Raw genomic sequence first — 244595 nt, 5'->3', positions numbered from 1 at the left:
GAGTGTAGCTCAGGGTTACCGCTTGTGGTGCTGAAACTTTACTCCGAACTACATTCGGGATACCGCCAGGCAGGTTAAGTAACACACGATTAGAGAGGATTATTTGGATACCACAAAAGTTTCGTATTATGGATGAGACTAGTACACTAACACAGGAGGTGTTAAGAGTATGGGATGGAATGTACAAACAACTGGACTGTTGATTACCCTAGTGGGTACTGAGTTTTTCCCACCGGGGGAAGGATAATATTTTGGGGAAATGGTTTAAAGATGTAGATGCACGGTTGGGGGATATAGTAGTTAAGGGGAAGTTGTGCACTTTTTAAGACTTAAAGAGCAAAAAAACATATTTGTGGCATTAGATGAATCGAGATATATCAATTAAGGCATTTTGTTTTGAAGTTGCCTCAACCCCTGAGGATGGTGGAGGACACGCTCCCATTCGAAAAGATGTTAGGTTCTAGTATGGCTCCAAAACATGTCACTTCTGGGATATATAAGATACTTACTGAATTGAAGGGGGTGGGTCCTCCGCTCTTAGAGAAATGGGAAAGGTAACTGGAAACAAAAATGAATGAATCACAGAAAAATAAAATGTTTAAATTAACACATGGGGTGATGAACATTAACACGGTTGAAATTACAAATGTTTAACGAGATGGTATTTAACACCGAGTGTTGCACATAGACAACGAATAGAAGTCTCACCGCTCTGATGCAGGTGATGTGGAGGGAACAATGGAACATACATGGTGGGAATGTCCAAAACACAGGGGTTTTGGCAAGATATAATCTAACTTATACAAGAGATACTAGGGACAACGATACAGAAGGATCCGTGGGTGTGTTCATTTTATAGGTCAGATGTACCGGTATAAAAATAGTGTATTACACCATCTAATCAGCACAGGTAAAGGATTTATTCCCAAATTCTGGCAGGTAGAGGAGCCTCCAACAATGAGGGACTGGTTAGATGGGGTTGAATATACAGTGGGGTAAAAAAGTATTTAGTCAGCCACCAATTGTGCAAGTTCTCCCACTTAAAAAGATGAGAGAGGCCTGTAATTGGCATCATAGGTAGACCTCAACTATGAGAGACAAAATGAGAAAAAAAAATCCAGACAATCACATTGGCTGATTTGGAAAGAATTTATTTGTAAATTATGGTGGAAAATAAGTATTTGGTCAATATCAAAAGTTCATCTCAATACTTTGTTCTATATCCTTTGTTGGCAATGACAGAGGTCAAACGTTTCCTGTAAGTCTTCACAAGGTTGGCACACACTGTTGGCCCATTCCTCCATGCAGATCTCCTCTAGAGCAGTGATGTTTTGGGGCTGTCGGTGGGCAACACGGACTTTCAACTCCCTCCAAAGGTTTTCTATGGGGTTGAGAGCTGGAGGCTGGCTAGCCCACTCCAGGACCTTGAAATGCTTCTTACAAAGCCACTCCTTCGTTGCCCAGGCTGTATGTTTGGGATCATTGTCATGTTGGAAGACCCAGCCATGTTTCATCTTCAATGCCCTTGCTGATGGAAGGAGGTTTGCACTCAAAATCTCACGATACATGGCCCCATTCATTCTGTCCTGTACATGGATCAGTCGTCCTGGTCCCTTTGCGGAGAAACAGCCCCAAAGCATGATGTTGCCACCTCCATGCTTCACAGTAGGTATGGTGTTCTTTGGATGCAACTCAGCATTCTCTCTCCTCCAAACATGACAAGTTGTGTTTCTACCAAACAGTTCTATTTTGGTTTCATCTGACCATATGACATGCTCCCAATCCTCTTCTGGATCATCCAAATGCTCTCTTGCAAACTTCAGACGGGCCCGGACATGTACTGGCTTAAGCAGGGGGACATGGCTGGCACTGCAGGATCTGAGTCCCTGGCAGCGTAGTGTGTTACTGATGGTAGCCTTTGTTATGTTGGTCCCAGCTCTCTGCAGGTCATTCACCAGGTCCCCCCGTGTGGTCCTGGGATTTTTGCTCACCGTTCTTGTGATCATTTTGACCCCACGGGGTGAGATCTTGCGTGGAGCCCCAGATCGAGGGAGATTATCAGTGGTCTTGTATGTCTTCCATTTTCTAATTATTTCTCCCACAGTTGATTTGTTCACACCAAGCTGCTTGCCTATTGCAGTGTCAGTCTTCCCAGCCTGGAGCAGGTCTACAATTTTGTTTCTGGTGTCCTTCGACAGCTCTTTGATCTTCACCATAGTGGAGTTTGGAGTGTGACTGTTTGTGGTTGTGGACAGGTGTCTTTTATACTGATAACAAGTTCAAACAGGTGCCATTGATACAGGTAATGAGTGCAGGACAGAGGGGCTTCTTAACCCCTTGACGCCGACGTAACACAAATATGCGGCCTCACGGACCTGGGCTTTTTTCCGTGGGGCCGCATATTTGCGTACCTGTCTTTGTGCTGGGAGCGCGCCGCTCTGCGCGCTCCCAGCACCAAGACCGCGGAGTCACTGAGAGCCCCGGGTCCCGTTCTAACGATCGGAACCCGGGACTCCCGATTCCGGGTCACGTGATCGCTGTGATAGCCTCTGATTGGCTATCACAGTGATCAATCACTGTGCAGCCCGGCCCCCTTGTTTTCTCTTTCTCTATGATTGGAGAAGAGAGATACATTGTATCTCTCGAACTCCTGACACAGAGAGAGAAAAAAAAGTTTGTAAAAATAAATAAATAATAAATAAATATTAAAAAATAAAAGAAAAAATAAAGAAAAATACCTAGATCAAGGTTTGATCTAGTTCAGTACCAGGGTTAGTGTTTGGGTCAAGGTCAGGGTCAAAGGTCAGGGTCAAAGGTCAGGATTAAAAAAAAAAATTGGTGTCAGTTAGTGTTATTGTCAATGTCAGTGACAGTGTGTTTTATATAAAAAAAAAGACAAAAACAAAATGCGCACTGTTGTTTCTGGACTGTACTACGGGTAGAAACAACAAATAACATACACATATATGGTATCGCTGCGATCGTCAAGAACTGGAGAATGTATTTTGAGTTGTTCTTTGGTGGTAGGTTATGGTCGTAACAAGAAACACACAGTTAAATTTAAAAAAATGATTTTTTTTACTGTTTTGGCCCAGTTTTCCTTTAATAATAAAAAAAAATTAGGAGCTATCCATGACCATTTACCACCAAATGAAAGCCCAATTTGTCCTGAAAAAAACAAGGTATAATCCACCTGGATGTACAAAGTAGTTGTGACGATATGTACGGTTTTACTAACACGTCAACGTTGCAGAATTGTGCTTAGGCATTTAGATTTGTTTTACCCTTAGGCGTGAAGGGGTTAAAGAAGAAGGTACAGGTTTGTGAGTGCCAGAAATCTTGCTTGTTTGTAGGTGACCAAATACTTATTTTCCACCATAATTTGCAAATAAATTCTTTCCAAATCAGCCAATGTGATTGTCTTCATTTTTTTTCTCATTTTGTCTCTCATAGTTGAGGTCTACCTATGATGCCAATTACAGGCCCCTCTCATCTTTTTAAGTGGGAGAACTTGCACAATTGATGGCTGACTAAATACTTTTTTGCCCCACTGTATAAACAAGATGGAGGAGTTATACCATATACAGGTGAAACTCGAAAAATTAGAATAATCGTACAATAGTTCATTTATTTCAGTAATGCAACTTAAAAAGGTGAAACTAATATATGAGACTCATTACATGCAAAGCAAGATAGTTCAAGTCGTGATTTGTCATAATTGTGATGATTATGGCTTACAGCTCATGAAAACCCCAAATTCACAATCTCAGAAAATTTGAATATTGTGAAAAGTTGCAATATTCTAGGCTCAAAGTGTCCCACTCTAATCAGCTAATTAACCCATAACACCTGCAAAGGGTTCCTGAGCCTATAAGTTGCATTACTGAAATAAATGAACTGTTGCACGATATTCTAATTTTTAGTAACTCCTTATATTAAAAATCTTATAATTTATTTTTTAATCATTTTTTACAAAATATGAATATGAGAAGAATACACATAACACGGAGTTTTATTTAAAATTCGATATGTGCACCAGAATTCGCCTGCAGCTTCTGAAGCCGCTCGGGAATCGCATCAACTGATCTTTGCAGGAACTCTTGTGGGATGGCAGAAATAACTTCTCGTAGTCACCCTTCAAGTTCTTCTAAAGTCTTTGGTTTCGTAGAGTAAACTTGTTCCTTCAACCAACCCCAAAGAAAAAAGTCGCAGGGTGTTAAATCAGGACTTCTGGCCGGCCACTCATGCAGACCACGTCGACCCAACCATCTCCCAGGAAAATGTTCGTTCAGCCATTCACGAACAATAATAGCAAAATGTGGAAGAGCACCATCTTGCATAAAAATCAAGTCTGCAGTATTCTCCCAGGTATTGACAACTGGCCAAATTTCATCTTGCAGCATAGTGAGATACCTTTCGGCATTCATGGTATCGCGAAAAATAAAAGGACGCACAATCCTATCTGAAGTCATTCCACACCATACTGTTATCTTAGGTCGATTCTGAAATTTTTCTGAGATAATACAAGGATCTTCTCCTGCCCAGTAATGACAGTTGTGACGGTTCACAAACCCACCGATGTGAAATACTGCTTCATCACTGCATAGGATATTTTTAAAAAGATCTGGCCAATCTTCATACCAAACCAACATCAACTCTGCAAACTCCATACGAATGTCACAGTCTTCGGCAGAGAGTGCTTGACAGTAATGTGGCTTCAAAGCATGCCATTTAAGGTGCTTCTTGAGCACAGTTCGTACACAGTGAAAAGAGAGGCCACTTTCCCTTGCTGCTTATCGAATGGACTTTTTTGGGCTCCGAGTGAACATTTCTTGAATTGTTTTCACTACCTCCGGGTCACTGGCATTGGAAGGGCGACCGCTTCTTTGAGCATCCATTACAGAACCTGTCGCCATGAGTTTTGCATGACAGTTCTTGATGGTTTTTGCATCGATCTGAGCATGTTTTCCTTTGATGGTCCTCCACCATCTTTGCACTTGAACAACTGATTTCCAAACTTCGTAGCGTGCCGCTAAATGGACACGCTCTTTTACAGTTAAACGTCTGGACATCTTTATGGGGCTTCGAATTTTAAAACAAAATCAATCTGAAAAGAAAAACAACAATACAGATTTAATTGTCATAGATTAAGGAACATACATTAAAGAATTGAGAAAAAAATAACTTCATATAAAAAAAAAAAAAAAAATGTATAAATAGATTAAAATAGGGAGTTACTTTTCAATCACCCTGTGTGTGTGAGTGTGTATATATCTCCTTACACAGAATTGTCAATACTCCCTAATAGTTCCAAAGCCCACTGACAACATGGCTTCTGTGAGCTCACTTTTTTAGTTTCATAATGGTTTTATCTAACATCGGAGGACTTCTCTTTGTCCTACAGTACATAATGTTGGTATATAACATCAAACATTGTTACAAAAAAAATTATTCTATAGGTCATTGCTAAAAAGGAGTTTCCAACATATGCATTCTCCCACACATCTGCAGAAAACTTTTCAAACATTCACTTCATCAATGAAAATGCATGCAAACATATATAATTCTTACCACGGGACACCCAAGGAGAGAGAAAGGAAAAAGGAGGGTATCGGTACAAGTGATCTACAAGTCAAGGCTATCAGAAAAGTTATAAATGAACAAACAGGGCATGGCTAAAATAAGAGTACCATTACCGATACCTGTAATGTCGAGAATGACCATTAAAAAATGTTCGTTTTAACAGTTGAGACATACAAGAGAGCAAGAAAGCAAATAGGAAGATCAGGGAGGTACGGGAGAGAAAAGTAAAGAAGAAAAGGTGTAAGAAAGAGAGGAAGAAGAGAGAGAACAAAAAAGAAAGGAAGAAGAAGAGGGGGAAAAGGTGCATAGGGGAAAAAAAAAAAAAAAAAAAGTGGGGTAGGATATGGCATGATGGGGGATGTGCTCGGGGACCTTAAGCAGTGCAGGATTAAACCTCCAGATTTTATGGGTATGGCTTTGTTCCATAAGTTCAAGGGTCATCATGATGGGGCTATAGAAGCCCTCTGCAGGTGTGATAAATCTGAGTAATAAAGAAATAATCCAGTCTTGAATTTTGGACTTTGAGAAGTAAAATCCTTATCTACTGGGTGTAGAAATAAAAATCTCTTTCAGCATCTTTATAATCTCAATGACCCCTAATGTGATAAAAGTTCTCTTCTTATTTAATAATCTTCCTCCATATGTGATCGATATTTCAAATATTAAGGATAATACACTATGTGCGGTTATTTTCTTCCTTTTTTTTTTTTTTGAGGATGAAATATTGATCACATATGGAGGAAGATTATTAAATAAGAAGAGAGAACTTATTAGGGGTCATTAGGGGGAGAAGGTTGTGTTCTAGCATCTAGCGGTATTATATATTCACGTGTTGTGCATAGGGGACACCGATTTTGTGTTTATTATTTGGGTGTAGAAATAGCCTAGTATCATGAAGAAGGAGAGAAGAAAGTTGTTGCTTTATAGCGCGGACAGCCCTGTAAGGGATGGATGTTGTGCCACTGGAAGAGTCCAATGACTGGTTTAGAGGAAGGTTCAAGTCTCCACCCAGGATCAACATTCCAGAGGTGAAGGATGCTAATTCATCACCCACAGTCTGGAAAAAATCCATACGTTTCTCGTTAGGGCTATAAACATTTGCCAATGTGACTGATATATTATAGAGCATACCTTTAATAAAAAAAGGTAGTGACCCCGAGGATCAGCCCTCTGGTCCTGAAGACAATTTTAACGACTTTGCAAAGAGAATAGCAACTCGCCTTGTCCTGGTTGAGGGATTAGAGGAATAGTAAGTCATGGGAAACCTACTGTTAGTGTCGGGGCGGCAGCCTGCTTAACGTGTCGCTTGTATGAGTACTATATGAACTCGATGCCTGTGGAGTTCTTGGAGGACCATGGACCTTTTTTCGGGGATATTGAGACCCCTAGCATTCAGCGAATAAAAACGTATGCCTGAAGGGGTTACTTTCCTCATGTCTGAAAACATGCACACACGGAGTGTGCGTCACTCTGTAGTCAGGAGGACATATGGGCAATGAGAGAACCCCAATTAAAGATGGCAACCTCCCCACCTCCTACAGAGGAAAGAGAAAAAGAAGGAAAGGAAGAGGGAAAAATAAATAAATAAAAAGGGGGGGGGGGTTAGGTCTGAAGATGGGAGAGGTGAGAAGAAATAGGAAGAAACAGAAAGAAGATGAAGAGAAAAGAAATGAGTAGATCGAAATCAAGGAGAAAGAGAAAGAAGAGAAGGTGAAAAGAATATATCGAGTGGGTTAGAGTGTCAGGCAACTCTTCTCACATTGCAAAGCCGAAATATGCATCAGCGTGGCCTCTAAGCCAAGCTGTCTAGGAAACGGGTAGGTGTGTGTGTCAGGAGACAGCTTCCATTGGCCATTGAGCGAAGTCTGCCTGTAAATAACCAAGATATACGAAAAATCTCTCGATTTCTATAAATAACCACATCATATAGTATAATATATCATAGCATGAAGCAAGTCTAATGCAGCCTGGCAGAAGGATCACATTACATTGCGTTATGGCTTAGCCACAGACTAGAGTGGTTAACAACACCATCGGTACCTGTCTATTAACTGTGAATCTTCTCTATATGTCCTCCTCCCAGGTGAGCGCCTGTCGGATCACCCAGTCTTGCGTATAGTGTTACAATAAAGCTCTCAGCCATGAGCTAGGACGACTCAAAAGGAGCACAAATTTCTCTAATGTCGTGAAGACAAAATGTTTAGGTGCACATCTGGGGTTGGGGACATGAATCCTCAACATCAAGACATTTAGACTGGTAGTATTTTATATGCATTTAAAACCACATGCAACCAAAGCCCAAATCGCAACATGCGCACATTTATCAGCATAGAAAGGAAATTTGTAAGCTAAACCATACAGTGATGGAACATCACAGCCTCAGGCAAGGTAAAAAAACTGCAAAAGTAGAAATGTAAGTAATCATGAAATCAACAATAGAAATACGGCCCTCTCAATCCCGAATTCAGGAGCCCCCTGTAGAGGATCCTCCCTTAAATCGGCCCTTGAAAGTCATAGTCCTCTCCGACTGCTGGGACTTCTGACCCTTCACAAATATTAGTTGTATCTCCATAGTCTCCAAAAGGCCTATGAGCAACGTCAGAGACCCTACATCCAGTAATACAGGGGTAAAAGAGCAGAATTCCACTACAGGCTGTACCCTACGTAATGAAAATACAGCAGGGCATCGCCCGCTTCTGGAATAGGGCTATAAACGACCATTGCCCAAGGTTAGTGCACATTCCCCAAAGGGCATAATAATGTCAATAATCCAAAGGGCAAACGGTAACAGTTGTTGCTACTCATAGCAAACCCGTATAAACAAACTGAAAACGTAGTTTGCTGTAAGGAGCAGGGCATAAACAGAATCAAAAGGCCGTCTAAAGAACCTAGTGGATTGGGAGAGGGGCCCCATTCTGATCTCTTAGGTGACCCAAGAAGGTTCAGCTGCCGTACGCTGTCTGTAATATGGTTGAGGTTATCGATCCCGATGAGTCTTCGCAGAGGTTGCTCAGGGTGAGGAATTCACTATACCACTCTGGGACTGGGATCGGAGGCATTTGAAGGATGTCAAAGAATTTGTGGAGGTCATTTGGCGTTTGCAGAACTGCCGTTTTGCCTTGACATGTTGCCTTGAGAGCGAAAGGAAACAGCCAGGTGTATGGGATGTTGCGTTCTGTGAGGGCCGAGTTGATCGGCCTGAATACTCAGCGGTTTTGTAGAATGAGTGGGGACAGGTCCTGAAACACCTTTATGTCCGCTCCATTGAAAGTAAATTCTTCTTGTTCCTGGGCGCGCTTACGGATGTCTTCCTTCAGTTTGAAACTTGTAAGACAGCATATAACATCCCGAGGTGGGTCTCTCTCTTGGCCACGTGGCTGGAGGGCCCGGCGTGCCGTCTCGAATTCCACCGGGGCGTCTCTCAGGCAGTCAAGCAGTTCGTTGAACAGCGATTGTAAGGCAGATGGTAATTGTTCACGATCCACTGATTCTGGGATCCCATGGATCTGTAGATTATTCCGGCGCCCTTGATTGTCCAAATTCTCTAATTTGCATTGCATTTCCAAAAAGGTGTCTAGAGTGTCTTAGTGAATTGTCTCCAATCTCCAGCATGTCTGCATCATGGTGGGTCACCACGTCTTCCACCACATCCAAGCGATCCAATACTTCCCGGCGCTCCTCTTTCAGGTCAGAGACAACGTCTGATAATGCGTTCTTGATGTCTGCCACTATGAATTGTAAATCTGTCATCTTAGGCATCTGTTGATGAGAGGCTAGGCCGCGAGTCCTCCGGCGTCTCAGGCGGCTGGGTCTGAAAGATTTTGTGTAGGTTTCGACCCAGCTGTGAGTGGGGATTCTTTGAGGAACAGACTTGCCGCCCAATCTTGCCCATGTTCGCGCAAGAAATGAAGGAAAGCCGGCAGTATTCCCTCTTAGCCACGGAGCTCTAGATTCAAGCGGCCATCTCCGTGCAGTGCCAAGCCATGCCCCCGAGCTCACTTTTTTACAGAAAGAAGATAGGCTGGGTTACCCATTCCCTCAATTTATTGACTGTTGTGACTAGAGAACATTCTAGGCACTGCTTTTATAATTAAAAAATGTTCCTTATTTCTGGCAGCTGACCTATGAACTTTTCAGCCAAAGTTTGAGATTTCTGCTGCATACCCATGGTAGCAGTGAACTCAAGCGTCACCCGTATGCATGTTAAACCTGTAATAACCGACCAAAACTCTTTTTATTATTATATTATTATTATACAGTATTTATAAAGCGCCAATAGTTCACTCAGCGCTGTACATTACAAAGGGGGACAGAACATGTGACAGAACAATACCAATACAATGCAAAACATGAGGGGATCGAGGGCCCTGCTCTTTCGAGCTTACAATCTATGCATAAATGTCTCATAGTATTGTCTGGTATTCTCATTTAAAAGAAACATAGATGGATTTCAAAGCCAATAAATGCCTTTTTGTTCCCCCTTTGGCCACTAGAGAGAGGTATGATACAAGAAACAAGGGCTACTCAGTCTCTTCCATAGGAACTAACTGGCCAGAAATTTATTTTCACATTAATAATTATAGTGACACAACAAACACTGCAATAGGCAGCTTTGTGATAGTAACCATGTCAGAAGCATGAACGACATACAGCCCACATTGTAATATTTACATATTTATTTTAGAATCAAAACTAGTTATCTATTTTTTGGTTTTTTTATTAGTCAGATTCAATACAATTCCGTAAAGAAGTATAGTTAAAGGATAAAGTTCACCTCTGAAATAAATAAAAATAATAAATGCACATATATGCGCCGGTAAAAAAAAAAAAAAAAAAGGAATTATATAAAAAAATTTTTTACTGGAGCATGGAGAGCATTACACCTGTGATCAGCAGATTGTGGGTGCAATGTCAGGCTCCTGCACAGTCTTACTCTAGCTTTATGCCTGTATCCCTGTAAGGCTTTCAGTTAAAATGTTACAGGAATAATGAATAAACAACGAGCATGCTGAGCAGTGTACACGCAGCCCATTCAAACTACACATCCGTCTGCTGCTAGGCATTGGAATCTTTCTGGTACCTGCCGGTAACCAAAATGTTTACATTTGGAGCATATATATGCAGCCTCTCAGAAGCCCACCCGCAGAGAGGCTGCATGTATGTGTACATTTGGCAGGAACAGGTTAAAGTATACGTACATACGGTAGGAACAGGTTAAAGTATATGTAAACCCAATCACGCTAGGTTCACGCCTGTGCGGGTGGTTGCCGCTGCAGGACCCGCACCTCTTGCTGCAGCTGCAAATCAACTACGCAGTTAAACACAAGAGCTGCTGTGGGTGGGTTCCATTAGCCAATTACCCTCCTGAGGATTTACTCCCCTTTTCTTACCAGGTCATTTTTTGTGATACAGCACTGAATTACTTTAACTGAAAATTGCGTGGTCATGCAACACTACACCCACATTAAATTTATGTCCTTTTTTCCTCCAAATAGAGCTTTCATTCAGTGGTATTTGACTGCCTCTGCGGTTTTATTTTTTGCGCTATAAATAAAGAGACAATTTTGAAAAAAAAAAAAACATTTCTGACTTTTTGCTATAAAACATCCCAAAAAAAAAAAATTGTAAAATTTTAGGCCAAAATGTATTCTGCTACATGTCTTTACTAAAAACCCCAAATACGTGTAAATTAATAAAACATTTTTTAATACTAGTAATGGCGGCGATCAGCAACTTATAGCGGGACTGCGGCGGGCATTCTAACACTGGGGGGACCTGACTAACTGCCACTGACATGACTTCCTATGGGATGCATTTTTTGGAAAGGGGCAGGGACTTACTTAAATGCAAAATGTTGTATTTTTGGTTTCATAGACTTCAATGGAGACACTGCAGAAAAGCATATAGTGTGTTTTTGCTGCATTTTTGACGCATTTTGCGTTTTAATCTGCCTAGCAACAAGGAAAATAAATACAATGCAAAACGCATCAAAAAGGCATGTGCAAAAACGCACTGCAGAAACGGATCAAAGGCAAACTGCATAGGTGTGAACCTAGCCGAATACAGTAATCAGTGCTAATAAAAAGCACTGACACTGAACTAATGACACTGGGGTTAACATCTGGGGCGATCAAAGGGTTAACAGTTTTACAATTTTATCTGTATGTGCTTTACTGTGTAAGCACGTGCAAAGCAGCGTGCTGACAGCGGAGAGATCTGTATTGTTTACATACAGACCTCTCCTCGGTCACTGTTCCTCGGAAAGTAAAAGCTACGTAAATTCCAATATACTGTGTATATACACAGTATATTGGAATCTACGCAACTTTTACTTTCTGACTGCCTATCAAATTTCTTGAGGTGCTAAAATGCCAGGGCAGTACAAAAAAAACCCCAAATAAGCTTTTTTGGAAAGTAGACACACAAAGGAATTTGCTGAGAGATATGTTAAGTCCATGGAATATTTTATTTTTTGCCTCAAGTTTTTGGAAAATGACAATTTTTTTTTTATTACACAAAGTTGTCACTTAAATGATATATTTCTCACACATGACATGGGTATACAGTCAGGTCCATAAATATTGGGACATCGACACAATTCTAACATTTTTGGCTCTATACACTACCACAATGGATCTGAAATGAAACAAACAGGATGTGCTTTAACTGCAGACTGTCAGCTTTAATTTGAGGGTATTTACATCCAAATCAGGTGAACGGTGTAGGAATTACAACAGTTTGCATATGTGCCTCCCACTTGTTAACGGACCAAAAGTAATGGGACAATTGGCTTCTCAGCTGTTCCATGGCCAGGTGTGTGTTATTCCCTCATTATCCCAATTACAATGAGCAGATAAAAGGTCCAGAGTTCATTTCAAGTGTGCTATTTCCATTTGGAATCTGTTGCTGTCAACTCTCAAGATGAGATCCAAAGAGCTGTCACTATCAGTGAAGCAAGCCATCATTAGGCTGAAAAACAAAACAAACCCATCAGAGAGCAAAAACATTAGGCGTGGCCAAAACGACCGTTTGGAACATTCTTAAAAAGAAGGAATGCACCGGTGAGCTCAGCAACACCAAAAGACCTGGAAGACCACGAAAAACAACTATGGTGGATGACCGAAGAATTCTTTCCCTGGTGAAGAAAACACCCTTCACAACAGTTGGCCAGATCAAGAACACTCTCCAGGAGGTAGGTGTATGTGTGTCAAAGTCAGCAATCAAGAGAAGACTTCACCAGAGTGAATACAGAGGGTTCACCACAAGATGTAAACCATTGGTGAGCCTCAAAAACAGGAAGGCCAGATTAGAGTTTGCCAAACGACATCTAAAAAAGCCTTCACAGTTCTGGAACAACATCCTATGGACAGATGAGACCAAGATCAACTTGTACCAGAGTGATGGGAAGAGAAGAGTATGGAGAAAGAAAGGAACTGCTCATGATCCTAAGCATACCACCTCATCAGTGAAGCATGGTGGTGGTAGTGTCATGGCGTGGGCATGTATGGCTGCCAATGGAACTGGTTCTCTTGTATTTATTGATGATGTGACTGCTGACAAAAGCAGCAGGAGGAATTCTGAAGTGTTTTGGGCAATATTATCTGCTCATATTCAAACAAATTTCTTACCCTATCCAAGTTAAAATTCCCCTTAATAAAACATCAAAACAATCTTGAGGACTGGTTACTGACTCCAGGACGCAAGTTGTGGAAATGCATGTTTAGGGCTATAGAGGGACCCAAAACATCGGCAACTCCTAAGGGGGTAGTGCTACACTTAAATAGCCTGTCTGGCACCAGAAACTGTGGGCACGCTCCCACATGCGTGCACAGGTGTGCGTTCATTCCTGTGCTCATGCGTGAGCCTTGCGTCTCACTGGAATTGCCTGACAAAATGCTACATCCATGAAAGAAAAAAAAAAAAACTAGAAAAGTGGCCCCTTGGGATTGTCACCCCTATCACTCATTTATTTAATGAATTCTATTCTTATTGGAAGGCTATGGTGATTGTAGTGCACAGGTCTCTATAGGTCAGCTTTGCATTTCAGGTTACAAGGTACCTGCTGACACTAAGAAGATTTACCTCAGCTGCTGGGCAGATCTTCAGTCAGCTGAGTGCCTGACTAGTGAAAAATCTTTTAGCGGGAAAACAAGCTGCCCAGGGAGCATAACCTTTTACTTGCATATCCTCTCCTCTCACTGGACAGGGTCACCAGTTACCTCAGGTCTATCATCTGGACTCAACCTGTGGATGATCTTCAGCCTTCCTTTTGGATCTTTTGACCGACACCCAGCCATACATGAATATTCTACTTCATGGACTATTTCAAAGCGCTAATTCCCCTGCAGGAAGGACTGGCTCAGACATGTTATTGTATTTTCCCCTTTAGTTTTCACTGGTGGCAGCTACACCATCCTTTCTATCTTTGAACCCTATGCCTGTATGTTGCCTCCTCACTCCTGAAGTGCTTGTGCTACATTGTATAGTGGGTAATAGCCTACCTGAGGTCAGCCAGAGAACTTTTCATCTACTTGTAGGTAGTCCAGAACCTGCAGCAGGACCTTCAGGACCACCATCTGCTTCCAGGGAGGATCGAGGCATTGGGGTACCGTGTGGTCAGGATATCTACCGCACATTGCTCTCCAAGGGACTGCCAAGTGGATGCAGAAGATCGTAAAGCTGGTTCTGTTTTGTATTTGAGGTTACAAGCTGAATGCTTTTGCTGGGAAGATTTACCTCAGCTGTGGGGTAGACCTTCAGTCAGCTGGGTGCTGGATTGGTGACACACCTTTTAGGGTAACCTTTCACCTGTATATCTTCTGTCACTGGACAGTGTCAGCAATTACCTCAGGTCTGTTATCTGGACTCACCTCTGGGTGACCTTCAGTCTTCATTTTGTATCCTTTGACCTGCTCCCCCACCCAACCTCCCTTCCTATTCATCATTTTTTCCCCCCATCCTGTTGACTCTTTATGGAGCAATGTCGTCCATTTTGTGGGTGGACAGTGGTTGGTACACTGTTATATGGTTGCTGTAAGATAGCCCATACATAGATCATTTTTCTTCACTTAACCAGCAGGTCGAACAAAAAAATTATCTGCTTGCCCCATCCACACAAAGTAGATAGGGGGAATCCTTCCTGCTGTTGGATTCTATTCTGACAGCAAGGATTCTTCCCTGCTGTCAGACTATAATGATCAGCTGGATATATCCACAGATGCTGATCGTTCGGGAGACACCCAACAGGCTGGTTGTACAAAAGTCAAAGTGGTAGATCATCCTGTGTACAATCTGCCTGGCCATACATGGATCGAAATTCAGCTGGTCCCTGCTGAGCTGCCTGAATTTTGATCTATGTATGGCCGGCTTAGGACAGGACTGCTTGAGTCTTGATGATTAAACATATTTAGTCCTCATGCACACTGGGCGTTTTTAAACCGCTGGTAGCATTAGCTGTATAAAGTCATGTTAAAAACGTTTTTTCCACTTTTTTTTAGTGTTTTTCCATTGACGTTTAGCCGTGTTTGCGGTTTTTCTTTTTTGCTGAAAAAACACAAACGCCTAAAACACTGGTTTGCCGTGTTTTTCTGCATTTACCAGAGTTAAAGCGTTTTTACAGCTATTAAAAAAAAAAAAACCCCTCTAGAAACACACTAGTTCTGGAATTTTTTTCCAGCCAAAAAAACAATGATTAAGGTCTAAGTATACATGGACACATAGGATAACATGCTGGGAAGCTTACTGGCTCTAGAAAATAAATAAATGCCCGAAGCCAAAAACAGCAGCTGTAAAAATGTCAAGTGTGCATGGGGACTAACGGGTAACAGTGGTTCTGTTCAGGGGAGTAAATAAGGGGGGAGTCAGGGGGTCTGAAACCCCCCCCTTCCCCAATGGAGAGTTGCCAACCATCCCTGCAGCCCACAAAATTTCCACTCGCATGGTTGGGGCAGCGACAAGCAATCTTCTGTATGGTTTTCAATGAAGCAGCTGGAAGCTGCAGGAGGGAGAGGAGAAACGGCTTCCAGCTGCTTCATTGAAAGCCATACAGGAGATCGCTGCTTGTCACTGCCACCACCGCTGCACAGGACATACATGATGGTTCAGTTTTCTCTTTCTTCCCTTCCCCCCACTGCTGCTGTGTTCATCTCACTGCCCAGCCTCTCCCTCCAACCTCCACACCAATAGGGGGAGAGAGGCTGGATCTGCTCTGCCTCCCCCTGTGCCCGCCCACAATCCAGTCCGTGCAGCTTCAGAGGTGTGGACGGGGACATTGAACACAGCAGCCGACAGCTCTGATGAACCTGAGCACACGAGTCCAATCTACCTTTCTTCCACCCATCCCTTTCTTCCTTCCACTCACCCCTTTTTTCAAGGGGGAGAAGTGTGTCGGGGGGGGGGGGGTGAGCGGGTTCTGATTCTGTTTGGTAATAAAGGTTCACATCTGTGTGTGGGCGTAGCGGCTCATTCACAGCAGTCCCTGACCCTTTTTACAAAATGCACCTGCATGGTGTCTGCACAGAACTGCACGGTGCTAAGGCGCCATTTGGTTTTGCACACCCAAAAAGGCGCTGTGTTTTCTGATCCATGGGGGATGCTATTAAGAATGGCACCTCCAGGCATCTGAGAGAGCAGTGACTGTGTTGTGGATGCCTGAACACATGCGATTCACATGCCTTCCCACAACTGCACGTGTGAACCAAGGCAAAAACCAAAATTTATATAGTACCAACAGTGTGTACGCTTTACAGAATTAAAACCAATTTAAACAATAAAGGGGCCGCAGACTAAACTTTGTTGTGCACTTACTTTAATATTTGGGTAAGTTATGGGGTAATGGGTGTTAAACGGGTGTACAGTCCCGCAGAGCCTGGGGTTACAGAGGCTTCTCATACTGTACACAGCCATAGCACATGAAATGTGACTTCACACCGGAGAAATGGCTGCACTGTACTCCCCGTGCATACAGGACTGTGCAGCCCACGGTGTGCTTGGTTTATAGAGGACTGAGCAGGCTGCTGTGTGCTCACAGGAGTGTGCGGTTTACGGTGTGCCTGATGTTTACAGGACTGTACTGCCTGCGGTGTGTTTGGTGTATAGACAAGTGTTTCTCAACCTTTTTTCAGCCGAGACACCCTTTCAAATTCTGCACTCTTGAAGCACACAGTACAAAATGTAAAAAAACTAAACAAAGTTTTACAGAACACAGCAACATCTGCATATGTGAGACACCCAACGTCAGATAATTTATTCTTCCAAAGCAAATACATCATTGCACACTGGTACTGACTAGTATTCCATTGTTTCTCCTTTCCCTCAGTTTCTCTCTCACATAGCTAAATGTGACCCCAGTGCTTACAGAGAGGGGCAGGGGAGGAGCAAAGAAGGATACTGTGCAGATGACCAATGTCCTCATTAACTGATGACATCATTGGGTTTTTTCTGGCGACAGCTAGAAAGTTGTAATGACTTACAATGAAAACCCATGGCTTTGTGTAAGGCAGGCTTAATCCACCTGCGGGCTTTTATACAATTTATTTATTTTTTTTGTCTATTGCCAAGACACCCCTACAGTAAAGACACCTGACGGCACCCTGGAGCCCACGGTGTGCTCGGCGTACAGGAGAGCCCGCAGCCCCCGGCATACAGAAGAGTGCAGCCCTCTGTGTATAGGAGGAGCCGGCGGTGTGCTCGGCGTATAGAGGCGGAGAGTGCAGCCCTCGGCGTATAGAGGCGGAGAGTGCAGCCCTCGGCGTACAGAGGAGCCGGCGGTGTGCTCGGCGTATAGAGGCGGAGAGTGCAGCCCTCGGCATGCAGAGGAGCCGGCGGTGTGCTCGGCGTATAGAGGCGAAGAGTGCAGCCCTCGGCGTACAGAGGAGCCGGCGGTGTGCTCGGCGTATAGAGGCGGAGAGTGCAGCCCTCGGCGTACAGAGGAGCCGGCGGTGTGCTCGGCGTATAGAGGAGAGTGCAGTCCTCGGCGTACAGAGGAGCCGGCGGTGTGCTCGGCGTATAGAGGAGGAGAGTGCAGCCCTCGGCATACAGAGGAGCCGGCTGTGTGCTCGGCGTATAGAGGAGGAGAGTGCAGCCCTCGGCGTACAGAGGAGCCGGCTGTGTGCTCGGCGTATACAGAGGAGAGTTCAGCCCTCGGCGTACAGAGGAGCGGGCGGTGTGCTCGGCGTATAGAGGAAGAGAGTGCAGCCCTCGGCGTACAGAGGAGCCGGCGGTGGGCTCGGCGTATACAGAGGAGAGTGCAGCCCTCGGCGTAGAGGAGCCAGCGATGTGCTCGGCGTATACAGAGAGTGCAGCCCTCGGCGTACAGAGGAGGAGAGTGCAGCCCTCGGCGTACAGAGGAGGAGAGTGCAGCCCTCGGCGTACAGAGGAGCCGGCGGTGTGCTCGGTGTACAGAGGAGGAGAGTGCAGCCCTCGGCGTACAGAGGAGCCGGCGGTGGGCTCGGCGTATACAGAGGAGAGTGCAGCCCTCGGCGTACAGAGGAGCCAGCGGTGGGCTCGGCGTATACAGAGGAGAGTGCAGCCCTCGGCGTACAGAGGAGCCGACGGTGCGCTCGGCGTATAGAGGAGAGTGCAGCCCTCATCATACAGAGGAGCCAGCGATGTGCTCGGCGTATACAGAGAGTGCAGCCTTCGGCGTATAGAGGAGCCGGCGGTGTGCTCGGCGTATCTCTGCAGTGAGCAGTGCGGGGCTGAGCTCAGCTTTCACTTCCGGGGGAGGACACTCTCTCTCTCACACTCTCTGTGTCTCTCACACACGGCATTAGTACAGTTGCGGTGATCGCATCGGACTCATCATACCGGATTACTGTAGCCGGCTCCCACCGTCCCCGTACAGGTACGTGTTCCCCATCCCCCGGTGCTGGAGCTGGGATGCTGTATTTGGGGCTCCGTTAGGCTGATTTGTGCTGCAGTCCAGTGCTCGGTACTCTCCCCCGGGTGCTGGATATGGGGGGGAGGGGGAGATCACCTTGTAGGCCCCCTCCCCCTCCTCCTATAATCTGATTAGTGTCGGTATGTCGGATCGCCCATTGTAATCCCCTCCTCCACGCAGGAAGGGTTCTCTCCTTCTTTCATTTCCTTAGTGTCCCTTTGTTCCCCTGCCTCCTCCTGACCTCTCTACAGTATGTGGCAGCGACATGCACATTCCAGCACAGGCTGCCCCCAGTATCTGCAAACTTCATCCATCTTCTGCTGGGTGGTGTGAATGTAGAGGTCCATCTATTCCCCCCCCCCCCTCTGTCTACTGTGCACATTGTCTGCGGAGACGGAACTTTTAGGGCCCATTCACACTAGGAGCTGCTTGTGAATGGCACTGTGCGATTCCTGTACGATTCACACTAGGAGCTGCTTGTGAATGGCACTGTGCGATTCCTGTACGATTCACACTAGGAGCTGCTTGTGAATGGCACTGTGCGATTCCTGTACGATTCACACTAGGAGCGGCTTGTGAATGGCACTGTGAGATTCCTGTACGATTCACACTAGGAGCGGCTTGTGAATGGCACTGTGCGATTCCTGTACGATTCACACTAGGAGCTGCTTGTGAATGGCACTGTGCGATTCCTCTACGATTCACACTAGGAGCGGCTTGTGAATGGCACTGTGCGATTCCTCTACGATTCACACTAGGAGCTGCTTGTGAATGGCACTGTGCGATACCTGTACGATTCACACTAGGAGCTGCCTGTGAATGGCACTGTGCGATTCCTCTACGATTCACACTAGGAGCTGCTTGTGAATGGCACTGTGCGATTCCTGTACGATTCACACTAGGAGCTGCCTGTGAATGGCACTGTGCGATTCCTGTACGATTCACACTAGGAGCTGCCTGTGAATGGCACTGTGGGACTCCTGTACGATTCACACTAGGAGCGGCTTGTGAATGGCACTGTGCGATTCCTGTACGATTCACACTAGGAGCTGCCTGTGAATGGCACTGTGCGATTCCTGTACGATTCACACTAGGAGCTGCCTGTGAATGGCACTGTGCGATTCCTGTACGATTCACATGCAGTTGTGTGCAGTGCGATTTCAGCCCATTCTGTTTGAATGGCCTGAAATGGCACCGCACCAAAAGTAGTGCATGCACTCTGTTTCTAAACGCACAGCAACCAGATCGCTTGGTACTTTTGTCCCATGTAATCCAGTGCAGTCCATTGTGGGCTAACGCAGTGCGTTTGCAACCTCATTAACTTTTAACTGACCCCGTAACAGATTGCAAAGGAATTGCGTTCAGAATGTGGTGCGGGCCCTGTTCACACAAAGGCAGTTTGTCATGTGATCTGACAGTTCAGAATTACATGACGAGTTTCACTCTATTTATGCCTATGGAACTGTACAAATCAGTGTGACTCTGACTTGAACCGATTTTGATGTCAGCAGTCCACACATGAAATCACACTGACCAACGGCTTTGTAATTGTGCTACTTCAGCTGAAGTGGTGTGATTTTAGAGCCGCATTCAGTGGTAACCAGGGCTTAGTCTTGGTTCATGCTGATATGTGAGATTTGCAGCAATTCCTGTGTATTTCCTGCACTGCATCACAATCACTGTGTTCATGTGATCTGATGCAGGTGTCAATGTTAAGTAAAGTGTTACTACATGCAGGACCCTGCGATCACTATATCTGGTCGCCCACAGTACACACAACATGGAAATGCAGATATTTTAGTAAATATGAACTGCTTTTCTCATCAGCAGTATATAGCAGTCTTGTGACTTCTATCAGTGTCCAGCAGCACACTGGTTATTTTTGTAGGAGGAGTTTTCATTCTCCTCTGACTCTCCTATGAGGCTGTATAACTCCTGACCCTCTGTCTGGATAGTTCTTATTAGCCCTGTGCTGATCACTTGCACACTCTCAAAGAAAAAAAATCTAGAAATACACACCAAACTGAGCATGTGCAGAGTGCCTCCTAGAGCGCTGTACTATCAGCAGATGGTTTGGGGACAGTAGAAGAAGGGGAGGATCAAACAGCCTTTTTACACAATGCAGAGGATTAACCCCTTAGGTTCCACAGTGAGTATAACAAGCATGATTTAATGCATATACAGACTGATTTTACTGTTGTGGGTTTAGTAACACTTTAACAGCACCCCAAAAACAGGTCGCAAAACACAGTTCATGAATCGGATCGCATGGCTGCAATCCAATTCCAGTGCGGAAAAAAAAATGCGCCTGCACCTTTTTTGGCGCAGTGTGATTTGAGCCATACAGAATGATACAAAATGCAGTGTGATTTGAGCCATACAAGTGGTAAAAATATATGGTTGAGTCACAGTTTTGACTCCCCCACCACCCACCTAAAGTCATCAGTACAAATATGATTTGTGCCTCTGCAAATTTAACGCAGCATGCTAGGCTAGGTTCACACTCATGCGGTGGGGTACATCACATGTAATTCGCACAAGAACCGCACTGCATTCCTGTGCAAATCACATGTGAATTGTGTGCGGTGTGATTGGAGCCATACTTTTGGTATGGCTCAAATCGCACTGCATCTGCACCAATAAGGTGCATGGCCCTTTTTTGATCCACACTAAAATCGGATTGCATGGATAGTCACACCTATGTGATTTGATTCTGCACATCGCACCGCGTTTTGCGGACTGATTTCGGGGTGTTGTTAACATACACACCTGCAGCAGTTCGCATGAACGGGGTGCGGTTTTGATGCGGTGTGGAATTCGTACAGAAAACGCTGAGAATTCTGCACCGCATCAGTGTGAACTCAGGCTCAAAGTGGAGTTCCAGCTGTTTTTGTGTTTATTAAAAGTCAGCAGCTACAGAAACTGTAGCTGCTGACATTTAATAAATTCACACCTGTCTCAGGATCCAGCCATGTGCTCACCTGCGCCGTCCCTTATCTACTTCTCTCCACGGCGCCGGCATCTCAACTGTGGGCACCAGGATGTGACAGCTTGCAGCTTCACAGCCAGGTGCCCACTGCGCATGTGCGAGTCGCACTACACATTATGATAGGTTCAGCATGCTTCTGGAGACTGCGGGAAGGAGGAGGGGGCCGAACTTTCGTCTCACTTCGCCATGGCAGCGGATAGCTGTCAAAACCAGGTACCCGCTCCCCCCCAAAAAGTGCCAAATATGGCAGTGGAAGGAGGAAGAGGCAAACAAGCAGAACTTCCACTTTCGGGTGGAACTCCGCTTTAAGTTGACAGGCTCCATTGCCTGTCAACCTCGGCCATTGACATCAGCGGGGCAGCACGGTAGCCACAAGTCAGACACTTGACCTGTGTTTGCAGTGCCTTAAGCAGGGTACACACTATAACGCTCCATGCACAATAACAGGTTTTTTTTTTAAGCTCAAAAAACACTGGAAAAAACGCTGGTAATAAAACCGTTGTCGGTTACATCATGGTATGCACTTTTATGGAAAATCGTTTGACCGATTTTCTCATATTGTGTAACCCACTTTAGTTCCATTGTAAATCGCCATTGAACAAAAAAAAAAAAAATGAGACAGCAGGAGCGCCTCTTGAACACCTGACAAGCAATCAACCACAAATCGCTTTTCAGAAAATAGGCTGGTGTGAACCTAGCCTTTTGGTGGCCATACACATAGCAATCTGATCTTTACAGAATCAGATAACGTAGTTGGACCGATGAGTTATTGAAAAGACACATACTATAGCATTGATTTCAAGTAGAGCCAATTAAAATTATTGTGATCGGTCTAAATAGGAAATGTGATTGATCAGATTTTTCGTTAAGAATGATTTTGATTTAATCAAGCAGTTTTGCTCAGAATTTATTGATTGACAGACTATGGGATTGATTTACTAAATTATTATTATTATTATTCTGTATCAGCCACCCCTATCTGCCAATCCCTCCACTGGCTTCCCGTTGCCCAATGGATAAAATTCAAAACATTAACAATAACACATAAAGTCATTTATAACTCTGCCCCAAATTACATCACCAATCTTGTCTCCAAATATCACCCAAACCGTCTTCTCTGCTCCTCCCAAGACCTCCTGCTCTCTAGCTCACTTGTCTCCTCCTCTCATGCTAGTCTCCAGGACTTCTCCAGAGCCTCCCCCATACTCTGGAACTCTCTACCCCAATTTTTCAGACTATCGCCTACTCTGCTCACTTTTAGGCGATCTCTGAAAACCTATCTCTTCAGGGAAGCCTATCCTGCCCTCAGCTAATACTGGAATCTTCTACTCTTCCAACCAGTCCATCCCCCACAATTACTACCTTTTGTACCACTAGCCCCTCCCTCCTAGATTGTAAGCTCCAAGGAGCAGGGCCCTCCTATCCCTCTTGTATTGAACTGTATTGTTGCTGTGTTGTCTCCCATTATATTGTAAAGTGTTGCGCAAACTGTTGGCGCTATATAAATCCTGTATATTAAAAATAATAATTTACTAAAACCGGAGAATGAAAAATCTGTTGCAGCTCTGCATAGAAATCAATCAGCTTCCAGTGTTTATTGTCAAAGCTTCACTGAACAAGCTAAAGCTAGAAGCTGATTGGCTACCATGCACAGCTGCACCAGATTTTGCACTCTCCAGTTTTAGTAAATGAGCCCCAATGTGTCTGTTCGACAACTCAAAAATCTGATTGTCTTTTCCAGTTCTCTGAAAATGCTTTCGATCACATCGTTATGTGTGTGGCCTTTTCTATAAGGCTCCATGCACACTGGACATTTTAATAACGGTAGCGTTAGCTGTGTAAAGTCGCATAAAAACGCACATTTTCCAGCATTTTTGTATTTAGCGTTTAGCCGCATTTTTTATTCGTTTGCGGTTTTTAGCATTTTTACACACAAGAAAACAAAAAATTTGCTCAAAAAAAGCCCAAAAACGCTGGTTGCCGCGTTTTACTGCGTTTTTCAGCATTAAGTGTTTTTACAGCTAAAAAGACTCCTCTAGAAATCCACTAGTCCTGGGTTTTTCTTTCAGCCAAAAATCGTCTCTGCCAAAAAACACTGATTAATGCCTATGTGTACATGGACACATAGGATAACATGCTGGGGAGTTTACTGGATGTAGAAAACACCTCCAAAAGCCAAAAACAGCAGCTGTAAAAACGTGCAGTGTGCATGAGGACTAAGGGATATTCTTTCCCGATTTGCCTTTTTTAAAATTCTTTTCTAGTAGTTAGTGGTATTTGTTCCTTTTGTCGTTATCCCTGTGATGGTTTTCTTTGTATGGTTGTCATTGTTCTTGGCTCCTTTGTTTTGCAGTTTATATATCTCCTGATATTGTATAAACTAGGCTTTATGGAAGGTTCTTCATGCATGACAGACTTGTGTCACATCCAGCAGGCATGCGGTGTTTACAGCCCAGGGAACTGCAGATGGATCTATAGGAATCCTGGGAAGAGGTTGATAGAATGAATCGCATTGGGGATTCTTTTCCCCTAGAACTGCAATGATGCACAAATCATTTTTAACCATTTGCATACCGGGCACTTTTAGCCCCTTCCTGCCCAAGCCAATTTTCAGCTTTCAATGCTGTCACACTTTGAATGACAATTGTGCAGTCATGCAGCACTGTACCTAAACAAAATTTGTATCATTTTTTTGAGACAGCAATAGTTTTCTTTTGGTGGTATTTAATCACCACTGTTTATTTTTTGCTAAACTAAAAAATACTGAACATTTTGGAAAAAAAAAAAGTTTTTTTCTTGGTTTCTATTATAAAATTTTGTAAATAAGTAATTTTTCTCCTTCCCTGATGTGTGCCAATTAGGCTTCAGTGATGTGCACTGATAGGCTGCACTGATGGACACTGATAGGCGGCACTGATGAGGAGGCACTGGTAGGAGGCACTGATGGGCATTGACAGGCATCAATTGTGGGTATTGACAGGCAGATTGGAACTGTTGGGCGGCACTGACGGGCACTGATAGGCGGCATTGGCTGGCACTGATAGGTGGCACTGATCTGTAGCATTGATGTGCACTGATGGGCACTGATAGGTGACATTGATGGGCACTGACAGGTGGCACTGATGGGGCTACACTGATCATCAGGGCACTGGTCATCAGGGCCCTGATGATCAGTATAGATGTCCCCTCTGAGGAATGCCGCTTACCGGCTCTCCTCTCCTCACACGCTGTGAGCGTGAGGAGAGGACTGCCGTTAACCGGCATTTCCTTGTTTACATGTGATCAGCTGTGATTGGACACAGCTGATCACATGACTGAACTAACTGATCGGTGATCCGCTGTGTCCCAGGGACACAGTGCACCACTGATCTCCATGCCCCGGGGATCTCTGAGCCCCATGGGCGCACGTGCGCAGTTAGTGTGGGAGGACGTGACATGACGTACTCCCAGAACAAGAGAACCGCTGTCTGTCATTTTATTGTATGGCGGGCGGGAGGTGGTTAATATTATTATTATACAGGATTTATATAGCATAAACACAGTGCTTTACAAATTTAAGGGAGACAATACAGGTACAATACAATTAAAGGCAAGATGGTTCGGAGGGCCCTGCTGACAAGAGCTTATCATAATTGTTTCCAAGTGTATACTGGTCGCTGTTAGGATGTTTATAATGCTTATATGACTTCTAGCCAGACTTTATTAAAGAGACCTATGCTAATACCTTTCTGAAAGTGCCAGATAGTTACATGGTTAGGCCTCATGCTCACTGACGTGTTTTTTTTTTTTTTTTTTTAATTTCCCTAGAAGCCTCCTCTTGGCCAAAAAAACGTGTGTACCGTGTTTACCCTTGTCAAGTATTTGGCTTTTAATTAATTTTATTGGCCAGAATAAATAATTTATCCTGGCCATTGAAATAAACGAACGCTCAAGCCCTAAACCTGTCTAGCTTTTAAGCTTGTTTAGGTGCATGTACACGCGATTAATAGCGTCACTACTGCTCCAGGACGCACAGGACTTCGGTTTTTCTTTACTTCCTCTAAACACCCCTGCCACTAAAAGCTTCTAAACACCATAGTGTGAATGGACTCATAGACTAACATGGAGGGGCGTTTGGAAGCAGGAAAAACACCGTGTGCATGAGGCCTTAAGCTTAGTACACACAATCAGAAAATTGGACAAAAAATAAAATTTTTCAAAGTGATCGTACGAAAATCTGATCGTTAATACACAGCTTTCCTTCGAAATTATTCGAAGGGAAAAACATGACATTTTTTTTGGACAATATCAGATCATACGATTTTCGTTTAACCTTTTTGCTGCCAGGTCTGTACATTGTACGGACCTGACAGCAGGGAGTCCTATGCACAACCCGGTGGCTGCAGCCACCAGGATTGTGTATAATACTGACAAGCAGACTCCTTCCTGTCAGATTGAAGTGGGTGGTTGGCTGCCCTGCCGCCTGATCACTTCCATAGCCCCCGGTACTGGAGCCCCCTCCCCTGAAATTGTGCGCTCCTGCCATGTAACCGGGCCCCGCTTGCCCATCTACGGGCCTGGTGAGCGCCATGGCAGGTGGGAGAAAGGAGAGTGGATGAACATCCGCTCTCCTCCTCTTCTTTCTGTGACTCGAAAGGCGACATGTATGGCATTACTTCCGCTTCACGGCTGTCACTTTCCCTGGCTAGAATAGTCGGGGATACATGTATTGCAATGCGATCTGCCTTGCAATACATCCAGTGGAGACCAGAGATATGCCGGTCTTTTAGACCTGGCAAGTCTCAAAGAGAATCTATCACCAAAAAATCATCACCTAGGGGACTTTGTGTCCCCTATGTGATGGAAAACAAAAATGATAATTTTTTTTTTATTGCAAAAAAACAAAACACCCCCCCCTCAAAAAAAATTTGAGGCCCCCCCCCACCTGCACATTTATGCACATACGAACGTAAACACACGCATGAACACGTCGATTGTGATACACATGTTACATATCGTCGCACACGCTGGAGTGAGAGCAATAATTCTAACACAAGACCTCCTCCACAACACTGATGACCTGTAGGGGCTTTTGAAGCATTGCCTATATATATATATATATATATATATATATATATATATATATATATATATATATTTATGGTACTGAAGTTTGTCGCCATTTCATAGGCGCACTCAAATTTAAGGTTTGGCAAGTTGGATATCTATTTAATCTGTTCAACCTCATCTTTTATATTTTACCAACAAATTGGGTAATTTATTGCGATTCTTTGCCCGAAAAGTCACTTTAGTGTCTATTTTACTTAAATTTTACATTTCCTAGACCTTTACGGTAATATTGTGTGACATAAAAAATTGGAAGTACCACTATTTTATTCTCTAGGGTGTCTTCTTTTAAAAAAAAATATAATGTTTGGGGGGTTTGTGTAATCTTCAGGCCTGAAATAATTTTTAAACATGTGCAAAAAAAAAATGCAAAAACGGATCTGGCAACAAAAAGGTTAATCAGTACAGTGTTTGTCCAAAAAAAAAAATCAAAAGCAAGACCATGCATTCTCAGAAACGAAAGAATACATTATAATACAAAACAGTACATTACATCACTTCTAAAGTTGTATTCTGTTGTATGAGAATATTTGTAACTTTAGTAACCTCTTCATTTTTGATATGGAGACTAGCATGCAAAATAAAAACAATGGCCGATTGTTCGCCCAATATCCTCATTGTGTGTACCAGTCTTTAGTCTAGTTCTAGCCACAGAGAAAAAAAAACACAACCAAAAAAAAAAAAATGACTGATCAGCTATGGTCTGCAGCACTGGTCAAACAGGGAAGATCTGACAGGACGGCTGTACAGAAATAGATTGGTAGAACGACAAACCACAGTTCCCATACATGGATCGAAATTTGGCCACTCCCTGCCAAATTTCAATCAGTGTGTGGCTGGCTAAAAGTTCTGATGTCACAAACGGCGAGCAGGTAGGCTCTCTTTTTCAGAAGAGATGTGCGATCTTCTGCTTGTTGTCATCTCTGGCATGTAAACTGAGCTGTACATGTGCAGCACTGCTTACATCGACAGCATGGTCCCTGTGTGCCAGGATGACTGACTCCTCTGCATGTGCAGGAGTGACACCACCCCATGCTGGCCAATGAAGACAGCCATAGACCAGCACACAGCAGAAGATGCCAGCACTAGCTAGGGCCAGGGACCATTTAAGCAGTTACAACAAGCAGTTTTTTCCTTTTGGGATATAGATTTTGCTTAAAGGATAAGTTCACCTTATTACCAAAAATAATACATTTTTTGCAGGTAAAAAAAAATGTGCATTTATTATTTTTGGTTGCAGGAGCCTGTGAAGCATTGCATCAGCGATCAGCAGATCGCTGGTGCCATGCAGGTCTCCTGTAGACCTGTCAGAATATCTGCTTGCCTGTATGAAATGTACGGGCAAGCAGATATACTGACAGGAAGATTCAATTAACTACCACAGCGCTGTGGTAGCTCATTGAGAACTACAAGCTGACAGCCACCAAGGCTGTCGGGACCTTTAGTTCATTAATTCACAGAACACTGTGAATGAATGTCATGACCCTGTTGACAGAGCCCCACACAGCCACGCTGTTTTTAAAAAGTGACAGCTAGTATGGGATCTTCTCCCTGTACTGCTGTCAGAGGGAGCGGGGGGGGGGGGGGGGGTCAGCGGCTGCAGCATGGGGAACATGTTACATGTTCCACCTTAAAAAGGGGTGGAACATTTAATATGTTTCCAGAGGTGAACTTATCCTTTAAATAAAAGCTGATCGTTGTAAGCACCTCTGTTGTGAGTGTTAAATGGTTTGTTTCAACCCTCTCACTGCTACTTTGTCGGGATAATTTGGTCTGTTATAGTAAATTAAAAAATTAACGGGCTTGCTGGCTGGATTATCAGGTGAAAATAAAGGGGAAAAAAGCCTAAAGAAGAAACAAATGCAGCCACCACATCTAAGAATTGGTGAGTGTAACTAAAGGCAAAACGTTTTTTTTTTTAGGGAAATTCACTCTCACTATTTGTCTCACATTTTGGGTTGACACAGGAATAGAGTGGAAATGGTCCAGTTGGGACCCTGCTTTTCGCTCTCTTTTTCCTTTTCCTTTTCGCTTCACGGGACTGATCATATCGATGCTCTTTGCCACCACTGGCCAATCAGAATCCCTCTGATACGTTCCGGAAGTGCTGTAGAAACAAAGAAGTGGGAAAAGAAAAAAAAAAGTAAAAGAGTGGGCATTTCAAACCCCTTGTCTGCTGCATTATCACCCACAGAGGTAAGTACAGCGGAAGGTACAGAGGGTGTAGGCTGTTAGTTCACCTTTTTATTTTTTTATCAAATTGTTAACTTACAATTTAAAAATAGTTTTAAAATATTTTCCCCAATCATAGATACTTTCCTTACAAGGACCATCACTGAAATATTCTTTTATAACATCTGCATGTATGTAAGCGTACGTTCTGTGTCAGTGATTACAGAGATATAAAGAGTGAAAGAACCCAGGTGTATGTATCCTTAGGGGCTGTATTGAGATTGTATAACTCTCTGACGTTTACCCCGTGCTGCTTCCCTAGGAGGAATTCTGCCTGTTAACATTCAGATTTGCTGACTTCCAATAGGAAATGACAGCAGACAACGTTTTTCAGCTACTATTATATAAGGGCTTCTTTTTCAAATAGGTTGCTGACAGTGATGTCAGTGTCATCATATCAAACACGATTTTCCAACTTGCTGGATTTGGGAAATAGTCTCTACAACTTTCAAGTGTGGCAATCTTTAGGGCTCATGGTGGTTTGAATTGTTTTCTTGCCCTTGTGAACATGTGTCATATGCAGGTCAGTAAAGTTCTATTATTGGAGAAGTACACATTGTAGTTCACAGACAGCATTTAACCTGCTTTGTGTTGCGCTGTATTTATTTGGACGCGGCATGTCCCAGGTGCGTTTAAGCTGCAGGTCCAGCACAGTCTTTTCTTGTCAAATGTTGGGTTTTTCTTTCAAACATGGCTGTATGTGTTTGTATGGAAAGTGCAGTGTTTGACTAGAACACCTGTCAACATGTTCCTTTAGTTACGCGTGTGTGTGTGTAGTCTGTTGTAAAAGTGCAGCAAATAAAGGTATTAGACTACTCTGCTCTTTTAAATGTGGCCCCTTTTATTCTGAAATTTTATTGTGTAAATTTGATGATTTTGGCAAAAAAAAAGTTGCTGGAGGATGTACAAAATTCTGTGCGTTGACACCACAGGGCCAAATGCTAAAACATATTAACGCAAAACTCCATTTAAAAATATAAATAAAAATAATAAAATTTAAAAACTTTACCCCAAAATTAAAAAAAAAAAAGATAACTCGCCCTCATCATGGTCCAACAAAGCATTCAGTGTCTAGTTGTTGGCTCTCCTCTGGGTTGAATGATGTCCAGCAACATCCAACCCACTCTCTTTGAGTCCAAGTTGTCAATGCCGTCCCCTGGGGGGGATGTTATCTCATAGTTCTCCTGGACTGAGTGGCCTTCACTCATCATTACACTGCTGCTTGCTTTGCAAGGAGATCAAGTTTTCACTGTTACTTGGGGCAATTTAGACACGAGCCAGCCAGCATGTCTTTAGCGGGTGGGGGGTTGGAAGCCAGAGGTAACCCACACAGGGAGAACATGCAATCTCCATGCAGAAAATGTCCTGGCTGAAATTCGATCCAATGACCCCAGTACTACAAGGCATAAGCACTAACCTTTAGGAAATTGTGAACTAACACTGGACACCCTCCTCAACCCCCGCTGTACTTACCTCTGGAGATGCTGAGTACCTCTGCAGAAACTCCAGCTACCTCTTCTCCATACGGCGCTTCTGGGATGGACCAGATCGATTCTGATTGCCCAGCACCGTCACAGTGTCCAAGAAATGCTACATTGCAAGTCCCCGGACTGCTGGAATGGCTGTGGGGGTGTTGACAGCAACCTTGAGGGTAGGTACAGTGGGGACTGTCAGAGGATGTCCAACTTTTACCTTTTTAATTTTGTTTCTGCAAATTTGAACTAACCATTTAATAATAGTACTTCAGTAATGTGTAACCAATAGAAGTGTCCACACAACCCATAAATTTCAGAAATCATTTTTCCAGTGGAGGTTTGATATAATCAGAGGGAGTGTATTATCTTTTAATGATAATTTGGATATGCATGTAATTAAGATCAGCTAGGCATTAATGGGGTTTTTTTTTTTTTGCTTTGTTTTGTTTTTATGACTATAGTCGGTAACTAAATATGTTTGCATAGGGCAGCAGCATTGTCTCAATCCATACACAGGCACTTCTGTTTTTGCTGTACTATTTTTTTCTTTCCACAATGCAAGTCTAGGAATTGACCGTCTCACAGAAAGCAATGCAGTCCCTGTGTGGCTGATATTTTAGCAGCTGCTAAATCCTAAATCTGGGATTTTTATTTGATTAAAATTGGCTCTACAGCAGGGTACAAAGTAAGAAAGCAACTCAAGCTGCAATACTCATGTGTAACATGGAGTTGTCCCACACAGTACTTCTACTCTGCCACAAGATGTCCTCAGTGTTCCTGATTGAATGACAGGTATGTTGACCCCATACTATATGAGTGTCTGTAATAATAATAATACTATGAATGAATAGGCATTATGACCCCATCCACCAAAGTGCAGTGTTGACCCCAGCACCCTTCTTTTTTTAATGTTTTGAAGCAGAGAACAGAGCTGCAGAGCTGATGTCATCATGAAGGTGTTCTCTGCATTAGCAGAGGGCTGGGGAAGATATCAAGATTAAAAATATGTAGCATGTCACATAAGCATCCTGAAGACATCTGGGAAAGGTAGTGTAAGTGACTAAAGCAAACATACACTGCGATGGCCTCTAGGGGACTCGGGGGACTAAGCTCAGAACTGGGCTTTATGCAAACAGATAAAAGTCAAATATAGGGCTCCCTCTAGTACTGCAGCAGTTCATCTTCAAATCTCTAATACAAAGGGGAAGAGTAGGCAATTAAAAATGTAAAAATCACAGTAAAGGTGGCATTCAGGTTTAAAACAAACACTGCATTAATGACTCATTATGCGTTCACTTGAAATACATTGTACTCAAGTGGCAGCTAACTTGCTAATCACTAACTGGGGATCGCTGATCTCGATTATGGCATACGTTTGTGTTTTGTATATTCCTGGTTTATGGTTTTACTTGAGAATATTAACTATTTTCTGCTGTGTCAAAGCAGTAGAGCTTGGATAAAAAGGAGGGTTTGTGAACTATATTCAGTACTGCTCCTCTGTCTCCCTCTGGGTTTGCTGTGCTGTGCATTATCTTGGTGGTTTATAAATAAATGATTCCAGTAAATCTATAGCACTGCTGAGGTGTCTGGTTTACCTGGCTCATGCTAAAATTGATATCTGCAATAAATGGAAGCTCACATATACTGTACTTATAAAATACAGTATGTGATCTCTGTAACTGTGTTTTATGCCTATAAAAGTCACTGATTTCACCGAATTTGTATGTTACTGTCATTCCCAGCACAAACCCACCATGCTCAGAGAGTCTTAGTATCTTACTTTTTTTCCTTTGGCTGCTCGTTCCAGCTGGGCAGCTCTTTCCTTGCACAGCACTCCCGCTGGGATACCTATGGTGGCTGCTAGATTTCAGTGAATTGAGCGTAGCAGGTCATTCCATTTGGTGGGAAGGTGGACAGCTATTTTTATAGGACATTTGGTGAACAACATTCTTAACTGCTCATGACCATTGGTGAGGGAAAATAACAATTGTTTTAACTAGCACTGCTGACCCCTTTACTCTCTGTTACACACTACTAGCCTCTGTGTTACTTCTGACCCATTCACTCTGCACTACTTACTCCTAACCCATCAACCATGCTTTACGCACCCTTGCACTCTGCATCACATACTACTGACCTCTGAACTCTCCATTACTTACTCCTGACTCCTTCTTTCTGTATTACACACTACTGAACTCTGCAATACACACTGCTAACCTCTGACCTCTGCATTACTCACTCCTGACCCCTGCACTCTACGTTACATACAACCGACCTCTAAACTCTGTGTTACTTACTCTAAACACCTGCACTGTCCTTATCAAAATGTGTACTTATCTGAAAGGCTAAACCCAGCCCAACCATCAGGGCCAGAACAAACACAGGGGCAGACCGCCAGATGATTGTCTGGATTCCTGCAGCATTCTTGGGGTGATGAATTGGTTCAGACATGACTGTAAATGTTAAGGTTCTCACTAAAGCTAAAAAGGCAGAATACATAAATACTTTTACAGCAACAATTGTATTATTAGATTTTTTTTAAACCTTTCCTCCTTGTTAATGGGTCCTTGCTAGGATCTTAAGCGCTTCACCCTGGTAATCTTTGATCTCTTCCATGTTTTTCATGTAGATACCCAGCTCTCCAAGGTTGCCTACCCCTGTCTTGTAAGACTGATTAAAAATCAATAACTGTATGATTTTTCATTTAGTCTTTACATGTAGGTATGTTCAGTGGCGTGGCATAATCCTATTTTTAATCATCCAAATTAGCCACACATTTCTTTTGTCATTGTCATAATATGTCACCGCGCCTGTGTGTCAGAAGTGGAAAGTACCTTTTTGCTTTCCACCCATTTTTATTGTGACTCATCTTCTAAGTGCATCATTAATGCCTTAATTGTGGGAATCACTTTGATTTCATAAAGTGGCAGCCTTTTATGCCATAGCTGGTAGGTTTATAGAGAGAGAGGGACAAGAGTTCCTGAGTTAAACAATCACAGCTAAAACACAACCTTGGCTTCCATCCTGACTGCTCTGCTGCCTTGTAAAAAGATAATAATAGTATTGTAATACTTTCTTGTTCTTTAGAAAATGCAGCTTCAGGCAGCATCTCTGAAGAGGAGGGTCAGAGTTCAGGCAGAGTCACTGATTGGCCAGCTCTGCTTGGATGTCGATTTCTAAGGCTGGCCATACACTATACAAGTTTCTTTCCAATTTCTGCCCAATTTCCTTTAGATTTACCTTCAACTATGTAGTGCAAGGGCCTGCCTAATTGGATACAGTTGAAAGTCGTGTTTAGGTTTGACCTCATATTATATTGTTTTTGGTAAATCTAAAGTAAAAATCTCATGAAAATTGTATAATGTATGGCCAGCCTATGCCTCTGCAACTAAGAGCATGGGACCAAATGTCTAAACAGGACACCATGTACAACCAGAGCAAAATTTTATTCAGGACTAAGAAGCAGTAAGAAGAAGAAGTACAATATTTTTAATCCTTTAAAAAAAATTGTGGCAAGGCAGTCAGGGTGATGGGGTGGGGATTATCTACTTTAGAAAGCCCATACTCTCTGTTCCTTTTGTATAGAGGGAACATGTGTTAAATCTTCCCTGCCAACATTTAGCACGTATGTGCTTCCTCAAGCTAAGATGTGATCACTCATCTGGTGTAATTACCTGTTTTAGATTTGCTGTTAGCCTCTTGTCATCCGGTGTACGGCAGCATTCAGACTGGAAAAGGGAGGGACGGTGTTAGGGGCCTACAAGGTAGCTGCATGCAAATCTGTTGACAAGGAACATGTTGATAAGAAGAGAGATGAAAGAGATGACCTCAGTAATCTGCTGCTGCTCTTTTACTGTCCAGTCAGCAGACTGGTGGTAGAGAGATCCTTACCTGTAATAAGAGAGAGTCAAGTCCTCCTCCTTACTTTGCTTTGTGAAGAGGCTATGTAAATCTCAGGACCAGATGAACAACCAATATGTATTTAGCTTTAAAGTAGAATTCTGGTGAAAACTGCTCCTAAAACAGTCCCCTCCCCCTTCCTAACACCTATTATAACTAACCTGTGTAGGAAAGATCTGTATACAGTGGATATAAAAAGTCTACACACCCCTGTTAAAATGTCAGGTTTCTGTGATGTAAAAAAATTAGACAAAGATAAATAATTTCAGAACGTTTTCCATCTTTAATGTAACCTATTAACTGTACTACTCAAATGAAAAACAAAATTAAATCTTTTGGGGGGGGGGAGTAAACATAAAAAACTAAAATAATGTGGTTGCATATTTGTGCACAGCCTCTTATAACTGGGGATGTAGCTGTGGTCAGAATTAAGCAATCACATTAAAAATTATGTTAAATAGGAGTCAGTACACACCTGTCATTTAAAGTGCCCCTGATTAACCCCAAATAAATTTCAGCTGTTCTAGTAGGTATTTTCTTAGTCGCATCCTACAGCAAAAGCCATGGTCCGCAGAGAGCTTCCGCAGAGAGCATCAGAGGGATCTCATTGTTAAAAGGTATCAGTCAGGAGAAGGGTACAAAAGAATTTCCAAGGCATTAGATATACCATGGAACAGTGAAGACAGTCATCAAGTGGAGAAAATATGGCGCAACAGTGACACTGGACATACCTCCAAAATTGCTGAAAAGTTAAGAAAACTGGTCTGGGAGGCTGCCAAGAGGCCTACAGCAACATTAAAGGAGCTGCAGGAATATCTGGCAAGTACTGGTTGTGTGGTATATGTGACAACAATCTCCCGTAGTCTTCATTTGTCTAGGCTATGGGGTAGAGTGGCAAGCCGGAAGCCTTTTCTTACAAAGAAAAACATCCAAGCCCGGCTAAATTTTGCAAAATATATCTGAAGTCACCCAAAAGTTTCCCATGTGGGAAAATGTGTTGTGGTCTGATGAAACCAAGGTTGAAATTTTTGGCCATAATTCCAAAAGATATGTTTGGTGCAGAAACAACACTGCATATCACCAAAAACACCATACCCACAGTGAAGCATGGTGGTGGCAGCATCATGCTTTGGGGCTCTTTTTCTTCAGTTAGAACTGGGGCCTTAGTCAAGGTAGAGGGAATTATGAACAGTTCTGTAGGGTGATCTGAAGAGGGCTGTGCACAAGAGATGCCCTTGCAATCTGACAGATTTCGATTGTTTTTGCAAGGAAGAGTGGGCAAATATTACCAAGACAAGATGTGCCATGCTGATGGACTCACACGCAAAAAGACTGAGCGCTGTAATAAAATCAAATGGTGCTTCAACAAAGTATTCGTTTACGGCTGTGCACACTTATGAAACCGTAGTCTTGTAGTTTTTTATTTTTACTCCCCTCCACCTAAAAGATTTCAGTTTGTTGTTCAACTGATTTGTACAGTTTATAGGTTACATTAAAGGTTGAAAAAGTTCTAAAATGATTTATCTTTGTCTCATTTTTTTACATCACAGAAACCTGACATTTTAACAGGGGTGTGTAGACTTTTTATATCCACTGTACTTACCTATTTTCAGGCCACTCCGGTCCGGTCATGTGATCTCCCTTGTGTCAGCCAGCGATGGCTGCAGGGGAGAGGAGAGAGTGTTCAACAACAGTTTGTAATGCCTGGGAGCCATGACATCCTGAGCAGTCTTACTATGGCCCACTCATTGCTGGCACTCCCTCCTCTCCCCTGCAGTCACTGCTAGCTGACACAGGGGAGCTAGATCACGTAACCGGACCAGAGCAGCCTAAAAATTGGTAAAGTCGTCCATAGACTGTTCGAATCTCTGCCTTGTGTAGGAAACAGCTGAGATTCAAAACATGTCAGGGGTGTGGGAATTGTTGAAAAAACTACTTATCCAAGGGACTAAATCGGTGTCCCAATCTACTTGTCCCTCATGACAATCTACTTGTCCAGATGAAAAAACATTTTTTTTTAAACTAAAACCATTATTTAAATCAGAGGTGATATTAGGAATGTTTTAAAAACAAAAGGGGCTTTATGGCGACTTAAACATTTAATATTTTTAACATTGCGCTGTTTATCTCCTCCTCCCCTCCCTGCCTGTCTCCAGCACCGCACTCGGGGACTAGCAGGGAGCAGAGAGACCTTGCAATGTAATGAGCACTGATTGGGTACTTGTCAGGAAAGGGGAGTATCCGGTTTATCCTTTATCCCTTTTACTGCCAGAGCCGTTTTTGTGTTTTTTGCACAAGATTAAAAAAAATCATTTTAGGCCTGAAAATTACACAAAACTCCCAAACATGATATATTTTCTGAAATCAGAGACCCTAAAGAATAAAAATAGTGGTAGTTCCAATTTTTTTTTTGCATGATATTACTCAAAATTTCAATAAAAAATACAAGTTGGTTAATTTTAGGGCACAAAAAAGCAATAAATTACCTTAATTTTTTGTAAAATATAAAAGATGAGGTTGCAGCAAGTAAATAGATATCCAACTTGTCAAACCTTAAGTTTCTGTGCGCTCGTGAAATGGCAACAAACTTCAGTACCCTATATTTTCTATAGATGACGCTTTTAAAGCCCCTTCTAGGTCATCATATAGTGTTATTGAGGATGTCTGGTGCTAGAATTATTGCTCTCATTCTGGCGTACGCGGCGATATGTAACATGTTTATCACAATCAACGTTTTCATGTGTAGGCACCCCAGCATGTCCTTTTACGTTTGTACGTGTGTATATGTGGGGGGCTCAATTTTTTTGGAGGGGGATGTTAGGTGCTTGAGTGTAACTTTCATTTTTTACAATTAAAAAAAAAAAAAGCTTTTTTTTCTTTTTACTTTTTTTTTTCACCACATGGGTACAATGTCCTCTATGTGATGATTTTTTGGTGACAGATTCTCTTTATTGAGACATCCAAGGTCTAAAATACCCTGGATGTCTCTGCTGTACTCCACTGGATGTAATGCAGTGCACATCGCACTACATTACATTCTTTCCCAGCCTCAATTGCCGGAAATCTCTCAACGGGAACCCAGAAGTGACATCATAACGTCACTTCCAGTTCAGGACAAGAAGGGGAGTGGATGTGTTTGCTCTCCTTCCTCCCCTCTAGCCACCGGCAGTGAGCCGGTCCCAGGCCCTCAGATGGGCAAGCGGAGCCGGGGAGACCGTGGGGAGAGGGAGCTTCACCCGGGGTGGGGGGTATTGGGGGATGGAGAGGCTGGCATTCGGGCGGCAGCTTCCACCTGACAGTCAAGCCCTGTTGCTTGACGGTAAAAAAAAAATTACCTGCCCGGCGCCCAGAACTACATGTCCCAGTCCTTGGGCGATAGGAATTCAACATCCCTGCATGTATAGGGAGGCTGAATGTACCCAAGTTGATCGATTGATTGGGTACAACCAGCCTGCCAGATCTTACATGCGGTTATTGCTAGCCGCTGTTATAGTTGCTAGCAATAATCGCTGTGTTCTCCCAGCAGTGACCGCGTCCCCCCCCCCAACAGGAGAACACGGTGGCTCTGCGGGAGAGATTCCCCTGTCAACACTGTCTGTGTTGATGGGGGAATCAACCTGAGATTGCAGGAAAGAAATTTTGTTCTGTCTATGGCCAGCTTTAGTATATAGATCTTTCTTACACAGGTTAGTCAGAATAGGTGTTAAGAGGGGGGAGGGGACAGTTTTAAGAATAGTTAGGTTTTGACGGAATTCTTTAAAGTTGAAATAAACTATCACACAAATCAAATGAGGAGTGTAAAGTTTTTAAGACTGATGAAAGTAACATACCCAAACACTCAGTAATGATTTCTGCACTTCTATTTATTTGGCAGGATTCTCAATTAGAGTCCGCAATTATCTTTGCTTTCGGAAAGCATTAGGTGGGAACATAGTGTCAAAGGCACTGCCAACAAGCAACTAATAACAAATGTGGCACAGTTTATGAATGTGCATGCCAGCTTTCATCTCATCATATTTGCATACTTATTAAGTGTATATCTCAACTGAGATATGAATGTGTCTGTCAATAGACCAGGAATTACGTGCACACTCTTCTTCTTTACACCTGTGCTGTCAATCACAGGATGTTGATGGCAAGAGCGGGACTGAGTGATACCATGAGTTGCATGGTGTCACTGATAGTAGCTGACAGTTTTACAGGCTGATTCCGTAAAAGGGGAGCACAGTCATAATCCACATTTGGCCCTATACATTTGTGAAGGTACAAGTGATATATGGATGTTATCTGTAGATTGGTTATTTCTTGGGTAAACTTGCATTTTAACCATCTCTGTTGGTTCCCTACTTGATTTGGGCTGTTGGGACCTACATGCACTACACATCTGCTTGATCTGGTCCTCACCATGGAAAGCCAAATAAGCTGCACTTCTCTAAAAAGAAATCTCAGGTGGCCTAAAACTATACTTGTATGGGCAGCTTTACAATGAAAGCATTGGCTTCATTTGATGCAGTTTACTCAAGTCTGCTAGTAATGTGGTTTTCATTGCTCTGCAAAGTAAAAGTCTATTAATTTTAATGGAAACAGTAGTTAGCAGCAGCAGCGTGAGTAAAATAACTATTTTATAGGCTCGGTAGTAAAAGCAATCTTTGAGTAAGTTTTTATGAAAATGGCAGTATAGATGTGTTATAGTTTTCTTTACTGCAGTTGGTCCTCCATTATTTCTATTTCATTTACTTTGCCTCTGATGTCCCCTTTTGCTTGTAAAAAAATATATAACATTTTTCCTCTGGGTATCATAATATTTTTAAGGAACAATGGGCACTTTTCTATTGACATTTTTGTTGCGTGTGGTCTGTATTTGTCTGCATGACCAACTTTTACCTCCCTCCTGGTTTTTTTTTTTTCTTAGAAATATTGCGTCTTTTGTTATTTTAAATGATAATTGAAAATTTCTGCAACAGTGCATTGCAGGAGTTAAAGAAGAATTATAGTCTGAACAGCTGTTTGTATGTAAAATTTAATTAAGACGCTTTTAAAAACTGTAAGTCTGCTTCTAGTGTTAGAAGATGTTCCACCACTTTTGCTGCCCCTTTCAATGTATCAAGGTTGCTGACAGCAGCCAAGTAAAGCATAGTATGGAACAGGGAAGTTTTTTTTATGAAAATTGCCATCACTAGCGTCCCTGTAGAATGAAACATGCCTAATGGTGTGTTTGATACGGCCGTATGAGAATACAACAACTGGTATGGTATGCAGGATCCTGCTGGCAGAAGTTGGCAACCATATCCTGTGTAAACACATGTAACATTTGAGCAACAGATTATGATTAAGCGCTGAGGGTAGCGCGATACGCATGAACCTTTTTTCCCCCCACTGGCATTACAGTTTGGTGTTTTTAAGATGTTTTTCTATACAATAAAGTGAATATGTGGCTTAATGCAGCCTCCTGGACTTTCCTTTGATATACAACAGGGGTCTCCAAACTTTCTAAACAAAGGGCCAGTTTACTGTTCTTCAGACTTTGGGTGGCCAGTCTATCAGTGTGTGAAAATGCCTGGGTGTCAAAGGGAGTAAACAATAACCCATCATTGGTATTGGCAGGAGGAATAGTGCTTTATCGTTGGTATTAGCGGAAGGAATAATGTACCGTCGTTGAAGTCAGTGGGAGGAATAGTGCCTCATTGGTGGCGTCAGTGGGAGCAACAGTGCCCCAAGGGTCAGATATAGGCAGGCAAAGGGCCGCATTCGGCCCCCGGGCCACACTGTGGCGACCACTGATCTACAACACAGATGTGCTAACTGTACAGCACACACGCAGAAGGATTGTGGCGTTTGAGAGTGGTCCTTCCATTGTTAGGATGCAGAAGGTTTCTCAAGGAAGTCATCTGCTGTTCTTCCATTGCTAGCAGGGTGGATACAAATCAAAGTTTGTTTTTTTTTCGGATTTTTTTAAATTGGATTTTTTTTATTCAAATCAGATTTTGTTTATTTTTATGAAATTTATTTTAATAAAATGCTTTTGGAGTGAAAATCTATCTAAAGATAGTTTTCTATTTAAGATTCATTAATAATTTAGTTTATTTAGCATGATATGGCTTAGTGGTTAGCACGTCTGCCTTGCAGTAAATGGGTCATGGGTTCGATTCCCGACCATGGCGCCTCCTGCATGGAGTTTGCATGTTCTCCCTGTGCTTGCATGGGTTTCCTCCGGGTGCTCTGGTTTCCTCTCACACTCCAAAGACATGCTGGTAGGTTAATTGGATCCTGTCTAAATTGGCCCTAGAATGTGTATGTATGAATGTTAGGGACCTTAGATTGTACACCCCGTGAGGGTTAGGGACTGATGTGAATGTTCAATATATATTTATGTGTAAAGCGCTGCGTAAATTGACAACACTATATAAGTACCTGAAATAAATAAATAAATATGGAGCTTAGTTATGTAGCAAGAGGCTGTATATTCGGCAATATTTATATTTTTGGTAAACTCATTCAATGAATCCAAGTTCTGCAAGCTGAGATAACATGCACTGCATTGAGGCATTTATACAATTTCACAGTAGCCATGAGAAAAAACAAAGTTCGGGAATATTCCTTTATCCCGTTATTTTGCAAATCTATGTACAGTTGCAAGAAAAAGTATGTGAACCCCTTGGGATTACTTGAAGTTTTGCATGAATTGGGCATAAAATGTGCTCTGAACGTCATCTAAGTCACAACAATAGAAGAACACAGTCTGCTGAACATAATACTACACAAACATTAGATGTTGCCATGGTTTAATTGCACATAACATGTAAACATTCACAGTGCAGGGAGGAAAAAGTATGTGAACCTTTGGACTTAATAACTGGTTGACCCTCCTTTGGCAGCAATAACCTCAACCAAACATTTCCTGTAGTTGCAGATCAGACCTGCACAACGATCTGGAGTAATTTTGGACCACTCCTCTTCACAAAACTGTTTCAGTGTAGCAATATTCTTGGGATGTCTGGTGTGAATCGCTCTCTTAAGGTCATGCCACAGCATTTCAATCGGGTTGAGGTCAGGACTCTGACTGGGCCACTCCAGAAGGCGTATTCTGTGCTGTCGCAGCCATTGTTTTGTTAAATTACTGGTACGCTTTGGGTCATTGTCCTGTTGCATCTCCCATCCTCTGCGGAGCTTCAGTTGGTGAACAGATGGTCGTACGTTTTCCTGCAAAATGTCTTGATAAACTCTGGAATTCATTTTCCCATCAATGACAACAATCCGTCCAGGCCCTGAGGCAGCAAAGCAGCCCCAAACCATGATGCTCCCTCTGCCATGTTTTACAGTGGGGATGAGGTTTTGATGTTGGTGTGCTGTGCCTTTTTTTCTCCACACATAGTGTTGTGTGTTCTTCCCAAACAACTCAATCTTGGTTTCATCTGTCCACAGTATATTTTGCCAGTAGTGCTGCGGAACATCCAGGTGCTCTTTTGCAAACTTCAAACTTTCTGCAATATTCTTTTTGGACAGCAATGGCTTCCTCCGTGGTGTCCTCCCATGTACTCCATTCTTGTTTAATGTTTTCCTTATTGTAGATGTGTCAACAAAAATGTTAGCATGTGCCAGAGATTTCTGTAGGTCTTTAGCTGACACTCTGGGATTCTTCTTTACCTCATGCAGCATTCTGCGCTGTGCTCTTGCAGTCATTTTTACAGGACGACCACGCCTAGGGAGAGTAGCAACAGTGCTAAACTTTCTCCATTTGTAGACAGTCTGTCTTACCATGGACACATGAACATCAAGGCTTTTGGAGATACTTTTGTAACCCTTTCCAGCTTCATGCAAGTCAACAATTCTTGATCGTATGTCTTCTGAGAGCTCTTTTCTGCGAGGCATGGTTCACATCAGACAGTGCTTCTTGAAACCAGTAAACCCAAAACAGGTGTGTGTTTTTTAAGGGCAGGACAGCTGTCAGCAACACATCCAATATCATCACACTGATTGGAGTCAAGGTTGGCTCACTCCTGGCTCCAATTAGCTCTGGGAGAAGTCATTAAGCTAGGGCCTCACATACTTTTTCCTCCCTGCACTGTGAATGTTTACATGTTATGTGCAATTAAACCATGGCAACATCTAATGTTTGTGTAGTATTATGTTCAGCAGACTGTGTTCTTCTATTGTTGTGACTTAGATGACGTTCAGAGCACATTTTATGCCCAATTCATGCAAAACTTCACGTAATCCCAAGGGGTTCACATACTTTTTCTTGCAACTGTACACTACAAATTGTACAATTGTTTGAAGAGAAATGCATCTGTACCAGGCTCTAAGTGTGGGGAGGAAGGGCAAGCAGTAAAAATGAAAGTGAAACCTTCCAAGCAGCTTATAAACCAGTGATGGCGAACCTTTTTGAGCCCGAGTGCCCAAACTGCAACCCAAAACCAACTTATTTCTTTCAAAGTGCCAACACTGCAATGAAACCTGAATATCGAGCTTTTGGTTTAGAAAAAACAACTCGTACAGTAGTGCAAACTAATTAACAGTACAGGGATAACCAGAGACTGCGGACAGTACAGGGATGACCAGAGACTGCGGACACAGTACAGGGATGACCAGAGACTGCAGACACAGTACAGGGATGACCAGAGACTGCAGACACAGTACAGGGATGACCAGAGACTGCAGACACAGTACAGGGATGACCAGAGACTGCGGACACAGTACAGGGATGACCAGAGACTGCGGACATAGTACAGGAGATGACCAGAGACTGCGGACACAGTACAGGAGATGACCAGAGACTGCGGACACGGTACAGGGATGACCAGAGACTGCAGACACAGTACAGGGATGACCAGAGACTGCAGACACAGTACAGGGGATGACCAGAGACTGCAGACACAGTACAGGGATGACCAGAGACTGCAGACACAGTACAGGGATGACCAGAGACTGCGGACACAGTACAGGGATGACCAGAGACTGCGGACACAGTACAGGGATGACCAGAGACTGCGGACACAGTACAGGGATGACCAGAGACTGCGGACACAGTACAGGAATGACCAGAGACTGCGGACACAGTACAGGGATGACCAGAGACTGCGGACACAGTACAGGAGATGACCAGAGACTGCGGACACAGTACAGGAGATGACCAGAGACTGCGGACACAGTACAGGAGATGACCAGAGACTGCGGACACAGTACAGGGGATGACCAGAGACTGTGGACACAGTACAGGGGATGACCAGAGACTGCGGACACAGTACAGGAGATGACCAGAGACTGCGGACACAGTACAGGAGATGACCAGAGACTGCGGACACAGTACAGGAGATGACCAGAGACTGCGGACAGTACAGGGGATGACCAGAGACTGCGGACAGTACAGGGGATGACCAGAGACTGCGGACAGTACAGGGGATGACCAGAGACTGCGGACACAGTACAGGGATGACCAGAGACTGCGGACAGTACAGAAGATGACCAGAGACTGCGGAAAGCACAGGGATGACCAGAGACTGCGGACAGTACAGATGACTGCTGACCTTTGGGGAGGGAGGGGGAGCGGGTACCTGAATTTGACAGGTACCCGCTCTTCCGCAGAGTTTTTTTTTTATCTTACCTGTTCCTTTATCCAGCCGCGCGCTGTCTTCCCGGCTTCTGTAGTGTGGGCGCTCGTCGGACAGCCGGATGCCCAGTGCGCATGCGCGAGAAGCGCTGCGCTTTGTGATTGGTCCGGCGGCTTCTGGGATCTGTCATGTGTCCCAGGTACCGCCTTACCATTCACAAAGAGCACTGCTTCTTGCGCATGCGCACTTGGGACCTGGCTGTCACGCACACTACAGAAGCCGGGAAGACAGCGCGCCGCTGGATAGAGGGACAGGTACGGTCCCACTGCAGAGCTGAGCGGCCGGCCCGGTATTCTGACACGGCGGCGGTGGAAATACCGGACCGGCCGCTCTATATTCGCTCCATAAGACGCACTGACATTTTCCCCCCTTTTTTGGGGGAAAAAAAGTGCGCCTTATGGAGCGAAAAATACGGTATTCTCCTGGCGTGCCCACAGATAAGGCTTGGCGTGCCGGCTGTGGCACGCGTGCCACGGGTTCGCCATCACTGTTATAAACCTTGTGATCTTTCTGCACATAGCTTGAAGTGCTTTATTCCTCCCTTGAGGAGCAAAATGGCAGCAGGAGCAGGCCGTAAAAGAAACCCAGTTTGGGAATATTTTAATGACGTTCCTTTACCTATGGGTAAAGTAGGTATGTATGCAAAATGCAAGTAATGCAAGAGATGCAAGGCCTGGTGGCCCAAATGAAACAACATCATGAGAAGTGCTGTGATGAAAGGACCATGTTTGGGAAGGCAGGACCTTCAGGTTGGTAAACTGTTTTTGTTTCACCATATCTTCAGACTGCCATGAGGTTATTGTTATGCTAAAGCAATAATATATATCTGCTATTGTTACTGCATGGCACTGCATTTTTATACAGTTGCCAAAAAAAGAAATAATGAGTTGAAATATGCAAATATTCCCTTTTAGGCTGTACTGCGTGTGAATACAATGAGAAATTCACAAAAAGCATACATGTTTACCACTTGTCCTCCTGAAGATTTACCCCCCTTCCTGACCAGGCCATTTTTTGCTGTTTGGCACTGCGCTATTTCAACTGGTAATTGCACGGTCGTGCAGTGCTGTACCCTAACTAAATTAATGTCAAATAGCGCTGTTTTTTGATGGTATTTGATAATCTCTGCGATTTTTTTACTTTCTGCGCTATAAAAAAAAAAGACCGAAAATGTAGAAACAAAAATGATATTTTTCACTTTTGGTTATACAAAATATCCAATAAACTCAAAGTTAGTAATGCATTTAGGCCAAAATGTATTCTGCTACATGTCTGGTAAAAAAAAACAATACATGTATATTAATTGGTTTGTGTGAAAGTTATAGTGTCTACAAACTGTGGTGTATATATATTGGAATTTCCATAGCTTTTACTTTCTGACTGCCTATCACATTTCTTGAGGTGCTAAAATACCATAGCAAATCAAACAGCCCCCCCAAGTGACCCCTTTTGGAAAGTAGATCATATTCTAGACCAGCCTTTCTCAACCAGGGTTCCTTGAGGTTTCTTCAGGGGTGCCTTGGCAAAATGTCTAAAAGTTGCACAAAACGTGTATACAAGCCAGCAGGTGGAACAAGCCGGCCTTTTAGTCACAGGTTTTCATTGTGCACCATTACAACCTTCTAGCCACCAGCATCCTGACAACCAATGACATCAGTTGATAAGGAGGATGTCAGTTGACTGCACAGCATCCTTGTTTGACCCTCCCCCGCCCCCCTCCATCAGTGCTGGGGTCATATTAGCTCAGTGATGGACTAAAACTGAAGGAGAAGAGATACACTGAAATACAAGTCATGACCAGTGTGAAAAAGTATATTTGATTTGGAAGAATAAATTAAAATAGTTTTTTATATTTTAGGATGGGGTTCCTCAGGACTGTCCATAATTTTAAAGGGTGACTCGGGACTGTCCATAATTTTAGAGGGTGCCTCGGGACTGTCCATAATTTTAGAGGGTGCCTCGGGACTGTCCATAATTTTAGAGGGTGCCTCGGGACTGTCCATAATTTTAGAGGGTGTCTCAGGACTGTCCATAATTTTAGAGGGTGCCTCGGGACTGTCCATAATTTTAGAGGGTGTCTCAGGACTGTCCATAATTTTACAGGGTGCCTCGAGACTGTCCATAATTTTAGAGGGTGCCTCAGGACTGATCATAATTCTAAAAGGTACCTCAGGACTGTCCATAATTTTAGAGGGTGCCTTGAAACTGTCCATAATTTTAAAGGGTGCCTTGACTAAAAGAAAAAGTGGAGAAACACTGTTCTAGACCTAGTACTGACAAATGGGGATTGACTGTCTAATGTAGAGGTGGGAGAAAATTTGGGTTCTAGTGATCACCCATGTCTTTGGAATGATATTAAAATATGAACTGAAAAATCATCTACAAAAACAAAAGTTTTAGATTTCAAAAAAACTAATTTTGCTGAAATGGATGAATTTCTAAAAAATGAGTTGAAATTTTGGAGTAAAACAACAGAAGTAAGTAATCGGTGGGCACTGTTAAGTCTACCATCCTGGAGGCAACTAGATTATATGTCAGGCAAGTTAGTAAGAATAAATGTGCTTGTATAACAACAGAAGAAGGGAATGCATTCCTTGCAGAAACAATTGATTCTTCAGGAAATGCACACACAGCAACATACTTAGAAGAAGTAGCAGCAAAAGTTATAACATGCGAAAAACAATTCAAATGTCATATACGCAGTTTGGTCACAGACAATGCTGCAAATGTGTCCAAAATGAGAAGAAATTTAGAACAACATGAAGAAAATAATAACATATGGTTGTAGTGCTCATTTGATGCACCTCCTAGCAAAAGATTTCTGTGTCCCAGAAATAGAGTAATGTTGTTGAAATTGCTAAATACTTCTGTAACAATCACTTTGCAGCGTCAGCTCTGAAAATAATGGGTGGAACCCAGCTAACCATCCCACAAGATGATAGATGGAACTCTGTAGTGGACTGTTTTGAACAATATATAAAAAAACCTGGCATATTCTGATGACCATTTGTGAGCAAAATCGAGAAAAAATAGAAGGCACTATCACAGCCAAATCCTCAACATTGGGCTTAAGAGAAATGTTGAACAAATGCTGAGCATCCTGAAACCCGTTTCTAAAGCTTTATCCACTTGCCCCCCCCAGAGGATTTACCCCCCTTCCTGACCAGGCCATTTTTTGCGTTACGGCGCTGTGTTACTTTAACAATTGCGCGGTCATGCAACGCTACACCCAAAGGAAATTTACATCCTTTTTTTCCCATGAATTGAGCTTTCTTTTGGTGGTATTTGATCGCCTTTGCGTTTTTATTTTTGTGCTGTGAAAAAACTTTATATTTCTGGCATTTTGCTATTAAACATGTCCAGTAAAAAAATCAAAAATCAAATTTTCATCACAAATTTAGGCCAAAATGTATTCTGCTAAAAAAAATCCCAATACGTGTAAATTAATTGGTTTATGTGAAAGTTATAGCGTTTATAAATGGCAGTATATACTGGGATTTTTTTTTTTTTACTAGTAATGGCGGTGATCAGCGACTTATAGTGGGACTGCGGCGGGCATTCTGACACTGGGGGAAACTGACATCCCCAGTGACACCAATACAGTGATCAGTGCTAATAAAAAGCACTGACACTGTACTAATGGCACTGGGCAGGAAGGGGTTAACATGTGGGGCGATCAAAGGGTTAACTGTGTGCTGTTTTACTAGGGGCTGTGTATTAGTGCTTCACTGTAAGATATTTTGACAGGAAGAATGAATGAACTACTGCAGCGCTTCACAGTGCCGTGGTAGTTCATTGAGCACTACAAGCTGACAGCTGCTAAGGATGTTGGTATTTGTAGTCTATCATTCACAGATGACTGTGAATGAGTGATGCAGTCCTGGGGGTGGAGATCCGCACGGCCGCGGTTTTTATTTTAGTTTGACAGCTATCAAGGGGGGAAAAGATCCCCCGCTAGCTGTCAAAGTGGGGATTGGGGGGGAGCAGGGGCCGCCCTGAATATGGTGATTATGAAAAGGTGAACTTATCCTTTAATTACAGGCCATGGGATGCAGATTTTTAAATTTTTTAAATATATTTATTTATTGAACAAATCTAAGCCTAAGTTTACTGATCTTTCCACAGCTGTGGGCACAGAAAACTATACATCTGTAACAAAAAAAATAATTAAAGTTTACTCATAAAAAGTTTGTGTTGCTTAGAACTGTATGATGTGTGACACTTAGGGGAGAGCTCTAGAAAATGTATCTGGAAAGGACAGCAATGGTAAGTGTAACTAACACAATATACTCCCAATGTTCTTTTCGCTATGTTTGCTGGAGCAAAGAATAATTGCAGGCATGGCTATATTATACACAGATAGTTGGTCCAGCCTGGACCAATGTAAATACAGTACCTGGCTGATGCCTCTAGAAACTGGAAATCACTTAAGTAGACTGCTACTTCAGTGATCTTCAGTTTTTTCTGGGTTCCACGCCAAGCGGCTGCACTCCTGCTTACAGAAGTCAGCTTAGCATGGATGCCATTGGAACGTAAATCATTCTCTGATTAGAAGAGGCGAAGTGCTGACATCACCCACTCCACCACATCAAATCAGAGAATGCTTTTTTGCATTCGTTCAAAGAATGCAAAGCATTCTCTGAATAGGGCCTGTACTGAACAGCCAACCTCTTGTGTTCAAAATGCATCAGGTAGGCTGCTCAGCACAGGACTTGGAAACCGTTATTCTTAAATCTGTAAACAAAAATTAGACTTTTTGTAACTAGTATCCTAAAAGTCAAGCGATTTAAAAGAAGTTGGAGAAGATAATATAAGATGGGGTAAAAGTAAGCTCCTACATTTCCCATTCAGAGCAAGGTAGTAGGTTTAGTAGACAGCCTGACACCTCTGTTTCTACTACTTTAATGATCCCATCCACTGCCCTACTCACTCATTAGGACCTCACAAACTTTAGGGAGATTGTGGGGAGCACTCGAGGACATGCAACTCTCTCCCCTTCTAATAATGCAGTGCTGGATTCCTGAATACCTCATTGTCAGGCCTGGATATTGGCATGTTAGGGTGGGCCCTTAACTCAGTGTAAGTTCTGATTCAAAGCCAAAGAGGAATTTGGGACAGGTGAACCAAGTGATGGAGGTAGGAAATGAAAGCCAAGTATCAGTAGCAGACACCCTAATTGGCAAAGTGCAGGTTCACTTTACTGTGCATTAGGGCCTATTCTTATTTATGCATGCTCTAACACATGTGATTTTGCTTGTTACCTCAGGTTGCATTAGGGAAGACTCATTTTGAATGGGCTGTCAGTACGCCTCAATACAAAAGGTAATGCCCCTGCACAGGATATACACTTCTGCGCATTTTGATGCGCTTTAGCACAGTTGCTATTTTCTACCATTCAAAAAGAATAGCAGCACATCTCCATGCACATATACCTGTTGCAATAATGCATAGTAAGATTTTAACTGTATGAATGCAGACTTAATTTTGCGATAAGCAGAAAATGAGTTTTACTGATTTCAGTACTATAGGTTTGACTCCGCAGGGAGCCTGTCCGACCACTTGAGAGAGATCGCTGCTCTAATACACAGCAGTCTTTTTTTACAGCTCACTGCCAAAGATAGGAGTTTTCGGCCGTGCCTGAGGGAGGATTACAAAAATAACATGAAGTAATATACAGTACTTATACTATTTTAAACTCTTTAATTTGGTTTATTTAATTTATACTTGAACTCAAGTGAAGACTAGTTATGTTGTAGGAAACCTTTATAAATGTTAGTGTGCCTAAGCATTACCCCTCAAAAAACTACCATTTTGTCTTGATTTTGTCCTAACAAAAAATAGCACTATATTTCCTGGTATGAGTGTGTGTGGCACTCCTGGGCCTACAACTGTATATCTACAGTGTGAAATCTAGGACACTGCTGCCTCACCTTATTTGGGGTGCGTTTTAGTGATTTCACTAGTGTGCTGCTCATTCTTCTCCTTGCTGGAGGCTCTGACATGAGGATGCAAAACCCACCTACACCAAGATGTGGCTGCTTCCATACAGAGATGCAGTACAGAACAAGGCATTGTGTCTCATATAAGCTGCAGACCACAGACAATGGTGGTGACTGGTCCTTTGCCCTCTGCTTGCTTTTTTTAGCCCAGCTTCCAGAGTTCAGTTCCTCTTTAAATCACCTTACCCCATAGTAAAGTTACTCAAAAGGAAATTACACATAGTCCCAGCAATGCCGTGATCAGAGGAAGCACAAGCACCACTCATTGTTCCAGGTGAGAAGTTTTACCTGTGTACTGCCAGCCTGAGTCACTTTTAAAATATTTGATGTGATATTCAGGCTGCATAACAGTTCTTTTATTAACCAATTTTTTTTTCTTGTTTGCATTGAGCTTATAAATGTGTTTAACCTCAGTTACATGGCAGAGGTTTGCAAATATCAAGAAACAGAAATAAATGTATCTTCATAAATATTTATGTAGTGTGAGCCATTCTTTCAATATTGTGAGCAGTGTATGTGTCACCTAGGTTTCTCAACTACACTTGGTGAGAGGCTGCAGGCTTTGTGTCTCATAAGGGAAAAGTTTTTCTTTTTCTCAGATCCTGCAAAAAAAATGTGCAGTTATTATTTTTTGTTAAAAGGTTAAGCCTTTTTTGCTATTTTAGCAGCTTAGCTCATTTCCTCCTTGTCCTTGTGTGGTCTATGATCTCCAGAGTGTTCCTGCCTGTGTTCCTGTGTACAGCTTGGTCTGGCTGACTTCTCTTCCGATTCCTGTGCCTGAATTTTGCTCCTGACTATGCTGACCTCTGGTTTCCTGACCCCAGCTCATCTGATTACCCGACACTGGCTTCTGTTTTTGACTATGTTCCTGAATTGTGCTATTTTTGCTATTTCATTAACGGTGTGATTTTAACTGCACTTTCAGTCTCCGCCTGGTTTATGGCTCCTGACATTATGCAAGGGCCCTGAATTCAGAAGATGCAGGCAGTTGATCTAGTCGTAATATTTTTTCCAGATTGGACGAGCAGGACCACCACTTGTATCAGTTTGCCATGGCAGTACAAACTCTACTGATCTGAACTGCTCACCTGGATCCTCCTACCCCAGCTGCTCCAGTACAACCAGTGTCTCAAGCCATCCCTGCTGCTGCTCCTATCTCGGTTCAGGCAGCCGCCTCCGATACTACCACTGTAAGAGGTATGACTGGTTCTGCTTCGCTTCCCCAGCTGTTTGGGGTCGATCCAGCTCACTGCAGAGGGTTTCTCAACCTGGTTGGAATTTATTTTGAGATGCTGCCCCAGGATTTCCATAAAGACAGAAGCAAAGTAAGGATTTCCTATTTCTTTGCTTTCCGACAAATCCTTGGCTTGGGCAAACCCTATATAGGAGACACAAAAAAAATTGTTGTCCAGAATTACCCTGAGTTTGTGGCCTCCTGTAAAAGGGTATTTGATATTCCTGTTCATTCCACCTCTTCTGCCAAGAGCTTCATGTCCATTAAACAGAATATGGGAACTATTGCCGACTATGCTATTGAATTCCGTACTCTGGCAGCAGAGGTTGGTTGGAACAATGAGGCTCTCATGGCTGCTTTTTCCCATGGCCTCTCTGATAACATTAAAGATGTGATTGCAGCTCAAGATATACCTGAGATTCTTAAGGAGTTGATCTTGCTTGCCATTCTTATTGATACCAGACTCTGAGAGACACTTTCCTTTAAAGGAGCGCTTGCGGAAACCTCCTGTATGTTTTGGCTCCGAACTTTGCATTTCCACCCACGGCTTTCTCACCTCTCATGCCTCCTGGGCCTAGTCCTCCAGTGAAGTAGAGCCCATGCAGCTGGGTTTCACTTGTCTCTCTGCCAAAGAGATGGCCTTTTGCAGAAGGTGCCTTTAGAAGATTGTTCCTTTACTGTGGCCAAGCAGGTCACTTATTGAAGTCTTGTCCAACCCACCCACACCTGAGGTCCTGTAGGGGACAGACGTTAGGTGGCGTCTTTGCATCCCCAGCTATCCTTAAAGATAAACCTCTAGTTCCGGTTTCTGGGGCTGCACTCTTGTTCATAGATAGTACAAAAAGACAGCATCTGAGGTCGATACAAATCAATGTCTATGAACCAATACGCCTCCGCTTATGTTAAGCGTTATCACCATAACCAAAAAATAATTGAACAAACACAAACCGCCCAAAAGATAGGCAAAGTGGTTACCATTGGTGATGAATAATTCTCTGGGCTGGGGTGCCACAAAAGTAGTACTAAATTCAAAATATCATAAAACGATGATTTTTATTGCTTCATTTTGGTTAAACAACCACCAACGTGGTTTCCGAACAACTGTCATTGTAAATGCAGCAATAGAAAAACATAAATGGACAAAAATACAAGACAAATTTAAAATAAATGAAACGTCTGGACGCATGTAGGGTCACACATGGGTTTCATACCGCAGCAAGCCGCTGCTTATTAGATTACTAATCACATTAAAAGGTATTCCTCGTGTGAATCTTGGAACCCTATGAACTTGATAATGCTAAAGAAACTCAAGTGCACTGAGATAAACCAAAGATGTTATGGCTTAAAAAGCATGCTCAATTTTGTAGCTGGGTCCTATGTGAGTCGGTATGGCAGTCCATATAGGGAAGTTCATCCAATAGATTGTTATATCTTGTGGAAATTAATGCTCCATTCACCACACAAGTAATCCTTATATGGAGTATTGCAAAAAGTGGAGGCTGTCGATGTCCTATATGCAATAATGGACATAAATATTGATGTAGAGTGCATCCAGAAAGTATTCAGAGCGCTTAACTTTTGCCACATTTTGTTATGTTACAGCCTTATTCCAAAATGGATTAAATTAATTTTTTTCCACAACATTCTACAAACAATACCCCATAATGACAACGTGAAAGAAGTTCGTTTTGAAATCTTTGCAATTTATTCAAAATAAAAAACGAAAAGAAAAAAACACATTTACATAAGTATTCACAGGCTTTGCAATGACACTCAAAATTGAGTTCTGGTGCATCCTGTTCCCACTGATCATCCTTGAGATGTTTTCACAATTTTATTGGAGTCCACCTGTGGAAAACTCAGTTGATTGGACATGATTAGGAAAGGCATAAACCTGTCTATATAAGGTCCCACAGTTAACAGTGCATGTCAGAGCACAAGCCATGAAGTCCAAGAAATTGTCCATAGACCACCAAGACAGGATTGTATCAAGGCACAGATCTGGGGAAGGGTACAGAAAAAATTCTGCATAATTGAAGGTCCCAATGAGCACAGTGGCCTCCATCATCCGTAAATGGAAGAGGTTTGGAACCACCAGGAATCTTCCTAGAGCAGGCCGCCCTGCCATAATGAGAGATAGAGGGAGAAGGGCCTTAGCCAGGGAGGTAACTAAGCACCCGATGGTCACTCTGAAAGAGCTCCAGCATTTCTCTGTGGAGAGAGGAGAACCTTCTAGAAGAACAACCATCTCTGCAGCACTACACCAATCAGGCCTGTATGGTAGAGTGGCCAGACGGAAGCCACTCATTAAAAGGCAAATGGCAGCCCGCCTGGAGTTTGCCAAAAGGCACTTGAGGGACTCTCAGACCATGAGAAACAAAACTCTGGTCTGATGAAACAAAGATTGAACTCTTTGGCCTGAATGCCAAGCTTTATGTCTGGAGGAAACTCGCCACCTGGCCAATACCATCCCTACAATCAAGCATGGTGGTGGCAGCATCATGCTGTGGGGATGTTTTTCAGTGGCAAGAACTGGGAGACTAGTCAGGATTGAAGGAAAGATGAATGCAGCAATGTACAGAGACATCCTTGATGAAAACCTTTTCCAGAGCGCATTGGACCTTAGACTGGGGTGATGGTTCATCTTTCAACAAGACAGCGACCCTAAGTACACAGCCCACATAACAAAGGAGTGGCTATGGGACAACTCTGTGAATGTCTTGGAGTGGCCCAGCCAGAGCCCAGACTTGAACCCAATTGAACATCTCTGGAGAGATCTGAAAATGGCTGTGCACGGACGCTCCCCATCAAACCTGTCACAGGTTTGAGGTGTATATGAACAGCATCAACTAGGTACATGTGACCAACAATGTATGATACTATGGGACCTTTTACTCCGTATTTCTTCCAGTCCACCTAGTGTACATGGAGTGTTACGTTTTTTTACTGGGTTTCACAAGTTTTAAAGTACAAAAATAAACATTCCCCATGCTCCCCCTTATTCCTTCTGGTCCAAGTAGGAGTAACATAGTCTAGTAAATCGGTAAAAGGTGCGACTTTTTCACGAGTGTACCAATCTGTTCACCTGTGTGAAGGACTGTCTTTAGTGCCCACGATGCACAGATTTTCTGTGCGGGTATGTGCAGGTGCCTGTTTAAATCAATGACAGGTGACCAGCTGCCTGAACCGCTATGTGCATCCTGGGGTGTAGTGCACATCTGTGCGGGTCTGATGCAGGAATCAGGCGCAGCTTGTCTTTGGGATGTGCATTGAGGTCTCTGTAGGTCCATGTAGCTGGCCGCCTGACATTGAATTCAATAAGCTGCCTTCATGGAATACCTGTGCATCCTATGTGGATGAAGGTGGCCCTTTGCACAGGTGGATCGGTATGCCTGTGTGAATGTGTTTTTAAGCTGGCCCTTTTACTTTTGGAATTTCAGCTGATTTCTTCTGAATTGGCTGAAAGTCCAGCTGTGGGTTGCCCTTTTGACTCCTTCCTCTTTTGACGAAAGTTGATTTTTTTTTCTTTAATCAACTTTTTGTCAAAGGATCCGGTCTGAAAATTCTTAGCTGACCAACGCTTGCATCCAGTCATATGCAATTGCAAGCACAGTACAGGTTTTCAGCAGCCGCTACAATAGCAAGTAGCTGACATTCTTCTATCCACTCTGATTATGGATTTCTCTCCCTCAGCCCATAGGACTAAATAAGAGAAATTTGAAGCATATATGCCATTTTAACACTTGAAAATCACAAAACCGAATAGAACTTCCATCGTCTCTGGTCATAAAGAATGTAGTAATCGCTGTGTCTCTGCAATTTGCCAAGGCAGCAATTTTTGTATCGCAAAAGCATTAGAAATGCAGTAATATATCTAGATAAATATAACACAATATAAAATAAAACAATCGTTATTTTCATATGGCAGTTGGATCACAGCACATAGATACACCTCCAGTGAATGAATGTGTTGTAACCACAGCGATACTGCCATTTGTACCATCATAAGGCCTCTTGCACACTGGGTGTTTGCTTGCATTTTGGGCATTCGTTCCTGGGTCCATACTGCCCTAAACATGCCTAATGCTTGGTGCCACGCCTGGCCCCATCCAACTACAGCAGCTGTCAGAATCTAATAGAGTTTAACAGGTTGCCAGTAACGAGGCTGGACGGTGTGCCTGTGCCCCTCAGCTGCAGCTAAACCCCAGAGCCTCATGCGCCTTGGCTAAATGCCCAGTGTGCACAAGACTTTAATGCAGTCTTATATGTACTCACTACTGCTTAGTGGTTTCCAAGCCTTCCACCCCACATAGGTGTACTATTGGTATGTAGGGCTTCCCTTTTGCGGGATGAGGAGGCATTGCTGTTCACATTTATCCTCACATCTAATAGTTACCTGTAGTTTAGGACAGATGTCTGAACCTGCAGGCATCTGTCTGCATCCAGGGTCACTCATTCCCTCCTCCAATAGTGTATAGATACATGTGAGCGGCAATGGCTCCCCTCAGCCATTCATTTCTTTGTATAGACTGAGCAGCTTACAAACCTTGCCTCTGGAATCTGCTGTATGCAGATAATTGCCCAGGTGAAGGAGGCTTAAAGCTGGCCATAGATGGATTGAATCGCGGATGAGATTTCATACATCTATGGGCAGGCTGATTGTACCAGAGTCGGTCCATCGATCGACTTGGGTACAAACAGCATAGTGGATTTTTAGCATTAAATTATTGCCAGCGGTTATAGATGCTAGCAATAATTGTGTTCTCCCTGCAAGGACAACTGCCCATGCCCCCTCACTGGGAGAACGCAATAGGAGGGATTCCCCCATCAACACTGATGGTGATGATGGGGGAATTGAGTAATTTTCTTTCCTGCAACCTGTTATTGCGGGAAAGAAATTAGCATAATATATGGCCTGCCCGGTTCCTGATCCGATTCCGAATCACGGGAAGCCTTCCCACCAGCAGAATGCAATGATCAATGTTACTGACTATAGCTGGGAGCACTAATCATTTGGGAAAAACTCGACAGGCTGTTTATACAAAAGTTGATTGATAGATCGACTTGTGTACAACCAGCTAGCCCGTGTATGGATAAAAATTCAACTGGTTCCTGCTGAACTGGCCACATTTCAATTTATGTATGGATGGCATTAGGAATATTCTGGCTTTTGGCATGAAATACTCCTAAAATTCGATTTTCGATATAAACTATAATAATATGTAAAGCCAGTAATATAAATACAATATTTAACAAAAGTTTTCTGATGTATAAAAATCCACGGTTCATATTACAGCAACAGAAGTGTAATAATTAGCAGACCTAATGGGCAAACAGTGAAATGTCCCACCTCTCAGACTGCTGACTGAAGTAGTATTCCCCCCACCTTCCAGGCTGCCAGAGAGCTTGACATTTTACTTGTCCTTTACAGCGACACAATGGGTTAGTGTTTACACAGCAGATCTGTCCTTTTTGTGGCTGATTATCATATTTCCGAATATAACTTGAGTGTCCTTCATGTGCCTGATATCAAGCCTGCACTGACTGCCTTGTGTTACTTTGCAGTCACATTACCATAAACCTTTTCTGTTTATTGAAATGATTCCATAAGCTTGTATTACGTATGTGTCATTTCCACTGCATTAAAGAGATTCTGTCATGAAGTGTGTGAAGGAAGCAGCTTTTCCTGGACTCACAAGCTTCTACTAGTTATGCAGCAGTGAAGTTGAATATATTCACCTACTCTGTGAATGAAGTCACTGCCCTGGATGACAGAGGCTTCTAGAAAAAAGGGTTTTTTTTCTTAATGACAGGTTTGCTTTATGCCTTCTAATGAGCTCTAGTCTGTAACTGTGGCTCTGAAGTGAGGCCTTGTTCAAGGTGAAAATGGTGTGGCTATCCTCAAAAGAAAATGGCAATAATCTGTAAAACAATGTACCTTAAAAACTACACTAACCTCTCATACACACATTCAGTATCCTTTTGTTCAACTTAGTGGGCTGAATGAAAAAAAACCAAGAGATCGCTGTACTAACACAGGCGATGTTAGTGCACCGATCTCTCCCGTTGTGTCTTTGTGTTCTGACAGGGGGACTCCTACCCCATCCCTAAACTGGCTTCTGTCAGAAGGACAGCTGTACACATGGTCTGAATGTCAGCCAGTTCAGCAGGAACCGCTTGTACCCAGCTTTACATATTTCCAGACTGCTTCACCTTCCTCTGTGCTGGCTGACGCCATTTTGAAAATACAAGTCATACGCTGCACATACAACATTGCATTCATCTGTTAAATAAAGCCTTCTCCCAAGATCTCTTACCAACAAATGAATGTAATGTTGTACGGCATGTGATGTCACTTGCTCCATCTTGTGCATGCGCAGGTCAACTATAATACAAGATTTTGCAGATTAGGTACAAGACCTCCCTGAAGTCACTGATGGCATTGTCTTCCCAGGGGGCATCTGTATGGCCGGCGCTATGTCATCAGTGCCTTCAGGGAAAGCAGGAAGTGGAAGCAAAAAGGTAAGTAAGTAAAAAAACAAAGAGAGTGTTCGATGGTTTCAATTTTAGTAAAAGGGGCAAAGCTGCTCTTTGTGTCCATGGACACATACAGCCTGGCTCAGTTGCACGGGTGCCTCCCTAGCACCCTTATTTTTTATTTCAATTTAAAAAAAAAAGTAATTATGTTGGAGTAGGAAGATCCAGGCTGGGTGACCTTAATCCGGTGACCTTCTAGATCAGCCATTCACAACATTTTTATTCAAGAGGATGCAGTAAAATAATTTTCAGTTCTTAAAGAACCCCAGCTGAAACCAGTTCCTGTGGGGGTCAGTGCAAAAAAATGCCCCTTACATTGATGGCTATCAGAAAGAATGCCTGCCCTACCACAGTGGTAATTAGAATGCCACCTTTAACAGCTAAAAAGATAATTGATGTATTACAGCTGGCTCTGCCAAATGGCATCGGCCCCAGAACTATGCAGGCGCCATCAAATAGGAGGTCAGTCAGACAAAGCTCAAAGAACCTTTTGTACCCCAGTTGTGAATGGTTGTTCTAGACTAATGAAGTTACTTATTACCAAGACAGTGGAATTTTGTGTATCTCCTTGAATGTATGAATTAAGCAGGGACACACTGGGCTTACCTGCACCTGTGCTGTTGGAGGTGGGTGCCAAGTGGGGCTTTCTTTGGTCTATGTGTTTGTTGCTTGCTCTTGTTAAACTTTCCATCAGTGCTCTGATCTGCAGCTTTACTCCTCGCCATATACAAATATAAATCTATGGAGGTGTCCCAGGATCTTCCACCACCATCGAACATACCCTGCTCTTCTTTGATATTCTATCCCTGTTCCATATTCCTCCTCTTTCTCCATGACTGTATCAGCCTGATCCTGTATGCCTCCGGCCCATCTAAATATTCATGTATTCTCCTCTACTGCTTTGCTTTCTGCCCCTGTCCTTCGCTATACACACACTGTTGTTGTACTCCTAAAGTGGTTGTAAAGGCTGAAGGTTTTTTTTCTGTGCATGAAGGCAAAAAAAACCTTTCGGTGTGCATCTCCCCTTTCAGCCCCCTAATACCTGAGCCTGATCTCGATCCAGCAATGTGCATGAGAGCCGCGGCTCTCTTGTTTCTCTCCTTCCTAATTAGCTGAGACACAGCAACTGGAGCCATTGATTCCCACTGCTGTCAATTACAGCCATTGAGGAGGAAGAGGGGGTGGGGAATGTTGAGCCATGCTCTGTGTGACTTATGGTCACATAGAGGTGACTCTGGAGCAACCATGCTTGTTCTGGGGGCCCTCAGCAGGGAGGGGGGGTAGAGCGCTGGTGGGGGACATGAGAAGAGGTGGAAAGCCATTTCCACAGAGCTGGTATGTATGACATTTAAAAAAAAAAGCTGAACCTTTAGTATCACTTTAATTGAATTTAGTGTGTATTTTAATACATTTTTTCTATATCCAACATTTTTTTAAATTTTGGATAGGCTGTGGAATGGCTAAAACCCTTCTTAGGTTTTCTTCTCCTCTCTTTGCCCCAATTGAGGGATTTTTCTTTGCTTCCTGTGTCCCAGAGAGACACAACTGGAACTGAGAGGAAATCTCTCTAATAGTAAGGGGTTGAAGGAAAGAAAATTTCTTGATTCCCCCAACAACACTGATTCCTTCCTGCTGCTCTATTGTATTTTGACAGTGGGAGGTTTCCCAGTCGTCAGAACACAATGATCACTGGTGGTGGCGGCTGTAGCCACCAACAGTGATTGAACAATAAAACCCAAAAGGTTGGTTTTACTGATGTCAATCGATAGATCAGCTTCAGTACAACCAGCTTGCCCATAGAGGGATCAGAATTTGGCTAGTTCCTGCTGATTTTCGTTCTAAGGACAGCCTAAATCTTTTAACTTATAGGGAAATTTGTATTTTTTTTCTGTTACTTAGTTGATGAAGTCAGTGATGGGGTGAGTAACCTTGTCTCTTGATGCACCACACTTCCACTGATTAATGTAAACTCTAAAATTGTGTCTGTAATGTGTATTTATTCACTTATGAAGGCCCCGCTCTTTTGGAGTCCCACTCCCATCCCCTGCAGCTGCTATGCTCTTCTCTTTCCACTAAGCACCAGGCCATTCCCACAATTTCAGCTCCATTAGTCACAATTTAAGACATGAGCAGCTGGTATTCAGATGCAGCCAATTTTCATATAGGACTGACATAATTTTCAGGAAGCTATGGGCTCGATAGATCTGCCCCATTATATCTTGTATCCAGCTGTGGCAATCCTATTTTTTAAAGCCACAAATCCCTCAAATACCAATAATTTTCTGTGTATTACCTTTTTGTTAAATGCCAGCAATGTAAAACTGGCCATACACAGCTCAGATTTCACCCAATGCCTACTGTATTGACCACAATTTGAGCTGTGTGTGACCCTATCTTCACCACCCAGCTTGCTAAAATTTTTTAGGCAAACAATGACTGCATCCAATCAGATGTAGTCACTGTTGAGGTATTCTGACAGTGCTAGTTGCTGTGGCTGTCTGAATACGACATCTGGCCAGGAAGATTCCCTTATCCTGCGGACTGAACAAGAAGAATCAAAGTGTGTATGGCTAGCCTATGTTTCTGAATTTGACCGCTATGCGTCCCCTACCACCCCTGTTCAGTGGGATGGAGTGTGAGAGGAAGAAACATCACAAGCCAATAAGTTCATATGCAGCCATGAAGGATGCTGATAGGAGGAAAAGGCCAAGTGACCGAAATATGAACTTATAACTGTGCTGCTTCATTTTTTTCTATCCAATCACAGTCAGAGGAGGGCTCAGAAGAAATGGATTAAATGATGCTGGCCAGCAGACTGAGAACATCTTGTGGCATTAAAAGAAGTATTGCAGGGAAGAGCGCCAGAAAATGAATATTGCAATTAAAGCTGTTTTTATCTTTTAATAGACTAATATTTTTTTTATTCTTATTTTTGGCTGGCAATTTGCTTTTCAAACATGAAATTATACCTAAGAAAATGTTTCATTCTTGGTTTCCTTCATTTCAACAGGAATATAAAATGAACAAGTATATGTAGCGTAATAGGTCTATTAATCATTGTCGCCAGGCAACATAATAAGAAATAAACTGCATCATATGTATGATTGAAAATTAATTCAGTTCTGAGATATATAAATATTTGGCAATGGATTGGTTCAGTGCCAATCTCACATCTTGGAGAAATGAAATAATTGTTTCTCCACCCTTAGCTTAGCCTGTCTGTGTTTTACATCCCCACTAATGTTAGCTGTAGGTTTACAGTACGTGTTATCTTTTTTTTTTAAATTTAACAATATAGGAGTGTTTTATTAAAGTCAATTGCAGCAACATAAAATATACAAAGTAACATGGTACAATGCTGTATAAATTCTGCGAACGATCATCAGGAAAAAGAAAATACATAGCAGTCCAATTAGTCAGTGTAAGGAGACAACAACTGTGGAAAAAAGGTCACAATTAGCATACAAAGGTTATAAACAGTGTGAAACCTAGTACACAGGGGCCGGGTGTCAGGCGGCATTGGCCGGTTAAATAAAAACCATCCGACATTTGGTCCGTGTGTATGGCGGCCGGTGCAACAGAAGCCGGCTGCATGACTGCCTTCTGTCGAAGGGGCATGACCAAAAAAGGTCTTCCAATCGGCATCAGATCAGCGCTCTCAGCCAATGTCAGACCACCATAGCTCAGCAGGGGAGAACGCTGTTCTAACATCGGTTTGTTAATACAGCGGCTCCTCCTGAGCGCTGCAAAAAAACTGCTGGTGTATACGAGGATTTATCAATATAGCTGCCACATTTTCCATACCCAGTGGAAAGAAGTAAACTGCAACAGAGAGGTAGAAAGGGGTAGACTGCACAGCTGAGGATATCAGGAAATGGAAAAGGATGGGAAATGGAAGAAGAGGAGGATTAAAGGGAATAGGGGCAGGAAAGTGCAAATCTATAGTCCTGTCCAGTGCACTCGATCACACCATCCAAATGGGCGTACTGATAAGTCACACTAGTTGGAAGTTTAAGGGGACCACACTTTAATCATATTTCCAAGGACAACCCCAGTTCATATAGGTAATCATATACATAGGTAGGGCCGCACACACCATAGCCCTCCAGGAAGACACCCCAGAGGGAGTCGGCAAGGTCCATTTTAACAAAATGTCCTTTTTTGCATAAAACAAAAGATAGGAGATCAGTAATTTATCATGGTGAGAATTCTGGTCATCCTCGTTATCCTCGTAAATACCTATTAGGGCTTACTCCTAGGGGGTAGGTAGAGACAACTGTAAGTACGTGTTCTCTTTAGTGATTTAATTTGATGCGACCAGATCTAACAAAATCATATTTACAGTATCTTATGTATGATCATGTCAAGAAGGAATTGTTAGAGGGGCAGTAGGCTCTGATTTTGCACTGGGACTATGCTGATATCTAGCCTAGAGCCCTCCACCTCCTGTGGGACAACTGTGATAGGCTAAACTTGTCTGCTAAGCTACTGTTGTCACGGACTTATGTGACGCCTCCATAGATACCTTTCAAGAATTCAGTAGAGGATGCAGAGCATAAACATACTCCATATATACCCTATAGTGAATTGGCCCTAGGAATATGGCACAGCACCAAAGAAATAATAAGGGATTGAATCATGGCTCCACTGGAATAAAAGTTTCCTTTTGAATTAATTGTTTAAATTAGGTGAAAGTATTTATAGTTGAGATGTGAAATTGTTGTAGGATTCCAAAATCAGTCAGTCCAGTCTTTAATGAAATAAATGTGTGTAAATAATGATATTGTATTGTGGGCATGGCACTAAAGATGTTTATGTATACTCAGTATTTTTAGATTGTTTATAGGGCTTATAAGGCTTGTCTGTGTTCCGACCTGAAAGGTAAGGATGGATTAAGTTTGTTTATAGGCATCTCAAACAGGAGTGCACGCTGGAGGGCTAAAATTGAACCCAAATGATGCTCAACTAGACTTACAAGTAATTTTAAAGGTTAACTTGAGTAAAATATACTATATTTGCTACAGGGTGCAAGAAAAAGGATGTCAGCCTTGTTTCATTAACCGCAATGTACTGCAGCAGGGCGGCAGCTACAGGCAAAGCGTTGTACCTGTACGTCGCTCTGGCTGTACTAACACGGGGGTGGGGGCATCGCTCTCCACTTGCGACTGCTGTCAAAAACTTAACTAATTTGTGACAGTTCATAAATGAGTTAGTTTCATGACAGCAAGCTTTGCATTGCAGGAAAAATGTTCTTTATTTCTCCTCCAAAGCAAAGTGTAAAAAAGAAAAAAAAAATTACCTGATCATCCCCCCACACACACACACACTAGTACAATGTTGCTATTCTGATAAAAGTATTTAAAAAAATATAGTAGTGCCTCCTTTGTATAGTGTCCCCAAAAATGCAGAGTTAACAGGATTGGCCCTGTCCGCTGCCAGCACTAGCGTTTAGCCCCTCATGGAAGATTTGTGTCAGGGCTCCTAGGTGTGACCAGAGGTGTGTGGCTGACGCAGGGAAACGCAGACCTGAGATATGTTATAAACAATATAAATTATTAACACTAACAATACAAACATAAACGCAGTGCAATACTAAACATAATACAGTGCAACCAAACCAAACCAACCACCCACAGATAACAGTACATACAAGCAAGCGTCGTCAGGCAGGCCGGGTCAATATCAATAGAGCAGGTAGGTACAGGGGGAGCAAGCGGAGATTGGTCGGGGTCACAGGCCAGGTTCAGCAGGTAGCAAGCAGCCTAGTACAAAGGGTAAGGCAGAGGGATGGTCAGGGTCACAAGCCAGGGATCAGAACAGGTAGCAAGCAGCGTATTACAGAGGGTCAGGCAGAGGGATGGTCAGGGTCACAAGCCAGGGATCAGAACAGGTAGCAAGCAGCGTAGTACAGAGGGTCAGGCAGAGGGATGGTCAGACAAGCCAGGGATCAGAGCAGGGTCAGCAGAGAATCAGACAGGAACAGGATACAGGGCCCAAGAGAACACAACACCAAGGCCGAGTCTGCAAGTCTGGCCATCCCTTAAATACCCCAGCATAATCAGTTCCAGGTGTTAGCTGGCTGCAAAGTTGAGTCTCTGATTGCTGGGAGCACCCGCTGGCCAGCCCTGGTACTGCAGATCAAAAGGCAGGTGATTCCCACCATTGCTGGCTAGTCCATTCCTGACAGTACCCCCCCCTCAAGGAGCGGCCTCAGGACGCTCCAAACAGTCCTAGCTGGGCAAAATGTTCCACCGCCCGGGTCTGGTAACTGGCGGGATATCAAAGACTGGCACACCGGGCAGGACTCCGGGCAGCGGCACACCGGGCAGAGGCACATTGGGCAAAGGCACACGGGGCAGAGGCACATCGGGCAGGACTCCGGGCAGAGGCACATCGGGCTGGACTCCGGGCAGAGGCACATCGGGCTGGACTCCGGGCAGAGGCACATCGGGCTGGACCCCGGGCAGAGGCACATCGGATTACCAGGCGAAGCAGCAGGCAGCGGGCCACCAGGCGGAGCGGCAGGCACCGGGCCCCCGGGCGGGGCGGCAGGCCCCGGGCCCCCGGGCGGGGCGGCGGGCACCGGGCCCCCGGGCGGGGCGACGGGCACCGGGCCCCCGGGCGGGGCGGCGGGCACCGGGCCCCCGGGCGGGGCGACGGGCACCGGGCCCCCGGGCGGGGCGACGGACACCGGGCCCCCGGGCGGGGCGACGGGCATCGGGCCCCCAGGCGGGGCGACGGGCACCGGGCCCCCGGGAGGGGCGGCGGGCGCCGGGCCCCCAGGTGGAGCGACAGGTCTCGGGCCCTCAGGCGGAGCGGCGGGCGCCGGACCCCCAGGTGGAGCGACGGGTCTCGGGCCCTCAGGCGGAGCGGCGGGTGCCGGACCCCCAGGTGGAGCGACAGGTCTCGGGCCCTCAGGCGGAGAGGCGGGCGCCGGACCCCCAGGTGGAGCGACAGGTCTCGGGCCCTCAGGCGGAGCGGCGGGTGCCGGACCCCCAGGTGGAGCGACAGGTCTCGGGCCCCCAGGCGGAGCGACAGGTCTCGGGCCCTCAGGCGGAGCGGCGGGCGCCGGACCCCCAGGTGGAGCGACAGGTCTCGGGCCCCCAGGCGGAGCGACAGGTCTCGGGCCCTCAGGCGGAGCGGCGGGCGCCGGACCCCCAGATGGAGCGACCGGTCTCGGGCCCTCAGGCGGAGCAACAGGTCTCGGGCCCCCAGGCGAAGCGGCGGGCACCGAGTCACCAGGCACGACAGTGGGCACCGAGTCGTCTGGCAAGACTGCGGGCACAGAGTCAACTGGCGGAACAGCGGGCACCGAGTCGTCTGGCAAGACTGCGGGCACCGAGTCGTCTGGCAAGACTGCGGGCACCGAGTCGTCTGGCAAGACTGCGGGCACCGAGTCGTCTGGCAAGACTGCGGGCACCGAGTCAACTGGCGGAACAGCGGGCACCGAGTCGTCTGGCAAGACTGCGGGCACCGAGTCGTCTGGCAAGACTGCGGGCATCGAGTCAACTGGCGGAACAGCGGGCACCGAGTCGTCTGGCAAGACTGCGGGCACCGAGTCGTCTGGCAAGACTGCGGGCACCGAGTCGTCTGGCAAGACTGCGGGCACCGAGTCGTCTGGCAAGACTGCGGGCATCGAGTCAACTGGCGGAACAGCGGGCACCGAGTCGTCTGGCAAGACTGCGGGCACCGAGTCGTCTGGCAAGACTGCGGGCACCGAGTCGTCTGGCAAGACTGCAAGCACCGAGTCGTCTGGCGGAACAGCGGGCATAGAGTCAACTGGCAAGACTGCGGGCACCGAGTCGTCTGGCAAGACTGCGGGCACCGAGTCGTCTGGCAAGACTGCGGGCACCGAGTCGTCTGGCAAGACTGCGGGCATCGAGTCGTCTGGCAAGACTGCGGGCATCGAGTCGTCTGGCAAGACTGCGGGCATCGAGTCAACTGGCGGAACAGCGGGCACCGAGTCGTCTGGCAAGACTGCGGGCACCGAGTCGTCTGGCAAGACTGCGGGCACCGAGTCGTCTGGCAAGACTGCGGGCACCGAGTCGTCTGGCAAGACTGCGGGCACCGAGTCGTCTGGCAAGACTGCGGGCACCGAGTCGTCTGGCAAGACTGCGGGCACCGAGTCATCTGGCAAGACTGCGGGCACCGAGTTGTCTGGCAAGACTGCAAGCACCGAGTCGTCTGGCGGAACAGCGGGCATAGAGTCAACTGGCAAGACTGCGGGCACCGAGTCGCCTGGCAAGACTGCGGGCACCGAGTCGCCTGGCAAGACTGCGGGCACCGAGTCGTCTGGCAAGACTGCGGGCACCGAGTCGTCTGGCAAGACTGCGGGCACCGAGTCGTCTGGCAAGACTGCGGGCACCGAGTCGTCTGGCAAGACTGCGGGCACCGAGTCGACTGGCGGAACAGCGGGCACCGAGTCGACTGGCGGAACAGCGGGCACCGAGTCAACTGGCGGAACAGCGGGCACCGAGTCGTCTGGCAAGACAGTGGGCTCCGAGTCAACAGGCACGACAGTGGGCACCGGGTCATCAGGTATCGGATTGTCTGGCTCGACAGCGGGCATCGGGTCACCAGGTATGACAGCGGGCACTGGGTCACCAGGCATCATGTCATTTGGCTTGCCAGCGGGCACCGCGTCATCTGGCAAGGCAGTGGGCACCGGGTCACCAGGTATGACAGCGGGCTCTGAGTCAATTGGCACGACAGCGGGCACTGGATCAGGTACCGGATCATCTGGATCAACAGCGGGCATCGAGTCAACTGGCCTAATAGGATCGTCGGGCTGGATCAGTTCATCATGCTGAGTAGCGGCATCAGGCTGAATGCAGGCATCAGGCTGAGGAGAGGCTTCAGGCTGAGGAGAGGCTTCAGGCTGAGGAGAGGCTTCAGGCTGAGGAGAGGCATCAGGCTGAAGAGAGGCATCAGGCTGAAGAGAGGCTTCAGGCTGAAGAGAGGCTTCAGGCTGAAGAGAGGCATCAGGCTGAGTAGAGGCATCAGGCTGAGTAGAGGCATCAGGCTGAGTAGAGGCTTCAGGCTGAGTAGAGGCTTCAGGCTGAGTAGAGGCTTCAGGCTGAGTAGAGGCTTCAGGCTGAGTAGAGGCTTCAGGCTGAGTCACGGAAGGCAGGTTCACCGGTTTGGATACTGGCAGGATGGTATTGGTTGGAAAGAATTTTCGCTTTTTTCTGGTTTTAACTACTGGAGCACTGCAAGTAAACGCAGGTCTGCAAACGAATGGAGCAGCTGGAGACAGAGAAAAACTGGAGGATGGAACAGGAGAGGGAGCAGTTGCTACAGAGGGCTTTTTTACAGGGTTAAAGGCAGGATAGGTGCAGCGAGTGGGAACAGGGTACTGACATGCGGTAGATAGCCAAGTATACTGGGCTGTAACTGGAGGAGCTGGTGGGAATACAGGAGTAGAGTTAGAAGCAGGACTGGGTTTTTGTAAGCTGACTGAGGCTGGGTGCAACAAGTCTGTCCATGTCTGCAGTATGGGTTGAACAAAGCTCAGCTTACACAAAGCCTGTCTGACCAAAGACTGCACTGCGTTTATACAATCTCTTAGTGTCTGTGGTGAACATGTGGAATAACGCTCCAGAAAGTAACCCACATCATCCTCTATTAACCACACCAGGGACTCTACCTGGTCTGCACTAAATGGTGGCAAAAATTCATCCCTGCATTGGGGGAACCAGATGAAACCAACTCAGCACAAACCTCAATCAAAGGCTGCACCTCAGAGAACTCTGTGCCCTGATCTACTAGAACATGAGCGAGCCGTATACATTCTAGTAGTTGATCCCTGGGATACTCCTTCAGAGTTTGATAAGCATACTCCCTGTCATCAAACACCAGCAGATATAAATACACAACCTCATCCAGATCCATCCTTCCCAGCAACAAGCCAAGATGGCTTCCCTGTGCAGCCACTTCTGGTCAGGATTGGCCTTGGTGTAATGTCAGGGCTCCCAGGTGTGACCAGAGGTGTGTGGCTGACGCAGGGAAACGCAGACCTCAGATATGTTATAAACAATATAATTTATTAACACTAACAATACAAACATAAACGCAGTGCAATACTAAACATAATACAGTGCAACCAAACCAAACCAACCACCCACAGATAACAGTACATACAAGCAAGCGTCGTCAGGCAGGCCGGGTCAATATCAATAGGGCAGGTAGGTACAGGGGGAGCAAGCGGAGATTGGTCGGGGTCACAGGCCAGGTTCAGCAGGTAGCAAGCAGCGTAGTACAGAGGGTAAGGCAGAGGGATGGTCAGGGTCACAAGCCAGGGATCAGAACAGGTAGCAAGCAGCGTAGTACAGAGGGTCAGGCAGAGGGATGGTCAGGGTCACAAGCCAGGGATCAGAACAGGTAGCAAGCAGCGTAGTACAGAGGGTCAGGCAGAGGGATGGTCAGACAAGCCAGGGATCAGAGCAGGGTCAGCAGAGAATCAGACAGGAACAGGATACAGGGCCCAAGAGAACACAACACCAAGGCCGAGTCTGCAAGTCTGGCCATCCCTTAAATACCCCAGCATAATCAGTTCCAGGTGTTAGCTGGCTGCAAAGTTGAGTCTCTGATTGCTGGGAGCACCCGCTGGCCAGCCCTGGTACTGCAGATCAAAAGGCAGGTGAGTCCCACCATTGCTGGCTAGTCCATTCCTGACAATTTGTATCAATTGACTGTGGGGCAAAGCAATTAATACGCACAACAATACATCGCCGCCCACCCAAATTCAGCTCTTGCCAGACAATTCGCAAAGCTATCACGGTTTTTTAATTTAAAACTCTTGAGCCTAACGCTCAACATGGACATTACAAAAAATAATGAATTGCGGTCATGTTGATTCACAGACCCGTGTTGCCTGTGTTCTCTGCTGTTACTTATACAGTATCTCACAGAAGTGAGTACACCCCTCACATTTTTAAAATATTTTATTATATATTTTCATGTGACAACACTGAAATTACACTTTGCTACAATGTAAAGTAGTGAGTATACAGCTTGTATAACAGTGTAAATTTGCTGTACCCTCAAAAAAACTCAACACAGCCATTAATGTATAAACCTCTGGCAACAAAAGTGAGCACACCGCTAAGTGAAAATGTCCAAATTGGGCCCAATTAGCCATTTTTCCTCCCCGGTGTCATGTGACTCGTTAGTGTTACAAGGTCTGAGGTGTGAATATGGAGCAGGTGTGTTAAATTTGGTGTTGTCGTTCTCTCTCATACTGGTCACTGAAAGTTCAACATGGCACCTCATGGCAAAGAACTCTCTGAGGATCAGAAAAAAAGAATTGTTGCTCTACATAAAGATGGCCTAGGCTATAAGAAGATTGGCAAGACCCTGAAACTAAGCTGCAGCACAGTGGCCAAGACCATACAGTGGTTTAACTGGACAGGTTCCACTCAGAACAGGCCTCTTCATGGTCAACCAAAGAAGTTGAGTGCACGTGTTCAGCGCCATATCCAGAGGTTGTCTGTGGGAAATAGACGTATGAGTGCTGCCAGCATTGCTGCAGAGGTTGAAGGGGTGTGGGGTCAGCCTGTCAGTGCTCAGACCATAAGCCGCACACTGCATCAAATTGGTCTGCATGGCTGTCATCCCAGAAGGAAGCCTCTAAAGATGATGCACAAGAAAGCCCGCAAACAGTTTGCTGAAGACAAGCAGACTAAGGACATGGATTACTGGAACCATGCCCTGTAGTCTGATGAGACCAAGATAAACGTATTTGGTTCAGATGGTGTCAAGCGTGTGTGGTGGCAACCAGGTGAGGGGTACAAAGACAAGTGTGTCTTGCCTACAGTCAAGCATGGTGGGAGGGTCATGGTCTGGGACTGCATGAGTGCTGCCGGCACTGTGGAGCTTCAGTTCATTGAGGGAACCATGAATGCCAACATGTACTGTGACATACTGAAGCAGAGCTTGATCCCCTCCCTTTGGAGACTGGGCCACAGGGCAGTATTCCAACATAACCCCAAACACACCTCCAAGACGACCACTGCCTTGCTAAAGGGTAGAAGGGTAAAGGTGATGGACTGGCCAAGCATGCCTCCAGACATATACCCTATTGAGCATCTGTGGGGCATCCTCAAATGGAAGGTGGAGGAGCGCAAGGTCTCTAACATCCACCAGCTCCATGATGTCGTCATGGAGGAGTGGAAGAGGACTCCAGTGGCAACCTGTGAAGCTCTGGTGAACTCCATGCCCAAGAGGGTTAAGGCAGTCCTGGAAAATAATGGTGGCCACACAAATTGACTCTTTGGGCCCAATTTGGACATTTACACTTAGGGGTGTACTCACGTTTGTTGGCAGTGGTTTAGAAATTAATGGCTGTGTGTTGAGTTATTTTGAGGGGACAGCAAATTTATACTGTTATACAAGCTGTACACTCACTACTTTACATTTTAGCAAAGTGTCATTTCTTCAGTGTTGTCACATGAAAAGTTATAATAAAATATTTACAAAAATGTGAAGTGTGTACTCACTTCTGTGAGATACTGTATGCCCAAAATGGACCAGCAATCTACTGGTACGTCGCTGGACTTTGAGTGGTTATACCGGGATAATGCCTGCAGCTACAGGCATCATCCTGGTATCGTTTTTTCAGCTAGCGGTCAGCTTTCATGTAAAGGCAATCCTAGTGGCCAATCAGATGCTGAATTGTTTTTACGAGCAGCGGAAAGGGACATTCCCCCCCTGCTGCCTTCCACAGTTTCTTGGGCTCTCCTGTCCCACAGGGGAATCCGAGAATTCAGCTGGAAGTTCCGCTGGCTGACCACAGAGTTGGTCAGAGACCAGAATGGCTCCAATCATCGCTATAGTCTAAGAAATCGGAAACTAGCAGCATTTCATCACTTCAGTTTCGCAGGATATAAACAGCGCCATTTGTAAATTGGGAAAGCATCTGACTACACCGATCTTGGTGAGATTATATAATGTAAGGGCAGAGGAGATATGTAGAGTCTGATAGATCCCAGATTTCTCAAAAAAGAATCTATGACAATGCCCATTGAAGTTATGGGGGATATTTGCATTCCCTGTGATAGCATTAAAAGTGATACAAAAAGAAAAAAGAAAGGGACAGTGTAAATGAATTTAAAAAAATCAAATTAACTACAAAAAACAAGCAATTTTAAAGCATGTCATGTTTGGTATCTATTTACTCAGTGTAACATCATCTTTTATATTTTATCATACATTTGGGCAATATATTGTGTTTTTGTGCTTTAAGATTCTAACAAGTGTATTTTTCCCAAAAAATGTGGTTGATTAATCACTGCGCAAATACTGTATGATGTACAAAATTTCATCACCCACTGTTTTATTCTCTAGGGCCTCTGCTTTAAGAAAATATGTAATGTTTGGGGGTTTAACGTAATTTTCTAGCAAAAGAACAGTTTTTTCATGTGAACAAAAAGTGTCAGAAAAGGCTTGGTCTTCAAGAGTGGGTGATGTGTGGCATAAGCTTCTAATGTTGACCCTGAAATGCCAGGAGAGTAGAGGCAACCCCTTCCAATGACCCCTTTTTGGAAAGTAGACACTCCAAGGTATTTGCGAACAGGCATGGTGAGTATTTTGCAGATCTCATTTATTTCCACATGTTTTTGGAAAACGAAGAAAGAAAACAAAAAAATGCAGTTTTTTCTTTTCTTTTTTTATTTTTCAAAACCCTGTGACAAAAATGATATCTGTAAAATACTCACCATGCCTCTTATCAAATTCCTTGGGGTGTCTACTTTCCAAAAAGGGGTCATTTGGGGGGGGGGGGGATGTTTGTGCTATCCTGGCATTTTAGAGCCTCCGAAACTGTGATAGGTAGCGGGAAAGTGATATGAGGAAATATGCCCTTTCAAAGCCTGGAGGGTGATCATTGGATTTTGGGGGCTTGTATGTAGCTGGGCTGCCTAAAAGTCTCTCATATGTGGTATCCCCATACTCGGGAGAAGTAGAAAAATGTGTTTTGGGGTGTTATTCCACATATACCCATGCCATTCATGAACAATATATCATTAAAGTGCCAACTTTGTGTAAAAAATAAAAATAAACAATTGCAATTGTCATATTCAAAAAATGTTTGGCAAAAAATAAAATGTTCCCCCAGCCAACGTAATGAGGCTAATTCACACTGTGTCTCTACCATATGGGCCATTGCCCTTCATTGAAAGTCACCAGTGGTACCTTTGGCCTCTGTTTTGCAGAGAGTTGATATGGTTATGCTCATGGAACATATTCAGTATACATTGTTGGATAGGATGCACTTATTCAACAGAAAATGGGATGGTTGGAAAACACTTTGGCATTTATTGTTTGATTAATGGACTATCATAGATTGATTGGTATTGTATCTTTGTTGGTTGTGTGGTTGTTCTGCATGCCTACCTCATTCATGTACTTGAATTTTCCATTTCTATGATTCTGTTTTATAATACCTTTTTTTACTTATGTGCCTTTTTCTTGATGCATACTATACCTTATTAAGTGGTGCTGTTTTTGTAGTCTATCTCTCAATAAAAACGTTTGTAAACAAAAAACTAAAATGTTCCATGGACTCAACATGCCTCTCTGAAAAATTCTTGGGGTATCTACTTTCCAAAAAGGGGTCATTTGGGGGAGGGTTTGTGCTGCCCTGGCATTTTAGCACCTCAAGCAATGTGATAGGCAATCAGAAAGTAAAAGCTACGTAAATTCCAATATATATACCATAATTTGTAGACGCTATACCGTTCACGCAAACCAATTAATATACATGTATTGAGATTTTCTTTTACCATAGACATGTAGCAGAATACATTTTAACCTACATTTATGGCTAACTTTGAGGTTATTGGATATTTTTTATAACCAAAAGTGAAAAATAGTTTTTTGTTTTTTTTTTTAATTTTCGGTCTTTTTTTGTTTATAGCACAAAAAATAAAAACCGCAGAGGTTATCAAATACTACCAAAAGAAAGCTCTATTTGTGTGAAAAAAAGGACATACATTTCTTTTGGGTACAGCATTGCACGACTGCACAATTACCAGTTGAAATAGCGCAGTGCCGAACAGTAAAAAATGGCCTGGCCAGGAAGGGGGGTAAATCCTCTAGAGGGCAAGTGGTTAAAATACAGTCCATGAAATGATTCATCAGCCTTTGCAAGAATAAATATTTTTTTTCCCTTCTTTTCAAGTTGATCACTTCCAAGGCAAAGATCACACATGCAGGAAAGGGGAAGTGAAAACAGGTGCCTGATCTATGTTTATTACCACCCACTGATTTAACATGACGTCACATTTGTCAGGTGGCGGCACAGCCATTGATGTAAATGGAATACACCACAACCATGTGCTAAACTCTTGGCACAAGGTTGCAACATGGTATTTCAATGTAAAATCATCTTTGGGGTGAAAAAAGCAGGCTTTTAGGAGGCGACTGTATTGCCTCCTGAACAGCTGCAAACCAGCACTCAACTGCCTCTGAAAAGAGATCCACTGCGCTAAAGTATATCACCCATGAAAGAGGGGCATTAGTGTCGCATTGTAACTTTGTATCAAGAGGCAGCAGTAGGGGTCTGTTTGCACTGGCAAATACATTTACATGATTGTGTCATTTAGGAGAAGCATTTTAGTCCAGGAAATAGATCCTAACCCTAGATGATGCCTGGACAAGTATGGTGCCAGCGTTTTGGGCAAGTAAAGAATAATACTATACAACCAATTTGGCTGTAGAACAGTACAAAAGGAGTTGTGTTTTTTCAACCAAAGAAATTATTAATTAATTAATATTTTAATATTTTTGCACCTTTTAATATTACATTGGTGGCATTGAGTTATTCTTTAACCAAACAAGACAAATAAACTTTAGTTGTTTTTTTATTACTATTTTACATTTGTTATTCACATCACAAGTTGGTTACACACAAAGTAAATTTCTTGTGCTCACAGCACTCAAAAGATCAACATTCCCCCTGAATGGGTAAGGCTCAGTTCATACTGCTGCAATGCACTTTTGATGTGATTTTCAGTGCAATTATGTAGTACGACTTTGAATGTGGTTAGCATATTCTGTGGATCCAAATCGCACTAAAGTAGGAACCTTTTCAGCCTCGGCTCTCCAGGGACTCTCCCTCCTCCTTGGCTGAGACAGCAGTGGGAGCCATTGGCTCCTGCTGCTGTCAATCACAGCCAGTGAACCAATGAGGAGAGAGGTGTACCGAGTCACGGCTGCCCCCATAGCAAACTGCTTGCTCTGGGGGCAGTCGTCAGGAGAGAGAGCCCAGGAGGGGGACCCGAGAAGAGGAGGATTGGGGCTGCTCTGTGCAAAACCACTGCACAGAGCAGATAAGTATGACATGTTTGGTATTATAAAACAAAAACATAATTTCCTTTAATATCACTTTAAAATATAATATGGCTTGTGTAGCAATTCCTTATGCTGTACGGTATTTTTTTTTTTTAACACAAAAGTGCAGTTAGATGTTCTTTGAGCTAATCAGTACACATACTCTGTGAATGGTTCTAAGAGCTTGTTCTTGTCACTGTATTTGTACCTTGTGCTTGTGAAACTCAATAAATAACATCTTGAAAAAAATGCATGTTAACCCAAAATCTATTTTTCAGTATCTGTAGTAAAGGTTTTTTTACCTGAAGATCCTGTCAATAACAGTGCTTCCTGTTGCAGGCTGCCATTGCAAAGCTGCTGTCTTAATAAGCAGCAGCATTGTCGCACTGCCATGTTTGCTTTTTTCAGCTGGCCCTCTGAGATAAACAGCCCATTGGCCAATTGAAAGAGCACTCACATCAAGCTGACACCTCTGCTGCTAAAGGCAAGGCACTGACTTATCGTTGTCAGTCTGCAACTGAAAGTGTGATTGCTGTTAGGATCTACAGAAATAAGACTTTAGAACAGATTCACGAGAACCAATGGGAGCAATTCAGTAGGACGTTTGTGACACATTCCTGGTGGTGTGTATGTAGACAGAAGTTGTGCGACATCCAAATTGTTAGTACCAACATGTATCAAGCAGTTCAGATATGGGACACGTTTACTGTATAGCACTAATGTCTTGATAAATTAATAAAGAAATAGTACTGTATCGGTCATAAAGAAATTTAAGGTAAAAAACACCTTGTTGGAGTAAATTGTGTCTTATCTTTAAGACAATTCTGTGACAAATTTTGTCTTTAACTTAACCCCCCCCCCTCCTGTGTGTGTGTCCATAGACATAATTTGTGAGACCTCAGCCCTGTAGCTGCACCCTGAGAAGGAAAGAATGAATAAGAACTTCTTTAAAGACAATTGGTTTCATTGCTGTTACCTTGTTTTTTACAAAAATGACCTCTCAGTGAAGTAAATAGAAAACTCTTTTTCATCAAAAGTTGAACTGGAAGTGCATTTAGGTGCATTAGTTGTTTATTGGCAGAGATATTATAGTTGTATGATTTATTTATTTATTTTTCTAGACTTTTTTTTTTAATTTTTGTTTGGATGTATGGTTAAATATATTTCTGTCCCTGCTCCTTGCATCAATTAAAATATTCCAGTGGCTCCTGCATACAATATATGCATTTATTTACTTGTTTTTTGGAGGATTTCAACATTTATAAATGGACTCTTTAAAATGTATCAATAGCAAAATAACTTGAGTGCCAAACAAATTGCCAGATTGCAGAGTATGGAAAATGCATTTAAAGTGGTTGTAAAGGCTGAAGGGTTTTCATCTTCATGCATTCTATGCGTGAAGGTAAATAACCTTCTGTGTGCAGTATCCCTCCCAGCCCCCATAATACTCACCTAAGCCCCCTCTTGATCCAGCGATGTGCACTGGAGTCTCAGCTATCCTGGGACTCCCTCTTCTCATTGGCTGAAACAGCAGTGGGAGCCATCGGGGCTGAACCTGCTTGCTGTGAGGGCACCCGACAGGAGGGAGGAGACAGGAAAGCCTGTGGGAGACCCAAGAAGAGGAGGATCCGGGCTGCTCTGTGCAAAACCACTGCACACAGCAGGCAAGTATAGGCAATTATGCCTTTAGAATCACTTGTACGTTTATTAATCCTTAAAGCCTAACTCAGTGTTTTAGTGCAGGGCTCAACAAAATCCCAGGCGCCAGGTCGTCATTGGGGACTAGAAATTGCATCCTTGCATCTAGGTTCACACACGGCCTCCCAAAGACTTCAATGCAAAATCGGCTCCCATTGACTTCAGTGCAAAAATGCCTCCCATAGACTTCAAATGCAAAAATGCCTCCCATAGACTTCAAATGCAAAAATGCCTCCCATAGACTTCAGTGCAAAAAACCTTCCATAGACTTCAATGCAAAAACACTTCCCATAGACTTCAATGCAAAAATGCCTCCCATTGACTGCCATGTAAAAACACCTCCCATTTACTGCAATGCAAAAACTCCCATCAATAGCAATCCTATGTGAACACTTATTTCCGCATGCCACTCTTCTACTCATGCTACACAATGCACATGTCTCGCATCTTTGTGAACCACCTCAATAGGAACACATAATTCTAGCCTGTCAAGCGAATTTGTGAGTTTGACAACATATCCAGAGTCACACATGTGTGAACCAGGGCGGTGCCATTCACACCTGGGCGTTTTGGGATTGCAGTAGAATCGCTGTGATCACAAAACACTGGTTCAGGTGTCATTACGTGTGATTTTGTTGTGATTGTCGCACAACAAATTGCATAACATAAAGCTAGTTGGCCAAAAGCTGCCTTGCCCCGTCAGCTGACAACCCACGCTATGCTAAAAAAAAAAAAAAAAAAGGCTCCTAACTTTTTTAGCTGACTCCTAGATTCAAAGCAAATTTGGCAAGCCCTGATTTAGTGAACAGCTGCATGTGAGCCGCTGGCTGAATGTGTTAGTGAAGGAAATAGTTTGAACTTGCTTGGTCCAAACAAACTGTTTAATGTTCATTAAAACCTGAAGGTAGGCTTTAATCAAGTTGACACAAGACGTTTATGGACAGCGTGTTTTGTGGGCTTTTATAGGTTGAGAAAAAAAAACAAGAGCACGATGAGAAATGCAACATACAGAAAATGAATAGAATCTTAAATAAAATGAATAACTGCTCTTAAATTTAATCAAATGGGAAATATTTTGTTCAATAAGAACATTAAAGCCTGAACGTATGTAAAGACATAGCTATATTCGCATGTCACCATCACACCATCATATCCCCATCATTTATCATGTGATTAAAATGACCTTGTGATATCACTTTCAACATCTTTTATTAAATATAGAGTTTTTGTTACATTTGCAAATACATGTGAAGCTGCAACTGAGACAGGGAGAATGTTTGGTGATAAGTGAACACCATTTATCAGCGCTGCAAGGCAGGAGTGCTAACCAGTTATCCTCTAGGCTGTCCCAGTTCTATACTAACTACTCTCCCAGTGCAAGGAAAGTGCTTACTGGCTCAGAATTTCAGCAGTTATTAATATTCCTTTGACTGTTCTTTTTTACTGGCACTCCTGACTGCAGTACATGGAGGTCATTTTAAGTATGTCATAAATTTTGTCCCATGAAGCTTTACTTATGGCCACAGTGACAAGCAGAAAATCTGTACTCCAACTGATCGTTCCAAGTCTGTGAATTGTGGCGTCTTGTTTTTCAAGTATGAGTTTCTGAGCAGCTGCTGTAGCTCATGTGTAGAAAATGTCTCGGAGATCTGTCACTCTGCAGAATCATTTGTAAATGACATAAGTGGGTGTGATCTCCTCGGGTCATTGAAGAATGTGGAACTGCTCCCATTTCAATCACTGCTTTCTTCTTTGTCTAAACACTTTAGGCCTCCCTCTGGAAAGGTTTATTTTTTTCTAGCTTCCCTGTGCTAGAACAATGAGGTTATTGTGGTGTCAAAGGCTTAATTGGTTATTTTGGTTTTTCAAATTTGCATTCCAGCCTCTGTGTTTTCCTCTCCTCTTATGGCTGATTTACTAAAACTGAAGAGCACAAAATCTGGTGCTGCTGTGCTTTGTAGCCAATCAGCTTCTAACTTCACCTTGTCCGTTAAAAAACCTGCAAGCTGATTGATTTCTTTGCAGAGCTGCACCAGATTTTGCACTTTCCTGTTTTAGTAAATCAGCCTTATAGTGGGTATCTGGGAAAAAATAAATGGAAAGCTTAGTCAGTATACAGGGGTTAGACAAAAAAAATGGAAAAAAACGACATAACTTGCAGGTGTGAAAGTGATGACATGTTTTGTGTTGAAAGGAAGTAACATTCTTTTGCTTTCACAAATAAGGATATGATGCTCATGGCCTGCCACAAATAAACGATAAGCTGCTGCAAGCATCTAAATGTGTTCCCACATCAATAAAACTCCCCAATAATGGTGCTGCGCTGCCCCCTAGTGACCCAAAAAAATACACTAATAGTAAATAAACACCCTCCTGAGCATCAAACCCAATGTGTAATGGAATAAATCTGTGAAACAGTGAAACAAAGTCAGTAGTAAATTAAAAAAACACTAAATCCAAATAATAAGTGAAACATATATCAAAGATAAACCAGAATCATGTAGCAATAAGCACATGGCCAGCCTATAATAAACACCCAACTGACCTAAAGCATAAAGTGTGAAAATCAACAAAAACAGTATTAAATGATTGTAAAACAAATGCCCAGCTGAGCAGTCAGCCCCCCCCCCCCCAGTGGAATAAATATGTGATGAATCAAGTAAATGTTCAACTGGGCTAGATATTCACAAAAAGTGCGTAAAAAGATAGGCATCTCCACTGAATATACAAAAAACAGATAAAACAGTAAACTCCCCAGCATGTTATCCTATGTGTCCATGCACACATAGACTGTAATAAATGTTTTTTGGCTGGAAAAATGCGGTAAAATCCCATAAATCGGCATTTTTGGAAATTTTTTTGACCCCTCCAAATCTTTTATGGGCTAAAAAAAATGTTAAAAAACGCAAATGCGGGAAAACGACGCTAAACACTAATGAAAAACCGCTAAAAAAGCTGACACTGATAACGTTACCAGTGTTATCAAAACGTCAAGTGTGCATGAGGGCTTAATAAAGTGCAAAATGCAGTCCAAAAGTGATAGAACAGTCTCTTTCTTCCAACATTTAACCTTTTGCCGCCCGGCCAATGGCCATTTGGCGGCCGGCAAAATCCCTCAGCGTCTCGGGTGGATGCCATATGGCGTCCTCCCGAGCATGTGCAGTTTGCGTGCCTGCAGAGCCTCGCAGCAGCGCGATCTGTCACCGGCCGTGTACCTCGGACACGGCCGATGACAGATCTGAGTACCGACCCCGTTGCCGGTACCATGTGACCTGCTGTGACCAATCACAGCAGGTCACATGACACTTGTATACAATGGATGGCTTCATTCATGCCATCCATTGTATACTAGTGTGCCTAGCTGTGAATGGTCACAGCGATCACATGCAAAAGCTGCGCCAATCACAGCCCAGCTGTGTCATGTGATTAACCATGGCCAAATCACAGCTAAGCACAAAAAAAAAAAAAGCCCTGAATGAATTGATGTCATTCAGGTAAATGCTTGCTTATAGCAAAGTAATTCTTTGCTATAAGCAAATTGTGTAAAAAAAATACTGATCATTTCCGCAAAGTAGTACAATGTTACTATGGTAACATTGTACTACTTTGGTCAAAGTGAAATATGAAAATAAATCTTAAAAAAAAGAAAACAAATGTAATAAAAAATTAAAAAGAAAAAAAATAATTTATTTTTTCCATATTGTCACCAGTCAGTGTCCCTGATCACTGCCATGCCAGTTAAATGATGACGCTGTACTGCACTGGTGATGGTATGTAAAAAAAAAATTGTGAAAATAATTTTTTAATTTTTTAATTTTCCGAAAAATTATGACAAAAAAAATACAACTTCAAAAAACTCGCCATGCCTCTTATGAAGTTCGTCGGACTGTCTACTTTGCAAAAAGGGGTCATTTGGGGGATATCTGTACTGTTCTGACATTCTTGTACCTCAAGAAATTAGATTGGCTGTCAGTACTTCAGGATTGATCAATATTCAGATCTATACCATAGTTTGTGAACTCTATAACCTTCCTACAAACTAAATAATACATCCTAATTTGGGTTATTTTCACCAAAGACATGTAGCAGAATAAATTTTGGCCTAAGTTTATGAAGAACAATTATTTATTTGTAAACTTTTATAACAGAAACAAAGAAAACGTGGTTTTTTTTTCAAAATTTTTCTTTAAATGTTGGAAGAAAGAGACTGTTATATCACTTTTGGACTGCATTTTGTACTTTATTAAATGTTATCTACCATTCACCATTTATGGGGCAGCACAGTGGCTAAATGGTTAGCACTTCCGCCTGGCAGTACTAGTCGCTGGTTCAAATCCCAACCACCTGTCTGGAGTTTGCATGTTCTCCCTGTGATGGCGTGGGTTTCTTCCGGGTACTCCGGTTTCCTCCCACACTCCAAAGACATCCTGGTAGGTTAATTGGCTCCTGTCTAAATTGTCCCTAGTATGTATATGTATGAATGTGAGTTATGGACTTTAGATTGTATGCCCTTTGAGGGTTAGGGACTGATGTGAATGTACAATATATGTATGTAAAGCGCTGCGTAAATTGACGGCGCTATATAATTACCTGAAATAAATAAATCTGTTTTTGTACATTCGGCAGAGCAGCTTATCCTTTTTTTTTTTTTCCTTTTTCTTGGGTCACTAGGGGGCAGAGCAGCACTATTAGTAGGGATTCTTTTGCTTCCGCTGTGTGATGAGACTCCTAGCTAACAGGTGGGAAACCTCACTTCCTGCGCTGCTAGTAATACGGAGTCATGTCAGAGCTTACTGAGCTTCACAGAGGGTAAATAGCTGGTGCGTCTGTGACTGAAGTTGCCAATGTATTATTTGCCGTTGTGTGAGGTACAGTATCAAAGTTTATGACGGCACATACAGTTTCCGGGAAACCGCCGTCTGATAGTACAAGTGTGGTCGACATGGTCAACTGACCAAAAGAGACAAAAGGACAGGATTGTGCAGGATTGTGACCCAGAATAGGAAAACAACTGCTGTTAATGGGACTGCAGAGCTCAATCCCAGTCTGTTTATCAGACGTTTTCCTAGAAACTGTATATGCTGTCATAACCTTTGATACACAACCTCGCGACACGACAAATAAATTGGCAACTTCAGTCACAAAGTCACCAGCTAAGCAGGCACCAACAATTTGCTCTCTTTGAAGCTGAGTAAGCTCTGACATGACTCCATATTACTAGCAGTGAATGAGGAAAGTGAAGCTTTCCACCTGTTATCTAGGTGTCTTATCACACAGCAGAAGCAAAAGTTTGTTACATCAATTCTGCTTTCAACCTGAAACATGTGGCTACTTTAACACTTACAAATCATGTCGTGTTTCCATTTTTTTTGTCTAACATATGTATCTCTGGAGTGCATGCATATTTCCCCTTTTTTTCCATGCTAAACACTACAATACAGAAAAATACCTGTTAAACTGCCTTTTACCCAATGAGGGCCTTCCTTTCTGTGTGAGCTGACAGTGCTGCCTTTGGGCTTATACAAAATAGATATTTTCTTTTTTTTCATAAGGTCCCTAACTCACATTCATACATATATTAGGGCCAACTTAGACAGCAGCCAGTTAACATAGCAGCATGTCTTGTGGAGTGTGGGAGGAATTCCACGCAGGCACAAACCTGCAAACTCCAGGCATATAGGGTCATTGCTGGGATTCGAACCAACAACCCTAGTGCTGCTAGGCAAATTTGCTAACCGCTTAGCCACTGTGCTGCCCAGTGGATCGACAGATAATCCTGCATTTAGATGCGGCAGCCTGTAAAACTCTGAGATTCTGACAGCTCCTGCAGCTGGATGTAGCTGGACAATGCAATGAGTTCTACTTATATTTAGGACAGTATGCATCCAGGGACAAATGTCCGGTGCTCAAGCCATCTGTGTTGTGAGCATTTGTCCTGGGTGCATATTGCCCCAAACATTAGCACAGACCGGAGCACTATGCAGCAGCAGTAAACTCACTACCTGTGTGAAGGAGGCCTAATTGTGTAAGATCAGACAGACAAAGTTTTTCCCAGCCTAATCTTTGATTTTTCAGTATACAGCCCTGCAGGGCCATTTCTTGTCCGGAGCCAGGTACAATATTTGGGCTATAGACTGAAAATGGGTACCAAGACAGTAGGGCTCATTTATGCGAGCTTCACCTTCTAAATAGCAATTCACGGTGGAGAGCTTTTCAGAGGGTGTTTAACAGGCTGTAAGAAGGCGTATGTTGCACCGTGGCACACTTTCAGATCCATTCAGTTGAATAGATCATATTTGGTTGTGTTGTCTGCAGAGTGGGATGAGGGGATTTTTTTTTTCTGTGTTGTGATGCAAAGTATTTCAGTTGCAGCATGTGTACAACCTCATCTGCTGCCTTTACAGGGGGAGTGGTTGGGGGAGGTAAAAACAAGGCTAGGTTTTATCACCCACCAGCTGAAAGTGTAAACAAAGCCTAATCTGTCAGTCCTGTCTGAGCACAGGAAAGGGCCGTACAGATAAGACAAATCATTGTCTTCACCTCACTGGGTAGAGAGATGAAATCTGCTCCAGGGGAGTGTGGTGTGACAATGGCGTAGGCCAAGAACATGACTAGGTGTATTTATCCTATAACTTGATATCTTGTGTCACTACAAATGTCTTTCATGGCAAGAAAGGGCATGTTTTTCTAGCTGAGAACAAACGCAAGTCGCATGGTCAGCAGCCTTTCATGTATCAACAAACTGCACAGCTGAAAACCTCCTCGTATGTGTCAAGCATCTTTCCTGATGCCTGCTCTAGCCAGTGCAGATCATGGTTCTCGTCTCCAACAGTATAAACATTCATTGTTATGAAGAGAAATATTCCCTGTGTTAAATTACTCTCATTATTCTTTTATATAGGCTGAGAGGTAAGACAGCACAAGGCCTTTGTGGAGATCCTGTCCCTGGTATGCTGACTGTGAATAGCTGAAGACTAAGGCAGCACACAACGTCTCGATGAAGGACGTTCATTCTTTGCCAGACACCTTGACAGCTGTGACACTTGAACATAGCCTGTCAACAGAGGTAAGACATGCTGTGTGTAATGCACATTTCCATCATACAATTATTATAAATGTACAAACACTGGCCTTTCCTTTGGGGTAGAATGATTTGCAGTCATTTATTATCACACAGTTGTTTGTCACCTTTTTAAATCATAATGATATCAGAAATCACCAAATGGCCCTGATCAAAAGTTTACATGCCCTGGGATGTTTGGCCTTGGTACAGACACACAAGGTGACACACAGGATAAAATAACTAATAAATAAAAGTTAATTTCTCAAATCTGTGGCTTTTTAAATTGCAATTAGCGTATGTGTATTAATAGTCAATGAGTTAGCTTTCACATGGATGCACTGAGCAGGCTAGATACTGAGCCATGGGGAGCAGAAAAGAACTGTCAAAAGGCCTGCGTAACAAGTTAATGGAACTTTTTATAAAGATGGAAAAGGACATGCAAAGATATTCAAAGCCTTGAATATGCCAGTCAGTGCTGTTAAATCTTATTAAGAAGTGGAAAATTCAGGGATCTCTTGATACCAAGCCAGTGTTACCAAGCCAGCTTAGTTAAAGCCCCCCTCCTGGACGCCACATTTATGTGTTATGCTGTCGTAAAGAGGTTAAAGTATAAGGGATTAGAACCACTGTTAGGTTTTATTGCTGTTTGTATACCTGATAGTGAGATTCACCCTCTCTAGATCTTCTGATCACCAATGTAATGGGGAATAAAAATGAGAGTAAACCCAATTGGGATGCTTGTTCCCAAGACAGCTTGGAAAGGTAAGCTCTTACTTCCTCTTGAGTTCACAGGAAAGGAAGAAAGAGGAAATCTCCGTAATGAGACACAGATGGCAAAAAAAAAAAAACAGACAGTAGTTTTAACCATCTCCTACTGTATGCAAAATAGAAAAAAAAACGTATTTGTTTAGATATAGTTAAAGCCTAAATGTCCAGCCTAAATATATCCACTTCAGTGTGCATCAGTTAATGCGACTCTATAACCGACATGATGATTTTATTTACTGCACTTTTAATAAAAACTCTGCTCATGGTTTTTATTATAAGCTGAAAAAGGACAAATATGTAGAAGATGAAATTTAATTTTACAAAAAACAGGTTTAATGTATATAAATTGGTATGATATGAAATACTGTACTCTTTGCATGATCAGGAACCATGCTGATTTGTTGCTGATCATTGGTCTGACACTTGTAGCAGACAGTGTCATCGCACTCTTACAACCAGGAGCGTGCACACATGCAAGGCGGAATGCAGGTTAAAGTTCCCACAGTACAGAGAACTGTACCTCAGAGCGTTAATCTACAGATTATGAGTGACTGATAGTTAAACACAAAATGCAGCAACATGCCACCATTCACCACAGTGTAACTGATGTTTCTCAAATCCATGTGGACTAGCATAGGAAAATATATATATTGAAAAAAAAATTGATATTGTATTTTTTATACAAATTAAGTTGTTTGTTCCTTTTCTGTGCTGTCATATAAAATGGCCTAATTCTGTGCTTACTAACATTTTGCTGTTTATCCTGCCTACATAATTAGTGTACATGAATCATGCAAATACATGTTTATATGATTGTATGTTCTTTAAAGCTTTCTTGCAGAAATAATTTGTTAGTAATGTGAAAGACTTTTTTTTTCAGGTCAGAATTTAGAAGATGGAAAAATCGCGGTCAAGATCTCCTAGGTGGAAGGCCAGGTAAATAAGAACAGATGGTTTATATACTGTATGTGTACAATGCATAGTGACAGGGACTCCCCTGACATTCCATACATTATATATCCAGTGAACCATCTGCAGGTCAGGAAATATAGTTACATTTTGCAATATATTCTCTAGGGTCATCAGCTGTGTAAATTAACAATCCTAATACCGTGCCTGGTGCTAGCTGTCAGAAACTGTTGCCATCTAGGTGTACTATTAAAAATAACATTTTAATGGTCAGAAACAAGTGCACTCACAAGGAAAGATGTGACTGGGCATGTATAACTCTGTAAAAGGAGATGGAGGCTGTGGGCCCGCTGACAGGTTGTTCTGGAGGCTCCCAAGGCTTCCTGAGATGGCCTGAAGAAGGAGCACATGCTCCGCAATGCGTCGCCATTTTTGGTTGTCATTTCCGGTTGTGACGTCACTTCCGCCTGCCTTGCTGCATTCCATGCCGATCAGGAAGCCCTGGGAGCCTCCAGAACATCTTGTCAGTGGGCCCACAGCCTCCATCTCCTTACGGTTTGGGACTGGTATTGATGACAGCCTTTTACAGAGCTATACATGCCCAGTCACATCTTTCCTTGTGAGTGCTATTGTTTATGACAATTAAAATGTTGTTTTTAATACTACACCTGGACGGTGCTTGTTTTCCCTTTCTCTTGGTTTATTTACAGAGTCATCTCCTGCTCTAATTTACAAGCTGACTCCTAGTGGACATATCGACCTCATTAGGCCTTTTGGACTTCTTTATTTTGATCCATTTATTTGATCCATTTGATCATTTCTGCCTAGTAGCGCTCAATCTGTTTATCATCTGCCATAAACTATTACATATCAGATCACTTTTATTTCAATGCTCCTAATAGGAATTAAAAAAACTGCTTTGCACCCTTTGTAGCTATAAGAGCTTCAGCTCTTCTGGGAAGGCTGTACACAAGGTTTAGGTGTGTCTATGGGAATGTTTGACCATTCTTCCAGAAGCGCATTTGTGAGGACAGGCACTGATATTGGATGATCCCAAAGGTGTTCTTTAGGGTTGAGGTCAGGACTCTCTACAGGCCAGTCAAGTTCCTCCACCCCAAACTCGGTCATCCATGTCTTTATGGACCTTGCTTTGTGCACTGGTGTGCAGTCATGTTGGAACAGGAAGAGGCCATCCCCAAACTGTTCCCACAAAGTTGGAAGCATGAAATTGTCCAAACTGTCTTGGTATGCTGCTGCCTTAAGAATTCCGTTCACTGGAACTAAGGGGCCAAGCCCAACCCCTGAAAGACAACCCCACACCATAATCCCCCCTCCACCGAACTTTACACTTGGCACAATTCAGTCAGGCGAGTACCGTTCTGGCAACTGCCAGACACGTCCATCGGATTGCCAGACAGAGAAGTGTGATTCGTCACTCCAGAGAACACGTCTTGCTTTACAGCACTACATCCAATGCTTTGCATTGCACTTGGTGATGTAAGGCTTGGATGCAGCTGCCATGAAGCTCTCTACGCACTGTTGTGCTAATCTGAAGTCCACATGTAGTTTGGAGGTCTTTAACTATTGACTCTGCAGACAGTTGGCAACTTCTGCGCACTGTGCGTTTCAGCATGCGCTGACCCCTCTCATTTTACGTGGCCTACCACTTCGTGGCTGAGTTGCTGTTGTTCCCAGCTGCTTCCAATTTATTATAATACCACTAACAGTTGGCCATGGAATATTTAGTAGCAAGAAAATTTCATGATGGCCTTATTGCACAGGTGACAACCTATTACGTTACCATGCTTGAATTCACTGATCTCCTGAGAGCGACCCATTTTCTTTGTTGAAGCAGTCTGCATGCCTAGGTGCTCCATTTTTCTCTCAATATGTTTTTATTGGGTTTTATACAAAAACATACAAAGAATGTAAAGAACAGTATACATTCAACACATAAGAATATATTGTAACGTTGAGATTCAAGTTTCCAGATGTGAATCCTAATTATGGATTGGATATACAACAGCAACATATTAGTAAGAATGAACTATAGCTTAAACCTGGTACGGAATATGATGGGTAGTTTATCTATTCAGATATGGAGAGGGAATTATTGGAGAACCAGTCTGGCGCAAATGCTATGTCTGCCAAGGTTGCCATAATTTGAGAGCAGTGCTATACTTCCCCATGCTTGACGCAAAAAGTATTTTGTAAGTGCTGTGGGTATGGGTCGTTTGGATAACTTCTCCAAAGTCTGGAACCTTTGGGTCCTTCCAATGTCTAATGATAGTAAGGTGGGCTGCTATCAGTATATGTAATATTACAGTTCTAAACATAAGAGGGGTAGAGTCTATTCCTAATGATAATAGTGCCATACCTGGAGTGGATGGAATATTCACTCCCAAAAGTTAGGTGATAAGATGGAAAATCTTAGACCAGAATTTGGAGAGCCTTGGGCAAGACCATATAATGTGAATTAGGGTTCCTGTGCATCCACAGTTCCTCCAGAAAGTCGAAGATATTTCAGAAGAAAATTTAGATATCAGATGTGGAGTTGAGGACCATCGTAGCAAAGGTTTTTGTGTCATTTCCCATATATTCACACTTCTAGTAGCCTTATATGTGGAGCCCAATGCTCTCTTCCACTGCTCAATGGAATACTCCCTCCTTTTCCTTTTCCTTTTCCCTGGCCACTATTGGGGGGTATTTGACAAACTCATTTTTACCTTGGAGAAGAGAGTAAAGTAGGGAAATGCCCTTAGAATTTGTAGAGGTTGATTGGTAGTATTGGGCTACTTGCCGTGCAGTGAGATATTCAGGTTACGAGTGTTCTGTATAAGATGAGTAATTTGTACATATTTGTAGAATTCAGTGGCAGGAAGAGAGTACTCCAGGTGCAGTGTCCGAAAGGATTTAAGAGCAGGTCCAGCACATAAATCATCCAAGGTTAAAATACCTCTGGAATGCCAAATTGTACGATTTATTTCAGGTATAAGGAGCGCTAGGGCTACTATTGGAAATTTTACAGAAGTGAGGTTTTTTTTCATAAATGAGGCTTTGCACAAATTAATCCATGCTTCTACTGAAGTTTTTTATCTCTATGAGTAATATGGTATGTTGATATTAATTATACAGGTTCCCCCCTGGCACTTGAAGTTGTTCCATTTCTGTCCATAGAGTATCAGGAGAGGAAAAAACACTTTTTTAAGTTGGGCAAGAATGGAAGCCAAGTACAAGTCGCGCAGGTAGGTATGAACCATGCCTCCTGCTTGTTTAGATTTAATAAGCTTGCTGAAAGCACAGTATGCTTTCTTACCCTGCTAGAAGTATTTATTTAGTATAGACTGTAGGGTTGAGAAATAGGAATTATATACAGGGATAGGTAGAGTTCTGAATAGGTAAAGTAATTGTGGAAGTATCTGCATTTTGAAGGCTGCCAACCTTCCTGACCAAGACATTTCGCATAGGGCTATTTTATTTAATTTGTGGCGAAAGGAGTTTAGGAAGTGAGTATAGTTTTCCTCAACAAGGTCATTAGTTCTAGGAGTGAAGGTAATGCCTAAATAGGTAATCCCTCTATCTTTCCACACTTATGGGAAAGTAGTTTGGAGGATCTGTTTGGTTTTAGCAGGTACTTCCAAATCCAAAACATATGATTTTGTCTCATTCACCTTATAATAAAACACTTTATTAAAGAGTTTCAATGCTAGGTGTACCGAAGCCAGTGAATTTTCCACATCTGTGAGCATCATTATGATATCATCTGCGAAAGGACTAATAGTGTGCATCTTATCCCCTAGCAGGAAGCCCTTTATCTGCAGATGCGTGCGTATATATAGCCATGGGTTCCATCAATATGTTCAAAATAAACGGGGAAAGAAGGCATCCCTGCCGAGTTCCATTAGATATAGTAAATGGAATTGACAGCATGCCTGACACATAGACTTGGGCTGAGAGGTTAGCGTACACTGCCATTGAGGCTGAGTAAATTGGGCCTTGAAATCCGAAATTGGTAAGTATCTGTGCCAGATATTCCCAGTGTATTCTATCGAACACTTTTTCCGTGTCCAGAGCCAGGAGCAGAGAGGGCATTCTGTTCTTATTAGCTAGATGTATAATATTGATCAGGTGTTTGGTTACGTCTGTATTTTGGTGACCTTTTGTAAACCCAGATTGATCTAAATTGATAAAGGAGGGTAAACTATCGACTAGTCTATTGGCCACCAATTTTGCATAGACTTTTAGTTCGTTGTTTAGCAACGAAATGGGGTGGAAATTCTATGGTGGGATGTGGTAGATTCCTTCCCCGGCTTCAGTAGTTCAACTATTATTGCTTTGAGCATTTCGGAAGGGAAAGAGGCGGAGGCAGCGGCATGGCTATATACTATACCTTCTTCAGATGTGGGGTAAGAATGTGTTTAAAGGTTTTATAGTGTTCCCCAGTCAAACCATCCGGACCTGGTGATTTGTTGTTAGGCAGAGATTCAATAGTATGGATGATTTCATCATCCATAAAGGGGAGATTAAGGTTATTTAGTTGATCCTCTGATAACTTGGGAAGGTGAATTGTTTTTAAAAATTTGCTAATGTTTTCAACTGTAGGTTGGGAAATGTTAGGATCCTGGTTGAGATTGTAGAGGGAGGTGTAGTATTGACTAAAGGCGTTGGCTATAGCTTGGGGATTAAATAATTTGTCTTGTTTGATTGGGTGAAAAATAAAAGGTATTTTGGTTTTATATGTATGGCCCCTAAGACGATTAGCTAAGACTTTACCTACCTTGTTACTGCTTGCGTAACATGACATTTTTAACCTTCTAGAGGCTTTTTCAAAATGTCTAGTAAAACTAGTCTAAGATCATATTGTAGTTTTGTCAGTTGATCAGAGAATGATTTGGAAGGGGAGGTTTTGTTTTTTTTTGTTTCTAATGTATGGATTTTTGTAATGGTATCTTGTATAAGCCTCTATCTCTTAGCCCTTGCTCCTAATCTAATAAAGATATCTATTATAAAGGCCTCATGATCATTCCACACTACAAATGGGGCTTCCATAGATGGAACATTAAAAAAATGCATTCAAACTGCTTTCAAGCATAAGCTTGGAGGGAGCAACCTGGAATTGCTGCGGGTTGGATCTCCAAATGTAGGTAGGGTTGATAGACAATTTTTCTCCAACCGACAGCATCACCGAGGCATGGTCCAACCAAGTTATGGTGTTAATCTCAGAAGACTTGATTTTAAGTAAGAGCCATGTATCTACAACAAATAAATCTATTCTGGCTATTCTGGTATACGTGTTATGCCTTGTAGAGAAAAAGGAATAGTCTCTTTCATTGGCATCTAAGCATCTCCAAACATAAAGAGCTTGTGGTATGTAGTAATGGTTGTAGTGATGATTGGTAGATGTGGTCCATCTTTGGGTCTGGTGTGAGATTAAAGTCTCCACATAGTAGTAAGGAGCCTTGTTGGATTGTGCGAATCTTCTTTAAGACCTTATTCAAAAATTGGATCTACTGCCTGTTCGGGGCATAGATATTGGCCACAGTGTATGTGGTAGAGTGTGTGTCACATACCAGTATATGGAAACAGCCTTGTGGATCTGAGACCTATCTACAGTTGCAAGAAAAAGTATGTGAACCCCTTGGAATTATGTGGAGTTTTGCATGAATTGGGCATAAAATGTACTCTGAACGTCATCTAAGTCACAACAATAGAAGAACACAGTCTGCTGAACATAATACTACACAAACATTAGATGTTGCCATGGTTTAATTGCACATAACATGTAAACATTCACAGTGCAGGGAGGAAAAAGTATGTGAACCTTTGGACTTAATTACTGGTTGACCCTCCTTTGGCAGCAATAACCTCAACCAAACGTTTCCTGTAGTTGCAGATCAGACCTGCACAACGATCTGGAGTAATTTTGGACCACTCCTCTTCACAAAACTGTTTCAGTGTAGCAATATTCTTCGGATGTCTGGTGTGAATGGCTCTGTTAAGGTCATGCCACAGCATTTCAATCGGGTTGAGGTCAGGACTATGACTGGGCCACTTCAGAAGGCGTATTCTGTGCTGTTGCAGCCATTGTTTTGTTGAATTACTTGTATGCTTTGGGCCATTGTCCTGTTGCATCATCCATCCTCTGCGGAGCTTCAGTTGGCGGACAGATGGTCGTACGTTTTCCTGCAAAATGTCTTGATAAACTCTGGAATTCATTTTCCCATCAATGACAACAATCCGTCCAGGCCCTGAGGCAGCAAAGCAGCCCCAAACCATGATGCTCCCTCCGCCATGTTTTACAGTGGGGATGAGGTTTTGATGTTGGTGTGCTGTGCCTTTTTTTCTCCACACATAGTGTTGTGTGTTCTTCCCAAACAACTCAATCTTGGTTTCATCTGTCCACAGTATATTTTGCCAGTAGTGCTGTGGAACATCCAGGTGCTCTTTTGCAAACTTCAAACGTGCTGCAATATTCTTTTTGGACAGCAATGGCTTCCTCCGTGGTGTCCTCCCATGTACTCCATTTTTGTTTAATGTTTCCATATTGTAGATGTGTCAGTAAAAATGTTAGCATGTGCCAGAGATTTCTGTAGGTCTTTAGCTGACACTCTGGGATTCTTCTTTACCTCATGCAGCATTCTGCGCTGTGCTCTTGCAGTCATTTTTACAGGACAACCACGCCTAGGGAGAGTAGCAACAGTGCTAAACTTTCTCCATTTGTAGACAGTCTGTCTTACCGTGGACACATGAACAGCAAGGCTTTTGGAGATACTTTTGTAACCCTTTCCAGCTTCATGCAAGTCAACAATTCTTGATCATAGGTCTTCTGAGAGCTCTTTTCTGCGAGGCATGGTTCACATCAGACAGTGCTTCTTGAAACCAGTAAACCCAAAACAGGTGTGTGTTTTTTAAGGGCAGGACAGCTGTCAGCAACACATCCAATATCATCACACTGATTGGAGTCAAGGTTGGCTCACGCCTGGCTCCAATTAGCTCTGGGAGAAGTCATTAAGCTAGGGCCTCACATACTTTTTCCTCCCTGCACTGTGAATGTTTACATGTTATGTGCAAATAAACCATGGCAACATCTAATGTTTGTGTAGTATTATGTTCAGCAGACTGTGTTCTTCCATTGTTGTGACTTAGATGACATTCAGAGCACATTTTATGCCGAATTCATGCAAAACTCCACATAATCCCAAGGGGTTCACATACTTTTTCTTGCAACTGTATGTAACATAAAAGTGACCAAGTCTTTTATGGCTGTTAAAACGCCTCTTTTCTTCGTTTCTGCATTTGCTAAAAAGATGTGAGGATATTTCGCAACAGAGCACTTAGGGTGATTTTGGTATTGAAAATACATTTCTTGAATGCAGAGGACATTGCAGTTGAACCTTGCTGCTTCTTTGCACAAGGACCTGCGTTTTGCAGGATAATTCAGTCCTTTTGCATTAATAGTGAGGACGTTCACTGCCATTGTAAATGTTGGGTATACCTTGATAGGTGTGTAATGTGGAAGTGTCACTTACGGTACCCAAAGGGATCTTCCAGGGCGCGTTGGTCATATTTTGGTTACAGAGATATTGTTGTTGAGGAATACCATCCGTAGTTGAGTTGGTGCTGTAGTGAGGATATCAAAGGCTCTGACTGTAACAGATAAGTAGTAAACAAAAAAGTAGTAACATAGCATATATAAAAAATTGCCATAAAAAAAGAACATGAAGGCCTTTAAGACCTGGGTGTAGTATTTTTGCCATTCAAACATAAGAGGGTAAAAGTTCAGCTTGAGAGCTCCTTTAGTGCCAGGACTAATAAGTGAATGAAATCAAGTTACCCACTTTCTTGGTCAGTTGTGGGTGCGTGAGTTCTTGAATGTGACCATCCGTCAGTCATGATCACTATGAGTGGGACTATTCATGGATGGTGTTTGAGGATGGCCATCAGGTATTATGTTCCAAGATTTTAGGAGGGCTAGACCCTTCGTCAACCATATATTCAGTACCTTCTTTGGTGATGGCCATTTTTGTTGGAAATCCCCATTTGTAGTTGATCTTGTGATTCCTAAGTGCTTTTGTTATTGTGTTAAGGTTTTTCTGCTTTTTGGAACGTATATTGAGACAAGTCAGCTTACAATTGGAGATCTTTATACTGTGCTGGGATAAGATATCTGCTACGTGCTGCAAACATTAGACGCACTTTCACATGGTAAAAATGCAGTTACTATATGACATCTCTAGGTATGTGGTCAGGAAGATGTGCTGGTTTGGGCAGATGGTGGATCCTGTTCACAGTGAGATCTAAAGCTGATAGGTCTGGCAAGATGGACCTGAACATCTGGGCGACATATTTTTGTAGGTCAGATTGCTGGACTGCCTCTGGGATCCCCCTAATTTTCAAACTATTTTTCCTGGAGCTATCTTCAATATCTGCTATTTTAGCTTTGATTGTATCCATCTCTTCTGTCTTATGATCATGGGCATCTATCAGATAATTTATCGATGTGGCGAATTCACCCATCTTTGCTTGCAATTCTGTACCAAATTTGTGGACACATGTCAGCATGTAAAGAGCTTCTCAAAGTTACAAGCATATCCTTAAGGATTGTATCCAGTACAGGCTGATTGTTGGTAGGAAATAGATCAGAATGGAATTAGGGAGTGCCCTAGTGTCATCCCCTGAGTCCTGGATAGAGCTCACCTCGTGCAGAATGCAAGCCATCCCTCCTTACTTATGTTTCCTCTGGGCTCCCAGATGAGGGGGTAGATGTAGAGAATGTTGGCTCTTTGATGGGCTGCCTCTTTTATGAGGATTGCCAGCCTGAGTTTGTTGCTGAGATGTATAGGACGCCAGTGTGGAGGAAGAACCAGCGCCATCTTGCCTGTGCCCCTGTGAAAAGAAGGCTGTCAGTTCTTGTGGCCAGCGCTCTTCTCTCTTCCACCTGGTCATGATCCCAAGATAGCAAGGGATTAAAGTGCTGTGTTGGGGTGAAAAAAAGTGTATCTGTGGGTCTTCAGTGTGCTGCTGTGTTCCTGTGTGGACCGGAGCTCTGATTTCAGGCAGAAATCTTGGATTGCGGCAAACTCCGTCCCTAGGTGCTCGATTTTACACACCTGTGGCCATGGAGATGATTGGAACACCTAAATCCAATGAATTGCCGGGGTGTCCCAATACTTTTGGCAGTATAGTGTATGAGTTACCACAGGGGTTCACAAGATCAAGGATTATAAGAAAAAATGATCAATAACTTCTGTTTGTTTGTTCATCCTTAAGTTGGCCATACACTGTTAGACTTTTTTTTAATGGGCTGACATAATAATTTCTACCTTTTTTCTTCCTCAGAGTTCTCATTAAATATTTTCCCGGTCTATCTCCCCATCTATATCTTTCTCCCGTGATTTTATGAAAAATTCTCGTTTTTTCTTCCTCCAATACTTTCTCTAATTCTTCCCTCTTTTTTATCATTTTTTCTTCTATCTCTTTCATTATATTACTTTTATGTAGGAGTTCCAACTCAGCTATTTCCTTTAAAAGCTCGCTAATCCTTTCTCTCCTTTCCCTTTTCTTCTTTGCCCCAATCGCAATTAGGATTCCTCTGATGTATACTTTATGCGCCTCCCATACTGTAGCCCTTGATACGTCTCCCGTTTCATTTTCCTCAAAGAATCTCCCTATCTCCTCCCTAATTTTCCGTTCAGTATCTTGATCCATGAGAAGTGCCTCGTTCAGCCTCCATGACAGTCCTCCCGACAACCTCCCTCCCCATCTTAATTTTAATGCAACGGGGGCATGATCCGAAATGGTCATTACTTCTATCTTAACACTAGACAAATCTTCGATGAGACGATGGTCTATCAATACATAATCTAATCTGGAGTATGTTTTGTGAGTGTTAGAATAAAAAGGTATAGTCTCTGTTTCTGTTATTTGCTATTCTCCAGCTATCCACCAATTGGCTCTCTCTCATCACCTTCTTCAATATTCTCATCGACTTGTTTCCCTCTCTCGGCACTGTAGAAGTTGTGTCTATTTGTGGGTCCATACATAGGTTGAAGTCTCCTGCCACTATTAAATATCCCTTAGAGAAGTCCATCAATTTCTTCAGAACCCCTTTCAAAAACATCTCTGGTTTCCTATTAGGGCAGTATATACAGTTGCAAGAAAAAGTATGTGAACCCCTTGGGATTACGTGGAGTTTTGCATGAATTCGGCATAAAATGTGCTCTGAACGTCATCTAAGTCACAACAATAGAAGAACACAGTCTGCTGAACATAATACTACACAAACATTAGATGTTGCCATGGTTTAATTGCACATAACATGTAAACATTCACAGTGCAGGGAGGAAAAAGTATGTGAGGCCCTAGCTTAATGACTTCTCCCAGAGCTAATTGGAGCCAGGAGTGAGCCAACCTTGACTCCAATCAGTGTGATGATATTGGATGTGTTGCTGACAGCTGTCCTGCCCTTAAAAAACACACACTTGTTTTATGTTTACTGGTTTCAAGAAGCACTGTCTGATGTGAACCATGCCTCGCAGAAAAGAGCTCTCAGAAGACCTACGATCAAGAATTGTTGACTTGCATGAAGCTGGAAAGGGTTACAAAAGTATCTCCAAAAGCCTTGATGTTCATGTGTCCACAGTAAGACAGACTGTCTACAAATGGAGAAAGTTTAGCACTGTTGCTACTCTCCCTAGGCGCGGTCGTCCTGTAAAAATGACTGCAAGAGCACAGCGCAGAATGCTGCATGAGGTAAAGAAGAATCCCAGAGTGTCAGCTAAAGACCTACAGAAATCTCTGGCACATGCTAACATTTTTGTTGACACATCTACAATAAGGAAAACATGAAACAAGAATGGAGTACATGGGAGGACACCACGGAGGAAGCCATTGCTGTCCAAAAAGAATATTGCAGCACGTTTGAAGTTTGCAAAAGAGCACCTGGATGTTCCACAGCACTACTGGCAAAATATACTGTGGACAGATGAAACCAAGATTGAGTTGTTTGGGAAGAACACACAACACTATGTGTGGAGAAAAAAAGGCACAGCACACCAACATCAAAACCTCATCCCCACTGTAAAACATGGCGGAGGGAGCATCATGGTTTGGGGCTGCTTTGCTGCCTCAGGGCCTGGACGGATTGTTGTCATTGATGGGAAAATGAATTCCAGAGTTTATCAAGACATTTTGCAGGAAAACGTACGACCATCTGTCCGCCAACTGAAGCTCCGCAGAGGATGGGTGATGCAACAGGACAATGACCCAAAGCATACAAGTCATTCAACAAAACAATGGCTGCAACAGCACAGAATACGCCTTCTGGAGTGGCCCAGTCAGAGTCCTGACCTCAACCCGACTGAAATGCTGTGGCATGACTTTGAGAGCGATTCACACCAGACATCCCAAGAATATTGCTACACTGAAACAGTTTTGTGAAGAGGAGTGGTCCAAAATGACCCCAGATCGTTGTGCAGGTCTGATCTGCAACTACAGGAAACGTTTGGTTGAGGTTATTGCTGCCAAAGGAGGGTCAACAAGTTATTAAGTCCAAAGGTTCACATACTTTTTCCTCCCTGCACTGTGAATGTTTACATGTTATGTGCAATTAAACCATGGCAACATCTAATTTTGTGTAGTATTATGTTCAGCAGACTGTGTTCTTCTATTGTTGTGACTTAGATGATGTTCAGAGCACATTTTATGCCCAATTCATGCAAAACTCCACGTAATCCCAAGGGGTTCACATACTTTTTCTTGCAACTGTATTTGCCAGCGTACACTCGATATCCTGCAATTTGCCTTTCAAAAACAGAAACCTCCCATCCGGATCGGTATTCCTATCTTCTAGTTCAAACCTAACATTTTTTGCAAATCCTATAGCCACCCCCTTCGCTCTCTTAATTGGGGAATCCGCATAATACCAGATCGGATGGTATCTAGATTTCAGCTTAAGATTTTTTTTTAACTCGAGGTGCGTTTCTTGCAAGAATACCACTGAGGCCGCTCTATGCTGTAGTTCTCTAAATAACCTAAATCTTTTACTTGGACAGTTCAACCCATTTACATTATGAGTTATGAACTGTATTTCCTCCATATTTTGTCTATTTATCATCTTTCTATTTTACCATCTCCTTTCTTCTTCCATTTCCCTCTATCTCTTCTTTTATGCCAGATGTCAGTTTTAAAAAAACCCTCTCCCCCCTTCCCTTCCAATTCCCTCCCTCCCTTCCACTTTAGGCCTGTAACTTGCCTTCCCCCCTCCTCCTCCCTCCCTCCCACCCATTTTAGGCTTGTAGTTTGCCTATAAATCTGTTGAGGATCTAAACCCTTCATAGATTTTGGCTGACATAATAATAATAAAAAAAAACAGATTTCTCCATATACACAAATAAGGTGCATGGAGGAATTCCCCCCCCCCCCCCCCTTCACTGGGACATTGTATTCCAATAGCGGGACATGCCACTGTCAGAAAACATTTATCAGCAGCTACAGCCACTGCTCAGCAAGAGTTTCCCAGCATGTGCCTTCTAGAGACGTCAATCAAACGATTGACTTCTGGCAAGCAGGGGTGGCCACATACTGTCTGAAATTCATCTGGTCTCTACTAAATTTCCACATTTTGATCAGTGTATAGCCAGTTTCAAGGTTGAAGTCTAGGTATGATCTTTATTGCATAGTTACCTTGGTCCAGTTTGGACCAAGGTAAATATACATATCTCATATCTGGGAGACTGCTGTGGGAGCTGACAACCTTGTAGTAGTTGACACCACTACAGTGATTGCCACAATCGTCTGGGGAGCTGACAACCTTGTAGTAGTTGGCACCACTACAGTGATCGCCACAATCTTCTGGGTACTGTGCTAGGTGGCTTCTTTTCAACATAGTGACTACAGTGGTTGCTTGCTTGCCACTGCTGCCATTCACAGAAGGCTTTTATTTTTTCAATGAATATATGGTGTTCTCTGATTAGACGATATGTAGATCGTAATGTCACTGTCCCATTACTGTGCCTCATCCAATCAGAAAATGTATTTTATTCATTTAAAAAAAATACAAGACATTTTATGAATGTTGGCAGCGCGAAATCAATGGTCCCCTGTTGTCAGTGTGCAGAATGCAGGCTGCTCAGCACAAGACCTAAAAGAATGTGGCAATCACTGTAGGAATGTTGATTGTCATCTTGTTGGACCAATGTAAAGATGCAATAAAGATAATACCTGGAGTTCAGCTTTAACTGACCAAAGTAATCATACTGTCAGATCCTTTTGGGAAAAATAGAACAAGCATAATTCAGCATGTCCATTCCAGGCCCCCAAGTGGAATCTCTGTGAAAATACAGTGAGATTGTGTCTCTCAGATGGGTAGCAGCAATGTCAGCTGACAGCAGAGTGCCTTCTATTGTGGACAGACCTAAGGTAGAGCTCTCAATTCAAAGTTCCTAGATAGTTCTAGGTGGATCCCTCCTTTAGGTATCCATTGTGACCAGTAGCAAATGTTCAAATTTTGTGATGTGTGTAGTATTAATAATATGTAATACTTTTTCTACTACTTACACAAAGCCTTTAGGCTATCTGCAGTTATTATGGAACAATATATTACGCAGTAAATGTCAACACATTCAGGGGAACAAATGCCTAATTAATACTTTTTTTTTTTTTTTTTTTTTTGTAGACCTCCCCCACAAAGAAGCCCAGAGCGTAACAGACATAGACAAGATTATTATCACAATAACAATGACTTCCATAGAGACTCAAGAAGGTCAACACACTGGGAGAGTGATCAGCATAGGCAGAACAATTCTAGATTTGATTCCTACAGTCACTTTAGTGATAATTTGTTTGAACAAGGTACATTTGACACCAATCAAAGAAGATCCCCATTCGAGGCAAACAGTCGACTGAAGAGAGTGTACTCTCCGGAGCGAAGGGGAGAAAGCAATAGAAGATTCCCCACAAAACCTGAAGAAACAAATTGCAGAGAGAATACAAGAAACTTCCATAACCACAGAAATCATGAAAGAAATGGTGATAATCCCAATGTACATAACAATGGTTTTAAAACAGGAAGACGTGAGGACAACTTTCAGAGACCATACAACAGAGACCATAATAAGAACTGGCATGAAAGTGATGGCTATTGGAATCAGCATGATCCAACAAACCAGTATTTGTCTCCTCATAGAAGAAGACCCGAAGAACATGAACGAAAGTCATTTCAGAAGAGGTAACATATGCACATGATATTTCCTTCTAGCCATATTTACTCAAATATAGACACTGAATTATCTTTGTTAATTCTGCTCACAAATGTAATGATGGTTTGTGTAAATAGGTATCCTGAGGATGATTACAGAGAACATGAACCACTTCATAAGAGAGCCAGAGAAGCTGAGCGACATGACTTTCGACCACCTCAGAAAAGCTCCTACTGGAAAGATGACCATCCAGAAAAATCATATTATTCCAAAGAGTGGTCAAAGGACATGGATTACAGAGATCCTACTTCAATTGCTCAGGAGAAGCATTCAGGAGCCTTAACCAAAATCGAATATGACTATGGTCATAGATCACCATCATATGTATATACTGAGCAAACATCGGAAGATGGACATGTCGAAAGGCACAGCCATGTTGAGAGGCACAATCGGCATGAAGAGAGAAAAAATGAATCTACCAAGACTTCTCAATACTACAAGACATCAGATAGTAGTAGCAGGGAAAGGAGGAGGCATGATGATAGGTCTTTGGAGACGGTGTCTAAATACAGTTCAAAAAAACATGACAATAATACAGTTTCCAAAAATGATATTGACGTGAAGCACACAAGTCATAAGCACAAGGAAAAGATGAGAAAAGAAGGTGATTACCAGGGGAGAAAAGAATACCAGAAGGATCCAATTTCTCTACTCCATCTGAGAAGCCAAAGTCCCCAAACTCCAGACCCAAAAGGTGTATTGAAGATTACATCTGAAAAAGAATCTATCGTTGTTAATTTGGATTTGAAGAAATCATCGGATAAGTATAGGTATTTTCGCTTAATCCCATTCTTGATTTTTTTTCTTGGGTTTTATGTGAGGTTGAGGTAAAAGTTCATGCTTCTTTTTCCTGTGAAGACAGGAGAAATATCACAGGTTTTAAAACACCCTGGCACCATGTAAAAATGTTCACACATGGATCAGAATTAAGTGTGTGGTGGCACTGTAGCAGTGAAGCATAGCAATTCTGAGCGATCAACAGAAAGTGGGGTTCATTATATAATAACGAAGCATAATCTGTGTTGAAGAAAACAATCAAGATCAAAAAGTCTTTCAAGCAAGTTAAAATGGAAATCAAGAACTTCTAAATATTTGCTTAAAAGGTCATGCCCGCTTCATACATGACGTGACACACAGATCATATGAACACTCTTCATCCAAGCCTAATATTTTTCACTGAAAACATATTTGGGAATGGCTTACGCGCCCAATGACTTCACACTCCAATTAACCTTTGGAAAGCAGTTTTAGGATTTGATGATTGAATAAATGTTGTTTTTATTCCCCAAAGAAAGGAAGAAATTTTACAAAAGTTTCCATGAGGTGGACTACTGGAAAATAAATTGTAGACTGTGTCAGTCAAATTCTCTCTAATATGTGGAAACTTAGCAAAGTGCTAACATGGTCTTACTCTAAAAACAAGATTCTAACTCTCGCACAGTCATCAATGTTAATTACCTTGTTTATTTTTGGCCGCACCATCAAGTAAGATTTGGATGATGGGCCAAACCATGTCTGAGAAGAAGAAATTGCTGCTTGAAACTCTTTAAACTGACTGAAATCTGCTGATCTTGCCAGTTGTTCTCATATTTGTTGTAACCTTGAATATTTTGGATTACATCAAGTTCGTTATTTAGGCAGATTAGGTAACAAATTGCTGGCATCAAGTGTTGGTCCAATGAGAGCTGCCCATGTTGGAGAAGAGGAACTTGCTTCTTTACACCTTTTCAGGTGCTTGAACTTTGTACAACAAGCTCAAGACCTTATTTGTTCTAGATAAGAGTCTATTGGATTTCAGCAAAAGAGTTAAAGATTTTGTCACAAGTTAAGAAACAGTGAATACCATGATTAAGAGGAACATGTTTACTGAGCACAAGGGAAAGAAAGCCAGATTGAATGAAAATAATCTATCCTTTTGAGTTTTATATTGACTTTGAATCCAATAATAACGTGGAACAAGTTAGACGTCATTTGACTTCACCTCTTTCTATTAATACAAAGTCATAGTCTTTAGATAAGAGAAGATCCATAATGTCACATTTTGTTTGGATATTAAATAAAAATAAAACAATAAAAAATTGTAAGATTTTTAAACTGGAGATCACCATTGGAATACTATTTATATTAATAGTTATTGACCTTATCGCTAAAAAACAAGTCTGCATTGAAAGTCGCATGAAATTTTTCTCACCTCACAAATTTTTGGTAGAGCAGGAAATAATCTAATGTGCCGATCCCACCACCACTGAAACATGTAATCCAAGAAAAATCCTAATATAATGTTTCATAATTGGTTGGCTTCTGTGTTGCTGTGTAAATTTACATCAACAATTTGGATCCTCTTTGTGACCTGAAAGATCAAGAATTGGTGACCAGGTAAGTGGTTGTTTTTGCATTACCATCAAACACCTTACCTTTTTTTTATCATTGAACATAAGTCTGTGTAACTATTATTTAAAGGATTGGTGTCATAGTTTGTCTTATGGAACAAAGCTTTATGGTTTTTATGTTTATCAATGGATTGCAAATCGCTGTGCTGCCATTAAATGGTTTGAAACTGAAATCATGGAATCTTATGGTTATGGTGCTTACCTCCAGTTAGTATCGGATGCACATTTTGGTTGTCGTTATTGCAAAAAGATGACCTGTCTTGAAAATCATGCCTTGAAAATTTTCTGTTGTTTTCAGACCTCTTGCAATTTAAACTGTGAAATTAAGTAAACTAAAGTCCAGTTCTCGTTCCATAGGGGAATAGCTTGTGAGCCAACAACTGCAAAAAACAAAATAATTAGTCTGTTGATAAACACATAACATGGGTTCTTTTTACAATAGTTTTTTTGCTAACCTGAAGTTGTTACATTTCTTTGGCTCTTGACAATATTACAATACTGTAAGCTTTTTTCTATGTCTTCATAACCATATTCTGTATTAACCATCTTCAATTCATAAGCACCTTCTGCAGCACGTTTACCCCCGTGCTACAGTTTAGATCCATTATATATTATCCTGTAAACATACACTGTATAATAAAATATGTAGCAGAGTTTCAGATGTCATGGGCTGTGTCTCTTTTCTAGACAGTCTCATGAGCAAAGGAACAAACCCAAATACCTGCCACCACTATCTAACACCACCCAAGGACAGGGGATTTCAGAAGAGAAGCAGATTTTAGTTGGGGATATGCAGAAAAGGTATCACTTAATGTTCTTTTATTATTAGCAGTCAGATTTAGTTTGCTAATCTACATAAAGCAAAAGTGAGTTGAGTGACTCAACATAGATTATTTTAGTATAATCTGAAAGATGGGCTGTTTCAACCAGAGAATAATACATGAAGTATAACTGTGCCCAGGCTATAGATATTCAAGTATTTACATATTCTTAAAGCTTTTCTAAACCCAATAACAAAGAATTAGCATATTGCATCTTGTCAGTCTTTGAAGCAGTATTAAACCCAAAACCAATAATGTATTATATTGCAGCTTGCCAATCATTAGATGTGGTGGCTGCATCGGTTTTCTTTTCTTAGTTTTATTCTCTCTGTTTTCACTTGGTGATCTGCCCAGTAACACAGCTCCTTTAATATTTTATGAGCCAGGACACAGCAAACCGCAGCATTGTCAGTCAGAGTTGGGGGAATTGTTAAATGTGTTAGCAGATTTGAATACAATAACAAATTGAAGTCAAACTCCAGCTAAGACTTTACAATCAGTTACAGCAAACAGCAAAATTCCTTGTGGGATAAAGGTTTTACATAAATAAAGTTGATTATTTTAATCACCCCTGCTAGTGGTAAATGAAAGGTCTCGTCCATTTAAGCTGATACATTCTGCTGGAGTGCTTGAACTTCTGAAAAACAGCAGAGTTGCTGGCTGAATCACTAGATGAAAATAGAAGAAAGAAAGCAAAATAAAGGAAACTAGTACAGCCATCATATCTAAGAATTGGTAAGCTGCAATTTAATGTTTGCTTTTGGGTTTAATACTGTTTTAAATATGGTGGCTGCATTAGCTTCTCTTTTTAACTTTTTTCCCATTGTTTTCACCAGGTGATCAGCTCAGTAACACACTTTCTGCCTTAGGGCTAATTCACACCCGCCACTGCATTATGTTGCAGCAGCTGGTGTGTTGTTCAATCTGGCAGGATTGCTGCAGTGCCATCTCTCGGAATATGCTGTTTACTTTTTTTTTTATTATGATCATTGTTGAAATGTCAGAGAAATTTCATTAAGTTCAGTTGTCAGCCATGCAGTACAAGCCTGTGAATTGCCTTGCGCTACGTTGGGAAAAAGTACTGTATGCAATACTTTTTTTTCCAGCGAACACTGTTCCCACACCACAGGGCACACAAGAATCAAGCATTTTTGCTTTGTCAATTGGTGGTTCTGCGCTGTACTTATGAATGTGTAATACGAAGGCTGTCATTGCTAACAAAGTTGTCTGAAAAAGCTTGTTACCTGACTGTCATATTCAATATTTTCTTGGTCAGTGACCCAAAACAAGTACATAGAACAATTTTGTTTTAAATGGCTTCATACTTGTTTGGGTCAGTTACTCAAAAAGGTATTAAATCAAAGACTGCCAGTTACAGAAAGTTGTTAGCAATGGAAAAAAATGTTTCTCTTTTCCTTTAAAGTGTCAGTTAACCAAAATTGAAATGTTGATATTGGAAAGATGACTGCCGGCTGTATCTCCCCATGGTTTGGAATCTCAGGCTTTCTTCACCTCAGTTCTCAAGTGTGCCCACCTACTGCAGCCATTGAAAGGGTATATCAATACACCTACTGGATATGATTCCAAAGGTTTGCACTTAAAAAGAAAATAATAATAACAAACATGTCATACTTACAGTTGCAAGAAAAAGTATGTGAACCCCTTGGGATTACGTGGAGTTTTGCATGAATTGGGCATAAAATGTGCTCTGAACATCATCTAAGTCACAACAATAGAAGAACACAGTCTGCTGAACATAATACTACACAAACATTAGATGTTTCCATGGTTTAATTGCACATAACATGTAAACATTCACAGTGCAGGGAGGAAAAAGTATGTGAGGCCCTAGCTTAATGACTTCTCCCAGAGCTAATTGGAGCCAGGAGTGAGCCAACCTTGACTCCAATCAGTGTGATGATGTTGGATGTGTTGCTGACAGCTGTCCTGCCCTTAAAAAACACACACCTGTTTTGGGTTTACTGGTTTCAAGAAGCACTGTCTGATGTGAACCATGCCTCACAGAAAAGAGCTCTCAGAAGACCTACGATCAAGAATTGTTGACTTGCATGAAGCTGGAAAGGGTTACAAAAGTATCTCCAAAAGCCTTGATGTTCATGTGTCCACGGTAAGACAGACTGTCTACAAATGGAGAAAGTTTAGCACTGTTGCTACTCTCCCTAGGCGTGGTCGTCCTGTAAAAATGACTGCAAGAGCACAGCGCAGAATGCTGCATGAGGTAAAGAAGAATCCCAGAGTGTCAGCTAAAGACCTACAGAAATCTCTGGCAGATGCTAACATTTTTGTTGACACATCTACAATAAGGAAAACATTAAACAAGAATGGAGTACATGGGAGGACACCACGGAGGAAGCCATTGCTGTCCAAAAAGAAGATTGCAGCACGTTTGAAGTTTGCAAAAGAGCACCTGGATGTTCCACAGCACTACTGGCAAAATATACTGTGGACAGATGAAACCAAGATTGAGTTGTTTGGGAAGAACACACAACACTATGTGTGGAGAAAAAAAGGCACAGCACACCAACATCAAAACCTCATCCCCACTGTAAAACATGGCGGAGGGAGCATCATGGTTTGGGGCTGCTTTGCTGCCACAGGGCCTGGACGGATTGTTGTCATTGATGGGAAAATGAATTCCAGAGTTTATCAAGACATTATGCAGGAAAACGTACAACCATCTGTCCGCCAACTGAAGCTCCGCAGAGGATGGGTGATGCAACAGGACAATGACCCAAAGCATACAAGTAATTCAACAAAACAATGGCTGCAACAGCACAGAATACGCCTTCTGGAGTGGCCCAGTCAGAGTCTTGACCTCAACCCGATTGAAATGCTGTGGCATGACATTAAGAGAGCGATTCACACCAGACATCCCAAGAATATTGCTACAGTGAAACAGTTTTGTGAAGAGGAGTGGTCCAAAATGACTCCAGATCGTTGTGCAGCTCTGATCTGCAACTACAGGAAACGTTTGGTTGAGGTTATTGCTGCCAAAGGAGGGTCAAGCAGTTATTAAGTCCAAAGGTTCACATACTTTTTCCTCCCTGCACTGTGAATTTTTACATGTTATGTGCAATTAAACCATGGCAACATCTAATGTTTGTGTAGTATTATGTTCAGCAGACTGTGTTCTTCTATTGTTGTGACTTAGATGACGTTCAGAGCACATTTTATGCCCAATTCATGCAAAACTCCACGTAATCCAAAGGGGTTCACATACTTTTTCTTGCAACTGTACCTGCTGTGTGCAGTGGTTTTACACAGACCAGCTCAGATACTCCTCTTCTCGGGCCCCCTGTCGGCACTCCTGGCCCCTCCCTCCTGTTGGGTGCCCCCACATCAATCGGCTTGCTATGCAGGCACCTAAGCATGCGCACTCCCCAGCCACTGCTCTGTTTGTCCATGGCTAGGCCCTGCCCTCTCTCTCTTCTCATTGGCTCACTGGCTGTGATTGACAGCAGCTGGAGCCAATGGTTACTGTCTCAGCCAATGAGGAGAGGTAGTCCTGGTTTAGCTGAACTCCACTGCACATCGCTGGATCAAGAGGGGGCTTAGGTGAGTATTAGAGGGGGCTGGGGAGCTGCTGCGCACACAAGGTTTTTTTTAACCTTCATGCAACCACTTTAAGGGGAGCGCAACAGCAGAATTGTAGCTCCATAGGGAAGGGGCCTAGTCCCGAAAACTATAGACAGTATTGTTTGGCGCCCTGTACTGAATCCAAGGATGATGCTCTTTTCTAGCCACCATCTATAGGTAAGTGAGCCATTTTGGGTTAATTGGTCATAGCTACTGCTGGCAAATATGCATCTTTTCAGAGTTTTACGCTTACCTTAGTATGGAACGATTACCAAAACTAAGTTTGGAGTTTCTAATCTAATTTTCACCTTTTACAGGAGCAATTCTACAACCAAGGACAGACAGCTGTCTCATGATCTTGTAGCTGTTGCTGGAAAAGAGGCGTTCCATCCAGTGTTTGAACACCTAGAGTCTTCATTGCAGGGTGGCATTAATGCAACAAATTCTGAATTTACTCAGAAAATTATAACCATCATTCACGAAGTCAAAGGTAAGGGGGCATATCCTTAGAGTCAAATATTTTTTTTTCAACTACTTGAGTCCAGGGTGCTATTTTAAAATGGTCCTGGGACAGTGGTTGTTTGTCCCAACTGCAATTTTAAAACTAGCTAGCACTGGAAGCGCCATTTGCCAGTGACAACTGAGGTTTAGCATTAAGCCCAGGAGCTTTTAATGGGCTTTGTAAAAGCAACTGTGTTTACAATAGGAGTGTAGTGACATCACTGCATTTCCTCCCTACAAGAGTAGATCACTATTACAAGTGATTTGCTTCTGCACAATCCCTAGATCACAACAGTAATGTCAGATGATCTGGGTGACACGTGCACTTACTGAGAAAGCATTAAATGCTCACATAATTGAGCACAGTTTAGTTGATTTACTGAAAACAAACATACTGTTCACTTTGCAAGTGAATTTTTCCCTGAGTTTAGTGAATCAGGTAAAGCTCTGCTGACTTCCATCACCCAATCACCCTGTTTTGTTTTTGTTTTTTTTTATCTTTGATTTTACTGGCATGTGATTGGGTATTGGGCAAAGTGAAATTTCACCACATATACTAAGCTGTAAGGAAAATTCCCTTGCAAAGTGTAACTTCACTTACAAAGTTAACAGCCTGTTTGCCTTTAGAAAATCAAACTCAATGACTCTTCTAACAATGTAGCAAACTATTTTTTTCCTCTGTGTGCGTTGCCGCAGGGAATAAAGCTCTCCAAAAGTAAATTTCATACATTCACAGATGTTCACACATTGTTCAGTTTTGAATGTACTTCCTCTGCATAGTTCTTGAAATGAAAATGCATTAGTTTCTAATTTTCAGCTCTAAAAATATATGTATCCAAAATTGCTATAAAGTCAAGTTCATATGTCCCCGTGGCCATTGCCAAAAAAAAAAAAAAGAAACACTCTGGGACTCAAGGGATTTAGGGAGAAAATGACACAATGATTTAAGTGGTTAAATATGGCTTCAAAATTGTTAGTGTTAGTTCACCTTTACAGAAAAAATGTAAAGGTGAACCTCTGGGGATGCTGTGCTGTCAGTGCCCACACAGCCATTCCAACAAGCCATGGATTTTAAATCTCCACTGTTCTTCTTCTGCTCTGTGCAGTGCTTCCTGGGACAGACCAGAGCAAATCTGATGGTCAGTGCCATCACAGGTCATCGCTGTGATCTGTCTCAGAAGTGTTGCTCAGAGAGGAGTGAAAACTGCAGGGATTTCAAATCTCTGGACCGACTGCATGGTTTCTGACAGCTCAGCATTCCCTGAGATACGTGCACCAGAGACTGAGAGGGCGGGATGGGTGTCTGGTGCTTTAGTATATATATCTGTCCATGAAAGAGCAGATGGGGTTTTGAGGAATGATTTAAGGATGATCTGAGAGAGATATCACAGAGACCAAACATGTAAAACCATTTAATGCTTCCATCATGCGTGCATCTAAGAACAGGTTTGAGCCTTTAAAATAGCTTGTGATACAACTATAAAGATTTATAGAGCCTTTCAAATGCTGAATAGGCTATGTGTAGCTTGTGGAAATATTAAAGGTAACTTTGCTCATTTTCTTAAAAGAGAAGTATGGGAATATAAAAAAAAAATAAAAAATCATACTCATCGAGATGGCTGCAGCACCAATCTCAGCTGCAGCTGTCCCTTGCCTGCCCTATCCCAAGAACTGAGCAATCAAACACTGCTGATCTCTCATTTCTCCCACTCCTCTCTGAGCTGAGAGCCTTGACTGTCAATCTCTGGCTCTCTGCTCTGCGCCTCCATCACTCACTGGAGAGCTGGGCTGTGGAGGGGGTGGGAAGGGCTGGCTCAGGCTGTCAGCAGCAGCTGAGATTGGTGCTGCAGCCATCTTGATGAGTATGATTTTTTTTTTGAGCCAGCTGCCGGTCCAGGCATCTGGGTGGATTCTGACTGTAAAATCAAAATCTCCCGAGCCTGGATAGGCTAAGTGGCGTTAACCAACAGCGGACTTTGGAACAAAATGCACTCCTGTGATCCGTTGAAGTATAACCAAAATAGCTTCGGCTCTGCTTCTCCTTTATAGTGGTTGTTAACCCTTACATATACCCAATGAAGTGATTAGTCTCTGGCGATACACAGAGATGAAACAAATCCTCCTACTCATCCTCTTTGTACCTGTCTGGCTGCCATCTTCTCTTATCTACATGGTGCTGAATTTTAAAGCTTGTCTGAGAGTTCAGGAAAAGGGGGGCAGAGAGCTGAAATCCCACACTGCAGATCTCAGTGAGGAGAGCTCTGAAAGCTGATTGGAGGGAAGGCACACCCCCCCCCCCCCCCTTCACACAGACCACAGGAACAGAGCTGAGGCTGTCAATCTGCTGAGCGTCCCTCCCCTGTCACGGCTTTTTTTCATGGTGTCAAGAAGATGTGTCAGAAGCGATTAATGCTGATAGCAGAGGAATGAAGCAGCAGACAGAAATTGCACTTAGTGTGCTTAATTGAGACAAGTACACACTATAGAGGGATATGCTTTGTTCATATTTCATGTTTGAGGTTTACAACCACTGTAGCCTCCCTGGCGGTATTCCCGAGTGTAGCTTGGGGTAAAGTTTCAACTACACTCCGGTTTACCATGCAGCGCTGCTCCACGATCCCTCGGTCACTTACCTTGTCCTGCGCTCCCGCGATGTCCCTCCTGCAGTGTCCCCGGCAATGTAATCCGGCGGATGCCGGCATCTGTCATCTGGGTTCCATCCTCTGCGAGCGTCGGGATGTATGGCGGATGGAACAGCAGGAAATTTGAAAATGACAAAAAGTGACATTCACAAAAATCACATAGTAAAACATTACTGTACCAAACCATTTCACATACATTTTGTCCCTTGTGCTTTGTCCTGTGCCCTGTCTGCATTTTTACTGTTCTTTCTGCCTGGAAACTGAGAAATGTCCATGGCGTCCAAAAAGCGTCACTTTAGGTCAAAAGCGGTTTTAGACCAGCTAGAGAACAGCGATAGTAAATTAGAACTACTTGCAGAATTGAGTGATAATGATTCGTGGGGAAATTCGTCATCAGACACTGAAAACGATTTTGCGACTTTGCTCAGTGATGTGCAAACTTGGCACTATATTTCAAATTTCAGTGTTTTTGGTCTTATTATATTATTGAATTAAATTTATTATTATTATATTATTATTTTTTATGATTATTTATTAAATTATAATTTATGATTTCGTGTTTCACGTTTTAACATACCCGGGATGTTTACTAGACTCTTGTTCAGACAGATTTCAGTGAGTTATTCCTAAGAATTACAGGCCTACAATATAAAACGCCAAATTTTCATGCAAAGTAATGGTAGCGCTTTCAGCACCAAAAATCTGAAATAATCATACCACCAGGGAGGTTAAGGGTAATGTAGCAGTTTTGCCAAATATTTACCTAAATTTTGATTCCACTGTCTGCTGATTCATTCAAGCCTACAGGTTAGAGATTATGCCTACTCCAAAATTAGAAGATATGCAAACATTTTCATACATTGTCATTTTAGTTGAAATTTTATGGTGTGACACTCAACTTTATTATACAGTGTCACCTCTGATCGGAAGTCCAAATTCAAGGATTTTAGTGAGTATTGTGAAAAGAAAATCATATTTGAAATAGGATATACACCAGAGCCTTAAGAAGTAGTAAGAGGAGAAGTGATTGCAACTTTTTTGTGGTCGAGTAACAAGAGTCAGGAAGATTATTTTAGGTTAAAAGTGGAATATTTGGGTCAGTTGTAAGGCTTTATAGTATCAGTAAAAAAAAAATAACCCCCCCCCCCAAAAAAAAACTGGTAAGCATAAGCTGAAATAATAGAGTAACCAATGTAGTGTTTCCATTTTTATGGAATGAGTCTTAAATGGTAGTAAACCGCGGCTTAAAAAAAAAAAACCCGTGCAAGGTAATTGCATAATGTGCTAGTGTGCATTGCGTACATTATAAAATACTTACCTTAGAACAAAGCCCTCCAGCGCTGATGACAGGGCTTCCATTTTCACCCAATCTTCCTCCCAGGTTCGCGAGCTGCAGCAACTTAGATGGGCGCATGCTCGTGGGAGTCACGGGTCATGGCACATTGCTCTGAAGGAACGGCACAGCTATGAGCATGCGCCAACTTCCAAAATAGCGAATATCTCCTAAACAGTACATCTTTAGGAGATATTCATTTTACCTACAGGTAAGCTTTATTATAGGCTTACCTATAGGTTAACATCAAAAGGGGACTTTACTACTGCTTTAATAGAAAAAAGTACTATATGAACGTCCATCTTAGTCAAAGCTTTAAGCCACCTCAGCGAGTAGGACAAAGAGGAAGAAAGACCTGGATAATACCAATTAATAAAGTTAAGTGTCTTTTGGCAACAAAGGTTCAAGGTAGGTTTAAGGTTTTAGTGTTATAAAATATTATAATATATACTATCAATATCTGAATCAAGTAGAAAGATTCCAAAGGACAAATGCCATCATGATAATGTTTCCCATTAATAATTGCCTTGCAAGCCTAGACTGTGATTTTGTCGTAGCAGTGCTGCAGTTTGCTTGCCTTCTACTTTCAATGCTTTCTTACTAATGTCTTTATCCTTCATTGTTCCTCCAAGAAAACAAACATTATCATACAAGTTGAAGTCCCTTATGTAATGTAACCTGATTAGTATGAACTTTGTGTTTGATAGCACAATTAAAATATTCTTTCGGCTACATAGGACCTTGTTTTGAATTTTTTTTTTTTGTAATAAATATGGTGCATGAAGTAGAATGTATGAAAGTAATAGAACTGGAGTTCTTGTTTAATGTGTCTTTTGACACCCAAAATGAAAAGAGCAAAAATGTTACATATTGTAGTTTACCAGTCCTTCGATGGTGTGGTTGCATTCGGTATGTTTTAGGCTTTTCACCTGGTGATCATGCCAGTAACACATCTGCTGAGTGACAACCTACAGTATACTCGTACTGTACCTATGAAGGAGCAGCATTGTCACTCCAGGGCAGTACGTGTGCTAGTACTACAGACTCCTCCCCATCTCCTCATCTGCATAACATGGAAAGTTGGAGGAGGTTGTTCTGTGGTTAACAGAATTGGGAGTAATACTAATATCAGTTTATAAGATTTATGGCAACAGGTGTCTTTTGCACTTATCAAACAAATTTAACAAAACACTTTCACTTGTGTATTTACCAGAGCAGGGGAGTAAACATGAGCAGTTTAGTGTTAAATTTTACATGCACTTTAAGACTTTAAGTTTCAGGGTATGCAGAATAATATGTATGAAAAAATTAATTTGTATTTTATTTTTGCTGTTTGATTTGTAGCAAACCATTTCAGGTCAACTGACATGTCGCTGCATGAACGCTTCACCAAACTGCAAGCAGAGAGCAATAAACAGGAATTAAACCTTAATAACTCTACACCACAAATCTATCCGGAGATTCATAGGTAAGCTGGTCTAGTGAACACGCAGCACCATAGTGCCTTGAAACTGAGCTCTGTAATGTCAGCTCTTTATGCACTTAATCCGGCCATAGATGGTTTGAATATTGGCCGATTCAGCATGGACTGGCCGAGATTAGATCCATCTATAGGCAGGCTGATTATACCCAAATCGATCCATCGATCAACTTGGATACAACCAGCATGTTGGATATTCATCATGTGATTATTGCCATCTGCTATAGACGCTAGCAATAATCAATGGGGGGGGGTGAGATTTGCTAAAATGGGAGCATGCAAAATCTGGTTCGGCTCCGCATAGAAACCAATTGGCTTCCAGGCATTATTGTCAAAACTTAGTAGAACAAGCTGAAGTTAGAAGCTGATTGGCTACCATGCACAGCTGCACCAGATGCTGAGTGCTCCAGTTTTAGTAAATCCCCCCACAGTGTTCTCCTGGCACTATCCCCCTCACCCCCCCTCCCCTAGCTAGGGGCTCCACAGGGATTTCCCCCACTAACTGACTGCATTGATGGGAGAATCCAGTAATGCAACCCTAGGTTCCAGGAAAGAAAATTGCATCATATATGCTCTGCCTAAGTCTGTCTTTACTTGTTATTATAAAGTATATGAAATCGTGCTTTGAAAAGTCTTATTTTTGCTAGGGTGGCTGGGATTGTGGCGCAGTGTTCCCCTATTGATAATGCATGCGAAAAATAAATATTTAAAATTGGAATGGACAGTATGTAATCTGGCACAGTATTTCTCAAACAGCAGCAGTAGTGGCCTGCAAACAGATTGCTGCCAGTCCATAATAACATATCTTGGCAAAAGAAAATGATTTCTATATCTGAAATAAAAACGTTCTGTGAAGTTTTCTGTTTGCAGATGTATTTGCCACATGTGAGATAAATAAAATGTTACTATATTTTAACAGACATGTACAGCTTGAATTACAATAAAAAAAAAAATACTTATAGAGGGGTCATTGAAAATGATCAGTTGAGCCGTAATCTTTGATACACCTCTGTTGCATAAAGAGTTTGTTCATTTCCTACCCATTGTACCTACAGTGATTGTAAACTCTTACATATACCCAGTGAAGTGACTAGCCTCAAGTAATACAATGAGATTAAACAAATCCTCCTTCATAAGTTGTACCTGTCTGTGTGCAGTCTTCTCTTACCTGCAGCCATTCAAAGTGCTAAATTTTAAAGCTTGTCTGAACATTCAGAAAAAAGGAGGCGAGAGCTGAAGTTACAGAGCTGCGAAACTCAGTGAGGAGGACCCTCCACTGTCACCATTTTTCTCTTGGTGTCAAGAAAAGGAGTCAGAAGTGATTCATGCTGATAGTAGATTAACAAAGCAGCAGACAGAAATTACACTTAGTGCTCTTAATTGAGACAAGTACACACTATAGAGGGATATGCTTTGTTCATTTTTCATGTTTAAGGTTTACAACCACATTAACTTTCAGTTGAAAATTACCAATTGATGCCATTCCTGACTGATTTCAAAGAAACAAATTTTGTGAGGTTCAGGGTAGCTAGCTGACCTTTTCTCTCCCTTCAACAATGGTTCCCTAATGTTTTTTAGATGCAGGGTTTTTTTCAGCTCTGTTGGCTGTCCAGTTGTAGGAGAGACAAAATGAGACAAATACTTGTGTGCCTCCATCTATTCGTTTATTGTAATTATACTTCATTTGGTTGTCTGTATATGATGGATCTTCATAGTGGGGTGAAAAGACATGCACTCCGTGATAATGTAGAGCATATTCCCGGGACATAATGTTTGTGTTAATCCCCAAGTCAATAAAACACAGATTTTAGTTTGGAATGATTACTGGCTTACTCAATAGATAAAGTAAGATCTTAAATTTGATTCTGCAAGGTGACATGTTTGTCAACCCCTTTGGGTTTAATCAAGAAAAACCTGTAAATTGTATATGACATACTTATGCACCCCCGGTTCACATATATGCGGCCGTGCGGGCCGCGTTTTGCACGAGCACGAGAGCCCATTCATTTGAATGGACGCCCGTGATACGCAGGGAAGAAGTCCCTGCACTTGTTTGGAAAATGCAGCCCGCATGGGAACCTCGGTTCCCAGTACGGTTGCGTTTTCCAGTGCGGGCGGCGTGCCATTAGAATTAATGGCACCCGCCCACGGGTCCGCATTTCTCTGTGCGGGTGGTGCGGTTGCACGGATTTTCGTGCGGATCCGCAGTGGCACCACCCGCACAGATGTGAACCTAGGGTAAGTGCTGAGTCTGAGTTGAGTTGATGCCATAAACCAGCTGTTCTGTCTCAGACAGTGATGTGAAAGTATTCATAATCCTACTGTTAGATGTGTACCTTCTATTCTTCTCCTACCACTGTGGCTTTTCCCCCATTCTGTATATCCACGGAAAATGCATATATTCTTGTATTTAAATAAATGTGTTGTAAAACAGCTGGATTGTACTGTATCATCTTGAGCACAGAGATGCTTCAGGTCAGTGGAATATAAATAGTTTGTTAGGTAAAACAAATTATTTATTGATAATTTATATTTACCTCTATGTTTTGTTGATGGTCCTAACAATTTTTGGACACAAGTCATTAGTGCATAGAGAAATACCTAAATTGTATTTGTTTCATTTATTTGATTATATTGCTGCCAGTAGACCTTTGCTGTATTTTTTCCCCCTGTCCTTTAGGAGAATTGATATTTCTTTGGAAGAGCTTCAGAGCAAATCTCTTCGCAAAACAGAGGACATTGCCCCAGTAAGTATTCATGATATATTCAGCATCTATGTAAAGGAGCACACCACAAGTGATCTTTTACAGAGCCTTCAGTATCTCCTTTTCTCTTCTGGTTTCTCTCCAGTTATATTTATTAATTCCATTAAAGTGGTAACATTCCACACACAGTGATATTTACATATATTTATGTCCTTTATATATGAACACTTATGAAATGCAGGCAGTATATGCATTTGTTTTTTTCACTTTCTATCAGTCTTATGGAAATATTAGATTTTATAGGTCTTCACATGAGCAGTACAGTGCATCCAGAAAGTATTCACAGCACTTAACTTTTGCCACATTTTGTTATGTTACAGCCTTATTCCAAAATGGATTAAATTATTTTTTTTCCTTAACATTCCACAAACAATACCCCATAAGGACAACATGAAAGAAGTTAGTTTTGAAATCTTTGCAATTTATTAAAAATAGAAAACGAAAAAAAATACATGTACATAAGTATTTACAGCCTTTGCTCTATACTTTGTTGAAGCTCTTTTAGCACCAATTACAGCCTCAAGTCGTTTTGAGTATGATGCTACATGCTTGGCACATCTATTTTTGGGCAATTTCTCCCATTCTTCTTTGCAGTACCTCTCAAGCTCCATCAGGTTGGATGGGGAGTATCGGTGGACAGCCATTTTCAGATCCCCCCAGAGATGTTAAATCGGGTTCAAGTCTGGGCTCTGGCTAGGCCACTCCAGGACATTCACAGAGTTGCCCCATAGCCACTCCTTTGTTATGTGGGCTGTGTGCTTAGGGTCGCTGTCTTGTTGAAAGATGAACCGTCGCCCCAGTCTGAGGTCCAGAGTGCTCTGGAACAGGTTTTCATCAAGGATGTCTCTGTACTTTGCTGCATTCTTCTTTCCTTCGATCCTGACTAGTCTCCCAGTTCCTGCCACTGAAAAACATCCCCACAGCATGATGCTGCCACCACCATGCTTTACTGTAGGGATGGTATTGGCCAGGTGGTGAGCCGTGCCTGGTTTCCTCCAGACATGAAGTTTGGCATTCAGGCCAAAGAGTTCAATCTTTGTTTCATCAGACCAGAGAGTTTTGTTTCTCATGGTCTGAGAGTTCCTCGGGTGCCTTTTGGCAAACTCCAGGCGGGCTGCCATTTGCCTTTTACTGAGGAGTGGTTTCCGTCTGGTCACTCTACCATTACAGGCCTTATTGGTGTAGTGCTGCAGAAATGGTTGTTCTTCTGGAAGGTTCTCTCTCCACAGAGAAACGCTGGAGCTCTTTCAGAGTGACCATCGGGTGCTTGATTACCTCACTGGCTAAGGCCCTTCTCCCTCAATCGCTCATTTTGGCCGGGTGGCCCACTCTAGGAAGTTTCCTGGTGGTTCCAAACTTCTTCCATTTACAGATGATGGAGGCCACTCTGCTCATTGGAACCTTCAATGCTGCAGAACGTTTTCTGTACCCTTCCCCAGATCTGTGCCTTGATGCAATCCTGCCTCGGAGGTCTACGGACAATTCCTTGGACTTCATGGCTTGGTTTGTGCCCTGACATGCACTGTTAACTGTGGAACCTTATATAGACAGGTTTATGCCTTTTCATAATCATGTCCAATCAACTGAATTTCCCACAAGTGGACTCCAATCAAGTTGTGGAAATATCTCAAGGAGAATCAGTGGGAACAGGATGCACCAGAACTCAATTTTGAGTGTCATGGCAAAGGCTGTGAATTCTTATGTAGATGTGTTTTGGTTTTTTTTTCATTTTTTATTTTTAATAAATTGCAAAGATTTCAAAATGAACAAAATGAATGAAAATTCTTTCACATTGTCATTATACGGTATTGTTTGTAGAATGTTGGGGAAAAAATTAATTAAATCTATTTTGGAATAAGGCTGTAACACAACAAAATGTGGCAAAAGTTATCGCTGTGAATACTTTCTGGATGCACTGTATATCTGTATTGTTACTGCCTCAATCTTCCACCAAAAGCTACCATGGTAGCTGGAGGGGGTGGTACACATGGCACAGAAAATTTAACATGGCTTGTCCAATTTTACAGGTCTGCACTGCAGATGCTTGGTTTGTGCTTGTAGTGCAATATTTCAATCCAAAAACAACTTTGGTATTGAAACAAAGAACATGCATTCGGGAGGTGGCAGGATTGCCTAGAAGCTTAGAGGCCACTGTTTTATAATCACGATATTGACAATTCTATATAATAGCGGAGATTATCGGTTTATTAGCATTCAGCTCAGCAGTGATGGTAGAGAGTGCACAGTGCATGTGTAGGGATTTGAAAGAGAAATACACATTTGTGCTAGTGATGCTGGAGGCTAGCAACTTATGGCTGCAGCGTCCTAGTAATAGGACAGGATAGGGAACAGATACCTATAGGAGTTTTTTGGGCTAGCTTCTCTGGAAGTGGGTGAAAATAGTCTTTGGGTATTGTATTTACATTATTCAATATTTTTCAAAAGTGGCACAGTTTTTGATTACCACTAGAGATGAGCGAATCGAACCAGGCGAAGTGGAATTCGATTCGAATTTCAGGAAAAATTAGATTCGCGTCGAATCCGAATATTAGCCTACTTCGGGTGCGCGAATCGAATTTTTCCTGATCAGCCGGCAAAAGTGTCCCTGCAGAGAGCTCCGCTATTTCTGACAGTTCTCTGACAGTTCCTTCACATGTACAGCGGTTGAAACATTGTATCTATTTGTTTCCATTTAGGATACAGATGTTTTTATTCGGAAACAGATACAATGTTTCAACCGCTGTAAATGTGAAAGTCAGAGAACTGTCAGAAATAGAGGAGCTCTGCAGATACACTTTTTGCCGGTTTGGAATTATTCTTATTTTCATCCTACTTCTTCTTCTTCTTCTTCTTCATCCTCATCCTCAGAAGAAGAAGAAGAGGATGAGGATGAAGAAGAAGAAGAAGTAGGATGAAAATAAGAAGAATTCCAAGCCGGCAAAAAGTGTATCTGCAGAGCTCCTCTAAGTGTATCTGCAGAATAGAGGAGCTCTGCAGATACACTTTTTGCCAGCTTGGAATTCTTCTTATTTTCATCCTACTTCTTCTTCTTCTTCTTCTTCCTCTTCATCCTCATCCTCTTCTGAGGATGAAGAAGAAGAAGAAGTAGGATGAAAATAAGAAGAATTCCAAGCCGGCAAAAAGTGTATCTGCAGAGCTCCTCTATTCTGCAGATACACTTAGAGGAGCTCTGCAGATACACTTTTTGCCGGCTTGGAATTCTTCTTATTTTCATCCTACTTCTTCTTCTTCTTCTTCTTCCTCTTCATCCTCATCCTCTTCTTCTTCTTCTGAGGATGAGGATGAAGAAGAAGAAGAAGAAGAAGTAGGATGAAAATAAGAAGAATTCCAAGCCGGCAAAAAGTGTATCTGCAGAGCTCCTCTAAGTGTATCTGCAGAATAGAGGAGCTCTGCAGATACACTTTTTGCCAGCTTGGAATTCTTCTTATTTTCATCCTACTTCTTCTTCTTCTTCTTCTTCTTCCTCTTCATCCTCATCCTCTTCTTCTTCTTCTGAGGATGAGGATGAAGAAGAAGAAGAAGTAGGATGAAAATAAGAAGAATTCCAAGCCGGCAAAAAGTGTATCTGCAGAGCTCCTCTATTCTGCAGATACACTTAGAGGAGCTCTGCAGATACACTTTTTGCCGGCTTGGAATTCTTCTTATTTTCATCCTACTTCTTCTTCTTCTTCCTCTTCATCCTCATCCTCTTCTTCTTCTTCTGAGGATGAAGAAGAAGAAGTAGGATGAAAATAAGAAGAATTCCTAGCCGGCAAAAAGTGTATCTGCAGAGCTCCTCTAAGTGTATCTGCAGAATAGAGGAGCTCTGCAGATACACTTTTTGCCGGCTTGGAATTCTTCTTATTTTCATCCTACTTCTTCTTCTTCTTCCTCTTCATCCTCATCCTCTTCTTCTTCTTCTGAGGATGAGGATGAAGAAGAAGAAGAAGTAGGATGAAAATAAGAAGAATTCCAAGCCGGCAAAAAGTGTATCTGCAGAGCTCCTCTATTCTGCAGATACACTTAGAGGAGCTCTGCAGATACACTTTTTGCCGGCTTGGAATTCTTCTTATTTTCATCCTACTTCTTCTTCTTCTTCATCCTCATCCTCAGAAGAAGAAGAAGAGGATGAAGAAGAAGAAGAAGTAGGATGAAAATAAGAAGAATTCCAAGCCGGCAAAAAGTGTATCTGCAGAGCTCCGCTAAGTGTATCTGCAGAGCTCCGCTATTTCTGACAGTTCTGTGACATTCCCTCCATACAGCGGTTGAAACATTGTATCTATTTGTTTCCATAAATGGAACTGTCAGAATTAGGCTATTTCTGACAGTTCTGTGACATTCCCTCCATACAGCGGTTGAAACTCCTTCTTCTCATCCTTCTCCTTCTCCTTCTTCTCATCCTTCTCCTTCTTCTCATCCTTCTCCATCTTCTCAATCTTCTCCATCTTCTCATCCTTCTCCTCCTTCTCCTTCTTCTCATCCTTCTCCTTCTTCTCATCCTTCTTCTCATCCTTCTCCTTCTTCTCATCCTTCTTCTCATCCTTCTCCTTCTTCTCATCCTTCTCCTTCTTCTCATCCTTCTCCTTCTTCTCATCCTTCTCCTTCTTCTCATCCTTCTCCTTCTTCTCATCCTTCTCCTTCTTCTCATCCTTCTTCTCATCCTTCTCCTTCTTCTCATCCTTCTTCTTCTCATCCTTCTTCTTCTCATCCTTCTCCTTCTTCTCATCCTTCTCCTTCTCCTTCTTCTCATCCTTCTCCTTCTCCTTCTTCTCATCCTTCTCCTTCTTCTCATCCTTCTCCTTCTTCTCATCCTTCTCCTTCTCCTTCTTCTCATCCTTCTCCTTCTTCTCATCCTTCTCCTTCTCCTTCTTCTCATCCTTCTCCTTCTTCTCATCCTTCTCCTTCTTCTCCTTCTCCTTCTTCTCATCCTTCTCCTTCTCCATCTTCTCATCCTTCTCCTTCTTCTCATCCTTCTCCTTCTTCTCATCCTTCTCCTTCTTCTCATCCTTCTCCTTCTTCTCATCCTTCTCTTTCTTCTCATCCTTCTCCTTCTTCTCATCCTTCTCCTTCTCCTTGTCCTTCCTCATCTCCAAGGGCATTTAAATTAAAGGTACAGTGTTCTGCACTAATTTAAAGGCTTTAAACCCTTTTAATAAGTTAAATTCGTAGCGAATTAATTCGCATCTAATCAAATTTCTTCCTCAAATTCGGCGAATCAGCCGAATCGAATTTTTGAATAATTCGCTCATCTCTAATTACCACCTTGTGCCTCTTTGGCTGCATATGCTAATTTCTCTAAAAGGTGAACTTAACCTTTAAGCAACAATACATTGTCCTCATTTATCAAAGAGCAACAGAAACTCTCCAAATCACCCATCGCAGTCTGTGCGGTATGAAAGAAAAGCAGGAAAAAACATATAAGTAATGTTTGACAGTTATTGTTCCATATACTTTTCTTGCAGTCCAGAGCTGGTACAGCTTTATATGAATTTTACACCAAAAATAAATGTCAACACATGTAATGCTTTAGAATAGAAATGCAAAGAAGACAGTTTTGCTGCACATATTGAATAGTCCACGCTAGTTTACCTTTGTCATAAATAAGGATTGCTCTTTATTCTATCATTAGAGAGAAAATCTCACTAACCAATGTTTTGGGATTGCGCAGTCCTTCGCAAGCCTCTATCTCATCATTTTGCCTTGAGAAAGAGCCCTGTGAGGTCTTGACATGTTGGTTGGTGATATTTTAACTCTAATGATGTAATAAAGAGCAAACCTTGTTTATGAAGAATGTAAGTTAGTAAGGATTATTTTGTTGATTTTAGAGAGGGTCATTCCCACCACTCACTACAGCACCCTCAAATATTTTTTTTTTGTTTACAAGCGGTTTATTGAAAGGAATACAAAATACAGGCCAATATCCAATATAGAGATCTTACATTTTTTTATCCATATGACAAAGATCTATAGACATAAAAAGGAGTAAAAGGCCAAAAAGACAAACATAAAAATATAAGTAGAGAGAACAAGGAATTCAAAGTGAAAACAAGAACTCAAAGCCATATAATGGACAGACTGTATGACAAGAATATGTAGTAACAATTATAACGACATATCAACAAATCTTGGTAAATGTGCGCTGTATATTAACAAATATAAGAGATTGGGCTGATAACCATATGTTCAAGGTAGTTGGTCGTGCATAAGCTTCCATGGGTCCCATTTAATATCAAAAACTGGGATAGTGTCATTCAGAGTGTGGAGGACACGTTCCATTATCATGATGGAATCAATTCTAACCAGAATTTGAGAAAATAGAACCACCGGTGATCTGCAGTTAGCAGCTATCGCCCATACACAGACTACAGAAAGGGTATGAATCAACCTTTGTATAGTGGGAGGGATTCCCACAATAGGTGCAAATAGCAAACCATTAGAGAGATTCAAATGTATAGGGTGACCTGCGATTTAAGAGGATATATCCTGAATACGTTGCCAAAGTGGAGTGACTACAGTACAGTTCCAAAAGATATGAACGAATGAACCCACTGTGGAACAACCACGAAAACAAGTGTTATGTACTGCAGGAAACATAGAATGGAGGTGGAGCTGAATGTAATACCAACGAGTGATAAGTTTCAAGGCGGTTTCACTGATTGAGATAGATTTTGTACACTTGCAGAGATTTTGTTAACATAACATTCCAGTCTTGATCTGATAGTGGCAGTTGCACTCCTCTTCCCATTTAGTGAAATAGAGTGGATTTTTTAGAGGTACAGGAACCCAAAAGTTGTTTATACAGTAAAGTCAGCAGATAATACCCTTACCTTTGGGGGAGCTATTACATATATGTTCATATTCAGTAGGGATAAATACAGAGGAACGAGCCGTTGGGAATGTGGACGTAAAAAAAAATCTATGATCTGAAGGTATCTAAAACATTCTTGTCTCGGGGCTTGATATTGTTGTTACCATTGTGAAAAAGTGGTAAAGGTAGAGTGTGTGTGAAGGGACTTGAGGGTGATAAGGGAATTAGAGATGCATCACTGAAATTCAGCGGGGTTGGGGAATGCAGCGATAAAAGTGGGCTCACCTAAATAAGATGCAGTTGGTGGGGATTGTGAGATTAGGTTGTTATTTAATCTGTGTGACAATAGAGTTCAACTGTATGGGATCGATTCAGACCTCAATAAACCTGTGAGATGGTATGGCAGGATAGAGGCCGCTTCAGATTTAATCCAGGGCACTTTGGAATTTGGAATGTTCCATGGAGCCGTCTGGGCCAATCTGACAGATAAGTAGTATAACCAAAAATTAGGGAGGCCCAAGCCACCCGCTGCATGTGGGTGGTACAAGGTATTTGCTGAGTATTTAGCTCTTCTATTGGACCAGATAAATGTATTAATATCAGATTGTAGTGCATCCAAAAACATTTTACGAAGTGATTGGAAGCGCTCTGAAAAGATAAAGTATCTTTGGGAGAACATTCATTTTAATAGCTACTACTATGCCTAAAATGAAATGTTATAGGCGGACCAAATTTTCAACATAGCGCGGAATTTGGATACCAAATATAAATAGTTATATTGAAACGTTTTCGAAAAATCTGATGTGAGGGAAAAAATCCAAATACAAGATGGCTTCTAGGGACTATGTGAAATAAAAGGAGGCACAGAGAATGTCGCACATGTATTTATTTTAAGGTGATTGGCCAGTATGGTGTACGACTAACACATTTACTTCACTTTATTTACACATAACCACAAACTGTAGCTGCAGTCAGACATATCATGTCATGCATTCCTTAACAGACAATGGCAGCTTGCTGCCTATACACTTGATTAGACAGCGTATGACTTAAGCCAAAGTGACTTCTTTAGCTTTTTATGTCAACTTTACATGTCTAAACTTTGCCCTTTAGCCAAATGAAATAAAGTAAGCATGACATTAGGAATTGTTGTACTGGTTAACCCCCTAGGTTTGTTTAAATAGCATGACTGCTATTCTTTGCTTGTCACAATTGTCAGGTCAGAATGAGACACTGATATATTTTATGCAACATGTAGTAGTACTTGAATGCCAGAATATATGTAAATAATAAATGCTGATGTTGGTATGTGGCACAAATTAAATGCTGAAGCTTGCAGTTCCCATAAATATGTAGTTGAAAAATGTGCTTCTGCTTAGCTATGTAGGAAAACTGGGTAAAAGAAGTCTCAGATTCTGTATCAGTCTCTAATGTAAAGTTTGTGTCTAGGAATAATCCCCTTTTGGATATATCAGGTTTTATCTGATGCACCAGTTTGAGACTTCAGTGGCGAAATAAACTATCTTGCGATGACTGAAACAGAATGCCGTAAAAACTGGTAGGTTGGCTTCTGGGGTAGACTCAGGACATTCTATAGGATTTATAAATTCCTATGGGGACTGCAGTCTTCTTGGAATTTGCCATAGAGAATGAAGTATGGGTCAGGGAGAGTTAAGCATGGACTTGTCCTCTGTACTTGATTTGATTCCCATTTGGGCCAAGTGAGGTGGTTAAGATTTTTATTACTTAGATCATTCAACAAAATTCCCAGTACACCATATGTGAACATTTGTGCTATTCTTATCCCAGATATTGTCTGTCTATTTATTCACATCACCAACAAATCCCCTAAAATGATATTTGAAGGTGTATCAAATCTGCACATTAAAAATATTAAAGCACATGTGAACTCTTAGTTTTCGAAGGCAGAATGCATCATAAGAAAATATCATATGTGTTTCTTTTTCTTTCATAAAATACGGTTTTCACCTTTTTATTTTAACTGTTTAGTGCAGGACTTGTATTTATAGACCATTAGTAGCCTGCATATAACCCATTATCTAAGAATACAAGTTCTGTGTCATGTACTGTACTCCAAGATAGGGAATTTATAGGTTAGTTAAAATTCCCATCATCTTATTTGTACAGGACTTCAAAGACCATGGATAATATGCAGACTACCTATGGTCTAGGAATACAAGTGACATGTAATAATCCAGAATTTATAGGTAATTTTAACATTTGCGTTTTTTCTTGTTCAATTTTTAAATTAAAGGTTCAACACACATACATGGCTTGGTGGACTATGAGATTTGTGAGGGTAGCCCAATAAGTCAGTTAAGAAAAGGAAGAGAAAAGAATGGGGGAGAAAAAATGGAATGGGATGGGGCAGAAGAGAGAAAGCAGTTGGAGCTAGAGAGGTGTAGTACCCCTCCCCCACTGATGAGGTGATTGAGGTATCATGTTAAAAATATAATGCTCTCAGTTTAGGTGGGTGTGTGAGATCCAAGGGGACCAGACTTTCAGGAATTTTTCATATTTATCTGAAGAAATTGCTGACAGCTTCTCACTTATCATGGTGACATTTAGTAGGGAAAGCCGAGAATTTCTATGCAGGGGATTTCCATGATTGAGAAATCATTGTTTTCTCTTGGTGTCAGGAAAACTTGTCACAAGTGACTCATGCTGATATAGGGATCACTATGATCCTTACTGAGTCACATATATATAATGGTAAACTAAGGATTGCTGTATACTCCATTTTGTCTCATCAAAATGTTTTTTATAACATCATATATTTCAGGTTGTTCATTCCAAAGACATATCTTGATTGGAATTGTGCCATTAGGCATGTGTGATGGAGGGGTAGGATGGGTATAGTGTTTGCTTTCATCATATAAGCAGAGGATTCGATGAAAGACAGAATGCAAAAAGGGCAGACACTGTATTCCCCGTATATACATATATGCTCATTAAATATAATTTGGAGCCTTATCTTGTCTGAAAATAATTATTCAAGTCTCCTCCAAGTAAGAGGGACTTGGGCTGGAGGTGCAATCCTGCCTACACAGTACACAATATAGAGGTATATGCTTTGTTCATATTTCATGTTTGAGGTTTACAACCACTTTAAGGTATAGACTCTGATCCAGAGTCTCCAAACCTTTGGACATGTCCACCAAATGTGAAGCAATGTGTGTACCTTCGTGACCACATTTTCGCAAGTATAATGGAGAGTATTGAGGTACATTTTTAGCAATTCTAGAGGGTGTGAAGTAGCACCTTAAAAATATATAGAAATTTTCTATAGCTAAAATGTTAAAGGCGGTTTTTGTGGTAGCTGTCCATATTTAAAATTCAAATTTTTTCATCCTTTGTTATTTCTCAGTGATGCTGATTTTCTGCAGTCTGTTTACAGCCCCTTCCTATATACATGCATGTACTCGAGCAATTGCTACATGTCATTTATCGGGGCAGGATTCTTGATGGTGACAATAATGGGACATGCCTTCTGTGCTTTGTCACAGCCACTTGCTTAAATTGGGCAACAGAGAGACTTTATAGGAGAACAGTTGGGAGGAGGACAGAGACTTTTCACCCTGTAGCAGGATGTTCTGCACAAAAACCCTCATGGCAGGATCACCAAGTATTATTTATTGCACCCTTACTTAACATTTATAACTCAGGGGAACCCTTAAAATAATAAATGTATAGCTAAACTGGTTGTCAGTGGGAGAACAACTCTGTCATATTGGTGATCAGTGGGAAAAGGAGCCTCTTACAGTGGTGTTAACCACTTGCCCTTCCTGACCAGTCCATTTTTTGCATTACGGCGCTGCGGTACTTTAACTGACAATTGCGCAGTCATGCAACGCTGCAGCCAAGTGAAATTTACGGCCTTTTTTCCCCACAAATTGAGCTTTCTTTCTGTGGTATTTGATCGCCTGTGCATTTTTTATTTTTTGCGCTACAAAAAAAAAGACCGACAATTTTGAGAAAAAAATATATTTTTGACTTTTTGCTATTAAACATGTCCAGTAAAAAAAATTTAAAAAATCAAATTTCGTCATAAATTTACGCCAAAATGTATTTTGCTACTTTTTACTAGTAATGGCGGTGATCAGCGACTTATAGCGGGACTGCAGCGGACATTCTGACACTGGGGGGAACTGACCTGGTGTCACTGACATCCCCATTGACACCAATACAGTGATCGGAGCTAAAAAAAAAAAAGCACTGACAATGTACTAATGGCACTGGGCAGGAAGGGGTTAACATGAGGGGTGATCAAATGGTTAACTGTGTTAGGAGTATTTTACTAAGGGGCGGCGTCAGTGTGCTTCATGGCAGTGCGGGTAGGGCGCGTGCGTGGCTCACACGTGCCCCTTGCCAAGAAATGCAAAATCACGTATATATACACGTGATTTTGCACATCCGTGCCACCCTGTAGCAGTATTTCTACTATAGGGCGGTCAGGAAGCGGTTAAGTGAAAAACTTGCTCCTTTACATTTGTCGTCAGTGGGAGAAAGATCCCCTTACGTTGTTGGTCTGTGAGAAGTTTGCCTCCTATTCAAATCCTATTCAAAAAGTGTCAGTGGTCATTTATATAAGAGGTAGAAATTATTAATTGCTCATGGAACCCATACCAACCTCTGGATGAACCCTAGAATTCCACAGAATTTAGTGACTGAATTTACGTACACTTTAATTATCTTTTTCCTCTCTGCTTTTTTTTAGGGAAGCCATAGAGTAATTGAAGATCCAAATGACTTACGGCATGATATAGAGAGGAGGCGGAAACAGAGACTACACAGTGAACATAATGGTAGTGCGGATACTAGCTATGGTAACAGGTTAGTCTTATCTATGTACAAATAACTTAAAGGATAAGTTCATTTAAAAAAAAAATAATAATAAATGCCCATTTTTTTTGTTGCAGGTAAAAAAAATATGCATGTATTATGTTTTTTTTTTGAGCCTGAAAAGCATTGCACCAGCGATAAGCAGATCACTGGTGCCATGCAGGACACCTGCAGACCTGTCAGTGTATCTGTGTGCTCGTACCTTCTATGGGCAAGCAGATACACTGTGACAGGAAGAATCAGTGAACTACCACAGTGTTTAACAGCACCGTGGTAGTTCATTGAGAACTACAAGCTAACAGCCACAAAGGCTGACTGGACTTGTAGTTTATTCATTCACAGAACTCTGTGTATGAATGACGCAGCCATGTTGGCAGAGCCTCGCATAGCCATGCTGTTTTCAAAAAGTGACAGCTGTTACGGGGAGCTTCTCCACATACTGCTGTCACAGGGAGAGAGGACAGCGGGCGGCGGCTGCAGCAGTGGGAATGTGTTACCCTAAAAACGCTCCCAAAGGTGAACTTATTCTTTAATCTTGAGGATTGTTCACATTTGTTACATAACCCTCATCTAATTCACTTTTGTAACATTTACGTGTTATTTTGTATTGCTTCTTACATTTTATGGAGGCACTCTAAAATATATATATATATATAATTTTTTTTTTACTCCCAGTATTTCTATATGAGGCACAGCAGAGCCTTCCTAAAGGGTAAGTTCACCTTTTTGTTTCTAAACTCCAGCTCCCCTATGTACCAATATAGCATTAATGTACTTATTTTGCATTAATTGAAAAGCTTTCCATTTTTTTCTACCCACCTTTATGTCAGTGTCCAGATGGATGTACAAACAAGCTTTTCTATTACTTCTGCCTTATTTCCTGCAGAGACCTTAGGTCATAACACTGGAAGGAGTTGACCAGCTGACCTCATGAAAAGCAATCAATCAGTGATCACTGTTCTCACTAAATACACAGACATTGATTTTTACTTTACTACCTTAACTTTCATCTTGCATAGATCATTCATTTGGCATAGTGTGCTGAGTGAATAGATAACAGCCTATGTGGACAGAACTGTAGTATTGAGGAGAATTGTGTTCTGGGTTCTGTAAAGTTCACATACATTATACAATCTGATTGTACAATCTCCTTTAGATCTACCGTCAACTATAGTAAAAGGGCATAAGGCAGAAAAATAAAAATTGATGCCTGTGTATTTAATGGGAACAGTGATCACTGATTGATTGCTCTTCATTTAATATTCATGTACCTAGAATGGGTGGGAGGTAGGAGGGTAGATGATGCAGGGTGTGTGCTAATGATGTCAGCTGGTCAACTCCTTCCTGTGTCATGACCTTATGTCTCTGCAGGAAATAAGGCAGAAGTAATAGAAAAGCTTTTTTGCACATCTATCTGGACACTGACATAAAGGTGGGTAGAAAAAGTGAAAAGCTTTTGAACTTCTGCAAAAGAAGTACATTAATGCTAAATTGGTACATAGGGGAGCTGGAATTTAGAAGAAAAAAAAGGTGAACAAAGATGAACTTTTCCTTTAAAATGGAAGGTATCAGCATGTCCCACTTCCATCACGACTTCCAAAGGAAGGGTTTTGTAGGGGTTTTAGGATAGTAGGTAGAATTGTGCAAATTGTTCCATTATGCTGCTTGGCCAACAGTATAGACAGAACATTGGCTTTATAAATCAGATATAGACTAAAATTATAGAGCCATCTATTCCAAACTGCATGCAGCTATTTCAGGCTTGTTGAGTATCAACAGTGCAGTGCATGGAAACAATAACTAGGTAGTAAGGTTTGGGGAGCAAAGAGAACTTGTACAGGTTCTCTTCTTGCACATGGGGCACTTAGTCCCTGTGGGGGAGATTTACTCAAACTGGTGCACACAGAATATGGTGCAGCTGTGCATAGTAACCAATCGGCTTCCAGATTTTATTGTCAAAGCTTATTTGAACAAGCTTAAGTTAGAAACTGATTGATTACTATGCAAAGCTGCACGAGATTCTGTGTGCACCGGTTTTAGTAAATCTCCCCCTTTGGGTCTAATTGGCCACACTAAAACGCTGGGGAATTGCAGGTGCAGTGTCCAGCCCCACTGCCTACAACCTATCAGAGTCTACGGCAGGCTGAAATATGCTGCTGCTTGATGGGGCTGATCACTGTACTGAGTGGCACTAGTGTTTAGCGCTTCTCCCTGAAACACGGTATCCGGCATTCGGGGCATATGTCTCTGCTGGAAACCCATATGTCATTCAGTGGAAGTTTTTGGTCATTTGAGAAAAGGGGGGGGGGGTTCAAAAGAATATGTATTTCAATCTACCAAATCACAAGTATTGCATTTCTGAAACCTAGAGCTCTGCACATCATATTATGGCCTCCACATAAGTCTTTGATCACCAGCAATGCCGAAATGTGTCACATAATCTGTAGACACTAGGCTCACCCTATAATAGCTATATAATTATAAAGTTATTGTTTATCTGTCAGAGTGCTCTGGTGTTAATATCGGTTCCATTAGGTTTATCCACCTCAGATGCTTATCTTTGTGTTGGTGTAAAATATATCAGTTACACAGAGCTGACAGTGTTCCCTTTTGTCCTTTGAAGTGACACTTCAAGCAGCTGTTATACACTTCCATACCAGGAAACTGGAGAATTTCAGAGTTCATGCAGGGTGTGCAGGCCACCTTTCCGAAAGTCAGCAGGAAGGCCTCCAGTTAGGGTGAGTTAAAGTGTTTTTCTCAAGGTATAAATCATTACTTCTAAGTTTTCTTAAATCTTTACTCCTGTCAAAATTGAAAAATAAGCCTTGCAATGCATACAGATATCTGAGCCTGCCTGCCTACCTACATGCTCAGCGCTTCAGTTTTTCACCCATGTTTTTTAATAGTATACCCAAACTTATCTGCTATTTCCAAACTTTCTGCTGTGGGCTCTTTACAGTCTCTCACATGCAGAGGAAGTCACCCAGCACAGACCCTTATTTGATTTGTCAGATTAACAATATAAACAGATATCTGTGTTCTGTGGGGGTCGACATTAAGTGGGTTGCTTAGGTGCCTCACACCACAAAATCTTACTGTGTGAGGTTAGCATACATCCGTGTTTTATCCTAAGCACGTGTAATTTTATTTTGACTGACTCCCTACCTCTGCTAGAAGTTTGTTCCAAACATTAACTTTTTGGTAAAATAATACTTTCTAATGTTAGTTTTGAACTTTCCTCCTGCTAGTTTGACTAGGACCCTCCTGAAGCTTAGTCATAGCTTTGTTTTTAAAGCAACATTGCTTTTAACTTGGAGAAACCCTTGAAATAGCTTTCCATATTCAGGGAACCCAATTCACAGTACATAGTATGATGGTCACTGGAGAAAATGCTCTATACACTTGAAGTCATTGGGAAAAATTCCCCCCTTACAGATAGTAAAGAGATTGCTATCAGCGGCTACTTATCTGAGAGGCAGAAATTGCTTGATGCTCAAGAAACCCCTAGCAACCTTGGGAGGGAGTTCCAGAAGACCCTGATTGAAAGTAGCTTATTTAACCTCACGGTATGATTATGTCCATATTTCTGTGCTGAAAGCGGTGCATTTTTTTGCATGGAAATATGTATTTTTTTTATTGTAGGCCTGTCATTTTTAGGAATAACTCACTGAAAGCTGTCGGAACAAGAGTCTAGTAAACATTCTGGGTAGGATAAAACTTGAAACACGAAATCATAAATTATAATTTAATAAATAATCATAAAAAATAATAATATAATAATAATACATTTAATTTAATAATATAATAAAACCAAAAACACTGAAATTTGAAATATAGCGCCACGTTCGCACATTGCTGAGCAAAGTCGCAGAATCGTTTTCAGTGTCTGATGACGAATTTCCCCACGAATCATTATCACTCAATTCTGCAAATGGTCCTGATTTACTATCACTGTTCTATAGTTGGTCTAAAACCACTTTTGACATAAAGAGATGCTTTTTGGACATCACGGACTTTTCTAAGTTTCCAGGCAGAAAGAACGGTCAAAATGCAGACAGGGCACAGGACAAAGCAGTAGGGACAAAATGTATGTGAAATGGTTTGTACAGTAATATTTTACTATGTCATAATCGTTTATTATAAAATGACAGTTTCTAAAAAATTTTAATTTGCTGCCGGTTCCGGCCCCCGTACGTCCTGTACGTCCCGACGCTCGCATGGACTGGAACACAGAAGCCGGATGCCGGCATCGGCCAGAGGAGATGGCCAGGGACGTGGCAGGGGATGCATCGCAGGAGCGAAGGACAAGGTAAGCGCTGCAGGGAATCCCTGAGCAGCGCCACATGGTAAGCCCGAGTGTAGCTCAGGCATACCGCTTTTGGTACTGAAACTTTACCCCGAGCTACACTCGGGAATACCGCCAGGGAGGTTAAAGGTTTAAGAGCTAGTTTATGGGGAACATGGTGAAAGGATCATTCCATGTGCATTTCCTGCATTGCATTCAAAATGTGCCTGTGCAACCTGCTCCGGGAGTCATATTCCTAGTGACATCCCAAATGCAGATTGCAAACACATTGTATTTGCCTACACCAGATCACCTGATACCACAGTACCCTGTGATTTGAGCGGTTTGTTTTTGAAAAGTAGTGCATTCAACGCTTTTTGTGGTTGGTTCGCATTCCTGTGCGATTCAGTGCAGTGTAATTTTCAGCCCATATTTTCAAGTGGGCTTAAATCTCACTACTTTTCAAAAATGCAACGCACTAAATCTCTTGCTACTGTGGTACCACACAGTCTGGTGCAGGAGGTGTTGTTAAAAATACATTGATACCTGTAGCAGATTGCACAGACAGTGCCTTTCCCACTCCATATTTTGGTGTGAACCAGCCCTGAATGGGCTGAAAATGGTGACACACAGGAATGCAGTTCCTGTGTGGTTCAGCTGTGAACTGGCTCCTAATCATGTGCCCCTTTTCCTTTTTTCTTGAGTTTGTACATATTAGGTGTAGCTTTCAGGCCTTTCTGACATTTTTTAACACAAAATTGAATGTAGACATAATTATTTGTAGTTTACCAGCATCCAAAACAGGAAAAAAAAAAAAATCAAGAAAAAAAATTGGCACAAATCTGTTAAGCTGAACTCCAGGGCAAAAAAATGATGCTTGCAGTTGGGCTCCCCAGCACTGCAGAGGTTAAATGCTCTTTTCTCAAGGGAAACTATACTTACCTTGTTTCTCACTTCTCCAGCAAACAGCACTTTTCTTACCTCTCCCAGTCTCTAGATTGCGGGCGAGCCCTTGCTGTCATTACTTACAGTACCATGAAAGACTGCTGCTCCTGTATAGTAGATTTTTGGACAAGAATATTTGTATGAGCATTCGCATGAAAATCCATTGTACATTCTATGACCGAAGAGATGTTTGAACATTTTACTTGCATTTAACATTCAATTTTAGTATGAATGTAGTTCCTGAATGAAAACTGCTTACACTGTCTGAAAATACTTTCGTTTGATGAAAATTTTCCATCCTGCTCTGTTGAATTTTCAATTTGACCCCACTAACAATTAGAAAATCGAATAGACATTCTTAAAATGAAAATTTTTAAACGAAAATCTATGCATGTGTGGCCAGAATAAGTGGGAGCCTGTTTGAGCACAGAATAAGGTAAGTAAAGTTATTGTTTATGCTCCCCCTAAACAAAACAAACATTTAACGCTTGCCCCACTGCAAAGGTTCTGTTTTCCCCTGAGTTCAGCTTTAACGAATACTGGGTCAGACTTTATACCGTGTTCCAAATTATTATGCAAATTATATTTTTCTCATTTACCTAAATAATTGATGTAAATAACAGCATAATTCTCATGTTATCAACTATTAAGAGTACAATTCAAACTTTATTGAACAAACCTCCTAATGATAACAATATTTTTGTTAAACATAAAAAACTTCCAATGCACTGTTCCAAATTATTATGCACGGTAAGTTTCAAAACACTTTATAGGTTGTAAAGAATTGAAAATTGTCATTTGTTGTGTTTGCCGCATATTTACTGAAATCGAAAGCTATTTCAGTCAAACTTTTAACAACATTTTAACTTTTTAAACATTTTCACATGTCATGTTGCATTGTAACATAGGACCCCTTATTTGATAGCAGCTTCACAAGTCTTACATCCATTGAACTTGTGAGTTTTTGGACAGTTTCTGCTTGAATTTGTTTGAAAGATGTCAGAATAGCCTCCCAGAGCTGCTGTTAGGATGTAAACTGCCTCCCACCCTCATAGATCTTTTGCTTGAGGATGCTCCAAAGGTTCTCAATAGGATTGAGGTCAGGGAAGGATGGAGGCCACACCATGACTTTCTCTCCTTTTATCCCCATAACAGCCATTTATGCAGAGGTATTCTTTGCAGCATGAGATGGTGCATTGTCATGCATGAAGATGATTTTATTATGGAAAGCATAGTTCTTCCTTCTGTACCAGGGAAGAAAGTGGTCAGTCATAAACTCCACATACTTTGCAGAGGTCATCGTTACACCTTCAGGGACCATAAAGGGGCCAACCAGCTCTGTTCCCATGAGTCCAGCCTAAAACATGACTCCACCACTGCCTTGCTGACATCGCAGCCTTGTTGGAACTGGGTGGCCGTCCACCAACCATCCACTACTCTATCCATCTGGACCATCCAGGGTTGCACGGCACTCATCAGTGAACAGGACTGTTTGAAAATGAGTCTTCATGTATTTTTCTGCCCAATGCAGCTGTTTCTGCTTGTGAGCATTGGTTATTGGTGGCCGAATAGAAGGTTTATGCACAGTTGCAAGACTGTGGAGGACTCTACATCTTGATGTCCGTGGGACTCCAGAGGCACCAGCAGCATCAAATATCTGTTTGCTGCTTTGTAATGGTATTGTAGCAGCTGCTCTCTTGATCCGATGCATGGATCTGGCAGAAATCTTCCTCAATGTGCCTTTATCTGCACGAACCCATCTGTGCTCTGAATCAGCCACAAATCTCTTAATAGTGCGATAATCACGCTTAAGTTTTCGTGAAATATCTAATGTTTTCATACCTCGTCCAAGGCATTGAACTATTTCACTCTTTTCGGCAGCAGAGAGATCCTTTTTCTTCCCCGTATTGCTTGAAAATGGTGCTCTGCTTATTAATGTGGAACACCGTCCTTTAGTAGTTTTTCCTTAAATTGGGCTCAACGGCCAATCTAATTATCACAGGTGTCCCAGATTGTTTTCAGTGATCGAAAAAGCCCTGACACACAATGCCATCCGTGAGTTAAACTGAAAAACAAAATATTTAATCTTTGTGACACTTAAATAGAATTTGCATAATAATTTGGAACGCGGTGTAGTTGTCTTATTTGAGATGCAATGGGTTCATATTCAGAGGGCAGACATTTATACCTTGGCATAGCTTTTAATATTTTATGATGTTTGTTAACCAATAAACTATGTTTCTTCATGTGTTTTCATGGAAATGAGTTGGCTCTTTTTTTAAGTCTAAGCACGTTAACACAGTTAATTTCTAATTCTTTGAAAATTATCTGATTGTTCCATAATGACAGTCATATGATACACCCAGACATGCTGTACTTTATTCAGAGAAATGTATCCATATTCAGTATTTCCTATTCTGAGGCAACATTCATCATATTTTATGGTGGGGAACGTCATTTCAGGATTTAGTGGCAAGGCATAGTGAAATCATTTTGGATACCACCTATTAATGAGTCATAGCAGCCTTTGTAAAGTTGTAGCTTGTTTTTTTATTCCTTGTCCTGTTTCTTACATGGCTCCAAAGATGCAATGCTGTTAACATTATATAGTTTTCTGAACTTTGTCATAGGCTTGCAATGAACTTTGTCGAAAAAAAGCTGCATAATGTGACCATCTCATATGGCACTTATTGATACCACCAACCTACCTTTTTTCCCCTGGATTGTCTTGTAACTCTTATTCTTTAGACTTATTCCTCATAAATAGACTAAAATATAAATGATTGGGCAATTTGAGTGTTCATGAGTATACCTTAAAAGACCTCTTCTGATTGTTGGATCATGTCTGGGCCTGTAGTGGGATCAGTTGAGACCTAGGATATTCTATTGACCTACCTAAGGCACTTCTGATAATTTACTATAACAGGACATTGTGCTCAGGTCAGTCTAGCTACCCTAGATCTCCAAAATTAGCTTCTTTTCTTTGTTGGACCACGGGTCATGTTGTTTTTCTCTATCTCTTATCTATTGACTGCCTTTAGGCTATCCTGGATAGACTCATTTTGGATGGAACCCATAGACCAACATCCAAGGTCCTAGTAATGGGCCTCTTCTTTCCCTGTCATTACATACTTTATTAGTTATGTGAGTGTATCTTAATCTTCCAGCATGAGGCATTCGGTTTTCCTAAAGTGGTTCTAAAGGCATAAGGTTTTTTACCTTAAAAGAGAAGTATAAAATAAACATTTATACTCACCTAGGAAGATGCAGCATCAATCTGATGCTGCATCTGTCCTCCACTGGCTCTGCAGTGAGGACTGGGCAATCAAAACTTGCTGATCACTCAGTTCTCCCTCCCATTCTGAGCAGAGAGCTGTGACTGCCAGTCTTCAGCTCTCCGCTCTGGAGTGCTGGGCTGTGGAGGAGACAGAAGGGGCTGGCTCAGGCTGTTGGCGGATCGCTGAGAGGCTGAACCAGGTGCTAATCCAGGCTTCTGGGTGGATGCATATGGTCCATCCATATGGTCGGGATCGTTTCAAAGCCTGGACCGGCTCCTCTTTACTTACCTGACTCCTCTTTCATTCCAACGTTGTTCCTGTCTACATGAGTGCTGTTCTCTCCTTCTTCACACAGAACACAGAAGCAGCAGCAGAAACCATTGGATCCCACTGCTGTCAATCAAATCCTGTGAGGAGGGAGTGGGGGAAAGACCCAAGCTGCGATGTGTGTGTCTTTGGAAACACGCACCCCAGCTCGGGAGTACACCCGAATGAGTACCCCCTCAACCAGCTTTGGGTGTACGGTACTTCAGTCGGCTCTTGAATAGCAAGCAGTTCTGTTTTTTTTATTGATTGTTGGGCCTGTTAGTGTTTGTGTGCTGTGTTGCACACTCCTTATTTGAACTTTGACTCGAAAGTGAAAACATGCTGTATTCTGAGAAAGAAGATTTTTGTACTCACTGTGAAATCTTTGATTTGGGGAACACATTTTGATCGTTGTCAGAACTGCATGCTACAAAACTGAGGCATGCTGGTGGGGGGGGGGGGGGGGGGGGAGTTATTTGGGGCTGGTGTACAGTTTTTTGTTTGCCAGTGGCCAATCCTCCTAATAGTGTGTGATGAGACCCCTAGCTAACAGATGGGAAGCCTCACATTCGTCATTCATTGCGTGCACTGCCAGTAATACAGTCATGTAATAGAGTGATGTCAGAACTTACAGAATTTCAAAGAAGGCAAATTGTTGGTGCTTGCATAGCTGGTGCCTCTGTGACTGAAGTTGCCAATTTATTTGCGGTGTTGCGAGGTACAGTATCAAAGGTTATGATGGCATATATTTTCCGGGAAAACGTCATCTGATAAGCATAAGTGCGGTTGACATGGTCAACTGACCAAAAGAGACAAAAGGACATTGTGCAGGATTGTGACCCACAATAGGAAAGCAACTGGTGCAAAAGTGACTGCAGAGCTTCATCTCTGTCATCCAAAACCCGTGTCCTTACAAACTGTGCGGAGGAAATTCCATAAGCAAAACATTCATGTGCAAGCTGCAACTGCCAAGTCACTAGTGACCGATACTAATGCTCAGAAGAGGAGAGAGTGGTGCAACACTCATAAATCGTGGACTATTGCTCAGTGGAAGACTTTAATATGGTCCGATGAATTGAGCTTCACACTGTTCCCAACCACTGGACATGTTTATGTGTGGCAAACACCATCCTTTTTGCCTTTTACTGTGTTTCCCTATTTTGTATGTGTTTTCACTCTACAGGGATGGCAGGCTGTGGGTCTCTGAGTATACCCTAAACTCTAGGGGGAAGATGTGTAGCTATTAGGTTCCTTCCTCTGTTGATTTGGGGGAATATTCTCAGGAGCGCCCCTGACCTAGTACTTGGTGGTTGGCTTTTGCTGGTCATGAGGAAAGGGAATTGCCAGGCTCTTTGGCTAGGTAGATTAGTGCTCTTCCCCTGTCAGGAGCCTTCCACCCAAGGGGATCAGGAAATAGTCCGTCCTTTTCAGGTGGGGGGGCCAGTGACTCACTCTGTGCACCTATTTGTGTGCATTTCACATGCACTGTATTCGTTTGCTTGGTCTTTAGTTTATTTGCGCACCCATCATAGGCTGAAAAAAAAAAAGCAGTGCGTACGGTAGTGATTTCCAGATTCTTCAGGAATGGCACATGCATACTTGCATCAGTCCATGCTTGAGCCAGTGTAAATATGCAAACAAATAAAAAGCCATATCAAAACACCAGCTATAATTCCCAAACCCTTTAACGCCCTTAAGCCCTAACACTACTTCATTCCTATTCTGCATACTCTTCTTATCCTGCAGCAGGAACCTTTGCGCCAAGAACTTGCAATCCCATGCTGAAGCACTGAGATCCTGGCACCAAAGGAAACTGGATTGCAAGCTGGTGTAAGTCCTTTAGACTTCCTTAGTAGTATACAATAAATCCTTGGGACCTCAGCACAGTAAAACTGCTTTTAAACACCAATCTATACTGCTTAAAATATTTCTGTACCTTTGCTACTGCCCTTTATTCAATTCCCACCACCCCTCACCCTGCCAGCTTAAATACTTACCTCCGTTCTAAGAAAGTGGTAAGCGTTTTAGCTACTGTGCTGTACTCAGGGGCATGGGGAGTAAGTGAATAAAAGACAGTTGTGCCAACGGTATAGTTGTTCTTTCAAGTAAATCAAATACTCTGCTGTATATAATTTTATTACATGGTACTCTGTAATCTGTACAAACATACCACACTTTATATTTTGTATTTTATGCTATTCTCCTTTCTTTGTTTATTGCAGGGTGCATATTACAGAGGAAAATCCAGCCAGTACTACACTTCACTGAACGATTTTGAAGACAGTGATGAGATTAGAAAGCCTTACAAGGTAAAATCTTACAGCTGCATTTATGTTTTGTTTTGTGTTTTTACAATTAAAGTTACACAAGGTTAAATATGTGCTTGTACTTTATATAGGGTGGATATCTATACTTTAAAAATAATTGGTAGTGTTTGTCTCACGATAAAGATGAAGTTCTTTTTAAATCTCTTTTTAGTCTTGCAGAAATGGATAAAGACTGAAATAGTTACCTTTCCGGCCTTGAAAAGTTTTTCTGGGCTTCCTTCAGCTTTGGCATTTGAAAAAGTGATATCTATTGAAGAGGAAGATCAGAGTCTAGATCAGCAAATCCTCCTCTTAGCAGAGATCATATGACCAAATGCCTAGACTTTCAGTCACATGATCAGTACTGCAAGGGACTTGAAGCTAAATTCTTGCTAGGAAAGTGTTTTGGTCCTTCATTTACTCATTTATCCGCTCTGGAAGCCAATTATATTCACATTTGAATGAAAGACCTCTTTTATTGTGGTTGCCATGGTAAAATGCTAGATTAGAGCTGAATATCAGCCTGATGTACAAGCATCAGTCATGTATAGTAATAATAAAAAAAGTATTGTAATGTATTGACTAGGGCTGACTATTGTGTCTAGCAGGGATGAGTGAATTCAGAGAATAATCAGTCCTTTAGCATGTAAACAGTTTGTGTTTGTATGTACAATATGTGCATATACACTGATCACAATTGAGTAGGTCCCCCTTTTGCTGCCAAAACAACCCAAATACATTACAGCATGGACACCACTAAACCTCTGAAGGTATGCTCTGTGGTATCAGGCATCAATCCGTCAGTTGCAGATCCTTTAAGTCCTGTAAGTTGCGAGGTGGGGTCTCCATGGATCGGACTCATTTTTCCAACACATCCCACAGATGCTAGATTGAGATCTGGAGAATTTGGAGGCTGCGTCAATACCCCAAACTCATTGTTGTGTTCCTCAAGCCATTATTGAATCATTTTTGCAGTGTGGCATGGTGCAATACCCTGCTGAAGGAGGCCACTGCCATCAGAGAATACCGTTTCCATGAAGGAGTGTACTTGGTCAGCAACAGTGTTTAGGTAGGTGGTATGTGTCAAAGTAAAATCCACATGAGTAGCAGGACTAAGGTTTCCCAGCAGAAAATTGCTTAGAGCATCACACTGCCTCTGCTGACTTGCCTTCTTCCCATACTGCAGTCTATTGCCATCTTTTCCCCAGGTAAGTGATGCACATACACCTGACCATCCATATGATGTAAAAGAAAACCTGATTCATCAGACCAGGCCACCTTCCATTACTCCGTGGCTCAGTTCTGATACTCATGTGCCCATTGCAGGTTCTTTTGGCTGTGGACACAGGTCAGCATGGGCTCCCTGTGTAGTCTGCAGCTATGCAGCCCTATACACAACAAACTGTGATGCCCAATCAATTATATTCCCTTTACCTGTCACCTGTCAGTGATCTTAATGTTATGGCTGATTGGTGTATACATTAATGTATTTGTTTCTGTTTTTTCCTGGAGTTCATCTTTTATACTTACAATAATTGGCTTTCCAAAGTAAACCTCTGTCCTTTCCTAATAGTTTGTTTTTCACACTATCTATACTCTATCAAATGTATATAACACAGGCCTCTAAAACAGATTCACAGTTTTTCCTTGAAAGTAGGTGGATCTCAATGCCTGCAGTCCTTTCCTATGCTGTAGAACACAGATAGGCCATCTTGCAAAAATAACAGGGTATGACCCATTGGAGTGTTCTGCCTCTCCAAACTAAGCATTGCAAGTGTGATCTCTATAACTGATACAATTGAAATTAGCTGTACTTACAATCTCAGTAGAATTAACAGACAATGACTCAATCCAAATTACATCTTGCAGATTGTACAAAGCTTTCATCCAAAACTTGTGCAGATCATAACAGACGAACATAGGATATGATTTTTTGACCTAGTGTGTCTGGCTCCAGCCGAATACAGCACATGTAATAAATGGAAACTAGAGCATGAAGAAGAAGGGTGGGGCTAACTACATAGAGTATCCTCTAGCTATGGAGTGAGGTAGGGACAAAATGATTAAAGGCAAACAAACAACAATGCATGTGTAACATTATAGGGAGGTTGGAAACAGTTCTGTCTAGCTTACCCTTATAACCTAAGATCAGTTAAAAACAAATCAGCACGAGGAATATTGCTTACAGTAAATGTGATGTGTCTTTTCTGTTGCTGGCTCTTGCTTTAGTTTAAATCTCCAGTCAAATTTGGACTGTGTGTCATTCATGGAAGCCATAGTAGGGCTTCTGTGAATGGAGGAGGGGGAAGAAATGGTGGGCATAGTCGGCACTCTTGATATGTGCATATGAAAAGTCCCTTGGCTATATTAACCCCTGCCCTGCCACTGGGGGGTTGAAGATTTCAACTAAAGCAGGAGCCAGCAGCACAAGGGACATGTCAAATTGAATGTAAGTAACATCTCTGATTTTTTTTTTTCGACTGAACTTTGGCTTTAAATGCCTAAATATTGACAGTGGTTAACATGTTGGTGCTAGCAAGAAATTTTATAAACTTAAAAAAAAACTAATCTCCAAGCACCAAAAACTATTGATGATATAATAAGTCATTTGTTAGAAATGTAATTCATGTATTTAATGTCTATCATTTTGTGAACTTCCATCCTTACTAAGTCAATTTACTGCCTCATCCCCACCCAGTAGTCGCCACACAGACATTACGTTCACCTGCTTAGACATTTCTCAATGTTCTGCTCAATTTAATACAGAAATGTAATAGCCATTAACATTTTATTTTTTTTATTAGCTGTCATCTGTCCACAATAAATCTGGCATTGAATGGAGTGGGTGATTCATGAATCTTTTACTGGTATAGACCGTCACTACTGTCACATCTTTAGCCAGGAATGGAAAGAAAAGCCAATGTTGCCCCATAAAATGTTAAAAACACTCATCTTTAAAGTGCAATGTAGGTAAAAATAAACGTCAAGGGAGATGAGAGAACATCTGTCTGCCATTGGGTGGCACTGTTGTATTAGAGAAAATTGGTTATGCACTGTTGTGCCCTAACCAGCTATACTGTAACATATAATGTAGACATACAATAATAGCCGGTATTTTTTATTTGAATGTTTGTTGTCCGTAGCCTGAACAGTTGTTGAAAAAAAAAGTAATGTTTAAAATGCAATATATTTGTTCCAAAAAAAAAAAAAACAGAACAAGATCACATGTAGGCAGTGATGTGAAAATTACATTTGAGACACCACAGTGTCTCAACCTTAGGGAGAAATCGTAAGTTTATATAAGGCAGTGCATTAATGTGTAAGTTTGAAAAAATAGGCAAATTAACACCCTACACCCTTCCTACCCTACCCACGTTCCCACTGCACTTACCTCCATGGGTGATACAGTTTAACCGCCAACTCAGCATTCCTGTGGTTTTAAAACCATGCTGCTCCTCCTATTCTTTTCCTAGGAATGCCAGGACAGATTAGAGTGGTTCTGATTGGTCAACTCCAGCATATACCTGCACTGACCAATCAGAACCGCAATGATCTGTCCCAGGCTCCCTAGGGAAAGAAGAGGAAGAACAGCAGGAGCGCTACATCGGGCTACGGGAACTGTGAAACGGAATCACCCACATTTTGCATATGGGGTTATCTGCTCCATGTTACTATTCGCAAAGCTAATTCTTTTCTTACTTTGAGGTTTAAGGCCAACTTGCAATGCCTTTTTGTGTTTATGGAGATAAACTACTGCAGAAATTGGCAAAACTAGGCTGACAACTGAGAACGTTCAGTGCTGACATGACCGCATCAGACAGATACAGTGACAGCAAGTTTGTTTCAAAGACTTCAGTACTTTGCACAGCTAGATTTATAGCCAACAAGATACAAACATTTCACACATATCCTATTTCTTCCAAGACCCCTTTTGATAAGCTTGATCAACATGGAACCTGGTGTTCCCACTTGTTAATCTTAACATGGGTCCTTATAAACTAATACCCTTGGGACTTCCTACTGAAATTCTAGGCCTTGGCCTTAATAGATTTGATCTGTGCTGACCATGGATATATGTTACACTGATTTGGAAAATATATTCTGTGCTACACTTATGTTTTTTATTGCCAGCCCACTGTTTTGGTTTAGTTGCTACACAGTCCACTTTTGATATTCACAGTGAGACTTGGCCCATTTTGGTCTTAAAGAGGGATGACACCCTTTTTGACAGATTTTTGCTCACATCTACAACAGAATTTAAAGGATAAGTTCACCTTTGGAACATGTTACATGTTCCAACCGGTTTTAGGGTGGAACATATAACATGTTTCCATAGCCGCAGCAGTGTCTGTTGCTCCCCCTCCCTCTGATAGATAGTATGGGGAGAAGTTTCCCCGTACGAGCTGTTAGGTTTGAAAACAGCATGGCTGTGCGGGGCTCCACCCACACGGCCACATCACTCATTCCCAGAGTTCTGTGACTGAGTGCCTACGGGTCCCAGCAGCCTTAAAGGCTGTTGGCTTGTAGCTCTCACTGAACTAGCACAGCTTTGTGAAGCACCGTGGTAGTTCATTCCAGCTTCCTGTCAGAATATCTGCTTGACTGTACATCCTGTACAGCAATCATATATTCAGACAGGTCTGCAGGAGACCTGCATGGCATCAGCCATCTACTGATCGCTGGTTCAATGCTCTCCAGGATCCTGTGAACAAAAATATAAAGTGCTCATTTTTTTTTACTGGCAAAAAACATCTGCATTTATTATTTTTGTCCAAAAGGTGAACTTATCCATTAACTCATGTCTGTTAGAGTCTAGCACCACACTTAGTGTCGGGAAACTTCCTTCCAAAAAATCACTTTAAGTAGTTTGTATACTAGAATTTCTAGCCATTCAGAATATCTTATTGCTCAGGCAGTAGGAGACTTAAGCAAATCAGACTCACACTAGTCCTAGTATTATAGTGAGATTTCACTATCTCTTCTCTCCAATCAGGGACCTACATCATATTGCTTTTCAAGAACACTTTACTGTAGAGCCTTGTTCACATGGGCTTCAGCCTGCACGAGAGCGGTGTGAACACCAAGATTTGTGAAGCTGTCAGCAAGCTTCAAGCAACATTCTTTAAAGCACCCTTCAGCTCCAATTAGGAATGTTAATGACAGGTCTTAATGGGAGTGCTAACTGTCACTTTAAGCAAGCTGCAAGCAGGCTCTCCACAAGCTTCACGTTGTTCTGAAGCCTGCTGGCTGCTTGTTTAAAATGACAGTCAGTATTCCCATTACGATCTGGGATTAATATTCCTAATTGGTGCTGAATGTTACTTCAAGAAAGCTCTGCAAATGCTTGTAAAGCTTGCTGTTCACAGTGCTCTTAGGGCTTGTTTACACTTGTGATTGTTTGTGTGTGATTGGGGCATTAAAACCCTGCAGTTGAATTATGGTTTTACTGACCCTAGTGAGCCTTGTAGAGGCAGCAGTAGGGGGTGTACACATACTGTGACCATGATGCTTTGCAGCAGGACTTATACCCACCCCTCAACACAGAAAACACATGTAGTTGAGGCACTGTTGTCCGCTATTTAGGGGATTAACACAGGCGGTGAGGAGGACATACAAAGCTTCCTTGCTGCCTGGAAAATGCAAAGCAAGTGTGAATGTGCCTTTACACCAGCTGAAACCTGTGTGAACCAGGCCTAAAGATGACCATACAGTGTACAATCTCCTTTAGATCTACATTCCACTATGTAGTACAAGAGCCTGTCTGATTTGGATGTAAATTTAAAGTATTGTTTTGGCTTGGCCTCGTATTACATTGGTAAATCTAAAGGAGATTGGATAGAAATTGTATTTTCAGATTGTGTAGAGTATGGCCAATCTGTAGAGTTTTTTTAAGGCATGAATTTAAAGCTTTTAGCAAAAAATGTCAAGCAAAATCCAGTAGATTACAGCCATGGGTTATCAATGTATTTTACCTAATCATTACGGCTGTAAATATCAGAAATACGCATCATAATTATGGTATCAAAATATTTTATTGTAAAAGGGTAATACAAATTATGATCTATTTTAGGGCTTTGGCCACATGAAGTATTAGCCATTTTAGTTCCCTGCAGTGTTAGCGCATTGGGTGCTAGTATTGCCTGGTACTACAACACATAATTCTGAGTGGGCCCTGATGCATAGCTGAACAATACAAAGCAGCATGCTTACATAGTAAAGCACACACAGACAACATAGTAAAACAGCACAGTGCACACAGTTAACCCTTTGATTGCCCCATATATTAACCCCTTCCTGCCCAGTGTCATTAGTACAGTGTCAGTGCTTTTTATTAGCACTGATCACTGTATTGGTGTCACTGGGGATGTCAGTTTGTCAGTTCCCCCCAGTGTCAGAATGCCTGCCGCAGTCACGCTATAAGTCGCTGATCGCCGCCATTACTAATATAAATTTTAAAAAAAATTTCAGTATATATACCGCCATTTTTAGACACTATAACTTTCACGTAAACCAATTAATTTACACATATTGGGATTTTGTTTTAGCAAAGACATGTAGCAGAATACATTTTGGCCTAAATGTGTGCCAAAATTAAATTTTTTTATTTTTTTTACCGGATATATTTTATAGCAAAAAGTAAAAGACCGCAGAGGCAATTAAATCCCACCAAAAGAAAGCTCCATTTGTGGGAAAAAAGGACATAAATTTCATTTGGCATGACCATGCAATGGTCAGTTAAAGTAACACAGCGCTGTATCACAAAAAATGGCCTGGTCAGGAAGGGGGGTGAATCCTCTGAAGGGCAAGTGGTTAACTAGGTATTAGGACTAATTCACACTATAAGCAGTGACAGACATTTTACTGCATTGTAAAAAGTCTGTCCCCGTGAGGACACACAGGAGACAATTGTTTCCTATGTGTCCCATTCACACTGCAACATAGCATATGGCTGCAATAAATGCAGACATGCTTTATTTTATCGCAGCGCACTGTGCCGAATCATACAGAAATGTACAGCAAAGCAGCGCGATGTGCTGCAGTACATTGACATGAATGAAGTGCACGTTTTGTACGCTTCAAATAAAGTTTGTATATGCAGCTTGTAGTGTCATAGCTGATCGATTTTCCTGTGTCTATGTATTCAGTCACCATTCACTATGGGCACAGACAGCATCTTGTTTTGGATCACACAGGGAGATTTACTAAAGCTGGTTCACTCAGACTCTTGTGCACCTGTGCATGGTAGCCAGCCTTGTAACCTCAGCCTGTTTAATTAAACTTTAGCAATAAAACCTGTAAGCTGATTCTGAGTGAACCAGCTTTAGTAAATAAACCCCACAGTGTCATTCCTATGCTTCACCATTTCCTCTGTTTCATCACAATGTGTGAGTGCTGATGTGGTGAAAACACATTTATCCCAGCATAGTGAGTTCTCTGGTAATTGACCTGCCTATTTGTGGTTATGTCAGATTTAATTACTACTTAGCTCTCACCTGCACCAGTGCTAGATTGAGAGACCCAGAGATTGTGGGATATATAGGTTTTTTTGAAGGAAATGTTATTGTAGTCATGTATTATTTTACTAAAAATGTACTTGATGCTTGGATAGACTTCAAGCATAGGTGGTGAGTCAGTCAATAGTAAATGGATTCAAACATGCTCAGAACAAGCAGGTCTCATAGATACTCTGGCAAAAAAGTTGAAAAACAACCAAACAAATACACTCAGCGGGCACTCTTTTAGGTACACCTGTTCAACTGCTTGGTTACAATTATTTGATCCCCTGCAGTTATTATTATAATTATTTGATCCCCTGCAGATTTTGTAAGTTTGCTCACTTACAAATAAATGAAGGGTCTATCATTTTATCATAGGTGTATTTTATCATAGAGACAGAATACCAACCAAACATCCAGGAAAAAACATGATACAAATGTTATAAATTGAGTTGCAGCTTAGTGAGTAAAATAAGTATTTAATCCCCATGAAAAACATGACTTAGTTCTTGGTGAAGAAACCCTTGTTGACAAGTACACAGGTATGGTGTTTCTTGTAGTTGGTTACAGGTTTGTACACATCTCAGGAGGGATTTTGGTCCACTCTTCTTTACAAATCTTCTCTAAATGCTTAAGGTTCCTTGGCTGTCGCTTGGCAACTCAAAGTTTCAGCTCCTTACATAAATTTTCTATAGACTAGCTAGGCCATTCCATGACCTTAATGTGCTTCTTCTTGAGCCACTCCTTTGTTGCCTTGGTGTTATGTTTTGGGTCATTGTCATGCTGGAAGACCCATCCACAACCCATCTTCAGTGTTCTGGGGTCCCCCACTAGCACTTCTGGCTTCTGCCTTCAGATTGCCCCCATAGCTAGCCTCAAGTACACTATAGAGTGCCCCTATAGCAAAGTAAAAAAAAAAACACATTGCTCCCACACTTTCACATTCACAAGTTCTCAGGCACATATTGACATGTATGTACTGTGTACTGAGCTGTATGTGTGTTGTGCTGTATATAGACATGTATGAGCAGTGTACTGAGCTGCATGTGTGTTGCACTGTATTTTCTGATATGTAAACAAGTAATGCATTCTTCATGCAGGCAGACTAATCAGCTGACCAATGAATTGCTAATGAAAATAGTTGACAACTTTTGTACACTTTATCATAGTATTACTATCCAGGTTAGGACCAGTAAATTATGTGTGAAAGAGGTTATCTTAGGGAGGTTTATTGCTTTTAGCACGAGAGGTATCTACAGGTTACAGTGATGGAAATCTACCTCTGCCAGGATCACGAGACTAAAGATTAAAATCCCCTTTACCTGTAAAAAACATACTTTTCCACCTACCTGAAGTATCTCTCATTCCATATCTGACCTTGCTGCTAAATGTTGTGTACAAACACACATAGTTTATATGAGTGCTTCAGTTACCACCTGCAGAGCTGATCAGCATTTCACCATTTGGCTGCCAGCTGGGTTTGCTTATTTTGCCACTGTGCCCCCTTATTACATTAAAATAGACATGCAAGACTGTACTATGAATCAGTATCTCATACTAGCTGGATAATATTTCACTCATGCATTCTGTCATTTCTCTCCACAGGGATGGGGAAACCCAACTGCAAGAATATAATGTTCTTCCCAGGATTTCATAGAGAGTGTGCTGCAAAAAAGGACCTCTAGATTTAGATATGTGACATTCAAGAGCACTGGCATTGCAAGCTCAATAGTCTTGATAAAAGAAAATAACTATTTTTTGGTAGTGGAATGCTGCACAACTTTTTTACGGTTTTCACATTTTTGTAAAGACAGTGTTGGGATGGAAGATAATTAGTTTCCCTGTTACTTTTTTGCAGGAAAAAAAAAACATATGCAAAGCAGTAAAACGATGTTTTTCACGCAGAAATCACCCCTTTTTTGGGAGAGTCCTATTTATTGTGCATATTCCTCAATAAGAGCATGTTTTTTGTTTGATTTTCTCCATACAGTTTGTTTTTCTTTGTTTGTTAGTTGTAAAATTATGTTTCATGGTTTGTGTATTATTAATGTTAATAAAGTGCCTGAATTGTTTGATGCTGACTCGGTTCTGTGCTTTAATATTTAGATGGGCATAGGTGTATGTCTTTGTGTTGTCTAGAACAAACCGGTATTAATGCAAACAAGCAGGCTGCACACCTAGGATGCCATTTAGATCCTACTAGGTTTGTTTGACAGACACCTAGGGCCACCTTGCTAAAGTGTTTCACCCATCCATGGCTTAGTGGAAGATATCTACGACTAAGCCCTGGATGGGTGTAATACGGTAGAAAGGTAGCCCTAGGTGAAACGATGCAGCGTGTGCTGTCTGACAAACTAAGTCAGATCAAAATGACATTGTAGATGTGCATCCCATTTGTTTGCATGGAAGTGCCGTACAGAGTAGGAGCGGGCTCTTGGGCTTAGGCACCAGGGCAAAAGGCAGCAGTGAGGTGTGCAATGGTCGTCTAATAGTCCGGTGTTTAACTTTCATTTTTTTATCTTTATTAAACAATTGTCAGCTGGAATCATGTTCCTAGGGTCATATACACACTTCTAGCCGGTTGACACCATCATTTTGTGGTAAAGTGCAGTAAACTGTGCCTGTTACCATAATGCTATAAGCAGAGTATGCTCTTCCGATGTACATTATGATGTGCTTTGTGATGGACTACGATAAACAATTGCAGCAGTAATGCAGAGTGCCACAATACACAATAAACCACGTTGCGGCACATTTGCTAATCCAATGCACCTCAGTGGGAATGAACCCTTGAAGTAGATCTAAAAAATCACTAATATCTCATATAAATTTAACATGTTAATGTAAATTCGAAAGTGGTTTTTGCTACATTTAAATCTGAAGATTTAATTAAAATAATACTTGGTGTTCCTGCCATGAAGGTCCTTGTTCAGGCATTTACTGTTATTCGGTAACAAAAATTTCCTTTGTATTCTTGTTCCAGTGACCATTCGAAATTTTGAATTTTTCCTCAATTTTAGTCCTGTGACATCAGTCCTCAATGCTCTTATTTCTGAAAAAGAAGACCTAGAAGATCTTCCCAACAACTGCTTTTTTAGGCCACCATTTTTCTAAAACTCCTTAAATGAGGTTGGGTTGTTATTGTGGCAGACACACTGATTGTTTGCTCAGGCAGTGGCAGCCAATCCATGCCTCTGACTTTAATGGTGCCTGTCCCTGACTATAGCAAATAAACAGAAGCAGGTCATACTCAAAGAAAGCCCTCCTCAGCAAACATGTATTTCAGAGTTTCTACTTTTGTTTGTTGGATGAGAGCAGTGGACCTTATTCTGAACATCAGTCAAATATCAAAAATACAAATTAATGCTGCTCGGTATTTATATACATTTTTAATGCAAGCAGTAACTAGCACACCTTAATTGAGCACGGTACCAACCTCTTGCAATCCCTGTACAGCAGAGCTTAGACTAGGGGAGAGGGAAGCAGCACAAGTTGCTGGTTAGCTGTGCTGCATTGCTCATATTGTAATAATGGAAAAGTTGATTGTAAGAGACGGCAGAGTGACACAGAACAGTGGTGTACCCAACATATCACGCACCCAGGATGGATCTATTTTTTCCCATTCATTAGTATTATTTTCAGTAATAATCATGAACTTGAACATCATGCGTGCTGGGGGGAAGGGGGGGGGGGAGAGTGGATTTGCCATTGGAGGGTGGCTGTAAGGGATGCAGAGAGACTAACCTTAGCATATGAATACATCTACCATGCAGGAGCTCAGAGATTCTATCTCCTGCATAGTTTCCAACATTTAAAAATAATTAAGAGGATTGCCTTGAAGGGCTCATTCACAGGGGCATCTAAAAGGCTGCTTTTAGATGCATGCAGTGTAAGGTTTGCACAATTCTAAACACAGCAAAATAGGAATCAATTTGACCATGTACATGCCTGTGTCTGCAAACCTTAGGACTGGCTTTGTTTATCATACCATATCATTTTTTTTTGTCAACAAAGCAAAGTATTTTTTTAAAACTTTTAATATTTTTTTAAAACAAGCCTTAATTATTTTTTACATTTTTGGAAAGGGGGGGGGACTGAGATACATGTACAGGGAGCCTGAGCAGATTGTTCTTTCCTCATCAGGGAGGATTCATGTCTCCTAGGGTGGCTGTTGTCCCTAGAAGATAGCCAGAGACAAGAGATTGCTGCATGGGTTGGAGGCCTCAAAAATATTGCCAAAGAAGTACCCTTGCTGAAGGGCACTGTTTCATGAGTCCTGGACTGAAAAAGGGATCCTTATTTCTTTTATGGAGGATTTTCCTGAGGATGATGGGTGGCAGACAGTTCTTGGGACACTGTGAGAAGTCTTTACTGGGATTGATAGTTGGGAAAGTTCCAGAGGGGAACCAGTTGCCAGAGGTTGCTTCATAGATTGCTGTTGATTGCTGTTGCAGGGCAGTCAGTATACTAGCCATACCTTGCTACCCCCAGAAAAACTGTTCTTGGGAAAATTAGTGGTAAGTTTGTCCTTCTACTGTGATCACTGATTGTTTTGGAGTATCATGTACCGCTAAACCCCTCTCCTGTTTATGTTATTCAGCAATGAACCCTAAAAATACATCCTCTAGACTGAGTCTTAATTGTTGTTGTGCGTGGGACTGTGTTTGGGTGGCCGGCAGCCTCTATACTGTTCTGGAGAGCCTGTCTTCAGCAGCCCCTTTGGGGGTGAACGCTACATTCATGCTCCTCATAAACCGGTCAAAATTTTCTCAGTGGGTTGTCCTATCACTATCTTCCTGCCCGACATTCTTTGATTGAAAAACCAATGGTGCCAGACAGAAAAGTGTAAGACAAACAGTGGCTGTATCCAATCAGTTGCCGTCGTTATTTGGATATTCTGAAAGCTGCCTGTGTTGGCTGTCCAAATACATTAGCTGCAGTGGGAGATTAATCAATCTTGTTCCATTTTATCTACGTTAGTCTGAAGACTTAAGTCAGTTTAAGTAGATCAAAACACACTTATTTTTCCCTTAGTGATGTAAATCTTTTCCTCCTCTTCTTTCTTCTACCCTTGAACCTTTAACACTGGTATCCACTCAGCATAGGAATATATAAAATGCTCAAATCATAAAATCCTTTTTAAAACTGTTTCTTTAAATAAAATAAAGTCACATGTATCAGTGCTATAACAGCACCATATACACAACCTTGTTAATGGCAGCTGCCTCAAAGTATTGGGGCAGATTCGCAGATAGTTTTGGGTAGATGTGATGATGTCACAGACTCCTTCCACTGAACGCAATTTGCTAAAGATTGACTTCCTCAGAAGTGGCACCGTGTTAGGATCTGCCAGTCTACTGCTTGAGCTATTTGTAGAATTTGACCAAATAAGTAAGAATGGACTTTGTAACCTGCAAAAGTACGTCTATTTTCTCAAAAGTCATAAGGAAACATTTTTTCATGCAACTTCTGTTTTTTTCTATACTCTTTATCATATTAGCTCCCTAGCACAAATTTACAGGCTCTTCTATGTATAGCTATTATTTGTAAAAAGAAGAAGAGGCAGCTTCCCCTTCCATTACTAACAAGATTTTACAGAAAATGTATGAGCTGTCCAGAATGCTTTTGACGTGGGATAAGGGATTTAGCTAATGTGCCCACACTAAGGGTAATATTTAAAAAGTAGTGAAAATTAAGATTCAACTGCAGTAAATATATGGTGAATGTAAAGTCCGAATAGACACTTCACTCCTCATAATACTTGACCTTCATAAGACTGGTGGGTGCTCAACGTGATTGCTACAGATGCTGAAAAGCCAGAACCGGATAAGAAAGCACAGCATCATCAGCATTCAAAATGTGCTAAGTCATAAGAAACCAATGCTTCTGGGCCTTACAGGGTTCCTTCCTCAAGGTGGCAAAGTGACAAAAAGTGTTAAGGCAACACACCTTGGAAGGTGAGGCAAGCTAACTTGAGGCACAGAGTCTAAACACCAGCTATTCTTCACTGAAGTCCCCAATAGTGGAGATGGGCTGGGTGCCCTAGTGGCTCCCAGAGCGCTTTGCTTTGGGCTAGTACCAGGTTGAGGCCTTCAAGATCACCCTTCTGAGGGGTGAATGGGGACAGGGAGGCTATGGTGTGGGGACTGTATATAAAACGTTACACAAAGGAGTAGTCATATCCAAGCAGAAGCCATGGGCAGGTGGCAGGCAAAAGAGTGGTCAGAGGGGCATGGTCTGGACATGGCGCTATAAGCACGCTTCCGTTGGAGCTCTGCAGGGATCGGGGTGCCAGACAGCCAGTCTAGCCATTTTCATCAGTGGTTCTCTATGCCCAAGAGTGGAAACACTCAGCAACAGCTGGGGAATGCAAGGAACCCAGGATATCTTCCTATTTTTTGTGGCAAGCACTGGATTCTTGTCCCGGTGCCCAATCCAAGATGACGCCGATCCGGACCAGCACCTCGGGGCCCACGCCAGATAAGAAATCTAAGCCAGCAGCCTTACATCCCATGGAGGACCCTTTGCCCTATGAGTCTCCCTGTATGACGGTGGGTTGGGGGAGTTCTCTGGGAGCTGTGCCGGGCTGGGATCTGGCTTTGGCTCCTCACCTCCTACCTCTCCCAAGTCCCCTGTTCTTTGTTTGTGCAAGGGGCGTGGGAAGGGGGGTCCTCTATGACACGATGCTGGGGGGTGGGCTCCTGAGGTGGTATATTTGCTCCCCTTAGGAGTGAGGAAATTTGCTGATCCTATTATTTTAGATAAGTATTGGTTGGTATTGTTCTAAGCTAAGCACTATGAGTTACCTAGGTTTCTGAGCCCCTAGGGGGTCTGAGGGGAGAGCCAACAACTGAGGTGGGTCTGCAGACCTGGCCTCTCTTTAAAGGGAATCACTCTCCCTTAGACTTCCAAGATCAAGTTTTATTTGTGATAAATACATGCTGATGTTCGACAGTTTGCCTGTTCAAATCCCTGGTGCCCGTTCCTTGCATCTCCGCTGCTTCTTACAGAGAGTCCTTCCACAACCCCCACTAGGCCCATCCCTATCCGTACCATACTCAACACGAGATAAGGAATCCTGTACAGTTATGTAGCTTTACGCTTTTTGTGGCCAGTCAGTACTGGCCACTTTTTCATAGACCGATCACTCTTCCTCCCACCTCTATAACCTAGTACATGCTTCTCTTTTCTGCTTCTTTCTCTCCCTCTCCCCCCACCTATTCCCCCTCCCCCCCTTTTTTTATTTCTTTCTCTTTCCACACACTCCAGGATTGGTACTTCACCCCGGCGTCCCCTACACCCATTTCTACTATGTCTCCTACACGTCTCACGTCCCTGAATGTCAGTGGCCTGAGCACCCCAGAAAAACATTTCAGACTTCTAGCAGACCTCAAAAAACTCAACACCCACATAGCCTTTTTACAAGAAACCCACTTTAGACAGGACAAGATCCCGCGGCTCACTAAAAGGGATTTCCCATGGGTTTATCACTGCCCCTCTCCACTTCGAAGTCCAAGCGAGTTAGTATTTTGGTGGCCAAATCGGTTCCCTGGTCCTTTAGGGACATACGTATTGATCCTCTGGGTCAATATATAATGCTTAAAGGGGACGTGCGGTCTACCACAGTCACCCTAGTTAATGTCTATTTTCCAAAAACTGACCAACTCAGTTTTCTTTGACCCCTGATGCCGATTATATTAGCATTTTTGAGGGTACTCTTCTGATGGGTGGGCATTTCAACTACTCCTTGGAACCCTTGCTGGATGTCTCCAGAGGCACTTCCCATGTATCCTACTCATACCTCAAAAAGTTAAACACGGAGCTTCAATTGCTTAACTTGGTAGATCCTTGGAGAATAATGCACCCAACAGAGGGATTATTCCTATTACCTTGAAAATCAGATAGTAGACAAAAATAATTTAATTTGCAGTAAAAAAAGTACAAATATCACAAAGACATATATGGCATGGTAAGCCAAAATATACAAAAAAATTACACAAGAAATTACCTCACCACCACCCAGGGGGAAAGGAAGTCAAAAGTAGAATGGCATGTTACATTTAAAGAACACACCTATTGGCCATTATAGGGCTTTGTGTTACTATATAAGGACTTCATTAACATGGCTGCCTTTATCTGAAGAAGCCCATGTGACGTAGTGGGCAAAACGCGTCAACGTCACCTCCTGGACACGCTGGCACATGCGCAGTCCTGCGGAGCGGCTCAGTCAGACTGCAGGACCTGACATCCATACATTTTCTCTGTGGAGCCACGGCTTTCCTTGCGGCATGTACAGCCGCCATCCTGAGCCACTATATTGCACCGCTATATGCGGTATGTTATATATCAATCCTTGCCTATCATCATGGCATGTTTTTGGGCTATCAACAGGAGTCTGACCCAGCAGTGACTGATAAGCTTTCCCTACATTGGGAGGATCCTCACTTGCTAACACACAGGATTCAACTTCACTGACTTCAGCAACTATCCCCGCATGGGCTATAGGTCTGAGGATGATTATCAGCTGCTACAGGTTTGACACAAACTTTCCACTTTATTATACCTGTATCTTTTGTGGACTTTTATTGAACTGGGTCTCTATCTGATAATCTCCTATGCTCCATTATTCAAGGCATTTATTATTATGCATATTACCAGCTCCACCAAACAATTGTGCCATCTGCATGATATATGTTTACATGACAATCATTGACTGGCCAAAAGATCCCTGGGATATTGGGCATATTATGCCATATATTGCCATTTTTCTTGCCATCATCTAACCACTCTTGATATATTATAGAGATGTCTTCTACATAACTCTGCATTACAAGCCTATTATCACGGCACTTTTGGGGCTGGCAACAGAAATCTGACCCAACAGTGGTTGATAGCTTTCCCTATATTGGGAGGATCTTCACCTGTTAACACACAGGATTCAACTCCACTGACCTCAGCAACTATCCCTGCATGGGCTACAGGTCGGTTGATGACTATTAGCTGTTACAGGTTTGACACAAGCTTTCCACTTTACCATATCTGCATTTTTTCTGGACTTTTACTGAACTGGGTCTTCACCTGACAACCTCTTGTGCTTCAAGCATCCAAGGCATCTATATAATATGCATACTATGGGCTCCACCAAGCTATTATGCCATCTGTATGATACATGTCTACATGATAATCATTGACTGTCTACATGACCTTTGGGATATTGGGCATATTATGTCATATATTGCCATTTCCCTTCTATCATTTAACCACTCTTGCAATATTGAGATGTATTCTACATAATTTTGCACTATAAGCCTAGCCGCATATTTTTGATGAGAGATCTGTAATACTTTCATACTTTACCTGATACCTGAGGAATGACTTTCAGCTCTTTACCCTGATACTAGGGATTATACCAATTATTTTTGATGGTTGCATCAAGGATCATGTTTATTTAGATTGATTATTATGCACTTCTCGTGTATGTTTATATGGTTATGCGATTTATACATGAATCCTGTCCTTGGTACTCACCATACCTTCTTGAGCCATCTATATCATCACCTGCTTGTCATCTTCACTGTCTTTTTTTTTTTTTTTTTTTAATTTAAATATTTATTAGTTTTTCATTTTTTACAAAAAAAATTCCATAAGAAGAAATAACAATACATATAAATATTCCATACATTTCTACCTTGCCCCTTCTAATAAATCTTTTCTTTCCCTCCCAACCCTTTCCCACCCCCCTTCCCCCTCCCTCCCCTTTGCACGTTCTATACTCTCTCGAGGCCCAATAGTTTCTTAATTTATAGTTTTCTATACTTCTCTTTCAGTCCTGATTTTTCCCATTTTTCCCACCTTGTATAGTATATTTCCATCCTATCTTCCTGCATATAGTAAGATTTTTCCATTCTACTTATCTGATTTACTCTGTTGATCCAGTCTTCCTCCTTCGGCACCTCTGATTTTTGCCAGAACTTGGGTATCAACCCCTTTGCAGCATTTAAATAGTACCATACGCCTGATTCTTTATATTTATTTACTGTGATCCCAACACTATGTAGGAGACATATCGTTGGGTCTAACCCTATGTCATTTCCAGTTATTATTTCTATTGAGTTAACTATTATCTTCCAGAAAGCCTGAATTTTCGGACATTGCCACCAAATGTGAAACACCGTGCCCTCCTCCCCACAACCTCTCCAACACATTTTAGAATTCTCCCCCCTCATCTTGTGCTCAATACTCGGTGTGATATGCCATCGTGTCAAACATTTATAGTTAATCTCCACGTCTCTCATACTAACATTCTCGTGTATCAATCTATATATCTTGTTCTGTTGGTCCTTGTCTAACACCACCTCCATATCTCTTTCCCATTTTGTTATAAAAATTAACTTTGTGTCTGTGTCTAATTCTGTGAGTATTCTATAAACTTTGGCAATTCCGTGTTTCCCATCTCTACGTGTTTCCAACAACCTTTCAAACATATTCCAATCCTTTTTTAATCTCAGGGGTTTTGGTAGTTTTCCAATAAAGCATTTTAACTGATGATATTTCCACTTGTCTATTCCAATAAAACTTTCTCCCTTCTTCTCTTTTAATTCTTTAAATGGTCTCAATTCCCCCTCTACCAGTACATCTCTCAGTTGGATATCTTCCCTTTTAAACCATCTACCAGATATCTCATCCTTTCCTGGGGGGAAATAATCAGAATTTACAAGGGGCATTAATATAGAATTGAATTCCCATTTCCTACTTTTGTGTAAATTATCCCATACCCTTAAAACATTTAAAGTGTAAATACTTGTGCTTTCTTTAACTCTTCTAAGATGTGCTGGAACCCATATCATCTTACTCAAACTAATCCCACTCAATTCGTTTTCAATTTTTACCCAACTCTTCCCCTTGTGGTTGAATGTCCAATCATAAATTCTTGCTAAAATTACTGCTTTATAGTATCTCTTGACATCAGGTAGTCCCATTCCCCCTTTCTCTTTAGTTCTACTCAATATTTCATATGATATTCTTGATTTTTTGTTCCTCCAGATATATCTTATTAACATTTTTTTCATTATCTTAAAAAACACCTCTGGGAATTTAATTGGGACCATTGGGAATCTATACAGTATTTTAGGTATGATTACCATTTTAACTAGGTTTATACGTCCTATCCATGATGGGTTTCCACCTTCTAATATTTTTAATTCTTCCTTAATCTCATTTATCAAAGAAATATAGTTTAATCTATACAGTTAATCAAAAGCTCCTAAGTAGCCACAAAACACTACTTCCTCCCTAGGAAGTGAATGATCAATTTTGTTACTTTTTGTGATAAACTTCTAAATATACCCAATCTATCTCAAAAATTACACATTATCCAATAAACCCACATAATCCAATAAAGTGATAATCAAATCTAAATCTAGAATAATAAACCACCCAAACAATATATAATCAGAAATAGTCAACCAATGAAAATGAAAAATAAAAATAAAAATGAAATAAATGTTCAAGTCCCCAAAAAAAGTTCTTTTATGTGTTCAGTGAAGCAAAACGATTCCAAAAACTCCTTGATATCCTCAAAGAAAAAGAAAAAATCATAGTGTAATACCCTAAATATAAGTAAAATACACTTCACTCTGTGCAAATTCAAATCACATCAAAAAAAACAGTGAGAAATCAATAAAGTAAAAATAAACGTGAGAAATCGTGATCACTTCAATCACAAGTGAATAGTGATACTAGGTACCAGTACCCTTATTACTCCAGCCAAAATTGATGCTAAATACCATTACCCTCTTATGATATATTCAGGCATATACTGTTACACAGGAAAAGTATTTCTCCATCTTTCTTATCCCGGGGTGTTCCTCATATAGACAAAGAAAGGCTCTTTCAGGCAGATTCCATAAAAAGGTACAAATTTTAATCCACACTTACATGTAAACAAACGATATCCAGCTCTTAGCACTGAACATTTCAATCTCAGGTTGAAAACCAATTGTTTCCAACCGACAAAATGGCCGCGGCGACACTTCCGGTTAGCGTGCGTGCGTGATGACGTCACTCCCCTAACGCGTTTCGTCACTTCCGGACTTCATCTGAAGGGATACAGACGTCTCATTGGTCTCTCCTTATATTCCACTGTCTTTCAATGGGATGAGGCCGGATCCGCCATATTGATTGAGGGAAACATCGCAAACCACCCCATATAACCTACTGCAGACCCACAATACCCGGAAATAAAGCTAACAACTGTAAACTTATGTCACCTACGATCAAAGCATATACTCACAACCTATCTAAACATAGAATCAATAGGAGATCTACTCGCATGTAGATAGTATATATTCATTATCTCTAAAAGTAATAAACATGTTAAATATAGTATAATGATAACCACCCTATCCCACTCTATCTCTCAATACAATACTACAAATAAAATACAGCAAACAACTTGGTATAACATTTTATATATCTCCTATTCTTATATATATTTATGATAAATTCACAATATAGTGTATAACCACATTATGTATCACAATATTATGCCTAATGCTCCCTCTAGTGGTCATACTGTATTAGTACTGCTGATCCTATAAGATGATTTAAAACCAATAAAACCAATCTATGTATTAATTAATTATCAATATATTAACGATAAATGTCCCTATTAATATAGCCACCGCTCTGCTTATTTCAATGGAATATATAATCCATATAAATTAAAATTAGAATAAAAATAAAATATAAATTAAAATATGTAGATGTGTATATATATACACACATACACACATCTACAAATAGAAACTACTGCAAATTTCAAATACAATATTTTAAAAATGTTTTTAAAAGAATTACCAACATTTAATTCAATTCATGCTCCATATTTTATCTATCTGAAATAAAACAGTTCAAGTCTAGCTCTATATTCAGTCCCTTTGGTTTCAACGTGTTCATCCTAAAAATCCAAAAAGTTTCATTTTGTGACAATTTCTTGACTCTATTACCCCCTCTCCAATGCCCTTCTACAGTATCAATTCCACAAAATTTTAACTGACTGGGGTCCGAATTGTGGAATTCCTTAAAATGTTTAGAGACACTGTGATCCTTCTTCCCTTTTATTATATTTCTAACATGTTCTTCAAGCCTTTTCCGTAAATTCCTTTTTGTTCTCCCTATATACTGGAATTGACAGGGACATTCCAGCATATATGTAACGTATCTAGTATCACACGTAATAAATTGTTTAATAAGAAATTCTTCACCTGTAAAGCAAGATATAAAAGACGGAATCTTCCTATTCTTAATTTTAGTAATTTTACACATTCTGCATTTTCTGCACGGATAGAATCCTTTTAAATTAAACATATTACCCATTTTCTTTGGTGGGGATATTATTCCTTTCACCAAGGTGCTCCTTAGATTGTTTGTTTTTCTATAAATAAAACTCGTTTTTTTTGGTAAAACTGGGCCTAACACATTATCCTTCTGTAGTATTGGCCAATGTTTAATTAGGACCTTCTCAATTTCTTTAAACTGGCAATTAAAACGTGAATAAAACGCATATTCCCTTCTAGTATTATTCTCCTCTTTTATTTTTAGTTTCTCTTTAATTTTCCCATCACCTAAATAATTCTGACTAATTTTAAATCGCACAATCTCTAATTTGTCTGGGTCATAGCCCTTAGAAACAAACCTCTCTTTAATAACATTAGATTGTGCTATATAGTCCTCCAATCTAGAACAATTCCTCATAATCCTAGTAAACTGTCCTTTCGGTATGCCTTGTATCCATTGCGGGTGATGACAACTGGTCACAGGAATGTATCCATTCCTATCCGTGTCTTTAAAATAAGTTTTAAAACATAATTTGTTATTACATTTAAAAATAGTGAGATCTAAAAAATTGGCCGATTCATTACTTATATTGTATGTAAATTCCAACTCATAATTATTGGTCCCAATAAACCTCAAAAACTTTAATAAATTCTTCTCTGTACCCTCCCAAATTACCAAAATATCGTCAATGTATCTCTTCCATACTCTTAGCCCCTCCCAACTTTTACCATAAATTTCTTTCTCTTCCCATTTTGCTAAGAAAATATTTGCCAAGCTCGGAGCGAATTTAGCGCCCATTGCGACACCCTTCCTTTGCTCATAGTAATCACCATTATACCAAAAATAGTTCTTTCTCATTGTAAATTCTAATAATTGGATAATAAATTTTCTCTGTTTAAGGTGCAAATCAGTATAATTTACCAAAGCCCATTTAATAGCTTCTACTCCATCTCTATGTTTAATGTTAGTATAAAGGGAGTTTACATCTATGGTAACTAAATACATTTCTAGAGTACTTTCCATTCCTTCTAATAGACTAATAACATCTTGACTATCTTTAATATATGATTGCATATTTTTAACCACTGGTTGCAAATAAAAATCTATGTATTCTCCCACCCTAGAATGTATTGAATCGATCCCATTAATAATGGGTCTGCCTGGAGGTTTACTTAGACTTTTGTGAATTTTCGGCAATATATACATGTATGGAATCTTACATGACAAAGGAACCAAATATAGAGCCTCTTTTTCATTAATAATTTTATCTTCTTCAGCCTTTTTGACTAATTTATGGAGCTGTTTTTTATATAAAATAGTTGGATTTTTTAAAATTTTTTCATATGTTTCACTATCACTTAGAATACGATCCATTTCTTTTTCATATTCCATCCTATCCATTACTACCACCCCTCCACCCTTATCTGCCGGTCTGATAATGATATTTTTCTTTTTCTTAAGAGCATCTAAACCCTGATGAATAGATTCTTCCTCCCTAAAATTCCGTACATTCACTTCATATAGATCATCAACTACCATTTGTTTAAATACTTCTATATTCATATTCCTTGAATTCACTGGATTAAACGTAGACTTATTCTTTAGGTTACTACATACATATTTTGACCTCGGCATAGGGTTCAATGTATTGGTAGGGCCTGGTAACGAAGCAAAGTATTTTTTAATGTTTAATCTTCTAATAAATTTATTTAAGTCTATATAAGTCTCAAATTTATTTAAGTTCGATTTCGGGGCAAATTTTAGACCTTTATCTAACACCAATATTTCATTCTCTGTCAATGGAACCGAACTCAAGTTGTAAATTCCTTCTCCTATCCTTCGTTCCTCTTCCTTTTGTTTATATTCCCTTTGTCCTGTGTTTGCTCCCCTACATAGCAATTTTGAAGACCACTTACTTCTTCCTCTCTTGGGGCATAGTTTCCCCCCCATTCCCTTCTTTGGTAGTAAGGGGGATTTCTCGGTCCCCCCCCTCCCCATTGGGGTTGGTAGAATGGTCTCATGAACGGTGGTGGGCCCGGAGGCCGACCTCTGTAGTTCCTCTGAAAAAAATTCCCCCTTCCTCTATTCCTATTGGGACTATAATAGTTCCCTCTAGGACTATAATAGTCATTCCAGCCCTCTAGAGGCTGAATTCGGAGCGAATTTAGCGCCCATTGCGACACCCTTCCTTTGCTCATAGTAATCACCATTATACCAAAAATAGTTCTTTCTCATTGTAAATTCTAATAATTGGATAATAAATTTTCTCTGTTTAAGGTGCAAATCAGTATAATTTACCAAAGCCCATTTAATAGCTTCTACTCCATCTCTATGTTTAATGTTAGTATAAAGGGAGTTTACATCTATGGTAACTAAATACATTTCTAGAGTACTTTCCATTCCTTCTAATAGACTAATAATATCTTGACTATCTTTAATATATGATTGCATATTTTTAACCACTGGTTGCAAATAAAAATCTATGTATTCTCCCACCCTAGAATGTATTGAATCGATCCCATTAATAATGGGTCTGCCTGGAGGTTCACTTAGACTTTTGTGAATTTTCGGCAATATATACATGTATGGAATCTTACATGACAAAGGAACCAAATATAGAGCCTCTTTTTCATTAATAATTTTATCTTCTTCAGCCTTTTTGACTAATTTATGGAGCTGTTTTTTATATAAAATAGTTGGATTTTTTAAAATTTTTTCATATGTTTCACTATCACTTAGAATACGATCCATTTCTTTTTCATATTCCATCCTATCCATTACTACCACCCCTCCACCCTTATCTGCCGGTCTGATAATGATATTTTTCTTTTTCTTAAGAGCATCTAAACCCTGATGAATAGATTCTTCCTCCCTAAAATTCCGTACATTCACTTCATATAGATCATCAACTACCATTTGTTTAAATACTTCTATATTCATATTCCTTGAATTCACTGGATTAAACGTAGACTTGTTCTTTAGGTTACTACATACATATTTTGACCTCGGCATAGGGTTCAATGTATTGGTAGGGCCTGGTAACGAAGCAAAGTATTTTTTAATGTTTAATCTTCTAATAAATTTATTTAAGTCTATATAAGTCTCAAATTTATTTAAGTTCGATTTCGGGGCAAATTTTAGACCTTTATCTAACACCAATATTTCATTCTCTGTCAATGGAACCGAACTCAAGTTGTAAATTCCTTCTCCTATCCTTCGTTCCTCTTCCTTTTGTTTATATTCCCTTTGTCCTGTGTTTGCTCCCCTACATAGCAATTTTGAAGACCACTTACTTCTTCCTCTCTTGGGGCATAGTTTCCCCCCCATTCCCTTCTTTGGTAGTAAGGGGGATTTCTCGGTCCCCCCCCTCCCCATTGGGGTTGGTAGAATGGTCTCATGAACGGTGGTGGGCCCGGAGGCCGACCTCTGTAGTTCCTCTGAAAAAAATTCCCCCTTCCTCTATTCCTATTGGGACTATAATAGTTCCCTCTAGGACTATAATAGTCATTCCAGCCCTCTAGAGGCTGAAACCTATTTTGTACCGGGACATTATATGCTTGATTAGCTGTATTTTTTGATTTGGCATTATCCTTCCCTGAAACTGCTTTCGATTCTACTTTCTTCCCTGGAATAGATAAATTCTCCTTATTCCTATTTTGACTCTGGAAAGTCTGTTCCTGTAATGGTCTATACCTTCCATTATCATCTGATATTGATTTCGCCGGTGATGATTCTGTAGATTGACAGTTTAAAAAGGTAGCCGATTCCTGCCATTTGTAAATCTTATTCGCCTGATAGTCCCCCATGTCTCTGATGAATTTTTTATGTTTTTTCCTCTTAATTTCTCCATCTTTCTTATTAAGCTGTTCCTGTAGGATCTGAAATAAACCATTTAAATCCCTTTTCTCTTTGAATTCTTCCACCTTCTTTTTCATCTCCTCTAGTTTAGTTTCTACTGACCTTAATTTCCTCTTCTTCCTCTCTATTAGCATAATAAGCAATTGTTCCTCACATGTGTGAAAGAATTTCTTCCACTCAGTTAGAGAATCTTCATCATTAAGCCCATCATTGGGGACCAAATCCCATCTTAATCTCCTTGGAACTATACCCTCCTTAATATATTTCTCGAATGTTACAATATCCCACCATAATTGTAATTTCCTTTCCATAGTGTAACCCACTTTTTTCATTAGTACCTCCACATTTGCATCACAAGCTGTTTGAGTAGTTGAAAATACTTCCTCCAAATTGATTTTTCTAGTATCCATAAAATTAAATACATCCATACTAAAATCCTCAGTGATCCCAAATATTAAGCGATTAATAAAATACACTATAACAACCCAAATTCAAGGAGAACAAACACCCCCTGGTGTAAGACAATCAATCAAAAGCTCCTAAGTAGCCACAAAACACTACTTCCTCCCTAGGAAGTGAATGATCAATTTTGTTACTTTTTGTGATAAACTTCTAAATATACCCAATCTATCTCAAAAATTACACATTATCCAATAAACCCACATAATCCAATAAAGTGATAATCAAATCTAAATCTAGAATAATAAACCACCCAAACAATATATAATCAGAAATAGTCAACCAATGAAAATGAAAAATAAAAATAAAAATGAAATAAATGTTCAAGTCCCCAAAAAAAGTTCTTTTATGTGTTCAGTGAAGCAAAACGATTCCAAAAACTCCTTGATATCCTCAAAGAAAAAGAAAAAATCATAGTGTAATACCCTAAATATAAGTAAAATACACTTCACTCTGTGCAAATTCAAATCACATCAAAAAAAACAGTGAGAAATCAATAAAGTAAAAATAAACGTGAGAAATCGTGATCACTTCAATCACAAGTGAATAGTGATACTAGGTACCAGTACCCTTATTACTCCAGCCAAAATTGATGCTAAATACCATTACCCTCTTATGATATATTCAGGCATATACTGTTACACAGGAAAAGTATTTCTCCATCTTTCTTATCCCGGGGTGTTCCTCATATAGACAAAGAAAGGCTCTTTCAGGCAGATTCCATAAAAAGGTACAAATTTTAATCCACACTTACATGTAAACAAACGATATCCAGCTCTTAGCACTGAACATTTCAATCTCAGGTTGAAAACCAATTGTTTCCAACCGACAAAATGGCCGCGGCGACACTTCCGGTTAGCGTGCGTGCGTGATGACGTCACTCCCCTAACGCGTTTCGTCACTTCCGGACTTCATCTGAAGGGATACAGACGTCTCATTGGTCTCTCCTTATATTCCACTGTCTTTCAATGGGATGAGGCCGGATCCGCCATATTGAATGAGGGAAACATCGCAAACCACCCCATATAACCTACTGCAGACCCACAATACCCGGAAATAAAGCTAACAACTGTAAACTTATGTCACCTACGATCAAAGCATATACTCACAACCTATCTAAACATAGAATCAATAGGAGATCTACTCGCATGTAGATAGTATATATTCATTATCTCTAAAAATAATAAACATGTTAAATATAGTATAATGATAACCACCCTATCCCACTCTATCTCTCAATACAATACTACAAATAAAATACAGCAAACAACTTGGTATAACATTTTATATATCTCCTATTCTTATATATATTTATGATAAATTCACAATATAGTGTAAAACCACATTATGTATCACAATATTATGCCTAATGCTCCCTCTAGTGGTCATACTGTATTAGTACTGCTGATCCTATAAGATGGTTTAAAACCAATAAAACCAATCTATGTATTAATTAATTATCAATATATTAACGATAAATGTCCCTATTAATATAGCCACCGCTCTGCTTATTTCAATGGAATATATAATCCATATAAATTAAAATTAGAATAAAAATAAAATATAAATTAAAATATGTAGATGTGTATATATATATACACACATACACACATCTACAAATAGAAACTACTGCAAATTTCAAATACAATATTTTAAAAATTTTTTTAAAAGAATTAATAACATTTAATTCAATTCATGCTCCATATTTTATCTATCTGAAATAAAACAGTTCAAGTCTAGCTCTATATTCAGTCCCTTTGGTTTCAACGTGTTCATCCTAAAAATCCAAAAAGTTTCATTTTGTGACAATTTCTTGACTCTATTACCCCTCTCCAATGCCCTTCTACAGTATCAATTCCACAAAATTTTTAACTGACTGGGGTCCGAATTGTGGAATTCCTTAAAATGTTTAGAGACACTGTGATCCTTCTTCCCTTTTATTATATTTCTAACATGTTCTTCAAGCCTTTTCCGTAAATTCCTTTTTGTTCTCCCTATATACTGGAATTGACAGGGACATTCCAGCATATATGTAACGTATCTTGTATCACACGTAATAAATTGTTTAATAAGAAATTCTTCACCTGTAAAGCAAGATATAAAAGACGGAATCTTCCTATTCTTAATTTTAGTAATTTTACACATTCTGCATTTTCTGCATGGATAGAATCCTTTTAAATTAAACATATTACCCATTTTTTTGGTGGGGATATTATTCCTTTCACCAAGGTGCTCCTTAGATTGTTTGTTTTTCTATAAATAAAACTCGTTTTTTTTGGTAAAACTGGGCCTAACACATTATCCTTCTGTAGTATTGGCCAATGTTTAATTAGGACCTTCTCAATTTCTTTAAACTGGCAATTAAAACGTGAATAAAACGCATATTCCCTTCTAGTATTATTCTCCTCTTTTATTTTTAGTTTCTCTTTAATTTTCCCATCACCTAAATAATTCTGACTAATTTTAAATCGCACAATCTCTAATTTGTCTGGGTCATAGCCCTTAGAAACAAACCTCTCTTTAATAACATTAGATTGTGCTATATAGTCCTCCAATCTAGAACAATTCCTCATAATCCTAGTAAACTGTCCTTTCGGTATGCCTTGTATCCATTGCGGGTGATGACAACTGGTCACAGGAATGTATCCATTCCTATCCGTGTCTTTAAAATAAGTTTTAAAACATAATTTGTTATTACATTTAAAAATAGTGAGATCTAAAAAATTGGCCGATTCATTACTTATATTGTATGTAAATTCCAACTCATAATTATTGGTCCCAATAAACCTCAAAAACTTTAATAAATTCTTCTCTGTACCCTCCCAAATTACCAAAATATCGTCAATGTATCTCTTCCATACTCTTAGCCCCTCCCAACTTTTACCATAAATTTCTTTCTCTTCCCATTTTGCTAAGAAAATATTCGCCAAGCTCGGAGCGAATTTAGCGCCCATTGCGACACCCTTCCTTTGCTCATAGTAATCACCATTATACCAAAAATAGTTCTTTCTCATTGTAAATTCTAATAATTGGATAATAAATTTTCTCTGTTTAAGGTGCAAATCAGTATAATTATTAGAATTTACAATGAGAAAGAACTATTTTTGGTATAATGGTGATTACTATGAGCAAAGGAAGGGTGTCGCAATGGGCGCTAAATTCGCTCCGAGCTTGGCAAATATTTTCTTAGCAAAATGGGAAGAGAAAGAAATTTATGGTAAAAGTTGGGAGGGGCTAAGAGTATGGAAGAGATACATTGACGATATTTTGGTAATTTGGGAGGGTACAGAGAAGAATTTATTAAAGTTTTTGAGGTTTATTGGGACCAATAATTATGAGTTGGAATTTACATCCAATATAAGTAATGAATCGGCCAATTTTTTAGATCTCACTATTTTTAAATGTAATAACAAATTATGTTTTAAAACTTATTTTAAAGACACGGATAGGAATGGATACATTCCTGTGACCAGTTGTCATCACCCGCAATGGATACAAGGCATACCGAAAGGACAGTTTACTAGGATTATGAGGAATTGTTCTAGATTGGAGGACTATATAGCACAATCTAATGTTATTAAAGAGAGGTTTGTTTCTAAGGGCTATGACCCAGACAAATTAGAGATTGTGCGATTTAAAATTAGTCAGAATTATTTAGGTGATGGGAAAATTAAAGAGAAACTAAAAATAAAAGAGGAGAATAATACTAGAAGGGAATATGCGTTTTATTCACGTTTTAATTGCCAGTTTAAAGAAATTGAGAAGGTCCTAATTAAACATTGGCCAATACTACAGAAGGATAATGTGTTAGGCCCAGTTTTACCAAAAAAAACGAGTTTTATTTATAGAAAAACAAACAATCTAAGGAGCACCTTGGTGAAAGGAATAATATCCCCACCAAAGAAAATGGGTAATATGTTTAATTTAAAAGGATTCTATCCGTGCAGAAAATGCAGAATGTGTAAAATTACTAAAATTAGGAATAGGAAGATTCCGTCTTTTATATCTTGCTTTACAGGTGAAGAATTTCTTATTAAACAATTTATTACGTGTGATACTAGATACGTTACATATATGCTGGAATGTCCCTGTCAATTCCAGTATATAGGGAGAACAAAAAGGAATTTACGGAAAAGGCTTGAAGAACATGTTAGAAATATAATAAAAGGGAAGAAGGATCACAGTGTCTCTAAACATTTTAAGGAATTCCACAATTCGGACCCCAGTCAGTTAAAATTTTGTGGAATTGATACTGTAGAAGGGCATTGGAGAGGGGGTAATAGAGTCAAGAAATTGTCACAAAATGAAACTTTTTGGATTTTTAGGATGAACACATTGAAACCAAAGGGACTGAATATAGAGCTAGACTTGAACTGTTTTATTTCAGATAGATAAAATATGGAGCATGAATTGAATTAAATGTTGGTAATTCTTTTAAAATTTTTTTTAAAATATTGTATTTGAAATTTGCAGTAGTTTCTATTTGTAGATGTGTGTATGTGTGTATATATATACACATCTACATATTTTAATTTATATTTTATTTTTATTCTAATTTTAATTTATATGGATTATATATTCCATTGAAATAAGCAGAGCGGTGGCTATATTAATAGGGACATTTATCGTTAATATATTGATAATTAATTAATACATAGATTGGTTTTATTGGTTTTAAACCATCTTATAGGATCAGCAGTACTAATACAGTATGACCACTAGAGGGAGCATTAGGCATAATATTGTGATACATAATGTGGTTTTACACTATATTGTGAATTTATCATAAATATATATAAGAATAGGAGATATATAAAATGTTATACCAAGTTGTTTGCTGTATTTTATTTGTAGTATTGTATTGAGAGATAGAGTGGGATAGGGTGGTTATCATTATACTATATTTAACAGGTTTATTATTTTTAGAGATAATGAATATATACTATCTACATGCGAGTAGATCTCCTATTGATTCTATGTTTAGATAGGTTGTGAGTATATGCTTTGATCGTAGGTGACATAAGTTTACAGTTGTTAGCTTTATTTCCGGGTATTGTGGGTCTGCAGTAGGTTATATGGGGTGGTTTGCGATGTTTCCCTCATTCAATATGGCGGATCCGGCCTCATCCCATTGAAAGACAGTGGAATATAAGGAGAGACCAATGAGACGTCTGTATCCCTTCAGATGAAGTCCGGAAGTGACGAAACGCGTTAGAGGAGTGACGTCATCACGCACGCACGCTAACCGGAAGTGTCGCCGCGGCCATTTTGTCGGTTGGAAACAATTGGTTTTCAACCTGAGATTGAAATGTTCAGTGCTAAGAGCTGGATATCGTTTGTTTACATGTAAGTGTGGATTAAAATTTGTACCTTTTTATGGAATCTGCCTGAAAGAGCCTTTCTTTGTCTATATGAGGAACACCACGGGATAAGAAAGATGGAGAAATACTTTTCCTGTGTAACAGTATATGCCTGAATATATCATAAGAGGGTAATGGTATTTAGCATCAATTTTGGCTGGAGTAATAAGGGTACTGGTACCTAGTATCACTATTCACTTGTGATTGAAGTGATCACGATTTCTCACGTTTATTTTTACTTTATTGATTTCTCACTGTTTTTTTTGATGTGATTTGAATTTGCACAGAGTGAAGTGTATTTTACTTATATTTAGGGTATTACACTATGATTTTTTCTTTTTCTTTGAGGATATCAAGGAGTTTTTGGAATCGTTTTGCTTCACTGAACACATAAAAGAACTTTTTTTGGGGACTTGAACATTTATTTCATTTTTATTTTTATTTTTCATTTTCATTAATTGACTATTTCTGATTATATATTGTTTGGGTGGTTTATTATTCTAGATTTAGATTTGATTATCACTTTATTGGATTATGTGGGTTTATTGGATAATGTGTAATTTTTGAGATAGATTGGGTATATTTAGAAGTTTATCACAAAAAGTAACAAAATTAATCTATACAGTTGTTTATATGAGATAGCAAGTTTTATTCCTAGATATTTTAAATCTTTTTCTCTCCATGTAAAGGGGAACTCTTTTTGTAGGTTTTCCTTTTCACTCTTTGGTACGTTGATGTTCAAGATCTCTGTTTTTGTTGGATTAATTTTTAAATTTGATAGATCGCCATATTCCTTCAAGATCTTCATTATATTTGGTAATGTTATTCGAGGGTTGTCTACATAAAACAATAAGTCGTCCGCAAAGGCCGCTACTTTATGCTCTGTATTTTCTATCTGGATTCCCTTTACCGCTCCACTATTCCTTATCGTAAACAACAGGGGTTCCAATGACAGAACAAACAGCAAGGGGGACAGTGGGCAGCCCTGTCTTGTTCCATTGGACATTCCAATGGATTCCGACCTCTCCCCATTTACCTTGATAATTGCGGTGGGCTCCCTATATAATTTACCTATCCAATCACGCATTCTCTCTCCAATCCCCAACACTTCTAAGTTGTCCATCATGAAGCCCCAGTCCACTCTATCGAACGCCTTTTCGGCATCAATCGACAATAGTACCGTCGGGGCCTCCCCTTTTCTACTTTTCTGAATGAGCATCAGTGTTCTCAACCCGTTGTCTCTACCCTCTCTCCCTGGGACAAAGCCCACCTGATCTCCGTGAATCCATTCAGGCATTAGATCTTTCAGCCTATTTGCTAGAACCTTTGCGTACAACTTAGTATCGGTGTTCAATAATGAAATTGGTCTATAGCTAGAACACTGGGAAGGGTCTTTTCCCTCCTTTTGAATGAGTACAACATGGGCCTGAAGAGATTCTCTTCTCCCCTCCATCCCTCCTCCCAGGTCGTTCATATACTTCTTCAGCTTAGGTAACAATATTTCACTATATTTTTTATAGTACTTAACTGTATACCCATCCGGTCCTGGACTTTTTCCACCCCCTGTACTTCTTAATGCTACTTTTATTTCATCCTGGGAAATTTCCGCGTCCAAGGCGTTCAATAGTATTTCACTTAACTTTGGTAATCCTGCATTTTTTAAATATATCATCCTTTTTTCGTTAATATCCTTTACATTTTCCTTTGAAGAGCCATGGGGACTGATATTATACAGTTTTCTATAGTATTCCGTGAACACTTTAATAATCTCTTTGGTTGAATAAACCAACTCTCCTTTAGGGTTTTTTATCCTTTCTATATAATTTCTATTTTTCTTTTTATTCAGAGCTCTCATTAAGTATTTTCCTGGTCTGTCGCCCCATCTATATCTTTCATTTAGTACTTTATTATATACCCTTCTCCTCTCTTCGTCCATCAATCTCTCTAATTCATCTTTTTTATCCATTAATTTCTGTCCTATTTCTCTTGTTATTTTCTTCTTTTGTATCTGCTCTAAATCCAGGATGTCTTTTAGGAGCCCACTAACCCTCTCTCTTCTTTCTCTTTTCTTCCTTGCTCCCATCGCAATCAGGATACCTCTTATATATGCCTTGTGGCTTTCCCATACTGTGGCTGTCGATACTTCCTCTGTCTCATTCTCCTTAAAATATAACTTGATCTCTTCCCCAATCTTCTGCACTATGTCCTCATCCATAAGAAGGGCCTCATTTAACCTCCATCCTAAACCTCCCGTCCACCGTCTTCCCCATCCCATTTTCATTGTGACAGGGGCATGGTCCGAGAATGTACTCATCTCTATTTCTATTTTAACCAATAACTCTATGAGTTGACGATCTATTAAAATATAATCCAACCTCGAATATATCTCATGTGCCTTAGAGAAGAAGGTGTAGTCTCTGTCTCTCATATGCATTATTCTCCAAGTGTCCACCAGTTGGTACTCGTGAATCGCTTTCTTCAAAGCTCTCAGAGACCCACCCCCCTCTCTCCGCACAGGGGAGGTTGCATCCTTTTGGGGATCCATACAGAGATTTAAGTCTCCTGCTACTATCAAACGCCCTTTTTTAAAGTCCATCAGTTTTTTCAACAGGCCCTTCAAATAGTTCTCCGGCTTTTTGTTGGGGCAATATATATTGGCTAATGTACACTCGATTCCCTGTAATTTACCTTTCAAAAACAGGAATCTCCCCTCCGGATCAGTTCTTCTATCCTCCAGTTCAAATCTCATGTTCTTTGCCAACCCTATTGCCACTCCTTTTGCTCTTTTAATTGGGGAGTCAGCGTAGTACCATGTTGGATAATATTTAGATTTTAATTTCACATTTGACTTTATCTCAAAATGTGTTTCCTGTAAAAATACCACTGACGTTGCCCTATGGTGTAACTCTTTAAACAACTTAAATCTTTTCCCAGGATAGTTCAACCCGTTCACATTATATGTTATAACCTGTATTTCTTCCATCCTTCTTTAATCTGTCTATCTCTCTTCTACTATACCTCTTCCTATTAGGCCCTTCTATCGTGCAGTATTTTAACCCCACCTCCCCTCCCCCCTCATCCTCCCACCCGACACCAATCTCCCACCCCCCATCCCTCCCCCCCTCTCTTTTTTTTCCCCTACCCGTTTTTAGGCCTATAAACTGCCTACAAATCATTTGTGGATCTGTTTCCACCTTTGATTTAAAACTTAGGGCGTAAGCTCCGCCCATGGACGGCTCGCCTCTCCTCCGACCCCCCCCAAAATTTCCTCTCTCTATCCTCCAGGCTCAAGAAGAATCTTTACTTCCCTCCCTTCACCAGAGCGTTCTAAAGGACCTCGACATCCGGAGGGGAGAGACCAGGGGCGAGAGATGGAAGTGGGAAAAAAAAAAAAAAACACACAATTTCTACTTAATTCTCCCTCCTTTCCCTCCCCAACCCCAAAGTCTTCCTCCCCCTCCCCCCGACCCGCAGCCAGTCCTCTTTTCTTGAAACATCTATATCTCCTTTATCTTCTTCTTCTTCTTCCCACCCCGCTATCTCCATTCTTTGCAAATCCAGTCTCTCGCAAAAGTCTCTTAGTTCCTCCGGAAATCTCAAATAGGCTGTGACCCCATTTTTCCAGCCAATTAGAGATGCTGAGATACCCCATCTATACTGCACATTCTGTTTCCTCATTTGCTCCAACAGGGGTCTCAGGGATCTCCTTCTCCATAGGGTCTTTACTGTTAAGTCCGCATAAATTTGAATAGTCAAATCTCCATACTTAATTAATGATCTTCCCTTGGACTTCTTCCAAATCTCATCTTTGACCCCAAATTTTTGGAACTGGACAATTATGTCTCTCGGTCTTTCCTTCTCAGTAGCCTGTTTAAGCATTCCTATTCTAAACACTCCATCTAATTTGATCCTGTCTGTTTCTGGTCTATCTCTTATGGAGTTCAAGATTTTTTTCACTAGTTCATATAGTGTTTCGCCTTTTGCAGACTCTGGAATTCCTCGTACCCTAAGGTTACACCTTCTTTCTTTGTTTTCTTGGACTTCCATCCTATAGGTCAATTTTTTCTGGGTGTTTTCCAATTGATTTATTTTTTTCCTTAAATTGTCAATGTTTTGGGCCTGGATTTTAACTTTCTCCTCTGTTTCTTCTATTCTTAATAGCTGGTGCCCTAGGTCATTTCGAATAGCTGTCATTTCATGTTTTATCATTTTTTCCAAATCCTGAAACATTTCTATCATCTCCTTCTTATTTGGTGCTTGTAGTTCCCCATCTGATTCTCTTTTTCCCGGGCCATCCTCTATTTGTTGGCTGCAGCTGCTATTCATGCCCAATGATAATCTCGGACTATTAACTGAACTAGTGTCCATTTCCCCTTTTGTGCTTGCACAGTGGGCCCTTTCTGGCGTAATATTTCCATATGATGTGAATTTCTTTATTGTTCCTGTTTGAGACCCTTTGGGCCCTGCTACCTTGGGACCTTTATTCTTCATATCCTCTGTAAATTTCTTTTAATAATTTTTTCTTTCTGTATCCTCAAGATGGGATTATACTTCTCCTTTATAATTGCTGGACTAGGCACACTTGCGATTTTATATGTTTTATTTTCCTAGGACACCTGGGCCTCCTCTCTTCTTCTCTTCCAATCCCTGGGAATCCTCCCCTCCCCTCTTTCACCACCTGGTCTCCTATGTCACTCAGGGGTCCCCAACACAATAAGCCCCCAGTAGCTCTCACTCTCCCTTCCCTTCTCAGGACGGTGGTTCCATGCTTATGCGGAGGGCCATCACTGCTGCTCAGTCCTGGGGGGGGGGGATTCCTCAGGGTTTCCGATGCTGTATTATTTTTCTTTCCCTTTTCTTTCTTCTTTCTTTCTCTCCTTTCTCCCCTTTCCTCTCTCACTCCTTTCCTCCTTAGGATCCGTCCCAGGGAGGCAGGATGGGTTTCCTGGGATTCCTGGGTCCACCAGGCCCTGGCACGGACAGCCAGCCGGGGGGGTATAGGCAGCAGTGAGCGTCTCCCAGTCACATCGAGGAGGCAGCCGGCTTCCACTTTCATCTGACTCTCCTTCCTCCTGTCAGCCTTTGGCCGGCCGGCGTCCCTGCTTCCCAGGGATGCACCGCGGCTGGTCACGTGTCCCGTCCGCGCCTCCTCGTCTCCCGGCAACCAGGCTCAGCGTCCCAGTCTCTCTCCACTGCTCTCCGGCTCCTCCAACCGCGCACCGCTGCCCATCAAGGTAAGCCCACCCGGCCGAGGTATGTCTCCGCCATCTAGGGCTTCACACCGCTGGGGGGAATTGAGGCCAAAAATAGGGGGGGTCGGTCAGGGAAGGCTCGTTGCAAGAGCTCCTAGCACGAGCTCTCCGCCGCCGCCATCGTCAGGCTCCGCCCTCGCGGTCATCTTCACTGTCTTGTTCAAATTTTGAGACTATACTATTCATCACAGGTCTACTATTCATTACATCTTTATGGGACTTTTTGCATGTCTAGTGCTGTCCAGGTTGATCTTGCCATTCTGCTTTTGACTTCCTTTTCCCCTGGGTGGTGGTGAGGTAATTTCTTGTGTAATTTTTTTGTATATTTTGGCTTACCATGCCATGTATGTCTTTGTGATATTTGTACTTTTTTTACTGCAAATTAAATTATTTTTGTCAACTATTTGGTTTTCAAGGCTGCAGTTTGTCCTCATTTGGACCCCCTTTTTGGCCTCTGGGTCCTTTACCCTCTGATCTATCTTCTTTATTTTCCCATTTATGATTAGGGTCCCGAGGACACCACATATATATATCTATGTGAGTCAGCATTATTTATATTTGGGTCACTATCTTTATTCGGTAATTTCTGACCCTGAGTTTTGGGAATCCTGGTGTGTTTTATTTTTTTATTTGATTTTTCCTATTACTCCTCAGTTCACCAATCCTTCTCCAGGATTTACTTTTTTCTTGTCCAACATAAGGATCTGCCCAAAGTCACATCCTTTCCGATAGGCACCATTTCCCTCTCTGACCATGCTCCAGTCCTCCTGTCTATTGAATATAACTCATACGCTCCGAGCCCACAAACTTGGAGGCTCAATTATTCTTTACTCCAACTCCCAGAGGTATGATCAGATGTAGACAGGCACCTACAAACCTACTTCAATGAAAATATGGGGTCTTCTAACCCCATGATGATTTGGGAGGCACACAAATGTGTGGTTCAGGGATCCCTGATTCAAATTGGCTCAGAACAAAAAAGGGAGAAATCCAGGCTCATGGACCAGTTGTTGGCTCAAGTGCGATCTCTCGAGTCCTTACATAAGGCCTCTTTGGCCACCTCACATCTTGCTGAACTGACTAAGGCTAGGGAAGAGTTGAATAATTTCCTATATCAGAAGATGACACGGTGATTGGTGTGGGCCAAATGCTCACTGTATGAATATTCCAATAAACCAGGTTCTATGTTAGCTAAAGCCCTGCGGGGTCCTTGGAAAACTACCTTCATCCCTCAGATAGTAACTAAACGGGGTAAAAGTTACCACATCCGCGGTGAAATTTAGGGACTTTTATCATGATTCATACAACCTACATCAATCCCGTTTGACAATCTTTAACGATCTGGTGAAAGCATCCCTTGAATACATTCAAGCGTCTGGCATGCCTACCCTGTCTGATACAGCTAGAGTGGACTTGGAGACCCCGATCACTGCACAAGAATTAGGGGTGGCTATGGCTCAGACTAAATCCCGGAAAGGCCCCCAGGCCCAGATGGCTTTTAGTTGACATATTTTCAAACATTCTCAGCAATACTGATGCCACACTTTCTGACCACTTACAACTCCATGATTAAAGAGGGTTCCATGCCCGTCGACTCCTTTCGGGCCAACATGTCACTTATTTCTAAAGAGGGCAAGGATCCTTCCCAGTGTGGGAACTACAGACCCATCGCCCTACTTAACATGGACCTGAAACTCTTTTTGAAAATTCTAGCAAACCGATTGATTCCGCACATCTCGAATTTGATTCAAATAGACCAAGCAGGCTTCATACCATCTTGTGAAGCTAGAGACAACACAACCAGAGTTGTAAACCTAACTCACATGGCACAATCCTCTAAGCGACTCTTTGTATTGCTCTCCACGGATGCAGAGAAGGCCTTTGACAGGGTGGCTTGGCATTTCATGCTGGCCACCCTGCAACACATAGGCCTGGGACCCCGCCTATTGGGGTTGAACCTATCCCTGTACTTACATCCGTTGGCATCAGTAAACGAGACTCAGTCGGAGTACTTCAAGATTATGAATGGTACAAGACAGAGCTGTCCTCTATATCCGATAATTTTTACTCTCACCTTGGAGCTCTTTCTCTGCTCCGTCAGAAGAAACCATGATATTGCTGGATACGGCAAACCCTCGGGACATCACAAACTCACTGCTTTTGCAGACGACCTGATTTTTTTTGTTACTTGCCCTAATATGACTCTACCCTCCATTCTGCAGGAACTGTGTATTTATGGAGAGCTTTCAAATTTCAAAATAAACTTGATGAAATCAGCTGCTCTCAATGTCGCAATTCCACCCCGGGACCTTCAATTTCTTTGAGACATTTCATTGGGCAGACTGCTCAATCACATACTTGAGTACCAACATCACCTATGATCTGGTGGATATATACCAGGCAAATTTTATTCCCTTACTTCAAAACATTACTTGAGACCTGAAACGGTGGCAACACCTTAAAAATGACGATATTTCCCCAGATTCTCTATCTGCTTCAGACCTTACCCATGACCACTCCTTTAATCCACCCCCACTTTTCTTCTCTCATACTCTCTGCTACCTTTATTTTCCTAGTTTCTAGTTACTTAGATCACTCTTGCTGTCTTGCCATAGTAGGTATCAAGTGTTATGATGCTAAGCAGTGTCTGTTACACCTACAAATTCAGGCAGCTTTATATGTCTAAACCATAAGTAGAACAGTATGTTAGAATGTTTTATCTTACAACTTGGAAGATCTAATTGTACATTGGTTTTGTGACTCAATGTGATGCGACCTTTCTGTTGGCTCAGGTTTGACGAAAGTTGGAAATGTGATGTAGTTATCGACTCTATTTCTCTGTATTATACACTGATGTTTGCATTAACCTTTGTAAAGAAGTATCCAGAAACAAATAAGGAATTTAAAAAAAAGAGTGGTCAGGTTCAAGCAGAGGTTAAGAGCAGATCACAGGCAAGAGAATAATCTGGTTAGTCCAGGTCAGCAACACAATAGGTGATCAGTAATATAGTATAGCTAGCTCTTTTGCAAAAAGCAGAGTAGCTGGCATGTGGACTCAGAGAAGATGCAACACCAGCCACTTCCAGGGCTGAAGTTTAAATACTCCTCTGGGTCAAGTAGCTCTGGGAGTCCTGGCAGGAACTCTGTGTGCACCACTGGAAATAATGACAAAGATTGCACAATCGCCATGGGATGCACTGGCAGGGACTCTGTGAGCACCAATAGAAGTATGGGCAGAGATTAAGTGAGCCCCATTGGAAGCACTGACAGGGTTTCTGGCAGCCGTCCTGGGGGACCTAGAGGTTCTGGGAATTCTGGAAATGCAGAAATGGGAGTTGTAGGAGCTTGTCCTGGAAATGCAGAGATGGGCAGTGAGACATAGTCCTAACAATATGCATGTATGAAACACCTTGGTGTAACCCATAACATTCTGTGTAATACCCTCCCATGGCATCATAATTATATCAAAATCTCACCAAAACATCAAAAAAGGGTGTAGCAATCAACTGTAAGTGCATAAAGTGTGTAGATGACTCCTCCGTAAACGTAAATGTTTACAGTACTAAATGTAAGTCCTAACAAATCTGGAAGCATTCTTCATGGAAGCATGTAAAGAATATTACTGACTATTAACATTTCTGAGTAATAATACCAGAAATTGTGGATTGAATATCTGATTTTCATAGGGGATTAGGAAGGAGTCTTACCCCCATTGGAGCAAATTGGATCATCCTTTATAAGAGTTTTCTACCCTTTTTTGGACCAACTGTGTATAGACAGATTATATGCAGGTTTTTAATTTTTGTCTGCTAATTTCTATTTAACATTGCAAAGAGCATGGTAATGTTAATTTTCCTAGATACAGTATCTCCCAGAAGTGAGTACACCCCTAACATTTTTGTAATTATTTTATTCTATCTTTTCATGTGACAACACTGAAGAAATGACACTTTGCTTGTATAACAGTGTAAATTTGCTGTCCCCTCAAAATAACTCAACACACAGCCATTAATGTCTAAACCGCTGGCAACAAAAGTGAGTACACCCCAAGTGAAAATGTCCAAATTTGGCCCAAAGTGTCAATATTTTGTGTCGCCACCATTATTTTCCAGCAATGCCTTAACCCTCTTGGGTATGGAGTTCACCAGAGCTTCACAGGTTGTCACTGGAGTCCTCTTCCACTTCTCCATGACGACATCACAGAGCTGGTGGATGTTAGAGACCTTGTGCTCCTCCACCTTCCATTTGAAGATGCCCCACAGACGCTCAATAGGGTTTAGGTCTGGAGACATGCTTGGCCAGTCCATCACCTTTATCCTCAGCTTCTTTAGCAAGGCAGTGGTCTTCTTATTGGTGTGTTTGGGTCGTTGGAATACTGCCCTGCGGCCCAGTCTCTGAAGGGAGGGGATCATGCTCTACTTCAGTATGTCACAATACATGTTGGCATTCATGGTTTCCTCAATGAACTGTAGCTCCCCAGTGCAGGCAGCACTCATGCAGCCCCAGACCATGACACCCCCACCACCATGCTTGACTGTAGGCAAGACACACTTGTCTTTGTACTCCTCACCTGGTTGCCGCCGCACACGCTCGACACCATCTAATAAGTTTATCTTGGTGTCATCAGACCATAGGACATGGTTCCAGTAAACCATGTCCTTAGTCCTTAGTCCATGTCCTTAGTCTGCTTGTGCATCATCTTTAGAAGAGGCTTCCTTCTGGGACGTCAGCCATGCAGACCAATTTGATGTAGTAAGCGGCGTATAGTCTGAGCACTGACGGGCTGACCCCCCACCTCTTCAACCTCTGCAGCAATACTGGCAGCACTCATATGTCTATTTCCCAAAGACAACCTCTGGATATGTCGATGAGCACGTGCACTCAACTTCTTTGGTCGACCAAGGCCTTTTCTGTGTGGAACCTGTCCTGTTAAACTGCTGTATGGTCTTGGCCACCGTGCTGCAGCTCAGTTTTAGGGTATTGGCAATCTTCTTATAGCCTAGGCCATCTTTATGTAGAGCAACAATTCTTTTTTTCAGATCCTCAGAGTTTTTTGCCATGCAGGTACTGCAGGAACAGTTAAAGGGCAAAAAATGTTAAACCTACTACAGGACAATTTTATGGTACAGTTCATAGAAGCCCCTACTAGGAATAATGCTTTGCTGGACCTGATAATCTCAAACCATGCAGAGCTTATTACGAATGTCAATATAAAAGAACATCTGGGTAGCAGTGACCATAACATGACTTAATTTATTGTTAGCTGTAAACAGCGAGCACAAACGGGAAAAATAAAAGCGCTCAATTTTAAGAGAGCTAGTTTTTCAAGGCTGAGTGCTGCTCTCCAAGACTTAGATTGGGAGGGGATATTGGCATCGATGAACACAACACAAAAATGGGAGTTCTTCAAAAAGACTGTATGTGAACACACTGCAAAATATATTCCCATGGGCAACAAGTTTAAAAGGCTAAAAATCAAACCTATGTGGCTTACGGCCAAAGTTAAAAAAGCTATAGATAATAAGAAAAGAGCTTTTATTAAATATAAAAATGAAGGAACGCTATCATTGTTTAAACATTACAAAGAATATAACAGAATATGCAAAAAGGAAATAAAGGCCGCAAAAATTGAAAATGAACAGATTGCAAAAGATAGCAGGACCAACTTTTTATATTAATAGTAAAAAGGTCCGGTCCAAGCATGTAGGTCCTTTACAAAATAATCTAGAGTGGGTGACTGGGGACAAAGAGAAGGCAAATTTATTAAATACCTTCTTCAGCTCTGTGTATACAAAGGAACATGGAAGAGCTCTTGTCCAAAATGGGCATGGTATTGACACAGCCCCAGATGATCCACATTGGCTCATAATTGATATGATCCAAAAACATTTAGACAGCATATAGGTGAATAAAGCACCTGGGCCGGATGGCATACACCCACGGGTCCTTAAAAAATCGAGCTCTGTCATTTCAAAGCCATTGTTTCTAATTTTTAGGAACTCTTTAATGACTGGCATAGTACCACTGGATTGGCGTAAGGCCAATGTGGTGCCTATATTTAAAAAGGGGTCAAAATTTTTACCAAGTAATTATAGACCTGTTAGTTTAACTTCTATAGTTGGGAAGATACTGGAGAGTTTAATAAAAGACCACATAGATGAGTTCTTGCTGGAAAAAAATATTTTAAGCAACTGACAGCATGGATTCATGAAATACAGAAGTTGTCAAACAAATCTGATTTCTTTTTATGAGGAGGTGAGCAAAACCTTGGACAGAGGGGTGGCGGTGGACGTGGTATACTTGGATTTTGCAAAAGCGTTTGACACAGTTCCCCACACACGGCTAATGTGTAAGGTAAAGTCTATGGGCTTGCAAAAATCCATATGTAAATGGGTAGAAAATGATCTAAAAGACGGTATTCAAAGAGTAGTGGTTAATGATTCATACTCTGAATGGTCTAGAGTTGTCAGTGGTGTACCCCAAGGTTCAGTGTTGGGACCCTTACTCTTTAATATATTTATAAACGATATGGGGTCTGGGATTAAAAATCCCATTTCAATCTTTGCAGATGACACCAAGCTGTGCAGTGGAATAACGTCCTTACAGGATGTCTTCAATTTACAAGCTGACCTCAATGCACTGTTTAATTGGGCAACTATGTGGCAAATGAAGTTTAATGTTGATATATGTAAGGTTATGCACTTGGGGGCTAAGAATATGCATGTATCATACATACTAGGGGGAGTACAACTGGGGGAATCAATGATGGAGAAGGATCTGGGAGTTCTGGTAGATCACAAGCTTAATAATGGCATGCAATGCCAAGCTGCAGTTTCTAAAACAAGCAACTATGTTTTCCAAGACAATCCTCTCTTGTATTAAAAGAGGTATAGACTCCAGAGAGAGTGATATCATTTTACCCCTGTACAAATCATTAATAAGACCTCATCTGGAATATGCAGTTAAATTTTGGGCACTGATTCACAAAAAGAATATTGGAGAACTGGAGAAAGTACAGAAAAGGGCAACCAAACTGATAAGAGGCATGGAGGAACTAAGCTATGAGGAAAGATTAGAGGAACTGAATGTATTCTCTCTTGAGAAGACGAGATTAAGGGAGGATATGATCAACATATATAAATAAATCAGTGTTTCATATAGTGAACTCGGTGGAGATAGTCACTCTGAGGTCATCACAGAGGACAAGGGGGAACTCTTTATGTCTGGAGGAAAAGAAATTTAATGTCCAAATACGGAAAGGTTTCTTCACAGTGAGAGCTGTGAAAATATGGAATAGACTTCCTCAAGTTAGTTCTGGCCAGCTCAGTGGATTTCTTTAAAAAAAGGCCTGGATTCTTTTTTGGATACACAGAATATAACTGGATACTAAAATTTATAGGTAAAGTGGATTGTTTTTTGCCTTCCTTTGGATGAACTGTGGGTGTAGTATTAAAGCTTTTTTTTTAATGGTTTAGTTGGATGGACTTTTGTCTTTTTGCAGCTAGACTAACTATGTAATCACTATGTAATTCTCTCTATTGGCCAGTAAAAAACCACTGTAAGCCATCTGGGGGCCTTGGTAATGCCCTGGGTATACATCTGACTCTATGGTAAGGTAATATGACTTTGACGTCAGGTACCCTTTGTCTTGGAAATTCGCTTTAACGAATATCTCCTTACCGTGAGTACTCGCAGTTGGATGCGCAGAAATCCCCCAAAAAGCTGTGCGAATCTCGCTTACCACGACTGCAGCTTAGCCCCAAGATTCCTGCCCCTCCAACTGCTTTAGCTCTGTTGAGATGTGGGGAATGGAGCTCCGTTACCCAAGAATGATCACACGACACTCTCAGATTGGTGTTTGAATTCACAAAAAAAGGCCGATCTGACTCCAGCCTCGGATTTTTATTTACAAGCAGACACACGCCCCCCCACATGAATAAGGTCAATCCCCTCCCACCGAACAATGCAATGGGGAGTGCCTATACACAGGATATACATTCCGATTGGAGCATAGCCTTTCCTATTATCTATCACTGGTCCTCCCCCATGAGCCCTCTGAGGTCAGCAGACTTCCTCCCCTTCCCCCCATGAGCCCTCTATGGAGAGCATATTTCCTGTCCTACTAGCTCCTATTGGTATGTAAAGTTCTTTGTACAAGCATCCCTTAGGTTAAACAGTGTCTGTATTTGGATGGGCCCAATACGATCTTTATTAAAACACATCCATCCAGATACAGTTTCAGGTTGGTAATGGTTTGTAAGATATGCATAAGCCTACACGCGGAGTTCGTAATGCTTGGCGCCTTGCGTTACGAAGTCCATGTGGTACTGTGCTGCTGATATGTGGATACAGGCCCGCAGCCTACCGCCGGCGGCATTCGCATCGAATGCCGTGGTGGTATACACGCCGGTCTATAAGCGCAGATCTGCCATCTCATCCATTACCGAGCTGAGTACTGTAATACATACATTGTACATGCGCATGGCCCAATTGCAGCCTTCAGAGCTTTAATTAAGCCACACGAGAGACATATGAATAACACTCATATATGACACATTTAAAGTTCAACCTGTAAATACAAAATTTCCATGACATTCCCTCCTGTTTTATCATATTCTCCTCGTGTCCCTTCTTGATCTTCTTCAGCTTGATGGGTGTAGTCTCAAAACCTCAAAGAGTTGGTCTTAGACCAGAGTTCCTGTAGTTGTCCCTGAGAATAAAGCTCTACGGGGTACCTGAAACAACAAGACCCGACGCAGACTCGATGCAAACAGGCTTGATTGAAGCGATGATCCTCAAGAGCGTTGGAACCTTCACTACAGGAAGGCTCTTGCAAAAACCACAAACAGACTTCTGGTATGAATAAGGCTTGTGATCCCACGGTGGTCTGGGGAGATCCAGCAGCAGATTCTCAAATTGCCCCTGCAGACGGGGCCACACAAGGCTGGTCTCGACCCAGACAGTTTTCCAAATCGCAGACACAAACAATGATGAGGCTTGAAGCTTGCTTGGAGGTCTTGGAGAATGTGGTCTTCAGGGAGATAAATTAGAGGGAAGCCAGGACGTAATCTGCAGAGAAGGTGGTTGGTTGGTGAGGCCTTCCTCCGATCAGTGGTTGGAGTGGGATCCCAGGAGCGGGCATGGAGATGTGGTCGTCTGCCCGAGCTTGGTTTACACGGTCAATGAGGCAACAGGAACATCTCACCGCGGCATATAAAAGGCAGAGGAAAAGCAGAAGCATCAGGACATACACTCCCACTTCTTTCAACCAAGATCCGATGGAGAACAGGAAATCTCCCAATCCTCCCAAACCCTTGAACGGATTCCAACCCTCACTAGCTATAGCTCTAGCTTTTCCCTGTAGTTCACTAACTTTGTCCATATGGGCCTGGACCTTGTCATCCCTCACAGGTGGTAGTCCCAACAAACTTGTTACCTGTGCCAAAGCTGATGTTAAAGCACACCTGAGGGCTGCCTAGCTGCCTAGTTACCCATAATGGACTGACAAGGGCCCTACAGGAGCTAGAGCTAATGTTGGTACTGAAACTGATGTTACCTGCTAAAAATGTGTCATTAAGTTCCACCGACAAATGTCTACATGGGGGCTGACCAGGGGTCCCTTGCTTTTTCATGCCGACGCGGATGTCATATAGGGCATGAACAGCGGCCATTGCGGACATGTGATGACTGGGTGGGGGCTTAGAGCATACCCAACAGTTGGTTTTATTGGCGGTTCTGGCTAAACGCAGATGCATCTTAAATAAAAGGTTGGGGTATCTGCCGTCTTTTCCTCCGTTCACACACATGTAAGACATACAAACAAAAAGAAAAAGGAAAATGACACCCCTCATTCTCTGGTGTAGCTGAAAAGCTTCTTGCAGTGGCTTGCGTGCACCCAGTTGTCTCGTCCCTCGAGCTTGAGTGAGGTAGGTGTCGTCAGCTGGACTTGGTATGGTCCGGTGAACCGTGGCTCGAGTCCGGTTCTTTGATGTTTCTTTAGGACGACCCAATCACCTGGCTCAATAGAAAGAACACCTGTTATTGCATTTGGATCGGGGAGCGATTTGCGAACCCGATGGTGTATCTTCTGCAGCTCCCGTTGCAGAGATTGCATGTAACCTGTTAGTTGTGAATGTAAGGACGACAACTGTTGAGGAAAGTACAACCCTGTTTTGGGAGGTCCCCCAAACAACACCTCGTAGGGTGACAGCTAAAGGGGCATTCCGGATGGAATAGAGGGCAATGGGGAGACACTCAGGCCAAGGTTTTTGGGTATCGGCCATCTTTTTGGAGATCCTGTTTTTAAGGATTCCGTTGAGACGTTCAACCTTACCGTTACTCTCGGGGTGATACGGGGTGTGTAGCCGCTGACTCCAGCTCCACCAAAGAAATGCAGTCGTGTCCTTTGGAAGAGAGGTTAGTAGTGGACAAAGAAGACATGTTAGCAGAAGAGGTGTTAGTATTGTTAGTCGGGTTGCAAAATTCAGCACTGTCGTTGCTGTCCTTCCCCCCTTCTCATCTTCCGACACAGGAAGAAGAGAAGCTGGGTTAAGAATAGTGCATCGTTTGATGGTGAGGTTAGTAGGGGTTAGGAGGGCTTTCCCCTGAGAGGGGTACCTTGCCTTGGATGTCCTGTTTTTGCAAGACCGTTCTTGCTGCACTGGTGTCGGTGAGGCAAGGGAGGGGATATTTTAATTCCTCTAGAAAAAGATGGACCTGGGCCGACACCGATTTGTCAACTTCCTATGAGGATTCATAGGAGTTACTTACCATGGTGGTCACTGGGGTGGAGGACTCATCAGGAATGAACTGCCACCGACCTTTAGGTAATTGGGGACAGCTCCTCCTCATGTGCCCCGTTTGGTGGCACTGGAAGCACCTGGGAGGGGGCCTATCCTTCCTGTGACCCAGATCCCTTGGTTTTTCGTGTGGGGTCTGGGACATAAGAACTTTGGCCTTGTCCTGTTTTCTTCTATCCATTTCCCTCTCTATTGCCGCAAGAGTGGAAAGGATAGCAGGGATAGACATCTCATTATATTCGGGTCGGGCCAGAACCAGCCTTTCCCGAATTTTAGTATCGATGCCTTCCAAAAATTTGGCCCACAACAGAATGTGCGTCGCGGTCACCTTTACCCCTTCAGTTGGAGCATCAGGTCCAACTTCCAGATCCGCATCCAGTGCCGTCTGCTTGAGACGGCGCCAGAAGCAGGCACTTTCCTCATTAGGACCCTGGGTGAGCTTCATCATGTCCGTAGTAGAGGTAGCACCATACATTTCTGGAAGCTTTGCCTTTAGCTGTGCACAAAACTCTTTGCCCCCTGAAGTCATCTCCTCATGAGTGGTTATACAGCACCCTGCAATCACTGTACTGGCCACTTCCTTGCCCACCTTCGCCCGCAGGATCTGCGCACAATCTGACCCGCTCATACCATAGCTGAACTGGTTTTGTCCAAACATTCGAGCAAATCCTCTCGGATTGACTCGATAGTCCGGGAGTTCAGTCAGAATAGTGCGGATCTCTGCCGGGGTGAAGGGGACATGCCAAACTACCCGTTCCCCTAAAGTCCGTTCCCCCTGTGCATTGGGAGGACCTTCAAATTGCTGCACCCTGACTGGATAGGCCTCGGTCCGGGAAGAGTGCAAGGGCTGGCCCAGCTTCATCGGTGGGCTTAGATTAACCACCTTGCTTACTGCACCTTCAGGTTTGAGGCCCCTCAGATCAGGGTATAGCTGGGGGGCAGGGGTCTGATCAGTGGTTCGTAGCGCTTTGATGCAATCTGCCCTGTTTCTTAACCGGGTGTCTATTCCCCTTGATTCACAGATAGTCTGCAAATTGGTTGTTGAGAAGACTTCGTAGTTGGAAACAGAAGGAGCTGGGGTGAAGCAGGGAGAAGGGAGAGGTAGAGGCTGAGGCATAGATATAGAAGACACGGAAGGTACATCAAGAGAGACGTCACTAGCAGAAGAGACAGGTGCAGTTATACTTATCTCAGCCACTGTTGGTTGTTCGGGAACCCCAGCAGACCCTGATCCTGCCTGCCTTAGTAGAGTCAGCCCTGAAAGAGCTTCCTCCACCTCTGACACTGGATCCTCCTGTTTTATTCCCTCTGGAGGCCAGGTATACATCACCTGGTTCTTCCGGACAGACACCAGTTTATGTATGCCCTGCTTCCCTAATCGGATTGACCTGTGAAGCCATAGCTGTGCGATCTCTAGTTCTGACGCCTGCATCCGTGGTCCAAATTCAGAGATGAATTTTTCCCACCTCCATGCGTCAAATGTACCTTCCCGGGGAATTTCCCATCTGGTACCCTTCGACCATTTATTCCACCTTTTGAGGGGTTCTGTAGACTTCCCCCCTAAACTCACCTTCATCAGTTGTGCAGCTGTCCTTACCCTAAAGAAGGTCTGGTTCCCCCTCTCTCTTCATGGACTGACTACTGCCCATCGTGACTAGTCACTGGTATATATCCCGCGTCCGGGTACCTGTTTACCCCCTGGAGCACTCGGTGGGATCCTACCGAGAGGCCTGATTCCACCACTTTCCCAGCACAGCGTAATTTATGTGAATCTTATCGATCACCCGAAGCGCATCAAGCGGCGGTCAGACTGAGAGCACACCTCCCACTCCCACAGCGCAATTTATGTGATCCTGACCACCCGAAGTGTTTGTGGTAACCAGGCTAAGCGTTACACTTCCCTGGACCGCCCACTCACACAGCGCAATTTATGTGGTTCTCATCACCCACTGTGTTTGGCAGGCCACACCGCACAATGATGAAAGTGGCTTTTCTCTCCCTGCACACAGTAGCTAACACAAGTCAAACCAAAAGGAGGGGTTCTTGGATGTTACTTAGGGGTCACTGGTTGGCCGGAAACCTGCTAACTGACCTTTAGGAAAGATCGTGTAAAGAAAAAAACTTCTCTAATACACACAGAAAAAAACCCTTTTCAACTAGAAAAAACGTTAAAAAAAGGACAAAGTGGAGCCTTATGGAAAACACGGGAAGTTTCACAGTAAAACAATTACACAGAGGTAAACTGAAAAACTGCGCCAAAAACAACCCCGGTTGCAGATGCGAAAATCACTCCTACCAGCGCCGCTAAATGATCTGCACTACACCTGCGATCTTCGCTGCAACCGCCTAAAAGCGTTTACACAAAAACCCTGCTGGACGCGAAACACGCAACGCAGCAGCTTTAAAACAAACCCGCTTTACAATAAGGAACTACTTTTAACAAGAAAAACACAAGAAAAACATAATCACTATACAAGAAATCTATGTGCAAAAACCCAGACTTCACCACGCTCACTAAATGTGGAACACGTGAGGGAAAAACTCGCTTAACACACTTTAAATTGGCCGGCAATACGCAAATTTAAAGCTAAAAGCAAACAAATTAAACTGTAAAAAATTTGGATTAAAAACACAATATGGGTCAAATGCATATAGAAAGCTGCATACACATTGCATAGAGATCATTGAAACTCAAAGCGAAACTTGGAAAAAGGAATGGTGGAGAAGCCACATGGCAGTCACAACTGGTTGCCAAACAAAGCAGCACATGTGGTTAGTCAAGAAAATTGCCCCCCACAGAGAAGCACATGGCAGAAACTAAAGTGGCCCCCCCACAGAGAAGCACATGGCAGAAACTAAAGTGCCCCCCCCCCACAGGGAAGCACATGGCAGAAACTAAAGTGGCCCCCCCACAGGGAAGCACATGGCAACACTAGCCTCATAAATTGCCTCTAACCTCTTACATAAAACAGACTTTTGGACAGAACATACACTGGACAATTACACAACAATATACAGTACACATACAACACAATTTGGCACAATCTTAGAACAGACATAAAACACCAACATATCACACTAACACGCACATGTAACAGAAAGAACCCACTGCTGCATGTTTGCTGGGAGCAGTAGTACTGACAAAACATTGCACAGACTATATACACACAAAGATCTTACAACAGTTAACAATTAACCTAAACCTTTCAGCACTGTAATAATTACCTCACGTGGAGGGGGTTAGAGCAATTACCACAGTACCTACAACCCGCAAATACTTACCTAAACTATGCAACAACTTTTACCCGCTAAAACATGTACCCGTTTAATTTTTGGTTGGAAGATTTTTAAACTTGACCAAATCCAGCCAACCAAACCCACCCCTCTGCTGCTCTCAGCAGAGACAAACCCTTGTCTTTCACCCACAAATCAAGATTTTAGGACAACTAGGTCCTTGCTAAGCGGAAATCACGTTAGCTAACAGAGAGCGAAATCAGCCACACGAACGCGCAAAAAGCGATCCTCCTAATGGCAGAGAGACCTGAAATGTGCCGGCATACTTTTTGCTAGTTCATGATGGCTCATTCCCCCCTCGTACTTGGTTACCTATCGCAGAATTCGCGTTAGTATCCACTGGCTCGCCAAACTGTCTTGGAAATTCGCTTTAACGAATTTCTCCTTACCGTGAGTACTCGCAGTTGGATGCGCAGAAATCCCCCAAAAAGCTGTGCGAATCTCGCTTACCACGACTGCAGCTTAGCCCCAAGATTCCTGCCCCTCCAACTGCTTTAGCTCTGTTGAGATGTGGGGAATGGAGCTCCGTTACCCAAGAATGATCACACGACACTCTCAGATTGGTGTTTGAATTCACAAAAAAAGGGCCGATCTGACTCCAGCCTCGGATTTTTATTTACAAGCAGACACACGCCCCCCACATGAATAAGGTCAATCCCCTCCCACCGAACAATGCAATGGGGAGTGCCTATACACAGGATATACATTCCGATTGGAGCATAGCCTTTCCTATTATCTATCACTGGTCCTCCCCCATGAGCCCTCTGAGGTCAGCAGACTTCCTCCCCTTCCCCTCATGAGCCCTCTATGGAGAGCATATTTCCTGTCCTACTAGCTCCTATTGGTATGTAAATTCTTTGTACAAGCATCCCTTAGGTTAAACAGTGTCTGTATTTGGATGGGCCCAATACGATCTTTATTAAAACACATCCATCCAGATACAGTTTCAGGTTGGTAATGGTTTGTAAGATATGCATAAGCCTACACGCGGAGTTCGTACTGCTTGGCGCCTTGCGTTACGAAGTCCATGTGGTACTATGCTGCTGATATGTGGATACAGGCCCGCGGCCTACCGCCGGCAGCATTCGCATCGAATGCCGTGGTGGTATACACACCGGTCTATAAGCGCAGATCTGCCATCTCATCCATTACCGAGCTGAGTACTGTAATACATACATTGTACATGCGCATGGCCCAATTGCAGCCTTCAGAGCTTTAATTAAGCCACACGAGAGACATATGAATAACACTCATATATGACACATTTAAAGTTCAACCTGTAAATACAAAATTTCCATGACACCTTAAAGATCCATGCAAAACTGGATGGGTAGGACCATCCGCAAAAGCATAGTGGGATAAGCCAAATCTACTCACAACTGGCTGGGAAAGGTAACTTTTCCCCAGCAAGCAGTTTTGGAAAAGCCCCAAGTATACACATGACTCTTAAGCAAGGAAGCTGAGGAAGTCTGTGCAAAGCCTGCTAAGTAAAACCTTCTGCAAAAGTACCATGGAATAAGCAAAATCTGCTCCCAGCTGTCCAGGAAAGACTGCCCCAAGCTTTTTGGGGCTTTTCAAAGACCCGTGGATACATCTAATTTTGCAGCAAGGATGCCATGGAGGTGCATGTAAAGCCTGCCATGGAAGATTATCTGCAAAAACACAGTGAGATAATCCAAATCTTCTCCCAGTTGGCTGGGAAAGACTGCTTTAAGCCTATCAAGGGCTGTGGCACAGCCTCGGGTTTAAATCTAACTCTGCGGCATGGTAAGTGTTGAATTCCTTGCCAAGCTGGCTGGGAAGGACTATCACCAAAAGAACTGTGGGGTAAGCAAGATCTTGTCTCTACTGGCAAGTAAAAACTGCTATGAGCCATCCGGGGGACTTGGCGATGTCCTGGGTATACATCTGACTCAAGGTAATCTGACTTTGAGATCAGGTACCCTTAAATGTCCATCCAAAGCTGGCTGGGTAGGATCATCTGCAAAAGCATAGTGGGATAAGCCAAATCTGCTCACAGCTGACCAGGAAAGGCAATATTTTCCCAACAAGCAGTTTTGTTAAAGCCCCAGGTATACAGACTCTTAAGCAAGGTAGCCAAGGAGGTCTGTGCAAAGCCTGCTAAATAGGAATATTTGCAAAAGCACCATGCGACAATCCAAATCTGCTCACAGCTGCACGAGAAAGGCAACTTTTTCCCAACAAAAAGTTTTGGCAAAGCCCCAGGTATACACATGACTTTTAAGCAAGGTAGCCAAGGAGGTCTCTGCAAAGTCTGCTGAATAGAAGCATCTGCAAAAGGACCATGGGCTAATCCAAATATGCTCCTAGCTAGTAACGACAGACTGCCCCAAGCTTCTGGGGGTATTGCAAAGCCCCGCATATACATCTGATTTTGCAGCAAGGATGTGCGTGTAAAGCCTGCTGTGGAGGATTATCTGCAAAAACAAAATGAGATAATCCAAATCTTAAAAAGCTGGCTGGGAAAGACTGTTTTAAGCCTACCAAGGTCGGTGGCACAGCTTCGGGTTTAAATCTAACTCTGCGGCATCGTAAGTGTTGATTTCCATGCCAAGCTGGCTGAGAAGGACTATCACCAAAAGAATTGTGGGATAAGCCAAACCTTCTCTCTACTGGCTAGTAAAAACTACTGTAAGCCATCTGGGAGCCTTGGCAATGCCCTGGGTATACATCTGACTCTATGGCAAGTTATGGTCCATGCAATGCTGGCTGGGTAGGACCATCTGCAAAAGTATAGTGGGAAAAGCTACATATGCTTACAGCTGACCAGTAAAAGCCACTTTTTTTCCAAGCAAGCAGTTCTGACAAAGCCCCAAGTATACACATAACTATAAAGCAAGGTAGCTGAGGAAGTTTGTGCAAAGTCAGTGAAATAAAACCTTCTGCAAAAGTACCATGGGATTAGCTAAATCTGTTGCCAGTTGGTCAGCTTGCTCGAGCTTTTCAAAGTTCTGCATACACATTTGAGTTTGCAGCAAGGTAGCTATGGAGGTGCGTGTAAAGCCTGCCATGGAGGATTATCTGAAAAAAAAAACCACAGTGAGATAATCAGAATCTTCTCCCAGCTGGCTGGGAAAGACTGCTTTAAGCCTACCAAGGGCTGTGGCACAGCCCCAGGTTTAAATCTAGCTCTGCGGCATGGTAAGTGTTGATTTTCATCCCAAGCTGGCTGGGAAGGACTATTACCAAAAGATGTGTGGGATGCTTAGTCTACAATCGCCTGAGCTCCCATCTCACTGACAATAACCTTCTCGACCCATTACATTCCGGCTTCTCCCCCCTACACTCCACCAAAACTGCCCTACTCAAACTCACCAATGACCTACTAACTGCCAAAACCAATGGCCACTATACTATACTCCTATTACTTGACCTCTCTGCGGCTTTTGACACGGTTGACCACCCCCTCCTCCTCAAAAAACGGAACTCTCTTGGCCTCAGAGACTCCGCTCTCTCCTGGTTCTCCTCCTATTTATCGCAGCGCTCCTTCAGTGTTTCCTATAATGCTGCCACCTCCCCTTCACTCCCTCTCTCTGTCGGAGTCCCACAAGGTTCTGTCCTTGGACCCCTCTTCTTCTCCATCTACACCTCCTCCCTTGGCCAATTGATAAACTCCCACGGCTTCAGCTGCCATCTCTATGCAGACGACACACAAATCTATCTCTCTACCCCTCACCTCACCCCCTCAGTCTCCAATCTCATCACCAGCCTACTAAGTGACATATCGGACTGGATGTCACTCCACTTCCTCAAACTCAACCTCTCCAAAACTGAGCTTCTAGTATTCCCCCCGGCCCGTGCCCCCCCTCCCGACTTCTCCATCAAGATCAACAACACTATCATCAGTCCCACCCCTCACGCCAGGGTATTAGGTGTAATCCTAGACTCCAATCTATCCTTTCAGCCCCAGGTCCAATCACTGACAAACTCATGTAGACTTCACCTCTGCAACATCTCCAAGATACGACTGTTCCTAACCTCGGAAACCGCTCAGCAACTCATTCACTCCCTTATTATATCACGTCTTGATTAATGTAACTCCCTCCTCACTGGCCTACCTCATCGCAGGCTATCCCCACTCCAGTCTATCATGAATGCTGCCGCCAGACTCATACTAACCCCTCTGTATTTGCCACCCCTCTCTGCCAATCCCTCCACTGGCTTTCAATTGCCCAGCGGATAAAATTCAAAACACTAACACTGACGTATAAAGCAGTTCCGTTACCCCAATCTATCATGCTAACACCTACTCTGCTCTCTTTTTTAGGCGCACTCTGAAAACCCATCTCTTCAAGGAAGCCTACCCCGACCCCAGCTAATACTGGAATCCCCTACTCTTCCTACCACTCCATCCCCCACAGCTAATTTCCTCTTGTACCACTATCCCCTCCCTCCTAGATTGTAAGCTCCAAGGAGCAGGGCCCTCCAATCCCTCTTGTATTGAACTGTATTGTTACTGTACTGTCTCCCTCCATAATGTAAAGCGCTGAGCAAACTGTCGGCGCTATATAAGTCCTGTATAATAATAATAATAATAATAAGCCAAATTTTCTCTCTACTGGCAAGTAAAAACTGCTGTACGCCATATGAGGGACTTGGCGATGCCCTGGGTACACATCTGACTCAATGGCAAGGTAATCTGACTTTGAGGTCAGGTACCCTTAAATGTCCATGCAATGCTGGCTGGGTAGGACCATCTGCAAAATCATAGTGGGATGAGCCAAATCTGCTCACAGCCTCACAGCTGGCTGGGAAAGGCAACTTTTTCCCAACAAACAGATTTGGCAAAGCTCCAGGTATACATATGACTCTTAAGCAAGGTAGCCAAGGAGTCTGTGCAAAGCCTGCTGAATAGGAGCATCTACAAAAGCACCATGGGATAATACAAGTCTGCTTCCAGCTAGTCACAACAGACTGCCCCAAGCTTGCTGGGGGTATTGCAAAGCCCTACATATACATCTGATTTTGCAGCAAGGATGCCATGGAGGTGAGTGTAAAGCCTGCCGTGGAGGATTATCTGCAAAAACATAGTGAGCTAATCCAAATCTTCCAGCTTGCTGGGAAAGACTGCTTTATGCCTACCAAAGGCTGTGGCGCACCCTGGGTTTAAATCTAGCTCTGAAGCATGATAGGTGTTGATTTCCGTGCCAAGCTGGCCGAGAAGGACTATCTCCAAGTGAATTGTGGGATAAGCCAAATCTTCTTTCTGCTGGTGAGTAAAAACTGCTGTAAGCTATTTGGAGGCCTTGGCAATGCCCTGGGTATACATCTGATTCCATGGCAAGGTAATCTGACTTTGAGATCAGGTACCCTTAAACGTCCATGCAAAAATGGCTGGGTAGGACCATCTGCAAAAGCATAGTGAGGAAAGCCAAATCTGCTCACAGCTGTTCGAGAAAGGCCACTTTTTCCAAGCAAGCAATTTTGGCAAAGCCTCGAGTATACACATGACTCTTAAGCAAGGTAGCCAAGGAGGTCTGTGCAAAGCCTGCTAAGTAGAAGCATCTGCAAAAGCACCATGGGATAATCCACATCTGCTCCCAGCTGGTCATGACACACTTCCACAAGCTTGCAAGGAATATTGCATAGCTCTGCATATACATCTGATTTTGCAGCAAGGATGCCATGGAGGTGTGTGTAAAGACAGCCATGGAGGATTATCTAAAAAAACAAAGTAAGATAATCCAAATCTTCTCCCAGCTGGCTAGACTGCTTTAAGCCTACCAAGGGCTGTGGCACAGCCCCGGGTTTAACTCTATCTCAGCAGCATGGTAAGTTTTTATTTCTGTTCCAAACTGGCCGGGAAGGACTATCGCCAAAAGAACTGTGGAAAAAGCAAAATCTTCTCTCTATTGGCCAGTAAAAACTGCTGTAAGCCATCTGGGGGCCTTGGAAATTCCCTGGGTATACATCTGACTCAATGGCAAGGTAATCTGACTTTGAGATCAGGTACCCTTAAAGGACCATGCAAACTCCGCTGGGTAGGACCATCTGGGAAAGCATAGTGGGATGAGCCAAATCTGCTCACAGCTGGTCGGGAAAATCAACTTTTTCCCAAGAAGCAAATTTGGCAAAGCCCCAGGTATACATATAACTCTTAAGCAAGGTAGCCAAATAGGTCTGTGCAAAGCCTGCTGAATAGGAGCAACTGCAAAAGCACCATGGGATAATCCAAATCTGCTCCCAGCTGATCACGACAGACTGCCCCATGCTAGCTGGGAGTATTGCAAAGCCCCGCATATACATCTGATTTTGCAGCAAGGATGTGCATGTAAAGCCTGCTGTGGAGGATTATCTGCAAAAACACAGTGAGATAATCCAAATCTTCTCCCAGCTGGCTGGGAAAGACTGTTTTAAGCCTACCAAGGTCTGTGGCACAGCTTCGGGTTTAAATCTAACTCTGCAGCATGGTAAGTTATGATTTCCATGCCAAGCTGGCCGAGAAGGACTATCACCAAAAGAACTGTGGGATAAGCCATACCTTCTCTCTACTGGCTAGTAAACACTGCTGTAAGCCATCTGGGGGTCTTGGCAATGCCCTGGGTATAGATCTGACTCTATGGCAAGGTAATTTGACTTTGAGGTCGGTTACCTTTAACCTTCCATGCAATGCTGGCTGGGTAGGACCATCTCAAAAGCATAGTGGGATAAACTAAATATGCTCACAGCTGGCAGGGAAAAGCCACTTTTTCCAAGCAAGTAGTTTTGGCAAAGCCCCATGTATACACAAAACTATAAAGCAAGGTAGCTGAGGAAGCCTGTGCAAAGCCTGCTAAGTAAAACCTTCTGCGTGCAAAGCCTGCCGTTGAGGATTATCTGCAAAAACACAGTGAGATAATCCGAATCTTCTCCCAGATGACTGGGAAAGACTGCTTTAAGCCTATGAAGGGCTGTGGCAGAGCCAAAGATTTAAATCTTAATCTGCCACATGGTAAGTGTTGATTTCCGTGCCAAGCTGTCCGGGAAGGACTATGGCCAAAAGAACTGTGGGATAAGCCAAATATTCTCTCTACTGGCAAATAAAAACTGCTGTAAGCCATCTGGGGGCCTTAACTATGCCCTGGGTATACATCTGACTCAATGGCAGGGTAATCTGACTTTGAGGTCGGCTACCCTTAACGGTCCATGCAATCCTGGCTGGGTTAGGACCATCTGCAAAAGCACAGTGGGATAAGATAAATATGTTCACAGCTGGCTGGGAAAAGGCAACTTTTTCCCAACAAGCAGTTTTGGCAAAGCCCCAAGTATACATGACTCTTAAGCTAGGTAGCCAAGGAGGTCTCTGCAAAGCCTACTAAATAGGAGCATCTGCAAAACCACCATGTGACAATCCTAATCTGCTCCCAGCTGGTCATGAAAGACTGCCTCAAGCTTGCTGGGGGTGTTGCAAAGCCCTGTATATACCTCTGATTTTGCAGTAAGGATGCCATGGAGGTACGAGTAAAACCTGCTGTGGAGGATTATTTGCAAAAACAAAGTGAGATAATCCAAACCCTCTCCCAGCTGGCTAGGATAGACTGCTTTAAGCCTACCAAGGGCTGTTGTACAGCCCCAGGTTTAAATCTAGCTCTGCGGCATGGTGAATTTTTATTTCCATGCCAAGCTGTCCGGAAAGGACTATCGCCAAAAGAACTGTGGGATAAGTCACATCTTCTCTCTATTGGCCAGTGAATACACCTGTAAACCATCTGGGGGCCTTGGCAATGCCCTGGGTATACATCTGACTCAATGGCATTTGAGATCAGGTACCCTTAAACATCTATGCAAAAATGACTGGGTAGGACTATCTGCAAAAGCATAGCGGGATAAGCCAAATCTGCTCACAGCTGGACACGAAAGGCAACTTTTTCCCAACAAAACGTTTTAGCAAAGCCTCAGGTATACACATGACTTTTAAGCAAGGTAGTCAAGGAGGTCTGTGCAAAGCCTGCTGAATAGGAGCATCTGCAAAAGCATCATCAGATAATCTAAATCTGCTCCCAACTAGTCATGACAGACTGCCCCAAGCTTGCTGGGGGTATTGCAAAGCCCCGCATTTTGCAGTAAGGATGCCATGGAGGCAAGTGTAAAGCCTGCCTTCGAGGATTATCTGCAAAAGCATAGTGAGATAATCCAAATCTTCTCCCAGCTGGCTGGGGAAAACTGCTTTAAGCCTACGAAAGGCTGTGGCACAGACCCGGGTTTAAATCTTGGTCTGTGGCATGGTAAGTGTTGATATCTGTGCCAAGCTGGCCAAGAAGGACTATCGTCAAAAGAGCTGTGGGATAAGCCAAATCTTATCTCTACTGGCAAGTAAAAACTGCTGTAAGCCATCTGGGGGCCTTGGCAATGCCATGGGTATACATCTGATTCAATGGAAAGGTAATCTGACTCTGAGGTCAGGTACCCTTAAATGTCCATGAAAAGCTGACTGGGTAGGAACATCTACAAAAGTAAAGAGGGATAAGCCAAATCAGCTCACAGCTGTTCGAGAGAGGCCATTTTTTCCAAGCAAGCAATTTTGGCAAAGCCCTGAGTATACACATGACTCTTAAGCAAGGTAGCCAAGGAGGTCTGTGCAAAGCCTGCTGAATAGGAGCATCTTCAAAAAGCACCATGGGATAATCCAAATCTGCTCCCAGCTAGTCACTATAGACTGCCCCAAGCTTGCTGGGGGTATTGCAAAGCCCCATATATACATCTGATTTTGCAGCAAGGATGTCATGGAGGTGAGTGTAAAGTCTACCGTGGAGAATTATCTGCAAAAACACAGTGAGATAATCCAAACCTTCTCCCAGCTGGCTGGGAAAGATTGCTTTACGCCTACCAAGGGCTGTGACACAGCCCTGGGTTTAAATGTAGCTCTGCAGCATGGTAAGTGTTGATTTCTGTGGCAAACTGGCCGAGAAGGACTATCGCCAAAAGAACCCTAGTATAAGTCAAATCCTATGTCTACTGGCAAGTAAAAACTGCTGTAAGCCATCTGAGGGCCTTGGTAATGCCCTGGGTATACATCTGACTCTATGGCAAGGTAATCTGACTTTGAGGTCAGGTACCCTTAAATGTCCATGAAAAGCTGGCTGGGTAGGACCATATGCAAAAGCATAGTGGGATAAGCCAAATCTGCTCACAGCTGGTTGGGAAAGGCAACTTTTTCCCAACAAGCAGTTTTGGCAAAGCCCCAAGTAAACACATGACTCTTAAGCAAGGTAGCCAATGAGGTCTCTGCAAAGCCTGCTAAATAGGAGCATCTGCAAAAGCACCATGCAACAATCCTAATCTGCTCCCAGCTGGTATTGCAAAGCCCCGCATATACATCTGATTTTTCAGCAAGGATGCCATTGAGGTGCGTGTAAAGCCTACCGTGGAGGATTATCTGAAAAAAAAAACCACAGTGAGATAATCTGAATCTTCTCCCAGCAAGCTAGGAAAGACTGCTTTAAGTCTACCAAGGGCTGTGGCACAGCCCCAGGTTTAAATCTAGCTCTGCGGCATGGTAAATTTTTATTTCAGTGCTAAACTGGCTGGGAAGGACTATTCTTGACTATATAACCTGTTAAGCGTTGCTAATTGATTATTCCTGTTTTATCAGTATTCTGCTTTGATGCGTTATATCCTAAACCCAGGATTCCTATAGCCTACTCTTTGAACAAGTCTAATATAGAAGTGTTACTAAAGAATTGTGTCTCTTGCATTTTTATTCTATACGTTTGAAATATGTTTCAACCCAAAGTATCAGAGGTGCTCGGAGGCTTGCAAGGTCAGGGCAACCACTGGGGACAAGCATTATCAAGTGGCTCCGGTGGGGGCAGCACTACACAAGTTTTACTAACACCAACAAATAAAATAGGTGATGGGGAGGGAGCTCCAGCACACAGACTGTGATTGACACCCTCAGTTCTGTTCCTGTGTGCTGTGTGAAGGGGGTGTGCCCTTTCCCTCCAATCAGATCTCAGCTATCCTCACTGAGTGTAACTTCAGATACATGCCCCCTGTATTCTGAAAGCTCAGATAAGCTGTATAGATTCTGCACTTTGAATTGCTGTAAAAGAGAGGGGGCTGCAGATAAACAGGTACAACTTATATAAGATGATTTGTTTCACCTCTGTGTATTACCTGAAGCCAGTCACTTCAGTGGGTATATGTAAGTGTTTACAACCACTTTCAATTTGCTTCCTTTCATTGTGAGAAGTGATGTCATCGTTTCACTGTGGAGAGAGCCACTGGAGCTGTTTCATATAAGAACGGCAAATATTAGATAAAAGTCTGTATGTTGAATTGCCAAGATCTGAGGTCTGCCAAAGTGAGTGATTATATACAGCTCTGTAAATGTGCTTTATACATATATATTGTACATTCACATCACTCCCTGCCCTTAAGGAGCTTGCAGTCTAAGGTCCCTAACTCACATTCATACATACACATACTAGGGCCAATTTATATAGGAGCCAATTAACCTACCAGCATGTCTTTGGTGTGCGGCAGGAAATCGGAGTACCCAGGAGAAACCCACACAGGTACAATTGAGAACATGCAAACTCCAGGCAGGTGGGGTCATGGTTGGGACTCGAACCAATGACCCTAGTGCTGTTAGGCGGATGTGCTAACGACTTATCCATATACACTTAAAAAACCTTGAACCACTAATGATTTAAATTAATGCTTTGTAGCACATCTTAGTAGAGAAAGGGATAAACTTAGGTGAAACTACAAAACCCAGTATGCTTTAGTTCCACAAAATAAATATGTCTCTCCATTACTACCTTTATATTTGGTGTTAACATGCTTTTTGGTGTTGTGGGAATTAAAACATGGGTTGGGGACCCACTCATGTATTGTGTGCCTTAAACATAGATGGTTCGAATCTTGGCCAGTTCAGCAGAATCCAGCCAAAATTTGAACCATGTATGGGCAGGCTGAATGTACCCAAGTTGATCGATCTGCTTGGGTACAACTAACCTGTCGTGTTGTATATGAGATTATTGCTAGTAACTATTACAGCTGCTAACAGTAATCACCAAGTTCTCCTGGCAGGGATAGCTCACACAATGGCTCCACAGGAGGGATTCAACACAGTGTTGATGGGGAAATCCAGCAATTTTCTTTTGCTCTGTCTGTGGTTGGTTTCATGTTCATCATACCAGTGTCTTAAACCCTAGTTTTTTTATATGGATCTTTACGGATGAATGAAAGGTCTACCTCTTTCATTCATAGAGCTCTTTTCATTGATGGAAGTACAGTACAGCTTCTATGAATGGAGGAGGAGGGCTGAAAGGGTAGGCATAGTTTACACTCCTAATGAGTGCCTGTGGCAGGTCCATCAGCTGTATTAAAGGAAAAGTACAGACAAAGCTTGTTTGGCTGTACTTCTCCTGTGGATCACAGGAGTGCAGTTCATGGACTGACACCTGGCTCAGCCTCTTAGCGATCCACTGAGAGCCTGAGCCAGGCACTTCTACTCCCCTCACAGCCTAGCACTCCAGTGAGCTCGGGGGGGGGGAGGGGACGGAGCAGACAGTGGTGACTAACAGTCAGCAGCTCTCTGCTCACGGAGCACTGAGAACTGAGCAATCAGTGGTCTTTGATCACTCAGTTCTCAGTCTTAGAGCAGGCGGGGGACCACCTAGGAAAGACTGATTTCTAAAAAAAGAACAAAAACATACTTCTCTTTTAATCCCCGCAGCACTGGAAAACTACCTTTGTGGTGGTATGAGGGGATGTGGGGGCAAAGGACTGAAGATCTCAAATAAAAGAATAGCACAAGGGTCACTTCTCTTTGAATGTAAGTACCATTCCTCATGCTGATTAAAAAAAAGGATTAACTAAACTTAGGGTTTGTAGAATTTTATTAGGCACATATAATAATTCTGTAGTGTCTATAGGCAATTTTGGAAAAATTAAAGAGTCGGCGAAGAAAAAAATAGTATTTTTATATTGTATCACACAATGGCTTAAAATAACAATGTAAAGCGTATCATGAATAACAGTTCTGTGTGGGTAAAACAGAAATATCAAAACAGAAGTTATAAAGATGTGTCACCCTTATTTCATGGCCGTTCTTCCATGTGGTTCTTGTCCTTTTCAATGCAGCTTGAGTTTTTAGCAAGAAGAAGGTTTTTAGAGCATGTACTTGTTCCAGTCTGTCAGTCTGTGAATAACCATAATGTCTTCATGCCAAGCTTGTGTGTGTATGATTGTGTGATTGTGTAAAGCGCCCTTTGCATCTCTTAGGATGTCTTTTTATGATGCATGTATATGTCATAATTCGTGATCTTAGAACCTTGTATGGCAAACAATGCTGCTTAGCACAGCAATTTCATTGAAGGAAGGGGATACTACATATGTGGTCTTTTGATTGACAAGCCCATATGTTGTGGCTTCATATTATGACAATGTTGCATCAGACTGCTCATTTGACCAGTTTCTCTGTTTAAATGATAGTATAAACTAAGAATCTATCTTTACAACATAATATCTCAATAATGTTGTATAACCAAAAATCTACTTATGTAACACATTACCAACTTATAAAACATAAACTAAATACACACAGATACTATTAGAATATATATTATTTCATACTAATTCTATTTTGGTTCACTTCCATGACATTCTATACCAAAGACCTTTTAACCAGCTATGCCCTTCTATAGCATACTCAGCTTCAGGCTAGTTAGCTTAACTTCAAATACATTTTTCTGTCTTTGCTATAAATGAAGAATTTAACACTATCACTTATTCAAGGCCAATCACACATTTTAATATTAATTATGAATAATCATAAAAACCAAATATATTTTGCAAGCTCGCCATCAATATAAGTGCCAAATTATGAATTTGGAATTAATGTTTAACAGGGTTTAAAGCTAAACTAAACTAAACTGAGAAGGAAGGTGGAGTGGCCAGGCAGCACCTGCCATAATGTATAGCACGCTCACATATTATGGCAGACCAGGGGCGGACTGACAACTCATGGAGCCCCCGGGCAATAGGGGATCATGGGGCCCCTGTGTCCTTGCCCAAATTCAAAAAAGCCTATGAAAAAGCTACCAGGGGCATCTCATGGGGCCCCCTACTGACCCTGGGCCCTCAAGCAGTTTCCAAATGGTCAGTCCGCCCCTGTGGCAGACCTACCTCTGGGTGTGCTATTATCCTGCAGTGCAACGTCTGAAGCTCTCTGCTTCCATTTCAGTTTTGGGGAGAATTGCTAAAACATTTTCAATGACCAAATAGCATGGTTAATTGGGTCTCTCCCACTAATAATAATGCATATTCCATTTCATTACATTACATTACATGACATTTGGTATATGGTTTGCACCAATAAGATCATTTTGCTTATGGCATTGTTGTAGCACAAAATAGTTGAAGACTATAGCAAGTCACTCTGTTCCTATGTCTGCTGGCTTTGTGGTTGACGCTGCAAAAATGGGTGAACAGGAAACAAAAAGAGATACAAGTGTAAGTCACTCCTACAGAGTATACACACACTACACCAGAAACATTTTATGTAAGAGAACATGTTGTAAGTGCTGCCTGATCCTCTATAGTAATTGGATTAGGAAACATTTTTACCTTGACAGGACAAACACAATTAGAACACTGGGCTTCATTCACAAAGTGGTAGCTACCACTTTAATAAATGCGATAAAATACTGCTTAGTGTTTTTCAAAACTTTTTATGGAATTCGCTAAAAAAAACACTTCTAAAATACCACATGTGGTATTTTTCAAAAATATGTGGTTTATATCTGATGAAACCATGCGTTGTTTTATCTCATGCAATATCCAGTGGGATGGATATAGTGGCGAAGAATTTGAACCCCTGTCAGTTTTTATTGCTAATAAAGAGGTATAGTGGTTCAAGCCATAGAAATATGACAGTCAGTGCGGTACCTGGAGCATATATATATTAATACAAAACAAAAAAAGATGACTGGAAAGACAGTCAAAGGGAAGCTGCTTGCACAGGACACGTGGTGTCTCAAAAACAACTAAGTTAAATGAAGTAAATACAAAATATCTTTATAAATGTCAAATATTGAGTGAAAATAGTATAAAAAATCACACACACATATAATTACCCTTTTTCCACCAATAAAAATAAACAACATTGTCTTTTTTACTGGTGGAAGAAGGGTATTTATATGGGTGTGTGATTTTTTAAATTCTATTTTCTTTCAATATTTGACATTTATAAAGATATTTTGTATTTACTTAACCTGTTCCCGCCTGTCCTTGAAATAAACCTCAGGAAACAGCTGCTAAAAATTACTATATTTACAACTCATGATACATTAGTGTGATGGTCAGTGGAAAGAACTGATAAATAATTAGTGTGAAAAAGGAGTAATTTAATGAATCACCATACACATTTCATGAATAAAAAAATATAACCACAATTCATTAGCAATATACAATAATTAATAAAGTCCAACATGATCAATAGTGAACCAATCTCTGTGCTTCTTAGCCAATGACTATCATTTACATCAATGCTTCCACTTATAATCAAGTGCTCCACCACAAAAAGAAATTCGTGTCACCTCCACCTGAAATAGGATGGCCGCTCACCTGAAGCATCGGACCTATATACATATATACATAGGTCTAACAAGCATGATCATTCCAAGAATGGACTCCAGATGGCAGCAAAAACTTGTAATGCATAATGTTAATGGTGGTTGTTGAGCCAGACAACGATACCCATAAGGTCCTCTTCTCCACTCAGCATCAGCGTAAATAGGAAAGAATGAACAGCCTTCAATAATATAATACCGTTTATTCAATATAACATAGTAAAAACAGCCAAGTATGCTCTTACAAAGATGTAGTGTACAACTGTGTATTAGCAAAACACCGAACTTCTGGTCTGTGGTTCCATAACTGGAAGAGACGTCACTAAGCTCTGTCCCACATGGTACGCCACCAACCCACGTGTGGCTTTGTAAGGAATAGCTATACTTTAAGTAAATCAACCCCGATGATATCCATATTTAGGTTTCTATGCATTACCGTTGAGACAAATGATCCAAAAATGGCAGGCTACTCAAAATTAATATTTTTTACATTCCTTAAATACTGCATGTCTGGACCACTTCTTAATAACCGCATGCATTTAAATATTTATTTCTTGCTTTGAACTAACTTTAACCCCTTCTAATGAGGCATTTACCAAGCATTTTGAACAGTTTGCAATAATTACAGCAAAACGGCATAATGAACTGGCAATTTCAGATTTCAGAATCACATGCAATATTTAGGGAAAATGTGTCTAGACACCTAAATACTGCATACAATCTGTTTTTGTGAATGGTGCCAACTGTCTTATGAATGTTGATTATGGCGAGTAGGGATTCTAATCCTACATTTGTACTTCTTTGAGGTAATTCTGAGAGCATTGTATGAAAGATGGTGCCAGACTTCTTGTCCTCCTGAGCCAACTGTCCTCTGATTCCCCCCTCTCAACACCAGTCAATCAGTTGGTTTTACTTTTACAAAAACAAAATTGAAGGAGAAAGTTTGCCTTCTCTACATCAGCACATTTAGAACCATCCCCTGGTAGAGTAGGCAAACTGTCCTCCTATCATGCTTCTAATTCAGTTCTAGATATACAGAACCAAAGTAGGTGGTGAACTGTAGGTACACTTTATATGATTTTACCAACACATAGCAAACATGTAACATCAAGGAGCTGGTTGGAGCGCACTGTCAGGCAGATTGGCAGTGTGGAACCTTTTATTATACGCAGGAATGTGTTACTGGCATATAGGTGGTAGAGTGCTGCCCCTAGAAACCCTGCATCCCACACCAGGCAAAAATCTGGCACTGATGATGGTCTATAAACGCAACCATAAGAATTCCCCAGTGACCAAAGAAAATTTTCTTTAATGATATATACAGTATATAGAGTAAAATAATGATTGTACCACTGTATTAACGGTTGTGTGAGGGAAGGGTCCCCCTAGTGAGCTATTTATGTTGGTGCCCCCTCTGGCGCCTAGTGCATATAGTTTGTACTTTTAATGTTAAATTTTTTAATAGAATTTACTGCACTATAAGTATTTCTTGGGTTTCTCTCTGAAATTTGTTTGGCAATGGAGATGGTTTACTAGTGAGTTTATGGGTGAATAATCTTCTGTGATTCTGCATAAAGAAGGGGATATCCAATTTGGCCATACATAAGATCTGATATTGAATGCCTGCTAGGTACTTTGGTGGCCGATGGAATTTGGTGAGTGTGCAATTTATCTGGACATGTTGGTGAAGCACTGCTGATTATAAAAAGAAGAATTGATCACCTCCTTTCTTGTCCACAAGAATATACAGTGCATCCAGAAAGTATTCACAGCGCTTAACTTTTGCCACATTTTGTTATGTTACAGCCATATTCCAAAATGGATTAAATTAATTTTTTTCCCTTAACAATCTACAAACAATACCCCATAATGACAACATGAAAGAAGTTCATTTTTAAATCTTTGCAATTTATTAAAAATATAAAACAAAAAAAAACACATGTACATAAGTATTCACAGCCTTTGCTAAATACTTTGTTGCAGCACCTTTAGCACCAATTACAGCCTCAAGTCGTTTTTGAGTATGATGCTACAAGCTTGGCACATCTATTTGTGGGCAATTTCTCCCGTTCTTCTATGCAGTACGTCTCAAGCTCCATCAGGTTGGATGGGGAGCGTCGGTGCACAGACACTTTCAGATCTCTCCAGAGATGTTCAATCAGGTTTAAGTCTGGGCTCTGGCTGGGCCACTCCAAGACATTCACAGAGTTGGCCCGTAACCACTCCTTTGTTATGTGGGCTGTGTGCTTAGGGTCGTTGTCCTGTTGAAAGATGAACCATTGCCGCAATCTAAGACCCAGATCGCTCTGAAACAGGTTTTCATCAAGATTGTCTCTTTACATTGCTGCATTCATCTTTCCTTCGATTCTGAGTAGTCTCCCAGTTCTTGCTGCTGAAAAACATCCCCACAGCATGATGCTGCCACCACCATGCTTCACTGTAGGGATGGTATTGAACAGGTGGAGAGCGGTGCCTGGTTTCCTCCATACATGATGCTTGGCACTCAGGCCAAAGAGTTCAATCTTTGTTTCATCAGACCAGAGAGTTTTGTTTCTCATGGTCTGAGAGTTCTTCAGGTACTTTTTAGCAAACTCCAGGCGGGCTGCCATTTACCTTTTACTGAGGAGTGGCTTCCGTCTGGCCACTCTACCATACACGCCTGATTGGTGGAGTGCTGCAGAAATGGTTGTTGTTCTGGAAGGTTCTCCTTTCTCCACAGAGAAACGCTGGAGCTCTTTCAGAGTGACCATCAGATGCTTGGTTACCTCCCTGGCTAAGGCCCTTCTCCCTCAATCGCTCACTTTGGCCGGGCGGCCCGCTCTAGGAAGATTCCTGGTGGTTCCAAACTTCTTCCATTTACGGATGATGGAGGTCACTGTGCTCATTGGGACCTTCAATGCTGCAGACATTTTTCTGTATCCTTCTCCAGATCTGTGCCTTGATACAATCCTGTTTTAGAGGTCTACGGACAATTCCTTGGTTTGTGCTCTGACATGCACTGTTAACTGTGGGACCTTTTATAGACAGGTTTATGTCTTTCCTAATCATGTCCAACCAACTGAATTTCCCACAGGTGGACTCCAATCAGGTTGTGGAAACATCTCAAGGATGATCAGTGAGAAAAGGATGCACCAGAGCTCAATTTTGAGTGTCATGGCAAAGGCTGTGAATACTTAAGTACACGTAGTTTTTTTCCTTTTTTATTTTTAATAAATTGCAAAGATTTCAAAACAAACTTCTTTCCCGTTTTCATTATGGGGTATTTTTGTAGAATGTTGAGGAAAAAACTTAATTTAATCAACTTTGGAATAAGGCTGTAACACAACAAAATGTGGCAAAAGTTAAGCAATGTGAATACTTTCTGGATGCACTGTAGTTTTGGGGACTTTTTGTACTATTCAGCATTTGGACTTTCTAATATGATACATTATTATATTCCATTTTGTTTGTGTTTTTCAAACAAAGCTATATATATATATATTTCCTGGCCAGCCTCACATCAGCACACCTGAAAAAGGAAAGGAAAAGTACAGTAAGTATTGGTGACAATTTTCTGTTTACCTGGCCATCCTCATGTCAGCACACCTAGGAGTAAACCCAGGCGTGCTGGCGTAAGGACCGGCCAGGAAAGGAAAATTACGGTAAGTATTGGTGACAATTTTCTGTTTTTACAAAATGAAGAGGGTGCAGTCTCCTGTATACAGAAGTGACTTTTTTTTATACAGTTGTGTTCAAAATAATAGCAGTGTGTTGAAAAAAGTGAATAAAGCTCAAAATCCTTCTAAGAGCTTTTATTTTCATACACACAAATGCATTGGGAACACTACACATTCTATTCCAAATCAAAACATGAAGAAAAATATATCAAATTTGTGTTGTTCCTCTAAAACAAATTGAAGAAAAGTGAAGACTGTTCAAAAAAATAGCAGTGTTTGTATTCTTTACAAACTCAAACATTCACTATATAAACTGAAAAATGTTTGAAGATTTTGCTTTCCTTTGAATCACTTAATTAATATTTAGTTGTATAAGCACTGTTTCTGAGAACTGCTGTACATCTGTGTTACATGGAGTCAACCAACTTCTGGCACCTGTGAACAGGTATTCCAGCCCAGGATGATTGAATTACATTCCACATTTCTTCTCTATTTCTTGGTTTTGCCTCAGAAACTTCATTTTTGATGTCACCCCACAAGTTTTCTATTGGATTAAGATCCGGGGATTGGGCTGGCCACTCTATAACGTCATTCTTGTTGGTCTGGAACCAAGATGTTGCACGTTTACTGGTGTGTTTGGGGTCGTTGTCTTGTTGGAACACCCATTTCAAGGGCATTTCCTCTTCAGCATTAGGCAGCATGACCTCTTCAAGTATTCTGATATATTCAAACTAATCCATGATCCCTGGTATGCGATAAATAGGCCCAACACCGTAGTATGAGAAACATCCCCATATCATGATGCTTGCGCAACCTGCTTCACTGTCTTCACAGTGTACTGTGGCTTGAATTCAGTGTTTGGGGGTCGTCTGACAAACTGTCTCCGGCCACTAGACCCAAAAAGAACAATTTTACTTTCATCAGTCCACAAAATGTTGCGCCATTTCTCTTTAGGCCAGTCAATGTGCTCTTTAGCAAATTGTAACCTCTTCAGCACATGTCTTTTTTTCAACAGTGGGACTTTGCGGGGGGCTTCTTGCAGATAGCTTGGCTTCACATAGGCGTCTTCTAATTGTAACAGTACTCACAGGTAACTTTAGACCTTCTTTGATCTTCCTAGAGCTGATTGTTGGCTGAGTCCTTGCCATTTTGGCTATTCTTCTATCCATTCAAATGGTATTTTTTTGCTTTCTTCCACGTCTTTCAGGTTTTGGTTGCCATTTTAAAGCATTTGCGATAATTTTAGCTGAGCAGCCTATCATTTTCTGCACTTCTTTATATGTTTTCCCCTCTCCAATCAACTTTTTAATCAAGGTACGCTGTTCTTCTGAACAATGTCTGGACGACCCATTTTCCTCAGAATTTCAGAGAGAAATGCATTGTAACCAGCATGTACAACATTTGCTGCCTTCCTTCCTTAAATAAGGGCAATAATTGCCACCTGTTTTTCAAAGATTGAATGACCTCACTAATAGAACTCCACACTGCTATTATTTTGAACATGCCCCTTTCAATTAGTGATTCAATTACCACAGAATCAGCAGCATGCATGTCATGACTGTTGGGTCTGTTGGATTTCTATTATTCTACTACACCTGCTAGTACATTATTTGCCATGTAGAAATATCATTTCTACCAAAACAGTGATTGATCAGGTTAGTGATGTCTGACTGCTATTATTTTGAACACAACTGTATGTAATTATACTTCCTGCTGCATGAAGCAGCTCTTAGACTCTGTTTACACCTATCCAGATGCAATGGTGCATGCATGTTTTTGTGTGCATCACATTTAGGACGTCGTTTTGTGCACCTGAAAATTACTGCGTTTTTAGATGCACGGGGGTGCCATTAAGAATTGATCTCACGCCGTGTGTCTGCTAAGAAGCAGCGTGTTTTGGCTGCTATTGCCTGCAGATACATGCAAATTACACAAATCCCTGTACTTGCAATAGTGTGAACCTAGCCTTAGTGTGCCTTCATTCACAGAGCGATCTCTTTCAAGTGAAATGCTACAATTTATTTACATTCCTGAGCTCAGGACAGAACATTTCCAAACTGTTATACTGAATACTTTTAGACCAGGGTCACACTGCTGCAAATCAGATTTTGATCCCACTTTCAGTGCTATTATGTAATGCAACTTGGATGCAACTTTGGTAAGGTTTGTATATCCTCTTCAATACCGGGCACTTTTACCGCCTTCCTGCCCAGGCCATTTTTCAGGTTTCAGCGCTCTCACACTTTGAATGACAATTGCGCGGTCATACAACATTGTACCCAAACTAAAATTTTATCATTTTCTTCACACAACTAGAGCTTTCTTTTGGTGGTTTGGACATTTTTTTGCATTTGATGGTCAATAATATTTTAGCGCTGCATTTTTTAGATCACATTTCTTTTGGTGGTATTTAATCACTGCCGGGGTTTTTATTTTTTGCTAAATTAACAAAAAAAGATCAAAAATTTTGGAAAAAAAAACATTTTCTTTGTTTCTGTTATAAAAGTTTGCAAATAAATAATTGTTCTTCATAAATTTAGGCCAAGATGTATTCTGCTACATGTCTTTGGTGAAAATAACCCAAATTAAGATGTATTTTTTAGTTTGTAGGAAATTTATAGAGTTCACAAACTATGGTATAGATCTGAATATTGATCAATCCTGAAGTACTGACAGCCAATCTAATTTCTTGAGGTCCAAGAATGTCAGAACAGTACAGATATCCCCCAAATGAGCCCTTTTTGCAAAGTAAACAGTCCGACGTACTTCATAAGAGGCATGGCGAGTTTTTTGAAGTTGTATTTTTTTTGTCATAATTTTTCGGAAAATAAAAAAATTAAAAAAAATTATTTTCACTATTCTTTTTTTACATACTGTCACCAGTGCAGTACAGCGTCATCATATAACTGGCATGGCGGTGATCAGGGACACTGACTGGTGACAGTATGAAAAAAATATACATAATTTTTATTTAATTTTTATTTATTTTTAATTTTTTAATAAATTTTTTTCTTTTTTGTAAGATTTTTTTCATATTTCACTATGACCAAAGTAGTACAATGTTACCATAGTAACATTGTACTACTTTGGGGAAGTGATCAATATTTTTTTTTTTCTTTTTACACAATTTGCTTATAGCAAAGAATTACTTTGCTATAAGCAAGCATTTACCTGAATGACATTGATTCATTCAGGGTTTTTTTTTTGTGCTTAGCTGTGATTTGGCTACGGCTAATCACATGACACAGCTGGGCTGTGATTGGCCCAGCTTGTGCATGTGATCGCTGTGACCATTCACAGCTAGGCACACTAGTATACAATGAATGGCATGAATGAAGCCATCCATTGTATACAATTGTCATGTGACCTGCTGTGATTGGTCACAGCAGGTCACATGGTACCGGCAACGGGGCCGGTACTCAGATCTGTCATCGGCCATGTCCGAGGTACACGGCCAGTGACAGATCGCACCGCTGTACACCTCTGCAGGCACGCAAACTGCACATGCCCGAAAGGACGCCATATGGCGTCCACCCGGAAAGGTGAGGGTTTTTGCCGGCCGACATTTGGCCATGGGCCGGGAGGGAAATGGATATTCTATGGGACCAAAAATGTACTGGAATCACACCAAAGTAGAACAGGAACCTTTTCCAAAATCATGCCATTCTGAGTTGCATTGCTGTGAAAACAATGTGGTTTCCATTGTTTCGCGATTCTGTACTGATGAAAACACACTAGTGTGAATGGAGTCTTAAAGTAGAACTAAAGATAAATGTTTTTTTTTCATTTTGGATAGAGTAAGGGAGTGTTATAACCCCTGTTAATTTTATTTTTGCCATCTGTGTCCCATTGAGAAGATTTCCCTTCAGTCCCTGTTCCATGGCCAAAATGGAAAATTAGAGAAAATCCCTCTAAATTGAAGGAATCCCTGATTATTACCAGGGCCACCAGAATTAATGTACTTAATGGAAGATATCCCCACTATTTCTATTCAACAACCAAATTTGGGGATTTTCTCTTACTTTCACTTTTGGTGATGATGGTAAACAGAACAAACGGTGAATCTCCCTAACGAGGACTTACGGCATAGTGTGCTTTTAATTTACTGGCCATTGCTCTCAAAGTTCTCATTGTTATTCTGTACATTGCTAAAATACCGACTGCCTACTGGAAGGTGATAAATAACAAATGTGTGTGTTCTTTAGTGAATTTACTTTAATGAGTTATCTAATCATTTTTTTTGCGATATTTCTGAAAAATGAGTCACATAACCTTCATATCACATGCAGAATCACATTTAAAAAAAAAACCTGACAGTTATTCTGATGCCTCTCCACTCTATCAAAAACTATAAGTTTTGAATTTAATTATACTTTAATTTACTGGACAGATTTCCGCTCATTGTTATTTTGTATATTCCTAAAATATCAATTGCCTGTACCATGAGATCAAAAACAAATGTGTGCGTTTTTTTAATGAATTGACTTTAAATATCTATCTAATTTTCTGTGGTATTTACCTCACATTTTTAATGAATTTACAGTATTTACCTTGAATTCAATAGTTTACTTTGATGAATGAACTCTTTTATTATTGCATGCGATATTTCCAAAAAAAGAAAATAAAAAACAACAAATATTGCATGTGATAATCGCTAGTGAATTGAACTCCCTGTTTCTGCTGGCGACCATCCAGAGATGCCACAGCTTCAATTCTCTAGGCTGCATTATTTGTTTTATATGTGTTGATCATTTTATGTTCAATTTAAAAACTTAAATATTGCATTGCTTTAGAATCTTTAATTTTCTGTATGAATTGGCCATGTAACAGCTATTTACGTTGTAGCCATTGAAAGCCTTTGTTTCCCATGAATTGTTATTTTAGCACTGCTTCAAATGTTCACAAAAGACACCCTTTAGGGCCTCACTGTTTATTCCAGCCAAAGGGCAGTGGTATTTTATTATGCTAAAACCCATGCATTATAATATTAAATACAATGCATGCAGTAAATTCAGCTGATTCTTGCACTAAACCTTTAGCGAACTGGAGGAAAAAATGAGATCGTAAGATTAGCAAGTAATGCAGAATAATGAAAATAGCACATGACATGTGTTATGCTTTTGTAAATTGAAGCTTTTATTTAACCTAAGGATTGTTATTACCGCATCTCATTCAGGTCAGATCTGCTTTATCAAACTCTGAATATTCAGCTTTACTATAAATGTCTGCTACAAACTTTGATTTGCTCCATGAAATGCAAATTAGCTAAGGAAGGATCTCTGAGAGGAGCATGGCTGTAGCCAATTATATCCTGTCCTGTTTCCCCAATCAATAGACCTGTCGACCTGAGTATCAATCGATAGTGCCAAGACTAGCCTACAGGCATCTCTACAGAATTTACACCTTGCAGAATGCGACTGAAAAGCAGATGGATGACAACTGAAAGCCATTTGCATACTGCAAGCAGATGTTTAAAGAGAAACTTCACCTCCCTATGTTTTTTCAATCCCCACTCACCTTGTTCACTGGGTTATCCTAAAAATACATACAAAGATAATTAGTGATTCATGCATTCTCCTACTGTAATCCATCAATCTCCTACTGCATGCCAGGTTCCATGCCACCATCTTCTATGCAGATTACGCACGTTAGCACAAGTATGCATGTTAGCACATGCTGCTGTGCATCGTCAGGAGACCAGCTGTTTCTTCCTGGTTCTTGCAGCTGATTACGAGAAAAGGCCTTTCCGGAATGTGCGACATCATCATCTCAGGAGGCTGTGGGTGACTGGGACATCATTCTCTCCAAGGTGATCATCCTGAAAGTGACAGGAAAGGTCCCAGAAAAGAAAATATTATTTGGAAAAAAAAATGATACATTGTTAGAGACTCTGTATACATAGCCCTACAGAACAGACAGTGCACAGTCCACATGTCTTTATCTGCTGCTTCTCTGCAAACAGGAAACAGAGACTTTATTATAGAGAAAAGATGAGTACAACCATAGATGCAGCTTCAAACTTATAAACACTGCCATCTATTGGTTGAAGAACATACACTATATTGTGAAAAGTATTGTAAAGCCTACTTTTACACACACATGAAATTTAATGGCATCCCAGTCTTAGGGTTCAATATTGAGTTGTTCCACCCTTTGCAGCTATAACAGCTTCATCTCTTTTGGGAAGGCTGTCCACAAGGTTTAGGAGTGTGTCTATGGGAAGGTTTGACCATTTTTCCAGAAGCACATTTGTGAGGTCAGGCACTGATGTCGACACAGTGGAACACAGATCGCTGTACAGGACCTCTGTGTGAGGTCGATCATGTGATCACTGATTGGCCAATCAGTGATCACATGAATAGTAGTAAGCAAGATGTCACTTCCTGACATCATTGCTTACTACTTGTAAAATCTGTGAATGATCACAGAGGTCACATGGTACAAGGCTATTCACAACAGCCTTGTACCATGTGACAAGCTGTGACCAATCACAGCTCGCACAGTATTTCTCAATGGCTGCAAGAATGCAGCCAGAGAGAAGGAGAAATGATTGCTTTTACAGCCTTTATGGGTGTAAAAGCAATCAGTGTAAAAAAAGAAAATAAAATCTTCATCACCCCCCACAAGTAGGGTGACAGTATGTTAAAAAAAATATATATAAATAATAAAATAAAAAAAAAAAATAAAAAACATTTTTTAAAAATGATAATTTTTGGTTTTGGGTTTTTTTTTTCTAAAAAGATAGATGCATACATTTTGGCCAAGATTTATGAAGAAAGATTATTTATTTGCAAAATTTTATAAGAAAAACACTTTTTTTCCACATTTTTTGACTTTTTCATTTATATAGCAAAAAAATAAAAAATCCCAGTGGTGAATAAATACCACCAAAATAAAGTTTTATCTGTCTCAAAAAAATGCTAAAACATTCATACGGGTACAGTGTTGCATGACTGTACAATTGTCATTCAAAGTGTGATAGTACTGAAAGCTGAAAACTGGCCTGCACAGGAAGGGGGTGAAAGTGTCTGGACTTGAGGTGGTTAAGGTGAATACACCGAGGAAAAGATTTTGCTCGCTTTGGAAACCGCAACTTGCATTGCATGCCATTATTAAGCTTGTGACCTACCAGAACTCCCAGATCCTTCTCCACCATTGATTCCCCCAGTTGTACTCCCCCTAGTATGTATGATACATGCATATTCTTAGTCCCCAAGTGCAAAACCTTACATTTATCAACATTAAACTTCATTTGCCACATAGTTGCCCAATCAAACAGTGCATTGAGGTCGGCTTGTAAACTGGAAACATCCTGTAAAGACGTTATTCCACTGCACAGCTTGGTGTCATCTGCAAAGACTGAAAAGGTATTTTTAATCCTAGACCCTATATCGTTTATAAATATATAAAAAAGTAAGGGTCCCAACACTGAACCTTGGGGTACACCACTGACAACCCTAGACCATTCAGAGTATGAATCATTAACCACTACTCTTTGAATGCGGCCTTTTAGCCATTTTTCTATCCATTTACAAACTGATTTTGTAGACTGTAGACTTTCCCTTACATGTTAGCTGTGTTTGGGGAACTGTGTAAAACACTTTTGAAAAATCCAAGTATACCATGTCCACAGCCACTCCTTTTATCTAATGTTTTGCTTACCTCCACATAAAAAGAAATCAAAGTTGTCTGACAACATCTGCCTTTCATGAATTCATGCTTAAAATGTTTTTTTACTAGCTAAAACTAATCTATGTGGTCTTCTCTTTGTCCCCAGTCACCCACTCCGTATCATTTTATAAAGGGCCTAGATGCTCAGACCTGACCTTTTTACTAATATAATTGAAACACTTCTTTGGTTTTGTCTTATTCTCTTTTGCAATTTGTAATTTGTTTTGAATTTTTGCAGCCTTCATTTACTTTTTAAATATTCCGTTATATTCCTTGTAAGATATAATTGATGACAGTCTTTCTTCATTTTTATATTTTATAAAAGCTGTTTTATTATCATTTATTGCTTTTTAAACTTTGTCCATGAGCCACATAGGTTTTATTTTTAGTCTTTTAAACTTATTGCCCTTGGAAATATATTTTGCAGTTTGTTTGCATACAGTGGTTTTAAAGAATTCCCATTTATGTTGTGTGTTCATCAATGCCAATATTCCCTCCTAGTCTAAGTCTTGGAAAGCAGCCCTAAGCCTTGGAAAATTTGCTCTCTTAAATGTAAGTGTTTTTATCTTTCCAATATGTGTTTGTTGTTTACAGCTAACATTTCATGAAATCATGTTATGGTCACTGCTATCCAGATGTTCTTTTATAATAAGATCTGCATGGTTTGAGATTACCAGGTCCAGCAGAGCATTATTCTTAGTTGGGGCCTCTATGAACTGCACCATAAAATTGGCATTGATATGTTGATACTTTTATGTTTAATTTACAAAACAATGTGAAAATTTTGCATTGGGCTAGAATCTTTAATTTTCTGCATTAAATGGAGGCAGTGGGTGACTGGGACATCATTCTTTCCTAGGTAATCATCCTGGATGGGAGGGATCCCAGAAAAAGAAAAAAGATTTTTGGAAAATAAATTGATAAATAAATGTCCAATTGTGAGAGAGGAGGTTGGTAGAAGTGCAATGATGGAAAGCAGGTGGAGAGGGGGAAGGTCCATGTTAACCATTTGTCCTCCAGAGGATTTACTCCCCTTCCTGACCAGGCCATTTTTTTTTGCACTGCGTCACTTTAACTGACAATTGAATTTGACTTTTTGGTGTAAAATATATCCAGTGAAAAAAATTGTAAAAATCAAATTTCCTCATAAATGTAGGCCAAAATGTTTTCTGCCACATGTCTTTGCTAAAAAAAAAATCCCAATACATGTAAATTAATTGGTTTATGTAAAAGTTATAGTGTCTACAAATGGCGGTATATATATACTGGAATTTTTCTTTCTAATTTTTTTTAATACTAGTAATGGAGGCAGTCAGCAACTTATAGCGGGACTGCGGCGGGCATTCTAACACTGGGGGGGGGGGGGACTGACTAACTGCCACTGACATCCCCAGTGACACTAATACAGTGATCAGTGCTAATAAAAAGCACTGACACTGTACTAATGGCATTGGGTAGGAAGGGGTTAACATCTGGGGCGATCAAAGGGTTAACTATGTGCTGTTTTACTATGTGTGCTGTGTGTGTTTTACTAGGGAAACATACTGCTTTGTATTACTTTGCTATGCAGAGTAATACAAAGCAGCATGTTGGTGCTGACAGGGGAGAGATCTGTGTTTACACACAGACCTCTCCCCATTCACTGTTCCTCGGCAATTGCCAGATGCAAGCAGGGAATCTCCATCTGGGACCCGGTGATCGACAATTGTAGCCGCCAATGGCAGTGCAGGTCCCCCCCACCCGGAAATGCAAAATCACATATACAGTATATACGTGATTTTGCGCAGCCCTGCCGCCCTGTAGCAGTAGTTCTGCTATAAGGTGGCGGGGAACCGGTTAAGGACACAAGCTCATGTCAGCAAGGCTTAATTGGTGTAGGAGGGAATGTTTGATGAATTGACTTTTATTATTGCATGCAATATTTCAAAAACAAAAACACATATTGCATGTGATAATCGCTAGTGAATTGACCCCTTGTTTGCTGTAGGAAGGAATGAGTGAGAGCCATGACTCACTTTTCCCAACCCAAACTACATCTGACTACCACCAGAGGGAGACTCTACTCCCTCCACTTGCTGATCACACACACATGCAGATGTAAATCTTACAGTTGCAAGAAAAAGTATGTGAACCCCTTGGGATTACGTGGAGTTTTGCATGAATTGGGCATAAAATGTGCTCTGAACGTCATCTAAGTCACAACAATAGAAGAACACAGTCTGCTGCACATAATACTACACAAACATTAGATGTTGCCATGGTTTAATTGCACATAATATGTAAACATTCACAGTGCAGGGAGGAAAAAGTATGTGAGGCCCTAGCTTAATAACTTCTCCCAGAGCTAATTGGAGCCAGGAGTGAGCCAACCTTGACTCCAATCAGTGTGATGATATTGGATGTGTTGCTGACAGCTGTCCTGCCCTTAAAAAACACACACCTGTTTTGGATTTACTGGTTTCAAGAAGCACTGTCTGATGTGAACCATGCCTCGCAGAAAAGAGCTCTCAGAAGACCTACGATCAAGAATTGTTGCCTTACATGAAGCTGGAAAGGGTTACAAAAGTATCTCCAAAAGCCTTGATGTTCATGTGTCCACGGTAAGACAGACTGTCTACAAATGGAGAAAGTTTAGCACTGTTGCTACTCTCCCTAGACATTGTCGTCCTGTAAAAATGACTGCAAGAGCACAGCGCAGAATGCTGCATGAGGTAAAGAAGAATCCCAGAGTGTCAGCTAAAGACCTACAGAAATCTCTGGCACATGCTAACATTTTTTTTGACACATCTATAATAAGGAAAACATTAAACAAGAATGGAGTACATGGGAGGACACCACGGAGGAAGCCATTGCTGTCCAAAAAGAATATTGCAGCACATTTGAAGTTTGCAAAAGAGCACCTGGATGTTCCACAGCACTACTGGCAAAATATACTGTGGACAGATGAAACCAAGATTGAGTTGTTTGGGAAGAACACACAACACTATGTGTGGAGAAAAAAAGGCACAGCACACCAACATCAAAACCTCATCCCCACTGTAAAACATGGCGGAGGGAGCATCATGGTTTGGGGCTGCTTTGCTGCCTCAGGGCCTGGACGGATTGTTGTCATTGATGGGAAAATGAATTTCAGAGTTGATCAAGACATTTTGCAGGAAAACGTACGACCATCTGTCCGCCAATTGAAGCTCCGCAGAGGATGGGTGATGCAACAGGACAATGACCCAAAGCATGCAAGTAATTCAACAAAACAATGGCTGCAACAGCACAGAATACGCCTTCTGGAGTGGCCCAGTCAGAGTCCTGACCTCAACCCGATTGAAATGCTGTGGCATGACCTTAAGAGAGCGATTCACACCAGACATCCCAAGAATATTGCTACACTGAAACAGTTTTGTGAAGAGGAGTGGTCCAAAATTACTCCAGATCGTTGTGCAGGTCTGATCTGCAACTACAGGAAACGTTTGGTTGAGGTTATTGCTGCCAAAGGAGGGTCAACTAGTTATTAAGTCCAAAGGTTCACATACTTTTTCCTCGCTGCACTGTGAATGTTTACATGTTATGTGCAATTAAACCATGGCAACATCTAATGTTTGTGTAGTATTATGTTCAGCAGACTGTGTTCTTCTATTGTTGTGACTTAGATGATGTTCAGAGCACATTTTATGCCCAAATCATGCAAAACTCCACATAATCCCAAGGGGTTCACATACTTTTTCTTACAACTGTACATGCAATCTGGTGTACTCCACAAGCTAGAATCTCTGTGTTAGGCTGGCCATACATGGGTCGATTTTCAAATGATTTTTCGTTCGAAAATCGGTCCTAAGAATAATCGGACGAATTTTACTCTGTTAGTGGGGCAATGGCACCGGACAATTTTCAAAATCATTGGTGGTACCATCAGATTACAGAACGAATGATGTTTTCAATTTTCAAACGAAAAATCATTCGGAATTCGACCCATGTATGGCCTGCTTTAATCTCTCTTTCCACTGTCTAAGCACATCCCCCACACCAGGCACACACCTAGCAGTTTGTCTTCTGACTGGTCTGCTAGGCAATCATACACACAAACATCTGCTAGTTTAAAAGCTGCATGCATTCTTCCAACACATGTAGCTGCATACAGATTAGCAAGGAATTTAGACTGAGCACACAGACACTACAATGCAACAGTCTCTCTACGGATATGAGTCCTAGTTTAGTACACAGAAGTCACTTATTTATTTTATAATTTAATATTCCAAAGGTGCAGTGCATAACATATGTACAAAGAAACGAATAGCATAAATACAAAGAGGACAAAAGGACATACAAAGTTTGGATATTAAATGTGAAAATAAAAATGGATCTAAACAAATAATCTGCTACCACAGTTTATTCTGCCAATGGGAACAGATCAAGAAATATTCTGCAATCCACCAATTTAGAATTAATTCATGTGAATCACCCTGTCCATGTCCCATGCTCCTCACTTTATTTAGATAAGGATGTGGGATGGATTCTGACCTTCGGTCAGTCAACCCTGTGTCTGTTCCCTCATCAGCCTGGAGGATGGTTCTAAAATCAAAAAGAAAACATCGCTCCAGGTGGACTCATTTATTAGCCCCTTCACTGTGCAGTTGGGTGTTAATCCGATCCAAGAATATTAACCGCATTCCAATAGCCAGGGAGATGCACAAAATAGTCACAGTTCCCAGATACAAGATGACTGCAGTAGATGTTAAAAGCATTTTACAAAAAGAGTGCTTAAGCCTGCCATACATGGGTCAAATTCTGAAAGAATTTTCGTTCGAATTTCGCACTATTATTGGGTCAAAGCAACAGCTGATTTTAACCACTTGCCAACCGCGCTATAGCTAAATGACAGCTACAGCGCGATTGTCCAGTTCTGGGAGGGCGTCATATAAACTCCTCCCAGAACGCACCCTCCAGCGCACCCCCAATGGCGTGCACCTGGCGATCTCTGTGATTGCTGTGTTCTACGGGCACAGCTGATCATGAAATGTGGTAAAAGGCTATTCACAGTGACCTTTTACCATGTGATCAGCTGTGTCCAATGACAGAGCAGATCACTGGGTAAATACAGTTGCTGGTTATCGGCTGCACTTTCCTCACGCTGTCACAGCGTGAGGAAAGTACTACCGAGAACCAGCAATTGTCAGAAAACAGATCGACCCTGATCATCAAGGCACTGGAAAGAGAATAACATTCTTGACCATGAAAATTCTTCTCTGTAGCAACATGAGTTGAAATTAAAGGCTTGGTTGGTCGAACTTCGAAATCAATGGTGATTACAAAATGCACGAAAAGAAAATTTGTTTGGAATTCGACCCATGTATGACATAAAAACACCTGTCATGATTCTCCTTATATACTGTAAGCTTCATACCAGCTGCATTCAATGAGGTGTTAACTCCTGTCTTCCTAAATTGTACTTAACCCATTGCGTACATCTATACACCATGAGAACTGATAACGTTTTAGAATAATACAGAGATTGTAAAAACATTTTTGTACAAAAATTATATACAAAGCGCACACCTATATGCATAAAGATTGCTTGAGAACAATAAATATTATAATCCTAATAAGCCTCCAACAATACTGTATATTATATGTCCAATAGAGTTGGGCTTGATGTGCGAATCGAACATAAGTTCAACTTGAGCATCGGCGGTTTGTGTGTTTGGTGAACACTCAAACAGTAAGGGTGTTCGGCGGGCTATTTGCCCGCTGCGCCCCACAATGCACTGCCCCCTGACAGGTCAGGTGCAATGCTTTGGCCAATCACAGTGCATGATGATGTCACCGCCCCTTAGATATTTAGGAATTTTCAGGTCGACGCAGCTGTCAGACGGCGGTAGCCAGCTTTGAGAGCGGAACATTTTTTTTCTTTTTTGGGTCGGCGTTGGCTTCAGGAATCATGATTAACATTGGATCTATTTTGGGAGACTTTTCTTTTAATTTTTCTTTTTAATAGAGGACTTGTAAAAGACTGCCTTCTGTCATTTTTTACAATACACTTTTTTTGTGAATGAGTAGCGGTATCATGTAACCCATACTCATTCACATGGGGGGGGATAGGCTTCCAGATTCCAATAAGCCCCCCACCTGCAGACCCCCATAACCACTGGTCATGGTTGTTGGAAAGAGGCCCTTGTCCCCATCAACATGGGGAAAAGATGCTTTGGGGGGAGCTCCCCTGCCCCAAAGCACCCCCCAAGTTTACGGCATGTGGCCTGGCATGGTTTGGGGAGGGCTTGCTCATCCCCCCTTTCCTGACCTGCTGGACTGCATGCTCGAATAAGAGTCTGGTTTGGATTTGAGGGGGACCCCACAATGTTTTGTTTTTTATGTTTTTTTTTTAATTGCCGGCAACTCTTTTTACATTCAGCTGCCAGCATGGAAGCCTGCTGACGACTGAAACATTAAAGAATGTTCTCACTACTAAAATACCACATGACTTAAAAATATAACTCATGCGGTATATTAGTTGCTGTGTGGTATCTTACTGCATACTTGGATGGCATACTTGGATGCAGTAAGATACTGCTTAGTGAATTGTCCCAGTTCGAAGTTCGCAGTCAAACTTTCGGTTCAAATGTTCAACCTCGAACTGAACAGGGGGTGTTTGGCCCATCACTAGTGTCCAAACTTATTCACTTTATAAAAATTTAAAAAAATATAATAAATAAGCAAACAATGTTATCAATGTTATCCCTCAGTGGACAGATTGGCAGATTTGTTAACAATACTGCCAATTTGCTTAAATTCCATTCTGTATGTTTATGTAGTCATTACAGACTTTTTAGCCACATCCTTACAGAGTCATATAGTTTTGATTAGGTTATATGGACTTTATGTCAAATCACAGTATCTGAGATAGTGCAAGGCACATATTTAGAACAATCAATGACAACCTCCTAAGATCAAATGTTCAGAATACTTTTCAATGGAATGAAGATAATGCAAGTGCAGTGAGGTTGTTATTTCAGAAATTGGAAAGAAGTATGGTTAAAGAAATTAAAGCCTATTGGGATAAAACTACCTTAACTGAATAGAGGCGTATACCAAGAGGGCAAAAAACAAAAAAGTTCCCCAAGTTTGAGCTCTTCAACAAGGATCTTAAGAAACAGTGGATGGATGTCTTATCAGCTTACTCATTTGATCTGGTGCGGATAATTATTGCATCAAAGCTGAATGAGATTAAGAGATTGAGTGGGAGGAGACACCGGAGATCCGCACAGCAACCGGTATTCCCTCAGGACACACACACACACAAACAGAAGAGCTAAGTACCCGAATTAATGTGTCTGATCGAACTTTGTCTGAAGAAGAGGTTTTGCTCTTCTCAAAAGGTTTGAATTTTTGCCCCCGTGCACATTTTGATCTGTTTGGGACAATACTTGACATGAATAAATTTATACATAATATCACAATTAAAAAACACTATTTTGGTGCAAGTTATGTTGTAGATATTATGTTACTGTCAGTGTAATATGGAGGAAAAATCATTGCATTCCTTTGAGGATTATTGTTGTATTATAGATCTTGAAAATCTAGCAGAGGAAGGAACGGTGTCTCCCTTTTTCGAACTGGGTGGGGATACAATTCAGAAAGTGCCCTTCAAAGTTTTACCCCATACAATCCAGGAGTCCTGAAATGGATAGGTTCCAAAAATTAGTGGAATGTGACCTATTTAATATAGCAAACAATGTGTCCTCTGGCTCACCGATTAAAGGGGACAATTTATCCCCATCAGAGATAGTTGCTTTAAAGAGCTTAGCTGAAGATACCTTAATTGTGATCCATAATGCAGACAAAAGTAGATACAGTGTGTAGTAGTGACAGATGCTGAAGTTTATGGAGGGAAGCTATCAGACAGCTCTGTGATGTCAAGACTTATAATGTGTTAAAAATGATCCCAAAGAGAAATAGAATGTTATTTTGTCTCATCTGATTAAAATGGGAGTTTGTCTAGTAGTTTTCACCCCAAGGGAAGCACAAGTCCTGATTCCTGATTTTCCAGTGTTACCCAATTTTTACCCTCTTTCAAAAGCCCATAAGGGGTTAAATCCCCTTCAAGGCAGGCCAATTGTTGCAGGGATTAGATCTCTTAATGAACGTATTGGTCAATGGCTTGATGGCCAGTTACAACCCCTCGTGCAAGGTTTACCTAGTTTTTGAGGGATACCAAACACCTGCTGACAGTGATCAGAGATGTGGTATGGAGGGAGAATTTTGTCTGGCTGATATGTGATGTGGTAAGTTTGTACTCCTCCATACCTCATGATTAGGCTTGTGCTGCAGTTTCATTCTTTCTAGAAAGACAGACTGGACTACCTCAGGTACAATGTAGTTTTATCTTGAAAGTACATGTATATTTATTAACACACATTTTTTTTGTTTTTAATAGAACCTTCTATCTCCAGAGATGTGGAGCTGTCATGGAGCTAAATTTTCACCCTCATTTGCCAACATACCTATGGGTTGGTGGGAACGGTTCCACATCTTTGAAGATGGCAAACATTTTAAGAGCCAGAATAAATCCTACTTCAGATATATAGACAATCTGATATTCATCTGTGAAAAGGGTGTGGGGGACCTGGCTTCCTTTTTGGCATATATGTATGACAACACTTGCAATCTAAGTTTACTGGGTATTTCCATGAAAATACAGTTTCATTTTTACATGTCCAGCTTATAGCCACACATGAGCTCATTACCCTGTCCCCTAGCTTTTTAGTGCCTAAAACCTCGCAATCCTTCACAAGGCTTCATTTTAGGGGAATTTTCAATGTGGGACCTCTGATAGTTCTAACTGCTCACACATACTGTCTGGGGACACTATTCTTTCTAGTAGCAATTGTAATTTTTTTTTTTAAATTGTAACACCAGATACAGTATGTCATATATTTAATTACTTGCAGAATCTGTACCTTACAGTATGTGGGACACACTACCTGGAGGCTCAGGGATCGTTTTCGGGAATACTTTATTGACATTAGAAACAATCGTTCCACCAATGTAGCCCGACACTTTGATCAACAACATGAGGAATATATGTCAATGGATTTGGTACAGGTAATGGAATCATTTAAAACCCACATGGGGGGAGGACATGTTCTGCCTTCTTTGCAGAAGTGAGGTGTCTTTTTCAACTCCAGACATAGGGTTCCCAAGGGCTTGAACTTTAAATGGAACGTTACACATTACTATGAATAAAAGACATGCTGGTGACAGGAAATGTCTTTATTAGTTTTGGTTTTTCTTGTCCCTCTTTTCTGTTTTTTTTTCTTATCTCTCAGCTTCCTTATATCTTTAGTGGTACTTTGAGGGTTTATCTCTCTATTTCTAAGTAGGTATAGTATTAGTGTGGATATTTAATTATAACAGCAGTTGTGGAGGTTTGTACATATTCCATCTGTCCTCTGAGGTATAAATTAGGGTTTAAGAACATTTCTAACTTATTTATTATAATATTGTTTAATATTTGTATAAGGTGAATATATCGGGACACATAATTTACAGTACTATTAGATGCTTATTAGGATTATTATATTTATTGTTCTCAAGAGTATTTATGATATAGGTGTGAGATTTGTATGTAATTTTTGCACAAAAATGTTTTTACAGCCTCTGTATTATTCTAATGTTTTATCAGTTCTCATGGTGTATAGCTGTACGCCATGGGTTAAGTACAATTTAGGAAGACAGGAGATAACCTCTAAGCACTATTTCTGTGAAAAGCATTAACATCTACTGCTGTCATCTTGTATCTAGGAACTGTGACTATTTTCTGCATGGAGTTTGCATCTTCCTGACTATTGAAGTGAGGTCAACCATCGCTTTTTGTATACTGGAGGATGGTTCTAACTTCTGAAGTGGCCAGGATTAAATAGGCCATGAAGGGTTCTGATGGCTAGGTTGGGGATAGAATTTCCAACACTAGTGTGTAGCGCTGATCGCTTGGCACCGTTTGGCAATGAAGCCCCACACAACTGTTTTGTAGATCTCTCATGGATTCTATAAGCACAACTCAGTTCAACACAACTCAGTAAAATACAATTTATCATGTATGCATACGCCAAAATGTTTATGACTAAAAGAAATTAGCATCTCTATGCAAGTAATATTTTAGTTTTTATGAAGGCCTCTTCCTTGCTGGACTTCTAGACAAAATGGCTAAGGCTTCCATTTGAAGCTCAGTGAGTTGACAGTTCATTTATCCTTATCTGTACCTACAAGGATGTGAGAATGTCATTGGCATCTAGGTGTCAATTCTGGTCTACAGACCTGCTTTTTCCTTTCAGATACTAATTTGGGAACATATGTTTATTGATTACTGAAATTAGGAGAATACTGTTTCTTTAATACCACCAAATTAAAATATATATCTGAGTCACATCTCAGCTATTGGTAAAATTACCCTACTTTTACATTTATGTTACAGTCCACTTTAAGATCACGGAAGAAAGTGTCATTCACATAGAAGAGCCTTTAACTTACTGCACCAGTTTTGTTTTATGGATTAGCATTGAGTTGCACATTAACAAAATGTATTAATCTGAATAAATTATTATCCTTAGAGTGTTACTAACCCCAGGACCCTGCGTTCACTATATCCAGTATCCCTCAGTACACAGAACATGGAAATGCAATTATTTTAGTAAATATAAACTGATATTACCTTTACTCATCAGCAGTATATAGCAGTCTTGTTACGTCAATCAGTGTCTGGCTGAGCAAATGCTAATCTTGTAGGAGGAGGTTTCACTCTCCTCTGACTGTCCTATGAGACTGCATGATCCCTGACCCTTCTGTCTGGACAGTGCTGATTAGCCCTGTGCCGATCACATGCACCCCCCCCCCCAAAAAAAAACCTTTCTAGCAATAAGCACACCAAAATGAGCATGTGCACAGTGTCTTCTAGGACTCTGCACTATTAACAGATGGATTGGGGACTGTAGAAGAAGGGGAGGATTAGAGAAGACATGATCAAACAGCCTTTTGTTCACAATGCAGAGGATTAACCCCTTAGGTTCCACAGTGAGTATAACAAGCATGCTTTCCTGCATATACAGACTGATATTACTGTTGTGGGTTTAGTAACACTTTAATTGATGTTTAGCTATAATATCCCGGTTCTTTTCTAGAACTGTGGATGTTGCAGCTCAGGCACATTTAAGCATGCCACATATAAAATCTGCTCACTGGAACAGTGGCTAAGCCAAAAAAAAGATTATTCTGGTTACAAACTTAACTTGCCTATCTGTTTTTCATTAGTCTGCTGCCTGACCCTAATTTTTACCTTTTTTTTTATAATTCTGCCTTAAAGCCACCTGCCAAAATCTCAACAAGCCTCAAGGGCAGAGCATGCTTCTGACTGGGAACAAGGAAAGAGGTCAGAGCTAAAAAGAAGGGAAAGGCAGCAGCTTTATTCCACGTGGAATTTGGGTTAAAAAATGTCAGGTCTCTGCCTTTGGTTTATTTCAAAAGCAGCAACCCCAAAACAGAGAATATAGTCTGCTCATCTGAGTGAAAACTAAACAGAAAATAACTTTAAAACATGCAATAAACTAACTTGGTCCTTGTTGCACAAAACAAAAAGAAAACCTAAGTACAGCTTTTTAACAGCCTTGCAGACTCCCAGGTCTGTCTCTTGACTTACTCCAAGCAGCGCCACTTGTGGGCAGGTGCCTAAAATGTTTTTTGTGATTTTCACTTACAGGGTTAATGTCTGGTGACTCAGGAGATAATGTGCTGTGGTGTGTCTGTCATTTCACCTGTAACTCTTCCTGTAGGGGGGTTATATATATAGAGTAGAAAGTATTGGGTGATGGAAGTACCATACATGAAGGGATGTAGTGTTGCATCTAAGTGGGGTTGCCCCTTTGTGGGACACAGAAACAGGACAATATAGTTGAAGCCATGTCACTACCAGTTGGAAAAGTATGACCACCACAGAATAGCCCATGTCCAGCATTGTATACAAGAGGAGAGAAGGAGTACCAATATGTTTGCTCACTTGTTGCATTGCTCCTGTAATTGTTGGAGAACTGTACTGTGGAGATACTAAGGAACTCTTACTCCAATGTCTTGTTATCCAAATAAAGAGAATTCTGATTTAGTAACTACGGTCTGATTTACTGTGGAAGAGAGTCAGAGTATGCTCCTACAGTGAATGGGAATGAGGAACAGAATGTAGACCTTCATGTCAACCTTCGGGGTGATAGAGAGTAAAAGTGGATAAAAATGGAATGATGAGCAGTGGTGGCTGGTGATGGAAGTTCTGTTGCAGGGGTGGATTGATGGCTGTATGGCCTACCCTTCTAAGTGGTGGGGTCCCTATGTTATGGCCAGCTGCATAACAGAACCTCCAAAGGAAAAGGTCTGGACCATTAGTGTGTGAGGCTTCTCAAAAGTATACAGCAGCTTTCCTCCATGGCATTGTACTGAAGCAAGTAAAGTGTAAGGTGTGGCATGTGTAAAGACCTAAAATTGGTGTCTAATGCTATTTCCTTCAAAATGGCTCTGTATTCAGTTCTAGAATAAATGTTACTGGCAACTGAAAAATGTTATCTGTCTGGTATGCCAGATGGGCCGGTGAAGTAATTTGTCCTACAGCCATGGGGGCCCTCAACTCACACATAAGCCATATCATTGTGTTAACACTTGATAACAGTAATCCTAAAAAATTCAGCATGCAGTTCCCCCATACTACCAACACACTTTTTTTGCACCTCCAGTCAGGCATCTGTGTGGTATGAAATGCCAAAATCCTAGGAGGAGTCCCTTAGCTCAAGAAGTAGCACAGGATGGATGCAATAAAACCCCCATCCAGAATTTTGTCACAATACATTTTTGGTGGGTCTTTCAAATATTTTGTATATAAGCAGTTTTTGTTTAACCTCTTCCCGCTGTCTGTATGCATACTGTATATGCGGGCTTAAGGAAGTGGGCCTTTATCCGTGGAGCTGCATATTTGCGTATCTCTCTTTGTGTTGGGAGCATGCCACACAGTGCACTCTCAGCACAGAGACCAGACTCTCGCCGAGAGCCCTGGGTCTCGTAATGATAATCCAGATCTAGTTCCAGGTCACCTGATCGCTGTTATAACCTTTGACTGGCTATCACCAGTCAACTTGTTTACTTGCTCTTCAGAATGAAGAGAAAGATACATTGGATCTTTCTCTCCTTACATGAGAGGAAGATTTAAACAAACAAAAGTGTGTAAAAGAAAAAAATATTTTACAAATAAAAATAAAGAAAAAATAGATCAAGGTTTGATCTAGGTCAATATTAGGGTTAATGTTAGGGTGAAGGTAAGGGTTAAAGGTCAAAGTTAAGGTCAAAGATCAGAATCACTATATTTTAGGTAGAATTTTAAAAAAAATTGGTGCAGTGGAGGGAAGTAGTCCACTTAATGAAAATAGAGTCCTTGTAAGGAAAGATCATATAATAAAGTCATTGTGGAGAAAAAATCCTATAATGTCCATGTAGGTCAATATAACAAGCCAGCTCAGTCGTTAGAGCAAGAAGCTACTCTGAAAAGTAAACAAAGGGAAGTGGGGAGACGAGCTCCAGATAAGTGTAGCAAGTTCAAAAAGTTTTAATATGAATAAAATCAATGCACTCACAAGAAGAATGACAAGACAACCAGATCATGGTAAATGGTTCTGTCAACAAAATCCCAGCCCTGGTCCACCAGTAGATGAGAGCTGAAGTTCCACTGATTGGCAGCACTGCTGGCTTCCAGAACTTCCTGATCATCATGGAACGCAAGGACAGGTGGATGTGATGTCACAACCAGAACTGATGAACAGACGTGGGACGTGTTGCGTAGCATGCTTTCCTTCCTCAGACCGTATATATATATATATATATATATATATATATATATATATATATGGGCAAAAAGGAGGAGGTGTCCGATGGAACAAGGTCTAGCCACCACTCGCCTAACACAGCAGTGCATAATCACATTGTAATCAATACCTATAAGTACCTACAAAATCTGAAAAATATAAAAAAAAAAGAAGAAAAAAAAATATATATATAAAGCTGAAAACCTAGTATCTTAATGGCAGGACTAGTGGGCTCAGCCAAACCATATGGAATACAAGTAAATCATTTGTGTGCTTATTAGTGAAACAGCATATAGCAATATATTATTACAGAGGGCAACCGGACACTGAAATAATCCCTATGATATTGTGGAACATGGAAAATACAATTTCAACCAACACCGATGAAAAAGAAAGGGAGACTATGGTATTATTTAATTAAAAAAAAAAAAATATATATATATATATATATATATATATATATATATTTACAATTAGAAGATCTGACTAAGACCTTGAGGGTCCTAAATTATGTAGATAGTGTGCCTGAATAGAAATATTATTATTATGATTTATTTATTACTGGTACTTATATTATATAGCACCATCAATTTTATGCAGCTCTCTACATATATATTGAACATTCACATCAGTACCTAACTCTCAAGGGGCGTACTAGGGCCAACTAACCTACCAGCATGTCTTTGGAGTGTGGGAGGAAATCGGAGTACCCAGAGTAAGCCCACGCAGGCACAGGGAGAACATGCAAACTCCTGGCAGGTTATCATGTGGTTGGGATAAGAAATATATAAAAAGATTACCATGTACATACTGTAAATGTATTTATATTTTTATTTGTTTATATAATTATGTGAAATAGTATTAGTACATGGGGAAGGCTTGCCAGTGGGGATTGTTTATATATCCAAACCTCAATATAAAAAAAAATAATAATAATAATAAGTATATATAGACATAGGTATACAGTATATGGGTATGTGTATATATATATATATATATATATATATATAAAATGGAATAGTGTGAATGTATTATGATATATTATATTATAACCCACATAAAGGGACGCTCAGGCATAGAGGAACTGTACTAGAGATTCACAAACACATTGCATATGTGAAAGTAGTTCTGAAAACCTATCTCTTCAGGGAAGCCTATCCTGCCCTCAGCTAATAATGGAATCGTCTATTCCTCCTAAAATCCATCTCCCACAGTTATTACTTTTTGTACCACTAGCCCCTCCCTCTTAGATTGTAAGCTCCAAGGAGCAGGGCCCTCCTAACCCTCTTGTATTGAACTGTATAGTTGCTGTATTGTCTCCCGTTCTATTGTAAAGCGCTGAGCAAACTGTTGGAGCTATATAAATCCTGTATAATAATAATTAAGAATCTTTCTTAATTCTTAATGGCCTCTAGTTCCTCATTAAGGCCAAATTGTGCTAAAGTGTCTAGGGTGTAGATCCAGAATATTTCTATTTGGCAGAGATGAAATGCTCAACTGCAGAAAAAATCCATGAATACACTCTATGACCCACACTGCTAGACCAGAGGAGTATTGTTCATGGAACTCCAAGAAATGCCTGACAACGATATGTTTGTCGACACCATCTTCGAGAAGATGTCAGTGTTCCCCAAACCTTTTTCTAAAAGTTTTGATCGTCCTACCGACATACTGTAGTAGAGGCCACAGGGGCAAGGCAAACAATATACAACAAATTCTGATGAACAGTTGTAGAAATTGTTGATGGAATAAGTCTTGCCCTTGATGAAGCTTATTTGGCCATGTCGGACATGTTTACATGTCAAGCACTTCTTTTTTCAGCATTGATACATGCCCTTGAGCCTAAAGAAATACAGAGAATGACTAACATGAGTGGTATTAGATATAATTTTACTCTGTGCTACTGAGGTTTTGATGTTCCAGGCTTTCCTGTAAGACACCTTTGGTCTAGAGGTACAGTAAGTGTAGTTCTTAGGTGGGAGTCTTTGAGGAGAATAGACCAATGCTAAGTGGTTAGTACTCTTTGCAGCACTAGGATCACCAGTTCGAATCAATAACTCAGTGCATTGAGGTCAGCTTGTAAATTGAAGACATCCTGTAAGGACGTTATTCCACTGCACAGGTTGGTGTCATCTGCAATGACTGAAATGGGATTTTTAATCCTAGACCCTATATCATTTATAAATTTATTAAAAAGTAAGGGTCTCAACACTGAACCTTGGGGTACACCACTGACAACCCTAGACCATTCAGAGTATGAATCATTAACCACTACTGTTTGAATACGGTCTGTTAGCCAGTTTTCTATACATTTACATACAGATTTTTCCAAACCCGTAGACTTTACCTTACACATTAGCCGTGTGTGGGGAACTGTGTCAAACGCTTTTGCAAACTCCAAGTATACCACGTCCACTGCCACCCCTCTGTCCAAGGTTTTGCTCACCTCCTCATAAAAAGAAATCAGATTTGTTTGACAACTTCTGTCTTTTATGAATCCATGCTGCCTGTTGCTTAAAATATTTTTTTCTAGCAAGAACTCATCTATGTGGTCTTTTATTAAACTCTCCAGTATCTTCCCAACTATAGACGTTAAACTAACAGGTCTATAATGACTTGGTAAAGATTTTGATCCCTTTTTAAATATAGGCACCACATTGGCCTTACGCCAATCCAGTGGTACTATGCCAGTCATTAAAGAGTCCCTAAAAATGAAAACAATGGGTTTGAAATGACAGAGCTCATTACTTTAAGGACCAGTGGGTGTATGCCATCCGGTCCAGGTGCTTTATTCACCTTTGTTCTGTCTAAATATTTCTAGATCCTATCAATTATGAGCCAATATGGATCATCTGGAGCTGTGTCAATACCATGCCCATTATGGACAAGAGCTCCCCCATGCTCCTTTGTATACACAGAGCTGAAGAAGGTATTTAATAACTGTGCCTTCTCTTTGTCCCCAGTCACCCACTCTAGATTATTTTGTAAAGGGCCTACATGCTCGGACCGGACCATTTGGGCCAGTTTTACTTTGATCATAAAAAAATCAGGAGCTATCCATTACCATTTAGCCCCTTTTGTCCGGAAAAAACAAGGCATAATCCACCTTGATATACAAAGTAGTTGCAATGATATATAAAGTTTTACTAACACATGTCAAAGTTGCAAAGTTGTATTCAAGCATTAACATTTGGTTTACACTCATTCACTAAGGGGTTAAGTAAAATAAATGTTTACTAGGCCTTGTTTACATTTGGTCAGGTGGCAGTAAAAATAGGAATTTGAGCTGCATTTTTACTGCTCCCCTGTTAGCCTAACACAAGCAAAAATAAGAGGCCCTGTCACATTTAGCAGGCAGTACAGCTGCAGACTGTGACCCATTCAAGTGACTAGGACTGTGCTGAAACTGTGGGCATGCGAATGCGGTGTGGTGGCGCAGGCTTTCCAGTGAGGGGCGACATATCGCCTCCCAGCTACCTGTCAACCACTCTTGAAAAAGTGAACCACCACAGATTGCTTTTCAGAGACAAGGGCTACCACATGTGTAAATGAGCCCTAACATTTACTTATTTCAGTCATTAAGAATCAAACATTTGACCTTAATTCCTTAACCACTTGACCTCCAGAGGATTTACCCCCCTTACTGACCTGGCCATTTTTTATTATACGGTGCTGCATTATTTTAACTGACAATTGCGAGGTCATGCAATGCTGCACCCATATGAAATTTATGTCCTTTTTTTCCCACAAATGGAGCTTTCTTTTGGTGGTATTTCATTGCCTGTGTGTTTTTTATTTTTTGCGCTATAAACAAAAAAAATCTGACAAGTTTGAGAAAAAATACAATATTTTTGACTTTTTTGCTATTAAACATGTCCATTAAAAAATTTAAAAAATCAAATTCCATCATAAATTTAGACCAAAAGGTATTCTGCTACAGAAAAAATCCCAATACGTGTAAATTAATTGGTTTACATGAAAGTTATAGTGTCTACAAATGGCGTCATATATACTGGAATTTTTGTTTATTTTTATACTAGTAATGGCGACAATCAGCAACTTAGAGCGAGACTGAGGGACAGTAGCGGGCATTCTGACACTGGGGGGGAACTGACTAACTGTCACTGACATCCCCAATGACACCAATACAGTGAGTAGTGCTAATAAAAAGCACTGACACTGTACTAATGATACTGGGCAGGAAGGGATTAACATCTGGGGCGATCAAAGGGTTAACTGTGTGTTGTGTGTATTTTACTGTGTGCTGCGTGCTTTACTATGTAAACACGCTGCTTTGTATAGCTCTCCATACAAAGCAGTGCGCTGGAGCTGACGGGGAAGAGATCTGTATTGTTTACATACAGACCTCTCCCCTGTCATTGATACTTGGAGATCGCCGGCTTCCAGCAGGGAATCACCAGCCGGGACCCAGTGATCAACAGCTAAAGCTGCCAACGGCAGCGTGGGTAGGGCACGCACACGCCCCTTCTCAGAAATACAAAATCACGTATGTGTACGTATATTTTGCGCAGCCCTGCCACCCTGTAGCAGTAGTTCTGCTATAGGGCGGTCGGGAAACGGTTAAAAGAATGAGCACAGAATTCTTAACTACCAAGCTTTGCTTGAAGCCTAATGCTACAATAGTGACTAGAGAAGAAAGACAGCCAGGTAATGGATCTTGAAGCTTGATCCCTTTAGTCAAGTAGGGGACTGGTATATTCTTCAACACCCATAACCCACACCAAAAATGAATTGTTTGGCAAGGAAACAGAGGTAAAACTGTATACATTACAAAGAATATTTTTGTCCATTTTAAGATTAAAAATGCAAATATAGTTCACAAGAAAATACTTCCTGCTTTTCATGAAAAAAACCTTAAACCAAGTCTGCAGATTGCATCTTTTTCCTCTTTTTTCTTTCTAAAACTAAATGATAAGTAAACCAATAATAGCTAACTGTATGTAATCTAGCTGAGCTGTGAAACTGGTTTGCAGTAAAAGAGTCTACCTGTAAATTATAAATGTTTTCAGCTGGCATTGTCATAGTATAAATAGGGTTATTATCAGAGCCACAATTAGTATAAATTATTAATTTCCTCTGGTATGTGTTTTTGCTGCCTATGTGTCTATGTGACCAATGTCCAAGTATCTGAACAGAAGCTTTAAAAAAGGGTCCACAAGGAGACATCCTCACCTCATGCCAATGGTGGACAAATTAATTATTTGATCAGGAAAACAGATACTATCTATCTGAGTGGTTTCCTATGTAGCACCCCTCTACTTAGTCAGGGGGATCTAGCTAGGTTTTTCAGTTAGAGGCTGAATAGTAGCCTGGTGTGTTTTAGCCTAGGATGAGTCAGCCAGGTCATTTTTAGGTAAGGTCTGAAGGCTCTGCAGATTAGTTGCCTGATACCTCCCCCAGCTCTGGAAACGTGAGAAGTTTTTGGAAAGCAGTGAGTGGGGGTGAGGAGGGGCTGATCTGCATATTTATGGAATCTTGGCCAATCCCAAGCTGGGGGCTTGGCATGGGGCCAGGACAGCCCTTAAATATGAGAGAGCCTGATGAGTAAGAGAATAGAGTTGGGTGGAAGATGGAGTGAACCAAGCCCCCTGCTTGGGATTGGCCAAGATTCCCTAAGTATGCAGATCAGCCCCTGCTCACCCCTGAGCAGGAGTGTGGTGCCTTGGAGGGGGCCCGGGAGAGGGGCCTACCTGCAGGCATGAGCTGGAAGGGAGGATCTCTCAGCCTCAACTGTCTCCTGAGAAAGGACAGCCTGGAAAGCAGGGAATGAGCCAGCCCAGCATAAGGCCTGAAGGCAGCCACTAACCCACAAGCTTGCAGGAGAGGACTGAGTGAGTAATCCCAAACCCACTGGGCCAGATAAGGGGAGAGGGCAGTCAGGTGGCCAACTCAACTAGCTCCTCATTTGGAGCTGCTTGGCTAAAGAGGCAGTTTCTAGGTCCCCTTGCTCAGGGATTCCCTCGAACAGCTGGGTGAATAGAATTCATCTGGGGTCTGAGGTGGTGCATAGGGATGGCTGGAGAGCTCTCCAAGAAGAGAATCTTTGTCTGTGGACTTGTACATAGTTTCTAAGCAGTTGTCCTCAAGTTGCAGTTTCCTTGAGCATCCCATATACCCCTCAAACCTATCCAAGTTCAATACCCCTTAATAAAACCAAAAAAACGAAGCTCAAGGACTGTTTACTGTCTCTGGTGTGCAAGGTCTGAAGAAAATGCGTGTTGCCTGGCTGTGCAGGACTATAGGGGCAACCAAAACTCAACGACTCCTAAGGGGGTAGTGCTACAGTTACAAGGTATGTACTGCATCTTGTCCTGCTGCTTTCATACCTAGGAGTTTTGAATTGCGGCAGAATCGCCGCAATTCTGCCCGCAATTTCAAAACGCTCTTCTAAAATGGCAAAAGGCACAACGCGGATTTTAGATGCCATTCTTTTGAATGACACCTGTGGTGTGTATGCTATGGAACAGCACCAAACTACAGTACCTAAAAAATCTCTATAGGCGATTTACAACACCTTTATAGGTTACCAGTTTAGCATCACACTGGGTCTAGAATTACTGCTCTTACTCTGACGTTCGCTATGATACCTCACATGTGTGGTGCGAGAGGGACCAACACCATTTTCTTTTTGCGCGAGCACAGGAGGATGATTTTTTTAATTTTTACTCTTTAAATTTTTAAAAAATCACTTTTATTGCTGTCACAAGGAATGTAAACATCCCTTTTGACAACAATAAGCAGTGACAGGTCATCTTTACAGAGACATCTGGGGTCTGTCAGACCCCAGTTGTCTCCTTTGCACTTAGCAGCATCAGATCAGACCAAGATCACTCTGATCCAATGCTTGTACAAACAAGTAATAGCTTTTAAACAAAAGACCGTAACCAGAAGTGACAAAATACCCACCGCTTCTGGTTCCTCATACCATAGAGGTAATTTCCGGAAACCTCTATGGTAAGCCAGTGCAATCGCTTTGATGCTGAGCTCCCGGATCGCTTGGGAGAGCCAGGAGGGCATCAGAGGGTGGCAGGAGGCGTGTTAAAGTAATCCAGCAGCTAATTAACTGCTAGGATAGCTTTTACATTAAAGGGAATCGCTGGCTGAAAACAAAAATACCGGGATGCGGACTGTAGCTGCAGGCATCATCCCAGTAGAACCACTTCAACCAGAGGACTTACGGGTACATCCTATGGGAAGGAAGCGGTTAAATACAAACACTAGAACAGCAAGTTAAAAATTGTGCATGTATACCTATGTACCACTACCCCCTAGGCGGAGTTTTGTGTCCCTGTTAAGCTTTGCACAGCCAGGCAACACGCATTTTCAACACTTGTACACTCAGAGTCAGTAAACAGTCCTTGAGCTTGGTTTTGTTATTTTTACAGAGGGGTTAAAAAATTGGATGTGGTATAGGGGTATATGGGATGCCCAAGGAACTGCAGAACTTGTGGACAACTTCCTGGCAACTATGGTCAGAAAATTCAACAGTTTTTTCTTGCAGAGCACTAAAGGCTCTTTGGTGTACCTCCTCAGACCCCGGATGATTCCATCTCTTTACCCAGCTGCCTGGGGGTATCCCTAAGCAAGGGGGCCCAAGAGCTGCTAATTTGAACAGTCCTGGATGAGAAGCTAGTTGGCTATGACACCTGACCGCCCTCTCCCCTTATCTGGGCCAGGGGTTTTAGGAGTAATCTCACTGTCCTGTCCTGTTAGCTTAGTGAGTTGGTGGCTGCCTTCAGGCCTTACACTGAGCTGGCTCATTCCCTGCTACACAGGCTGTCCTCCCTTGGAGATGTTGAGGCAGAGAATATCCTCCTTTCCAGCAACCTGCCTGTAGCTGGGCCCCCTCCCTGGGGCTCTCTCCCAGGCTCCACACTCCAGCCTTCCTCACTCCATCTTCCACCCAACGCTGACACTGCCGACCAGGCTCTCTCATATTTAAGTGCCCCCTTCCTGGGGATTGGCCAGATTCCCCTAAGTATGCAGATCTGCCCCTCCTTACCCCCACCCACTGGCTTCTAGAAACTTCTCCAAGTCTCTAGAGCAGGGGGAGGCATCAGAGGACTGACCTGTAGAGCCCTCAAGCCTTAGCCTAAGGTAACCTTGCTGACTCACTCCCAGGCTGATTCACATCCAGGCTTCTAGCAAGCATCTATCTAAAAAACAAAACTACCTAGCTAAACCTAGAGGGCATTACACCTACTTGCAATTCTGTGTTTCCATGTGCATTATCCATATTACATATTATCCATGTACGAGGTGTGACAATTTAATTCCTGAAATGCACTGAAATAAATGTCAAACACCTCTTCATTCTTCAAAGGGTCGGCTGATCTTCTGTCAAGCTTCGAGGCACCATCTTTGCGGAAATTTTTCTCATTTCTAAATCCTCCGTTATAATATGCTGCACTGTTTCCCATCATTCGCACACTGGGTCTTTGATCTGAGCGTACAAGGGTTTGTGTTCTGTCCACATTTGCATCCATCCTTTGCATCCTTGGCTACCCACTTCTTGTGTCATCATGGACATCTTCCCACCCCTCCTTAAACCATCTATGTAATTCAAAAACAATACAGATGCAAAGGCATCTGTATGGGGTACACACTTGCTGCAGAAGCAAAAGTGATCATGTTCAGCGGGCAGTACTGCCTACCAAACACGACCCATTCAAGGTTTGTACAGGCTTTTAGCAGTTAAAGCAGGCACTGAGGAGGTGACATAATGTTTCCTCACCACCTGTCAAACACCCTATGAAAATCGTTCCACCATGGATTGCTCTTCAATAGACTAGCAAAAGTGTAATAAAGCCCTAAGAGGGAGATGTGGAAAACCAATTACCTCTTGGCCATGCAGCCGGATAAACGTACAGTGTATTTCCACTTCTGCAGTCAAATTTAAGAAAACCACACTAAATGGTTGTTAGGTGTTTCCATTCACATACTATAGCCAAAAACATTTTACAGATGTTTCTTAACCACTTTTCACCTGGCCACTGTACATAAATGGTTGGTTTGGACAAGCGTTGTTATGATTGGACATACCAGTACGTCCTGTCAGAAGCTGGGGCCGTACAGCGATGTGATCCTGTGATGGCTGTGTCCCTCAGACACAGCACATCACAGTTCCGGATATGGGCTTTCTGACTGGCCCTCCCAATCCCCAATGACCTGTATGGTGTATGAAACTGGAAGTGATGAGTGCTGTAGTCACTTCCAGTTTTCCTGGATGTGGATGTAAACAGTGCCATTTTTAAATAGGAAAAGTATCTGAACACACCGATCTTAGTGTGATCAGATGCTCTTAGGGCAGAGGAGACATCTGAGGTTCAATAGGCATTGTTTCTTTGACAGAGGGATCAAGAGAACATGGGGGTCCCCCAACAGAGAGACCATCGTTCACATTGCAAACACTACAGACCCGGTGAGAGGGTTCCATAACCCAGATCATCACAAGTTGCAAATTACTGTGTTATTTTTTCAACTGTTCAGTCCAGTATGCCTTACGCCACAGTTTATCACATTGAGACATAGACTGCCTAGCCCATTCAGTACTGCAGCCTACTACTTTAGTTACTTCCTATTATTCTGAAACTGTAGGACTCTTGCTACAGCATGTGCTCCCTTGGTATCTAATTTTAAGCCTCTTCCAGCTCTGAAGGAACTTGCTTTACCGGACTAGTATACCATCTTTAGAGGTTTAAATGCTGCTGAAGTCTGATTCCACCCCTTTCTTCAACTTTAACCAATCTGTTAAAGAGACATTACCCAGTTTTCAACACCACTCTAAGGGGAAACTTTCTAGTGCTGTACCATCAAATGGAAATTTTGCTCTTACACAAAAGAATGTTAACCTTGATGTGCACCAGCTAGGGTCCCATCAAATATAGAGAAGATTTGTCACCATTTTTTCATGTAATACTAAAGAAGACATTATTGTTTATAAACATTTATCTCAAGAGTTAAACCCAGTTCCCAGCTATTGAGAACCTAAAAGCAAGTTAGCCCAGCATCTTGATAGTCTACTTCAGCTCACATGGGCATAGATATCTCACAATTTGGAATTGATGTTTAAATTCTGACCCTGCAGAACACTCGGGTTTACTTAAGGTGATACTATGCTTTATTATTAATTAATTATTGGTAAACCTTTTAGAGTGTTTATTTTCTATGCACATCTGTTGTCGTTCTTTTTGTGCTTGCACTTTCTATACCCTATACAATCAAAATATTTGTTCACCCTAAACTGTTTATTTATTTTGTGGTTCAAAGCCAGGGAGTCCTCCTAGTCTACGTATCATGGTGGTGTCTGCAGGGGCTGTACATCCAAAACAGGCTCAGAATAGACAGAGAACCCAAAATACTCAGTTGCTCTTTAGGGGGTAAAGCTTCAAAGGGATGAGATGGCAACCCTATCATACATTAAGCAATTTTCCTTACTTCAACCACGAGTGGAAGGAAAGAAATTGCTCAATCCCACACTATTGTATTCTGACAGTGGGAGGTTTCCCCGCTGTCAGAATACAATGACCACAGCTGGTTGCTCTAGCCAGCGGCAGTAATCATACGAAAAAACCCTACAGGCTGGTTGTACTGAGGTCAATCGATCAATTGGTTTCAGTACAGCCAGCCTGCCCATAGATGGATCAAAATTCAGCCAGTTCAGGAGGAACCAGATGAAATTCAAACCATCTTTTGATAACTTTAGAAGCACCCTCTTCCTCTTATATTTAATTTTTGTTGCCTATAATTCAAGAGGGGCTCTTGGGATTTTGATGTAAGAAGGATGGTGGACCCTGATGAGAAGGGGAACTCTGGAGACCTGATGTAACTAGGGAAACTCTGGGGACTCTCCTTTATGGTAGTGACTCTAGGGACCCTGATGCTAGGAGGGTTATTCTGGGGACCGTGATGTTAGGGAGATGTCTGAGAATCCTGTGGTGTGTGGGTCTGGGGACCCTGTGGTAAGACTAAGGAACCTTGGGGACCGTGATGTAAGGGGAGCTCTAAGGACCCTGATGCACGAAGGTCATAGAATGCATGAAGGTATACAAATTGAGCCTTTACAACCACTTTAAAGTACATCTAAAGGCCAAACTTTTTTTGTTTGTTATAGCTATTGTAGGAAGAGTTAGAATGGTAGTTGGCAACAGGCCAATCATTGCCTACCTGTTGATCATGGCCATAATAGGACATGGAAGGTTTTGGAAGTATTTACTAGGCCTTGGTCCCCCTAAGGTTGAGAACCACTGGTTTACAGCATGTAAAGTAAGATTTTCATATATGAACAATATAAAAACTGCCCAGCACACAATCTTGCTAGCTTGTATAGCTCACCTAATTAAATATTTTCAAATACCTACCAAAACAGAATCATTTATTTTTTATTTAAATTTCAATTACATTTAAAAAATGGTTGCTATCTACAACTGCGACTTTAGTAGTTTCTTACTTTAGGCTTTCATATTATCACTGAAATATGCAATGTTTTCCTGTAGTATTTATGCAATGATAAAGAAAAATGTCCTCATAGAAGTGATAGTTTCCAAGAAGTGTTTTAATTTAAATTTTATTTATAGTTCAATCGTTTGTCTGAGCACTGTTGAATTAAGGATAGTGGTAAACTGAATTGCATTTGTCGTGTAAAAAAGAGCAAGGATAGCAGACATCAACACAGGAAGAGAGGGGGAGTAGTAAAGGAGACGGAGATGACTCATCTAGTACAGTGGCTGGTGTATGTACTGTACATATAGTTGTGCAACAGCTTACATAAAAATGCCTAAATGAGTACTGTACCACCACATCGACAAGAAAGGACTAATGACCACATAGTTTTTGATTGAAACAAACCTTGCAGAGCTGATTGAAACAAAAGTATGCAAACAAATGATAAAACACAAAACAACACTTCTTAATCACCCACCTGTAAAAGTAATAACAGAAGGTAATGTAGATGTATACCCTAACTGGATGCCATTTGGCTTTTTTTCCATAGATCACTATTTTCGCCATTTTAATGTATTTCTGCATCTGCTGAACTCATCCAAACCTGTTCAGCCACTTTCTATCTGAATGCACTATCTACAGCAGTGGTGGTCAACTTGAAAATCATAGAGGGCCTCAAGTGCAGTTCTGGAGACCTCCAGAAAAGCACAATAGTAGTGCATTTGCATGCATTGAGGTGCATTTCGTCAAGTTAGGCAGCTATAATGCACCTCAACATCTAAAAATTTTAGTCCTGATGTATCATTTGCAGCATAATGCAATGCACACCAAAGAAATTAGTACTAATAACCCACAACATTGGTATCAGTGAGAATAATAATAAGCCAAGCATTGGTGCTAATGGACACAATAACGACCCCCCCCCCCCCCCCCAGCATTGGTGTCAGTGGGACACAATAATATCCTTGAACATACAAGTTAGTGGACACAATAATAACCCTCAACATTTGTGCCAGTGGACACAATATAAACCCTAAACATTGGTGTCAGTGGATGGAATGCTAACCGTTAAAATTTGTGTCAGTGAATACAATAATAACCCACATCATCAGTGTTGGTGGACACAATAATAACCCTCAACACTGGTGTCATTGAACGCAATAATAACCCCCAACATTGGTGTCAGTGGATGCAATAATAACCCCCAGCATTTGTGTCAGTGGATGCAATAATAACTTCCAGCACTGATGTCGGTAAGTGCAATAATAACATTCAACATTTATGCCAGTAAGTGCAATAATAACCATCAACATTGGTTTCAGTGGACAAAATAATAATACTCAATATTGGTGTCAGTGGAAGCAATAATAATCCTCAACATAGACATCAGTGGACACAACAATAACCTCAAACATTGGTAATGAGTTGATTTAAAATAAAAGTTTGGTTTGGCTTTAAGGTTAAGGGTTAACGTGTGCCTGTGGTGTGCCTATAGACGTCAGTTAAATCTGTCACCAGGAAACAAATTTAATCAAATGTGTACTAGAGATCAACCACTAAACAGAAGCCACACAACTATAATATATAATGGCACAGCTGTCTATTTTATTGTGTTGTGTTTAGAACAGACAAGAAAATCAGACACACACCAATTCTTCTGACACAGCTCACCACAATGCATGGCACCACAATGCATATGTGTTGTTAGTGCATTGGGTCAATGTGCTGGGGTACCAGTCGCAACGAATGGCAGTGCAACACACTAATGCATGTAACATGTGTTAACATACCTTACAATAATGCACAAAACTGTGATCTGGCACTTAAGCATGACAGTTCACAGAACAATACACAAAAATTCTGCTGCAATATTTCCAGCTAACCAGCAAAATTGAAAAAGTCTAAATTGTTTGAAAAATTTGTGTTACAATTACATTGGATAGATTTACAAATATATGTGAAGCTGCACTGCCACATCAAGGCCCCTCTGCAAAGTCCAGTCCCTAACTCTAATGTAATTTCCAAATTATGACATGCATAGCAATAAATACATTGAGAGTCTAAGCTAGTTCAAAATGTTGTTAAAAAACAGAGGTTTTGTTGCATATATTTGTGATCATATGTGAAACCACATAGAGTTTCCTACTTTGAACATTGTGGTGGAGGGTAGGCAAGACAGAACACACAGAGTGGATGGCAAACACACAAAGCTTTATTGCAGTGGTTCTCAACCTTTCTAATGCCGCGACCCCTTAATACAGTTCCTCATGTTGTGGTGACCCCCAACCATAAAATTATTTTCGTTGCTACTTCATAACTGTAATTTTGCAGTGGGAGGACTAGCGCCCCATCACTGATGTCAGTGGGATGAATAGTGTCCCATCGTTGGTATCAGTGGGAGGAATAGTGTCCCATCATTGGTGTCAGTGGGAGGAATAGTGTCCCATCATTGGTGTCAGTGGGAGGAATAGTGCCCCATCATTGGTGTCAGTGGGAGGAATAGTGTCCCATCATTGGTGTCAGTGGGAGGAATAGTGTCCCATCATTGGTGTCAGTGGGAGGAATAGTGTCCCATCATTGGTGTCAGTGGGAGGAATAGTGTCCCATCATTGGTGTCAGTGGGAGGAATAGTGTTCCATCATTGGTGTCAGTGGGAGGAATAGTGCCCAATCATTGGCGTCAGTGGGAGGAATAGTGCCCAATCATTGGCGTCAGTGGGAGGAATAGTGTCCCATCATTGGTGTCAGTGGAAGGAATAGTGCCCCATCATTGGCGTCAGTGGGAGGAATAGTGCCCCATCATTAGTATCAGTGGGAGGAATAGTGCCCCATCATTGGTGTCAGTGGGAGGAATAGTGCCCCATCATTGGTGTCAGTGGGAGGAATAGTGCTCCATCATTGGTGTCAGTGGGAGGAATAGTGCCCCATCATTGGTGTCAGTGGGAGGAATAGTGCTCCATCATTGGTGTCAGTGGGAGGAATAGTGCTCCATCATTGGTGTCAGTGGGAGGAATAGTGCCCCATCATTGGTGTCAGTGGGAGGAATAGTGCCCCATCATTGGTGTCAGTGGGAGGAATAGTGCCCCATCATTGGTATCAGTGGGAGGAATAGTGCCCCATCATTGGTGTCAGTGGGAAGAATAGTGCCCCATCATTGGCGTCAGTGGGAGGAATAGTGCCCCATCATTGGCGTCAGTGGGAGGAATAGTGCCCCATCATTGGTGTCAGTGGGAGGAATAGTGCCCCATTGTGGGTGTCAGTGGGAGGAATAGTGCCCCATCGTTGGTGTCAGTGGGGGGGAGGAATAGTGCCCCATCGTTGGTGTCAGTGGGGGGAGGAATAGTGCCCCATCGTTGGTGTCAGTGGGGGGAGGAATAGTGCCCCATCGTTGGTGTCAGTGGGGGGAGGAATAGTGCCCCATCGTTGGTATTAGTGACACAAATGATGGGACACTATCCCTTCCACTGACACCAATGATACTTACCTTGCTGACTCCTGCTCCAGCCTGGGCTCGCTCTCTCCCTCTCCCATCTACAGCCTGCATACCTGGCTGCAGCAGCAAAATTTGCACTTACCTGTCAGCTGTCTTCCTTCTCTGGCCTCTCTCTTCACTCGTTCCTGCAGCTCCCTCGATCTTCTTCGATCTCCGCGCGCTGCCGCTCGGCTCCTCCTCTCCAAGCTCCACCTTCTCGCCGGTGATTGGCCGCCTGTGTGCCTCTCCTGAGCTACAGTTCCGGTGGCCAATCAGCGGCGAGGAGGTGGTGACAGGGGCAGCATATCATCCCGCCCACACATCGCCGGAGACAGGAGCGGCGTCTCGGTTCCTAAGACCATTGGAAATATGTGTTTTCCAATGGTCTTAGGCGACCCCTGGGAAATGGTCGTTCGACCCCCAAAGGGGTCGCGACCCCCAGGTTGAGAACCGCTGCTTTATTGAGACAAAATGACAGTCACTGAATGGGGGGATTGCAGGGAGGGTGACCTCGCCAATAGGGGAACAGCCAGTAGAGGGCCAAAACACTTGTAGTCCAGCCCCAAGGGGCAAAGTTAAAGTCTCTGCAGCAGCTTGTAGTCCAACAGTGAGGTAGAGGGGCAGTTCAAGAACAGTTCAGGCAAAACAGGGGAACCATACACTCACGGATCCGACAGGGTGCCCGGTCTCCCAGGGAACAAGATAGTATGACACAGGTACCTGTTGGATTCCAGAATATGCGTGTGGTCCCCCCTTAGCTGGGGTCTCAAGCAGGGCTGGCGTGTGGTCTCCCCCTTTGCTGGAGTCTCAGGCAGGGATGTGTGTGGTCTCCCCCTTGACTGGGGTCTCAGGCGGGGTTGATGTGCGGTCTCCCCCTTAGCTGGGGTCTCAGGCAGAGCTAGCGTGTGCTCTCCCCCCTTGGCTGGGGTCTCAGGCAGGGCTAGCATGTGAGTTCTCCCCCTTTGGCTGGGGGTCTCAGGCAGGGTGGGCATGTGCGGTCTCCCCCTTTGGCTTGGGGTCTCAGGCAGGGCTAGCGTGTGTGGTCTCCCCCTCAAGGGTCCCGCCGCAGCTGGGATCCCTCGATGGCTGCGCAGCAGAAAGGATGCCTGGGAAGAGCCCAGCACCAGTCTCTGGTAACCAGGGGTGGGCCGTGGGCGGCATGCCTCATCGCTCGGCAACGAGGCACGCCCCCCTGGACACGGATCGCACTCTCGTGAGCGCAACCTTTGTTCAGTGGCATCCACAAGCGCGGGAACTCTCCGTTCCTGCGCTGCGGATGACAGGATCAGGGTGGCGTCAGTCTGACGCCACGGTCCGGAACATCCCCGCAGGAGGTTCGCACCTCTCCGTGTGAACCTTGCTATCCTCTCAGGCCGTGCCGGAGGAGGAGAAGATAGTAGCAGGGGTGATGAAAGCTGCACCTCTCGTCCTGCACGGCAGGACGAGAGGTGGAGGGGGACCACTTAGCAGGGAGGCAGGGGAGGAAAGGCATTAATGGAATCTGGAGAATGTAAAGCAGGATAACAGTGGATAACAGTGGGAGGGAAATTTATTAATTGAATTTGGGAACATTTGGCAGGATGACAGGGAGGAAGAAATACACTGATTGAATTTGGGAACATTTGGCAGGATGACACGGAGGAAATACATTGATTGAATTTGGGAACAATTGGCAGGATGACAGGGGAAGAAATGCATTGATTGAAGTTGGGAACATTTGGCACAAGAAAGTAAGGAATTCATTAAGGATGTACATCATTTGGGCACAAGGAATTAAGTATGGGATTAAGGCAGACATTAATAATTGGGGCTGGCAGAGCACCTATATTGTGACAAATATTATTCCAGACAATGTGTTATTGCTGGTTCAACACACATCTAGTGGTAGATGAGCTAGCTAGTGTTAGTCTAGTCCAGATGGAAAAAAAAGCCTCCAATCTCCCCTTATAGCCAGTCCTACACAAGCTTGAAAGAAAGTACCGGCCTCCAACCTTTCCTTGTAGCTGGTCCCTTGCCCTCTCAAGAGAAATGTACCACCCTTTAACCTTCCCTCATAGCCAACCCATCGCACATTTGAAAGAAAGTACCAGCGTACGACCTCTGCTCATAGCTGGCCCATTGCACACCTTGAAAGAAAAATACTGGCCTCAACCTTCCCACGTACAGTAGCTGACTCGTTGCACGCCTAAAAGAGAAGTATCGGTTTTTAACCTCCCCTCATAGCCAGCCCGTCATACTCCCAAAAGAAAATGACTCTCAATGTGAATGTCATTCTATGGTGGACTCTCAATATGAACGTCACATTGTAGTGGAGTCTCAATGCAAAGGTTACATTCTGGTGGAGTCTCAATGTGAAAGTAATGTTCTGATGAAGTATCAATGTGAACGTCACATTCTGGTGGAGTTTCAATGTGAACATCACATTCTGGTGGAGTCTCAATGTGGATGTTACATTCGGGTGGAGTCTCAATGTGAATGTCACATTCTGCTGGAGTCTCAATATGGATGTCAATGCAATAGAGAGTAAGATGCATGGAACATAACCATTAGTCCATAAAGTCCATGTATTGAGAAGAGAGTCCAATGTAAGGAATGATTGCAACAAGTCCAAACACTCTGGGCAAAGTGGCACTCCAGTACAGCAGGGCTTAGTCCAGAGTCAAAATCACCAATACGGGCCCAAGGAGTAGTAGGCCACACACTGATACAGCAAAGTCCAGGGTACAGGGCAGCAATTCAGGGACTCACCAGCCAGCAGTGGCCTCAGCAGAGGAAGTCTAGGCAGATAGGCAGAAGGAGGTCCAGTGGGCAGACTCCTCATGGGTCTTCGGTGGGCTGTGTGTCCTGCCCCAGCTACAAGACCATACAGGCAGCAGTTGACGGAGGAGCAGAGGATAGAATAAAGTCCTGGTGTCTGGAAAGCCACACAGACAATGTAGAACTACACGTCCCTGCCGTGCAAAAGCAGAGCACAGCCCATACAGATCTGTCTCAGCAGTTCAATGCATCTCCTACCAAAGCCTACAGCCGAGAGCTCCTCTGTCCATCACTGACTTTAGCTCTGTACGTTTTTTTTTCTGACCCTTTTTGCCAGCATAGGGACATTATACTGTCCTTTCAATCCTACCAAACCAAGC

The 244595-nt window shown here is 41.7% G+C and overlaps 1 protein-coding gene and 1 long non-coding RNA gene across 6 annotated transcripts; one reads left to right on the top strand and one right to left on the bottom strand.

Moving 5' to 3' along the window:
* Positions 1-3994: 3994 nt before the first annotated feature.
* Positions 3995-18654, bottom strand: LOC149457317 (uncharacterized). The gene is made up of 2 exons (XR_016313648.1): positions 18391-18654; positions 3995-5107 (listed from the first exon to the last, which is right to left on the bottom strand). It is a non-coding gene; the product is annotated as an uncharacterized LOC149457317 (long non-coding RNA).
* BCLAF3 (BCLAF1 and THRAP3 family member 3) lies at positions 18188-146465 on the top strand. 5 transcript variants are annotated; one of them, XM_089683911.1, is made up of 15 exons: positions 18188-18427; positions 82472-82636; positions 84282-84337; positions 87446-87555; positions 97986-98537; positions 98646-99338; positions 101646-101759; positions 105694-105866; positions 111197-111320; positions 114013-114079; positions 125644-125759; positions 128392-128506; positions 136805-136891; positions 137864-137957; positions 145990-146465. In XM_089683911.1, the coding sequence occupies exons 4-14, from the start codon at positions 87530-87532 to the stop codon at positions 137924-137926; spliced, it is 2130 nt and encodes a 709-aa protein (XP_089540037.1). In that variant the 5' UTR covers positions 18188-18427; positions 82472-82636; positions 84282-84337; positions 87446-87529; the 3' UTR covers positions 137927-137957; positions 145990-146465. The 5 variants fall into 5 exon arrangements, with proteins under 5 accessions (XP_089540037.1, XP_089540036.1, XP_089540035.1 ...); XM_089683910.1 differs by lacking the exon at positions 87446-87555 and adding an exon at positions 62390-62424 and having other exon boundaries at positions 18191-18427; XM_089683909.1 differs by lacking the exon at positions 87446-87555 and having other exon boundaries at positions 18191-18427.
* The last annotated feature ends 98130 nt before the right edge of the window (positions 146466-244595 follow it).

This window comes from Staurois parvus, unplaced genomic scaffold, assembly GCF_062004578.1.
Source record: "Staurois parvus isolate SC_StPar_1 unplaced genomic scaffold, SC_StPar_1.0 ptg000327l, whole genome shotgun sequence".
Classification (NCBI taxonomy): Eukaryota; Metazoa; Chordata; class Amphibia; order Anura; family Ranidae; genus Staurois; species Staurois parvus.
This window is presented reverse-complemented; position numbering and strand designations above follow the sequence as displayed.

Excerpts from the sequence above, each read along its gene's own strand:
- BCLAF3 (XM_089683909.1), top strand. The coding sequence starts at position 84,297 with ATGGAAAAATCGCGGTCAAGATCTCCTAGGTGGAAGGCCAG. Across the intron at positions 99,339-101,645 it reads AAATCATCGGATAAGTATAG|ACAGTCTCATGAGCAAAGGA; the intron begins GTATTTTCGCTT and ends TCTCTTTTCTAG. Across the intron at positions 114,080-125,643 it reads AAACAGAGGACATTGCCCCA|GGAAGCCATAGAGTAATTGA; the intron begins GTAAGTATTCAT and ends GCTTTTTTTTAG.